Source organism: Cottoperca gobio, chromosome 16, assembly GCF_900634415.1.
Source record: "Cottoperca gobio chromosome 16, fCotGob3.1, whole genome shotgun sequence".
NCBI lineage: Eukaryota > Metazoa > Chordata > Actinopteri > Perciformes > Bovichtidae > Cottoperca > Cottoperca gobio.
The window spans coordinates 10,863,871-11,095,665 of record NC_041370.1 but is presented as its reverse complement, the minus strand read 5'-3'; the positions used below and the strand labels follow the sequence as shown (position 1 = coordinate 11,095,665).

At 39.8% G+C, this 231,795-nt stretch overlaps 18 protein-coding genes across 32 annotated transcripts; 10 read left to right on the top strand and 8 right to left on the bottom strand.

Annotated features, from left to right (window-relative positions):
• The first annotated feature begins 577 nt into the window (after positions 1 to 577).
• On the top strand, positions 578 to 21,206 carry fam171a1 (family with sequence similarity 171 member A1). Its single transcript, XM_029450883.1, is given in 10 exon segments — positions 578 to 1,074; positions 6,238 to 6,465; positions 7,360 to 7,452; positions 10,623 to 10,781; positions 11,407 to 11,583; positions 15,194 to 15,310; positions 15,753 to 15,864; positions 16,430 to 16,547; positions 16,863 to 17,453; positions 17,455 to 21,206. Coding segments are annotated over 10 exon segments (2,745 nt in total). The 5' UTR covers positions 578 to 947; the 3' UTR covers positions 18,478 to 21,206.
• Positions 21,207 to 21,700: 494 nt separating this feature from the next.
• On the top strand, positions 21,701 to 30,727 carry nmt2 (N-myristoyltransferase 2). Its single transcript, XM_029450656.1, has 12 exons — positions 21,701 to 21,940; positions 22,394 to 22,511; positions 23,573 to 23,714; positions 24,709 to 24,827; positions 25,147 to 25,238; positions 25,345 to 25,461; positions 25,558 to 25,728; positions 25,822 to 25,930; positions 26,027 to 26,197; positions 26,287 to 26,454; positions 26,856 to 26,993; positions 27,935 to 30,727. Exons 1-12 carry the CDS (start codon positions 21,828 to 21,830, stop codon positions 27,953 to 27,955), a joined length of 1,479 nt encoding a protein of 492 aa, XP_029306516.1. The 5' UTR covers positions 21,701 to 21,827; the 3' UTR covers positions 27,956 to 30,727.
• Positions 30,207 to 33,254, bottom strand: rpp38 (ribonuclease P/MRP 38 subunit). 2 transcript variants are annotated; one of them, XM_029450658.1, is made up of 2 exons: positions 32,945 to 33,254; positions 30,207 to 32,411 (listed from the first exon to the last, which is right to left on the bottom strand). In XM_029450658.1, the coding sequence occupies exon 2, from the start codon at positions 32,381 to 32,383 to the stop codon at positions 31,580 to 31,582; it is 804 nt and encodes a 267-aa protein (XP_029306518.1). In that variant the 5' UTR covers positions 32,384 to 32,411; positions 32,945 to 33,254; the 3' UTR covers positions 30,207 to 31,579. The 2 variants fall into 2 exon arrangements, with proteins under 2 accessions (XP_029306518.1, XP_029306517.1); XM_029450657.1 differs by having other exon boundaries at positions 30,207 to 32,390; positions 32,945 to 33,252.
• Positions 33,255 to 33,344: 90 nt separating this feature from the next.
• On the top strand, positions 33,345 to 35,065 carry acbd7 (acyl-CoA binding domain containing 7). Its single transcript, XM_029450659.1, has 4 exons — positions 33,345 to 33,472; positions 34,234 to 34,351; positions 34,445 to 34,507; positions 34,597 to 35,065. The coding sequence occupies exons 1-4, from the start codon at positions 33,461 to 33,463 to the stop codon at positions 34,668 to 34,670; spliced, it is 267 nt and encodes an 88-aa protein (XP_029306519.1). The 5' UTR covers positions 33,345 to 33,460; the 3' UTR covers positions 34,671 to 35,065.
• Positions 35,066 to 36,201: 1,136 nt separating this feature from the next.
• Positions 36,202 to 43,973, top strand: crot (carnitine O-octanoyltransferase). 2 transcript variants are annotated; one of them, XM_029450652.1, is made up of 17 exons: positions 36,202 to 36,366; positions 37,281 to 37,420; positions 37,866 to 37,990; positions 38,081 to 38,262; positions 38,396 to 38,520; positions 38,635 to 38,743; positions 39,325 to 39,418; positions 39,573 to 39,698; positions 39,784 to 39,885; positions 40,066 to 40,149; positions 40,257 to 40,364; positions 40,459 to 40,589; positions 40,682 to 40,805; positions 40,909 to 40,987; positions 41,343 to 41,436; positions 42,024 to 42,143; positions 42,473 to 43,973. In XM_029450652.1, the coding sequence occupies exons 2-17, from the start codon at positions 37,306 to 37,308 to the stop codon at positions 42,591 to 42,593; spliced, it is 1,839 nt and encodes a 612-aa protein (XP_029306512.1). In that variant the 5' UTR covers positions 36,202 to 36,366; positions 37,281 to 37,305; the 3' UTR covers positions 42,594 to 43,973. The 2 variants fall into 2 exon arrangements, with proteins under 2 accessions (XP_029306512.1, XP_029306513.1); XM_029450653.1 differs by lacking the exon at positions 36,202 to 36,366 and having other exon boundaries at positions 37,286 to 37,420; positions 37,871 to 37,990.
• Positions 43,974 to 44,481: 508 nt separating this feature from the next.
• Positions 44,482 to 60,467, bottom strand: abcb4 (ATP-binding cassette, sub-family B (MDR/TAP), member 4). The gene is made up of 28 exons (XM_029451660.1): positions 60,322 to 60,467; positions 60,044 to 60,117; positions 59,808 to 59,884; positions 58,397 to 58,559; positions 58,252 to 58,300; positions 57,553 to 57,744; positions 57,058 to 57,229; positions 56,776 to 56,900; positions 56,075 to 56,246; positions 55,850 to 55,963; positions 54,342 to 54,452; positions 54,122 to 54,247; positions 53,450 to 53,653; positions 53,189 to 53,359; positions 52,113 to 52,274; positions 51,802 to 51,990; positions 50,967 to 51,113; positions 50,739 to 50,843; positions 50,500 to 50,577; positions 49,606 to 49,689; positions 49,174 to 49,377; positions 48,965 to 49,065; positions 48,702 to 48,842; positions 47,798 to 47,954; positions 47,513 to 47,710; positions 46,563 to 46,769; positions 45,600 to 45,746; positions 44,482 to 45,422 (listed from the first exon to the last, which is right to left on the bottom strand). The coding sequence occupies exons 3-28, from the start codon at positions 59,871 to 59,873 to the stop codon at positions 45,216 to 45,218; spliced, it is 3,792 nt and encodes a 1,263-aa protein (XP_029307520.1). The 5' UTR covers positions 59,874 to 59,884; positions 60,044 to 60,117; positions 60,322 to 60,467; the 3' UTR covers positions 44,482 to 45,215.
• Positions 60,468 to 65,676: 5,209 nt separating this feature from the next.
• On the top strand, positions 65,677 to 74,600 carry rundc3b (RUN domain containing 3b). Of its 4 annotated transcripts, none has more exons than XM_029451358.1 (12): positions 65,687 to 65,936; positions 66,003 to 66,095; positions 68,688 to 68,812; positions 69,229 to 69,362; positions 69,761 to 69,846; positions 69,992 to 70,081; positions 70,787 to 70,867; positions 71,048 to 71,222; positions 71,489 to 71,646; positions 72,649 to 72,795; positions 73,506 to 73,627; positions 73,715 to 74,600. In XM_029451358.1, exons 2-12 carry the CDS (start codon positions 66,067 to 66,069, stop codon positions 73,858 to 73,860), a joined length of 1,293 nt encoding a protein of 430 aa, XP_029307218.1. In that variant the 5' UTR covers positions 65,687 to 65,936; positions 66,003 to 66,066; the 3' UTR covers positions 73,861 to 74,600. The 4 variants fall into 4 exon arrangements, with proteins under 4 accessions (XP_029307215.1, XP_029307217.1, XP_029307218.1 ...); XM_029451359.1 differs by having other exon boundaries at positions 65,690 to 65,936; positions 68,688 to 68,803; XM_029451355.1 differs by lacking the exon at positions 66,003 to 66,095 and having other exon boundaries at positions 65,677 to 65,936.
• A 396-nt stretch (positions 74,601 to 74,996) lies between these two features.
• Positions 74,997 to 89,437, bottom strand: slc25a40 (solute carrier family 25 member 40). Its single transcript, XM_029451363.1, is given in 11 exon segments — positions 74,997 to 75,609; positions 75,611 to 75,693; positions 75,785 to 75,859; positions 76,813 to 76,894; positions 77,014 to 77,297; positions 77,900 to 78,024; positions 78,306 to 78,373; positions 78,511 to 78,617; positions 78,712 to 78,771; positions 79,638 to 79,739; positions 89,307 to 89,437. Coding segments are annotated over 10 exon segments (1,032 nt in total). The 5' UTR covers positions 79,732 to 79,739; positions 89,307 to 89,437; the 3' UTR covers positions 74,997 to 75,555.
• On the top strand, positions 80,637 to 87,215 carry dbf4 (DBF4-CDC7 kinase regulatory subunit). 3 transcript variants are annotated; one of them, XM_029451362.1, is made up of 13 exons: positions 80,637 to 80,829; positions 80,998 to 81,132; positions 82,292 to 82,461; positions 83,041 to 83,235; positions 83,361 to 83,411; positions 83,500 to 83,569; positions 83,687 to 83,754; positions 83,861 to 83,906; positions 84,033 to 84,078; positions 84,179 to 84,304; positions 84,758 to 84,872; positions 85,906 to 86,027; positions 86,138 to 87,215. In XM_029451362.1, exons 2-13 carry the CDS (start codon positions 81,072 to 81,074, stop codon positions 86,919 to 86,921), a joined length of 1,854 nt encoding a protein of 617 aa, XP_029307222.1. In that variant the 5' UTR covers positions 80,637 to 80,829; positions 80,998 to 81,071; the 3' UTR covers positions 86,922 to 87,215. The 3 variants fall into 3 exon arrangements, with proteins under 3 accessions (XP_029307222.1, XP_029307221.1, XP_029307220.1); XM_029451361.1 differs by having other exon boundaries at positions 85,906 to 86,020; positions 86,138 to 86,452; XM_029451360.1 differs by lacking the exon at positions 80,637 to 80,829 and having other exon boundaries at positions 80,861 to 81,132; positions 85,906 to 86,020; positions 86,138 to 86,452.
• An 810-nt stretch (positions 89,438 to 90,247) lies between the features above and the next one.
• Positions 90,248 to 149,991, top strand: adam22 (ADAM metallopeptidase domain 22). The gene is given in 32 exon segments (XM_029450642.1): positions 90,248 to 90,548; positions 90,836 to 90,996; positions 94,668 to 94,744; positions 108,470 to 108,536; positions 112,291 to 112,373; positions 116,264 to 116,327; positions 127,122 to 127,188; positions 127,288 to 127,364; positions 128,011 to 128,085; positions 128,392 to 128,463; positions 130,084 to 130,250; positions 130,326 to 130,410; positions 131,701 to 131,770; positions 131,773 to 131,790; positions 131,888 to 131,939; positions 135,541 to 135,640; positions 135,718 to 135,789; positions 136,066 to 136,158; positions 136,609 to 136,689; positions 136,815 to 136,865; positions 137,105 to 137,168; positions 137,300 to 137,405; positions 137,501 to 137,620; positions 138,450 to 138,618; positions 138,973 to 139,084; positions 139,872 to 139,962; positions 140,245 to 140,298; positions 141,344 to 141,451; positions 141,909 to 142,009; positions 142,329 to 142,395; positions 146,362 to 146,485; positions 147,046 to 149,991. Coding segments are annotated over 32 exon segments (2,766 nt in total). The 5' UTR covers positions 90,248 to 90,451; the 3' UTR covers positions 147,067 to 149,991.
• Positions 122,196 to 126,246, bottom strand: cldn12 (claudin 12). Its single transcript, XM_029450644.1, has 3 exons — positions 126,095 to 126,246; positions 124,386 to 124,642; positions 122,196 to 124,291 (listed from the first exon to the last, which is right to left on the bottom strand). Exons 2-3 carry the CDS (start codon positions 124,602 to 124,604, stop codon positions 123,461 to 123,463), a joined length of 1,050 nt encoding a protein of 349 aa, XP_029306504.1. The 5' UTR covers positions 124,605 to 124,642; positions 126,095 to 126,246; the 3' UTR covers positions 122,196 to 123,460.
• A 31-nt stretch (positions 149,992 to 150,022) lies between the features above and the next one.
• On the bottom strand, positions 150,023 to 155,412 carry gtpbp10 (GTP-binding protein 10 (putative)). The gene is given in 11 exon segments (XM_029450643.1): positions 150,023 to 151,123; positions 152,330 to 152,378; positions 152,380 to 152,454; positions 152,639 to 152,716; positions 152,981 to 153,088; positions 153,184 to 153,236; positions 153,361 to 153,434; positions 153,546 to 153,690; positions 153,896 to 153,987; positions 154,149 to 154,342; positions 155,278 to 155,412. Coding segments are annotated over 11 exon segments (1,113 nt in total). The 5' UTR covers positions 155,311 to 155,412; the 3' UTR covers positions 150,023 to 150,911.
• Positions 155,413 to 156,494: 1,082 nt separating this feature from the next.
• Positions 156,495 to 163,809, top strand: osgin2 (oxidative stress induced growth inhibitor family member 2). 2 transcript variants are annotated; one of them, XM_029451583.1, is made up of 6 exons: positions 156,495 to 156,595; positions 159,104 to 159,196; positions 159,332 to 159,468; positions 159,555 to 159,746; positions 159,860 to 159,951; positions 160,043 to 163,809. In XM_029451583.1, the coding sequence occupies exons 2-6, from the start codon at positions 159,130 to 159,132 to the stop codon at positions 161,223 to 161,225; spliced, it is 1,671 nt and encodes a 556-aa protein (XP_029307443.1). In that variant the 5' UTR covers positions 156,495 to 156,595; positions 159,104 to 159,129; the 3' UTR covers positions 161,226 to 163,809. The 2 variants fall into 2 exon arrangements, with proteins under 2 accessions (XP_029307443.1, XP_029307442.1); XM_029451582.1 differs by lacking the exon at positions 156,495 to 156,595 and adding an exon at positions 156,706 to 156,786.
• Positions 163,810 to 163,873: 64 nt separating this feature from the next.
• On the bottom strand, positions 163,874 to 175,575 carry nbn (nibrin). 2 transcript variants are annotated; one of them, XM_029451580.1, is made up of 17 exons: positions 175,396 to 175,575; positions 173,759 to 173,880; positions 172,922 to 173,049; positions 172,345 to 172,504; positions 172,151 to 172,254; positions 171,919 to 172,036; positions 170,539 to 170,729; positions 170,313 to 170,413; positions 170,045 to 170,177; positions 169,727 to 169,935; positions 168,846 to 169,011; positions 168,123 to 168,696; positions 167,894 to 167,977; positions 167,378 to 167,515; positions 166,887 to 167,000; positions 166,756 to 166,805; positions 163,874 to 164,154 (listed from the first exon to the last, which is right to left on the bottom strand). In XM_029451580.1, the coding sequence occupies exons 1-17, from the start codon at positions 175,424 to 175,426 to the stop codon at positions 164,121 to 164,123; spliced, it is 2,457 nt and encodes an 818-aa protein (XP_029307440.1). In that variant the 5' UTR covers positions 175,427 to 175,575; the 3' UTR covers positions 163,874 to 164,120. The 2 variants fall into 2 exon arrangements, with proteins under 2 accessions (XP_029307440.1, XP_029307441.1); XM_029451581.1 differs by having other exon boundaries at positions 167,894 to 167,974.
• A 1,634-nt stretch (positions 175,576 to 177,209) lies between these two features.
• On the bottom strand, positions 177,210 to 178,202 carry LOC115021028 (prostate-associated microseminoprotein-like). Its single transcript, XM_029451143.1, has 3 exons — positions 178,094 to 178,202; positions 177,469 to 177,577; positions 177,210 to 177,387 (listed from the first exon to the last, which is right to left on the bottom strand). Exons 1-3 carry the CDS (start codon positions 178,200 to 178,202, stop codon positions 177,213 to 177,215), a joined length of 393 nt encoding a protein of 130 aa, XP_029307003.1. The 3' UTR covers positions 177,210 to 177,212.
• Positions 178,203 to 196,712: 18,510 nt separating this feature from the next.
• Positions 196,713 to 200,603, bottom strand: LOC115020796 (pollen-specific leucine-rich repeat extensin-like protein 1). Its single transcript, XM_029450758.1, has 5 exons — positions 200,146 to 200,603; positions 198,915 to 198,969; positions 198,574 to 198,688; positions 197,999 to 198,438; positions 196,713 to 197,337 (listed from the first exon to the last, which is right to left on the bottom strand). Exons 1-4 carry the CDS (start codon positions 200,437 to 200,439, stop codon positions 198,003 to 198,005), a joined length of 900 nt encoding a protein of 299 aa, XP_029306618.1. The 5' UTR covers positions 200,440 to 200,603; the 3' UTR covers positions 196,713 to 197,337; positions 197,999 to 198,002.
• Positions 200,604 to 205,400: 4,797 nt separating this feature from the next.
• On the top strand, positions 205,401 to 209,660 carry them4 (thioesterase superfamily member 4). 3 transcript variants are annotated; one of them, XM_029451788.1, is made up of 6 exons: positions 205,401 to 205,710; positions 206,564 to 206,726; positions 208,040 to 208,202; positions 208,620 to 208,730; positions 208,938 to 209,062; positions 209,187 to 209,660. In XM_029451788.1, exons 1-6 carry the CDS (start codon positions 205,708 to 205,710, stop codon positions 209,231 to 209,233), a joined length of 612 nt encoding a protein of 203 aa, XP_029307648.1. In that variant the 5' UTR covers positions 205,401 to 205,707; the 3' UTR covers positions 209,234 to 209,660. The 3 variants fall into 3 exon arrangements, with proteins under 3 accessions (XP_029307648.1, XP_029307646.1, XP_029307647.1); XM_029451786.1 differs by having other exon boundaries at positions 206,534 to 206,726; XM_029451787.1 differs by having other exon boundaries at positions 205,402 to 205,710; positions 206,537 to 206,726.
• A 3,197-nt stretch (positions 209,661 to 212,857) lies between these two features.
• On the top strand, positions 212,858 to 231,292 carry rorc (RAR-related orphan receptor C). Of its 4 annotated transcripts, none has more exons than XM_029451372.1 (13): positions 212,858 to 213,115; positions 213,221 to 213,312; positions 217,920 to 217,949; positions 225,702 to 225,787; positions 226,594 to 226,735; positions 226,838 to 227,230; positions 227,327 to 227,428; positions 227,518 to 227,639; positions 228,061 to 228,193; positions 228,306 to 228,413; positions 228,510 to 228,620; positions 229,221 to 229,330; positions 229,447 to 231,292. In XM_029451372.1, the coding sequence occupies exons 2-13, from the start codon at positions 213,261 to 213,263 to the stop codon at positions 229,609 to 229,611; spliced, it is 1,554 nt and encodes a 517-aa protein (XP_029307232.1). In that variant the 5' UTR covers positions 212,858 to 213,115; positions 213,221 to 213,260; the 3' UTR covers positions 229,612 to 231,292. The 4 variants fall into 4 exon arrangements, with proteins under 4 accessions (XP_029307232.1, XP_029307231.1, XP_029307233.1 ...); XM_029451371.1 differs by having other exon boundaries at positions 213,197 to 213,312; XM_029451373.1 differs by lacking the exon at positions 213,221 to 213,312.
• Positions 231,293 to 231,795: the final 503 nt, after the last annotated feature.

Genomic DNA, 231,795 nt, shown 5'->3' with positions numbered 1-231,795 from the left:
TTTCAGCTAAATGAAAATGTAATGTAATGTTTTAAGAGTTTGGCACATTGGAACTTGTTTGTGAAAAAGAAAATTAGCAAAATGTTATCTGACAAGTCAAAAAATATAATTGAATATTATCATTTTTATTGATTTATCAACCGATTGTTGGAACATGGTGATATCTATTAGTTGTTTTAGATGTTGATTAGATGGTTTACTCTATTCACCTGTAGTGTCTTGCAAAAGGTATGTAATTTTACAATACATATCTGCCATTTTCTATCTGAGCCATAAATCTCCACTTCAGTAGCACTTACATACACTAAACGTTACAGTTTCATTCCTATTTAAACTCAGGTTTTCAACAAGGGCTTTGATTTGCTAATTATTTTGTATTTTCTGATTTATGGAGTGATACAAAGAGATATCCAAAATTCCCTTTGGAAAAACCTTTGACGACAATATATTTACAAAATTAAACCTGGCTTTATCCAAAGTCCAGATATCTGTTCCGGAATTGTATGCACATATTTAATAAACTTCATTTGCATATTTATACATACATAATGTAAGTCATCAACTGGAGAAGTTTCATGGTGATCGTTAGAATATTATTTGGCTGGCAGGTGGCGCTGGAGGTCCGCAGATGTTAGCGGTGCTGCGTGTGGAGCAAGCCGCCTGTTGGTGCTGTTCTTTGGGCATGAGGCTCAGAGGAATGGGGCCGTCTTCCTCTCTGACCCGTCGATGAAAAAAAACCGACCGAGCGGCACAAGGGCCGGGGGATGCACAACGGCACAGAGGAAACACGGCTTTACAGGCGAAAAAACAGGAATGCTGATGCTGCTAAACATGGGGTGTCGCCTCCTTCACGGAATAAACCGAGTGTCCGCTGATGTGTCCGCTCAGTGACTTTGTAAAAGCAAAAGATTTGGATCCTACTTTGTTTTTGTTTTTTTTAACCGTTGATGCACACATCTGCAACGATGCGGGCTGTGGACTGGAGACGAGGCAGTGCGATTGTACTCTGCCTTTTGGGATACCTTGTCTCCAGAGCTGTCGCTAAAACATTACCGGAGGACACCGCCACAGAAGGTACAAGTGTTTTAAACATTTTGTCCTTAGAAATAAGCTAGTTAGCTGGCTATTTTGGTGGCTAATGTGCCGCTAGCCAGCTCAGATGCTGATGTGACCTAAAGTTAGCTAGCATTAGCAAGTTAGCTGGTGGCAGAAAGAGAGCACGAAACTTATCTGAAATGTTTGTTATCCATCCTGGTTTTATGTCCCTGGATAACATGCTTAAACAACTTTTCAGTGTGGTGCAGTCTTATCTGTGTAAAAATACTTTTTTAAGTGGTAGGGATTTAAAATATGTCCTAAATGCAGCAAAGTCCAGCTGCTGTGATTTGTCATTTCTTTAGCTTTTAAGAAAACACTTTCTATTTATTTTAGTGTCTATATATCTCTATCTATAGATATACATCACTTTAAAGCATCACCACTATTTTGGGACAGAAAACACAAATTCAAGAAGACAGAATAAGACAATATTTTGCAATAAAGGATTAAATACACAAATTGCACTTGAAGGAATGAAATTAGTTTGTAAAGTCTGCAGATTGCAGTGTATCCAGAGGGTATCCTGTCACTACAGTGGCAGGCACATTCATCAACGTTTCAAAGCCAGCATGAATCACAATAATCTGTTGACATCTTATTCTGTCACTTACTTCAAAGTTGCCCTGTCATAGTAACTACTAAAGTCGAGCCACATCTGTTTGATCCATCCTTTTTATCTCTCACTTGCATGCACAAGCACGCAAACATCACATGCTTCGTCTGTGTTCGCTTACATTTTTGCTTGGCCTACATTCGGTCCTCTCTGTTTACAGTACATGAATGAATGTAAACATACAGCAACTAATGCTGTAAATCAGTCAGGGGTTTAAAAAAGAAGAAGAGAAAGAAACCCTGATCACTGATTTCTCTCAAAATTCTCAAGTTAGTTTCTCTTATTTTAAAATGTTATGATTAGTTCAGGTGTTTTTGAAGTAGTTCTGCTTTTAAGGCTTGTCATCAGGCATTTTGTGTGTCATCAAAATTGGCTAAATGTACAACAACAAGCTTTGGTAGAGAACAAGGTATAGTCTGTCCCCAGCCTCTCTCTTCCCTCTGTTTTATCTTTCTTTCTCACTCTCTCTCTGATTTTCACTTTGCCTCACGTTGACCTTCAGTTGTCCCTGGGGAGGTTATGTTCAGGTCGATACTGAGGACTTCTTCTGGTCTGTCCAGCAGACAACATGGATGAGTGGAGCCAGACAGACAATCTCTCCGCAGATATAGATCTCACTCACATTACTCCTGCCCATAATAGGCATGGCATTGCATCTCCAGAAGACAAACATTCGCTGAAGCTGGACAAGGGCTGCCAGGAAGTAGACCAATCCAATCATATTGTCACCAGTTAGCCAAGCTTGGTTTAATCACAATATGCTGGTGTAAGTGCTAACAGCAGATCCACTTTGGTGAAAATACACCAGGTCATGAGAAAGCATAGTATTTAGGGACAACAACAACCTCCTGAGTCAAAGAGCAGAGCCAGTAATGGTGCATAGTGCAGTATGTTGATGGGAATATTTACTGTGGTAAAAGGAAGAGAGTGCATTTGCTCTCCACATGATGATGTAACCTATTGCTGTGTCCCCTGCTGAGTTAATGGGATCGACCTTTGCTATCTAATCTCACTTTTAATCCAGATGAGGGAAAATAGTCGGCTGAAAACCTATTGATAGCCTTTTCCTTTATTATGGCAGAGCATTTGTTCAACGGACAGGAGTGTGTGTGTATGCTATTATTTTTCTGTGTTCCCATATGTTGCATGTTATGACATGTTTTGAATATTTACCCTTTGTCCCTGTTGATGATTCGCGTAACCACAATAACCTTTCGTGTATTACTCATTTTGTTCCCATAACATTTTAAAAGGCCTATTTTTCTCTTCTTTATTGCAAGATCACCATACTAAGAATCAGATGTTGGTTATTTATCTTAATGGTAAAACCATAGCTTTTCTTTTTTGCTGTGGTTGAACAAGTTATTACATCTTGAGACACTAGCAACTGTCTGTTGGAGCTTGAAGTTAATTTGACATGCATTGGTGTCGTTTTTATAGACTTGAATCATTAACTGCATTGCTTTATTTTTATCATATGTATAATAAAAACTACTATTTGTTATGACAACTTTCCAATGTTTCAAGAGATCTTGCCTCTTGTCACAGGATTTCTGTTACCTCTCATACTCCATGTGCTTGAGATGGTAAGACATACATTCATTTTCAATGTCTTCTCACACTCCTTATAAATTACTGCGGCTTGTGGAAGATTTTCTATTTTCTAACTAAACTAATTCCACATTGTTGAGTATTTTTTCCAGTTGGGTACTGATAAATCATTGCAGAAGAATAATCTTGGGTGACATTTAAGTCCCATACTTAGCTTGTTTCCATTTCACTTTGTTGCATTTGCTTTGATTCATAATCCAGCTTTTCCACCTCAGTCAAAAAAAAAAATATATATATATTTAGCAATTTTTCAAGTGTTTTGTTTCCAGAATGTTCTGCATTTCCAAGTTTCTTTTAGGGGAAAATGCATAAACACATAACAATAGTTGAATAGAAACACATTTTGTGTTGCTTTGCTCATTCTAAACAAAATATATGTAAATGTTTTTCACAGACATCACTGTAAACTCCAGTAACGTGTGATAAGTAACTGAATCTAATGAGCTGCATTTGTGTTGTACTGGGTGTTGTGTAGAAACAGGCTCTCCACTCTGCCTTGTGTGCATAAAAGCATCTGCTCCCCCCCCCTCTGTTTGGAATAACACCAAACCCCCTTACACACCCAATGGATGCCAGCCATACCATGCATTTCCAGTTTATCACACCTCATTTTTATGGTGCAGAAATACTTTGCCTCCCTGTAACTTCTGATTAAAGCACCAAACACACATTGATTCAAACTGGAGTGGGCTGAAAAGAATACACACACTCAGTCTGTCTTCCCCGTTTTCTTCCTCTGGGGTTAATCTCTTTCTACTCGCATACAAACACACACACAACCACCCTGCTGATTTGGCTGCTGCTGCCTGGGATAATTGGTCTGAGATTGCCTCGTTGGTCAGGCAAAACTCTCTTTGATGCCTTTATCCTCCATATGGTACTCGACACACTCCGATAAGGAGTCAATAAAGTGAGGGGCAGTTATAAAGGTGCTGGTTTAGCTGCAGAATCGAGGTCTTCTGTCAGTTTTCAGGCCGAACATCTTCTCTCCTGTGTGTCGGAGCAGAGCGGAGACTCCTAGCTTGTTTAACAATGATGTCACCACAGTAGTGATTTATTGGATAAGGAATGGGAGGGGGACTTGCATTTGTAAATCTGGAGTCTCCCAGGGGAGTTTCTTTTTAAAGTGAGCACAGCTGGTACCCCTAACAACATATTACTGGGAGTGGGACAGGAAGTGAGGTCATGATCTCTCCAATACACACACATACGAAATCTTAATGCAATGGGTAGTTTCTGACTGTCAGACATGTTTTTGTTTTCCAGTCCTCTAGCTGTGACAGTGCAAATGTAATAACGGGGAAGAATGAAGTGAAGGGTTAGAAAGAAGCCACAGAGCAGATCTTCACACCAAACCTGTCAGGGTAATGATGTGTATGGTTTAAAATTGACGCGTTGCTCTGCCAAACGTCCTAACTTCCACCCATGCAAAGGTATCATTTGGTGCAGCGCTCTGTTTTTGGGTGGAGCCTGCTGCACTCGGGCTGAACTCTCACCAGATTTGTCAGAGTGGTTCCTCGCTGACCACAGGATCCCTGAGCGGGGGGAGGGAGATCAGTCTAGCCAGGGGTATGTATTTTGTTTAGTGTGTGTGTGTGTCACGGAGGGTGGGGTTACAACAAGAAAGAGTTACGATTAAATTCAGTTGCAGTGAGTATGGGGGAGGTGAGCATGTTTAGGTGAGGGGAGAAACCCTTTCAGCCTTAATTGAAAGGTCACCATGGGTCAACCAGCAGAAAAATTATCAAACAGAGTTGAGGTTGTCATGTGGGCAAAGACGGAGAGAGAGAGAGAGCGATGGTTTGTGTGGATGTTAAATTATAGTGTTTTTATACCAAGTTTATTTTTAATCATACCTTTGGGATAAAAAGCTGAAATTTACTTTTTGTTTGTTTTTCCGCTTGTGGTATAATGAACCTCACAGTGTTTGACCTGCCTCTCTGCAGAGGAGTAAATACAAGTGTATCTTTTGGCAGTGGTGGAAAGTAACGAAATACATTTACTGATTGACTGTAGGCTACTGTACAATGTTGAGGTGCTTTACTTGAGTATTTCCATTTTCTGCCACATTATACTTCTATTCCACTACAATTCAAGAGGCAACTATTGTACTTTTTACTGCACTACATTTAATCACCTGCAACATTAAAGTGATGTACACATGAATTCATTAATAATTTCAATCCAACGTTGACCTTAATAACATCAATCACTGATACAAAGTAACATCTATGCAACAGCATCTCCTGCGGTCACACTAAACGGTTGTATCAGAATATGTAACACTTTCACACAATCGTCTTTTTTTGCATGCTTGTTTTGTGCATCTAAATATTTTTATTGAATAATCTCCTGATCATTTTCTCGATCAACCATGAATGATTCAGTCTGTAAAGTGAAATCAGTCGGATGCAGAATCTGAAGATTTTATTTGACCCATCTCGCACAGTGTGAACTTGCAGTGAACTTGTAAGATCGTTGTTATCCTACAGTCTATAGGCGCCTTCAGTGTGAGCCTTTCATCAATCAACAGGCAGTCTGTGTAAATTCTTGTATTCCTCCTCTCCATTAGTGATGTTTATATAAAAAAATACATATATAGTTGTTTTCCCGCTCTGGTCCAAGGCTTCTTTGAGAGAGGGAAATGGTCCATTGTTTTCAAGAGGAAGTGCCGTTGACAAGAGTCCAGGAAATGGTCAGAAGGCCGTCTCTTTGAGATTGGCCGGGATCTGGAACGCATGCTCCGTGGATTGGAGGCAAAGGGCCTGGCACTGAAACAAACCCAGTTAAAGGGATGACTGCAGTAATTATAACACACAACTGTGTTTTGTCTTGTATATCACTCCTCTCTGCAGTGTCTCCACACCAACACTCAGATATGCACACGGCTCAGTAAACGCTCTGTTTGTTCACAGAGGTGACTCTGAAGGTTCACCTGAGCGATGCCAGCACTCACCAGCCCCTCGGAGGAGCCACCATTCAACTCTTCACCAACCACACTGCTGTAACCACGGAAACCTCATCAACTGATGGCAACACCTACCTGCGCTTCCCCTACCGCCTTGGGACACCGTTAGTCGTCACCGCAACCAAACAGGGATATGTGCCGAACTCTGTTCCCTGGAGTCCCTCCAGATTACCTGGTTGGTAGTGTGTGTGTGTGTGGGTGTGTGTGTGTGTGTGTGTGTGTGTGTGGTTGTGGGTGTGTGTGTGTGTGTGTGTGTGTGTGTGTGTGTGTGAGAGATATTTTTGGACCATTGCAAGGATGGATATTATGACTTAGCCACATTTAGATTGGGAGTGTCGACTTGCAGGTTATTGATTTCCATGTGTGCAGCCAGTTCAATGTGTGTATGTATGTTAGTGTAAAATAGAAATAGTGTGAGTTTGTGCCAGGTGTGAGAGCTAATGATGAGTGGAGTGCTCCATTACTAATTTATTACAAAAGGGGGCTGCGTAAGCTTCCCTTTCACTAACACACACACTTACACACACACAATACCTCCCAAGAGGCAGCAGTACAGTGTGTGTGTGTGTGTGTGTGTGTGTGTATGTGTGTGTGTGTGTTGCGGTGGAGAGTTGGACTAGAGGGGGTGGCGGGGGGTATTATTATGAGCCAACGGAACGACGGCCAATTGGATTATCACGCTTACCAGCTCCGAACAATGGCGAGTGAGAGGAAGGAAGGAAGAGGAAAGGAGTGCAGTTTGCTCGGTCAGACTTGTGTCCTGCACAGCAGACAGGATGAAAGCAGGACTATTAAAAATGTATAAAGATGGTTTAATGACTTGTTATGCCTGATAGGGATCGGTAAAGGGGCCAGGTAGATTGCTGCAGTTTGTTTCTTATCTGATTGTGGATTTATTCTGTCCGTTAATGTAGTGTGTGTGTGTGTGTGTGTGTGTGTGTGTGTGTGTGTGTGTGTGTGTGTGTGTGTGTGTGTGTGTGTGTGTGTGTGTGTGTGTGTGTGTGTGTGTGTGTGTGTGTGTGTGTGTGTGTGTGTGTGTGTGTGTGTGTGGTTTTTATTTGTGTTCCAGTATTTTCCTCCATCAGCCTGGACCTGCTACCAGAAAGAGCTGCGACTCTGATGGTGTATGAAGATGTTGTGGAGATTGTGTCAGGCTTACAAGGTAAACACTGTGACTTTAGGTCATTGTTTTTTCAGCTATTCTGAAGCTTTCTCTTCAGATGAATTGAGCTTGAACTCCTCAAATATTAAACCAACATTGGCGAGTAGTCTTTAAAATATTCTGGGAAAATGTTTATTTTAACATCTACAATTCCCTGACAACTGCTCAAACCTATCTGTGGAGGAAGGTCGTGTGATGCGACCAAAAGCTTCAGAACAGCTACTAAAAGGACCTTGTGGTGAGATAGTTTTCCAAACTCTTTTTCAAGATCAAGAATGAACTTTCAATCTCAATTTTCTCCCAGATTTTATATTTCCACGCATTCAAAAGTTGTGTTTTCAGCTGCAAGAAGACTTTAATCACCGTAGTTCACACTAAATAAGGGTTTTCTATACAACTCAGAGGTGAGAGGTAAAAGAAAGTGAAGAGAATAACATGTAAATATTTTGTATTATGTGTACATGATCGAGCTGCAAACTAAGCACCTTCTCCAAGTTTGTAAGACAAATAAATGGTTAAACTAGAGTCAGAATCAAATTTGTACCCATATTTATTAATGAAAATAAAAACGTTTTGTTTTTTAATAAAACAATTAAAAATAATTAGCCCTGCCGATGCATTAAATGGCCCACTGTTGAGTAAAAAAGACCCTTCTCTGCCCACACATGCACAAATATAAATCATGACTCTGTCTTTGTTAGTCAGCCTCTTTGTTAAGGTGTGTGTAAATATATTAGATAAGACTCTCTCACTCACATAATCAATACAGCCTGTCTGCTGGGGTCTTTTGTATGTCTGTGACCAACAAGGGAGTCATTTTACGTGTCAGCTGTTTTGTCTAACTAAAGAAACTTCACAGACACATAAATATACAGACACCATTAACATGTAAACCTCTTGAGTGCACACAGCACGTGCCTGAGTGGAGTGTAGTTTCTGCCCTCTGTCCGACACACTGTTTGTCACGACGTTGTGAACTTGGGCGCCCAGGAGAGTGATAAACCTTGGCATGTGGCACGAGGAAAGAGAATAAAAGAGGGGGAAGAGGAAGAGGATGATACAGTATGTGCTGGAAAGTGGAGTTGTGGGTGGAGCAGTTGGAGAGAATAGGGGAGAAAGGGGGATGGGCAGTGCAGTGTCCAACAGAAGGAGGAACAGATGAGGTGAGAGGAAAGTGGAGGGAAAAAAAGACAAGAAGAGTTGAGGAAGGGAACACACACAGAACAGAGACGGGGTCATTTCCTTTCACAAAAACAGCCGCAGAGGAGAAATAACATTCACACCTGAACCTAAAGAACACACCTTAGACAGAAACCTGAAAGTTAAAAGATATATATTATACTGCAGAGCCAAAATGAATGTCGGGTACAACTAGAAACACAGTGAGCACTCGTACAGCTGGATGTGTATCTCACTGCTCAGGAATGTGCACTCGGTACAGTCGGACCACAATGACATCACCTTGCTGAGTCCAGCTACATGCAGTTTTCACTGTTTATTCCGCTCTATGTAAAATGTGTTAATGGCAGGCAGAGGCTGGATGAGGAGAAATGAAAAGGCAACTATTAATTGCACAGCAAAATATCAGAGAGAAGCATCACGCTGTCCGAGACAAAAAGTAGAGCAAGGCATTATCTCTTCTGTATTGATCCGGAGTTGCCTCCATTAAGCCTAATTTGATGGCTGAATTCATAAAAAGGCATTAGGCGAAGACGAAGAGTAGAACATTGCCTTGTAAAACATCCTGAAACAACATCAGTGTGCAAGATGGACTATTGCTGTCAGGCGAAAACCTCCTGACTTTTCAGATTACTTTTTCAGAAACTGAAGTATAAACACTCACTAAAGTTTCATTGTTCTGTGTTTTATAAATGCTATTTTGTAGTTTGCCTTACAACTGTGACATGTAGATTTTACATTTACAGAGTCAATATACCCTTATGTGTTTTAATTCTTAAATTACATACATTTATCATTTTTTATCTTTTTATTCTTTTATATTTCTCTAATGTTTTACTTTTACACGTATTCTAATTATTCATCTTTATTGCACACTGGCCTTTTTAGCAAAGTTTTAAGAATATGCTATTTCACTGCACATATTATACAGTATGAGCTTTTGACAAATACAACTTTTGAATGTAGATGGAGAACTGGCGATTTGTATTTTTTTGGAATCTGCGTGTATGTGTGTCTCAAATGCCAAATCACACTCGGCCTACTTTGTTCCATCCTAAAATCCAAATGGGATTCTTTGGTACAATTTCCAGGGATTTTTTTAATAATAAGAAATGACCAGCCTCATACTTTAAGATACATTTAAAGACAAAATGAAATGTTTTACAAATGTATGATCAGCAATACAGAACAACGTTAAGTGAGTTCTGGCAAGAGAGGCAATAGTTAAACTGAAGATCTTTCACACCAAGAAGTACCAAATGTTGTTATTCATAACCCACAAAACAACATATGTAATTTTTGGAAATGTTATGCCTTTATTATAGAGAGGTCCCCTGAGGCAAGCAGGACAATGTTAAAAAAGTGAGAGAGTAGATTTATTTTATATTGGTCTCATATGGTCTAATCTGCATAGCAATTAATTGCAACGTTCCCAGTTTAATGTTGGCTTGTGCGTGTGAGTGTCCTCCCACTTTCCCCATGTGTCCTATCTATCGCAAGCATCAGCTACCGAAGTAAGAGCAACATACCAGAACATTCTTAAAAGGGAAAATTCCTAACTTTGTGGCTGTCCAATCAGTGTTGAAGGTAAATGTAATGCAGTCCATTGAAGCAATACATTCCTCAGTGCTATATTGACAGACAAAGCTGAGTTCTCCTGCTCGAACAAGGAAGTTCTCTTTTTAAGTGCCATCTAAAGCACGCATGCTCCCAGAGAAGTCCACGCTGAAATAACCTGTAGCTTCTCCTTGCAATGATGGCGCTGGATGCAGGAAGAACATTTTTGCACAATATAGCACCCACTGAAGAATGTATTGCTTTAATCGACTACATTTACCGTCAACCGTAATTGGACATCCTCTTAAAAGGTGGCACATTTTCCATTTTCCAAAGCTTTTTGAAATAGTTTGGAAACAGAAACTTTAAAGATGTTGGATGTTCATTTGGCATGTCCATATTTTCTGACACCTTTCTCTCTGTCGCCCCTCAAGGTTTCAGGCATCAGCCCAGTGTTCATTTCCTGCGCAGAGCTCTGAGTCTTCCCTCTAACACATCTTACGCCAACCTAACTGCTCTGCTCACCGTGGCCAGCTCCCCCTCGCACATCCAGCACTTTCCCCATCTGCAGGTGCTCAGCGGCAACGGCACAGGTGAGGCTCGAACTGGCGGATGGTAACAGACTGGACTGTAGAAATAGGGCCAAAGAGAGTCAGTCACAGAAGAGGAGAATGCTGCTGAGAGGGGTGGGGGGAGTGGGGTGGGGGAGGGAAGAGAAGAGAAGAGAAGAGAAGAAGCAGCAGTACATCAGAGAGTCTCTACCCCTGAGAGGCCTCTCTATCTGACCTCCTGAAACACAATAACCCCTGTGTGTCTAACACAAGCCTGCACACTTTCTCTCTCTCTCTGTGTGTGTGTGTGTGTGTGTGTGTGTGTGTGTGTGTGTGTGTGTGTGTGTGTGTGTGTGTGTGTGTGTTTCAGCTTGAATAGCCCTCAAAAGCTCCCCCTCCCCACAGCACGTAGCATGTGGGGAGGCATAATTGTGCTGTGTGACACTCTCTACCCTCAGTCTCTCAGCTTTTTCACTCTCCATCCTGTTTCCTTCTTTCCTGTCTTTCCCTTGTTTTTTTTCCTGTCTGTCCTTCCCCTGACAACTCTCCTTTTATCTACGCTTTCATGTTGCTCCTTTCTCTGCTCCCCCTCCTGTGCACCCTACTCCCACTCACTTTTCCTTTGCGCTCCATTTTTCTCTCTTACCCTCTCCTGCTTCTCTCACAGGGACCGAGAAGAGGTTTGAGTTGACTCCTGTAGCGGCCATCTCTGTACACTTATTGGCCAGCGACGGATTGGAGCTGCAGGTGAATGAGCCAATCACGGTCTCCGTCCCCCTGCCGGCTGACAGTGGCCTGAAGGAAAATGATCACATCCCTGCTTGGAGATTTGACCCGCGCTTGGGTATGTCATGACATAAACACAAAGCTTTTGTGACTTTCTAAGCACTAAGCATGGTTCGTGTAAAGTCTTGAAAGTTTGGAAAATGCTTAATTTGAACCGTTTTGATTTCTAAATTAGGAATATGCTTGAATTTGAATATACTTGAAAAATAGAAATCAACATAATCTGGTGTTTCATCTACAAGAGTCTGGAAAGGTTTGGTTTAGTTAACTCGAAAGTGCTTGAATTTTACTCTTAAAAGCTGCACGAAACCTTACGTTTTCTCATTTACATATCTGTGTTTGTGTTCTGTACTTGGATATCTAAAAAAATAAGCCTTTTTAAAAGTGCAGTGCTGTTGTATATTTACTTCTATGTTAATGAGGCCTACTTCTCTGGGTGAATGTTTCATGAAATGATCAGAATTGGAGCTTTAATACAAACCACGTGCATATTCACACAGTGCAGCCAGGTCACAACTTGTTGCTGTGTGTCTGAGGGATGAAAGAATGTATTCATAAGGTCATAAAAAATGTCCAACATGCTGCGCCGCATTAATCTGCAAATCAAAACACAAATACTGCCACACATCACAAGATTGGACCGTGGATGTATAATCAGCTGGAGCTCAGCTAAAACTTGAATTGAGTATAACAAAAGCAAAGAGCTCTGCGGTGCTGGCTCCTACAGCAGAGACTCTTCAAGCCTCTCTAGACCCACTGATTTATTTCAGCAGTCTTAAATCTCTGTTGTCAGACGTCCCGCTCGGTGACACACCCAGTTCTTCTTGGACAGGCTGAGCTGAAAGACAGTGATTAGATCATTGGTTGAGTCAGACGAGTCTGTACAGCAAAACATCCTTCTCTGTGTACATTAGGCTCACATTTCCAGATCTACTGTACATTATGTTTGTGCTCTGTCAGGACCTATTAAAATTCTTCTGGTGAAATGAAATGTAGCGGGTTACTCGATTTATAGAGCTGAAACATTTAGTCGATTAATTGCTTAGTAGTGAAACGGAATAATATGTAGCAAATTTGATAATCTATTAATAATTAGTTTTTTTGGTCACTTGTGGGCAGCAGGAACGAGCTGTGATCCCAACACTGACATGTCATCTCTAACTTGATATGGAAAACTTGTTTGTTGACTATTTACACATCCTGCAAACACAGACTAACGTTAGCATTCTTTATTTTTTGCTGCCCGCTATGAGAGCGGTGAGAGTGAACCAAAATAGTAACGTTGTGGGCCCTAAAACCAAAACAAAGTGCTGAAAGATGCTGAAACTCCCCAGAGCTGAGAGAAACTGTCGAGGACTCATTCTTTGTGGGTTTTGTCACTATGAGCAACTCCTTAAAATTAGTATAATATAAAAGAATGTTACAGCTGCTTCAAGCAAAAATGCCAAAACTTCCTCACTCTCCTGTGGTTGTAAACGGAATGCCCTGAGGTTTTGGGGTTTGAAAATGTGACATTAATACAAGTAAATACTTTTTGTTAGGTGACAATATTTCTCAATATGTTCTTGTAAACTAGAAGAGAAAGCTGGAAGACGCAATAAACAGTTGTTTCCCAATAGACTGAGGCGTACCCATGTGTTGGATATCTTCCACCTTAAACATTTTTTACTCCTAACTTCTTGCGTTAGCGTTTCACTCAATCTTCCCTGAAAAATATTCCTGCAAGAATCATTTTATTGGGCCAATAAACATTTAAGATCTCGACCATCTTTGCTCTTGTGATCGATCTCAAGGCTCAGTTTAAAGTGCCCAAAGTAGCAAAATCCAAAGCTTATGAAAAGGGCTTTGATAAAAGCTGAGAGAACACACACACGCACACACACTTGAAGCCTACGCACAGCCTGTAACAGTGAGTATTTCCACAACAGAAGTCATCCCCGGACCCTCTCCGGGCTACATCTCGTGTTCCTTAGCAACCCACCAAATAAGTACCACAACAGAAAGACTCGGGTCCTGATTGAGTTTCTTTACTGAGCCCGTAAGTAAGTAGTGTGTGTGTGTGTGTGTGTGTGTGTGTGTGTGTGTGTGTGTGTGTGTGTGTGTGTGTGTGTGTGTGTGTGTGTGTGTGTGTGTGTGTGTGTGTGTGTGTGTGTGTGTGTGTGTGTTTTAAACCGAGGATAGAAAACAGACTCAAAGAAAGATCTTTTGAAATCTGTCTGGTGCCTTTTTGGAGGAATACTTCAGGGTGATAAAAGCTCCCTCACAAAGAAGCTCAGTTTTGTTTACAAAGTGCGCAAATGGACATCTCACACACGCACACGCACACAAACCTGTTTATCTTGTATAACTGACAACATCTCATGTATTATGTTAACGGTGCAAAGTGTGGGGCAAAATGATGTCATGTACGAACAGATCAAGTTCACCCGTTTGTTTTTGCTTGTCATTCAAAAATGCACTTTCATCCTAAAAGGAGTTTGATGATGCAAATCGGCTTCCTCAGATGTGCCGACTGCTAAAAAAATAAAAATAAATCCCATGTCAGCTGAGTTGACTTTGCATGAATGGGTGTGAAGCAGAAGTAATATATACATGCTGTATTGACAATATAAATATTTGCATGGTGTCTAAGCAGTCGCCAGACTCTCTGCAGTGTATTGTATTGAAGCGTGGGAACAGAGTCATTTAATGTCGCTATTAAGTGTGTGTGTGTGTGTGTGTGATATTTCTCTTTGCTTCTTCCCTTATCTCTCCTTCCTTTCCACCTCCTTGTCCCTTTTGTTTCGTTTCCTCCCTCCTGAAGATCGATGCAGTTTCCTGAAAACTTGATGTTGTATAACTGGGAATAAACAAAGAAACAAAGTGGCTCTTTCCCCATGTTAGCCTTGAGGCCCAAAGAAGGAGAAGTGTGAAGGCACAACTGAATGTTTCCTCTTGAAGCAGATTTACTGTGACCCAATCAATCAGTGACTCTGGCTTTGTTGTGGCTTTGTTGGTAACTCTCACTGCTGGAGCTGCTATTGTGCTCCTATTCAGAGGTTCTCTGGCATTTAACTGAGCGTGCTGCCTCCCTGTGGGAGAGATAAGAACTACCAAAACACTCTCCTCTCACACTCCTGAGCTTAAATCTGCGTTTTGAAAAAAGTCTTAAACATATTAAATTCAGTTTCCTCTAAATAAACCTTTTAGAAGGTATTAAAATTAATTTACAAAAGTCTTTGTAATAAAGCTGCAATGATTAGTTGGACTTTTAACACAACTTTCTGTCATTTTATATTACAACAGAGTAGTAGATTAATGTAGAGAGTATTCTGCAGATTAATTGAGAATGAAAATAATTGTTAGTTGCAGCCCTGCTTCCTAATGTTTGTCATAAAATATTTTTGTATCTGTGTGCTAGACTGTTGAGTCCGCACCATCAGAACTGTAGTAAACACGGTCACTACTGCTACAGGAAGCTTATTGTATCATAATGGGCAAGTGTGTATTTTAGCGAACAAATTGGTTAATCCATCCATTTTATACTAAGTAGAGTGCTGCTTTGTCTGTCCTGAGTTAATGAGAGTCAGATGGGAAGATGCTGCAGGCTTAGTCAGCTGTCCGTTTGTCGCTAATGCAATCTGTGAACTGGCACACTGGTTTTTATACAAAATAATTATTGTGTGCAGGTGCCTGGATAAAGAGCAGTTGGGGTCACGTGCAGCGGGAGGGCAACCAGCTCAGTCTGACTTACATCGCTCCTCAGTTGGGTTATTGGGTGGCCGCCATGTCCCCACTACACTCAGGTGAGAAACTGCTTTGATACAGATTATATTTACTGTTAAAAACAACAAACACACATTTTGTCATATGTGCTCACATATACAGTATTTCTAAGTGGTGTAGAATATAGATATACAGTCATAAACTTGAAGGCAATTTTTGAAAATTGACATTTAAGGGCTTGAGTTTGTGTTTTGTGGAAGAATTGCAATTAAAGTTCTGTTGATATTTTTTGTGTCCACACATTTAATCCTCTCTCTCTTTTTAATTGATGCTTGTGAGCTTCTGTAAAGGTGCTGTTGCTCATTATAAAAATTATCTGTGTTGTAACGGTAATTAACCTTGATCCGCAGACACTAAAAAATAATAATTTTGCCACCTTTAGCTTCAAATTACGGTTGACAGTGAGTGAAACCTGGTTCATATTCAAATCAGTTTCATTATGACCTGTTGTCTGTCCAACAGGTCCAGTGTTGAAGGACATCAGCACATACCACACCGTGTTCCTGTTGGCTATACTGGGAGGCATGGCTCTCATCCTGCTCTGCCTGCTCTGCCTCCTGATGTACTACTGCAGGTGCGTGAAACACTTTCCACAGCAATATCTCCCATCCTAAAGGCAACATTTTCACAGGAATATACAATAATATGAGTCAAGTTCTTATGACTAGTTGTGTGGAACATGTGAATGTACAGTAGCTGACTCGTGTAGGCTTGATATTTTTGTTACTTGATGTGTATATAATACACACTAGTTAGTGCCTGTGTCCCTCATTATGAACATGAATATTGCTTGTATGACACATTTAATTCAACATTAACTCATAAAAAGAGGGAAGCATTGGGTTTGTTTTGTCTCTACCAATAGAAAACTTCTAACAAAAAAAGAAATGCATCCATTCAGCATCCAGTGTCACAATCTGTCCTATTGTAAACATTTAGTTTATCTAAATGTGCTGAAATTCATCTATCTAGGATAGTGTTGCAACACTAATATAATGAGACACTTTAGAGGGTTTCTTATCTTCTTCTGCATGTGGCTCATCCTCTTTATCCATTCATCAGTTGTGATATCAGCACCAAATAAATCAAAATTTCCCCTGATTGAATCATAACCTCTGTTGTGTCTCTGTGTTGTGCAGGCGCCGTTGTTTGAAGCCTCGAGGGTCTCACCGTAAGCTCACAGTGTCGTCTGGTCTGGACGGCAGTAAGAGGGATCAAGCCACCTCCATGTCCCACCTGAACCTCATCAGCAACGAGGTCAGTCTGACTTACAGAGAGCGGTTCAATCCCTAGTCTACAATGTGTACAGTGTCCTAGTGAATGTCAGAGGAAGTACTTCTAACTTAAACATAATCAATTGTATAAACACCTACATGTACATATATAAATAAATTAAAATAAAAGTTTGAAAAATAAATAATAAATGTGTGGTGTGTGTATAGTATTATATAGGTTAAAAATGGTTGCCATATAGTTTCACATTTCTGAGCCTCTTTCTCCAATGTCAAATGATGTCGTTACATTAAGTATATTTAGAAAGTTTCTTACACTTGAATATTTTGTTGTCTTTAGGTGCAGCTGGAACTTGTTTCCACAGCGACTGAGCCCGACATGACCACACCAATGCTGAAGCCGTCCTCATATGAGCACCAAGACAATCATCGTCAACACAGCCTAATCCATCACAGCAAACACAGCCGCTCCTCGCTCGGCAACAACAGCCACCACGGCTCTTCTCTTGGCAATCTAACGCCTCGCGGCCGAGACTACCGGCAGTCCGTGGAGACGTTCCAACTAAAGGCTGCCCTTTCATGCGGAACAGACAGGGGCTACCGTCAATCATATACCTCCGTCTGCTCGTCCAGCAACCCGATTTCAGATGCACTGTCGTCAGCCAATCACGGTCAGGTGTCCGCTAACCAGCTGAGCAGTGTTGGGATTGTTGATTTCATCTCCCCTTCCTCTCCTCCTCACTCCCCCAGTAGAGGGGAGGGATGTGAGTGCAGAGCTCCTGACTACCTTCTGTCCCGCTCTGTGGACCATCTGGAGCGTCCCAGTCCCCCGTTGCTCTGCAGGCCGGGCCAGCTGCTCTGCTGCGGCTCTGTGGACCTGCTGAGTGGAGGAGAAGGCTACCCGAGGGTGCGTCCTACGCTGGTGATCCCATGCACACTACATGCGCCTGCCTGGGGAGCACCCTCTGTCGGGTCAGGCCCTCCTGCTGCAGACTGACCAGCAGAGTGACTTGGAGACCATCCAAGCTGAGCTCAATGCCTCACATTCCCAGCAGCCCCTGGGGCAAACCCTCAGTGACTGCGCCCCACGTCCTGCCAAGCAGGGTGGCGGAGAACGGCTCGGCCTGTCAGAGTCTCTGTCTATCCCAGCAGCGCTTGGGGAAACTGGTCTGGTCGAAATAAACAGCGAGGACACGTTGTGGGCTGAAAAGACTTTAATGGAGCTCAGAGGAGGGAAGCCTCTGCCTCACCCCCGAGCCTGGTTTGTCTCACTTGATGGACGCTCCAACGCTCATATTCGCCACTCCTACATCGACCTCCAGCGGGCCGGGTGCCACGGCAACACGCCAGGTGGAGGAGGTCAACAAGGTAATGCCAGCGGTGGGAGGCGGGGTAACGATGCCAGCGGTGGGAGGCGGGTTAACGATGCCAGCGGTGGGAGGCGGGGTAACGATGCCAGCCTGGACTCCGGTGTGGACCTGAACGAGCCGAGAGTGGGCCGCAGGGGGAGAGACGGAGGGCGGGAGAAAAGAGAGATTGAGAAAGACAGGTCGAAGGTCACAGCACCAGCCATGGCCTACACTCAGCTGGTGTATGTGGATGATCTGGAAGGGGGAGGCAGCGAGGAGGAGACGCCAAAATGCAGTCCAGAGGACAGTGAAAAAGGATCCATCCTGTCAGACAAAGCAGAGGGTCAGAGTGTGGATCAGGGGGATGTGGAGGGGGAAACAGTAGAGGGGGTAGAAATACAAGAGGAACCACCCTCACTTTCCTCTTCATCCCCTGCTTCTCCTCCTCCTCTGCCAACACCAGAGGGAGAGACGTTCAGGACTGATCATGTGCTGCTGTCAGTCTCTCCTGATGACGATGCAGCACATGAGGATGGAGAGGAGGAGAAGAAGAGTCCCTGGCAGAGAAGAGAAGAGCGACCCCTGCTGGCTTTCAACCTGAAATGATCCACAGATGACCGCTTCAAGGATAGCTTCACATCTTTTCAAATACTCGCGTGCCTATATGTACATTGAAAGCATTTTTGCTTGTTGTAATTGTTCCTCCTGTACATACTGGCACTTCACAAAGTGATTTAAATTTAAGTTATGGTGGGACAAAATCCACAGTCCTGGTTCTGTGTTATTATAATCAGGTATAATTCTGATTCAGCTGAAAATAATTGGAGGCTTCAGCAGTCTAAGTTAGTGGGGATCTCCCAAAATTACAGTCTTTTGAGATGGATAGAGGATTTCATTAATCCTAATAGGAAATGACAGTGTTGCAATAAAAACAAAATAGGTAAATAAGGAAGTAATAAAAACCAATTGCTAAAATCTCTAAAAACTGGTGAATTGCAGCAATTTGAGTAAACAATCTAACTCTTCTTCTTGTAGGCACAACTTAACATAATACTTATATTTGTAGATTCAGTGTGACTTACACTTCGAGATATCCTTATCTATGTCATGAATAAAGATCCATCATAGGGAAAAACATTCTCGTTATTACTCCAGAACTTGCCTGAGAATCATCACGCTTATACGTTTTCGTCAATATCATATTAATCCAGTGATAATGTTCTGTACATGCATGGATACACTGATAATTCACAGAACGAGGTCCCCCATCTCTTACATTAATATCACTTTAGGAAATGATCTGTTTGCTCATGGTGTAGACAGGAGCAACAAGTACAGCCACCAAAATTGGTCAACTGTACATATGGGCATGTCAGTTTTTTGTTTTAAAACTTGAAAAAAATGTGAACCTATCCTTTAACCATGACTCCCATCTCTGCTCAGATCATAACGTGAAGGATACGACCATGTCATTTGAAGCCCTTTGTTTTTTTTAATTGAGCACTGAGAAAATATTTCAGCACTGGGATCCCTTCTAGTCCAGAGCATGATGGGACAATTCAGATCCTTTAGGTCCCCTTTATGAAATGACCACTGTTGTACTTCACTTTGTCATCCTCACAACACTCTCCCTAAACTCATCAGGAATGATGTACACATTGCCTGAGGGAGACAAATGGACGTTGGAGGCAAGAAATTAGAATATTTTATGCACAACGAATATATGCCTTTTTTTATGAATAGCCTTGTAAGCATAAAGGAACTGTTGCGGAAACAGATGATGGGTGGTTCTCACAAGCGAAAGACTACAGGAGCCATTTCTTTCTCTAGCCATATTGGCCTCGGTCCACTGACTGTAAAGAACACGCTGCGCTTCTTTAAAGTGAGATTATATAACCCTCATTTTTAAGACTGTGGAGCATATGTGCAAATGTATGGCAGGTGATTCGACTTTTTTTCACAGTCTGTTAGGAAAAGTCTTTCAGCGTGTTTCTGCACAAGAATCAACCCCGACATGAACATGTGAATCCTGTACTTTGAATGGTTTTAAGTATGTTGCTAGAATTGAATCTAGCCCGTCAGAAGGCTGTATGGGTGTTTACATGATCTACAGAGGGGGTGAAGTGTTTGGACTGAAGAAATTAAACCACTATCCGCACTGCAACAGATAATGTGACACACCACTATGCTGGTGAGTAAGGATGAAATACCACTACCAAACTGTAGTTCCACCCAAAATAATTGTGAGGTGTAATAATATGAAGGGTTTTGTAATTGTTGAACCACTGACTGGCATATTTTTGCTCTAAAGGCTATGCATCACTTTTATACGGCTGCTTGAGATGCCTTTTTTTGTAATTTTAATCACTATGATTTTAATTGCCAACATGAAGTATTTTACCCGAAAAGAATAGGCTATTTTTATTTCTTCGAATATGTTAAGGGATTTTCTTCTTCACCCGCCTTATTGTTAAGAATTACACAAATACACATAACTGCAAGTTTTACCTGAAACCAAAATATTTTTGCATGCTGTGTTTCACCTTTTCTTTTCTTTTCACCAGTTCCTCGTGTTCCAAGTGCCTTTGAACAACCTGACTCTACATCAAATTTGTGGAACAGATTACCTTATTTATTTCTCACCTTCTTTTGCCTTCAGCTTTTCTCCTCTACCTCAGCCCTCCCTTTCTCTCCCACTTGTGAAAGAAAGCATGCAGTAAACTTTCCTCAGCACTAGCGTATTACAAGCTACACTGCAGACATTTCGGGAAATGTCTACCAGCTGCTGCAATCGTAAAATCCTCTACAGTAATCAGCAAAGCACCAATCTGTCTTTAGAGTAAGCAGTTAAGGATTTACAGAAGTTTTCAGTGAAGCACGGGATAGATAAAGCTATGTGTGATTGTATGTGAAGCTAAACTGCAGGTCATTTCAGTGCATTTTCTTATTTTTGTGTTTGTAGTGGGTGAATGTTTGTCTCGAATGTGTTTGTGTGCCTGGGTGGTGTTAATGTTCTTCTGCGATGCTGCAGGCGGTGTGTTTGCGTTGTCAGACTGTGTGTCCACGTGAGAGCGCTGACAAATAATCAACATACATCCACTCAAGGTTCATATAGTCATTGCAATCATTACAGAGTGTGTATAGTTCTTTCCTTTCCTCTACCTGGTCAAAATGATGTGTGAGTTGGTGTTGTGAATGGCCTCTTCTCTCTTAGTATCCCACAGCAACCTCCAGTTCTAGGGTGGAGTTGCAGTAGTACAGCATCCTGAGTGTGTAACTGGGTTGCTTGCATTATATTTGAAGCCTATTATTCTGAATAAACCGCCAAACTGGAATGATTTGTGTCTCTGTGTTTTGTATAATTGCGTGAGAGTTTGCGTTTTTGTTATTTTCCCATTACTTAAGAAAATATAAAATATAGGTAATTTTTTTTTAGCAAGGCTGGATTACCACCCGGGTAAAGCATGCAACTGTCCTGGACCACTACAACCACCATGTTCCAACAAAACCCCAGATTGAGTATGTTCTTTTCTTCTTCTTGTAATTACATTCCTTGTTAGGTTGTTTGGCAATCTACGCCATTAAAATATAATATAATCTTAAATTTTGCATTATTACCTGATGTTATGATTTTGTAGATGTAGTTTTAAGACTTATATTGTGCTCACATATTGCTAAATAAGGTTTTGTTGAATGAAATTACCATTAACGGACACACAGAAAAAAACCTTATACTGTTTGCAGTGAGAATTTTGTTTATTCTAAAATTAGATGATAGTTTAATTTAGACTATTTTTCACGTTAAAAGGTGGGAGTTTCGCTCTGCTCTGTTTTCCCTCCACTGGCCTCTAAGCGGTGCGGTTTCCTTCGGAACTTTCTTTGTTTTTCCATCTCGCCCGTTGCCCGTGATCTCTATCATACACGGTGGCTGGCTGCACTTTTTTAAAAACATTTTTATGATGGCGGAGGACAGTGAATCAGCTGCCAGTCAGCAGAGCCTGGAGCTAGACGACCAGGATACCTGCGGGATAGATGGAGACAACGAAGAGGAAAATGAGCATTTACAAGGGTGAGGATGGCCTGTCCGGTCCGGTTGGGAAACGCAGTAACGTTAATTCAGGCAGCCTGTTTGTGTTTATGTGTGCTCGGTCGGGAATGGCTAGCGCAGTTTGCTAACGCTAGCCAACACAAACACAGCCAGGCTGTTTGTTACAAGGCCCTCATTCAAACGAGTAACCACAATAGAAGTGCTGATTTGAAACCTTTACGGGGTTTTCATTTTTGTTGTTTTAACCGTGTGCGCATTCGTGTACAAATCTATACCCTCAGCTAGCTGTTAGCGTCCTGACTGACATGATGACAGCCAACCGTTCAGACAAACCGTTAGTTAGCTACCGTTAGCTCAGCTGTCATTCGTTGCTATGGTAGCTAACGGTAGCTTACGGCTGCTGTGGTTATGTGTCGAGAGTAAAACCAAGTCAGCAGCCCCTGTGTAATGGTATGTTTGTGTTCATATATGTAGGAGTCCAGGGGGAGATTTGGGGGCCAAGAGGAAGAAGAAGAAGCAGAAGAGGAAGAAAGAGAAGCCAAGCTCGGGGGGAGCCAAGTCTGATTCTGCCTCTGACTCTCAGGAGATAAAGGTGCGATGCTGACCCACTGAAATGTGCTCACACCCTTTTCATGCCAAATCCAAAACTATAACCATAACCTACTAACCTAGTACCAGGCTGATGGTAGACTGGGTACTAGGAGTAGGTGAGGGGAAACGTAGAATAGCCTTTTTGCACCCTAGCAACAACACAAGAAAACCCTGTTTGCTAGTCATCAGTTTGAATGGGATTATCAAACCTTGGTCTAGAATTTGCTTATGGTCGATAAGAACCCTATATTTTAATTTTTTACTATTTATGTCATTACATTCTCTACCTCAGTCCCTTTTCTCATTACATTTGTGCAACACCATATCCAGGCCTTTGATCACTGGCATGTGCTTCTTCAGCTTGAGTTATGTGAGCAGTAAAAAAACATGATGCTAAACAATGTAATGCACACTGAAATTAAATTGTTAGTGTGACAGAAGTGTACAGGATGAATTAAATAGTTGCTCCTGTCTTCAATATCCTCTGGTAGGAAAATCAAACAGAATGGCAAAGCTAAAATGATGGGTAAATGACGGAGAGTGGCTGAGGAGAAAAAACTGCTCTGGATCTACACAACGTACTGCAATATAAGGACAACAATTCCAGCGTTCAAGATTCATTAATAGAATTACGGACTTTGTCAAAAACAATGGTAAACCTGCATCACCAGGAATACAACAAATGCCTCCACTATCAGAAACCTCGATACTGTATGCTGAGATATAAATAACCAGGTTTTTCATGTTCCTTATAAACATCGTATCCAGAGATTTAACAAAAGCTGTTTTGTAAATGTAGATTATCCTGTATTATCAATAATCTGATGTGAGATGTCTTTCCTTCAATATCCCTCGTCAGTCCATTGAGGTTTTTTTTATTTGAAAGGGTTTTAAATCCCACACGTGCCCTCTGTTGTGTTGTCATTGCTACATTTGAATTTTGTAGGCACATTCAGATGTTATGTGTGTTACATGTTGCTGCATGTCATGTCACACATGCAGGGAAAGGTTAATTCTTCGTCTTTGTTCTTATTAGTGTACATGTCCCCTCTCTACATGTAGAACCCTGGCTTGCCCATTCAGAAGCTGCAGGACATCCAGAGAGCCATGGAGCTGCTCTCTTGCCAGGGTCCAGCAAAGAGCATCGATGACGCAGCCAAGCACAAGTACCAGTTCTGGGACACCCAGCCCGTGCCGAAGCTAAGTAAGTAACTAAGTAACTTATAATGCAAGAGCATTGTTTATTTAATGTATTTCTCATTAATCTCTATAATCAGATGTCTGCATATGGATGCAGAATCTGTAGGCACCGGGACACAGTTTTGGTATCGTAAGCGTTTTGGTTTGAGTAGTAACCAATCATGTTAGTGCAGGCTTTGGTTAAATGCAGGTAAACAGTCTGTGTAGAGAGCAAAAGGGCGGAGCGCATTAGCCGAAATGCAGTCTTGTAAACCCATCGGCTATTGTCTGACGATGATTAAGCTTTTTATTAGCTAAACTGGCTACTTGGGGAAACAATACGGTCGTAGATGTCTCTCAACTCCTACTCCATTCTCGTGTTTCATGTTGCTAATCAGACTCTAAACAATGAGCAGCACATGGAAGTCTTGGCACGGATATCTGCTGGCTACAACAAAAAAAACAAAATACTAGTCATTTTGATTGTGCTGCAAAAATATGTCAAGTTTGAATAAAGCTTTTATTGAGGAAAAGCATGCATTTAATACCTCGTAGGCTCTTAATGATTGAGTGATTGTTATAGGTTTGGCCAATGAATGATTACAGTCAAGCAGTATAACTTCAGCTGTCAGCAGAGGCTGGATTTCTCATCTTTCTTGAACACTCCTGTGCACCAGTTTCATCTAGTGTTTTTGTTTTGTCAATCTGTGCTGCTCAAAACCAGTGTCTCAAAAACATGTCGGCTGTGAAGTTCAGTGGATGTACAGACCTGCTTAGTATCATTGGACTAAACCGTTTCAATTACTACGTTTGCCATGAGCTTGGTTGGTCAACACGGGACAAAGCAGATTGTATTAATATAGCCTCACTGTCAGAAACTTTTAGACACTTATGGTTGGTGTTTGCTCAGGATCATTGTCACCTGAGCAAAATGCTAAATTTACAGGTCCAATAGAAATGTAGGTGATTGGGGAAAAAAATGTTTTTTATGTCTCTGACGAGCTGTGCTATTTTTGCAGATGAGGTGGTGACAAGTCACGGGCCGATAGAAGCAGACAAAGAGAACATTAGACAGGAGCCATATTCCTTACCTCAAGGCTTTATGTGGGACACTCTGGATCTCAGCAATGCAGAAGTAGTAAGTAAAGTGTTTGTCTCACTCACTAAACAATTAATCTGCTGATTAATTATTTACATAGGTCTATAAAACAGTGAAAAATGCCCATTACAGTATCCTAGATAACCAGATGACCTCATCAAATGTCCTGTTTTTGTCTGAACTAGAATCCAAAATTTAATTTGAATGTAAGACCAAGTGGAGAGATTTCACATCTGAGAACCTAGACCCATTTTTCCTTGAAAGAGGACTTAAACGCTTAATTGATTATCAAAGTAGTTGCCAATTAATTTTCTCCATGTGACATGATGCACTAAAAGATTGTTTGATTTATTTTCAGCTTAAGGAGTTGTACACATTGTTGAATGAAAACTATGTGGAGGATGACGACAACATGTTCAGATTTGATTATTCACCAAACTTTCTCAAATGGTAAGCTTTCCCTTGTGATGTTGTTCCTAATCAACTGCTCAATAAAGATGTATGTAAAGTGTTCAACAGTCTGCTCTCACACTAAACCCCCTCACCCCCCTCTTAGGGCTCTGCGTCCACCCGGCTGGTTACCACAGTGGCATTGTGGAGTGAGAGTGTCCTCAAACAAGAAGCTTGTTGGCTTCATCAGTGCCATCCCTGCAGATATACGCATCTATGACACGTGAGCTCTCATTACTGTCATATGCATTTGGAGCAGAGCACTGATAAGATATGATTTTTACTGTAATGCAAATATTTATTCCTTCTGCTGCTCCAGACTGAAGAACATGGTTGAAATCAACTTCCTGTGTGTCCATAAGAAGCTGCGTTCAAAGCGTGTTGCTCCAGTGCTAATCAGAGAGATCACACGGAGGGTGAACATAGAAGGAATATTTCAGGCAGTATACACAGCAGGAGTGGTACTGCCTAAACCTGTGTCCACATGCAGGTATGCTATGCCGGATAAAGACACAGTGTGAGAAAGTCATTTAAAACCAATACTCCTTAACTCTTCTTTTGCTCTTTTCTCTGTCTGTGTCAGGTATTGGCATCGTTCTTTGAACCCCAGGAAGCTTGTGGAAGTTAAGTTCTCCCACCTGAGCAGAAACATGACCCTGCAAAGAACCATGAAGCTCTACAGACTACCAGATGTAAAACACTTTCACCTCTCAGTCCTGGATCTATCTTTACAATTCTGATTTATGACTTATATGGAGCTTTTCTCTTGCTCTCTACACCTAATATAGAGCACCAAGACTCCAGGTCTGCGACCGATGGAGAGGCGTGACATCCGCCAGGTCACCGAGCTGCTACAGAAATTCCTGAGACGTTTCCAACTTGCACCTTGTATGGGAGAAGAAGAGGTGTCTCACTGGTTCTTGCCACAGGACAACATCATTGACACATTTGTAGTAGAGGTATCTGGAATGAGTTTCTGTCCTCAAGATGCTTACTGTTGATTCTTCACTAAGTTTTAAACCATTGTTGTGCCTCTCTGTCTTCTCAGGGTGCCGGTGGTGTACTGACAGATTTCACTAGTTTTTACACTCTGCCCTCGACCGTGATGCATCACCCTCTCCACAGGAGCCTGAAGGCTGCTTACTCTTTTTACAACGTTCATACACAAACCCCTCTACTGGACTTAATGAATGATGCACTGATCCTGGCCAAGCTGGTAATGTTACTCTTTGTGTAGAATGTTGCAAAAAACATGGCAGTTAAAAAATAATTCCCCTGATCTATGGTTTATGGTATTATCAGTTGTTAAAGAGAGAGTTTGGATTTTATGAAGTGCGGTTGTATGAGGTACTTATCCATAGCTATTTCGATCAGTCCATTACCATCTACTGTAGCTATTACACTGACTGGATAAGTACCTCATGCAACCCCACTTCAAAACATCTGAAAATATACTTTTAACTCTAAAATTAAGAAAAGGGAAGGAGGCTTCAACAGCTGCAAATTCAAAAAAGTGCATTAAATAAATAAATCATTGAGTTTTTAGAGTTATACTTTCTTGCTGCTGTGTGATTCGTCAAGATATTTAGTTTGTGACTTCCTCTGTGTGTTTAACAGAAAGGTTTTGATGTGTTCAATGCCTTGGATCTAATGGAGAATAAGGTGTTCCTGGAGAAGCTCAAGTTTGGCATAGGAGATGGAAATCTGCAGTATTACCTCTACAACTGGAAATGTCCCCCTATGGACCCTGATAAGGTCGGCAGCATGATTTTGTCTGAGCTAAGAATGAACATATCCATTATATTATAATAAATATTTATATTAGCAAGCTGATGTTGGTATTTTGTCAGTTATCTAGTTTAGTGTTTGGTCAGCTAATCAAACAACAACTACAGTTACACCTGAGGGCTGTAGGTGCCGTTGCCTTAGCTGGTGCGACAAAGCCTTAAACCCCAACCAGAGATAACGGGGACCACAACGGGGTTTATAAACTGTCTTTGCTAACCCAGGCTTTCCCTTTATCAGGCTCTGTGCGCGTTTGGTGCGTCATTTGACTGTTAAACAGTACAAAATGGGTCGATCACGCCTACTTTCGCATTTTTTTTAAGAATATTTTAAAAAACAATATTACAGCATAAAGCAGCATTCTTGCTGCAAAAAAGAGAGGAAATTGTAAGTATTACATTTATTTTACCCCTTTTAGGTTTTCCCATAATGAAGGATACGTGGAAATCCCTTTCAGTTTGTGGCCATATCAAAGTGAAATTTATTTTATACTAATACACTAATTAATTCTCTAATAAGTGTTCTATTGGCTGCAATATACCAGCAGTTCTGCATCACTGATATAGGTTGCAGTGGCAAATAAACACACCGTGACGTATACAGTATGTACTACTGTAATTGCACGGCTTCGTTCAGTGGCATTCATTTAATGTTACAGCTCAACATACTGTAACGTGTTCCCTCAGTTTGAGAATCTGTCCCTCTCAGATTGACTAAGTGACTCTATTTCCAAAGGAATTGGTTAGTGAAAGTCGGCATTAGGCTCAACGTACCTCCATAACCCATTAATTAATAAAAGAATAAAAGTTTAAACTTCCAAACCTCTGGGGCAGCCAGCTTCAGCATCTGCTTTTCAAAACGTTTGTATTCTTTATTTCGTCTAACAACAGGTCGCCCTCTGTGTGTTTCAGGTTGGCCTCGTCCTTCAGTAGCAGGTCTCTTCACTGCTGCTACACAAACACTGATCAAGAGGTTCGTTAGTGACCTCTGGCTATTCCTTACCTGGACATACAGGTAGCCCACGCTAGACAATGAGAACTACAACAGTTAAACCAACCTGGAGACTGGGAGACGGTTAAAAAAAAAAAACATTCTCCTTTTCACCTGGAGGTGAAAACTCTTAAAATCATCAACATCCTGAATGTGAAGTCATGCTATGCCTGAGATACTCATACAGTACAACGCTCCTGACATGCACACTCGCATTTAAAACATACAAGAGGATGCCTTGACATTGTGAATTTTGTTTAGTTATTTTTCCTCCGCAGACGACTCGTTACAAGGGACTGGCATGTCATTTAATTTCACTGACATTGAACTATGTAAATGATAACCAACAAACAAAGTAAACATGACCACAATATTAAACGATAAGTTATTGTGTCCCCACTGAGGGTCTTTTAAAGAGTTATTCTCATCTTCTTCTCATATCTTTGTGGTGAGAAGTTTCTCTGCTGGCTGCTTCGGGCCTCAGTAGAATTAGAAATGCTAAGAACATGTTTGTGATAGCTGACATATAAAAGAAAAAACTTTTTCCCTCAAGCATTTAGGAGAAAAATATCTTAACTTTTCAAACACACACATACACACACGCAAACACTGTCAAATAACACGCATATACACAACAAGGATATCTTCGTGGAAGGACTCGTCCAACTGGTGCATTGAGATACATGTTTCTTTTGTTAAAATATATAGTTACCTGTACATTTAAAGCCAGATCATATTTATTCCTGTAGTGTGAGTTTGGGGTGCGGGAGGGCTGATCCAAAGTATTTTCCTCATAGGTAGTGTAGATGTCACTGAGTTTGTTCAGAAAATGTGGGTTTAAAGTGGTTTTTGATGAAGAATGTATTGCATCAATGAAGCACAATTTTTGAGTTCCTAAACAAGCAAGAGTCCTTTTTTCTTTTTTTCTTTTTAAAAGGTCAGATTTCAAAACAGATGTGTTGCGGTACAAACTGTACAACCTTGGTTTTTACAAAGGATGTGAGCTGTTTCCACGTTATGAACAAGTTTCTAGAGTCGATTTTTAATACAACATCTAAGGTTATCTTCACTGATACGCTCATGCAGCACAGGTTTTATCTGCATGTGAATGCTGCGTTGTTCAGTTAAATAAGAGGCAACAGTTACAGAAGCTGAAAAAAGAAAGGATGACACACTGAGTGCACAAGCAGGGCAGTGAATCAAAGGCTTAATGACAACAACAAATATTAATTCAACTATAACCAGGTTGCACTTGATTGAGATTTTGTGCAAAAAATAAAAACATTGTCTAGACAGTTTTATAGCATAACAATGGCTTTACTTACTTTAGAAAGGGTAATGTGCTCAGTTAAGTCTTGTTTAAAGCAGCCAAGGTTTGTTTTCTTTTGTTAATTTAGTCATTGCCACTTATAGAGAAACTGACTTATTTCTTCCAGTAGCCTGCTGCAAAGCGTGAATAGGTAAAGTAAAGCAGCTGACTGCTTATACTCTTATTAATACATACATAACCATCAATTCCCTTGCCTGTTATATTTAACAGTTTTACTCTCAGTTAAATATAACAGAGAACTGAGCACAACATTCTGGGGAATCCTTTATTAAACAGCATGTATTCAGAGCACAGTGGCTGAATAAACAAAAGCCTGTATCGGTAACTGCATCAATTTGAAATTTGAGCTTTTCCTGTTTTTTCAGGTTTGTTTTTTTAAATGGTACTGTATTTGTGTCTGAAAAATATACTGTGGGTCATTTTTTAATGTAATGAAAATTATTGGAACAGTTCTAATATTTATAATTGTACTTTGCAAAATGTCTTAAGACAATTCCTGTTTTTCTTTCCAGTATTCCCCCAAATTTTCCAGTTAAGTAACTTCAAAACTGATCTTTGAGGGTTTGGAGTATTTGGCATTGCCCCGTGCTCAACTGAGCGATGGAGATCTTTGATGAAAAACTGTTGTCTGACCACTTGTTCTGTGGTGGAGCTGCTGGTGTACTCAAAGGCTAAAAAATGTTTTTAAAATTGTCTTCTTGCTCTGAATTTTACTTTGTGTTTGATGCTCCTGTTTGTGGCTCTGCATAACATAAGAGGTAAAGGCTGCTGCCTTTTTTTGTCGTTACTTTTTCTGTATGTGATGTAATTTTCTTCTCATTCCTTTGTTAGCAAGAAAGGGACAACCAATGGACAGTCGGTGCTTCAGGGCTCAAAGATTCTTTTTTATTTATTTATTTTTTTTACCATTGAAAAGGTTAAATGAGTTGACAAAGACGGATGTTATCGGCATTCATTTAACACTGAAACTGAGTCGACGTGTGCCTCATGGATGTTGGTTGTGTCACTGTGTTGCCTGCAGCTGTTTGAATGAACTTTGAGCATGTCAGTTTTGCTGCTGTGATGATTTTTAGCGTTGATGTTACTAGCCACACCCTTTAGTGAGAACTCAACCCGAAGTACCTGCCTTATTTAAAGATGTTTTCTTTTTTTTTTTTATTAATATTTTGAGGTGGGGTGGGGGGTACTTTTGAAATGACATACAGCTTTCTCTAACTGAAGAACAATATTTTTTATTCAAATCCATTGTAAGCTGTGAAAAAGCTGAAGAACCTTTACCAGCATCATTTAAAGACATGACCCCCAATGCAAATAACAATCTGTTTCAACACACGTCGGCTATACCAGCATGGATATTTGATTGAATAAACTCACTTTAAAAAGGGACCCGAGTAACGCACTTCTTTTTAACATGACAGGGGCAATTGAAAAACAAAGTTTTTTTTTTTCCTTTTATGTAAATTACAGCCTTAACTGAGAACTATTAAATGGACTTTGCCCAACAACATTTAATGGGTATGGGTCTGAAATGTGTCATATTTACCGAAGAACATGAAAGATATCTCCCACACATAAGTTTAATTCAGAAACGCAAAAACATCCGATGTTGTGCTCGTTAGCTGGCTAACAAAATGTCACAAGTCAATTTAAAAAAAGGAACATAGTAGTCCTTACACATTTTAACCAATTTATTTAAAGTCATGTAAACTGCAGGCTATCCCCCAACCCATACTGTACGAAGAGTGTTTCTAACCCTCTATGGAGCTACTGGTTTCCATTCTTTTAATGGAATATAACAAGGCCTTACTTGCTTTACAAAGGTTACTCATTCCAACAACTTATGTCTACTTCTATATTTCTAGTAATGAATTCCATACCTATCTCAAGCAAGTGTTTAAGATTCAACATGATGAACGAATGGCTGACCCATGTCAGGAAAATGCATTCACTAAACCAAAGAAAATTGACATTTTCCATTGAAACAAATGAGCTCAAACAGTGAATCCCAACTTTAGGGTGAGGAAGTTAAATACTAGTTGGTGTTTTTAACTCTTCAGGACTAAGAATGATACAAATTGAGAAGGAAAAATGACTCATGTCCACATTAAGTAGACTGCCTCATTTTAAATGGTCAAAAGCAAAAAAACAACACATTGGAAACCAGTGGGTTAAAACATGCAAAAACATAGGAATGGTTATTTTAATAAATAGGCAGTCTCATTTAATTTGACTGATTTCACTTAGCCTTTTTTCTTTTTTTTGCCAGGTTAGCAACTATTTTTTTCACTTTGAGAGGTTGCAGAGTGCAGGTGGAGGCAGACTCAGATTCACTCTCAAGTTTCCTTTTTCCCTTATTCTGACCAAGTTCTTCCTCCTCTTCCATGTCAATGGGTTCTTCGGGTGTTACACTGGGTGCTATACCTTGTAGCCATGCAACATCCAGGGAAGGCACTCTGGGTGTTATGGCATCAACAGTGTCAGTGAACACCTCATCATCTTTGGAGGCACACTGTCTGAATCCCAGAGCGAGGACACTTTTCAGCCCCAGTGGCTCAGACAGGCTCTGGCTCAGACGAGGCACCTGGCAGGCTGGCACACCTCTTGTTGCACTCAGAGCTATCAGGTGATCCGTCATGTGTTTCGGCTTCACAGACTTGCACACAAGCAACAGTCTGAGCTCGTTCTTCTCCAGAGCTTTGGTGACCTCATTGACGCCAATGGCCAGTTGTCTCCTGGCTGCCACATCTGTCCAGCCGTTTTTGGGAGAATCAGTCACCTGAAACTCCTGGCTCACCTGGGAAACGAGCTCTGATGTGGCAGCAGGTTTCTGGTCTTTCTTTTTCCTCCACGGGCGAAACACTTTGACTTCTTTCTTCTCAAGACCCATGGAAACCAGCTTAGCTGTCAGGGTTTTCAGGATAAAATGCATATCTTCTTGGGGAAGTGGGCCCCATTTTGGAGTGAATGGTGATGTGAAGGAGGTCTTGGCTGGAATGTACTTTTTGATTTCCTTTTTTAATGGCTTTTTCACAGCGGCCATACCTCCTCTGAAATGAAGACAAGAAAGCCTGAAGTAAACAAAAAACACTCTTACACAACAACTAGAGCCCAATCAGTCGCTCAGTAAGAAGAAATTAGACATGCAAGATATTTTTAGATAGTTTCCATTGTATTTTTCAATATTGAGCACTGTCTACTTTAATAAATATAAAATGCCCCACTCAAAACATAATTATCTTTATTTGTATAGCACTTTTCAAAAACAGTTTGGGAAAATGGAGAACAAAAGGAACAAAGAGGAAAAGGAATACTGATAGGTAGACAGAGTAAAGATTTATAACATTTTTACTTTTGTAGGCTGTACAAATAATAATAATACTAATAATAAATCAAATCAAATATAACTTAGCACTTGTACAATATTGTGACATTTTTTGGGTGGGATTATTGATGATTACTTGCAATGCATGCAATATTTTAACTAGTTTAATAATTATTTCTCTGAAGTTATGTATAACCGTCAGCTGTTCTTGTTACTGCATCAAAATGATGACAATCAAAAACCTGCTTGACAAACAAGAGTGGCATTTAGTTACTTTACCTTATTGTTAATGCAGAAAAAGCAGTTTTCTTTCTTTTTAGATTCGTTCTCCGTTCAATTCAACAACACGGGTGGACCACAGGGCGCTGCCATTTTGTTTGAATTGAACTAACTTTATTTACAAAAAGAAATAGAAACAGCCTACCATCGTTCAACTAGTAGTGCTACATCTATACCGTGTTAATGTGTGCTACACCGAAAACATACCGTGTTTAATTTGATCCAAACATGCCTCTACAGGTAAAACTACGGTAACAAAATACTTTTTTAAGTTTAAGTAGATAGCCTAACTATTCCTAGAAGTGTGTGTGTGTGTGTGTGTGTGTTGGGTGCGTGTTGGGTGCGCGTGCGCGTGCGTCATGCAGCCAATCAGCTCCTCAGCAGCTCTCTGCTCCCTCCTCTGCAGGCCTGTCCTTGGCATTGATCAGCTGTGCTGTATTCACAGCTGCGCAGAGACGTCAATCCAGCCGACAGCAGAAATAAATTCATTTGAGCTACGGGGCTGCATCTGCGAAAATGTCTTCCCAGGTAACAAATATTGTCTGCTTTTGTCTTTCTGTTTATGCGGCAATATACCAGCGATGCATTATCGCAATGAAATGAATAACGTTTGCAGCGGCAGGGTGTGTTCACCCCAACTGTGAACACACTGTGTGTCATCCATCTTTGAGGGTGTGGGTTAATGTAAGAAAAGCGAGTCTTAACATATTTATTCTCTGGCTCAGTGGTCAGTTAACTTATTGCTTTCAGATTGCTTACAAAAGGAAACAAACTAGAGTATATACGTTATTTATTAAAACAATTTGACTGGCTAATGTAATGCCCATTTCGACTAATAGTTAAGGTTTAGAGGTTAATCTTTGTGTCATTTAAAATTATTTAATGAACATCTAAATTCCTGCACTGAGAATTTAGGGGTGTTAAGTTTTCCTTTGGTCTATAATTATATGCTCTGCAATGTCCTAGATCTTTTGTAAAGTAGATTATTCAAGTAGGCACAAAAGCACTGGAGTCTTGAATAAAAGCCCATTGTTTCTCTCCAACTTGTGCAACAATAGGTCTCCCGGGCTGTGCACCATGACTAGAACACTATGCTCAGATTTCTTATTCAGTCTTGTTTGTAACTCATTAATATGCACATTCCTTAGTCTGATTAGACTTGGCAAAGAGCAGAATAACTATATGTGTATATTTTACTGCTTACCCTGTGCAGAACTAATAGCTTAGTTATGAATAGTTTATCAGAAATACAAAGAGTGACTTTCTATTGAACTATTTGTTATCTGTAGGCAGAGTTTGAGAAATTGGCAGAGGATGTGAAGAAGGTGAAGACGAGGCCTACGGACGAGGAGCTGCTAGAGCTGTATGGCCTTTATAAGCAGGCAATGGTTGGAGAGATTAACACAGGTATGATTTGCTGCAGAAAAACAGAATACCTTCCATGCTATGTTCCCTGTATTCTGAACATTTACTCCTCTCTGTGTGCGTTCACAATTGTAGATAGACCAGGAATGATGGATTTCAAAGGAAAAGCCAAGTGGGACGCCTGGAACTCCAGGAAAGGTAACAATTAAAAAATGTTTGTAGGTGTAAAGGTGGCTTAAAAAAAAGTTTTAAAAATACTTAGTGTTTTTAATCCAAATATCTTTCAGGAATGTCCAAGGAGGATGCCATGTCAGCCTACATTACACTTGCAAAGGAAATCGTCAGCAAATGTGGCATGTAAGGCGTGCAATGAATTGAAGAGGCATGATTAATGCAAAACGAAAACTCTACTAAGTCAATAACAATGAAACAGTGCTACTCTTTATAACACGCCTTCTGCTTTCTGAGTCCACAATTATGCTGGAATAAGTGTAATTTTAAATTTTGCTGTGGTTTATTTTCATGTTTTTTAAATTTTTTTACATAGGTTATTAATTAAACAACTTCCATGCATCCTTTAAAGTTAGAAATATAACATTTGCTGATTGCTATTTTATCTAATGTATGTAGTTTATTCTTGTAATCCACATGTGCACAGTAATACACGTGCACTATGATATGTAGCTTGATTCCTTGTGTAACCAGGACAAACTCAATGCTGTCAAATGTGAAAATAAAACTTCTTTGTGCACTGTTTTTATTTTTTGTTGTTATTTAGCCTACCCTCATTGGTATAAACGGTGTGGTCAACATAATACAAACACCTGTTAGTATAACGTAATACAAATTCAACAGCAACAAAAACTACATCCTCCAAAATAACTAAACATTTCAATCAAAACTATTCTGAAATATATTTAAATGTATCAAAAACTGAACATAACAACCTTCATGATGCTGTGATTTATTGCAGGACTGTTGTATTAGACTGCATTAGTTTCAATAATCTACCTAATAATCTGGCAACTGAGTGTATTTGCTCAGAACAAGGTCTGCATTTTTAGTTCCCCATCACTTACTGTACTTTGGAAGCACATTAGAAAGGGGTCTCTTAATGGCCAGTATGAACAAGAGGAATGATTACATCAAGTTTCACCTGTTTCAATGCACATATGGGCATACAAGTATTGTTTTAAAACAGAATTATGGTCCATGTGGAACACCTATTAAGCAAACTGATGGTCCAAATTGGAGACAAATCATGTTTCTCTTCTGCTAGTAGAAAGACCATTGTACAATCTATCTGTCTACGCTTGATTATTGTGATATTTTATATATGCATGCTTCTCCCGCCACCTTAAAGCCCCTTGACAGTACACTACGCTTTATCACAGATGATACATTTGTCACTCACCATTGCATCTTATATAAAAAGGTGGGATGGTCTTCCTTAACGATCAGAAGGGAGCAGCATTGTATGTTGTTTATTTATAAGACTACTGCAAAAACTGCCTAGTTACCTCTGCTCTCTCGTTACACTTAAATACAGTTCTTTCAATGTCAGGTCACAGGATATTTTAATATTAGCTGTATACCTACCTCTTGTTCATACTAAACTTGGAAAAAGTGAGTTAAAATACTATGTTGTATACAAATGGAGCGAGCTCGTAAACAGTTTTCTTAATTGTAAAACTGTAAAATGTATGTCTGTGAATTGATATATATATCTTTTTTTTTTATATATATATATATATATATTTATATATATTTACACGGATCTCAGTGAAATCACCTGTTCAAATAAAGGATTACGTACATAAACGACCTCTCACCTCATATAAACAATCAGTTCCTCATAATCGATTTCATAAAATCTAGGTCAAGTGCTATCACCCCGCGCATGCCCAGTACGATCTTCCGGCTGGGTTCAGTGGGGGAAAGGTGGCCGGATTGTTGACGCTGCTGCGGGCATGAACACACTGAATTTCACCAGTTGACTAAAGATATTTCTGCTGTGCGTGGATACAGTAAACTAAAGTCAACACATCCCAAAGAAGGTGAGCTAACAGCCGCATTTAGTTTGAAAGCTGTTGTTTTTAAATCAAGTTTACCCCCTAACTACATGTCTATTGTTGTGGATTTAGCCAATAACGGCAGGCGAGAGTAGCTAATGCAATGTAACGTTACCAGTATTAACGTTAGCTAGCTACCTGGAAACCGTTAGGTCCGTAGTAAACACTCCGAAACTAACTGCTTTCAACAAGCAGGTTAGCAGAATATATGTCAGTCAGTTTCTACTGAACAGGGCGCTGAAAGCCAAGTTACACTTAAAAAACTTGTATCGAGTCTTTTGGTCGTAAAAGTGGTTGATGAATTAACGTTGTTTTTGAACCAGTTCGCTTTAACGATTTAAAGCACAATGGAACTGCGGGATGTTACAACCGTCAGAAAAAGACATATCGTTTGGTTTCTGTGAATGCAAACAGACTGTGGTCACAGTGAAATTCACAGCTCTAGTCTACTGTGTGCACCTGCTCGAATATCATGTGCAGAATCTACCTGATTGTGTTTATCAGTAGCGTTTTAACCCATATGCCTCACTTTATATAATATTGTTTTCCATTTTGACTTCGAGTTCTTTTTTTAACCATCATTTTTAACCATTATCAGCATTTAAATGCCATTTTGTTTACACAATCCCACTTTTATATGTATAAAAAACAAAACCCCACAACAATTGTACACAAAAATAATAAAGCCACACTAAATACACACATACATGTCTGTTGATGTAAACCTCAAATAATGGTATATTGTACAACTTAACCAGTAGTTATTATAGATGTTTTTCATTAGCCTTTTTGCATATAAACTATACTGGCTGTTTTTTGGAATGTATGTCTTGGTATATATAATCTGAAACATTTGATGTAGGATAAGACTATAACAGATGTTTATTTTGTGGATCCAGTCTGAATTCCTTCCAGGGAGAAGAAATGGATAATAATTTGTTAGAGGCTCTGCCGGAGCTGACCTTCCAGTACCAAGGCAGCCTGCCATCCCTGCCTGTCCCGTCACTAGAGATGAGCCTTTCAAAGTACCTGAATGCAGGTAAGATAGTAACTTTGAACAACCTGCTGTGTCACGAGTTCCTCTGTTTCAGATTTGATAAAATATTATAATTATAATATTGTACATTTTTAAGAAAGAATAGGTGAAACAATTTATTTCCCCAAAACACCTGTTGTAGTATATATATATATATATATATATATATATATATATATATATATATATATATATATATATATATATATATATATATATATATATATATATATATATGTGAAATGCAGTAGGCCTCTAACTCTAAATATTATAGCAGCATACACATTTTCTTTTGTTTGCATGTATGATTGTGTGTTTTCATATTAAATGTATATGTGTACATTTGTGCGTGCTGATTAAATCCACAGTTTTTACAACAGAAGATATTTAATGTTCACAACGACCAGCAGCTGATGCTCCTACTTGACTAATTTTGTATTGCCATCAGTTCAGCCATTCGCATCTGTGGAAGAATTTAAGGCTACAGTGGACATTGTGAAGAAATTTCAAGTGGGTGTTGGCAAAGAGCTGCACCAAAAACTACTGCAGAAAGCCAGGACAAAAAAGAACTGGGTGTGTAATTGAGCTGTAAATGTCTTGTTTTGGTGTTACAGTCATAGATGTTTTACTTAGCCGACTGTTTTTTAAAATGTTATTCCTCAGTTGGAAGAATGGTGGTTAGATGCTGCGTATCTGGAGGTTCGCATCCCCTCTCAGCTGAATGTGAACTTTGGCGGCCCGACGCCCTACCTGGAGCACTGCTGGCCTCCTAAAGAGGGAACTGAGCTGCAGAGGGCCAGTATTGCCACATGGCATACACTACAGTACTGGGACATGATCCGCACGTAAGACATGGTCACACACATTTTTACAAGCTCTATTTTGGTGGTTTGATAATCAGAAGTTGAGCTCCTTTTTACATGAAGTAAGGTATATATGTAATTTGTTGTTTCTATTTCTTCCGCCTTCATGTTTTAGGGAGAGGCTGCATCCTCACAAAGTTGACAAACTACCATTAGATATGGACCAGTTCAAAATGCTGTTCTGCACCTGCAAAGTACCAGGAGTAAAGAAGGACACAATTCGTAACTACTTCAAGACTGGTAGAATAAACTCGGCTCTTATCTCTAACTTTCAGACACACCTGCATGCGCCTTAGCACACTTTCTCAGCTTACATATCACTGTTGTGTATGTGCATTTTGTGCTGTGCCACAGAGCGTGAGGGTCCCTGCCCCTCCCATGTGGTAGTGATTTGTCGTGGACGGATCTTCACTTTTGACGCAGTCTGTGATGGGAAAATCCTCACTCCTCCAGAACTATTTAGGTAGTGATATATACACACAAGTACACACACCACTCAAGAGAACAACAGAGGGTTGAAGGGTCGAGGCCATGAACCAACTGCTGCTGACACTGCTAACTGAACTTTTGATAGTAGCATAGCTCCTCGCATCTTGGCTCCTCCCAACAGGGATTCAAGAGAGAGATGTGTGGAAAAAAACGTGAGGACACATTTGACCATTAATCATGATGCACAGCATCTCTAACTGTCCTATAATATAAAGAATAACAGTTTTACTGGCAAAGTCCTATTTATATAGATCTAGTGCGCCACAGAATATGACTGATGGACCAACAGGCGATTTCAAATGTTTTAATTACAAAAAGAACGGGGTGATGGTCAAGTGTTTGTGTTAATCTTATTGTTATATACTGCCGATATTATAATTATAAATCATTCCAGGACATACCGGTTTTCCATCATGCTTTCCTAATTTGGCCGGTACGACTGTTTATGCAGGTTTTAAACCCTGTCGTAATGAGCTGGAGGACGAGGAAGCATAATTAGCTGAATGGGAAGCACCCAGGGTTCAACATTGCCTTGTTTTTATTTTATGTACACAGGCAGCTGAGCTATGTGAAAGAGTGCTGTGAGAGAGAGCCAGAGGGAGACGGCGTGGCTGTTCTCACCTCAGAGGAGAGGACTCGTTGGGCGCAGGTGAGGGGTGCTCACGTTTGGAGTCTTTGGTGTTTATCTTTGAGAATAAGATCTAAAACAGATTATGGATCACATTTGTGAAGAAGTTCTCCTATTACAAAAGCAGGCCTGAGGATCTGTGCTGTCAGCATTGTTCTGTTCACTCTCTCTGCAGGCCAGGGAGCATTTAATAAGCATTGATCCACAAAATGACACCATCCTGGAGACCATCCAGAGCAGCCTGTTCGTCATATCGCTGGATGAAACAAAACCCTACTCTACTCCAGAGAACTACACAAATGTAAGTGCTGCACAAACTTTAACTTTTTTATTTTTTCATCACCTAAAGGAAATGGTTGTGTCTGACTGTGTGACTTTGAACACAGGTGACCATGGAAGCCCTTACAGGCAACCCCACCATCCGCTGGGGTGACAAATCGTACAATTCACTCGTGTTCGCAGATGGCACTTTTGGATCCACTTGTGATGTGAGTTTGTACGCGTGTGTCATGCTAGAGGAGTCAACACTGTATGATGACATGTTTATATATTCAAGGTTTTCCATGCTGCTTATCTTGGATATTTAGCAAGTAATACTTAAATTGAAAACTTAATTCTTAGGGGTAAGAAAAAATTGATTTAAAAACTCCAATCAAATTGTTTTACAGCATGCTCCTTATGATGCCATGGTACTGGTGTCTTTGTGTTGGTATCTGGACCAGCAAATCAAAGTTACAGAAGGCAAATGGAAGGTAAACATTGACTATTACTTGATTTGGTTCATACATTTAAAAAGTTCTTGATAATTCAATTTAAATGGATATGTCCACTCTTCACACATTAATGTCTGCTTTGTTAGGGCTCAGACGCAGTGAGACCCGTACCCCGTCCTGAGGAGTTGGTGTTTACTGTGGACGAAAAAGTCCAGAGTTACATCCACCACGCCAAACAGCAGTACCTCGAGTCGGTGAGCCAGGATTAAACGGCAAACTATAATAGAAAAAGCCTGATGCAACATGACTTGTGTGTAGTCACAGCTGTGTGGTTCGCTGGTTTTTCAGACGCGGGACCTGCAGCTTGTCTGTTATGCCTACACTGCGTTTGGAAAAGAAGCCATCAAACGGAAGAAGTTACATCCAGACACTTTTGTTCAACTAGCAATGCAGCTGGCCTACCAGCGAGTACACAAAAGGTACAGGCTGGTTTAAAATAGGAAAATGTCTTTAATGATGTTTGACATCTGTGAAGTGAATGTCCCTGAATGTCTCTTCTTACCCTTCACAGCCCGGGAAGTTGTTATGAGACAGCAATGACTCGCAAGTTCTACCACGGCAGGACAGAGACGATGCGACCCTGCACCCAGGAGGCTGTAAACTGGTGTAAAGCCATGATGGACCCCACGTGTGATGTGAGTGTGTGCATGTATGAAAACCCTGCGCTGTGGCAAAATCACACAGAGGAAGGAGGTGGAAGCGGTATTTGCTTATTTGACATAAAAATGTTTCTGTCAGGCTGATGCCAAGAGGAAAGCCATGCTGGTGGCCTTCAATAAACACAACAAACTGATGACTGAAGCCCAGGAAGGAAAAGGTTAGTTTACGTTACACACAATTACTTAATATTTCTACATATCACTGTTTAATAGTTAGACCACAGATGTAAAGAAAATGAATGATTGGGGATTTTATGTAACCAAGGCATCCTTGGTCAGATATTTGACCACACAGTAGGTCAGTAGGTTGTTTTCGTCATGCCAGCTACAGTGTTAATATAATATAATGTTTGTCACCTGAATCCAACTGCTGGTGGCAGAACACTCTTTATTTTGTTTTTATTAATTAATGAATTAGTTGTATTAATGTTTGTCTGATCAACAAGTTGTTCACTGATGTTTGTGTCTCTGATATTAATCCATGTCATGGCCACTTTGTGACATCGTTGCCAGGTTTTGACAGGCATCTTCTTGGGCTGTATCTTATCGCCAAAGAGGAGGGACTTCCCACTCCAGAGCTCTTCATGGACCCCCTCTACGCAAAGAGGTACTATCTGTAAAGCTAATGTATGTCAGTGTGGTTATAAGAGTTCATTGTGTACATGTAGGTGAACATGTACATTTGATCTAATATCCAAGGTATACATCAGAAGGCCCATGTTGTCAACTGATGTTGACTTATTACAGTATGTTTGTAGAAGTGTGTATGCTGGATGATATGCAGAAATAACGACCGCACAAAAAAGTTCTATATGTGATATTTTTATCCCTAACTCTTCTTGAACTTCTTGTTCTTCAATTCAACTTTTTAAATATTTTAGTTGTACTGTATTTGTTTATATTAAAATTTTAGGTACATTTTTATTTTTTAAATCTTACTGTCGTCTTATATTTACCGCTATTGTACGTCAGCATCTCTTATGTAAATTGAAGAACAGGTTTAGGTGCACAAAGATTTGAGCTGTATTAAGGGATGGTTAAAAGATACTACTGGTGTATAACGTACATTCTCATAAATGGTCTGGTTGATAAACTGAACTGCAATACAGAAACTACAAGCAGACTCAAGACATTGCATCAGTGTTAGGAAGGTCTTTCTGTCAGCCTGTAACCGAGTTGTGTTTGTGTCTGCAGTGGTGGAGGCGGCAACTTCACGCTGTCGTCCAGTCTGGTTGGCTACACTACAGTCCTGGGGGCCGTGGCTCCCATGGTGCACCATGGCTATGGCTTTTTCTATCGCATCAGAGATGACAGGTGGGCACTCAAGATATAAGCATGTTTCCATAATGCTGTTTCCTCTCCTGAAAATGGTTTTGTCATGATTTGAGTGTGAGGTGTTAAAACGTAAGTTAAAGAATAACCACACATTTTTACAACCTTTTTGGCAGATCAAACCCCTTTTTAAATAAAAAAGCCTAAATCAAAGCTGCCTTTCTTAGTTCTTGTAATTTTCCAAAATATTAAATTATGTGCATCAGTGTCATTCAGATTTATTTCATCATCAAAGTTTGAAATTGTGCGTAGCTTCCCTGCATGTTCAGTAACTGCACTAATACCTATACTACGTCTTATTTCCCTCCCAGGATTGTGGTCTCCATCACAGCATGGAAATCTTGCCGTGAGACCGATGCTGCGACACTATACAACAACTTCTCCAACAGCTTGCATGAGATGCTCCACCTGGCCACCACATCTCAGCTATAAGTAACACATTAATGCACACACTGTTCACAAACCCTCAGTTAATAGTCGACAGCTAGTGATAGTCATGTTTGTTCTGTGCACAGATCGATGCAGAGCTACAGAATCCATGCTGCTAGGTAATAGCCACTGGTTGGGCATTAAAACTAATCTACCGACTTTTCTATTTCTTGTAGTGATGAATAATTATTTTTTCTTTCTGTAAATTGTTATTATCTGAGAATATATTTTTCCTGATTATCTGATTTCATCATTGTTGTGTACATTTTATTGAGAATGTTTCATTTTAAATCCTGACAGTATTAATCCACCTTTAAGATAAGATGATTCTAAGGCTAAGACCTTATTTATGATGTTTGTCCCCCAGTGGGTAAATATTCAACAGATGCTGCGACTGGACAATTGAAGAAAATGGCTTTTGGTTGTTTTGAATGTTGGCCTTAGATTTCTTTTTGCAATAATAAAATGCATTCCAATTAAACCCCCCACAAAAAACTATTTGATATAAGTTACATAGAATTGATTTGACTTGTTTTGGACAATATTCAGCTATAAAAGACTTTTTGCATGAATTCATTTTGCCTTTAAAAAAACCCAGCAGTCTGGTTGTTTGCCATCAGTATATCTGGAGGACGGCTAACACTGCCTATCTATGCAGGAAGTAACATTACTACTGTATTTTGCCAGCGTCCATTTTCAAAGTTTGATTACACACTTAAAATTTCAGTTTGACTTGTAACTTTGTTTAAACTAAAGGTTGCCTTCCAATCTGTAGCTGCACAGGGAAACTGTTGGTTTGCTCATTGTTGCCTTATTTGCTTTGTCACTGCACCTTTTTTATAGGGCCTACACACTATGCAGCTTTCCTTTTTTATCTGTGTTCTCTGTCTGTCAAGCTAAAGATGACTGACTGTTCATATTACTTTATATTAGGATGACCTCTGTAAAACATGAATGAACCCTAAAAACTGTGATTTCTTTCTGCACATTTCCTCTGCATTTGAAACCTAATCTGTAATCTTGTCTGTGATTGTTGACAAAGGTTTAGGAAATGGCAAAATGTGAATAAGATTGTACTTTTAAATATACAATAGCTTAAAATTTTAAATACATTTTTATTATAATTATGAACATGTGATTTTGGAAATTTTGTTCAAAGTTGTTTCGACATGAGAGATGAGATGAGACGAGAGATCTGTTTGATTGTCCTGGTAAACATGATGTTAAAATGACGTGATGATTTAATAACTGAATATAAATATTTTATAGTTACAGTACATATAAGCTGATTGTACAAAAGGTTAGTAATTCCTTATATTTGTAGAAACACAATAGGATTCCTCGGGATTGCAACCAAAGTGTGACAATAAAATATTAACTCTGCTCATCCTTTCACTTCTTTTTCCATTATTAACTCTTTATTTCTATTAACATAAAAAAAGATACATCATGACAATCAGTAAAGTAATTATCAAAGAATGTGCTCAAATGCATATACTGTAGAACAGTGGTCCCCAATCACTGGTCTGCGGACCGGTACAGGTCCGTGGGTCATTTGGTACCGGGCCGCACAGAAAGATAGAATAAAAAAAATGTTATTTTGAAAAATCACCGGATACATCTGTCTGTGCGTCTGTGTCTCTTGACACATGTCAAGACGCTCGTCTGTCACGTAATACTTTACTTAAAAAATAAAAATAAGCTCACAAGCAACAATGAGTGGAAAACAAACGTCTTTAAAGAGCTTTGTTGGAAAAGGGAAAAGACCCAATGAGGAGACATTTAAAAGACAACATCAGGAGTCCACCTGTAGCGATAAACACCTCAATACGTGTTTATCGCTACATGCAGCCGCTCTGCATAATATACTAATGAGGCAACGAAGCCTTCATAACAGCCGGCACCCGGCATTAAAAGACAAGCCCTTGGAGTTGTTTTAAAGAACCCCCCTCGGTCCGCGAACATATTGTCTTACATGAAACCGGTCCGTGGCATAAAAAAGGTTGGGGACCGCTGCTGTAGAACATAACTTATTTGTAATGATGACGTATACTTGATGCACTATGAAACAAAAATAAATCCAGTGTATTTTTAGCTTTAATCTCTGTACATTTGTCATAAGTATCTGGCAGTTAATGGAAGATAGCACCAGAAATCCGCAGCTAAGGCTTATTGGCAACAAGTAGCTCCACCTTTTAGAGAAGAAAGGATAAATGAGCCCCAGTGTACAAGGCACGCACTTAGAAGAAGCAAGTCGAGAGAAAGCATAAGAGAGTACAACGCAACAGACCTTTTTCAACATGCACAATACAAGGATCTGTGATATTATTCACATCTGTGCTTCTCCTACTGTCACATGTCGAAATATCTTCTGTGAAAAAGGCCCATTAAACTAATAAACAGTAGTACAGAAGTTACGACTTGGCTTTTTGACTGAAAGATGACTCGTCTGATGATCATGACCAAACTGCAAGACAGATTCTCACAAGGCTAAAAAGGTCACAGAGTCAAATCTCCAAACGAGCCGGGACACAATCAGAATTGTTCCTCTGAAGCTGGGCAGGGAAACATAAATATGTCATATAGCTACAATACAACCAGCGTAGTTTTGCTCCCTGTGTCCTCTTATTCCCTCCCGTGGCCCATCTGTGTGGTGACCAGCATGTGGTAGACTCCCTTTTGGGCCAGCAGCTGTTGATGTGTCCCCTCTTCGACCACCACTCCTCCCTTGAAGACAGCGATGCGGTTTGCGTTTTGGATGGTGGACAGACGGTGGGCGACGATGATGCACGTCCTGCCCTTACTGGCCTCGTCCAACGCGTCCTGCACCACCTGGATTAAGCAGAATGACGCAAAAAATTAATAAAACTCCAAAACTGTTATCTAAACCTGAGAGAACAAAGCGGTTATTTTTTGTATTCCCATTTTCTTGCTCATCGGTCTTACTGGTGGCAGCATCGTCCGTGGGAAGAATTGATATAGCCACTTTGTTTATCCCCCAACACTCACCTTCTCACTCTCAGTGTCAAGTGCGGAGGTGGCCTCGTCCAGGAGCAACACTTTGGGGTTGCGGAGAATGGCTCGGGCTATGGCCACACGCTGCTTCTGGCCACCTGACAGCTGCGTTCCCTTATCACCTGCCTGAGTGTTGTACTTCTGCTCATACAGACAGAGAGACAGCGGGGCGGGGGGCACATGATATTGTTATATTGTTATATGTTGTAAGTATTTTGTACCATTATTTATTAATTATAAGAAAACTTTCATGTACGTTTACATCTTTTCATCTGACCTGATGTGACTCACTAAAAATACTCTCTTAGCAAATTCATTTAAATTAATTCATTAGAAATTTACCGATTTCAACGATGTCCTCCTAATCTGACCGTTATATTGTCACTTTATTATTTGTCAGATTTTATTTGCGTGGTCTTTTTCTTTTTTATGCATATTTAATTATCATTGTTTGAGGGAGCCTGAGACTTATGATTGAATTGCCAACAACTGCTTCTATATAATTGTTGTGCATATGATAAATAAAGAAGTTATTGCATTTTTGCATCCAGAGAAACTTCCTGGGAAATTATTATGAAATGATGGACCTGTGAAAATAATTGAACAGGGACACTTCTTTTAAAAAGAGAGATCTCTGTTTTTCAATGCTGTGAGCTCCACAAACCAAATCTATTGACTGTCATTGTATAGAGGTGGAGGAAGAAATCCTATATTGACAGAGGGAATCTCTCTAAACCTGAAACTAGACACCCTTAGAGTTAATAAAGGCCTTTAGATGAGTTGCATTTCTTTCCGTTGTATAATCACTGGTACACTGACACACACCATAACCCAATTGTTCCAGTAGAGGGCCTCAGATGTTACAAAGATCGAACTACTCGATATAAAAACATCACACTGCTCTTTTATTTGCATCAGTCTGAGAATAGAGCATTAATGAAACCTCTCAGCAGTTACCTGTGGCAGGCCTTCTATGAAGCTGTGAATGTTGGCCGCTTTGGCAGCTTCCTCTATCTCCGCCTGGGTCACAATGCGGCTGTTGTCTCCATAGGCGATGTTTTCAGCCAAGGTGCAGTCGAAAAGCAAAGGCTCCTGGGATACGATGCCTATCTGAGATCTCAACCAATGGATGTTCAGCTGTTTTGCGTTCATGTTGTCGAGCAGCTGAAGGAGAAAATGATAGCAGTAAATATTGTAGAAGTAGCAGTGGGGCTGGATGTCTAAAACGTGCAACAACAGTTTTTTCTGGTCTCCTTCAACAACTCCCGAGTAAAATATCTGGCCCTTTAGCTGCTCAATACTCCACAATGTTCACCAGCTAGTTGTTAACTTTGTCTGTGTGTCGTTTAGGGTAGAATGATCTTTATTGTCATTATACCCAGGTACAATGAACCATAAAGACTTCTTTCTGTATACCAAACTAAATAAAAGCAGTAAAAAAAGTAATGGCAGCATAAAAATAAAAGGCGCAAGTTAAATCAAATGTACACATTTATAAATATGCACATGTACAGAGGTAAGAGCTTAGTGCTGAGCGGGTTTTTCTGAAAATATCTGCCTGCTCCGGTTTAAAACAATGTTAATGTACGACAGGATTACTTTATTTTCCCCGTAGGCAAATTAGTTTTTTAGTTTCTAATTAAAACATATTATTCTTGTCTCTCTCAGAAGACTGTCAGCAACAACAGGAATGAATCCCATCAAGATAAAATGAGATGGTTGGTGCAGTAAAGTTAAAAACACACAAGGTAAACCAGCCTTATACAGGCTCTATGTTCCTGTATCATCAGTACAGTGCTGCTTTAAAGAGCTGTAAAGCAGCCATAAACACACAGGCTAGTAGGTGAAGAGGCACAAGTGTTAGTCAGCCAGTTACACCGAGTGTGGGTGTGTATTTATGTTCTTACCACTGTTCCCTCCTTGGGGTCGTAGAACCTCTCCAGTAGCTGGATTGTGGTGCTCTTTCCACAGCCGCTGCTCCCCACCAAGGCGAGAGTCTCTCCCTTTTTAACTTTCAGATTCAGCCCTCGGAGGATTGGCACATTAGGGCGTGTTGGGTAGTTAAACGTAACACCGTCAAAGTGCACGTTACCATCAAATGTGTCCTTAGGTTTTGAGAGATGACACAGAAGAGTGATTTATCAGTTTGTGTGTCAAGAGTTGTGTTTTTTGTGCTGTGTGTTATAATTTACCGGCGACTCTCCCTCCTGTGAAAGATTGTCAATGGCGGGCTCTATGCTCAACAGCATCATAAGGTGGGCAGCTGAGACTTTAGCCTTAGCGTAGTTTGGAGCGAAGGAGTTGGCCTCTCCGAGAGCCATGGCACCGTACAGAATAGCAGAAACCACACTGGGAGAGGAAGTCAAATGCATGTTAGTTTAGTTTCAATCTTTCATGGAAGAAGGGAAATGTACTTTTTATTTACTTAAAATTCTCAATACCCCCTAAAACTGCAAAAATAATGATGCCATTCCCACCTGCCTCCGCTGCACTTTTTGTTTAATGCAAGCTAATATTATCATTTTCTATTGTGAGCATGTTAGCATTTAGCTAGCTTATTATCTGCAGCTACATCATTCTGATATTGAGTGAAATATAACATCCCAAAATGTATTTTTATGATTGCGCGACACCAAATAGACAATTCTAGATGTCTCGTGCATCACTTTAAATGAATTTACTATAACTCAGTCTGATTCACTGGGTGTCTTTTGAAACCTTTGGCTCTTGGAAAGAATCTAAAACAAAACTTTTAGAGTTTTATGTTCCTTGCGATGACCTTAGAACTTCCTCTTTATGTAACACGTAGAATATTAATGAAGGCAGAGGCTTCTCCTGAACAATAACACACTGAGTCACGTTAGAATCCTAAAACACGTGTGTTCCTGTTGAATCATCAAAGGTACATGTGCCTCACACACTTCAGGTCAGGGTAATGATTAAAAGCAATATAAACAGCTTCTTCTCCTGCCAACAGGAATGCTTTGCTCTGCTGTATCCTACGAGTGCACACAAACACAAGTCTTCTCTATCCTAAACTAAAACATACTCACTTGATTAAGAGACAAGAAAAAGTCACACTGTCTATTTACTCACAGAAATACTCCCTCAATATCCATCCTTCCTTTCGCAACGAGCCAAGCTCCAAAGCGGAAACAGCCCGCATAAGCAAAGTAGATCATGGCCTGGCTAAGGCAGAAGGTAAGACCATGCACATGGGCGTTTTTCTTGGCGTTCCTGTTTAGAGTGTGAGAGAAAGGTGGCATCAGAGAGATCACTCTTGATTAAATATATCATTTGTGTTCTTTTTTCTTATGAAGATGATGGATCTGTGGTTTGAATAATGTAATTTTTCGTACTTGAATGGTCTTAAGAGGTTTTCCTGATACAAAGACTCAAACGTGGGTTCTCTGTTAAGAGAGACAACGGTTCGGATATTCTCAATGGCCTCTGTAGCAATCTGTAGAGACAAATCACACAGATATTATATCTACTGTATATCACAAGGTCAGTGATTCAGCAAATTGTGCTTATAATATCATGTTACTCTGACACACTGAATCCCTACCTTTCCAGATTCTTCCAGCTCCTTCTTGTCTTCAGCAGCGTGTCCGGTGAGCGCCTTCATCTCCACAGCTCCAGCCACTGCCATGAAGGGCACCACCGCCATGATGAGCAGGGTCAGTTCCCAGCCGTACACGAAGGAGATGATCACACTGGTGCCCAGGTTGGCTATGTTCTGGGCCAGCGTGGCCATACGTACTCCTGTAGCCTGAGCAGGCGTGAAAAATGGGAATGAAGCAGATGACAAGATCTCTGGTTTACTGAGTCGATTCATTGTGGTAGTCTTTGGCAAATAGCTTTGTTAGTTGTGTGTGTGTGTGTGTGTGTGTGTGTGTGTGTGTGTGTGTGTGTGTGTATGTGTGTGTGTGTGTGTATGTGTGTGTGTGTGTGTGTGTGTGTGTGTGTGTGTGTGTGTGTGTCCGATGTTGAGACTTACCCCTTGTACTTGGGCTGCGTCTGAGGCCAGCCTCGTAGTGAGCGCTCCAACACTGTTTTTGGGGTTGTCAAACCAACCGAGGTCCTACAAGAAAACAGGGATTAACATTTTCCATTCACCATGAAAATAAATATTATAAATTGTCTTAGAATTAAAAGACTCTTAATGTACAATAGCAATCAGAAATATGTTAACAATTCGAGCTTAAGTGCCACATTATTCTGACTAGGCATCGGACGATATGAAAATAACGTGTCACAATTATGCTGGGAAAAAATATGTTTTAACCTCTTAAAATGAAACTAAAACATACTGGAATCACTTAATCGTACATTTGTTAAGAAACACAGTATATTTCATTGCATCCCAGATAGGACTCATTGTTTTAAGTGAACAGCCTTTTTAGTGAAAAAACAATCAAATAATGTTAAATAAAGTAATCTTTAATCACAAGGTCCATAAATAAAAGATAAATACAATTAAAAAAGCATTATTGTACGAGTCTGTTCTTTCTTACATGATAAATCCTGTGTATTTTAAAATCAGGCTCTATTATGAAGTCACTCATGTGAGGATAGTCACGATTATCCTTTCAACGGAAATTCAAAATGAGCTATCAGTGATAGAAATCCTATATTGTCCGTCCCTAGTTCTGACTTCTGTTGTATTAAAACATTAAAACAATTCAGATTTAGACTTTCTTTACATTCAACATTACCAAAAAATATATATTTAAGAATGGAAAAAACATTGTTAGTTATAATTGATATATAAGTTATAATAGAGATAGCAGAGGGGAGGAGAGAGAAAGAGAGGTAAGACTGTGACTCTGTTTTATTAATAATTTAGAGCCGGTCTCTGTGCAGGTCGCTCATTTCAGTTGTTTACACTCACCTGTCTCATCATGGCCTTGAAGGCCCCGAGTCTCAGTCTGAGGGTCAGAATCTCTCCAGATTTACCAAAACAGAAGCCCTGTTAAAAGTTGACAGACAGAAGACATGAGCACACCTGTACATTGGCATAACTTCGTGTGGCTAAGAAATCAAATAAGTGTATTTCCCAAAATGTCAAACTATTCCTTTGAGCGCAATGAACACACCCGGTAATAAGGATGTGTGTGTGTACACGCGTACCTGTAGAAACATGGCAACGAAGGACACGGCTCCAATCACAACAAACATCAGTGAAAAGAATGAAGCTCTTTGCCTGATAACTTCTGGATCATGATGTGCAAACAACTGTGATGAGAGAAGGGAAGAAACAGCTCATTTGAAGCTTTTTGCAACATCAGAAAAATGTTACAATTTCAAATGAATCATTACAATAACTTGTGTGGTACACAGATACGAAGAGCGACATACAGTGATGATCTTGGAGAAGATGACAGCAAACAGTGGCTGCATCGCGCCGTTGATGATGGCACAGATGGTCCCCACAAAAATGTATGGCCACTCGGTAATGTTGAGACCAATCAATTTAATGAACGACACGGGGGGAATATTTTCATCCTACAGAAAGAGGGAGAAAGAGGTGAGTCACATCTCTTTCTAACAGCTTCGCTCCCGCTTTTTCTTCAGGAAGAGATTCAAGAAAGTGACACTGTGGTAATTTAGTATGTAACTGATGGAACGTGAGGAAAGATGGAGGGACAGAGTGGTTCGGCAACACAGAAGCAAGTTCATTGTGTGTTTTTACAAGATGATTATCGTGTACATAGTTCAGAGGCAGGCTTAAACACAAAGCCTGGGTCACTCTCACTATCATTAACATATCATTATCAATCAATTATCATAGTACTGAGAACTAGAGGCCGAATAATCCTGGAATTGTTCTAGTCCCATTTCCTTGATATATTTTGGCCACTAACCATAAGTTTACCCAATTCTGTATTTTTTAAGGAAAAGTATATAAGAAAGCCCTGAGACGCAAGTGAGAAAAATAATTATGGTGATCCAATTTTTAAATCTAATATAAGTAGATTAGATATATGAAATACAATTTTCACCAAAACTAAACCTGTTAAAGCCTGAAAAAATAAATCTAGTTCAACCTCGTCGCCTTTTTTTTTTGCATCTAACAATATATAGACCGTAATAGTGGGGTTGGACTATGAAAGTATATAATGTTGTATAGCGTGCACAGACCATGTTGAAAATGTAGACCCAGCCACTCAAAGCCCAAAAAACGACAGCTCACCTCTTCCATCTCTTCATCGTTTAACTTTTCTTTCTCCATTTTGTCTACCTCTGAGGCAGCGAAGGAGGAACTTATTGAGGACTTCCTCTTGTGCAGAGAGGACTGAGAGAGGGACTTGACTAACGGGTTCTTCTCATCATCAGACAGCTCACACTTCACCTCATCCTGCTTCTCCACTTTCTGAAAGGTCTGCGGCAGAGAAAGGAAACCACAGAAACAAGCCGTATCAAAGGCTGACCATTCTGAGATTAGAAATTGAGTTCAAGCCCAAACAAATAGTGTATCAAAGTGTTTATGTGAGTCTATGTCACCTGCATGGTGACCAGTGTGTGGTAGACTCCCTTTTCTTCCATCAGTTTGCTGTGAGTCCCCAGCTCTACAATTTTCCCTTCATGGAAGCCAGCAATGACGTCAGCGTTTCTGATGGTTGACAGGCGGTGGGCAACAATGATGGTGGTACGACCGAGTCGGACCTGCACGCAGAGATATACCGTATGTACAAGGAGCTAAAATTGTACATACAATTTAATAAACATTTACGAACACATTTGCATTTGACACACTTTAATATTTGTGATAATTGTCTCCGACCTGTGGCTTTATGAGGCTTTGAGCTTCATGCTGTTGTTTGCCATGTTCACTATCTTTTTTTTTATAATTAGCATGCCAATATTTGACTGTTAAAGTAAACGCAAAGTACAGCTGAGGCTGATTGGAATACCATTAGTTCTGAAAATATTTGGTCAAAAACCAGTAATACTGGAAAAAGTTACATTTGACTTGCTGGTGAAACTAGCGTCAAAGTCATGGATATATGTACTTTACTTCAAGGAAATACATCCAATATTTGTTGAGACCATGCCTCCAGGCACACTCAGTGTTACAGCATCATGTGACTCACACCAGCCAAAAACACTACTTTTCCCCGACATACATTAAAAAAGCAAAGGCTGTAAAACTGTGAATCCATTTGTTTTACAAACATCAAATAATATTTTGTATGATCGGAATTTGGTCCATTAGGTCCGATAAAATTTGAGTCTGGAGGAGCTGTGTGATGATATTATGTGTGTGTGTGGAGACAACAGGAAGTCTGCTTGCTCTATGGGCCAAAAAGCGTAGCAGTGTGAGGAAGCCCATGTAAGATTTGATAGGAATGAATGGGGCGCCATCTTGGATCGATGGATATTTCCGTCTGGACCAAAGTGGTGGAACAACCAACGGACAGACCAACTTTGCCAAATGTAGAGCCACACCATAAAGAAAGTAGTAAACCAAATGAATCGAGTATTTGAACTAACTTTCTTCATGTCATTGTCAAAGTGCAAAGTGAGCCTGAAAGCTGTGTTCTGAATGAGGCAGAGCATGTATCTGTGTGTATTTGTACCTTGTCGAGTGCAGATTGCACAATGGTCTCACTCTCAGCATCAAGAGCAGATGTGGCTTCGTCCAACAGAAGGATTTTGGGGTTGCGGACTAAAGCTCGAGCAATCGCAATCCTCTGCTTCTGTCCTCCACTCATTTGAGTCCCTCGGTCTCCGACCATTGTCTCAAACCCCTGATCAACGATAAGAGTTTTAATATTCGCAAGTGGTGGACAGAGTTTTTGAAAAACACATAGAACAGGGAGTCATAAACACAATCATACTTCAGGAAGGGTCATAATGAAGTCGTAAGCGTTAGCCTCCTTGGCTGCTTGTTCGATCTCCAAAGATGTCACGTCCAGTCGGCCGTATCTGATGTTCTCAGTGATGGTGGTGGCAAAGAGGATGGGCTCCTGACTCACCACTCCGATCATCTCTCTCAGGTAGCGGACGTTAAGAGAACGGATGTCGTGCCCGTCAAGAGTCACCTAAAATGCAGGAGTGAAACACATACAGCTCTTAATGTAAATCTGTGACACAGCCATTCGTATTCGAAACAACATCTATGTTGTTAAAATAATAGTTTATTGGGGGGAAACAGCCTCATTTGCTTTCTAGCCGAGAGCTAGATTTGATACATCGCCAACACTTAGCAACTCACACCAAAACAATCTAGATTAATAAATGGAATTACAGGTAAAAGGAAAATATGTATTTTTGATTTAGGGGTGAACTGTCTCTTTAAGAAAGTATTAAGACTCTCAAAGTTAATTTCATATCAATGTAAAGTTAATGGAAGCAGTAGCTGCCTGGAAAGCAGGAAAAAACTAGTGTCTAGCCCTCAGTGACACAGCGTACACATGATTCACTTTTAAATCCTCAACTATAGCAGAGTGGATATAATGACAAATACTGAATCAATCCTTTGAACAAAGCTGTTTAGAAACATCTCTTACAGATCCTTCCTTAGGATCGTAGAACCTCTGCAGCAGCTGGATCGTGGTGCTTTTCCCACAGCCGCTGCTCCCCACCAAGGCAATGGACTGTCCACTCTTCACGCTCAGAGACAAGTCATTTAATACCTACAAATGAAAACAATGTCAGTCATGAGATACAGGTTGAAATAATATAATGTCTGTTTTAGAGTTCAGTAAACGGTGTCTAAGGAAAACGTACTTGGACGTCTGGCCTCGAGGGGTAGCTGAAGTGGATTTTCTTGAACTCTATGTTTCCTGTGATGGAATCAGGCTTGAAGCCGGCTTCTGAAAAACTGTCAATGTCCGGGTTCTGTTGAGACAAGAGTTAGCTATATTTTTACTTCTAAAAACTGTTTTTTGTTCTTGTTTGTAGGCACAGTTGGATAAAGAACCTGATTCTTATCACAACCTCAAACACACAATGGGAGGAAGGCTGTTAGCCCTCCATGTTAGGGGGAGCTCTTTGGGTTTTCTCTGCTTTACTCGGTGCACACACACACACACACACACACACACACACACACACACACAAACACACACACACAAAGAATGTGAGACTGTTTTATGTCCCGCTGGAGGCCTCACCCTTCTGTATTTCCGACCATCACATTAAAGGTTTTCTATAAAGCATCTTTCTGGATCAGACGTCACAAAGTTCTTAAATAGGGACATAATATGAAAATAAATAAATAAAAGCAATATGTCCACAGATCTTTAATTCAATGGGAGACAGTTACCAAGTTCAGGATCCACGACTTTGGTCTACTTTAGTTTCGAGCGTGGAGCATGCAAATGCATTGATTAATGTTATGATTGTGATTGCGATGTGATTATGACTGTTTTGATTAGTCTGTAACTGTGCTGCTGCCTATCCTGGCTAGGACTCTCTTGAAAAAGAGATTTTTAATCTCAATGACACCTATCCTGGTAAAATAAAGGTAAAATCAAAAAGGAAGATTTCATACTTTTTCAGTTTTGCTTGAGGCTGTGTGCTAACTGCTCATCATTGATCAAACATGTGCAAACAGACGTACTGTTGTTTGTAGAATATAGCGTCCTGCGTCCTGGCGATAAACTCCTTTGAGTGTGTTGTCACTGTGAACGACTAACAGTTGCTCTGTAAACTAAACACAGGAACAGCTAAAATAGCTCAAGACTCTGAAATGGAAATGGAGGATTTTAATGGTCTCACACACATGTACACAGCAGCAACTATGCAGCGCCCGGGGAGCCTGGTGCCAAAATACCAGTTCCCACTCTCAGTCCATAAGTGTACTTGAACTGGCAACCCTCGTCTTCCCAAGCCCTAACTAACTGAGCTACTGCCCCCCCACTGAAAGGAGAATTGTTTCACTTAAACTAACAGGTAAGATAAGATAAGACACACATGCCATGACAAGGAAGCTGCTGCACATGTGTGATGGGGTACGGTAAAACTGACCTTATTTAACCTCACGGTACATTCACAGTAAGTTCAGGGAGAGGAGCGCCACAGCTGTGCAGTATAAACCAAATGACCTGACAGCAGGTGCTCCAATTAGAGCAAATCCAACATCTTTGACTCCAGGTTGTCGGCTGCATCAAAGCGGCTCCCCGGAGTGCCAGAGTACAGCGGTGCATGTTCAGTAATACAAACCGACAACTGTCCAGCACCAAAAGGATCTGAAAAGAAATGTGTGCTTTGGGGAAAAATGTGGCATTCCTTACATGATCAATGATGGCGTACACTTTATATGCAGCTCCCCGGGCGCTCGCAAAGGTCTGGAAATTAGGAGAGGTCTGTCCCACAGAGAACGCTCCAATAAGCACGACGAAGAACACCTTAAGAGACATAGACATCGGTGTTAGCTGAAGCAACCTTTCTTTTCCAAACTCCCTTTATGCTTAAAGAGAGAAGATTATTAGAAACTGTGTCTTCATGTGTCTACTCACGGTGAGTACAGTTCCAATGGTGTACTCTTTACTCAGGATGAGCGTGCTTCCGTACCAGAAGGCCAGAGCATAAGACAGGTAGATCATCAGGAAGGTGAAGCCCATGGCAAAGTTAGCAGATGTTGCTTTCTTTATTCCCATGTTCTTTGCTTTCTCCAAGTTCTTATTGTATCTGTGGTGCAACACAAGCACAAGCACAAGCACACACACACGCACACACACACACACACACACACACACACACACACACACGCACACACACACACGCATTAGTGCTAGGTCAATGGAAAGTTGGATACATTATATATTAGATTGCAATGACAACAGGGCCCTTTGGCATATTTACATGTCCCATCAGTAGACACTAATCTAATGTTTTGGTATTTTTTATGGGTTTTATCCAGTTACAGCCTTTGCAGAGGCCATTTCTTAGACTTTGATACATTTATAAACAAAGATTTATTTGCCCTGCACAGATGTTTTGTTTTGTTGAATAGAAAATAACCACAAAGTAATGAGACATTCAGTCTCATTACTTTCCATCAGATCTTGTCCCTAGTTTTCTTTTATGTATATTTTTCATCTTTTATGAAGCACCTTGCATTCTTTGTCTTATTTTGGTGTATGAAATGTGCTTAACAAATAAAGTTTATATATACAGGTATATATAGTTCTGCGTATATTTATATATCATATTGTACCTGTTGATTTCTCTGTCCTGACCATTGAAGGCAAACACTGTCCTGATAGCAGAGAGAACTTCTTCTGCCACAGCTCCAGCTTTCGCATATGCGGTCTGCTCTTTCGAAGTGAAAGACGCCAGCACCTAATCAGACAAGGATGAAGACATCATTTTATTAAGAATACCTGCAGGCGGCTGCGTCCTACGATCAACATATGGTTACCAAGAGAAAGGCGAAAAGATGGACAAAGAGAACGTGAACTTTAAAAGAGCAACACAAAGACGACTGAGAGATGCTTACTTTGGAGAAAACTCCAGCTGAAATGGCCAGCGCAGGGCTCACAGCCAGGATGACGAGAGTGAGTTTCCAGCCTTTGACGAAGCCGATGATGAAGGATGTGAGGAAGGTTGTTAAGGCCTGGATAATCCTGCTAGCCTTGTCGCCAATACCTTCTTCAATCTTATAGATATCACTGTGAATGAAAAGACAAACAAAATGTCCCCCAATGATCTTCAGAATACTGCAACATGTATTAAGAATGGAAGTAAAACTATCTTTGCTGTTGTCATGTGAAAACTGTGTAGCTTTATTAATCCTGATCTGAATGTTTTAACTTCAGAAGAAGGATTATATTATACGACAATGAAAGACAAGTTAAAATATGTCAACTAAGGCTCTGTCGTGGGCATCTTTCACTAACATAGACCTAATAATCAATTATTTAAGAAAGACAATGTTTGTTGCCTAGCCCTCCTTTACAATAATACGGCTGCATGTGACTTGTGTTTTACCCACTCTGTGAGACGCGTGTTGAGCTCTCCTGTTTCAGTGACATCGAACCAGCCAATGTCCTGTTGCATGATGCGGTGGAAAAACAACTTGCGGATGCGTGTGGACTGCCTCGCGGCTGACAGCGACCAGAAGGTCACCTGCACGTAGGCTACCAGCAGCACGACGAAGCCCAGGATGGAGTAAGAGATGGCAAAACTGTAAGAAGAGAAGTATTGTGACACATGTGACTTTAAAGGAGACATATCATGAAGAACTCACTTTTTCAGTGCTTGTGCACATATACATTTGGGTATTTGGATTGCCTACCAACCCATCCAATGCCTCTGTCAGAAAACATGTGCTTTTTCTCGTAAGCCAAACGAGATATAAAACAGAGCACTTCAGGTAGAGGGTGAAAACAGATATAAACAGATTTAAATCTGAAAGTATGAACCTGGAAATGAGCATAATATGTCCCCTTTAAAATGTCTGCTTGGACTTGAAGAAAATAAATGATCTAACTTCTAATACATTTAAAGCTGGGAATATAAACAAAAACAACAAAGCAACAAAGCAATTGTATGTTTGCAGAAACCCCTGCATGTTCCCTGACCTGCACTTATGAAACTCTTACAAACATAAAAAAAAACACAACCATCAACATTAAATTAAATATTTTAGAGATGAGCCTGCTCTGTTTATGCTGATCATATAAAGTCTTACCCCCTCATGTCTTGCTGTAAGGTGTTGTTTATTCGATTGTAGGTGACATCTGAAGACACAAGATTACAAAAGACATTGTTGAAGAAAGGTTTTGAATACATGTGAATTATTTATTTCAGGTAATTATATCTGACTGAAAACTCACTCGGGTTTGTGGTGTTGATTTGGCTCGTCTGGGTGTCATCTACAAAGCTGTCTGCCATGTCCCCAAACACAATACACATAAGAGGAAGTACGACACCGTGAATCATGGCACAGAGGGTCCCAGTCACGATCAACACAACATCCAAGCTGTTTGCAAACCTAAACTACACTCACATAAAGCAGAGAGTGTGGAAAGACCAAAGACAGAACAGCAGAAATCAGTATCTGTATGTATGTTGTGGATTCTCCTGATAATTCGCTAAGAATTTTCCTAAGAATTTAGAATTATGCAATCAGAACGGGGGAAATACTTTAAAGTCTAACCAGCTATTATATTCTCACAGCAGGGGATGAGGGGAGTCAAACCCAAACAACAGGAGGATGTGCCGCACTCCCATCCTCTCTCCCCGCCTCCTCCTCTCACACAAACCATGACACACACACACACACACACACACACGCACTCACACACACACACACACACACTCACACACACACACACTCACACACACACACACACACACACACACACACACACACACACACACACACACACACACACACACACACTCACCACACACACTCACACACACACACACACACACACACACACACACACACACACACACTCACACACACACACACACACACACACACACACACACACACACACACACACACACACACACATAGCTGGCTGTTCTGCTTGTAAGATGACACCACTTACAGCATTATGACATAATCATTATCAGTCTTTACCCGCTAACTTCGGGCTAATCTCAAAAGCATTAAAAAAAATCAATACAGCTGTTCCTTTTTTTCTATTGTTTTCGAACACACACACACACACACACACACACACACACACACACACACACACACACACACACACACACACACACACACGCACACCCAACATAACATTTTGATTGCATTTTACAACAATACGAAAACTAATTTGTTTGTTTTATAAATGATTTCAAATGATTTTCTCATCACTTACGGTGTACTCCATTAAAATAGCAAGAAAGATTTGTGGGAAAATATCTTTATTATTGTTATTGTTTTGATGTATGCACCTATATTTGAAGTCCTTGCTCCTTTTTTGTTCTTTTTGTGGGCCTTATCTATGCCTAGTGATTAAGAATTATTTATTCATATACACACATATATAATTTGATATAAATCTCCCCTATTTCATTTATTTTGATAACGTTTAGATTGTATTGGATGTATTCTCTGCGAGATCTTGTATGTTCTTTTATGTGTGTTCAGTTAAAAAAAAACAGTAGAAAGAATTAGACTGTAGAAAGTGACAAATAAATCCACATTAACTGCTTCAAAAGAATAATTACATTACATAAACACCTGGTTGTGACAGGAAGATATCACAGTGTGATGACTGAGCTTACCACACCAATGGGTCCGACCATGGGCAACTTTGGCTCCTTTTCTTTTTCTTTTTCATTTTCATTCATTCTTGCTTTCACTAGAATATATAAAAAGCATGATGCATAAATATAAAGTCTCTAATTCTTCCCCCCTAGAGAATAACTGAAACACCTGTTGATGTATATAGGTGTTCAAACCATCACTCTTGAAATCTACTGACTTTGGTTATAAAAAAAAGTTATTAAAATGTGTTTACCTTAGGTCTCCATTTTGTGGCAGTTTGGCTGTAGCCAACATTTGTAATTCGTTCTTCTCGTCCATGTCTGGGTCCTGTCAGAACATGTCAGGTCTCAATCTCAACAATTTATATTATTATCCTCTCTGATGTGATCGCCACAGAGCAGCCTCAGGATTCAAAACTCATTGGTTAAGCCATTGTAAACTGTGTCATTAAATTGTATTATATTCTATGACTATGAAAAACGCAGGTTTAAAAGTAGACAACAATTTAAATTAAAACATTCGTTTACCCACCGTTTCTCTCGCGACCCCTCTCAGTGTTCCGGTCTATTTCTGACAGAGGTGGTGATCACACGCGCGCCTGTGCAATGCTTCCTCCTCCTTCTCTCTTGCCTCCTCACGTGTCTTTATTGCAGGCTGACTATGTCAGAGGACGTCAGAGGACATAAGCTTCAGATAAATAAGATGCAGCTTTGACTTGTTCGTGTTTCTCCATGATGCTGGGTTGTCCGTTTGAGAGTCCCCCGGTCATTCACGCTATCGGGGCTTCATTGTAAATGATCAATTAAAGCCTGCCAACGACAGGCAGGGGAATGGCTAAACTGTATCTTTCACCCTACTTAAGTAAAAGACTTCCACAATTTAAGGAAATGGGTTTAAGGTTGCATGAACAACCAAATTCTGCAAATATTTTGCTTGCCTTAATTTACAGTGAAAATCCCTGTGGTACAATTAATTAAATAATTGCAATTTTTACATTTGGACAGACTACTGTAGATGTTCCCCCCTGTGTGCAGTATTTATGCTAAGCTATGCTAACCGGCTGGTGGCTTAGTGGAAAAGTATGAGAGGGGTATCGATCCTGTCATCTAACGATCGACAAGAAGGCAAACAATATTTCTTCAAATGCGTCAGAAAATAAACAAGTAACTATTGTGCATTATATCTTGCTGAATTCCCCAACTTGTAGCATGTATATAATATGCAAAGTCCAATAAACATTAACCAATCCATATGCAAAATAAAAGTTCTTACACAAAGCTTATTTTACTAATCTAAGAAATAAAACGACACAACTGTGCTTGGAATACACTCTCACCCGAAGTCATGGGACAATCTCAGAAAAGTTTTAAATGAGTTTTTAAATGTTTTCAGTACATTTTCCCACAGCATAAAGGGTAATTGTGTGGTATTGTGTAGCTACTTTGATTGAGTGGCTGGTTTAGGCTTACTCTGTTATGAAAGCATATATACACCATACTGTATATAAATCTATAAAGTGTATACAGTATGAATCCAAACATACGACAGGCTATAACTCCACCTGTTGGGTGTGCAACCACCTCACGATTGTTATAGGGTATGTTGGGACTAATGTTGGCATGACACCCTAGTAAATAACATAGATATGTTGGGTTATAACCTCTTGGGTCTTTAATTTCTTATCATTTTTTGCATTTGAGATGATTTGAAATGATGACGAGTCTATTTTAAAAAATATGTTAGGTTACATATTTGACTCCTGTTGACAGAGTAAATATTTTTTCTGGTGTAGTCAACTACATGTTACAAGTTTTGGGAGCATTTATTTGCCTTTAGGTGCTCCATTGCTTCCAGCAATTTACCAGAAATACAAGTTGCAAAGTCGTCGGTTTGGATGAAGGAATAGTTCTTAGTAATATTCACTTTATGTTTCTCCTTTGTATACTTTTCATCTCCATACATTTTTACAAACTGGTCAAGGGAACATGACAAGACCAGATATGATCATTAGGCCGCTGAATAATATTAATTGTTTCTTCAATACCCTCTTTCTTTGCAATATCCCTACAGTATATTATTAACAGTTATGTCATAAAATGAGATACTTATGATCTATTTAATGTTTGTAAATTGTGTCCATGTCCATGATTAAATGAAGCACAGAGTTTTTATTATATGTCCTTTTGGGTTTTTCCCTTTTCTTGTTTTGCTCATAATCACTTGCAATGTTGTTTTTTCTGCAGGCTGACCAACAAAATATTATAAGAGATCTCTGTTTTAATAAACTCCAGAAGTCAAAGTGATAAGAAATCCTTCACTTACTCTAAAGTAAAGTAAAGGTGGAGTAAGATGAGTCTTCAATAGATATCACACTACACCACACAGGAAACGTCACTGATTGGGTTATTAAAATCCTCTTTTAAGCCGTCTCAAAGTTTAATAACCATATTATGTCCATGATTTAAACTCTTGTTGAACTCTGACATTGTGTTGATAAAGTGCCATAAAGACAGACTTCACCCTCGGTGAAGGTTGTCACATTTACAACTGTGTCATGCGTTCCCTTCAAAGAGTTTTTTTTAACATTGTCGCTGACATCAAGGGAAATGTCTCGTGTTTTTTTTTCTCACTTCTCTTAAAGTTCATGAACTGTCTGCACAGAAGTTAAAACGTCCTGAAACTAAAACCACATAGCCTACAGCAGATTGATCACATGAAAACAAGAGGCTGCTGTTGTGGTTTGGTTTGGTTGAACACGCACAAGTAGAGATTCAAATAGAGATAATTGTACGTGTCAGTTATAGTGTAAAGAGTTTTTCCAACATCTTTGTGTTGTTTTATAAACTAAAAATTACGTAGATCACCTCAAAACATACAGGTACAATTAATGTGTAGTTTAAAAAAAAATGATGTAATGATGTAACGCAATGCAAAAATAACAGCACTGCCATAATACTACTGTACATGATATATTCAGTTTATTTTAGACTTTTATTTGAGTTTTGATTTTTATTTTGGTGTGTTTTAACGCTGTAATTGTGCTTTTCTAATATTTTGTTCAACATATTCCTACACTATATAGCAGGGGTGTCAAACTCATTTTAGTTCAGGGGCCACATGCAGCCCAATTTGATCTCAAGTGGGCCGGACCAGTAAAATCATATCATAATAATCTGTAAATAACGACAACTCCAAATGTTCCCCTTTGTTTTAGTACAAAAAAGTACATTCTGAAAATATTCACCTTTAATTAACTATATTTTTACAAAACATTATGAACAACCTGAAAATTCTTAAGAAAAACAAGTGCAAATTCAACAACATTAAGCCTCAGTTTATCATTTACACATGTGTACAACATACACATCACAGTGTGTCTACAAAGGCACAACACATTTAGTCACAGGTATCTGGAACTGAACAATATAGTATTTTACTTTATGATCAAAACAACTCGTCAAGCTATAGAAATTATTTTTAAATGTACATTCATTTCCACATCTGTGTAGTAATCCTGATCACCTGAACTGACACCACACCACACAAACTAAAGTGGGAACTATTAAGGAAGAAGGTTAAGTTATCTGCCTGCCTTGTAAATGTATAAAATGTATACATAAAAAATACATAAAAGTTGTGGCTCTTTGTACTGAAGCTGCTGACTGACATTATATGTCACAATGTTCAATGTCTTCGGATGAAATTAACAGTTCTGACAACCACTGCCATGACGTGATCCATTTTTAATGACTTGCAACACAATGCTTCCTGATGCAAAATACAGTGAAATGTCCAAAATCCATGTCCTCCATGTGCAGCCTGTACTTTCTCTCTGAGTTGTCACACCTGCTTTTCCCCCGATCATTGATGGCGCGCCATCTGTAGCCACGCTGACAGCACGGGCCCGGTCCACTCCGACCCGGTGCAGCGCGCCAACCAGAGCGTTGAAAATGTCATTTGCTGTTGTGGTGTCCGACATAGCACCAACTCAAGGAACTCCTCTGTGACGGTCAAAGTCTCATCAGCACCACGAATGAATATGGCCGGTTGAGCAACATCCGAAATGTCCGTGCTCTCATCAATTGCAACCGAAAATGCAACAAATGACTTGACTTTGTGCTTCATCTGGCTGTTTAACTCTGCTGCAAGATCTGAAATCCTATCTGCCACAGTGTTTCTCGTCAGGCTAATGTTGGCAAAAGCCTGTCGCTTCTCAGGGCACGTGTCCTGCAGCCTTCAGCATGCATGCTTTCACGAACTCACCCTCACTGTCTGGCTTTGATACTGATGCTATTTCGCTAGCAATACGGTAGCTACCGGTAACAACAGACTGCTGCTTCTTCAGACCTGCTCACAATTCATTTATCTCCTCTCTTCTCAGTTGTCCCTTGCAAGCTGTTGTATTTTTCGCCATGATGAGTCTCATAGTGACGCCGAGTATTATCTTCCTTGAGCCCTGAAACCTGCCGCGAGCACACCGCTTCCCCACTCACCTCTGTGAATAAATAGGAATACTCCACTTTCAGAGGGAGATGTTGTACTTTTTACTTCACTAAATGTAGTGTAGCTACTAAGTGTAGTAGCTAGTTACTTTGCGGACTTATATTTTACATAAAAAAAACACATAATAAATTTGCAATTTTGTAATATATCTTTTTGGAGCACCTTGACACCTGTCTCAAAGAGTCATTTTGTCCCTAAACCTATCAGATGGCTTGATTTGAATAATTCTTCAGGCCCACAGATGTAAAACTATTCAATATTTGTCTATATATAGAAGTTATATTAAAAGTCAAAATGATATATAACAAAAAACAGCAACAACTCTAATTCATTGTGTGACCCTCAGGAGGGGGACCGACCCGCAGGTTGTGTAACCACTGGTCTAAAATACTGATACTTGATTATAAATATGTTTTTAATATATCTGGAGTCAATTTTCTGCACAATGATTTTACCTTTGATACATTTACTAAATAATATGTCTGTACTTTTACTTCAGTTGGATTTTAAATGCAAGTGTTTTAATTGAAAAGTTTTTATTTTTTTTATTGTTTTCTTACTATTTTTATTAACATAGTACTTCCCCCACCACTGGATATAATTAATCAAACACAGCGACACCAGAAACTAACGCTTCAAAACAGGATTAACATGTTAGGGGACCCCCCAGGGGAAGAATTAGCTGTTGGTCCTCCAATGACAAACTGCCCCCTGAAGTTTGACACTTTGGTGTTGGGAGAAACACGATGTGCTGTTTTCTTTGGGACCACTGGATGGCGCTCTTCTGCTTCAGGACATGGCCTCTCCTTAATATGTCCTTAGTTAGCATGTTGAGGACACCTACCAGAAATGAACCAGTGTGTGAAGACACACATTTATTTTTAGAGAACACAGGGATTATTTGGTTTAAAATTACATCATTGTCCTCTCATAGACATTTCTTAAACATTTTAAGAAAGAATATTTTTGAGTTTTAATTCTTATTTTGATGTAATCTAATATAAGTCCATTTCAGTTAACCTAACCTAACGTCTTTAAGTTTATTGCATCCTGATTTATTATATATTATATTATATCATATTATAAAAAGTGTTTGCTCATGGATTTTTTATTAATTCAAAATGTTAAGATTTCAATTAAATATGAACCTAAAACTTTTTAATTGGCTTTAATGCATGTATAAGTAAACAAGAACATATATATATATATATATATATATATATATATATATATATATATATATATATATATATATATATATATATATATATATATATATATATGTATATATATAAGAATATATGTAGTTTTATTTCGGATGTCATAAGCAGAGGCTGCTGGTCTGCGTTACGAGGTTTTATTCTGAAGGTTCAGCCGGAAGTCCTATCATTTGACTTGACGCAGGTTTGTGTTCAGCCCCTCCTTCTGCTGAGCGGCGTGTGTTCCTCGGGGGTGACGGAGACAGCCAGCTGGTCCTACCCTGGTGCAGAGGGAGCGGAGCGGGGACTACACACCGCCTCAGCCCGCATCCACGGACACGGGCCGGGGATGGCGTCACTCGGCGTGGGGCTGCATCTCATCCGCAAGCGGGGAGCAGGCAGGAGCGCCGCGGTGGAGAGGAGGAACCTGCTCACGGTGTGCAGGTAGGAATCACATCACTCTTTCTTCTATAATGACACCGAGTCTGACGACAGATTTGTTTATTTCAGAGGCGTTTGTGTGAGGTTAGCTTGAGGAGCACTACAACCCCGGACTCCATCTGTATTTACAAATATGTCAACATATCAGCTGGCTGACCTCGGGTAATCATGTTTGTTTTGAAGCCTACATCATCTCGTTCATTCACCCAAACATTCACAAATACACCTTCACAAATACACCTTCACGCCCACCACCAGCAGCTCTCCACAAGCCTCCATTAACAACAATCACATTTCCCTTTTAATTATCCTAATTATTAGTTCAGAGTAGGATTAACACCATGATTTTAGAAATACGCCAACAACTATTTGTAATATATTTTGTTTTTAATATTATTTTCAAAAAGATTATTCATGTAACTGCAAATATAATATGTATATTTCAAAAGGTCGCTTAGTAATGATTTAAAGACAGTTTCAGATTTCCCCTCCACACAAATACTAAGTGCTTTTTTTGTCAATTTAAAGATACGTTTAGAAAAAAAATGCATAAATGTGTTTTTGTATCCATTTAATTACTAACTCAATGCATTCATGAATGATAAGCTGGTTGATAAATATAGAGCGTGGCTGACAAATAGATGGATGGATACTGAGGTGTGCTCACACATGTCGCCTGCCTGTTTCTCCTCCTCCTCTCTTTGTCAGCTCATGTTAGAAGCACCCTGACTATTGATTTGTGGTCCTCTCAGAGCTGCTGGTAGATGTCAGTTACTGACTGACAGTCCCTGTGGTGCGTTTGAGACAGAAGAGCAGAAAAGGTCAGAGAAAAGGGAAGACACGAGGTGTAGTTATTTTTGTTTCTGGCACCAAGAAAGTGTAAGAGTTCAGAAAACAAACCGATAATGCACCACCTGCTCCAGCTGGTGTCTGCTCAGTTTACAAAAGAACATTTTCAGGTTTCAGGAGGCTGTAATGTGTGACTGTGTCTGGTACGCCTTCCTCCATTAACATCACTTGAAACGGATGCAAACGGAGAATAATTAGATGAAGGAGCTCCGTGCTGACCACTCAGGTTGTTTCTTCCTCCGCACCAGCCATCAACTTGCTGATTGGCACAAGCTGAGAAGAGAGAAGAGTGAGAGAAGTGATGGCAGATTGACAAAATGAATGAAATGAAGATGAAATATTACTGGAGTTAAAGAAAGATTGAAAATAGAGTGAAAATGTATTTCTTAAATATACTTTCCCTCTTTTGTTTCCACTGAGGCAGCTTCAATGTTGTTGAAATAATTGGTCTTATAGAGCTGAAAGGATTCGGATAAGACGACTGATTGATGAATCATGAATAAATAATTATATTTTAAAAACAAAATGCCAAATATTCACTGGTTCCAGCTTCTAAAATGTGAAGATTTGATGCTTTTCTATATAATAAAATACATTTTAAATCTTTAAATCAGGTTATGACTGCTGGTCGGACAAAACAAACAACTTGAATGTCACGTTGGGAAATTCTAATTGTTATTTTATACAATCTTTCTGACATTTTGTAGACAAAATGATTGACCAAGCAGACTCATTGATAGTTAGTTTGCAGCCCTATTAACAGACATATTCTGTATTGGCTTATTGCAGCTCTTGTTTTAAACTGCATACTGTTTAACATTGAGGGACATATTTTCTGGTACATAGTATTTATTTGGTATCTTTGGAACAATAAAATCTTCACCAGAATTTAAAGTGAGAAGAAAGCGGAGACAGCTGCAGTAGCTTTAAACATGAATACACACCTGCCAAAAGATATCAGTTATTTTATAATCTCATTTTCTCTAGATGCAGAAACGATCAATAATGGTTGATCATTTAAGTCATTGTGCTGAAAGAAGATTTGGTGTCACTAATAACATTAACGATGGCTCAGTTATTCATGGCAATAAACGGAAACCTATCAGTTTTTGTCTTCTTTCACAGGAAGCACGCACTCTGTGGTTGCTGAGCAACGAGAGAGAGAGAGAGAGCGAGAGAGCGAGAGAGAGAGAGAGAGAGAGAGAGAGAGAGAGAGAGAGAGAGAGACAGACAGACAGACAGACAGACAGACAGACAGACAGACAGACAGACAGACAGACAGACAGACAGACAATTATTTATTATCACAACACACACACACACACACACACATACACATTGCAGCCTTGTGTGTCCATTAACTCTCCTTCCTGTCTAATTAGTTGAAGCCAGATTAGACAGTCTTTCGGTGCACTCGACATTCAGTATGTGGGCAGCAAATTATAGTTTCATCACAGGATATTAATCAAAGCGGCATCACAACTAAAGAGGCCAAATGTGTTTAATTTATGTGCCTTGTAATTAATTACAGACATTTTGTTTTATACCAATTAAGAGTCTTATTTTTGTTTGTGTGTTCTTACGTTCATTTGGTAAAATGTGCATTTGTGTGCGTCTTTGACATCATTCAGTCTGGGATCAGACGGCAACAAAGAAAGTATTTTGTCATTGTGGCCCCTATATGCCAGTGTAAATGGGAGTAGATCCCCCACACATTTAAAGTGATACTCACACTTCCATAAAGTTGACGGACTCATAAAGGGCAATTGCAATTGCCACGAGGCAACCAGTAGCATTTTCTCATTAGATCCTCCTTCCTGGTAAATGCCCAATAAATTGACCTTTTAAGCTACAGGCCCAATAAAAGATTTTAATAGCAGCGTGAGGATCTTCTTTTGTGTTCAGGTTTTCAGTGAAGACTCTGCTGGACCGCTCCTGTTTCGAGACAATAGACGACACATCTCCAGAGTTCGTTAACTTTGTTTCCATCCTGGAGCACATCCTCAGTTATCGACTCAAAGGTAAAAAACGTAAGCAACCCACTTCTCATCCACAGGCAGGTAATTAACCTATACACTTATGTGTTATAATTAAACTGCAGAATACAATATTATTTTTCTTTATTTGAAAGTTAATGAGAGAGACAGGAAACAGGGAGAGAATAATGTAATAAGGGTCCTAAGCCGAAAATAACTATAGCAATACTGGACTACTAAAGACAAACATTTTAATCTCCACTTCCACAAAGTTGGATTCTTTTCTTAACATTTTCCTCACCCCTAACAGCCACTAAAATATATTTAAATCCAATGAGTGCGCAATTTCCTTCACTTCAATGTCATTTCTGTGTAAAATAGCTCTTCAACTGTACAAACTTGCTATTGTATCTTTAAAATATAGAGAATTATAAATGCAGATTCTGTTTTTGTCTCTTTTTTCCTCTCAGGTCAGACAACTTGGTTTGGCTATGAGAGTCCTCGGAGTTTCTGGGATTACATAAAAGCCGCCTGCTGTAAAGTCCCTCATAATTGCATCCGAAGCATCGAGAGTATGGAGAATGTGCGATCATCGAGAGCTAAAGTGAGAATAAAACTGTCTTGGGATCAGATTTAATTACCCGAGGCAGCAGGGAAGAAAAAAACTTGAATGTCCAAAACATGAGAAAGTCTAATACAAACAGAGCATTAGATTAGCCACACATTTGAAAGATATAAGTAATACCACTATCATATACGTACTGCACAATCAGGGGGCTGTTATTTTAGTTAGCCTTCTTCTAAAAACGCTAAGAACACTTGTGCACATAAGACAGGACTCAGTCTAACCCCGCGGGTAAGAGAACCAACATGTGGAGCTAATATTGTTCTACGATCAGGCTGTAGGTGAAAACAAGACACACACACCCACACACACTCTCAGGTCATAATCTCTTTAAGCTTCCACTAACAGCTCAATGCTACGTGTTTCTCTCTCTGCAGGGCCGGGCGTGGATCAGAGTGGTCCTGATGGAGAAAAGATTGTCAGAATACGTCTCATCTGCTCTGAGGGACTTCAAAACCACCAGGTCGTAATGTGTTGCTTTTATCCTGTACACACTGTTTCCCTATCAAGCACTCGATCATTTAGATCTTCTAACACTTGACCTCGAGAAGTCAATTATACGGAGGAGTTAAATTAATGCCAATAATGTGCACACATGTGTTGACTAGGAGGTCTTACGAGGACGGAGCCATCATGCTGGGAGAGGAGGCGGGGCTGTTGGCAGACACGCTCATCGGTCTCAACACCATTGACTTGAGGTTCTGATCACTTTCTGCTCTTTCTTACTGTAACTTTCCTTCCCCTTAAGTACCTTACAGTGTAGCAGGCTGGCGATCACCATGTTTATGAGTTTTTAAAGGAGAAATGATGCAATGATGCCTAAACTGCATCACTTGGAAATGTTTTAGAATTAAATGATGGCGTAAGACAAAAAGCTGTAAAAATGTTTTATCATATGCCTAACACACTGCGTTAGCAAAGCGGAACAGTGATCCTCAATGGGACACTGAATACTACAAACAATGTCCTCAAGAATAACCATCAAGTAGAATCAAACATCTCAATAAATTGTTACAAATGTGTATTTACCTTCAGGTAATTAGAAAAATATATTGAATATGCAAAAGAAACATTTGTGTTTGCAATGTTCTTATTTCTTGTTTTTTATCATTCAAAAATAAGTTATATAAATTAATATAATATAATAAATATAAAGTATATATCTCCCTTGGAAGGTTTCATGTTTTATTGTTTTACAATATTGAATCAAAGTAGATTTAAATTGGCTGTTTTTTTGGACACCAATCAACAGAAGAAAAGTGAAAACAGATCAAATTACAAATATAAAGTACAAAGGACATGTTATACTTTACTTCTAACTCACCACTGTGCAGCATAAATGTAAGACAACGTTACAAGTTAAGTTTGTTTGAGACGTCTTTGATTTTCCATCCTGTCTTTAGCTTCTGTTTGAAAGGAGAGGGTCTGGACGGCAGCTGCCCCGCCGTGATCGACTACACGCCTTACCTGAAGTTCACTCAGAAGTATGTGAGGTCAAATAATATCCATCGCACAGTTCATTATCATTGTAGCGTATAGCAGGGCTCAACAAAGTCATACATGTTCCTTGTATTTACATTGTTTTCATGTTATTTCACGTTATTTGTGAGGGTCACTGCTGTGCTAGGAGTTGCACTAATATGATGTAATATACGCTGGTGCAGTGCAGACAGCATCAGCAGCGACGAGGAGGAGATGAGGACTCTGGGGAGCAGCGGCAGTGAGAGCAGCACCCCCGACAAAACGGCCACGGCCGCCTCCATCTTCACCGAGCAGAGCAACTTGGTCAGCAAGTGCAAACGCTTTGAGCAGAAGTACCGAACGTCGCTCGAGCAGAAGGTAGTCTGCGTGTGTTTAATGTTACTGTTATCTTTTAACAAATTGGAAATAACATTGTCAAATGCCAGGAGGAGATGTGTTCTGTGAAAACATGTTTTTTTGACAAACAAACACACAGCTTGATGTTATTACAACATTACAGCATCTGTAAAGTTGCTGCTATTGAAGACCATGGACCATTTTTGTGCCAAAAAAGAACTCAGATGTGTATTTAGACAAACACTTAGAAAAGTGTGTTTGTGTGTGTGTGTGTGTGTGTGTGTCAGGGTTACCTGGAAGAGCTGGTCCGTCTACGCGAAGCCCAGCTGTCAAAGGCCGTGTCTCATAACAAAGCTCTTCAGCAGAGCCTAGCAGACACTCACCTCTCCCACACACTGGAGAAAGAACAGCTTAAGTACATCGTACATGAACTACAGAACCAACTGTAAGTCCATCCTGCTCTCTCTCTGTGTGTGTGTGTGTGTGTGTGTGTGTGTGTGTGTGTGTGTGTGTGTGTGTGTGTGTGTGTGTGTGTGTGTGTGTGTGTGTGTGTGTGTGTGTGTGTGTGTGTGTTTGTTTCTCAGTGCATGTGAGGTTGCTGACGGTGAAGGGGAGAGTACTTTGCAGCAGATCCAGCTGTTAGTTTGACATTCAGGACACAGCAAGAAGTCTGGAGGTTGCAGGCGGTTTGTTATTCGTGTGTTCTTGAATCAATCGCTGCTTTTAGCCAAGAGGAGAAGCTCTTTTTGAATTAATGTTGTAATCAGTGAAAACATCTGTGTTTGATCAGGAATTTAATGTAGGCTTGAAAGTCTGTCAAGAGAATTTGAGTCACGATCTCTGAAAATGAAGCTGCAGTGTGATGAGTCAGTGGATGTTTGCTAATGCAAATAGAGGGAAAAGCAAAGTGACATGCAGCGCTGACAGAGAGTCAGAAAGTGTGACAATGACAACGTGAGTTTTCCGAGAGTAAAAATGTGCAGGAAAGTCTCTGCTTATAAGACAGTTTGCAGGAGTGTCCAGGCTGAGTAGAGTTTGTAAAAGTATTTTAAGAATCTGATACGGATACTGCTTTTGTTTAATTCATTTTTACAACACTTTACAAACAACCCTTAAATTAGCTTTTTGAATAATTGTGAACAAGACATGTTGTGGGACATTTTATATTTTGAATAATAAACTAAAGTTCTCTCTGTCATGGCGACACCTTCTTCTAGCTTTTCTAGCCTTTTGTTTTTTTACTTTTTGATTGCTTGTGTCGTTTTTTAAGAATAATCGTCTACTTCATGTATTCAAGAATAAATATGTAGACAAACAGAAAAAGGTTTGCAGTAACTGCCAGTCGAAGCCTTTTTATGTTTATGTGTTACAATAAATCTCTCCTTTTTTTTTTATTTGAAGAGTTTATTTAGTAAATAAATTATCTATCCATGTCTATTGTCTTCAGGACGGTGCTCAAGAACAATGATTTGCGGTCCAGACAAGAGTTGACAGCCCATCTGACCAATCAGTGGCCATCTCCCGTCGCCTTGGATGCCAACGCCGTTGCCTTGGACACGCTGCTGTACAGGCAGAGCACGGGACAGTGGGAGGAGTATGTCAATGAGTTCAGCTTCCAACACCAACATCTTTGGCACAGACATGTTGCACATGTATCACTTTATCAACAGATTGGCTATTTGTTGAAAGAAAAGGGACCTTGATGAAGTTTGCAGTGTCTCCTACTTTGTAATTCAGTGAGAGACGTTCCTGCATATGGCCCACTGTTATATATTTTTGGTAGCAGTTTAATAACATGATTAATAAAGGGATTGTTTTGCTTTTACCCTGCAACACAAGTTGTTATTAAATTATGATTCTAACCTGAACATAAACATGAATCTTTGGCTAGCTATCTCTATATATTGTCTGTATCATTATTCGTTATTTTAGGAATTGTTAAACCACAAAGACGATATACCTCCATGAATTTGTTAGATATAGATATAGATATAGATATATATAGTATGGAACAGGGGTAAAAACATAGTTATTCTTTTGATTATTCAAAACAAATGTATAGTGGAAAATGCTCCTTACAGTCTAAACCCAAAGGTCATACATTTAAATGTACAATGATTTAAAAAACAAAGAAAAAACAGCAAATAATCTATTTTGTGAATCTGGGACCAGCAAATGTTTTATTATGTATTTTTTGATTTACTTAAACAAATTAATTCATTATACAAATAGTTGTTGATTAATTTCCTATTGTTTCCGCACTATGTGAGATCTTTACTAATCCTCTGTCCTCTTTTTTTGCAGGAAGAGTTTCCAGAGTCTGGAGCAGCTGTCTGCAGACATGAGTCTCTCCCAGATGTCTCTTGAACCGTCACACACACCGAGTCTGGAGGCCAGGCCGACCGGCACACACTGGTCCCACCAAGGTACGTCTCCTTCTGCAAGTAAGCGATGTTGTCCGGGAAGGTTTCCACTCTGATGCGAGTATTGATCGTGTTTATCTCGTCCCTCAGGTAAAGAGGAAACTCCGTCTCTAAGAGGTCTGTGCGGCTCCCTGACCTCAGTCGCAAGTTACAGGTCTCTGGCCAGCCTGAAGTCCAGCGAGTGTTTGGCCAGTCCTGCGACAGAGATCAGCAGCCCAGGCTTCACTCCTTCATAATAAACGGAGAGCTTAAAAAAAAACCCAGATCTCCACATAATCCAGGACCTTTCTTAATGTAGGTGATATAGATTTGTAGACATTTATGTTCTGTATGTGGAGCCCAGAGCTTTAACAGATGGAAGTCAGGTTTGCAAGTTGAGAAGCTGGTGTAGCATGTTCTCTGAATTCTGAAGTCGAGAGAAGCTCCGTCAGACCGAAAACAGGAATGTACCATTCAGTGGAAACAACCTGACTCTGTAAAGAGGATCTCCTGCTGTTACTTCATAAATATGTGTTTAAATTATTTTGTTTTGTTGGGCTTTTATCAGTGGAACATCATTTATTTCCCTTTTTGAAAGGAATTAAAATAGCCATTGATGTAAGAATTGAAAGGTTGCATGCTGAAAACAGAAAACACTGAACGCCTCAGTCAGTGTTAAGTTTTGTCACTACGAATATTTTGCTGCAGTTAAACGTTTTTTAAAATGATGTTCTGTGCTGTTACTGCTGTCACTGAATTTATATAATTGTTTTTTACAATCTCTTTGATTTATGACGAATGCTTTGCCAGATTAAGTCATCAAAGATTTGCCGTCTCACATTTTGTGTAAAGTGTAAATGTTTTTATTTATTTAATCTGTTATTTTGTTAATGTTGTGCATAATGCAGTGTCACAGGGTTTGTTCTCAGGTAATGATCCCTACGATTAATACACACCCGTCACTTCTGGGTTCACTTTAAAGTCCAGCTTTATCAGACACTGACTCCTGTTATTATTCCCTTTAATTATTCAAATGCAGTACTTTAATGGCTAGTTACCTAGAACTCTGAATAATGATCTGTATTAGCACGTAAATCTTGCAAAAGATATTTTTGAGAATGAGATACAAGTGAATTTGCAGATTATCAGTAAAATATTATTTGTATTATTGGTGACTAGCCATGTACCTCAACACTGAACTCATGATTCTACCTTTAGCTCTTCCCAGCAGTGATTTGCACAGACATGCGGCAGATGTTTTATTGGATTTCTTTGCATTTTTATCCTTCATTTTGAATAAACTGCACTCAAACAGTGAGAACCTGATAGCGACATTTGAGTTTCTTTTGACAATGACCAGGTGTGGTGATAAAGCTTGTACAAAGTCAATGAATTCAAAATAATTCCCGAAGAACATCAGGTATGTATATTGAACATTTGAGACGTCACAGTCATCTTCCAGTCTCTTGTTAAAATGAAAAAACACTCTCGTAGTTTTACGCTGGTACGATTTTGGCTTTTCAGTGTGTTTGTTTCTATGTCACACACGTATTCACAGATTAATCTTTCATCTCTAATGAAAGAACTTCAGGCACAGTGCACTCGATCCCAGTATGATTTGACAATGACACATTATTAACATAACTGTGGGTGCAATCTGCTGGCTGTGAAATGGATCAAAAAACGTGATTTGAACACTGATGAGACAAAACATTATTTCTTTTCAGTTGTGCCCGCAGGATTATAAAACATAAAATCATAGAATATTAAATTATAAATACTAATAAAAAGAATTTCATATAAATCTTGTCATTCAGAAATGGGTCAAGCAGTTCATCATTTCCTTCACTTCTATTTCTACTTGTTTTTAGTTTGGCTGCGTGAGCCTATCACCTTGTACAGGTAAAGTCTAGCAGTAGTTGTGTTTGGTTTGGAGAGAAATGACTGGAAATCTATCCGGTGTTACTGGTCTGCAGTGACCCGAGTATCCTCTCCTGGTTGTGTTGGCAGGAAAAAGGCTTTTCCAAACTCATAAGTGCTGATCATGATGGCGCAGGCCGGAGCCACTTTGATCACTCTTGGAATGAAACCTGGCAGAAAAACAACATAAGGAGGAGTGATTACATGCCATGTAGTTAGGTGTAGCTATAATCATTCACCGAAAAGTACAGAAGGATCTACCTGTAAACAGTCCAGCGAAGCCGTACTGCGCCACAATCTTGCTCATCACGCTGAAGGTGGAGACCTGACGGGACACTGATGAGAAAAAGACGATAGTCAACATCACATGAACCATTAACTCCATTCAAAAATGGACCACACAAGGAAGTTGTTCCAGTAATGTAGAATCTATTCTGTCTGCTCCCACAGTCAGATGTAGCTCTTCATCAACACCACCCGTCAGGTTTCAAATGTGTTCATTTGAACTGATTATATACACACACGCACACGCACACACACACACACACACACACCATTTGATTTGATTTGGACGATGCAACTTAACATAGTTCCAATACAAAGCATGAAACTGTCGTGCTGCATAGACTTGCTACGATACTTTATATATTTAGCTAATTTTCAAATCTTGTTGGGCTTTTACATCTGACAAAGTTTCATCTGCTTCTAACTGTGGACCTTTGACTACTGAAGCCTGCATGCACTCTGGCACAAGGACTCGTGTATTCTATCATTTCTAAATGTACATTTATATCTATCGATAGACTGAGACTTTTTATTCATTGACAGACAGACCGACTGTATATATGTTCACTCACTCACTCATTCAGAGATCCAGTGCAGATATGTAGGGCCAGCTACTGTTTTACTTTATCTTAACTTATATATTATATTTATATTATTATTAACTTTGTTTGGTTCTGTACTCTTACCTGTACCTCTCCTGTGTTTCATTGTAATTGCTGTTTCTGCTTTGACACCTGAATTTCCCTCTGAGGATTAATAAAGGTTTATTTTACGTTATGTTATGTTATCTTGTATATTGTTTACTGAAAGAGAAGATTGTTTTAGATTAAAAAGAATCCAAGACAAAGTGTGGCTGCACAATCTTTACATGTACGCCCTGACAAATGCAGACGCAGCACCTAGAGTAAAACATACCCGTTTGGGAATCCGCTGATGTAAAATAATTCCAATCTTAAGAAGCATTTACTACTTAATATAACAATAAAGAATAATGCCATAATTACAATTCTTTGCTTGTAGCTCTCCCAGCTCCACCTGCCTTCTCGTTTTGACAACATCGAAAGGTAATGTTACAATAGAAGCAAACTGAAAGAAATGGAAATATGTATTAATTACTAGATTACGGTTTGATTATGAATTGTGATATTTAGTCGAGTTCTGTTTCTACAGGTTGAAAAGAGGAGACAAGGGGCAGATGCACTTACAGAGCCCGACACCGCTCCAGATACGAAGGTAATGGTAAACGTGGGTTCTCTGGTGTTATACAGCTCACACAGCCAGCTCTTGCACTTCTCGTAGTTGTACCAGTACATGGCCGAGAAGGGCACGTCCCTGAAGAGCGTGGGCCCCAAACCTCGCCACAGAGACAGCCAGCCCTCTGTCCGCACTGCGGAGCGGATGCAGTCAGTCAGCTCCCTGTATGATTGTTTCTGAGACTGCAGCTTCGTACGGATCAGCTCCAGAGGGCTGATCACTGTCACTGAACCCACTGACGCACACACGGAAAACAGAGAGGAAAGGTTAAACACATCTTCTATCGCTGCAGAACAGAAAATACAATCATACTATTCAACACACCAGGTTACAATGAAATCAAGACCATTTTTTCCATTATGGTGGAGCATTTCAATTGAAAAGAGTATTGTATATCTTTATGAGTTATTCTCAAGCAAAACGTATTAATCCTCATAAACTGCCCTTTTTAAAAAAATATTTTTAATAACTAAATTTAATTTAAAAAATAAAACAGAGCTGAACCAAGTCAGGGTCACAATGTGCCATTTATTAAATGAAATCTAGTGTAGGACAAAATGACAGATACTCAGGGCTGTAGGACAGAAAGTACGAGTGGTTGCCCTTGAAAATCAATCTGGAAATGAAACCATCAGCATTATTAAAATACTGCAATAAGTCAACCATGCTGAAAGGGACTCTAAAGACTCACAATATGCCTTTTCACCTGGTACGTTTTTGTTAAATAGATTTGTTCCATTCTGTGAACAATAACTGAATGCGATTGGTAATTGATGTTAAAGCTGCAACAGAGCTGGGATCGGTCCTGTTCTCTGGATGTGACAGCAGGCAGCTCACCTCTAGCGATGGCTCCTGCCAGAAGAGGAGCCTCCTGAGAGTAGTCTCCCATCCTGACCCTCAGCGCTGCACACAGCTGGTCGTAGCATGTGAAGTAGATCACTGTAGCAGGGACTGCCATCACGCTGGAGAAAACACATACGCCAAATATCCACGTATAATTATGCTTCCATCAAGAATATTCCAAGCAGAGAAATCGTCAGCCACAAAAACAACACCAATAAATAAATTAACAAATGATTTATTAAAAGAAAAATCCATTAAGATAATACCTAACATAAATCAATCTTCTCGAGAAAGCCGTAGGTGGTTTACCACTAATTGGTACAACTGGTACAATAACTTGGCTCTAAGGGAGAGCCGGCAGGATGAAGTGCAACATGGGAATAAAAGACTTCACACTCACAGGGTTGGAGGTAGACCGCTCCATAATGCTTTTGTTCCTTCATGGCGAACTATCTTGACGAAGGCATCCTGCAGAGATGCAGAGTGAAGAGTCAGTGTAGGAAGACAAACAAGCTAGTGCACTTGTCTTACTAACGCTTAACCTTTATATTTTATTTTTAGTAAAGAGTGAATGATGACATGCATTTACTATCTGAAATGGTTACCAGTGTGCCGTTGAAGTGACCGGGGGCTTTGTACCAGGCCTTGGAGTTGCCGTTGTCACACACACATATGTGATCCATAAGTCCATTGCAGTAGACAAAGCATTTCCCTGAAAGATATTGAAAAAAAACAACATATGTGGTCATTTAACATGTACTATATTAAATATATTACAAGGCCAACACAGTTCATATTCATTATACCTTTGGGGAAAGGATTTTTCTGCGCTTGCAGTCTGATCTTCACGACATCCAAAGGTGTTACTGAAAAAAGAAACATTTAATATGAGCTTCTCTGTATGAAATGACATACACTGTACAAATCGTGCCAAAGGTGATGTCTTTCTATGCAGATTGTAGATCTAATGTACTTATATAATACACCAATGCTTGTAAATGTTTTTAGACTGATTTTTTAATAATGTAGAAAACATTGAATGCCAGGATTGAAAGGAATGATGTGAGAAATTATAAACAGTAATGTTGCCAAAGGTGGAATGTAACTATGTACATTTACTCAAGTATTGTACTTAAGTACAATTTTGAGGTACTTGTAATTTGCTTAAGTATTTCCACTTTCAGCTACTTTATTCCTCTTCTCCATTACAATTCGGGGGGGGGGGAATATTTTACTTTTTACTCCACTACATTTATCTAACAGCTGTAGTTGCAGGTTATTTTTCAGGTCAAGATTAAACATGAGATCCGTTTAAAAAAAGAAAGAAAGTACATTCTTATAAATTACACTATATAACAGTAAATTAAGTAGTTACAATTAGCCATTCATTGACAACATTAAAATGAGCTTCTTACATGAATGCATCAATAATATTAAAATAATATAGAACATATATAACACTCTTAGCGAGTTCATTTTGAGTACTTTTACTTTTGATACCTAAAGTACATTCTGATGCTCATACTTCTGTACTTTTACTTAAGTAATATTTTTAATACAGGACTTTTACTTGTAATAGATTATTATTATACTGTGGTAGTACTACTTTTCCTTGAGTAAAATATCTAAGTACTTTTACCACTAGGCTAAATGTCACATTACATGAGCTAAAACAAGCCTAGTTCTTTAAAATAAATACACATGACAAGATGATTAGCATCTTGTATCTCACCAAACAGAGATGTGAGGATGGCTCCAGAGCAGGACGCCACCATCTGCTGGAGTGGAGTAATGCCATTACTGGCTGCAGGACTTTGACCACTCATACTGTCTTCTTAAAAAACAAAAACATACAGATTGACATCAGACATATTTTAATTAAGTACGTTAATGTATACAATTACTTACTTGCAGAAAGAGCTAATGATCGGCTACAGAAACGTTAGCGATAGTTATTACAATAAAGTTCTACGTGATGTAACATTGCATGAAAATAACTCTAAATAACCAGAGTTAGCTAAACACTGTAGCTAACTTCCTAATGTTACCTGCTAAAGTGCCTCAGCATCAACGAAGTCTTCCATGTACAAACACATTACTCTCAGGTTTTTATATACTCTAAAAGGAAGGCATAGCTTAAGCACGTGTGTTCAGGGGTTGTAACCTTAGCTAACTGGTTAGTTTACACTGACAGCAAACATAATATATGATGACATTTACTACGCAATATACATTTCAGCAGAGCACATTCTTGGACTTTTCATAATTTAACATTACAATAAATACAATAAAAGATACAAAAATAATTACACATGTAGTGTATACACTGTTTTTTTTTATAAATTACAACATTTCTTGATATACATTTTGAATGTATTTATTGTTTTTACAATAATGTGGAAACATCACATCCAAACACAAAGGCAGCGTTTACTTATTTCCCGTGTTGCCAGGGTTGAAGAGTTTCAGGAAAAATAACACAACTTCTCAATTTCTTGACGGTATAGAAAGGACAACAGCAATGATCATCAAAGACAGGCTGGCTATTGTTACGTATACAATCTGAACTTAATGTAATTATAAAGCTGCTGTAAACATCTTTAGTATAAGTTGGGAAAATTATGATTTTAACCGAGCCAGTGGTTACGTGACCGGAAAGTGTCAAACATGGCAACACATATTTCCTCTACCATTGTATTTAAAGCGGGAAAGAATCGTTTGTGAAGCATTGATCTTTAAAGTTTACTACAGCTGGATAAACAATTGTTAAACCTCCGCCACTGAATACTTTATCGTATCAAGCGCGGTAACACAGCTGTTATACCGTGTAGTAATGTTAGCTTACGAAATAATGTAACGTAAGTTAAGCAAAGCAGCTAACCGGCGAAGCTGTCTGCCTGCCGGGCAATCGTTAACGTCACACGGTAAGACCGCATTTAAAAAAATAACATTAGTCAGTTAGTTTAGCGTAACGGCGGAGCAGTAACGTTAAGCTAGCGTTACATTGCTCATATATATATAACTATTCAGACCCCCTTCCTGTCTTACTTTGTAACTTCTTTGTAAATAACACTTTCTTTGTTTACACACAGGGGACAAACAAGGACTTCCTGGGGAATGTTTATTCAAGCCAGGAGGACAATAACAACTTTTTCTTCTCTTCTCAATGAAAGAGAATAAGATGAAGCCGAAACGCACCCAGAGGCAGACAGGACCCAATTGGCAAGGTAATATTATTATTATTATTATTATTATTATTATTATTATTATTATTATTATTATTATTATTATTATTATTTCCCCCCACAATATGTTTATTTAAAATGTTAACACCATGAAATAAAGTCCTTAACATTCTTATTATATACTCTGGGAGAAGTATTCAGATCGTTTTACTTATTAAATAAAAGTACTCTTACCACGGTGTGGAAGTAGTAAAAGCCCTGCATTGGAAATCTTACTCAGCCTTAAGTAAAAGTACACAAGTATTAACATCTAAATACACCTGAAGTAACAACATTTTATATTACTGTGTTATAGATCCTTTTATTGGAACTGATGCTTTAACACCTAAGCAGCATTTTAAAGTGACAGTTGCTGGAGGTGGAGGACATTGTCACCACTTTATCTACGGTTGGATTGTTTAATCTGTAGCAGTATCATATTTTATAAACTGATCACATGTTTTGTGTGAGAAAATCTTAATCTGTAAAGTAACTTCTAACTATATTTCTCACTGAAATGTAGTAGAGAAGAAGTATAAAGTAGAATACAATTGACATATTGTAAGAAAAAGAAAAGTACCTCAAAATTGTACTTAAGTAAATGCACTTAGTTACTTTCCTCATAACTCTACTACGCATAACAAAACACAAAATAAAGAAAGAGAAAGGAAGAAAATAAGAATGCCGGTTTTAATAAATTGTAATCTATACATATGAATTGCAATAGATGATTATTACCATCACTGAGCAATGTAAGGGTTGTTTTTTGATTTTCAAGTTATAAATCTGCTCCACAAAACCTACAAAACAATGTCACTTTTATTCAAAGTATTTGAGTCCCAACTATCTTCACTTAAAGACCGTCTTGCCAAGTATTTACAGTTGCTTACTTTGAACTGCTGCTAAAGACAACACCCAGTTGATAATGATTTAAAAAACACAAAACAAACTTCTCATTGTATTTCTGAAGCTGTGCTATTTCTGTAATTTGACTGAATGAATGAATGACTCAATCACTCAGTTTTTTAAATGAATGGTTTCTTTTGTGATTGATCACTCAATTGAATAGTGACCACTTACTCCAGCACTTCGGCTGAGATTTACCAGCGGACTTGTCTATTTCCCTCTCTCATGCTGTGACTTTACTGATTTGCATTTTTAGGGAGAGGCCTCAGTACTGCTGGTGACAAGGCAACGCTGAGCCAAGCTAAGCCAACACGTGTGTCCTCTCTTGCTCAAATCAAACCTTTGGCTGGGAAAGTGTTTTACCTGGATCTGCCATCAAACAGATTAGCAGAGACATTGGAGAGTAACATCAAAGACCTGGGAGGGGTGAGACAGAAATCTTCCATATGTTATTTATTTTATTTCTCCTCCTGTCAGCTTGTCATATCCACGAGGTTACAGAGTCATTCACAACACATAATAGTATATTTTCTCCCTCAGCCCTGCTGACTTTATCAGGCTTATCTTCATTATGATACTATCCATGATGATTGTAAAAAGACACCTTTTCAATATATGTGGCAACACGATACCTGAGTTTTGGCTTCAATATTTGCAAATGTTAAATGTTGGATAGATATAGGAAGCCGTAAAATAACTTTGCCTTGATAAAGTATTTTGGCAAAACTCTCATTTAAAAAAGGAAAATATCTGTTAAGTAAACAAGATTACAAATCTGACTCGGGACATTCAATGCCAGATTTTGGCATTTGACCATTGTTGATACCCTGTGCGATGGTCGCATTTCGGTTAGTACCAAAAATGTGTTTAGTTTGGGAACCATCCCTGTAAGACACTGTTAACACACTCTGTGTGTTGTAGTTGTTACTCTGGAAGAAAACGGTATCAATGTCCTAAAACATTCCCACAACAACATGTCCTGTTTTTCTCTCGTTTGTCACTCAGAGTGTCGAGAAGTTCTTCAGTAAAGAAATTAGGTATCTGGTATCCAACAAGAGGGAGGCAAGATATGTGCATTGCCTCAGGCAGGAGTCTCCTGTGCCCAACCCGGACTCCGGCCCGAGTTCACCTCATCCTCGATCAAACCAGCACCAGCCTGGCAGCAACATCAAAAGCAAGTCTCAGGGTCAAACAGACACAGTGAGTTCACTTTTATTTTTTAGTGCAGATATGTTTTTAGGTCTATCTCACTATTCCCTTCTAGATCATTTTTACTGGTTGTGTCATAGATTTTTAATTATCTTTCTTTCTTTTTTGTCTTGCAGTTTGTTCCAAGTCGAGGGAAGTCGTTGGTGGAGAGAGTGGTGAAAGAGCAGGTTTGTTAAGTCAACACTCATGGCTTTAGTAAGAAACTTTTAACTACTTGTTTCTTTTTTGTGCTAATACACATTTGTTTGCTTCTAGGAGAGGGTGAAAATAAACAAGATCCTGTCAAATGCTCTGGAGTGGGGTGTGAAAATCGTCTACATAGATGGTATGTTGTTGTAAATAATGGATGACGTAATGTAACAAACTGATTTAACCACTACATTATTTGAATGTATAATATCAATGGCTTACTGTGGTTTTATGTATTTTATGGTACTTGCAGATATATTGGCATATATTAAGAAGAGAAAGAAAAGAGTCAGCAGCCAGTGTCCTGCTGTCAAAAGAAGTGTAAGTTAACACGCTCAAATTCTTAAATGAATCACATTTTGGGATAGTCATCTTAAAAGTATTTTATAGAGTATTTTTTAAATGCTTGTTCTGTCAATCTTTATAGGTCAAAGCTGAGTCCGCAGCAAAGCAAGGATTTCAGAAATGCAAAGGTAAATGTTATGTAGTTATTACCCAGTCTTTTATTTCTTTAGACAGAATTGTTGTCTATTGTTTTTGTTTCTTAAATGCTTAAACATGCTTAAATTTAAATGGACTATCTACCATGTTTGTTCCAGGGGGGCGGATCAGTAAACCGTTCGTCAAGGTTGAGGATTCAAGCAGGTAAGAGACGGTATATAAAAAGAAGCTCACATCCATCAGCTGTCTTTGAGTTGCTTACATCTGTGTTCTATAAAAAATAAATATATTTTCCTTTCCTCAGACACTACCGCCCCATCTGCCTCACTATGCCAAACATGCCAGAGGTCAACCTAAAGACTGTTGCTCCCTGTAGTCCCTTCTGTGTCGACGACAAGGGAACACCTGGGAACAAACAGCCGGGACACAGGTTTGCTGTTTCTTCTACGCTTTGCTTTGAGCTCATTTAAGGTGGACAGCACAGTTTGTCACGCTTTCACAAGAACTACATTTTTTTTTTAAACTTAAACATATTTGAACCATAATTCCCCGTAAAGGTTCAATGTGTAAGACATGGCAGAATCGTCAGACTTTCTGTTTCTGTGGGCACTCCTGGGTTAGACCATCAGCCCACTGGGATATTCGCCGACCGAATCCGAGCAGTTTTTTATTGATGTCTGTTTTCAACTGATTGTGCTGCCATGTTTTTAAGCTGTGTGCTGAAGCCAAACAAAACAAACTCTCAACACTGGAAAAACTTAACATAACCCATTTTCTACATATTTAAAAATAATATATTTTCATAAACTACTCCGCTGTGTTCACATACTTTTCTACACATTTATCTAAAGTTTTGTTTTGTTTGTGCACCCTGTGGGAACAGAGGTGCGAAAGCCTCAGGCAGTGAAGAGCGAGCAAACGGCCGAAAGAAGAACCGAGACAAGAAACAAGGTGGCTACTGCGAGTGCTGTATGATCAAATATGAGAACGTCACAGCGGTAAGTTATCACGTGTAAAAGCTAAGACTGTCAACGCAATACCCTGACAGTAATAATTTATAGTAATGCCACATAAGCATAACATGAACATCACAATGCATATGTGTATTACATCCTGCCGTTTAAACAATAAAATATGTGCAAATACTGCAGGGTTTAAAGTCGTTCCAATATGCAGAAAATGCCTTTTTATATGTCTTATTTTGGAAAACTATGGAGGAGGCATTCTTAAACTCTTATTTATTTGAGCTAACCACAATTTCCATTTTGGTCACATTTGAATTAAATGTATTGGAGTTAAAGAGTTGTGGCCTGGATTAAAGCAATGGTCACTCTGAACTAACGATAGGTGTTGCACTGTGATTCACTAGTGCTCACTACACAAGAAAACCTGTTAAAGTACAGATGTGTATAGATATTATTGTGGTGTCATTTGGCAATGTGTTATGATAATATTAAATGACCAGCTCAGCAGCTGGTAAACGGTGTGAAGTTTTAGTTTCTAACTGCTGATGCTAGTTAGTGATTCAGCCTTTAACACAGAGCAGAGGGACATGTAAGGGAAAATTGCTAATAAAAAAAACCTCCAGATGATATGTAGTCCTATACAACAATATTAAAATAACTATAGATTCCCCTCAAACCAAACCCGCCTGTTTGCTATCCTGGCTCCAAAATGGTGGAACGACCTCCCCATTGATGTCAGGACAGCAGACAGTCTTCACACCTTCCGCTTTGGACAAAAGCGTCCGCTAAATGAACTGTAATGTAATATATTGATACATGTTATACAGTCCTTTGTGTAGTAGATTCATTTTAATTAGACTGACAAACAGTAATTTGCTTGACTGATAACTATGTCCCTTTTTTTATTAATTTAAAGGAAAATGAGAAAAAAAAAAAACATAATTTCTTTCTATTTAGACTTGTTTTGTATTTGGTTGCTCATGCTATAGAGGAAATTATTGAGTGTAAAGAAGTCTCAGCCGGAATGATCAATTATTTAACTGATTGTTTTGTTTTTATTGTTTAGCATCTAAAGAGTGAACGTCACAAGGCTTTCTCCAAGAGTGACGAATACCTGGTGGTGGACAAACTGGTTTCAACCCTTCACTGCAACTTTATCCAGATCAAACTCAGGTTAAAAGGTAATTTGTTCACATTCCATTAAATCTTCCATCAATATAAATGTGTGTGTATATGAAATTTGTTTTTCTCTATCTATTCCACGATGCTCATGCCATATTTTCTTGGATTCCTTCTAGACCAAAGTGCAGTGTTTCCTCTGTTCTCACCGTTCCTGCACCCTGTGGGAAAACTCTGCAAGGACACAAGAGAGATCTCGATACCACAGAGATTATTAAAGAAGAGCAGCACTGGACTGTTGATGGGCACAAGGAATCTTATTCAGGACACGCAAAGATCAGCTCAGTTACTGAATCTGCTTCTCTGATTCACATGGAGGGGGAGAGGAGGAGCTATTACACTCACTCCGACAGATCCAAGCACAAATCTGTTGCACGTAAACGGCTGTGCAGACACAATTCTTTGACTTCTTGCACTCAAAAAGCAGAGCAAGCTCAAATTCCTCAGCCAAAGAAGGAAACAGCTCCCTCTAGAGGGGAATGTCTTCCTTCTATTCCCTCCAGAGTCGCTCAGGTCAACACAGTGGACCAAACATTAACTCCAGACACGACCAGTTCAACCTCTCACATCCATAATATGAACGTACAGAATGGAGCTTCCTCAAAATGCTTTAATGTTATAACTCATCAACAAGAGGAGTCGGATAACAAACAGGATTCCCCAGCGTATGAGGCTGTTCAGGACGGAAACATATTGTCCGACAAAATGGCTGAAAACAACCTCTCAGAAAGGGAAGAAGTGAGCGTTCCTTCACAAAGCTTCTCTCCGGTCCGGAAAATACAGAGGAGGGTGAAAGTTTATAAACGCAAAAGACGGAAAGTGAACACGCACGTTGAAAGTGTAAGGCCAAGTGACATTCCCGACAGCTCCATGGACGTTGAATTTCTGGGGTTTGAGGACTAAGAAGGGAGACATGATCTGAAGGGATAAACTGGACTATTATTGACTTACAATACTTGAACCAGACCACATTCTGTGCCATGGATACAAACCACTAGATCTTTCTTGTCTACAGAAACCTCAGTTTAAAGACGGCAGAAGGATCTTTATTTATTTTTTATATCTGATGAAAGTCAGCTGCTGACGTGCTGTAGCTTTTTGTCACAGCATTGTATAAGATGTACAACTTGAAAGAGGTAAATCCTATGATGACATTTATAATTCTCTTTACATTGGCTTTTAAAATGACATTTTGCACATTTCTTGTGCTGCATAAATAGGTTGAAAATACATTTATTTGGAATTTTAAATTCTAAACAACAAAGAACTGTGTAAATGGACTAGAAACTGAAGTAATTTATTTGAAACAAAAATATTCCCATGACTGTAAAATTTGTCTTAAATTAACAACATTTTGTGACATCTTGATAACGAATTACAGCCCTTTTTACGCAATAAACATCTTAGTTGATGTTAATATTTCTAAACCAACTCCTTTTATATATACAGTATGTGTGTATATATATATATATATATATATATATATATACAGTATATATATATATATACAGTATATATAAGTGAGGGGAAATAATATAATAATAGCTAATTGTTTCAACCTGGATTCAATTTATCAATCCACTTTGTGAAGAAAAAGATTGGTGCAAAGGAAATTCATTGTGCTCTGAAATATCCACTCTGCCCACATGGTCTTGAATTTTTTTTTTTAACAATTACTATTTAGCTCTAAACTTTAACACACAGTAATTCATAATTCATACATACTAGTTTTAGGTGGAGATATTTCTTATAGATGCCATTAACTGGAATAAAAGGCCACCTGAAGGTGTCACTGTTCTGCAGAAGAAGAAAGAAACCCAACACTTTAAAGTCTCATCACAAAGTCTTAAAGAGGTCTTATTTCAGATGGGGAACAGTCATTAGTGTGACATTTAATTTTAAACAATTTCACAAATGTTATACTTTTTATTGCCACTTTTACAGAAGAGTTTATTTTCATAGTTTACAATCTGTGTGTGCAGTTGTGTCCACTGAATACAGTTCAGGGAAATGTGGGAAAAGGCAGCTTTAGTCATAATATTTTCCACACTAATCTGAAAAAAGAGGTCTTGATTCTTCTCGGAGATGAGGAACTGATTGTATATGTATGTAAAATACATATAATGGTTGCATATGTGTTTTAATGTGAATGACTTGTAGGTTGGATGTGTGGTAATAGACATTATACATGACATTTTAGGATCGTTTCTAAGTGTACTTTTCATGACCTGCCTTCATGTGCATTAGCTCATCTGTTCTCCCTTTTCCCTGCATCTTTAGTGCATTAGCATAGTGCCCTTGTTCTCCCCCTACAGCTCTCTAAGTGATGCACTGGGTCAAATGGGAGTCTCTGTGCCACTGGCATTAAGAAAGACTTGAGCAGCGACGTTCTTAGGAACAAGTACAGCTGCAAATAAACTAACAAGGCAACCCTGAATGCAGATGTTATTGTCATTTATTTCCTCCTCGCATACAGATTATGACCTGCTGCTACGGCTTTTATGATCAAATTGCACAACCTGTTTCTGCCTCATACATACTATTGTTTACCGCACATTAAAGGTCCATCCATAAACTATACCTGCTTATCGTTTGCAGGGGATGAAATGTCTACACCTACAAACTCACATAGGCAAACATTCACACTAAAATGTTGCACCTTCAGTACCAATTTAGTCTTCAACCCCTACCATGTCTGTAAACTGGTGAGAGAAACAACATGCAGACACGACAACAACATGCAAAAATAACACATCAAGGCCTCAGTCGTGGTTGGACTGGTTTGTTGTTGTGCAAAATGTTCGTGACCCTGATCCGTAAATTAAACCCTCACCACTTTCTGTAAACACAAACACTAACTTTTAAAAGTTGTTCTTCTTTCCTTCAATAACAACCTTTTTAACAGATAAAAACAGCATCATTCAGACACTAAATGTATTATTTACATTTGAAATAATTTTGGCGCCAATAAATAATTAAATGATTAAAAAGCTTCCATTTAGTCAATTTCCCAACAGTGTTGAGTAGTCCTCTCAGCCAGCTGACTACCCAATCAACCTTTTGTGGCAGATGGTTGCAAACATTTAAACGGTAGTGTACATGTTGTGACTTCTTGAGAGGTCGAGAGCTTGCCTCTGGGAGCTCTGGAGGTGTGGGTGCAGGAAATGCCAAAACGTAGTTGTCAAACTTAAATCCGGTGTATTTAGTTCTTATACAGGTTAACTTATTTCTTACAAACAAAACAAGACAGGTATTCAAATCAAAAACCTCTAGTTGTATTCTCTTCACCTCTGGTGTTGTCTCTCTTCTCTCCACTGTCTCCTTCCCCCCTTTCAGCTGCTGTATTAGGGCAATCAGCTGATATGGTACAGCTGGGCAGCAACTTGTAATCCCTGCTGCATCCACCGGGAGGGAATGTATCTCCCATCTATGACCCTGCCTCTCATGACATCACAATGTCTTTATTTATTATTTAATAAGGTGTTTTGAACACATGGGAAACACATTTGGGAAAAGTGAGTGTTCCCTCAATGTAAGGTGGCCATTTTCAATCCATATAAACATTAATGTAACAATGTGCCAGACTCTTTCCCCAGAACCCCATCAGCTCTGTGAGTAAACAATCCTCATGTGTCTGGGAAAAATAATTAATAATAATTAACCACGTAAGATGTGATGTTTTGTTCTGGGTCAAGTCCTCGTCACCAGGTTTAAGAAACCCTAAAGTGATTTTGTTGATGCTGCGTTGTGGCAACATTTGAAAGGTTTTGTGTATTCATGAATGAGAAGCCTCCCTGTGTAGATGAGAAACACTCGTGTTTTTTATAAACATGTTCCATGGAAAATATAACATTCACAAAAACAATATACATAACATGCACGCACACACATAGGAATTCATTTATTTCCCTGTTGTTGTAACTTGGCACGCGATGGAGTGACTCATGATTACAATAACAGGCAGATTTGGGAGGAATGGCGCTCCTGCAGAAATGTAACATGGAGGAAGGTGGAGGAGGCGGGCGTTGATCAACACAGTTGGAGGTAGGCCGAGCCCGCAGCCTTTCTCCATCCTGTCTCCAGTGCTCGCTCATATTTATGCATTAGGCGTTTCTGCAGTGAGCCGCTGGATATTGATGTGTTTTAAGGAGGTGTCCCCAGTCCTCTCCTCCCCTCCCCTACACCCCTCCCCTCTCGCTGCCTCTCTCTTGCCCTCGCCTCCTCCGTACCGCTGCTGATTCGCGGGGTGTCGGTGCGCTCAGACGCGCTCGGCGTTCAGACTTGTAAGGAGCCCAATGGCACCCAACCAGAAGGACTGCGCTAACCAGACGACCAGCCCCAGCTTCAAGCTCCCCTAGCGAAGGCAGGACTCAGAGAGCCTGCTCCTGGAATACCGCATTGTTTTATAATTTCTAACAAGAGAGAGAAAGGTGATGGTGCTGATGATGCGCCCGCGATGGTGGATTTCCCTTTTGTGCGTCTGTGGATTGATGCACGTCGGTCACCAGAGCAGCCCTATTGCCCAAAATGGTAACTGATGTGATTTTAAATATTACATTTAATATTATCGCGCAAACAAAAACGTTAAATCACCATTAATAGGCCTTTGTTTTTTTTTGTATCATAGCTTCGTCTATTTCATGGTGTCCATCTAAAATATGCATGTTGCCTGTAGCTGTTTTGTGTTATCAAAGGAAATGAGGACCAATCGACATTTCGGATGGTGGTGTTAGTGATGAATGTGTCTCTGTATCACTTCTGTTTCCCGCACGGAGGGACAGGCGGGTAATGAAATCTGTGCTTTTCTCTCTTTGCAGGAGACGCCTTGTCGAGTTTAAAGGCTCTTCGTGATGAAGGCAGGTTTATCGGGAAGGAGGACACGGTGCCTCTCCGCCTGCTCTACAGCAGTCACAACCACAGCCAGATCACAGAGGATGAGCTCAGCACCAGGGTTAAAGCCAGCTCCGGCTCCACACAGGTACACAGTGTTTTGTTGTCAGGATGGAGAGAGGAGCGTCTGCATGGAGGCTGTGTGCGCTGCTGTTTCCTGCGTGTTTATGTTTTCCTCCTCCTCTGCCCTTGTCCTCAGAGGGGAAATGTAACAATTAGTTAATTACATGCAAAACAGCAGAAGCTTGAAACATTTAGGCAGAAACCAGCTGCTCTAATTAGACTATCTGCAGGTTCTATATGGGTCATCACTGTCTTTAAACAATATACAATATTCAGCTTAGTGATTGGTCCTCAGGCTACTCTGCACATTTAGGCTACTTTAGGTAATCTGCTAAAGACATCTGGCCAACCAGAATAATTCATAATTTAGTAATAACTTGTGTCTTGTGTATCCAGCTAGGCTGTTGTCCCATCAGCTGCCTCACCTATATCAGCTCATGTCCCATTAAGCAGCATCTTTCACTTAGACATAAATGAAAGTCACCTCAAGTTAACTGTAAGAGCTTGATTGATCGATCTGAGTGGACGATATTATCAGCAGATTGCAGGCTAATACAAATATATTGGTATCAGCGTATATGACGGCCAATAATTACCAAGATGTTGCAGTAGATAAAGACACAATATTTTATAGGTAAGAAACGGTGTTATAATTACATATTCTGTCCACCAGAGGGCCCTGACATTAAAGTTTATTTAAGTGTTAAATGTCCCGCTTTAAACATTCTTTAAAGTGTAACTTCACCCTGCAGGTCTGCGCCAACTCCACCCACTGCACACTTTTGAAACATGCAAAAGAAAGTGGTTAAGGGCCTGAAAGGGCGGTGTCGAGGCAGGTGTTGCACAGTGACATCCCCTGGCCTCTGATTTAAAGGGCGATAACATCATCTTTTTTTTTTTTTTCATGACGTAGATAAGTCTCAACTGTTCGACTCTTTGTCAGCATAGGCTTTGCACAATGAAGGTAATTTTAAACAGTAGATGGCGTTTTCTAAAAATTTGAGCATTGATGTGTTTCATCACTTCTTTAATAACCACATGTGTGGAATTCTTATCAAAAATGTTGTTTCTGGTAATGTGTTTATGTTAAAGTACTTGGCTGATATATCATAATCAGATTATGTTATTATTTTATAATTTGCCTCAAAAGTCCAGTTTTTCTTTGGCTGTACTAGCTCAATATCTGAATATTTACAGGGATAATCGCCAGGAAATATGTTTTAAAGAGAATAAATACTTAATTTAAATAAAGATATACATGTATACATACATTTACAATTATTTAACATTATTTTTGCACTACCAGTGTTTGGAACAAGCGAAACCCTGTAGGCTTGTGGGTAAAGTAGGCTATGCACTGGTTAAACTTTGTTTTGCCATAAATTTGGAAATGATCACCCATTAAATCCAACATGTAACAAAATTATGCAGAAAGCTGTTGGTGATTATCCAATGGGCACAACAATATTATTTGACCAGAGCCATTTGGCCTTGTCTGTAATAGCCGATACAGTGCAGTAATATTCCTAATCACTGTAGCTGTGTTCACTGACTCAGTTCAGTGAAGCAGCATGTCTGCTGTGTTCATTTCAAGAGACGAGTCAATTAGCATTGTGCAAGCCTGTCATGCGTTTTTAATTTGTGCGGCTTAGGTTTGTGTAGGCTAGCCTATTCAAGACTCAGAGAGTGGAGAGGGCTACAGATGGTAGCAGGCAGGGCGGTGTTAACCCTTTGTCTCTCTCACACCTCAGACAGAGCTGCAGCCCGATGGGTAAACAAGCTAACAGGAACCATCTGCCCTCAGATATCATTTGAATGTTTTCCCTTTGAAGCTGATACTAATCTCCATCACCGGTTTGTCGCGTTTGTTTTTCTATGAATTAGTTTAAAGCAAGGGGACTCATTTCTGCAGAGCAAAGGAACATATTTCTACACAGATTCTTAAGAGATTTGCTCAAATCGTGTCATATCGTGTCTATAATCTCATATTTTCACTAGCCAATTACCTTCTCTGGAGCCAGTTAAAATAGTTTACAGCTCAGGAGATGTGTTTATTTTACTCTGAAAAATGTATTGTGTCAACTTATGGTTATGAAAATAACGGGCAATCAGTAATGGTCTCAAAGTTTTTATTAAGCGATAAAATATACATTGCAAGTAAGGGATAGATCCAGGGGAGGGGGAGGAGGAGGAGGAGTCGAGTGCATCTTTGATTATATTTTTTATCTTCTGATTCTCTTATTCTCCAGAGGGTTGAATCTGGTTTGCGATCAGCTGGGATGTCACGTGCACGTTGCAAGTTTGATAGTTATTTGGCTGTTTTTAGATCAACAGCCTAAAAACAAATCTGTCAAATAGTTCTGAAAATGTATGACACACCGGAGTTTATTTATAGACTTCTGTTGCATTGCCTATTTTCAGTCTCAGACACAAACAGCATCACCACTGAATGAGCAGTGGGGAGTTCAGCAAAGTGCTCATGTTGTTTTGGTGAAAAAAACAAATCTTCAAGTGGAATCGGTGTGTGTTGGTTTGTATGTTTGCCTTCCTGCCTCTTTGTCTGTGTGCAGTGCATTGATAGCACTTACAGTCATACTTCGACAGTCGTGAGTGGAAAGTCAGGCCGTCTATAACTCAGAAATCAATGTAAGAAGAGTCAGTGGTGGCTTCAGAATATTGGCCCGGCTCAGTCAAGCTGGGATGTGCTTTCATTAAACACAATTACTGGTACCTCCTCCCATCATGAATCCAATCCTGCCAGATTAGATTTCATCGCAAGTGTGCCATGGAAAGGGATTGTCCTTTTGTGCACACACACACACACACACACACACACACACACACACACACACACACACACCCACTTACCCGCTCATTTATGCATTGACCACGCACAGACGCACGCCTTCAAAGAACAGTCTGTGGTCAATGGGGACTTCACGGGCCAAGGTCGTGCTCGGGTGAGCATAAGGACACCTCCACAATTGGAAACAAAAAAAACACACACACCCCTCCTCCCCTCGTTGTCATGCGGTGTCCGGTCTGTTAATGAAGGTAGCCCGTGGGCCGAGTCTGGGGGAGGGTGAGCTGTGTTTTAGCTCAGCTCTGGGACTCCCCTGGACCTGCACAGGAATGATTGTGCGGAGTTCTCATTGACCCGAAGGTTTGTAATGAAGCATGTGCCATATGTGCCCAGAAGACCCTCCTTCAGCCAAATCAATCACACACAGCAGTCAGAGAAGAAAATAAGCTGCATTATTTAATGTTAGTGTGTATGCACATCATCGCTGCCAGACAAAAAAATGGTTCAGTTTGGTATTCTTGTCTTTGTGAAACTGTTACAAACCCACTCTGGTGAACACAGAAATGAATGGTCATCGAGGTAAAATAATGCGTGTTTAATTAAGTGTGTATCTGTGTGTGAGAAGGTATTACATACAACATACGTCTGATTTGTGGCTCAAGTGTCGCGTGAGATTCTTTGCAGAAATTCAAAATCAGAAGAAGAAGACAGACGTTGATGGCTTAATGAAAACAGTCTTATTCTTACTGCTGATTGGTGCAGAAAAAGACAAAGCAGCCATCCATCAATGTAGATGAGAATTGATCATTGCATATGATAATGAGTTGATCAATAAATATGATAATGGCTGCCTTTAGTGATAGTAAGTAACATGTCTTCTCTGCTTTTTTAAGGTAAACCATGTGGCCCAAGCAAGCTTTCAAGTCGACGCTTTTGGCAGAAAATTCATCTTGGACGTGGAACTGAACCAGTGAGTAACAGTTATTGCATTATTACATTTGTCTGAATGAAGGTAGAATCATTTTCCCCCTCTACATGTTCCTGAAATGACTTAAACGTTCACTTGCTTGTTGTAGGAGTCATACGCCGTTCTCTTGGCCTGAGCAACACTTGCTCTTGTTTTGTGTAAATCCCCAAGCACATATTGTGCATTAATCAAGTGCTGACTTCAGTATTTCAGGTGAAATTGGTCCTCGTGGTTCTGCTGGACAGAGGTCATATTTTCCTGCTCTCTTAGTGCTGTTTATTGCCTGTATTTGGGAATGCACTCTTAAGACATTAATATTTTATGCTGGTGTGTGCTGAAGTGGGCCGTTGTATGAATTAATGTATATGTGTCTTTGTGTGTATATGTGTGTGCGTGTGTTTGCAGCAGGTCAGTTATTGTGTGTGTGTATGATTTAGAGGTTCCATCATAATAGGAAGTGATTTACGGTAAAGGCTGGAGCACTGCCCTGTCAGACACTGATATTGATCACAGCACTGCTGATGGAAAGCGAGCAACTCTCTCTCCTTATTTTCTCTCTCGCTCTTACTCTGTCTCTCACTCCCTTTTTACCTCAACCGCATTTTTTTAAAATACCCCTTTTGCCATCCTTCTCTCTAAACATTTCTATGTTTGTTTTGTTTCTGTTTCCCTGTGTCACCTTTTGAGACCACGGCTTGTTTGTCTCATTTAGACCCAAAACAGAAAGCCTGTGAACACTCATACAGTGATGCTGCCCACTCATCACAGCGGAACTTACTCCCCTACTGAGAGAAACGTTACATCACAGGAGTTCCCACGTTTAGAGGATAAGTTTCCATGAAGCCTGCAGCTTACTGCGTGACAACCGGTCATGGATAAAAATGTGTCGTCCGCACACACACACACACACACACACACACACACACACACACACACACACACACGCACACACGCGTACGCACAAGCTGCCACACATGCACTTTCATCAGCATTTGGTTTGATGCCGAGTCATTATTCACGTGTGTGACATTGTGTCCTTACACCGTCCTTTTCCATAATTTCTTAACCGGATGTGGTGCAGAAAGTCCATCAGAATGTCGACTGCAAGGAAACACTCAGTAAAATCCTGTTTTTAGCTTTCCAGAGAGTGAAATAGCCTCCACCAAGACAGCTCTGGGCAACAGTTTGACATGTGTGGTACTGAATAAGAATGAGAGTCTTAGATCCGTGCAATAGAGCATTGTGCTGTGTGACATTCCTCTGTTTTCTCTAAACATCTTTGTACTTTATGAAACTAAAATATCAAACATTTCCTAGTTTCAGTTTCTCAGGTGTGAGGGTTTGCTGCTTTTCCTTGTTAATGTGATCCTAAATTTTATATTTCTAGGTTTTGGACTGTTTGTTGGGGACAAACAAGCAATTTGATGACACCCCTGTAGCTTTAAGAAACGGATGTACATTAATGAAACGAATCGGCGATTCATTGATCAGTCAATTGATAGAAAATTAATCTGCAACTCTTTTTAATAGGAAATTAAGTAAATTATGAGGCAAAAAATCCAAAGATTTGGTGGTTCCAGCTTCTCAATTTGGAGTATTTGCTGCTTTTATTTGTTTTATATCATTGCACATTGAATATCTTTGGAGAGTTGGACAAAACAAGACATTTTGGGTCTCTTAGATATTCAATTCAATAAATTGTAAAAAGAATCAACAGATTAATTGATAATGAAAATAATCCTTAGTTGGAGCTAGAGTTGTCGATCGACAAAAACATTATTGGAAACTATTTTGATAATAGATTAATCGTTAATATAGCGATTCACTGCTCTTCTTGGTCCTCTACCGCTGTACCGCTGTACCGCTGTACCGTTGTACCGCACTCCTCTGTGAACTGATCCCCGCTTGACAGCCACACTGATATTGTTTACAGATAGCTTTCATGCCAGACAGATTAAACCCAGTTGATGTGTGTGTGTGTGTGTGTGTGTGTGTGTGTGTGTGTGTGTGTGTGTGTGTGTGTGTGGGTGTAGGAGTGGGAGGTATTTTAGCTGAATAGGCCAACATTTGCTTTTTTGGCCTCCAGTAACAAAAACTAGTTCTTTCATTTTGATCAATGACTGACTCTGCTGCTGTGCATTTGTTTGTGTTTAATTGTTGCCATGAGCAAAAACGACAGGTGTTTGTTTTTACAGCTTAAGTTGTTGTCTATGTATCTAGAGCTACAGTACATATTATCGTTATTATCATCCTCTCTGAGCAGCCTTCTCAGTCTTTGCCTCGAGGTAATGTTTGGCAAAACACTGTGAATAATAGCACATGTTGGGGTTTTGTTATAAAGCCATATGCGTTGTGCTTTTTCGACACGTTACTTGCTTTTCAGATATATTTTCAGATGTGAACATTTTATTCGGTTGGAGTTGTCCCCACAATAATTTGCTAGCAGCTGTATGGATGACTGTGTCTGTTGGACGGTCTGTCTACCACTTTGGTCCAGACTGAAATATCTCTGTAACTATGAGATAGATTGCAATGAAATGTTGTATTTCCATATTCATGGTCGCTGAAGGATCAATCCTACTCACATATCGGTCCCCTGACATTTTCTCTAGCACCATCATGAGGTGAGAATTTCAGTTTGTTAAATATATTTGTTATGAGTAAACGCATAAAAAACTAATGACATTCCCATCTGCCTCAGCTGTGCTTTGTGTTTAGTGTTAATTAGCAGATGTTAGCATGCCAACACGCTAAACTAAGATGGGAAAATGGTAAACATTACATCTGTCAAGCATGAGTATGTTAGTATGCTGACGCATTTACAGCCTCACAGAGACAACAACATCAGTGTTATATAATTTATTGCAAATAAAGAATGTTTTCTCATACTAACAGACATTATTTTATCTTGAATATAAAATATAACATATAATATAATACATCTTTTTTGTATGTTTCCCTTCCATCCATCCATCTGTCCACCAGACTCTAACTAATTATCCTGTTCAGGGTCATGCAGGCTGCCTATCCCAGCATGCACTGCACAAGAGGCAGGGTAAACCCCTGAGAGGTTGCTATCCTATCACAGAAATGGCAAAGAGAGATTTTGTTTAGTTAAAAAACCAGTCAAATGTGTCCTGCAAGGTGTAAATAATCATGCATATTAATGTTGAGTCATTGGTTCTAAATGTCGTATTGACACGAGCCACCCATCTGAAGTGTGACAGTCTATAGAGAGGAAGTCAGGAGGGGGTTGGTGGGTCATGGGGTCTTTCTTCCCCCTCTGTCTTTGTCTTCCTCTTACTCCTCCATCACAGCGGCCTGCTACATTTTACCATTCATGGGACTAGAGTGAACTGAAAATGTGTAGAGGGTGGGGGGTTGCCTCTCTTTTTTCAAATCATCCTCAACCCCTAGCACGCACACACACTCACACTTACACACATGTCTCCACCCTTGATTGCCCCCACCTTCCACACCCACTCTCTATTCAGCCGTGCCCCTACAACTCCTTTACCCTGCCCCTCCCACCTGCTCTCGCTGAATAATAGATGGTGCTTTAAGATTAAAGACGAGTGTGCACGTGTGTATGTTTATGTGCGTGTGTGTGTGTGTGTGTGTGTGTGTGTGTGTGTGTGTTAATGGTTTCTGGCTTGTCCATCGAGAGTTGAAAGGGAAACATTCAGACGATATACAGTATGTGTGTTACATATAACTGCCTTTCCACGAAAGTACACACAAACAGCAGAGTCAGGCACGTACACATTTTTCTGCATTGCTACAGAAGGTTGATTAGTGCAGTAGGGAAGCTTTACACTGTTGTGTATGTACATATATATACACATTAGTCCGGCAGTGGCTCAGTCAGTAGGGGCTTGGACTGTGAGCCACAGGGATGCTGGTTCAAGTCACCGACCCGACCTAAAGAAATGGAGTGTGACTGCTACTTGGAGAGGTCCCAGTTCACCTCCTGCCCTACCGTGGTGCCCTTGAGCAAGGCCCTGGACATCCTCCTTCCCCCATCACTCCCATTGCTCCCCGGGCAGCTGTACATTAGCTGCCCACTGCTCCTAGTAGTAGACTCCTGGTACTAGGATGGGTTAAAAGCAGAGAACAGATGTCACTGTGTGTGCTGTGTTTCATCCCTCCGATTCTATCTATATGTGATATAGATAAGTTTGTTGTTTGCTCATTCAGCAGGAGTCATACCACTAAGTGTAGGGTGGAGTGATATAATCCCTATCAGAATAATTGTAATAATATTTTCTTCATATTGATATATTATATAATACATACTACATATAGACAGAGAAATCATTGGCCACAGTTTTGGTAATCAGCAGAAATAACAACATAAATTCAGCTTGAATGCTTACCACCCTACACTTAGTGGTATGACTCCTGCTGAATGAGCAAACAACAATTTACTAACAAAGCATTGACCAGGCTATTTCTTATCGGCTACTATTGATCATACTTTCATCACTTTCATTAAAAAAGCTATTATTCTATCACATATATTCAACAAACTGTATTTTTTCTGATGACAAACGATAAAAGCTGGAAGGTAGGAGCTTGACTGTGCTAAAGAAATAGTGAGGGAGTGAGCAGAGTGGACATCTGTGTGATTTTGTATTCATACAGTATGTAGGTTATGTATGTATGACAATGTGTGAGAGCAGACAGGTGGCCACGTCCATGTGGGACTAGAGAGTTTCATAACCTCTTCAGTGTTACGAAACAATCCGCTGCAGCAGCATAAAGAGAGGAGGGCTTCTCCCTCTCCTCATGTGCGATGATGACGCTGACAGACACTCAGTGTATATATTATTTCTACTACTGTATCGTGTCAGCTTTTCCTGCATGCACACAAATACTTCATTCAAATCTCAGGGTCAATTGCAGGCAATGCTGAATGCATATTATTTGTGTTTGCGTGTGTGCGGATGATAACATTAGTGAGGAGGGGGCTGGAGGGGATAGACCACAGAGATAACCATGGAGTCCCTGTCTGTGACTATGTTAGGCAAGAAGCTAACCAAACATCCCATGGTTCAATGGTTTGATGAATGTGCGCATATGTGCATGGGCAGGAATGTGTGTGTGAAGAGGGTTGTTCTTACAAATCGCAGTCGACAATACGATGTGAAAAGCTGCTGCAGAGTCTTTGTGTGTGTTGTCATGTTGGGCCTCAGGTGCAGAAGAGGCGCGTAAAGTGTCGTCTTAATTAGAGATAACAAGACTGGATCGACAGAAATGAGGCTCAGGCGGTAAAGGGGAGGATCGAATATTTAAGAGGAGGGAACTGAAGAGAATTGATCAAACAAAGAAAGCCACAAATCTTATGTTTCTTTATTTTCCGTGATCTTCCATTAGTTTAATAAGTGCTGGATCACCTTTGAAGGCCCTGTCACACATATCCGTATGGCAGAAATGTATGCCGGCGTATACGAAATATCGGCAATACGTTGATCTAAATTAAGGGTAAATTGTGATCATTCGAATGACGCAGACGACACGCCAGACACACGGCCCTGTCACACATTTCCGTATGGCAGAAACATATGTATGTATATGAAAAATAGCTCAAAATTTGTCAGAGTCCAAATACGTCCAACTTTTCCACAGCGGTGTTGTAGCTGACGAATACATAACAAATTATTATACGTATGTCAAACATTGATAGCGTATCACTTACCTATTTAAAACGTATCAGAGCGTCTGGACAACGGAGCTGGAAAAGTGCCATCTGGTTCACGTCATGCTGATGCTGGAGAACGGCTAACATGTACTCTTGTCGCAGCCTCTCAGCATCCTCCATGCTCTCTGATGATGGGTTGATGTATTCATCAAGACGTGCTGTGAAGAAGCGAGGATATCTGTATACGTTCACTTTTCCGATCCGATGATTTCTTGCAAACAAAGTTATATTTACACATTTACACTACAGATTTGAAAAGACCTTTTAACTACTTTACAGCTAGCTTGATGTAATTATTATTTATGTCTATTATACATTTCTATTATCAAAGAACCAGACATTTTCTAAGATCTTGCTCATTGTTTGTATTGATGAGTTTCTTGCCCATCCAAGCGTTAGAAGTGCTCTATATGCTAGTTTAACAGTGTCTTTGAATACAATTAAATGAGGTTTTTATTCAGGAAACCCTGACGACCAACACATCTCCTCCTACATGTTTTTAAGCAGCATAGTGGGAGAAGTCGCTGGTTCTAAAAGTATTTATTGCCCAACAATTATCTCTTGTTCACTTGCAGGACAAATGAGTGCATCAAAATGGCATTCAGATGATGCCATGTCCATGTTGACTTTGTCTGACTTTGAGTGAACTTTGACTATTTGATTCCTAAAAGGTTAGTAGGCGTCCGACAGCCTTGGACCGTGAAAGGTGCTGATGCTGTGGTGTTAACAGTGCGCGTCCCTGTGCTGTGTGTGCGTGCATGTGTGTATTTATGCGTGTGTCGCTTGTACGTACATGTGCATGCAGCCTTACATCTCCACATGTATATGATTTAACTCTCTCTCATGTCCCATTCCAAGATAATTTATCTTGCTCCCTGCATCCTGACATTGATACAACCCAACTCTACTATTCTCCTCCTTTTCCACCTCCATCTCTGTCTCTCCCCCGTTTCCAGGTCTGTAATTTATTGCGAAGAGACGTGTTCTGATTTACTGCAGACTTAATGAGAAAAACACAGGTGATGTGTGTGTGCGTGTGTGTGTGTGTGTGTGTGTGTGTGTGTGTGTGTGTGTGTGTGTGTGTGTGTGTGTGTGTGTGTGTTTGTGTTATAGATTATAGAGAGAAAGAGGGATACATCGAAATAGTTAAGGATGAAGAGGACAGCGAGAGAGATGTGTGTATGTCCTTCATGCACCCTTGAGTCTTGGTGGGTGGGTTGAGAAAGTGCAGGAGCTAGGGAGAGATAGAGGTGTATGTGTGTTAGTTTGTGTGTTTGTGTGTGTGTGTGTGTCAGTTTGTGTGCATGCTAGAGGGAGGTAAGTACTTGAAAGGAGTACCCTAAAAAGAAAATAGTCTCCGCTTCCTCTTTTCCTCTTTTCCTCTTTCCTCTCCTCTCTCCATCCTTATCTCCTGCTTTCTTCTTCTTCTTCTTCTTCTTCTTCTTCTTCTTCTTCTTCTTCTTCTTCTTCTTCTTCTTCTTCTTCTTCTTCTTCTTCTTCTTCTTCTTCTTCTCTCGCCTCAGGCAGGGCTTCTTTCTCCGATCTGTGTGTTGTCTGATCACACACTCGCACACACTTTAGCTTTAGCTATCACATTGGGAATTATGTTTTTGAGTGGGTCTGTGAGAAAATGCAGTGCTCACAAACAATATATTACAGATTGTGTTTGCTAAGTGGCTCAGCGCCACATCCAGTACTGTGTTTATACAGTATGTCCTGGTAATATAAGAGAGTGCATGTTTCTGTGTGTCTGAGTGTGTTTTGCAGTGTGTCAGGAGGGTGGATACAGATTAATCTTATGAAGATGAGGTGAGCAGGGTTAATTTAGAAGAACAAACAGCAGCATGGATATTTGCAGTAACAGCGTGTAAATATGTTTGTGTTTTTTGAGGGTGTGTTAGTTAAGACATGTCACACTTCAGAGGCACTGCACATTTTATGCAGCTTTGAGAACGGATAAACAGTGCTAAGTTTAGATTAAAGGACATATTTGAATCTGTTTTAAAACAAAACTCACACACCCATATGTAAATTGAAGCAGTTTTTGGTCACATGATTCCTCTTGTTCATACTTCCCATTAAGAGATCAGAGAATGTTGCTTCAAAGATGGACAAATCGAGTTTGTATCTTCCAATGTGGCTTCTTAGTCTTTTTAGTAAGAAATATTCTATACATGTTACTATCCCTCCATTGCAGCTCTGCAAAGGAAACAAAAAAAAGGGAATTTGCAGTAAAAGATACCCACTTGATTTGTCTAACTTTAGACTTTTTGAGTCCAAGCAGCAACATCCAATGCAGAAGTGCCTTAAACTTACATCCTCTCTAATATCCAGCAGGGGGCGACACCACTGGTTGCATAAAGAAGTCCGATTTTATAGAAGTCTATGAGAAAATTATCCGACTTTTCACTTTTCAGGTCGCTACCACAACTTGTCCAGTCTGGGTGTTGTCCGGGTTTTTGTCTTACAACTTTAACCCTTTCATAGTGTGTTTTCAGTTCATGAAAGTTCATTGTAATATTTTGGTCACCTAAAAATGTCTTGTTCAGCACTCGCTCCACCCTCTGGTGTCAAACTCAAGGTTTTAAAACTGTAGTCCTCAAACCAATGGGTGACTTCCTAGTGACTACATCCACTTCTCAAATACAGTCTATAAGCCTTATCTTAGCTTCAGATGTACTTTAGAATGCATGTTCGTGCAGAATGCGGACTTCTTATTTTGTCCCTCATCACTTTTATTGGGATTGTGTCTGGATGGGATCTCTCCAGGGCCAGTACGCACAGACAAAAACCAATAGCAACCAAAAACAGTTTTATGGTAATCCATCCAATAGAAAAGTCAGGGGATCACCAAAGTCAGTAGGACTCATCATCCGACCACAATGAAATATCATGGCAATCCATCCAATAATGTTTGAGATATACGTCAGTCTGGACTAAAGCGGTGGACATCATCTTAAAAAATGTAAAAGGATTTGTGTTCTCTTTCTCCCCTTCTCCTTATATTCCTTATATTTACTCCCCCTCTATCTCTCCCACCCCTCTGCCCCCCTCTTCTGTCGAGCAGTCTCGACTGAGTATGAAGGATTAGTGGAGACAAAGACAGATCCAGGAGCCGACTCTCGCTGAAGACAGCGACAGAAGGAAATACTGTTGTTCTCTCAGCAGGAAAATATACTAATGCCCCTCTAAAGACTTTTGTCTATTATAGATTACACATTTTTCTCTGTCATGCTGAATAAAAATCAATAGAAATGATGGTTTACTGTCACGAGGTTAACTATTTAACCACTGCGCAAAGTCAATAGATATATTGAGAGCAGATTTACCCACACACACACACACATAATAATGTTAGGGCATACAACAGAATAATCTTATCAACTGAACATAAAAAGTAAACAAGTCATGATTACTTGCACATGGCTCCAAAAGTCTGTCTCTGTTGACCCTGTTTACATGACGTGGAGTTCACTAACAATCCACATGTTGTCACAGATACAGATCTGCATGTTCTCCTTCGTGCCCACAACGTCCCCGGTCACTGCATAATTCAGGAGTCAACTCTATTGGGCTTGTATGTTGCGTGCTGTAGACCCAACTGCATAATGGACCCAACATTGCAGAGAGCGGGAATATAAGCTGCTTGCTTCTTCTTCTTTCTTCTTTGTTTGTTCTATGAGCATCAATATTTCTTGTTTATGAGTGTCAGTATTCCCTGTGAAATAAGAGGAGGGATCCCAGTGAGTGTGCCGGAGGAATTGCTTGTCTGATAAGTGATTGGAGAGTGAATGAATTATAGCCTGGAGACCTTTAATGAGGCCTCAGTGGGAGGGAGGGAGGGTGAGGCTTGAAAAGGGGGTGGTGGGCAGGTGAACGCAGCTGCAGCTTTCCCCACAGAGAAACCTCCACCCCCCTCTCCTTCTCCCATTCACTCCTTTTTCCCATCCTTATTTCTCTTATCCACCTTATTCTATCTTTCAGTTGTATTTTCCATCTTGCCCCCCCCCACCAATCTTTGGTGCACTTATGCCGTCTCTTTCCTCAGCACTCCCCCATCCTCATTACGGACGCCTGACACTGCACATGTTCAGTCCTTTGTGTGGCGGTGTCCTTTTATTACCGGGTTAAATGGCAAAAAATCCATATATGGAGCAGAAGTCTATTTGATGACTACAGTGTGCAGATGAGTTTGGACGTTTGGATGCATCTGATTAAAAAAATTCAAGTGTGCATATATTTAGGTGTTTTGGGTGTATTAAGAAGGGTCTTTGAAAGACACTAGATTGGCCTGTGTGAAAAGCAATGAAAAGCCTGCTACCCCAACAGTTGTGCCAATCCACGCACGCACGCACACACACACACACACACACACACACACACACACACACACACGAACACACGCAAACACAAACATAAGTCCTGCCAATCTGTCCTTTTTGTGCTGTTTTTCATCCCAGTGTCACGGCGGTGCCTGGCGACACAGATCGTGAGGGGAATTTCAGACCACACGGAAACTTGGTTTGTGTATGCACGTGTTTGTGTGCATGATTCACCTCAGGAGATCAAACTGGGTTGCCACAGCGGATGTCTTCGCCCAGAACAACAAAATGTTTAAAAGGAAGGATGAAGTTTGACGTGACTGACAACCAGATGCTTTGGCTTCTCACTGCTTCAGTCAGTTTTTACTTCCTGAAGAGCCACTCGATAAAGTGAAGCAAGTCTTTTCAGAACAACATTTTCTCAACTGAAGCAATGTCAGTGCTTTTAGTTTTGTGTGTGTGTGTGTGTGTGTGTGTGTGTGTGTGGGGGGGGGGGGGAGCTGACTGACATTAAAGTGTAGATAAAGCGAGAGAGGGATGTGATTACTATGCAAATAGCTGTTCTAAGTTGGCTATCAAATGTTGTAAGCTGAAAGTGGAGCGTCTGCGGATCCTCCTCTGAAATCTCCTCCAGGCCTGATTGACAGCTGGATTGCTGCACTCAAACAGATGTTGCCGCGGCGACGGAGCCAAGAAGGCTCTCCTCCAGTGAAGTTGGAAGATAAGCCGACTATTTAGAAAATTAATGAACTGAGAGAATGAGACAAAATGAGCTGGAGATGTAGGTGCTGTTCCCTTCGTTGCAGCCATACATCTGGCCTGCAGAGACACCTTTAGGTTCCAGATGCCACACAAATATGTCTGACATGAGAGAGACAACTTTTGCCGCCACACGTGTGTTACTTTAAGCCTTTGAACGGTGTAGTGATATGATAATGTATTGCATTTATGAAAATCTATTTCTGTCCTTCATCCCTTTTTTCTGTTTATTCTTGTTAATGAAGTCTTCAGCTTCGTTTTTACAAACCGCCTCCCTCTGATCATCATTTATGTTGAAAGTTTGCAGCATTTATGTCCACAGAGAGATAGATCACATGCAAACAGCGCATGAGGAAGTCTGTTTGTATTTCTGTCATGAAGCTACAAAGAGGTCGCTCAATGTTGTACATTGACACATGTGTGTACGCATGTTAACAGGAAGAGGGGGCTGTATGCATTGGTTGGGGGGGACCTCTACATTTGTGTGCGTGTCAGTGTGGGGGATGGGGTCGAGGCTGAGTTTGCGTCTTTGTCTGTCAAATAAATTATTTAAATCCTGTAACAATTAAAGCTGAAATCTGTTATCAGCGTCCTCCATTAGAGGCCTGTGTGTCTGCCTTGCTGCCTCAGTATGCTCCTCGCTTGCTCCCCCTGTCTGTACTCAGCGTGGGGCCGGATAAAAATCACAAGCTCTGAATCTTAAACACACATCCCAGCAGAACAAAGGCTAACAGCGCGCGCCTGTGACCCAGGGACTCTCATGCACACACTGAACGTCTTCATCACAGGAGTGTGTGAATATTTTGACAGCGCGGTTCTTTTTGATGAAAAAAAATGGATAAAATGTTACTTGTCTCAAGAGTCATGGAGAATTTAATTTGCAGGATGTTGTTGAAAGTGATGTGATGTGTGAGGTGTGTACAATGGGGGTTGCCTGTGAGCTTCATGGTAGTGCATGATGGAAAATCTGTTAGGGCCTGATCTCTTTATTCACACCTTGTGCCTTCCTCTTTTAACTTTCACCACCTCTTTCCTTTCCTCTGTCTCATTATTCCCCCCCTGACAGCCATTCTCTCCCTCTTTCCATTTTACCTCCCTCCCTCTCCTCTTTCCCTGCATTTTTTTTTTTATCTCTGTAGCAAACTGCCCATTAGTCATTTTAGAGAGCAGCCTCATGTGCGTGTGTGTGCATGCTGATGTCAGGGTGTTCATTTGAATAATACACGATATATAATCTTTGTAAAACTTTTACTTCCTTAAAGAAAGCTCAGATACTATTTGAAAAACACACCATGTGTCTGCCTTACTATGAATCTTTAGTGCTCAAACATCTGTCCTTTTGTCAAAGATATCACAGTTGATTAAATTGTTGATGTAAAACAATAATATATTAAACCCCAAAACATTCAATTCACTGTAATGTAAGCAGCTCATTTCTTATTATTAAGATCCTTGTACCATCAAATGTTTGTGAAAAAACCACTATCAAAAATATTTGCAGTTTAATTTCATGAATCAACTAATTGATTAATCTTTGCAGCTGTAATATTTATACAACCAAAAGTTCTGTGTTGAATGTGATCCTCAAATTCTTGTAACCTTTTTCTTTTCTTTAGTGAATCCTATCAACACAACTAAAATGTTATTTAGTATTTTTTTCATGCATTTTTTTCAAGGCAGTTTTTATCCAATTTTATATATCCTGATTATTGCAGTGACGTCACACTTTTACCCACATTTTCCCTCCATCACTGTGCCTTCAACTGCTTATGTTACGCTAAGAAAGCGGCTGGTTTGTTTGGTGGATGAATAAGGTGAAAATTCATCCCACCTACTTCTCTTGTCGATGTCCGACCCTGGATGTTAGGAAGTTGGAGATGAATGATGGTTCAGTGTAGCGAGTGGCCTGGTCAGATACCGCATAGGTCTACTGTTTCGGTTGCACATTTTTATCACAGTTCTTGTACTCTGACAAACAGTGTTGCCAGTGATAGTTGTTTTGGAAAGTATTTCAAGACCGCTGATTCAGCAAATCTAAACTAAGTTGGATCTGATAAATATGAGTTTGTTTTCCTGATTGTACGGTTTGATTTTTATACTGCTCTCTTCTGATGCAAGGCTTTTATCACTCCTTCGTTGCTTTATGTTAATGTGTGTGTGCGTGTGCGCGTGCGCAAGTGCGTGTGCGTGTGTGTGTGTGTGTGTGTGCGTGTGTGTCCATGTTCAGGTGAACTAATTGTGAGATAAGCGGTTAAAACCTTTTCTAAAACAGGCTGAAGAAGGGACAAATCCCCATTCATATGCCGTATTACTGTGTGTGTGTGTGTGTGTGTGTGTGCGCGTGTGTGTGTGTGTGTGTGTGTGTGTGTGTGTGTGTGTGTGTGTGTGTGTGTGTCTCTCTCCACAATAGCTCATTCATCTCTGTCTCAGATTGGGACCTGCAGTGTGTATCTCCATTGGGATTCTTGGGTCCAACTCTGCTGAGAAAGCACACACAGAATGATTTCCTCTTATTTATGCCACTCTTTCTCTTCCTTGCTCTCTCAATTTATTTCCTGCCTCTTTCCTATTCTGCCTGTGTCACTTCTTTTACAACTTACTGACCTTCACTTGTCCTTTATTCCTCAGATAGACACACACACACACACGCGCACACACACGCGCACACACACACACACACACACACACACACACACACACACACACCAGACATTTGCTCGAAGGCTGCGTTTGTATAATTGTGTTTGTGTGAGTTTGTATGCTGGAAATAGCCTCGTCCCTGTACGCTGTTCATAATTAGCCAGGCTGATGCTCTGAAGCTCTGTGCTGCCAAGACTGAATACAATCATCCTATAAAATACAATAACGCCTGCATATCTGAGTGACACTTAAAATGAAAATCACACATTTTCTGACTTTAATTTTCTCTTTCCTCTCTGTTCCCAGCGATCTGCTGTCTTCAGGCTATGTGGAGAGGCATTTGTCAGAAAAAGGGAAGACTGTCGTCACCAATGTAAGTTTCTGAAAATCATCTCTCCAAATGTTCACTCACACACTTTCATTATGACTATTTGAAGTTAGAATAAGAGCTACAGTGTTTTCATGGCGCCACGGTCTTGACATTAAGGCTCTAAATACCCCTGGTGTTACCATGCAATCTGTATCTAGTTATGTGGATAAGGATAAATGCTGAATGCAGAACACATTGCGTTCAAAATGCTTTTGGATCAGCCACACCACATCTGGAGGTGGTCTGCTTTGAATTGTAAACAGATCTCAATCCCTCAATTGTTCGGAGCATTTTAACATCTTTGAGGTCATTGTTTTGGTTTTACCACTTCCCAAATGTATTGTTTTGATTCACTCACACTCATTTCAACCACAGCAGTCAGAGAAAAAGTTCTAATAAATAGACTGCACATGACTGACTCAGCACGAAACAGCAGACAGACAAAGTTAGCAACTAGCTGGTGCAAAGAAAATGGAGCATTTAGCAGTTAAAGAGAATCCTGATCCTTTTTAAATCTGCAAGTGCAATCACTATATATGTCTCGATATATTTCCAAAACTATTAGAATTATGTCAAAATACGATTGTGCCAAGCTGAAGCCTCATCATCTCAGCTGTGCATTTATTATGTGCTGTTACATTGGAAATATTTTACATGCTAAATCTACATTTGTGAAAAGCAGAAAACACTTTAAAGGTAAAAGACTGTCAGATGTATCAAGACAACCTATCCATATACAGAACCCATGTTAGTAACAGTGTGTATTGAAACAGGGTTCAGTTTACTAAGGTTGGAGATAGACCATACGCGATGGCGTTATGTTTACCTGACTCCAAAGACACAGCAGAGTGGCTGAATCGCTCCACTGAAGGTTTGTTCTCAGCTGTAATTTCCTGCAGACGCCACAAGTTCTTCTCCCTCCCTGATCCTTTTATTGGTTAATCAATGTCTTACTTTGCACACGCAGATAAATCCCCGCCCGTCCAGTCTTTGTACAGCTTAGATTTCAGAGGGCCAAAGTGGCCTAAACCTTTAAATAACATGAAATTAAGATGGCTGTGATAATCCTCTGAAATCTGGACTTCAGTTACAGGACACCCACTGAGGCGTCATGTTATATTACATAAGTGGGGGGATTATAATGCTCAGGATTTTCTCAGCTAAGCAGCAGATTAGTAAAATATTAAATACTTTACAGAGAATAATCTAAATTATTACACCACATATTGTATGATATAGTCACTTGTAATGATAAAACTTCTTATAAAGCAATCTTCCTGTGATCTAAAATCTTGTAGAATATCTAGAATCTGTCTGCAAATACTTTTGTCATTCCTTTTTAAATAGTGGGAAGATAAAGAGACACTTCGCCTCTTTATTAATGGCTGCTGTTCAGGAAGGTTAACACGAGACAAGCTGCTGTTGTTACTCTGCTCAGTGTAGAGGTTATAAGCCATTGTAACACAGCAGCTGCTGTAATAAGTCTACCTCAGAATCCTGTACATGTAGCACATAAATTATATCCTAGTTAGCATAAGAAATCATTTGTGCCCGTCGTCCCAACACTATTAAAAACTGATGAGCGATAACAGATGAAAAACATTATACACGGTATAGCGTAGCGTTATACATAGTAAAGTTGCAATTAATATAATATAATGAAAAGATATTAATTGTCGCGTTTAATCAGACAATATAACCAAGCAAGTATAAAACAATATAAAGGAGTTATATACGCCATATACTGTTTAAAACGTATAACTGTATATTTAATAATTGGGTTTGTTATAGAGTACTTTAAGTGTTTGAGTGTATTGGCTTAATATGGAAACTTCCATCAGCAGTATTAATCTTCAGCACTGCTCACAAAGGCCTGATACAACCAGAGATGTTGCAAAAATATTGATAGAGTACGTCAGTACCTCCTCCTGACAAAATCTCTGACAGCTGAAAAATGTTTATGCCATTAACATATTGCTCAGCCCTGTGCTGTGTGTACTACACGAGTGGGAAGTGGGGTATTCTTAAAAGCCTGAATGCTGTACATGCAAAAGTAAAATGATATATGTTGTGCAATATCCTGATTCACCATCATCTAAAACTTTCACTGACATTCAGAGGGCAGTGTGTCCTACTTGATTACCAACTGTCTGACCTCCACCCTTTCATTGTGCATTGTATGGCCCAGATTAGATGATCAATCACTCTTAAATTAGTCTAAGGAGAGCACAGATCTGAACAAATTTAGCAACACACACACACACACACACACACACACACACACACACACACACACACACACACACACACACACACTCTGAGGATGTACCCACAGTGCAGGGTTTTGGGTGTTTCTTGCTTTGATGAGAAGTGGAGCAGAAGGTTCAGGGCGACAGGGGGAGGAGAGACGCTGGGATAGTAGAGCACAGCTCCACTTATAAATAGCCCTCTCTGTCTCTTCATCTAACACTCGTCTCTTTACCCAACCTGTCTCTCTTCATCTGTAGCTCCATTTAGCTTTATCTACCTAACTTGGACAACTTGCAGCCCATTCATACGTTACATCTCTTTGTCAGTATATATTCAATCTTTGCTCCCTCTTTTGCCAAAAAGCACTGCTGTTAACTTTGCTTTAGTCTTATTTGTGTTATTTGTCTGTTATGATCATAGAAATGATAGCTAAAACTGACATAATTGGGACTGCAAGAGAGCAGATAATCTCAATTTCACTCCAATAATGATAACAATTTATGCAGAAGAGTTCATCATACATATTTACATTCATGAGGACCCCTTTTCACTACATTAGCTCTCTAAACGCTAGCTTTAAAGTATGTGTAACTCCAATTCCTGTAATCCTGAAATACCACACATGGCCACACCTGTCAACATAACTTTAGTTTCTTTAACATTTGTTTCTCATGGTTTGGGCTAGCCTTGCCCTTTTGTACCAAATTAAGGTCTTATCTTAGTTGAGCACAAAGAGCTGCTGTCTCAGGCTCCATACTTAACACACAAACAAAAGAGTTGTATCCTTTATCTCATCTAACTCACGCCATATTTTCTGAGCTTAGAGTGGAAGAATTTGTATTGACTGCTCAGAGCCGGAGAAGTGGACGTAGCGCTGCGTTGCTGTGCACGGCATCAGACTGTAGAGAAGAAATTGATCCTCTGATAAAAGCTGCGTTTCCTCGGGGAGACCGGCTTCCTGCCTAATGGCTGTTAGGCAGCGAGAAATGGACCAGGAAGAGATGGCCTGCAAAGCACTTAGACACTTAGACATCATCCACGTCTGTAGAAAATAAATGTGTGTTTACGCTTGTAGATAAAGGCACACGCGTATAGACAGACAGGAGATAGAGAGCAAAGACAGACCGTGGGAGTGGTTGACGGGGAGTTGTGACAGAGATGGAAAAACTTTTACAAGTGACCGATGCTGCGGCTCACGATTGTGAATAGAAGTTGGAGGACAGAGCAGTTAACACACAGATGGTAGGATGTGAATGGGTTGAGCTCAAAGTGCAAAGTACCACACAAACACACATTAACACACAACACATGCACATATCTACTCCAGATCATACTTGTTAGCAAATGAATTCTGTGTGATTGATCGCTGTGAACTCATTTCCTGATGGAACATGGTAATGAAAGCAGCAAGTGGGACATTTTGCTCTCTGATTGAGTGTATGAGACATTTTAGGAGGCAACCATGTTGTTTGATCCTAATCTATGAGTGTTTGTGTTTTGCTCACAGGGAGGAGAGCACTGCTACTATCAGGGGAAGGTCAGAGACATCCCCCTCTCCTTTGTGGCTGTCTCCACCTGTCACGGATTGCAGTAAGTACAAATATTATGTGATTCTATATGTGTGCATGTGTGTGTTTATCAGCCAATATTGCTTCCTCTGTGTGTCCAGGTCCTCGGCCAGGCTCCCATTTATCCATTAGGTCAATGTAATTAGTTTTAGCAAGCCTTTCTCTGCCTCCCTGTACTTTTTGCTATCATTCACACAGACAGGTTCTGCTCATGTCTTCTCTTCTCTTGCTAGCGTTGGTATTTTTAGAGTTTGTGTTCTAAAGCAGAGAGACGGGTCAGAAACAACGCCTTCTGGGAGAAATGCATGCACACTGTAGGCTATATGAGTTAGTATATGTGCTAGTCTGTGTGTGTGTGTGTGTGTGTGTGTGTGTGTGTGTGTGTGTGTGTGTGTGTGTGTGTGTGTGGGTGTGTGTGTGTGTGTGTGTGTGTGTGTGTGTGTGTGTGTGTGTGTGTGTGGGTGTGTGTGTGTGTGTGTGTGTGTGTGTGTGTGTGTGTGTGTGTGTGTGTGTGTGTCTATATGAAGAGGAGAGAGACACAAATGTATTCTGTGGAGCTGAATGTCATTGTGTGTGGACAATACGACACTTGCATAATCAGGTATGAATAATCAGGTATAACACGTGCGCATGTATTATAGTTTTTCACATTTTCTGAAAGGAAACAGTATTTTCCCAAAACATAAGATGAAAAACTCACTCTCTTTTGGCTAAACTTCAGACATTTAACACGTGAGAGGGTATTTGTTGCCCTTGCTGTTTTTTACATTAATTATTTAGGTGTAAAAAGTAATTGCAAAAAGAAAGAAAGTACAATTTAAAATACTATCGCTATCTGTAACCAAGTATGGAAAACAGTGCTAAAAGAAGCTCCTTGTCAGTCTGATCTACTGCTCATTCAATAACAGGAATCCTTGTATTCATTTGTGTTAAATTATTCATTAGTTAGTTATACTGACTGGACATTTTCATAATGAATATCAGTGATTTCACTCAGAAAACAGGTAGAACAGCTTTGTAATAGTCTGTTTTTGGTGGCAAATTTAAGGTTTGAGGTGCAAAGAGCACTCTAAACCTCATGAAGTATAGCACCATTCACATCTGCATGTTGTTGGCAGTATGCACTATTTTCATCTAATTATGCCTTTCAGATGTTTCTGGAAACATTATTAATCATTCTCGATCCGTTACACGTCATTAAAGCTTGATTCAGTCCAATATATCTTCCTTGAACGTCAGGCTAAATAAACAAAAATAATCAGTGCAGAGAAGTAAATTCATCTAATTAAAGCAAATGGGTGAAATCAGATTGACACTTGCTGAATAAGCTAAACTAAGGTCGGGCTTTTAATAATGTTTGCATATTTCATGTGATTGTGGCAACATGTTGGGAAATGTGTCAGCACAGCAAATTATGCAGCGTCGCACACACATTAATGAAAAGTAAGACAAATTAATCAGGCCCTGAACAAGGTGAATGTGTTGCCCATGCAGTACATTCTCATATATAGGATAGAAAAGGATATAATGTGACGTACAAGATGAAAAGTGTTTCCTGCAGACTTCTGTTATTTCTAGTATGGCTAAATGTTGATGTGTGACTTCTAATTATTCCAAATCAAGGATTCAGTGTTAGTGTAGCAAGTTATAATACTGCTGTCATGTACAGTATGGATTTTTTTGTTGTAGTATTTGTTGCAGTAGTACAAGAAGCTGTAGTATGCTATTTATAGATTCATTTGATTAAGATCTCAGGTTTTAGGGTTTTAATTTCTGCTTTTGTTAATGTGGAAATATACACACACGCTGATTATAAAGGAGACAGAGACACACCCATAGAATGCCCTGCACGCACTAGTGTGTGTGTGTGTGTGTGTGTGTGTGTGTGTGTGTGTGTGTGTGTGTGTGTGTGTGTGTGTGTATGTGTGTGAGAGAGAGAGGGAGAGGGAAAGACAGTGAGACAGAGGGAGTTGAGGGAGTGCACAGTGGTGTCGAGGGGTTAGACATTAGAGGCTGAGTATTTCCCTTATGCTGAGTCAGGTATTTATCCTAATATACATCCTGCTCTCTCCTCTTTGTCTATGTCTCTTATATATAAACACACACACACACACACACACACACACACACACACACACACACACACACACACACACACACACACACACACACACTCACACTCACACACACACCCTGAAATCCAATAGGGTAATAACGGTACACGGCAGGATAGTGCTCTCAGCAGACAGTTAAGCATTGCCTCAGGTTCCTGTTTAGAGCGTCCTCCATTATTCTACATTTACAACTGAAATGCAAAACCTGATACTGATTTAAGAAATGATCAGCCTGAACATTACATTCTTTCCCAGAAAGGTTTGAATGTTGAGCCAGTTAAAATCTGCTTTATATCCAGAACAACAAACTTCATCTGGGAAAACTTTGGATGTTCCCTGTGGAGAAAAATGATGTGGTGCAGCTTTAAAGCGTGAGAGTGAAGCAAACCATGAAAGTTGTGTACGAACAGCTAAACTATGAGCTGAAACTCGTTAGAAAAATCTGCAAAGCCGAGGTAATAATTCTCTTCATTCGTTCATTGATCCCTTTCACATTGCCACATAAACATTATTAGAAAAATCAGAGTTGCTTTAAGTATTTCTCTATAACAGTTAAATTCATGACCATATAAACTAAAATAAAAATGAAGGTTAGGAAAAACATTGGGTGTGCTTTGATCAGATTTGATTGACATTGGCAATAACTGCAGCGCCGGTTCCCTTCTTGTCTCAGCAGAATGAAAGTGTTTGCTAACAAAGGTATACAGAAGGAAGTCAGCATCTTGTTTCTTTTATAAACTGCAATAAGTGTAACATTCTGCTCCATTCTGATATACATTGTATTTATAATATATTATGTAAAGTTTTCCAAAACAATGCAGGGAAAATAAAACGGAACAAAAAGGTTGAAAATGAATATACACATTGACCTGTGTGTGTGTGTGTGTGTGTGTGTGTGTGTGTGTGTGTGTGTGTGTGTGTAATCTGCTGTAAGTGCAATGTTGGACCTAGAGTGTGTGTTGAAGGTGATTTTAGATGTGTTGAAGGCCAGTAAGAGGTAGAAAAAAAAGGCAGATGGAAGAGAAAGACAGAGTGAGTGTTCCTGCAGTGTTTACCCTCATGACTTTACAGTTTGGCCTGACCAATCTCCTAAAAGCTTCATGTAAAGTTAATTAGCGCAGATGACGTCCATTTTTGTGCACACGCACACACGCAGTCGGACAGAGACGAGAAGACCTTCACCCTGCTGCTAAATGGGAAATTGATTTGACTTTTTCAAATGATTTCTTGGTCAAAATGATGTGTCTGTGTGTCATGGCCTCTTTCTCTCGTACCTTTATGTGATGAATGTATTTAGAGCTTTTAAGTGTATGTGAGAGTCATTACGTTTCTCAGCGAGGATCGTCAGGATTTGCATCGATTTTCTGCCGAAATGTACTCCTTTCAAAGGTGTCTTAGTCATTGCAATTTCTGGTCATTCAGTTCAAACTCTTAGTTATTGTTCCAGACATAAAATCCTTAGGTGACCTTTAAGTTATGCTGTGTGGGGGGAAGCTCTGAGATGATTGGATGACCTTTTCTTTCACATTACCCTCCACCCCTCTAAAGCCGTACATATGTCAAACAGAGCAGGACAGCAAAGGATTCTGTCCAAAATGGCAACATGTAGGAGTGCATCACAGTTATTATTCTGACAAATGCTGCAATAGAACAGTAAAGGCCCCTGGGCAAGCTTTGAAATGGATAACCTATCACATACTAATGGCTGAGGAGGAGTTGAATTCAGATGTATTATTCCATTTAAAGAGGAATTAAAACAACAGCGGTGTTGATATGTGCTCTCATCTCTCTTTTTCAGTGGGATGTTTTTTGATGGCAATCACACCTACATGATTGAACCTGGAGGACAGGGCAGCAGCAATGTAAGTACTCTACACTTAAAATGTAAGTTCTTTGTAGGATCAATTATTTTATTTTCACGTCCAGCTGCCTCTCAACCCTGTTGATTTTTCCGTGGTCAGATATTGTTACATCTCTTTTTCTTTAAAAATGTTGTCCTGGTGTTATTTGTGTATTTGTTTTTCTTTGTTTTCAAATCATGATTCCTACATTTTCAAATGAGCTGACTGCGATACTTGACTGTGTGCAGCACATGATAAGTGGTGAGAATGGTTTTTCTGGTATTACAGGATCCACACAGGTCAGTTATTGTCCTGAGAGGAGGTTGAGACAAAACCAGAATCGGTTACAGAGGGTCGTTGACACTTTTTCTAATGAACCTCGAGTGCGGCCCTCAGGTCTCTGGACAGAGAGATTTGCGGTGTTACAAAGCCTGCAGATGGCAAAGAAGCCTACAGCCAATTAGATAATAACAATTACAGGCATTATGGCGTCTGCGCAAAAGGACAGATCTGAGATTGTCTTTAGACGCCTTGAGCATGGTAGTGAAAGAACAAGTCGTTGATACTGTGTGTACGTTTCCTTTCTGCTCTAATTAAAACGTCCAGAAGAAGTGTGTCTGGTGTTAATCAGGAAGGGGCAAAAGGAGACGAGATAAGAGAGGTCAGGGATTTGTGTCTGCGTTTCTGTCCGTGTCCGTGTGTGTGTGTGTGTGTGGAAGTGTGTATGTGCACTTATAGGTGTTGGTAGTGGCGGCATGACACACAGCTACTTAAGATTCATTCCCATATGACAGTTTTAGTGCCAACGCTGTTGAGTAGATAGGAAAATGGATGGATGTAAAGAGCAAACGTAGGGCTGAAAAGAGGAATGTTAAACTGAGAAGAAAGGAACGAGAAGGAGGCAGGTACAAAGAGGGAGGTGGAGCTGAACAAAAACACAAAATTGTTGGTAAATTAAATGTAATTAGATTGTATCTTCGGCATTTTTATTGGCAGTCGCTATATCACTGTAAATAATAATGAAAGGAATTTGTAGTTAAAGCAAGAGAATAATCTGAATGTGACAGATTGATAAAATAAGATCAAGGACAGAGAAACAACAACGCTTAACCCCACTAGGTTTATTTCCTCCCTTCCACTTCTTCTTTAATTCCCTCTTTTTCTGACCTCTTCCTCGTCTCCTCTCTGCCTCCGTCATTGCTTTCCAGCGTTTTCTGGGGAGACTGAATTATTCAAGCGATGAGAGAGAGAAAGAGATCTTAACTCAGAATATTGCTGCAGCACTCGTCTTCAGAGATACAGGATCTTGGTAGCCTTTTTTTGGTCATTCACACAGGCACAGTGACGTAAAACGCACATAAACATTGGAGGATATTCTAGTTTAGTTTTTCTATGCATGTCATGACAAACATTTGGCCAAAACACTGCTGCATATTAAATATTTAAAAGACATCTTGTACATAGACAAAGCTAAAAGAAAGAGATCATTTAAGGCAACATATGTTTATGTAAAACATTTACATTTTATTAAATAGAATAAGAACCTTTTAATATCACAAGCCCACATTTTAGCCGAATAGATTATTAATTTTCAAATATCTGGGTAACTCAGTGTTTGTGTGACGTCCATGTTAAAAACAAATCTCAATATCATTGAGATGGAAAGTAACTAGTGTAAGTACATTTAATCAAGTGTTTTACTTCAGTACAATGTTGAGCTACATGTACTTTATTTCCATTTCACACTACTTTATTCTTCACCCTCCACATCATTTATCAGAAAGCTTTAGTAACAAAACCTACAGTATAATGTTTTTATCAAATAAGATGCTTTATCATAGATTAAACTACTGCACAGAATATAAATCAGTTACATTTAGCTCCAACTTGATCAGCTACAGTGCTAAAATGCGACATACGCATTAATGCATCATTAATAATAGTCCAATAATAAAGTAAACAAGTGTTTAATACTGACATGGGCCATTTACTTTTTATATGTTGGTACATTTTGCTGATAACACTGTTCTTTGAACGCAGGACTTTAACTTTTATACTTGTTCCACCACTGCATATTGGACACATTTGCTCTTCTTCTTCTTCCAGTGTGTCATACACACATTTAGCTTCTTAGATACTGTAAAGTATATACAACATAATTGCCTGTAATGTAGTATAAGTACTGGCGTGTCTTTGGAAAGTATTTGGTATATTTGGCCAGCGTTTTTGGCATTTAAGGTGTGGGGATCTTGTCTGCATGACAATGCCTGGGACAGCGCTGCCCCCGAGTCCAGCATTGGCTGTCAGTTTGTCAGCATTGAGCCCTGGATGTCTGCTCCCTGTGGGCGTTGGTCCACACTGACTGTCTCTCCCCCTCTGCATCTCTGGGCTCCTCTCGGTGTATCTCTTTCTCTATTTAACGCTCCGTCTATGTATCTCTTTGTCTCTTTGACAGTATGCTTGGTCTGCAACTCGTCCTCTCATTTTTGTCACACAGATGTTTGCTTCAAAAACCTAAGTGCTCCTCATGTATTCCTGTGTACCAACACACACACACACACACACACACACACACACACACACACACACACACACACACACACACACACACACACACACACACACACACACACACACACACACAGAAAATAGTGTGCTTTTGAGTTGAATGTAGAGGGTTCTCTCTCTTTAAAAGGTTGTTGACTCAGTCATGTTCTTGTTATAATCTGAAACGGCCTCTTATCAGTTAGTAAATGAAGAGGCTTTGTGGCTCGTTACGCACCAACAATTCCGTCTGTTATGATCTAGTTGAAAGTGATGGAAAAAAGAAAAGAAAACATGGCAGGATGGGGGGGAGGCAGTTAGATTGAGAGTCGGCAGGGGCTCCTGTCGGCCATATGGTAAATCCATCTGCCCTTCTTCCACCAAGGCAGAAAAAGTTATGCTGGACATTAGCTAAGTGAGTCCTGAACAAGCTGCTCTCGTTACCTTATGCAGCTGAACTAGTTTTAAAGTGTCTTATCGTGTTATGTAAATGGCCTTGTGAACAAGCACACGAAAGTAGTGAGCAATACAGAGCGACAACATTTTAAGTTCACAAGCTAAGGACGTGATGTACCCGCGCTCTACGTGGCTGATAAATCTTCTCGAGTGTGTAAGTGTCTGCGTGAGCGTGCGTGTGCGTGTGCAGACGACTTGTAGTGAAGATGTGTGATGCTGACTTGCATATGCAGAAAACACCATATGTTTAGCCCTCTTGTTTTTTTGGACACCTTTCCAACCCCACCTGCACCTCAGGGTCCCTGCGGCTGCATCCCAGCAGCTCTGACTATTCACTTTCAGGGAGGACTGAGACAAAGCATGTGTGTGTGTTTCTGTTTTGTTGACGTTGCAGTGACCATGAGTAAACTATGAAGGCTAAAGAAAACTAAGACGCAGCAGTATTTTGATAATCAATAATTGCTTAAGTCATTAATCAAGCAATACATGTAACAGTCTGTCTATACTGTTATATAACTAAATCTATACTACACACTAATTCTAAGCAGGATTCTCATCTTATTAAGACATTATGCTTTCCATAATGATAAGTATGATATAATGTAGAGAATTGGTATGTAGTATGGATTTGTGACAAAATATAATCTCAATCCTTCAAAAAGTTGTTATTTCAGTATAGACTGAAAATGAAACTCTACATTATATTTCTTACATTTACATTTCTGTAATATATTCCCAAACCTTGGAGGATAACTGAGGAAGAGGGGGTGGAGGGTGAAGGAAGGGGTGTGTTGACGGGGGTGGTGACAGGTTGTGGGGGGGGGGGGGGGGGAGGACTTTTTTATATTAGCTCAAACTGGGAATGAAGCTCAGTGTGAGTTGGAGCTGAAAAAAGGGGGTCTCCCTGTGGCCTCCAGCCAACTTCATGTTACTAAACCTGGACCAGTTCATTCACACATGCACACAGAGAGCGAAAGCGTGTTACCCCTCCCTGCTTTATATTCATGAGCCAGAAGTCTGAGGTACCATCTCCCCTGGCAACCCAGGCTCCACCCCTGTCTCTTTGTAGCACGACATATGAAAGCCATCTGTGTTTAGACCCTTAATCTCCATCACTACACACTCCCTGCCGAGTCTATATGCTGTGGTTGTATTTTTTAACTGAGATGGAAGTGATCGGGTGAACAAAGAAGACACTGGTCAAGAAACAACTGATAATAACGTGTATATGTTCTACAAATAATACAAAAGGCTTTTGTACTTGGACACTGCACATTGTACTGCTGGGAATGCCTGCTATTTACAACTAAATGTTTCGTAAATATTAATATAACTCTGTTGTTAGAGTGAAGCAACGCCCGGTTATACTGCGTTTCTGTCTAAATGTATAGTTTCTAGAGCCATGGCGTCATAATGATGGTATTAAGAGGTGGAATAATTCAGGTAGGACTGTGTAGGACATCACCGAAGGACTAAGTGTGAAATGCACGGCCCGCCACTGTCAAAAGCAATACACGTTTGTTAATTATGGTCTTATTAATCATCAGCCACTAAAGCCTCAGTCAACATGAAAGTGTCGCATCAGAAAAGGAGTTGGTTCCAATTATGACCGCTGCAGTTTAGGCTGCAGATGCTCAGTCCAGCAGGACTACATCAAAGATAAGACAAAACACTGGAGCGCTGAAAGATTCATTTTAAATGACTGCTCACTGTTCTTAATTGGCTCTGGTTTCTCTCTGGAGCCTACGATGTGATCACTTTAATATTTACCCACAGAGCAGATCACACTTCAGGGCAAAAGTCAATCAGTTTATTTTCTCAGAGTTGCTTTTAAAGTGCTGATTTTTGTTGATGGTGCAATGACCATGAGTTCAGCGTTTCTGCACATTTCAGCCATGAAGGCTAAAATAACATCTTGCTCTAAAGACAAAAGAAAGGCAAAGCATTATTGTTGTTGCGTTGCCATATATCACAGTGGATTAGTCGAGCAACACACATTTGATAACCAAGTAATCATTTAAGCAATTTACAAATTCCACGATTTGGTTCCTGCTTGTCCAACATCTTTCTTCGGTTTTATATCGTTGTACATTTTATATTTTTTGGTTTTGGATTCATGGTGGGACTAAACAAACATTTTGAAAACTCTACACTGGGCTCTAGGCAATTGTTATTGTTTGTTTTTAATTTATGTATGTGTACAAGAATCCTAAAAAGCAGTATTTATACTAGGTAGATATATTACTTAAATTGTGAGGGCCATTTTCTGAAGGAACTGATATTAAAAAGTAATTGTTCAACAGTTAAACAAATGTAGCTCCTATTATAAACAAACAAACAAAAATAGGATTTAATATAAACTCAGTTGTGTTGCATTATGGGAAAGTAGACAAACACCTGCGCAACATAAACAACCTTCATGAATCTTGTATTGTCAGTCACCTAAAGGCATAATCCACGATGGGAATGTAAAACAGACCAAAAGGGTGCCAGGCCGTGTAAACGTAGCCGTGGCTTCTCTGGTGCAGACTGGCATGTGATCAACTTTAATATGAAGTCATCATGAATGGATAACAGAAGGAAGAATAACATTATGGCGATACAATTCTGGGAAACCAGAACCTCACAAGCCATTGATTTTCTCAAACAATTTATTAATTAAACTGTAAATGTGGAGACAACCAGCTGGATCCACCATGGGAGCAGATATGAATCGACTCTCGGCCACTTTGTAATTCAGTCTGACTAAAATGTTGCTGATGGAAAAATGACTTTACATGAATTCTTTCAGTAGAAATTAGATTGTGTGTCTATTCCAACGTACTTCTTTATAGCAGTTAGTAAATAGTTTTTTGTTATTGCTAAATCAGCACATAAAACATGCATACAGACGTTGTGATTTATGTTTTAATAAAAACAAAAAGAGGGTAGAAAAACATTTGATCTCAACATTGTAGAATAACATCTTGAAGACAAGACTAAGAAAGGCGAGAATTTAACTGTACGTTAAAATTGGCTTAATCACAAGTACTAACACAACTGAACGTTACACTTCCAGCGTAGTTGGCAAGTTTTAATCATCGGCGGACATGTTGAGTGCAGATGGACCGCACTCTCATTCTGTTAATGTTCTTAACATTACGGTTGATAGTTCAAATGTAATTCAACAGGGATTAAAATCTGCATCTGTACATTACATTTTACTCCGCTAAGAAAATTATTAGTGCCATGTTTTTTAATTTACAATAACACTTCTGAAATGTATGTTACAATAAATGATTAAGTAATATGTTAGAAAATGCTCAAGGCTGTAACAAAGTCAGTGAACAAAAGGCAATGTAAACTGGCACAATATTCACATAATTAGTGCATTAAAAACTTCAGCAGTTGCTCTTCACAGGGCAATGTGACAATAATAACAATTCATGTTACACAACAAACAAAAGATACAAACAGGCGAGTCAGTTAGTAGCTGTTCATACAGAACCACAGATTTTAAAGTTATGTTCAGTAGTGATAACACAAGACTTTCATACTATAAGCTTAGCGCAGCAAAAGTGACAAGTCATTTCAGGATCAATATAATGTGTCCAACATAAGCAAATGTAACAGAAAAATATAATTTTGCTGACTAGTTATTACTAGATATTTGGCAGCATCCTCAGTGAATTTTAATATTCAGCCACATACAGAATGCTAGTAACTATTTGCTTGTAGCCAGTAAGTTGGTCTGCTGGCCACTTAAGCAAGTTAGGAGCTATTGTTTAGTGGTCCTACTCTGCTGGTAAAACAGTGAAAAAGGCTATTGGTTGAGGTGTCGGTCAGTAAAATCGGCTGGAAATACGTCTATTTTCTTCCCTTTCTACAATAGTAAGCTGAATACAGTGTTGTTTGCACTAGCGATTTAGTGATCTTCATTTTTAAGTTAATCCCATCCTTCACATAGTAACCCCAGGCTTCTTTTGACTCGGTTTCATCCTCTATAATTAGCCATTTACAGACCTGGATTGACTGACTGAATCGCTCTAGGGGCTGTAAATAGCTCGTTTTATTAACTTCCATCTTTCATACTCTATTAGTTTATCAGTGGTGAACTTCATGGAGGTTCATGGACAGAAGCCTTCAATGTTCTGACGTTTTCAGCCTCTCTTCACTTACTGTCCCTGTGTCAGCACGGGAATGTCTATCTCTATTGCGGACATCCGTGAGCGGGCGGAGTAGCGGTGGCCTGCGTAGGTGGATGTGTAGCCCTGAGATGGAGCGTAACTCTGCGAGGGTGCGTAGCTCTGCGAGGGTGCGTAACTTTGTGAGGGAGCGTAGCTGTAGGCCTGGGTCCCTCCTACCTCTGAACCATACCCATCTGGAACAGACATCTGAGACATGTACACCTGTGGCGGTGCAGGGGCGACCACACTCTGCACGTAGCCCTGGGAGGCCAAATACGGCTGAGCGTCGATCACTGTGGGAGGATAGGTCTGTGGTGGGAAGGGCTGAGGACCATAAACTGGGGAAGGAGGATATCCGTTGGCAGTGAGAGGCTGGGTGGACAGAGAGGTAGGCATGGAGGGCAGAGGCAACCAGAAGGGTGAAGGCAACTTTTTACACATACAGTACCACATGAACATCAGAAGAGCGGCCAGCATTAGCCCTCCAGAGCAGCCAATTGAAACATACACAGCAAAGCCATCGGAGAAAATGTTGTCATATCTGATGTTCATTTCCTTGGTGCGGAACAAAAACCACACTGAGGGTGCGATGGCAATAGCTCCACCTAGGAACAAAAAAGTCCCAGCCACCAGGTGACAGCCTGCATTGTTGACCAGGAATCTGATGGTCTTAATGTCTGGTTCAGGCTTGTCTGAGCAGCAGCAGGTCTTACACATTCCCGCCATGCACAGCAGCAAGGCCAGCGAGCCGAACATCAGGCCTGTAGGAAGACAGAACTGCAGGAGCCGCAGATCCAGCTGGTCCACTTTAGAGTACCACTGGAAACATTGGAAGACATGATTTTTGTTAGAACAATTAAGGAAAGAAAAAAAAAAGAAAAAGAACAGGAGAGCCCATTTGTCAAAGTAATACCTCTGAATCATAGTAGTAACATCCAGAATAGCCATCCTGTTTCACACATTTAGCCCACAGCCCATCATACACGCTGATATTCTTGGCATTACGATTGAAGGTGACCAGTCTTGTTACACGCCACTGTGGGATTAATGCTGCCACAGCAATCCCTCCCACAGACACAAAGGCAATGATGAAGGCAAAAGCGTTGGTGGCGTGGATGTCCCGGCACGACATGGTGGTGCTGACAGGAACTAAGGCCACAGGGAGAGTTCCTGTTTGAACAGATAAAGAAAGGAAGTCAGAAAGAAGTTGCTGGTCAGTGCAGTGAAAATCAATGGGGCGATAATGTAACTATAGTAAATCAATTTTCTGTACTAAGAACTCCTGATCACAGGGAAAAGACATGGTTATACAAGTTTCTCCGAATGGCCCCATTACTATTGAAGCAAGCTAACTGTGCCACAAACTGACCTAGCTATGGGCAACCCCCCTGTATTTATATTCACCACAGCGTAGTTGACCCAATATCTGCTGTCCTTGAGAAACAATGCTCTCATTTCATTAGCAAACAAAGTGTGACTGACTTCGGAGCTGAGGTTGCAGGGCAAGAGTGTCTACACTGCAGTGCATTACATAGACTGTACAGTTTAACAATGAGCAATTGAATTAGATGCTTGAGGTCTCTTTATGTGACAGAAAACAACAGTGACTGACCATGGCTGTGTGGAAACTTTATATTTAGAAACTCCGATGTGCTTTAATACCATCACGTCTAGATATTTGCAGTTTGATGTAAATCATATGTAGATCTAAAACCAACCAACTATTTCACGCCTTAAGATGATACCAAACGATGAGATCAGATCACCCTTGTGCTGGCCTCTATTAGCTCTTTTGATGAATTGTTGGTCCCATACAAACTAAAGTTATTCAGGCTGTTTTATATTATAGTGAGGATCTGAGGCTTGCAACGTCTTTTAAATGGTTATCTAAACTTTTTAAAATTATTATTTAAAAGCCCCTTGCCCCAGTTTTGACGTGTCACTCACACACATTTTATTGTTACATATTTTTATTGTATATTGTGTATTTTTAGTTGCCCGATATTATTTAATTGTTATTGGAATCTTAAAAACACCCCGGGACTGATGTAAGGTACATGTGCACCATACTACTTTATTTTCCTTTAAATGCAGTCATGGTAATAAGTGACTAAATACCATCAGCAGAGGTCGATGATGACTGCATCATCTCTAATAATACACTAAGACCCTGACATTATAATTATGCAAAAAACTGATAATGTTGCAACTCAATTTGGTGATTAACGTTACTCCATAACCGAGTAATAACAGGAATGTATGAAGCTCTTATTACATGCAACACTTTGCCAGGTGACGCCTTACTGGGTAGTTTCCTCAGCTAGCTTAGCTAACTTACAATAACGTTAGGTTAGCTCTTTGAGCTAACTGGAGACACATATAACCCAATTAATAGCTCCATATATCAACTTTCCCCCGCAAAAATCTACAGTCATAATATGAAATAATTAATAATAAATGTGTAGGAATTAGCTGGCTAACCAGCATTTAATGTTAGTTCGTTAAATTAGCTAACTAGCTAGCTGATGGCTAGTAAGTTAGCATTACAACAACCTGTTGCGTCCCGATTTACTCGTTGTGAAGCTCAAACACGACAAATAAATCAAATATAGACTACAATACCTTATATTTCAAACGATTAGGTCGTGTTTAGATCGCAGGCGGTGTCATTTCAGCCGGGTCTTCCTTTTACACACTTATTACAAACCAAGCCAGAGCTTTGCCACCGAAGTACAGTAAAGAGGAGCGTAAACAGGATGTGGGTGTTTTTGCCCTCAGCGTTATCTCACAGGTGGTTAACGCATGCATGCAGAGCATTACAATCACAGGGATGATACAATTAGACATAGGGCAAAAATAAAAAAATACATATGTAAGCAAAAATAGCACAAGAGGATGAATAAAAAATATATAATTTGTCCAAAGATTTATTAAAATTATTTTTTTTTTTTTTTTCAAATAGTACACAAACCACACAGCCACGCACTCACTTTACATCATAGATATCTCAAAAATATAGACTATATATAGACTAAATATAGACTATACAATTAATTATGACAATTAAAATAAAATAACCTGAAAAACTACTAAGAGTAAGTACAACAATAAAGAGAACAATTTGAGGGGTTGAATTAAACCACATTAGAATGTTATTTTACAATACTAATGTGGTAAAACAAGACAGACAATTGTTCAATCATGTGAGATGGGAGATTCTCTATTGATAGAAGGTTGCATATATTTTGGCAATGGCCAGTAGGATTTCTGTAAGCTTGACGAAATGACTATGTATAAGATTAGAATTTTGAGAGGTTGCAAAACACACTTTAATGTTCATTTTTATAGCAACCATATGTTATTTTGTGTTTCTGTCTAATTAATTGTCTCCCCTGGGTTTGACAGATATAATTATAGCTTTGTGTGCTTTTTCACAATATAAAAACAAAAAATGACAGTCCACCTAATTAACATACAAGTCATCAATACATATAGAGTCAACAAGCAGCATGGACATAAATCATTTTCGAACACTTTACCTCAGGTGAATTTGAACACAGCTGTTGGACTCCCTTCTGAGTATCAGACATTTGGCTGTGATCTGTCTCACTGATGAACATGATTGAATTCTGCTTTGTATGTCTTTCAGGGAGATGTCCGCATTCACATGATATATAAATCTGCAGGCCATGAGGGATTCAATAATCTCCTCAATGGTAAGATGACGACTGAAGTTATGAAGAGGAATTTAATATGATTAGTATTTATAAAGTTGTAAATTACATTTAAATTTATTGAATGTTCCTTTTTCCTAGGTGATTTTCCAGAGCCGCCTTTTCCCAGCCCTCCATTTCCCGGTTCAAAAGTTGTTCACAGGAGAAAAAAGAGACAGGTATGAGTCCTCTGCAGCCATATTTTTTCGGAAAATCATCATCATTAGCAGAAGGTTGCTAATGGGCTCATGTTGACGTCACTTTATTATGTGCACATGACTGTGTTTGTTTTTGGGAGATAGAGAGATAATTATGCTCTGGATGCTGTTTGATTATTGCCCATATGTTGTATGTAAATTCACAAAGCTAAAGAGAGAGTGCTGTCTCTGCACTCTCCTCCCACACAACAGCTCTCCACCCCTGTCTTCTTCTTCTTCTTCTTCTTCTTCTTCTTCTTCTTCTTCTTCTTCTTCTTCTTCTTCTTCTTCTTCTTCTTCTTCTTCTTCTTCTTCTTCATGAAATATTTACCTTGCAAGTAGATGCTGCTTCCTCGTCTTTTCTCAGATACAGTCAGATGTCTGTAGCTGTCGGTCTCTCAGCTCTCAGAGCGGCTCTCATCTTTATTTGGGATTTGGAAAACAGAAAAACCTGGTTTATCTTTGCAAAGTTCAACTCTTATCGATTTCTCGTTTCTTTTCTTTTCTCGGTGACGCATGAGACATGAGTTGATCTTAGTGTTTACTGTGTGTGATGTTGAAAAGTCTTGTGGAGGACAACTGAGTGTCTGTCTGTTTTTAATCATATAACTCTGTTGTTTCTTCTTAGGCTCCATACGTGTCACACAGTGTAGAGGATGAGATTAAATACGTTGAGTTGATGGTGATCAATGACCATTTAATGGTAAGTAGATATAGTATGGATGTCCAACTCTGATAGACTGTATACTGTAAAACTATTGTTTATATAACTCCAAATACTACCTTTATTGTGCATAAAACACACAGTTGTCATCCAAATGGGCCTCGCTAAAATCTACTGGGACTGATATGTTTTATACAAAATAAAGATGATATCTGGAGCGAACCAAATCCGCGGACACTGGCTCCTTTTACACATTTAAATGGCTTAAAATGAATTTGTTCCAGTTTATGAATCCCCTGTTTTATTTGTTTCCTCTCCTGTCCCTCTCTCTGTCTCTCTCTTCAGTACAAGAAGCATCGGCTTTCCGTTGGGCACACAAATAACTATGCTAAGTCAGTGGTCAATATGGCTGACATGGTAAGAATTGTATTGATCCTCTTCTTGAAAGCTTGCCACAAGCACTCCCAGGTATTGGAGCTGAGCGCACATTGCACTGATTTCTCATTTAACCGACCTCACTTCCTACATTTAAAACCTCTTCTGGCTCATAATATGCTGCGTGCAGCCGTTAACCAGCCAGTCATGTGTTTTCAGAGGACTGAAACAGCAGTGGCATCCAAACTGAGGCAGATATTTCAATGTTTCATTATTTGCTGTGCTACTGAAATCTGACCTGCCACAGGGTCATGTCTGTAAGCTGATAGGCTGGGGAAAGGTCATGCTTTTTGTTGTGCCCTTGAAGAGGATCATATGAAACCGACTCTATTTGGGACATTCACATTGATTTCCATGTGAGAGTTTAGTTGCTTTTCCCCCCAGTGTATTTCATGCTGCCAGAGCACGGAGGCCACATTCACAGATCACAGTTTTTTACACATTATAAAAACACATTTTTATAGATTATAGATGATAGACACAGTGAAAATTCCCTAAACAATTACCACTTACTGTAGAATAAATAGTACATTCCCCTTTAATTGATTGCCATGTGCATATAAGGGTATTAAAAAACAAACAGAACATTTTGTACAAATTGAGCAAGAAAATTGACATTTCTGGCTACCATATTGGTTCAGTTTGGGAAAGAAACAGCTGGTTAAACATCTTTTTTTAACATACGGAGTATCTTGCCCTCCTGATGAGTAGATGAGTCTTCAATGATTTTCTGGAAATACCTTCAGAACAGTACTAAGTGTTGTTAAGTGACCTTCTGGGTGTTAAGAGCGGTCAATACATCTACACGCATTCTCCAGTTCTCAATGTCATGATTAGGACAAACAGCGAAAGAATAGATACATTTATTAACTTCAAACTAAAATATTGTGTAACAGTTGATTCTTAGTTGTGCGGTTGCCCTTCTGCCCCCGTGAACACCTGTTCACCTGTCCTAAATCACAGGGCACACCATGCCTCCAGATCACATCACCCTGTCAGACATCAGATCGTCATTATTATATAATAACAACAACGAACAAAAGCTCAACACAGGACATTCCTACACAGGATCCACAAGACAACATGGATGATGTCTCACTATAATTATGAAACAATAAGGCGAATCAGCAAAATGGCTGTGTTATTCAAAGATCACAGGTTTTCTCTTTTCTCTGTGACTCAAATGTATATAGAGGCACAATAGAGGCGAGGATGTGCTCTTAATGTGCACTAACAGAAGTGGAGCTACTAGGGGCCGGATGGTGATATAACCATGCATACAGAATATCACTGACCGCTTCCTCTCTGCTCTGTCAGCTTAAACAAAGAGGCTTTGCTCTGGTCCTCTTCTCTTCCCTGTACCTCAATAGATTTCCATCTTATGAAAGCAAACATTTTGTATTTGCTAGTTTGCTCTCACTATGTCCTTGAGACTGTTCCCCTTATTGACTTTATCTCGCTGCCTGTGATGTGCTGCTGTCTGGCGGCAGGATAAACTGATACTCGCACAGACAGACGGACATTTCTCTTCTTTTGGCACATTCAGTTCATGACTTTCGAAAGATGACTCACTGACATTAAATCTACTTTTGAATTCATCAGATCTTCAAGGAACAGCTCAATACCCGGATTGTGCTGGTTGCCATGGAAACGTGGTCAGCTGACAACAAGTTCAACATCGACGACGACCCCATGGTGACGCTGAGGGAGTTCATGAAGTATCGAAAAGACTTCATCAAGGAGAAATGCGACTCTGTTCACCTCTTCTCGTAAGTCAGAACATTTAAAGGGATTTTGTTTGTTGCATCTTTTTTATTGAACACATAACTTTCTATTCTCATCAGAGGGAATCGTTTCCATAGCAGCTGGGGGGGAGCTTCCTATATGGGAGGGGTTTGCTCCCTGACTAAAGGAGGGGGAGTCAATGAGGTGAGTCTCGAACATCAAGTTACAGATTTCCAAAAACTCCTAACTCACTGTCACTCTTCATTAGATAGAGGCAAGTCATGTTGCCAGTGAACCCTGATCTCTACATTGAACAACACCAGCATGCTCTCTTTCCCCTTTATTAAATGAGGCATGTTTACATTTTCTACAGTCCATGTCAATACAGTGTATGTATTCCCATTGTATACTGCAGTTTCTGTTATTTCAATTAACAAATCCAATTAATTTGACTTAGAGGGGGATTCCTGTGCACTAAATAAAGATGTTTTTTTAAAGAAAGTCTGTAGAATATGATGCATCGGCCAGGACATCTCTGCAGCACGACTATATTTAATCTAAAAGGGTATTTGGACACACCTTTCGCCTTTAGCAGATATTGTCCACCCTGTGATTTGTAAATTGCAGTAGTCTATATTGCAATGTCGACAAAAAATGTTGATTAGTTGTTAAGCCCTTTCTTGTGTAACAGCATTATTTTTAAGGATATCGAGTGTAGCTCTCGTCTCTTCGCTAGATCTATCATAGTATAGAGCTATAGAGAGAGAGAGAGAAAGAGAGAGAGAGAGAGAGAGAAAGAGAGAACAGAGAAAAAAAAGAGAGAGAGAGAGAGAGAGCAGGAGACGAGAGAACAGAGAGAGAAAAAGAAGAGAGAGAGAGGAGAGGAGAGAAAGAGAAGAGAAGAAGAGAGAGAGCGAGAGAGAGAGAGAGAGGAGAGAGAGAGTAGAGAAGACCCAAGAGAGAGAGAGACGAGAAAAAAAAAAAAAACAAAAAAGAACAAGATAAAAAAAAGAAGAGAGAGAACAAAGAGAGAGCGAGGAGAAAAAAGAGAGAACGATCAAAGGAATAAGAGAAAAAGAAAAGAAAAAAAAGAACAAGATAGAGAGAGAGCGAGAGAGATCGAGAGAGAGAGAGGAGAGGACACAAGAGAAAGAGAGAGAGAGAGCAGAGAGAAGAGGAGAGAGAGAGAGAAAAAGGCGAGAGAGAGAGAGCGGATACGAGAGAAGAACGAGACCCAAAAAGGAAAAAAAAGAGAGAGAGAGAGGAGAGAGCCGAGCAGCGACGAGCGAGCGAAAAGAGAAAAACACCTAGATCTCTAGAGCGAGAGGCGCGTGAGAGAGTACGCTCCTCTCTACCCCCTCGAACTCTCCCCCCCCCCCTTCTCTCTCTCTCTCTCTATCTCTCTCTCTCTCCCCTCTCCCCCCCCCTCTCTCTCTCTCTCTCTCTCTCTCTCTCTCTCTCTCTCTCTCTCTATCTGTCTTGTCTTTTAATCAGTATGGGAAAACAGATGAGATGTCGATAACCCTCGCTCAGTCTCTCGGACAGAACATTGGCATCTTCTCCGACAAAAGAGGATCCTCAATGGTACACAATTAAACCTTAATGAGTCCTTTATTACATTTACATTTGTTAAGCCTCCTTGCTATGCGATGAGAACATGTCGTTGTGTTTCTTTTTCTAGGAGAGTGCAAGTGTGATGATCGTTGGTCGGGCTGTATCATGGATGATGTTGGGTAAGTTACTTTTACAGAACATTTCCTCATCAAGTCATAACTTTAAAGCCACGACCGAGACAGTTTCCCCGACGCATTGTATCAAGAAAATCTGACGGGGATCGAAACATTGTCCATTTGGATAAACTTGTGTGTTTTGAGTCAGTGAGCAATTGTTACTCTTTTAATCGATGTTTTTTCGGGGTTTTCACAACAAATGTTAATCACAACATCAGCGTTGGATACAATGCTGTACTTTGCCTTTAATTGCTAACATCACAACTAACTGAAAATAAATGATTGCACATTTATTTGTTCAAGAATTAATTTTCTATTTTAAATAGATGGGTATTGTCACGAATGAGTTAAATGAAATCTAACGTAAAGGCAGTTAAAGGTTTACAGTTTCATTCTTGACAATTTTGTTTATAATTTGAAATAGAATATATTTTCCTATGTATTTTTTGAAGTAGTTGGAATTGAATTACATTTTATTATCTTTATTTTTACTTGTAAGGGACCATGTACAATATTAAACATAAATGTTACCATTTGATGTATTGTACCAGAGTTAGCTTAAAGCTTATTTTCATCTTCAGTCCTTTGGCTCGTCACAGTTGAAGCACAACGACAGATGGCATAATACAGAATGACTGTAGTACATCACACATACACCACATTAGCAAGTATATGTTAGATAAATTAGGTCTAAAATGTCATCAAAATCTATTTATCAGTGTAAATATGCTGATATACAACATTTCCATCCCCCGGAGTGTTATTGTAGTTTGATAATTCACCACTAGGTGTCAGCCTATGTGTATCTTCCATATGGCTTGTTTATATAACTTCATCGGGCTTCTTTCAGCAGTGATATGTTATATAATCTGTAGCCTTCTAAGATTAGAAAACCGATGATAAATCAGTCGTTTCATGCCGAACTCATGACAGTGTTTGTCTTTAAATGTGTTTGTGTACATCTGCAGTGTTTATACTGTAAAAGCTGAGCGCATACGGATGTGACTGTGTGTTGTGTCTGTAAAAGCCTCTGCGATGTGTGTATGTGTGTATATACCCCTCTTCTTAAATACTTCTCGCGTTCCCCCTCTATCCCGAATGGGACAGCAGGTGAGCAGAAGCTTGGCTAGAACGTTGCCTGTGCTGTTTTGAACCAACTGGCTGCCTCGGAGGGGTTGTCAGTCACCACAACCTTTCCCATCTCATCCAACAGCGCTACAGCCGCTGTGGCCCCAGCTTCCCTTTTTTATTCAAATTATATGAACAAATACAGTTTGATGTCCTTTTATTATACACTGACTGTATTTTTCATAATCGTTTCGTACAATTTCACATGTACTTTATGTCTATTCTTTCAATGTCACCGGCTGATCAGCCAAGACATTTGTATTTGTATTAATTATTGATAGGCTCCTTCTCCCTCCTGCCCTTTGAAAGTCAGGACTTTTCACCAGTTCTTTTTGTCCATGTCTAACCGATTGATACAGTCTGCAATGTCATTCTCATCTTAGGCCAATATTTGACTACCTCATTTCCCTGTAACAGTGCACTCCCCTGACACTCCCTGTCCAGGTTCTGCTCTATTGCCATAATAAACCTGCTATAATGTCATGTGGTCACATGACAGAGGACAGGTGACTCTGCGCTCCTATGAGCCCGTCACCTGTGAATGGACCTGGCCCAGATTCTATAAAATAAAGTCAATGGTATTTCAGACGCTTGTATTCAATGAGCAAACTCAGTCATGTCCATTGACAGACGTTTCTTTGTATCCCTCAGCACCTGCATGTCTGATCAAGTTAACCTGACTACTACTACTAACTGTTCTCACATTCCTCACAGGGTTTAGCTACTGTGTGTGTGTGTGTGTGTGTGTGTGTGTGTGTGTGTGTGTGTGTGTGTGTGTGTGTATGTCTGTGTGTGTGTGTGTGTGTGTGTGTGTGTGTGTGTGTGTGTGTGTGTGTGTGTGTGTGTGTGTCGATTAGACTGTTCATATGTATGTGTGCACATATTGTTTTAACATGCATTACGGTAAAGTAAGGATTTAGAATTGTTTTATGTTATTTTTTTACGTATGTTTCTTTTCTGTTTTCTTCTCATTAAAGAATTGATTCAAACCAGGATAAAATATGAAATACAAAAGGTGTCACATTGACAAATTAGATATTTTCTGATCTAATTTATTAAAATATATTGTAATAAGGACATACAGGCAAGTAAATGATGGTGGTTCAGTGTGGTTCAGACACCATCATGCCTCCTTACAGCCACTAGGGGGTGATAAACTGACTGTGAAAGAAAGAAAGATAGAATTGAGGATGTTACTGAATCTTTTTCTGGATACATGCAAATAATACAGCAGTATCTGGGCTTTAATCTTTTGCTATACATATTTCTATGCAATGGATTTATGTGCTGGGATTTTAAAAGTCTGCATCGTAGTTGAATAATAATATTAGTCCACAAGGTAACGATTGTACTTCTCCTGGTGACCAGTGAATCATTCAAGCACGTTTCATCTTTGTTTCATCCCTTACTACTGTTTAAAGGGGATTAACACTACAAGATTTTGACGAGATTAAGCACCGACGCAAATTTAGAAATCAAAGATGCAAATCTCTGCGATAGTTGGGACAACTTTAAACCTGATAAGTTAAGGAAATCTACCTGAAATATTGTAGTGTGCTTCATCCATCATCAAGGCGTCCTTACGGGCTCCTTATACAACCATGATCACTGCAGGTGGCTTCTTTTGCCACTTTTCATATCAAACAATGACGACCTCTCACCGAGTCTGTCTGTTATTGCATTGTCTCCTGTGCTAGTCCTGATGAGCCACACTACCAGAGGCACTCTAGTTAAACATGCGCCAGCAGCATAATCAGCATTAAGTGACTGACGGTGCAGCAGAAGATGATATTTAAGTGCTGCTCAGGTTCAGGTCGATGGCATTTAAAGCATCAGAATGAACACAGGACATTTGATTGTCATAGATTTGTTGAAATACTTCAGATGTTGATCGTGCTTCATGTGACTGTATTGCCAATCTGGATATTATATTTTTTAAGTGAATTGAAGCATTCACGCAGAGTTATGAGCTTGATTTCTGAGGAGACTCGTGAAAATGTGTTCATTGTAGTTTCACGTGATAATGCAATAACTGTTTCTGTGAATCATCAACAATATTCATTTCCAGGACAAATTCATAAAAGCATCTTAGAAGCCATTTACATCCTACACATATCTCCATATGATCCTCACAATCTTAGCTCTACTGTATATCTACCTCTATGTTGTAGTAAGGATCTCCTCAGAACTGTGAGTATGGTAAAACCTGAAATATTCATGGTATAGTGTAAGAAATACAAACTTTACTAAATACAACCAATCTGCTATGGCATTGTCTGTTGCACTGAAATTAAATGTGTGGTATGAAAAGTCCATTTGTGTGGGTAAACACGCTTAAAAATATTTTTTTTCCCAGTGTTTTGTCCTATAATTTGTGTCTGGGGAACAAGCCCTCGTCTCTCCCAATATTATCTGAAGATGCTGTCTGTGCTGTATCCACGGTAACTGCATAATATGCTGCGGTTGTGTTGAACAGTTTCTACCTGCCCAAGAGGTTCTCCGAATGCAACGTAGAGGAGTACTATAACTTTCTAAACAGCGGTGGAGGAGCCTGTCTGTTCAACAAACCTCTGAAGGTACGTCACAGTCACACATATACTCATATGCATCTTTTTAGTAGTTTGAATATTAATTCTGCCCTTTCCCTCCTCAGCTGCTGGACCCTCCGGAGTGTGGAAATGGCTTCGTGGAGCCTGGAGAGGAGTGTGACTGTGGCAGCCCGGCGGTAAGTTAACGCACTGAAGGTGACTCCAAGGTCAAAGTGGTGGGCTAATTATCCAACAGCAAATCACATGTTGTGTCATACTAATAAGATTTACAGTAATGAAATAATGTCATTGGAGAAATCAAGGATACACAGTGATAACGATTATAGAGTGTGTGAGAGAGACCTCTGTTCAAATGCATTATACTGCAGGATGAGACAATGTGTTACATAAAATAACTCAAATTTAAAAGACGACACCTAAGAGCAGTTTCTGTTTGTTTGTTTTTTCTGTAGGAGTGTGCTGTAGAGGGGGAGGCCTGCTGTGACAAGTGCACCCTGACGCAAGGCTCCAAGTGTAGCAACGGACTCTGCTGCAGCAGCTGCCAGGTACAGTACAGGCTGCACCTTTCATTCTCTGCTGGGGTGTCATTAAACAGGGACACTAACTGCTCATGTCACCAAGAAGGAGGAGCCCTAAAGAGTATCTTCCACTTGGATTTACTTTCATTTGAAACTTCTCTGGTTTTGAAAGGACTAACAAAGAAAACTTTCTCACAATTACTGTAGAGATGGTGAGATCTATTGAGTGTGTGTGCCGGATACATGTTAATGTTACTAAGTTAACAGTTGAGACTCTGTGTTGATGCCAGATCTCCCTTATAAAAGAGATCTCTGATCTCAATGGGACAAACATGTTTATTTAACCAAAGGCTAAATAAACAAAAAAAGATAAGAGTGTGTGCATGGGGTTGACATTTCCTGGTTAAGCCCCTGTTCCTCTGACACAAAGCCTAATTACAAACACTCGATCTTGATCTTTATTGTTTGCTGCTGCAGATGGAGTTCATGGGCGTTGTGTGCAGAGATGCAGTGAACGACTGCGACATCCCAGAAAACTGCACAGGCAACTCCAGCCAGGTGAGCTTCCCTCGCACAGTTTTTTGCAAACGCAGCTGAAAACGTAATAATCAGAATATCAGCGGATATGCACGACTCATACATGAAATCACAGTATCTCTGATGTTTTCTTTGTTCTTTTCCAGTGTCCACCAAATGTGCACAAAATGGATGGCTACACGTGTGAGAAGGACCAGGTGAGATTTTGAGATTCTTTACCTTTAAAAAGTCTTTAGCTCTGCACAGGTTTTTTACTTTTAATTTCAGTTTCAGCAGCTTATACATTCATATTCACAATTTTACATACTGTATATTTTTTCATTTTTCCACCTGTATGTGTATTATTTATAGATAATTAAATGTAAAATACAAACACAAATATTATAATAGTAAGAGTAAAAAAAGGAAACACTATTGACACTATTTCTCTCTACAGGGTCGCTGCTTCAATGGAAGATGCAAAACCAAAGACAGACAGTGCAAGTACATTTGGGGAGAGAGTAAGTGTAATATTCCTAACTATATTTTATTGACAAAATTGCGAAACACCACATGCATCTTTATAATAACACACTAAAATAATCTCCTTCAGCCGCAGATGTTAATGTTCGTCGTGTTGTGTCTCCCTCAGAGTCAACAGCGGCCGACAAATTCTGTTACGAGAAGTTAAACATCGAAGGGACCGAGAAAGGCAACTGTGGGAAGGACAAGGAAACCTGGATCCAGTGTAACAAACAGTGAGCGAGTCCTTTCTGTGACTGAACCCTCTGCACTTCTGGTATCGCCTTGTTTTTTACTCTCCATGACGTTTGGTTGCATCTTTGTATTTCAGGGATGTTCATTGTGGGTACCTGTTGTGCTCCAACATCTCACCCGCCCCGCGACTTGGAGAGCTGCAGGGAGGGCTGACCTCGTTCTCAGTAGCCCGGCACAGTGCTTCTCTTGACTGCAGGTACACATCGTTGAGGAAAAACGCATCCTAAAATACACGAAGCCCAAGTAACAGCTTAAAAAAAGACTGTTGGTGATGTATCTTTTATCCGGACTAGTTTTGTTCCCTGGTTCTGTATTTCGTTAAAAAGACTAACCGACTAACAAAGGCAACATTTATTGTTCAACTATAATTAAGTTTGAAAGGATACGCTCTTTTCAAACAACACTATCACTCTTTGTCCTAGGACATACATGACAAATATAAATCATGCATGAGCTCATATGTACTGTACTGTCAGTGTTGGGGAATACGTTGCTACATTATTAAATTACAAATTAAAACAATTTCAGTTACAGTTACTGTAAAATATGTAAGTAAATTACAGTTGCTAATCAAAATGTTGGTGATTACAGAGGGGTTACATCTCAATGTATTCTTTTGGGTAAAAGCTTAAATGTATATATGTTGCTTTGTTCCCATCTTTATTCAAGTTATATCGAAGAACTTAAAAAAAAAGTTTTAGCTAGTTGTACTGTTGTGAGGTTTACACTGCCTGCTTTAAGTATGAAGGACTTTTCAGCGTTATTGCCCAGTTTATAACATATATGTAATCCAAAACTAATTAAATGTTACAGTACTTTGATGAAGTAATTTAAATAGTAATTAATTTTTTCCAGGGTAACAATAATCTGTAACCTATTACATTCCAGAAATAACCTTCCTATCGCTGTGTGCTGTATTAATAAACAATGGCCTCAAGTCTTTTATTCCAACATTTATGTGAAGTCAACACATTGTTTCTCACGTTACGTGCTGTGCGAGTGACTCAGGCATGTTTGTGGTTCAGCGGGGCTCACGTGGTGATCGACGGAGACACTGACCTGGGATACGTCGAGGATGGGACGGCCTGCGGGACAGACCGCATCTGCTTCAATCACAAATGTCTCCCCATCCAACAGTTCAACTTCAGCACCTGCCCCGGGACCACCGACAAGATCGTCTGCTCCGGACACGGGGTACACTCTCTCACACACACACACACACACACACACACACACACAACACACACACACACAATACACACACACACACACACACACTGATCCAACTTTAAAGACTACACATCGGCTCAGCAGAAGTTACCTTTAGCAGCATCCACAAGCATCCACAAATTTCTCTGATCCTATGTTTTTATTTCTGATTATTTTTGAGTACATATTATTTATTTAGTTTAAAAAACATCTGAATCACAACCAGTCTTTCCAAAACTGATATCGGGCTGATCTTTGGTATTCAGCACAACATGTAGTGCAGGGGACGGTGCCAAATAAAATGTTTTAAACTATTCTTTTTTAAATGTCATGTTGTAGGTGTGCAGTAGTGAGCTGAAGTGTGTGTGCTACCTGGGCTGGACAGGAGAGGACTGTAACTCCACGTCTCCTCTCAGTTATCTTGTGGTCGGACCCACTGCTGCAGTTTCAGGTGCGAGATGTTCATTTCCCCGTTGTGGGACTAATAAAGGATTTTTGATGCTCTCACAATTTGTTGCCTCTATCCATACCTCTCTTCATCGGACATTTTCTGCACCTTTTCTTCATTCATTCTTTTTCTGTTTTCCATACATCCCAGCTCTTTCCAGCCACTTCATCTCTTTCAGTGCTTATTTTAAACTCCCTCACCTTCACCCATTCACAAATATTACGTTTGCTTTTTTTGTTTCAGCTTCTGTGTCGGGTTTCATGTCCACTCATTAAAACCAGCTGCATTTGTATTCACTGAACCATGCATGTCATTCTTTTGGTTTGTCATTATTTTCACACTCATTCTTTGTCGACAGGCTGATGTCTTTGACGGAGTGACTTGAGGTCAGATTTGAGTTCCTTTTCATTGTATTTGTCCTGCCTTTGATGTTATTTCCTGGTCCTCTTCCTCTCTCACCCCAACTTCAGCTTCACCTCTAACCATCATTGAGTTTAAAACAAAACAAAAAAACAAGCAGTTTGTAATGTTATCCTGAACGGGAACCTACTGCACATGTAAGTTCCCCTCAGAGTAGACCTGAGGGATGACAGCAGTTTGGTTGTTCTCAGTTTCGTCCCCCCTGTTCTCCTTTAACACTTTTCCTGCTAAATGTACTGTGTTTTTGTGTTCTGCTGCAGTGGTTTGTGGTTTGTGTATCCCCTTGTGTTCACATGATTCAGGAAACAAGAGACACACATTCAATTAACACACATTCACCTCCCCACTCTCCTCTCTCCCTGTGTCTCAGGTATCACCAGTACCAACATCATCATCGGGGCCATCTCAGGCTCCATCCTGGTCCTCGCCCTCATACTGGCTGCTACAGCCTGGTGTTACAAGTGAGTGTCCCTGCAGCCTGCGTGTGTGAGCTTTCATATTAGGGCTTTCCAACCCGGGGTCGGCAGGAGAAACCCGAGGGGTCGTGATGGTAGATGATTTACAGGATAGGAAAAAAAGCGTATTTCTGCTCCAAACAATTATGTTTGTCTTATCTTTTCTTCTCGTTTTGAGGGGGTCACAATTTAACTAGGCTGGGAATCACTACTTTATAATATGCAATACATTTAACAAACGTTATATTATTGTTTTTTGACTGAGGATACTTGTACTTCTCTTCACAGGAGCTACCAACAGAGACGCTATGTTGAATCTGAAGTTCACCGAAGATTCTGCCGGTTTGCTCATTTTAACTCTACTTTCAATGTGTTGCATTCCAGTTGATTTTACGTGACAATTATATGTTTTGAGGGTTAGGGTTCTATAAATAATGCTCTTTTTTTACACACATAAACAAAAATCTTCATCAATGTTTTTTTTACTACAGTGGTTTACATTTTTTGTGTGATGGTTAATAATGTAAATATATATAAATGATCCTAATCCAGTGCAACAATTATAATAGAAATCAGCTGTAGGAAGAAAATATCCTGGTTAAGAATTACACAAAACCTTTACTCAAGTAAATGTATCAATACCACAATTGCAATTATATCTAAGTAAAAGTACACAAGTATTATCATTAAAATATACTTAAAAGTATCAAAAGTGAAAGTATGCATTATGCAAAATGGCCCCACTGTTCTACTATTATGTATATTATATTATTATGTATTTGTATCTATATTACATGATTAGATTATAATTTCAGATGCACAACATTTTACTGTTGCATTTTTTATATATTGTGGGTCAGTTTAGCCGGTAACAAACCACCTGCTGTATTTGTATTAGTTATCGGTCACAAAATAAAATAACTGACAGGTAACTAGTAACTAAAGCGGTCATATAAATGAAGTGGAGTAGAAGAATAAAGCTACATATCTCAAATGTGTACTTAACTACAGTATTTGAGTAAATATACATAATTACTTTCCACCACTGAGAAAGGCGTCATTATCCTATTGGCACTGCTGTTAAACTGAAGAAGTAGTTTCACTAATACGAGGTTCAATAGATTTAAATGCAACACACAGCCACAAGATATGTTGAAGTGCAACAGCTGAACATCTGTTTTTGGCGAGTTGTGAAAAGTCTTTCTTAAAACTATGAAGCTGTGGTAGACATACACAACAGGTTGAAGAGGTTTCAACAAATAAAGTCAAATACAGCTCAAAGCAAGAATAAACATAAATTGTTGAACATCATAGAATTATGATAAAAATAACTGTAATTTGTAATTACTGGGATTTCATATCTAAAAGCATTCTTTTGTATTTCCAGGCAAATGCCCCCAGGTGACTATGTGACAAAGCCTGGGGATGCGGACTCCTTTTACAGCGACATGCCTCCGGGTGTCAGCACAAACTCCGGCTGCAGCTCCAAGAAGAGGTCAGCCTGCCTGTCGCACCTGCAGAATTGCACCCTGTCCTTCACTCCCTTCACTCCCTCCATCGCATCCATTTCTCAGAACATCTCACAGTTTGGCTTCAGGTGTGCCATCTCATCATCACTCATTTATTTCCTGGCAATTGCGTGTGTGTGCTTTGTCACTATCATGGCGTTCGTTATGTGTCTCTTTCTGTCAACATTTTGGAATTGAATCAAAGGTTTTCAAAATGATGAACATTTTGCCGATGGAGAATTGAGACAGGAAATGGAGCACGGCTCATGATGTTGCCATCTGCTGCGATGGTGTCTTCATATTCAGCCTTTCCCTCATCTCCACTAATCCAACAGGAGCAGAAGTGTTTTTTTGGCAGCTTGGAAGGACGATGATGTACTGATAATATTCTGTCCATCCCGGCCGCGTGTGTGTGTGTGTGTGTGTGTGTGTGTTTGTATGTAGATCTAATGGCCTATCCCACTCGTGGAGCGAGAGAATCCCAGATGCCAAACACATCTCTGACATCTGTGAAAATGGCCGACCAAGGAGCAACTCATGGCAAGGTAATGCACAAACCCCACTCATACAGCACATACAGTAAAAAGAAAAAGTTTTCTTCTGCAGCCATTTTAGTTTTGGTCTTTTGTTCTGTCAGACCTTTAAGGAACACTTCTAGATGTAGCATCAAAACAAATGCAGCAAAATGTCTTAAACATTAGAGTGGATTTCATATACAACTAATATTTGTTTTACCACTGGCGTGTCGCTTATTTCCTGAATTTGCTTTGGGGAAACAAACATATGGCAGCCCTTCTCATAAATGTTTTGCATGTAATAGTATACGCTTGTATTTAAAGTGTGTGTGTGTGTGTTTCTCTCCAGGAAATCTGAGCGGTAATCGTAAGAAACTGAAAGGAAAGAAGTTCCGTGCTCGCTCCAACTCCACAGAGTAAGTCCATGGGATGTGCAGAAACAGAGAATAGACTTAAAGGGTTATTTCCAAGGATAAAGCTGGTGTTATGCTTTTCTGTGTCTATAAATGCCATAAAAATCATCAAACATTTTAAAAACAAAACAAAATAAACTACGGAGCCACTGATGTTCTTAAAGGTGACATTTATTTAGCTTGTGTGCACAAATTAATTATCTTGTGGAAACAAGTAATTAACACACATAATATCACAAACTAGGATTACTAACTTAATTATAAGATAATTATCTTATGCGAACAAGATAATAACTTGTGTGCACCAGATAATAAATATCACCTTATGGGGTTTTAGGGACTCCGTACAAAGCAGCTGGGTTCTGTAGTTTTAAAAAATGTTCCTCAAATAGGAACAAATAGTGTATTTGTTTGGAACTATTTCCCCCCCCCACGTGAATTAATACACGTTTGGTGCGCTTGAGAGTATTTACAGCATTGATAAACTACAGTGCCTGTGTTCAGCCAGTGCAACGGTGTGGCTCATTATGTCTTTTTAATAGTGTCTGAACGACAGTGAAGGTCTATGGCACAGAGGAATAACTGATATCAGGCTTCACAAACAATTCACGCTAGATAAAGAGAGAGATAGTACTTAACCCCAGTGGGAAATTGCACCGTTACAGCAGTAGGATCAATTCATTGTTGGTTTTGTTTTTTTCCTTAGATTCTTTGACAATAAGGAAATAAAAAATATTGCTGTCCTTATCTGTTAAAGGACTACTTCCCTCAAATCTTCCTCAAAGAGAGTTAGAGAGAGTAGGTTGCAATGAGCCTCGCAAGACGTGAGATCAAGTCGTCTCTAGCGGTGTGATGTCGCTGCTCTTGTGCGGCTTGTGAGGCTGAACCACACTTCTAAATCTTTACGCACCTCTTACCTTTAAACAAGTATTTGCATATGTGCCTGCTGACTGTGGATCAACAGTGTGCTTCGGATGCCTCCCAGTCTGGCGTGTTGCTTTGTTTGTTTGTGGTTTTGAAGGTCTTTGCATTAAAAGTGTCTCCAGTGCACCTGTTCTCATTGCAAGCATGAGACTGACTGCTAACTGCTTGGAATGATCAAGTAACCAATATGCAACTGAGCCCGTGACACACGACACAGTTGTTTGTGATTTCCATGGTGCCGTTTTCATCTGAAACCACACACAGGTCTGTCCGCCATCTTCTCACCATTTTCTCAATTGCATCTTGGTGTTTGTTCAGGATATCTTTGCTCTGCTCTGCTTTCCTAAAATATTTCCTCTTCCTCTCTCCTGCCCCCCCCCCCCCCCCCTCCCCCCATCACTTGCTTATTTCTGGAGATTTTCTGTCCTTCTCAATTTGTACCCCTTCCTTCCTTTTCTCTCTTCTCCCCCTCCTTGTGTTGTGACCATCACCCCCTTCCCCCTCCCACAGGTATTTAACCCCTCGCTTCAAAGAATTTTATGATGTAACTAAATGGGTAGAAGATGTGAATAGAAACACTCAAGGACCTTACCTTAGGTATTACTTCAGAACATGTCCCGTACCCCACACGCTTGTCTAAAGACCCCCTCACTTTTGGTTTGATTTGTGGCTTGGTCAAGGAAAGTAACAACTAACTCCAATCTGGACGCTTAAAAGTAAAATATCAGAGAAAGTGTTATTGACAGCTGGCATGTTTCAACTTGGAGTTCCTAAAAGGGGTTGCTGAGTATTAAAGAAAGTTGTTTTTCTGCTTTACATTATAATATATCCTATTTATTTTTTTATCATTCTTCCTTTTAGTTTGAGCGAAGACTTTCATTTATTTTTGATCAGTTGCACTTTACTTTGCAGATTTTTATTTTCAGCAAATCATTCTGCAAAAAAAGGAAATGGCTCTTAGTGCCTGTGCTGTGTGTGTGACAATTATAATAATGTCATTTTATTCCTTATTTCTCCTTATTCCTTTCTGTGCTTCTCCCCCTCGGTCTCTTGCCTGCATGTTGCGTGTTGTTCTGTCAGTAAGTGTCTGTGTGTCGGCCCTGCCTCGCTCCCAGTGACCTCCCGTGCCTTCGCATCAGTGTGATGTCACCGCCGAGCCAATCATTTTGAGGGCCGTGCTGACATCATCACTGTGCTGCTGTGACAAACTGTAGTACGCCACTCTGATCATGTCCGAGGTCTATAGATAATCACAAAGCCACAAGATTTTCTTGACAACAACAAGGAAGCTCACGGGCGCCCTGGCTCTGTAGCGCGTCGGCCGCACGTCACATTCTGTTTCTTAACTTCTACGGGCTAAACGTCGCCAAACAGTCAATCAGCACTGTAATCTATAGGCCTCCACTGTGTCCAGGAGCACACCCCTCTCCTTGCTTCTACACCTACTGAAGGATAGAAATAGTCCAAAGGAGTGGAGACATGTGGAGGGTTACATAAGGGAGCCCTGGTTCCAGAAATAAAACTAAAGACTCATTTTTCGCACTGATAATGTCACATAACTGACAACTTATATCGGCACTAAGCACTCATGATTATATTATATGAACATGAAAGTAGCAGTCGCTTGGGGAAGAAATGCACACATGCACATACTAATCTAATAACAAGACCAAGAGTCTACAGCCACGCTAGCAGCTATGTGAAGCTTTACTCAGGTGCTTTGAGCTACATGTTAAAGTCAGCTGGCCTGCAATGACAATGCTTACATTGATGTTTAGTAGGTTTATCATCTTAGTTTAGTGTTAGCATAAAAAACATTGGTTAATTAGCACTAAATGGAAAATACAGTTGAGGCTGATGGGAAGTTACTTAGTCATAAACCAAAGTATTGGACAAATATGTTCTGATGAGTTAACGGCTCACTTCACAGTTCATCCTGAGGTGGACATGAATGTTTGTAACACAATCCATCCAATAATCATCTCGCTCAAACCACAAATATAAAACTCATAAAGAAAAGTCAGGTGATCACCAAAGTCAGTAGGATTCATCCTCTGGGGGCCATGAATGTCTGTATGAAAGTTCATCTTAGTTCATCTAAAATGTTGAGATATTTCAGCCTGGACCAAACTGGTGGACTGCCATCCATAGAACCACGCCACTGAATAAAAAAAACACATTATTTCTTAGAAAGATATAGCCAAAACATTTCAGTAAAAAGAAAAAATACTTCTGGAACCAGCGGCTCACCGGCTCCCTCCACTACTTTGTTCATTCCAGGTATCTCCGATCCCCACACAGCAGCAGTGTAAACAAGCTGCTGCACTCGGGGCAGGCTCTGTGTGGCTGTTACACTGGACAGGAGCTCTCCCCCTGATTCTCTGTTGTTCTCACCCAGCTCCGGTCTGGTCTGCCGTCCCAGTCACCTCATCATACTCACTGCTCCCAGCATTCCTCATTTAAACACACACACACACACACACACACACACACACACACACACACACACACACACACACACACACACACACACACACTGATCCAACTTTAAAGACTACACATCGGCTCAGCAGAAGTTACCTTTAGCAGCATCCACAAGTTGAATTTCTGCAAATCCTGGCCTGTTTGTGTGTCAGTGCCTGACGATGAAGAAAGAGTAATGCTGTGGCAGGGTGAAGCATGTGAGTTGCAGGAAACTGTGACTATGCCCACACCGCTGCTGGGAACCATGTACTGCTGTGTACAGAGGTTGCCCCTAAAAGCTGAGCTATGCTCACACTTGTTTATGTTTTTTAACACATCACATCATCTGTCTGTCTCTGTGCTTTTGGTGAACAGCAGTAAGAGCTTTTAAGATCAACCTCTCTCTGTAGGAAGGTGAATAATTAGAACAGCTCAAGGAGGATGTTGCCCAAAGCCACAGATCTAACATTAGCTCCTGAATCTCGCCTCATTTATCCATCTGTGTCTTTGGCCAACTTAATCCTAAAGCAACCAGAACGTCAGAGACAATATTTTAATAATGTCACTTCCTCTTTTCCTCAGGACGCTATCCCCTGCCAAGTCTCCCACTTCCTCTACAGGATCTATTGCATCCAGCAGGAGATACCCGTACCCCATGCCCCCTCTCCCCGATGACCAGAGGAAAGCCAACAGGCAGAGTGCCAGGGCAAGTATCAATCAGGGGCACATTACATCCCTTAAAGCCAGATTTGAACACTTATTTAGCCCAAATAGGTCATCATGGACACTGAGTATCTTAATGCAGTGGTTCCCAACAGCCCTGTCAGATGAACTCACGTACCCCTTCATTGACTCCTAATGCATTTTCCAAACGTATAACTCTATTTATTATATACAAGTGGATATTGTTAACATTTTCATACAATTGTTCTGTCAGTATTTAGGTTGGTTATGTCAGCAATTGTATAACTTGGACTGAAGTTGGACGTTTTAGTCTTTTACTTTTAGCTATTTAAGTGGTAACTTAAAGTAATGAATACATTTTATTCACCATGATTGCTAGCGATATTTTTGTCTTTTTGTTATAATATCATAAAAAGTTCAAATAAGACCAGCCTTCTCTTTTAAGTACAAAGACAGAACCAAATCTATATGAATAGGAAGTGAAGTGACTTATGGTGAACAAATGTTAAAATGTCTTCTTTTGTTTGCTCTTCCCCATCCCTTTCTCTTTTCTGTGCTTTTCCCTTCTTTTCATCTCCTCAGCTGTGGGAGACTTCAATATAACAGCCTTCTTACCCGCTCTGCAAAAGACCTCAAGGAACTACACTTGTGTCTCTTTTTCTATGAATGAAAAACACAAAATGAAACAAAATTGACTCTAAGCGATTTAAGAGGAATAGAGAGAAAGCCCCCCACTGGAGTGGAAATAGGCAAAGGTGTGTGTGAGTGAGTGTGTACAAGCATCTCCGAGGCTGTCTTGCCAAACGGCGTCATTCAGTGGATCTCTACAAGACGATGCGGATTGCCATCGGAGAAACCAGCTCCACATCCACTCCAGACCAGCTGGAGCTCAGACTGAGCTGTTCCTGTCTGCTCAGGCCTCATTTATGGGACTGGAAACCCCCTCCACTCCAATCCTCCCACCCTTACCTGTCCTTAAACCTCAACCTCTTTACATCCTCTCTCGTCATACTCACCGTTCCCCCCCCCCCCCTCCCTCCCCCTCCCTCCCCCTCTTCCCCTGTTTTGAGCTCCTCTCTAAAAAGGAGCAGTGGAGCCAGGAGCAGGTCATCGTATCACACTGCATCTCTGGATTTGTTGGATCATTTTGACGCACGTGAATCACTGTAGAAACTCCAACACTGTATGCATGAGACAACCCTGTTTATCGGCAACCTCCTCCTACTGAAAAGACGAGAAGAACAGAAGTCAGATCTGAGAGGAAAAGCATGCGAGGGGGCAGTGATTTTAATTCCTTCTGTAGGCTTAGATGCTTTCTCTCCAATATAGGTAACCCATATTGTATCACCAGTTATAGCCCATAACCCATGACATGAACTCAACCACCTGACCCCGCCCTGCTCCTCCTCCCCTCCGTTTGTTTGTGCGTGTGTAAATATGTACAGTAAAAATACACACAGAGTAAGTTTTTGCTTTTATTTTGAAAGAGGAAAAGACTGAGACGTCTCTTCGTGCTGTATTGTGTTGTAGACAGAAGCGGATTCTCTGTAGAAAAGCATAAGAGACCCCCGCACTCGTTCTTCTGTCTGTGTTTCTATTTTTCGTCCTCATTTTTTTCCTCCCTCTGGCTTTTTTCTGTGTGACTGTGGCCTCTATAGCTTTCTCCATCCACAGCAGAATGTAAAGGTGTTTTTATATTATCTTAGCACTGGTTTTCATCCATCTCTGGGAGAAATACACAGACATCCAGGAATGACTGAGGAAGTATTGATGAAGATGTGGCACATTAAGAAGGCTGCTGGAAGCGGCTGTTAAGTATTATTTAGGAACATTTTAATAGTTTTATGTGCCATTCCTGAGTGAAAAGAATGGGATGTGTTTGGTGTAGTTATAGACGTGCCGCTTTTCACTCATGGTGGTTTTTGGAAATGTCCCAATGATAATGTTAAGATGTGTTTAGTTCCCCCTGATTCTACATTTGTATGTTTGAGACCAGTGTGCTCGCCCTTTTCACAATGGGCAGCACATTCAAAACTGAATGTGAGAATAAGAATAACGTGAGTGCGGTTGATGACCTGACTTAAGAACCGAGGAAGCTGGAAACTGATTGAAATGTGCATTTTGGATTTAGCTGTGATGATTGAGATATTTAGCCTTGTAAATGATTAACTATGCTGTACAGTGCTTGCTGTTTGAGCTTGTGAAGACCAACAGCATGACAGTTCTATAATAAAATTAAGTTATTTCTCCGGTAGGCTATTTGTGAGACCATAACGGGAAACGAGCATGTCACTGAAAGCTTTTTCCCCTCATTGCCCATTTGCTGTTGTCCAAATGGGGTTTATGTACCGTCAGCAAAGTCGGGACAATTCATGGCAGGAAGTCGAAGGCGTTTAAAAATGATTGAGTACGGTGTGCTGATGTCATACCAGTGCAGTTATTTAAGGTGGATTTCGGAAACTAATCCCATATCACTCCCCAAAAGCAAGTTATTTGTACAGTTACAACTCATTGTTCTACTCTGTGTAGAAATAGTTGTCTTAAGGCCTCCTGTTTGTCATGTTACTGTTGTTTAGGTTTTGTTATGCTGTGGGCACTTGTTCATTTGTAATTCATGTATGCATTAGGACTGTATAGGTAATCCGATCTTCACAATATTGGACTAATATTGCTACTAGTATCTTTTTTATTAAGTACCTTTGTAATGTTCACTTATTTCTCAGCGTTATGTACAGCAACGATTCAAACAGTAATTGAGTGCATTATTTTAATTACGTCAGTGTGTTGATGAGTTTGAATGGAAACAGTTTTTTTTAACACATTTGTCCCCGGGCCAATAGAAGCGGCCGTTCCTCTGGCATGTGCTAATCTGTGTCGTATAAGGTTTGGACACATAATGTTGCAAATGAGATCTGTATGGGCTCATGATTTGCCTTCGACCAGAGCTTTCTTCTCTTTGCTCTGGTCTTCTTAAAGTATTTCTCTGCGGAGAACATTATCTCAGAGCTCTTGAGTAATATGTTTAACATCGTAATACTGTGCTACAGCGAGACATTTGTCCTGGTGGTATGGACATTGCACTGTACTACATTCTGAGGACTCTCCGCTCAGGATGGGACCACGCAGGCTGCAGTGATTTCTCTAATTCCTCCAAACATGTATCTGTATCTGCCTGCGCACATGGCTGGACTGACAGATCCTAACAGGACGATTCTGGCAAAACGTCCCCACAGATGGAGCCGTCTGTCTCTGTCTGGCGAGACTTGAATGTATTCATGTACCACCCAGTCTCAACCATGTGGTCCCATCCTGCCAGACACATCGGCTCTCTGCTCTGCTGCAGGAACCTCGAAAACCCCCACATGTACGAGTTCAAATCTAAATACTGTACTTGCTGTCTCTTTTTTTGTTTTTGCCTGTATGCTGTACAGACTGATGATGCAAAAATCAATCCTCATATTATAATTTTTTCCTCTTAATCATTCAGTATTGTAATATATTTAATATAAAATAAAACTTTCATCAACACTTCTGTCTTTTCTAATAACTTCAGAATGTACTGTATACAAAAACTTGCTTTAATTGTTTAGTGTAACATAATGAGCAACACACTCAGGACACGCTGATGCAATACTGACCTTATTTAGCCACACGTGACCGATCCACAGTAAATACAGTTTCTTTGTCATCAAACAATTCAGCGTGTCCACTATCGTCACAGTAATCCCTGCGCCCAGAGTTGAGGTATCAGAATTGGTAATGGGGAGAAGAAGTTGGATCGGTGCATCCCCACAACACACCAATAAATAAAATACAATCTTAATCTTCGTGAGCAACCAGATGAAATAGAAAAGCACTGGTTGGTGCACCTTTGATAGTATATTCTGTATAATGTATTGTATCTGGCACTAAAGACCATTTTTTCCCCTTTAATTATGGGGTTTCTTTTAGGAAGTTTTTCCTTGTGCGATGCGAGGGTCTAAGGACAGAGGGTGTCGTATCCTGTACAGTCTGTAAAGCACACTGAGACAAATGTATAATTTGTGATATTGGGCTATATAAATAAACTTAATTTGATTTAAAGATAGTGCTGCTGTTGCGTTTGCATTCTTTTAATGGTTAAGCATATAAATCTGTTGTATCATCTGTGAATAAAGATGGACCTCGTTAACTGTGGCGTAGATTTTGATAACAACCTCTGACAAAACAAGCAAGTATTCCAAGCACAGATCAACTCGTGGACAACATTGGATGTTCAGGCTGAGACGGTTGGTGAGAAAGTCATCTTTCATTATTTCCATGGACAGTTTTCTGTCGCCACGGGTGTTTCTCAGTGTCACGCCGTTTGCCTGCCAATAAAGTTCAATTAGTTTTTTGGCAGACGAGTCATCTGTCTCATCGTTCACTGCAGGTCCCTCTGAAATGCGTGACAGGTATGTCAGTGTCCATCACACATGTTTGTGCGAGTCGTTCCTCAGTGCCTGCAGCCTCTCTTGATGGATCGCTTCAACTGCCATCGCTGCATCTTCATCAAGGGATTCCCGGATGCAACTTTTCAAACGATCAACACCGAACCCAGTGGAGGCAGAGACAGGAATCACGTGTTTGAAGTTAATGTAGTTTTTTGGTATCATGTCATCAGGAATGAGATGAGAGAACTCTGTAGGAAGGAAACATACCTGTTAACATGTTACAGGCAACACAAATAGTTGTGATTCTTTTTTATTGCTGCACCTTTCTAGGTTATTGTCCTATATCTGTTAACCCTTTTATTATTACAATTGATCCCAATTTGAACGATTTTTCCTGTCTTCACCTAAACTGGCACTGGCTAACGTTCCTATGACTCCATTTTTGTATCACTGAAGTCGGGCTGCTACGAACGATTATCTGCAGATCATTATTCTAGATTTGGTTTGGTCTATAAAAAGCTAGAAAACTGTCCCATGGTGATGTCTTTAAACATCTAAAAGAGTTTAGTATAATAGTTTAATATAATAGAAAACAGAAAAAGCAAGAGATCTCAGAATGTGCATAGTTGCAACTCTACACAAGTTCATCAAACTGACCTGCATACATAATGAGGCATTCAAGTAAAAATGTTACATTTTGTAATATAATAAAATATCCAGATGGGATAGCATTTAGCATTTGAAAATAAATTGTTTTCTGTTTTCAAGTTTCTTTGGGCTTGGGTTATACACTTTTTCAGAAAAGAGCAGCAGACTGATCCTGAAACACAATTTATTCTTCTTTAGAGGGAGCACCGTAAGAATGATTTGGCACCAATATGAAACTGTCAAACACAAGGCAACTTCCTTGTGGCTGCACTAGTGGTGCTATGGGTCAAATTAAATTAAAACTCTCATACATGCCTCATCCTTTTAGGATATGTTGCTGCCTGAATCACCAGTGAATGTCCAGTGTTGTCACAACAGATGAGCTACTACACAGTCATCATCACCCTCTGACACCCGAACTGCAGCTCTTTACAGGTGAATGTTGTACATCGTTACAGGGGACTTTTCCACTGAATTCAACGTAATGGTGATTGCTATTCCACCATTGTTACATGGTGATGTTGAGCTAAAATGTCTGTAACGGTATGTTATAAATTCTGCTTTTACATTTACTGCTGATATCCATTCTCCTGAATAAGACACTTATTCTAAATGGCAAATATCTCACATCTTAGTAGCCTTAATCGTAGTACATATTGAGAACATTTTCGGTGGATTCATGGTGTTAAGATATGCAATAGTGCAAAAGAAAAGTATATATTTAAATACATAATTTCATATGCATCATAAATACATTAAAAAAAACTATAAAGATAATAATAAATAAAAAAATGCACCAAATTTACCGTCTGGGTTTTGTAGTTGCTCCTTCAGCTCTGCTAATTTGTCCTCAGCAGTCAGGCAGGTCCATTTTGTTCACCACCAGTAAAGCAGGCTTCAATACAAGCTCCTCTTTGTACAACTCCAACTCCTTGAGGCCGTGGTGAGAAGAGGATGACAGGGCGAAGGAGGTAAATAAACGGTGTGCATGAGGTGGATGGATCAGGAGTCAAGTCAAAGAGAGGAAAAGTTACAACTTTAGTTACAACTAGAGCTTTATTATGAAAATCATGAAATATTTTTGAACTAAAAGTCTTTCATATGATCAGCCTCACCTTGGTTAGAAGTTGAACAGCTTCAAAAGCCGACCTAAACGGTGTTTTACTTGCCAGCTGGAAACCGCAAACATCTACCTGCAGCCAGACAAAGAACAACTAAATCAAACTACATCATTATCTGGTTATTCTGACTACATCTAAGATAAGGATGCACAATATACACCTTCTTTCAATCATCATTGCGATGTCAACTAGCACGATCAAAACATCGCAAAAACTGCGAAATTGCACTCAGGGAATTTAAAAAACGTAACTATCATTCTTTTTATTATTGCTGCCTTTTGTTTGATGAAATAATGTTGGAAATAATTTCCTTTCATTTATTTTGCCACTACGCACCACAAACAGGAGCTGCTTGGTCCTCTCCACATGTTTAAGGAACTTGTGGCCCATGCCTTTGTTTAAGTGAGCTCCCTCGATCAGGCCGGGGAGATCAGCAACGGAAATCTACCAAAACAATAAAATAATAATAATAAGAACACCACAAGAAACAAATTCAATGGACAGTTAAAAGTACAATACACCAATATGCATTCCCAAACCTGTTTGTAATCTGTATACATCAGTTTGCCGATCTCCGGCCTCAAAGTTGTGACTGTGAAAAAACAAAGATATTAGAAATGCCACTAAACAAAAAGATCACAGCATATTGACCTAAATAATTATTTGACGCAGACAGTACACATGTGTACATGTGTGTAGTAGTAGTACGTACTCACAAGCATAGTCTGCAATCTGAGGTGTGGCATTAGACATGGCAGTCAGGAGAGAGGACTTTCCTGCATTTGGGTACCTGGGTGAATGAGCACCAAGAAAATCTGATATTTAAGATAAATATTTGTGCCAGTTTGAGTCTCAGTTGAAATGAACCAAAATGTTATTTCAGGTCCGTTTCTGCTCTCACCCAACAAGGCCCAGGTCAGCGATGAGTTTGAGGTCCAGCCTTATTTGTTTGATCTGACCTTTAGTGGGATTAAAGCGAGAGTAGAGGGAGCCTCCATGTCCTCCTTTCACCACCATCAGACGATCACCATCATTATTCAGGTCACCTTGGAAGGAGAAAGGTTGATAAAAAATGTGACTTTTTACTGCAACATCAGTTGGCTATGCTACTCCCATTTGATTACTGATCATCTTCGCTTTCTGCCACAAATGATGTACAGCATGAATACAACCGCAATGCAAAGTGAGGACTCTATTTGAAAATTGATACACCGAATATGCTTTGCATTACAAAAAATAAGTTTGACATACCAAGTATTTTGCCATCATCAGTGGTGACTGTGATACCAACAGGAGCCACGATCTCCTTGTCCTTCCCCCTCTCTCCTTTCAGTGCTCGGACACTGTCGATAAATACAGTTCACACACTGAATACGCAAAACAGATCTCTGACAAACATAAATCAGCTGATGTCAATGATTGATGAATGATAGCCAATGATGGCCAACAGATATTTTGATGTGGCACTTTAAATGAAACTTAAGTTGTATTTATAGAAACAAACCTGCTGTTAGCTCCTGTTCCAGCTACAAAACGCTTCACTGGGTACATGTCCTTGACCTTCTTTAAGGTCACGTTCTTTGTCGCCACCACCCAAATATCTCCCCCGTTTCCTCCCTGTCCCCCAAGACGGGGTAGACCCATGCCCCCAGCGCCTCCACGGACATACATACGGAGGTTTTCCACAAAGTTTCCATACTGCAGGAGGCAGAAAAGGGACAGTGATGAGATTCAAAATATATCCAAGTACCAATAGAGACAACACCTCTAATAATAAAAAGCTGCATCAATGACCTAAACTAATAAAAATGTTTACATTTTTATAAACAACATTCATTGACATATGGCAGTAATGTAAGAAAGAGATACTGTAGGATGACATTTGACAATGGTCAAATTGAGTTATGGGAAACTTGGAAGTGTAAGCCTATCATACTTGTAATAACAATTAGTGATTTTATTGATAATAATTCAGGTATTTATTGTATTGTTTAATAAAAGCTATCTGGTCACCTGAACCCTAGCATTTTAATATTTTTGGAAATGGATTTAACTTTTTAGTTGTGCCATCCCTGATATTTTGTGAATGAATGATTTAACGCCCTCATTCTCATTATGTAAAATAAACAATAATTAGTTGCCTGACATCTTTTTTGCAAACTGCTGCATTTTTAACCCTTAAAACAACATGGGCAATAACAAAGAGCTAAAGATGAAATCGTAACAGCTACTGGGCTTGAATGTCAACAGATCCATCTCTATGAAGGTTGAAAGCTCAGGAAAAAGCTAGTAAGTGGACCTTGAGTTGGGATTGTTTATTTGACATAATGAGGGTGTTGAATCAGTAATTAATAAAATGTCAGGGGTGACACAATAAAGTCTATTTACAAGGCCAAGCATGACTTTCATGCTTCAAATATATCCTTGTTGGCAATGCATGGCTAGCATCATATAAAGATGAAAACGCAAATAGCAGCTAGAGACAAGTTAGTCAATGTGAATGTTTTGACAGCAGTTAGCATGAGCTAGCTAACAGTTAGCTTACCAGCCAATGTCACCATTGCATTTGTTAGTAAACGGACACTGTTGAATTATTTTAATGTGACTAAAATGATGTCTGCTACAGTACTTACTTTACGGAAGCAGATTCTACTGAGCTGGACCATTTTCAGTGACGTTTTAACCACTTTTTGTGTTGTTGACTGAGCTAGCGGCTAGATTACATGCGTTTGTATGTGTGACCGGAAGCGGTGAGTTCCTCTCAGTTTATTGGATCATGAACCAAAGAGGCGGGACTCCGCGGGGCTGAGTGACAGCTGCCGGGAACATGGTCCTTTTTTGTTGTTGTTGCATATTAAAGAATTATACCAGGTTGTAGCCCCTGCAAATACACAAATAGATAATGAATACTTATGATGTTAAATCCCAAGATAAACGACACTTTCCCTTTACTTAATATTTTACATGTATGGTTTATAAAAGTTGTGCATGTCAGCTGCTCTATCAGAATGAGCTACCAACCAAATAAAAGTGCTGTAAAGGAAATATCAAAATGGACAAAAGGTAGGTCGTTTTGTCAGGTGGAAAATGTATCAACGGTTCCTCCCTTTACAGTCCAAATGCAGCCTACTCATGAGAGCATGTGGATCATGTATAATTAGTTAGGAATTTGTTCAGCTTCAGCCTCACCACCCAAGAACAGCAAAATCACTGATATGTTGTTAATTCTGTCCAACACTTTTATATAGTGGGATATAAAACATATCACAGCTTGCAGGGGCCCACAACATGCCTTGAATATATTGGTAGAAGCAGCATTGCCCTGAGCATTGCCCTGAGCACTGTTCCTGCTTTTAAATCATGTCTTACTTCACATTTTTACAGACTTGCCTTTTTGCTAGTCTTTTGCTTTTACTAGTCTCATCTGTTGAAATTATACAGCTCTGTTGTGCAACCACCTGATTTTAAATGTATTTTGTTTTGTTCTACCATTTGGCTGATTTATTTATACATTTCTATGTGGACTCTGTGTGCTGTTCTTCTTTATTTGTATTGCTGTCTATGGAAATCACGTTGTGCTCCCAGCAAGTTCGCAAATAGAAATAAATAATTATTACTAACATTTCGACAATGCAATTCTTGAAAAATAAAACTTTCCACTGTAAGCCCTCCGAGCAGCAGTGTCGGCGGCGCTGTGAGGATGCTGAGAGATGCTCTGATCTTCCGGCTCGCTTCTTCACGCCTGCCGGTGCAGAGTGATTTGCGCATGTGACGACAAAAGCAAATGAAGGACCCAGTTTCTCTCTGTCCACACACACGCACGCGCGCACACACACACACGCACGCACCCACACACACACACACACACACAGAACATCCACTTCCCAGTCGAAATGTACAGGTTGGTCAGACCTGAATAAACCAGGTCTGCTCGGATTCAACTGCACGGAGGTAAGTGTGTGTGCGTGTGTGTGTGTGTGTGTGTGATGACGAGAGAGAGGTTGGCTTATTATCTCATTCAAGAGCCTGTACAGTTGGATAGGTCCTCCCACCAGTGTATGCCTATTTATACGGTTAGAAACGTAGCTGTGGGTCGTGATAACAGGACGCGGCTTGGACACGTAGAGATACATCACAACGCGGTAAGAGATCCTGTGTTGCCGGTGCCCGTGAGTTTGTGTTTGACCTAAATTATGCAATGACGGTGACATAGCCGCTTGTCGCATGTGCTCCTTGTGCCTGCAAGGACCGCTGTTTGGAATCAGGAGTGTGTGATGTGTAGTTGGAGGTTTGAGCCCATGAGGATGATGGGGTAACAGACTGCTACATCATCCAGCTCCTCCACTAGCTTGTACTGCAGCAACATGCACACACATATGTGAACAATCTAGTGCTGGTTTTAAATTAATCTAATTTTGCGAAGATGAGGCTATAGTTGTAGGCCTGGGGAAATCAAACGCACCTTTCAAACCTGTACATCAGAAAAAAAGAGAAATCTTTAATATTTTCAAGCGTGTGATCAAAATGAACGACAAAAAGGCATTTGTTACTCTATTGACCACACTAAATTTTAAAAGTGTAACATTGACTTTAATTTGTTTTCCATATATAGTGCACAGTACGCTATGTTCTAGAAAAGTATGGTCCTTCCTCTCCACACATGCTGCACAACGCGCACATGTAGGCGCATGAAACCAGTACAACAAACCAAAAACTAGCAACAAACAATGAATTCAACATTTCTATTAATATCACATTTTAGCTGTGAATATATTGTGTTATCCTCTCAGGTAAAGCAGGGCAGGTTTGGGTGATCTGCACTGTAACTGTGTTTTACTTTGTTTTTAAATAGAGTTTAATTAAATGTCAAATACTGTAAATAAAGCACCAAATCTATGTTCATTATTTACTCCTGAATTTGTCACCATAACAATAAAAAATAATAAAAAGATTGGGAAACCACATGTACAGGACTGTTGTTGCATCTTGTGGAATTTGCATCCGTCAAAGGCACACACACACACATGCTGTGTGATTAAATCATCTTGTTCCATTTTCTGATTACGACAGGAGACGCAGTTAAAAGCTCCAAAAAGCTAGTAATTGGACCTTTTAAATGTGTATTGTTTTGTCATACAAACTGTTCCCATACTGTTTATTGGTGGAACATTTTGACAAATAACAGTCTAATCTTAAATTAGAATGAATTCTTGTGGATTAGATGGGATCCCCTGAAATCCATATACAGTAAGGTACTCATTTGCACTGATTTAAAGATGTGCATAGTGAAAAAAACAAACAGTTTTGACTGTAAACACTTTGGGGTTTGTGAAAATGGCCAGTGGCATGGAACTACCAGTATCGGCCTGCCAACTGGGGGGACGGCATTCTCCAAACAGGGCAGGCAATGTTTGGAATCCCAGTGCTTTCAATGAAAAGGGTAAACAAGCCAGCGACCAAAGACAACCAGTTACAGACACAGGTCAGACAGGGAGGGAGGGAGGGAGGGATGGAGGGGTGCACGTGAAATGAGGCGGACACCACTGGCAGCAGATAGACATGGGAGTTTTAAGAGAAGCGAGCCACAGTTTTGGGATGTAAGACAAAGGTGGTGTGGGCAGTGTTTTGGTTAGTATGAAACTGGGGCAAGTCCGCACTGCTAAATGTGGCTGGTGTGAAATGTTTTGGCGGGAGTGTGAGTGAGTGTGTGTGTGTGTGTGTGTGTGGTGGTGGTGGTGGTGGGTATGAGAGGAGGAGTTCTGTCAGCATGCCAGCACCACATTCTCACCCCACTGCTGTTGAAAGAGGCGGTAAAGACATAAACAGGCCCAGTGGGATTAGGGCCCACTCGGAGGAGTGATCAGGGGGGATTTGCTGCCCGGCGGGCACACAATGGCACTGTCGTGTAACACACAAACACACACTACACATGCTCAACGGCAACGTTTAACAACAGACCCAAGCCTACATAAATCTGACCAGGACTCCCTTTTGTTTGGGAAGCGGCACCGGGGTTAACAGAGACTAGACTAGCCGCAGGCCATGTTTGATAGGACAGGGGGTGTGTGGACGTTGGCGGGACGGCAAAGAGAAAAGCTTGGGGCACGTTGTGTTGTGGCGGGGTGTTTCCACGTGTGTGAAGCCCCAGACAGACAGGGAGGGTCATCGCTGTTTGTGGAAGCACAATAACAGGATGAATAACGTTTTTCTCCCCTCGTTCAGTGTGTGTGCGAGTCAGCTGATGATGGTGACAGAATCTAAGCTAACATCAGACAACAACAACATTGGCAGACACAAAGACAGCAAGCCGGTTTGGACCTGTTCAAATAATCTGACACAGATACATGGAAGCAGTGGGGGGGACAAAGCACAAACGGGCCTCTGCTTTTAGTAGAGTATCAAATGGACTGCTGCAGAAATGTCTGGACCTTTCTTCTAATTTCTATCGTTCATCCTCAGTGGCGGCTCTGGCCCAGGCTGCAGCCATGCCTCTTCTGGAAGAGACCACTCTGCCACAAGAGCACCCAACCACTGTCCCTGTGGTTATCATAGGTAACAGTTTTGCCCTTAACCTCCTGACCTTTAATGGTTCAAAAGGATCTTTCTCAATCTAACTTGTGTCATGCAATGCTGTGTGCTCTTTTGTGATGCTAATCCTCAATTTCCCAAACCTGGGTCTGTTTTTAGGCAATGGCCCATCAGGTATTTGTCTGTCCTACCTGCTGAGTGGACACAAGCCCTACCTAGATACAGCAACTGTCCACCCAAACCCGATACTATACAGGAAACTGCAGGAGACCAAGCACCTATCCATCACTGAACAGGCAAAACAACTATGAATTCCCTGCACATGTACATGTGATCACGGCCCCTCAGGTGTGTCATGATAGGGATGTTTTTGTTGTTGCAGGATCTGGAATATTTGAGTGAAGGTCTCGAGGGGAGGTCGAGGAACCCTGTGGCTGTGCTTTTTGATACACTTTTGCACCCCAATGCTGATTTTGGCTACGAGTTCCCCCCTGTCCTTCAGTGGAGGAGGGACAAGCAGCAACACATCCCACATCTGGTTCTGGGGAGGTCCACACCTGGAGGTGCTTGGCATGTAAGACACAAGGTTTAGTCTGCCACACCCTTTTAACGATCCATATTTTCTGCCAATCGTTTTTGTCCGTCCCTGACATTGCATTCACCTCTACCCTTCTCTTCTTTCCTCAGGCAATGGAAGGTTCAATGCTGACTATTAGTCTTGGCATCTGGATGGAGCTTCCTGGGGTTAACTACAGGGACTTGACTAACGGGAAACGCAGGTACTGAGGGAGGTTGACAACAAAGACATGGCTGAAGTCTCGGCTTAATTCTGTGCTACCTCTTTCCTCATCGTCTCTCTCTTCTCTCTAGGGATGTAACCAGTGACAGAGCCACCCCAGAGGAGATCTCATCCTATTACCGTAACTATGGGAAGCTAAAGGGCCTCCAAAATAATTTTGTCGACAACACCTACGTGACCTCTGTTCAGAAACTCTGCCGGGGGCAAGAGGGGGAAGGTCTGGAAAATGGGCAAACTGATCAAGGGGGTGGAGGCGTGGGAGATGGTGGGAATGAAGGCTTTGAGGGTAATGGAGATAAGTGTATAAACAAGGGAGGGGGGGGGGCTCTCTGGGAAGTAAGGGGATACCAGCAGGTGCAGAGCGACACGCATGTCCCCTTCTCTCTGTTTGCTGAGAATGTAGTTCTAGCCACCGGTGCGTCCGATTCACCAGTTCGATTAGGTGCAGAGGGGGAGGACTTACCGTTTGTATTCCACAGTATCTCAGAACTGGGTTTGGCCGTAAGCCGGAGAAAACTGGATATGAACTCCGATCCAGTTTTAATTGTAGGTGCTGGTTTAAGTGCTGCAGATGCAGTTCTGTGCGCTTGTAACAGCAACATCAGAGTACTGCATGTCTTTCGAAAGAATGTAGACAACCCAGACCTCATCTTCAAACAGCTGCCCAAGACCTTGTACCCAGAGTACCACAAAGTCTACAACATGATGTGCTCTCAGACCTACACAAACATAGCTCCCTCCTCTGCTTCAAACAGACCCCAGGCAGTAAGTATTGCCTCTTCAGTATGTGCCAAGATGTGCCCAAAGCCCCAACTTGCCGCAGGTAACATGGCTGGTACTGCATGTGTCAGCCTGTTTCCTGACTACACCAGTTTCCCTGAACACTGCGTGGTGTCCTTCCAGTCTGACATGAAGTGTTTGCTGCAAGGGAACAACTCCCTCAAGGCATTCAAGATCTCGATGGTCCTAGTGCTGATCGGGACCAACCCAAACTTGTTTTTCTTGAAGGGGCAGGGCCAGTACCTGGGTCAAGATCCAACAAAACCCATCTCCTGCACACAGAACCCCATTGACATCCACCCCTTCACTTATGAGTGTATAAAGGAGCCAGGTCTGTTTGCCATGGGGCCACTGGTGGGAGACAACTTTGTTCGCTTTTTGAAGGGTGGCGCTTTAGGCATCGCCTCGTGTCTGCTGAAGAGACTCAAGAAGAAAGGGAAGCTGATCAGCAATGGAGGAAATAACTTCATTTAGAACACCGTGAAGGGTGCAGTTTTCAAGCGCTTACCAACTGATGTAATAGGTGAAGATGAAAACAAGCATTTTAATATGTTTTAATCATTTAGGCAGTTTTCTCATCAAATCTATGGCATTTTTACAACTTTCTGAGACCAAAAAGACAATGGATGTACATTAATTAGTTTCTAATTAAGAAACAAATGACAGCTTTCAAGAGTCTTGTCTGACTTCATAAGAAGTCCCCAGAAGTCCATGCTACCATGTGCCAATGTTTCTTAGTCAATCTGTAACCTCACAACTGAATGGGACCTTATTTTCATCAGGGTTATTTATTCGTTCACCATGTGTCTTTCAATCCATTTACTAACAGTTACATGTCTTCCGTATCACACTTTAAGTCTCATTTTAGCTTTTAATGCTCAAAAGTAACACTGTGCTCATTCTCCATGCAAATTATAGCTTATAGTTATACAACCTGGAGCGGGGAGTGTTTGTAATAGTGGACGCACACAAGATTATCTCAGAACTTGTGACCAAACAAGTTCATGGCTAAGCAATCTTAACGTTCCTGATTATTCTGAGCCTACTTTCTTTTCTTCTGAAGATTCTTTGTTTAGGTGCTATTGAAGTTAGTTGGAGCCATTTACCTAAACAAAGTTAGAAAAGTCTAATAAATCTGAACTGTTGCTTTAGTGCTACTGAAAGGCTTTCTATGCAAACTATTTCACTTGCAGATCTGAATGTATTCTTGGGTCATGACTAGATTATAGTGAAATATTACAATTCTTGCCTTCACAATCCATTTATCTAAAAGGCAACAATTACAATAATTTGTGCACATTTTCTTGATATGTTGGCCAGTCAGTGGCAGCTCATCTGAATCTAAACCATTATAGATACTCATCGAGAGAACGGGCTTTTAAAAAGGACAAAACAGAAAAGCACACTTTCAAAATACCCATTTTTACAATCATACAAGCTCATTTATTTATTTTAATATTTTTAGCAAACCAAACCTTAGCATCCTCTTTGTATTTTTTATAATTAGATACCATTTTTTTAGCATGCATCTTAGAACTTTTCAATCTACCTGTGTGCATGTGGGCAATATGTCAATCACTTAATGTCTATCACTGTAGTCTTATCATGCTTCTTTAATATTGTGAAACGTGCCACACAACTTTGTTTACTTGACACTACATTGAAATTGCCACGTCGGACTTCTCCCACAACTATTTCTGAGCGACACCAACCCAGGTGAATTCCCAAATCACATGATCGATATGAGAAGGAGGACTTGTAGGGCTAATTTGTTTCTTCCTATTTTCTACAGTGTGTTATTTTCATATTTCCAAACTCCACATGTATGTGTACAATTATTCTTCCATTTTTTAAAACACAGCAAACAGCCACGTGTCAAATAAGAGTTTAGAAGTTGTGAGCAGAGACTGTAGCAATCTATTCTTTATTTCCACTATATTTTCCTTCCTCTGTCATTGAAATAATGTATGCAAGAGTGTGATCCGATATGCATAATATCTTTTGTGTGCTGCTCATGCTCATGGTTTGTTTATTGTGATGTGACATCACTGTGTGGGGATCTTTTTCTTCTGCCCCCTTCAATACAATATGGTAGTCAGATTCAGTGTTGGGGGTAATGCATTACTAATATAAGACGTTACTGTAGTCACATTACTTTTCCCACTAACAGTTAGTAGTTTAACACTTTACTGTATAAGTTTTGGTAATCATATAAGAGTTAACTAGTGAAAATGTTGTTACTTGTGTTAAATATTGAATTTTAGCTGAATTATTATTTGCTTTTTTCACTGACTTCTGAATATTGTTTTGATATGAATATTAAATATATGCATGCAGGCATGAACTCTGGCCTAGCAGCTGCTGCTGTGAGCAGAAGACAGAAAAGTGCTATAAGGACAGACGTGGGAAGAGTACATTTAAGCAACGCAGAGAAAAGTGGAAATAACTTTTATCGTTTTGAAATATGATCGAGGTCGGACACTACTATCCACCGCTTTCAACTCCAAGAGCAATATGCTCGCTTAGTGAAGCACCAACCGGTTTATTGTGTGTCTATCCATATATTTAACATTTTGATACAGATTTGTATGGATTTTAGAAAGCAACGCGCAAGTACTTAGTAGAACGATTCTTTAATCACAAAGTAATGAGAAAAATAATTCCATAGCAATTTAGGGAAAAGGACTGTGTAGGCCAGTCCCCTTTTTTATTGTGGCACTCTGCTGCTTTACTGCAGTAAAGTAGAGTCAACCCTCAACTCATACGTGGTGGCCCTTGCCTCGAGTATGAATAGACAGGTGGGCTTCAACTATCCACACAGAAAGGCCCAGAAATGATTTGGCATGACGACGACTCATCTGAACAGTTTTCAATCTGTAAAAGTGCCTGGAGGCTCATCGGAGATCGTTTAAGAAACGGCAACTTGAATCCCTAAGTTTTTTAGTTCAGCTAAAAACAGGGAACACATTTGGTCTTAACTTCAAATCGAAGGAAAGCTGCTTTCAGCATGTAGAGTTGTAATGCTCTCTTGTACAATTGAAGAGTTTTTAATGTTTTGTAATTCACATTTTTTTATTATTGACAAATAAAACTTTGAGAAAAAAAATCTCTCAACATGAGACTGTTTTGTTACAATGCTGGCTGTCAGTGGTTTAATTTGTGACTTTTATACATAGAAAGCACAAGAAGAACAGCAATAGTAAAACATTGACAAAACATTTCTGATCTAGCAGTTCTAAAGCAAGTACAGCTGAAATACAGATATTAGGAATTATCTGTTGAACTATTTCTGGGCTGTTGATGGAGTTTGACATACTTCCTGTGCCTTTGAAATGAATGCCCTCTGTAGGACATTAAGATGAAGGCATTTCATCTTCTCCTGGTTAGTTTGGTGGGGTTGTACCTATAAAACACACACACACACAGAAATGTTTTTATCTCACAGGTCTGTCCATGTCAGGATGGGCTTTTAACAAATTCCTCATGGATCATTCCTCAATGTCCTGAGAGGCATTTGAACAAACAATAAAAACAGCCCAAATTAAGCGCTGTAAAACGAGGACAGTGTTTGAACAGGTTAAAGCAAACAGGCTTCCTATAAACCACGTCTGGAAATTTAGTTTCGACCTACCAAAAAAATACTGGATTGTTTTCTTAGCAGCAGTCTGGATACGCATGAGTGGCTGAGCATGAATCAGTGATCAAACAGCTCAGCTTTGACACACACACACACACACACACACACAAACTCAATCTCAGACTTTTTTCTGCTTAGTCAAAGAAAACACGGCTGCGACAGCAGCGCCAGCTTACATCATCTCTGTTACCCTGACAACCCCTTGTGACGAAAGAATTACTCAAACTCTGATTGGGTAAATTGAAGCTACAGTGACCCTTAATTCTCAGTTAATTATATAATGTCTGCACTTGATTATAATGACTGAGACTTTGCAGACAGACTCTTTATTTTAGAGGATTTTTACCACCCTGACTCTGCAAAGTGAGGGAGCAGGCAAGTGTAGTACAAGAGTTACAGTGTACATTTAGGGTTTTACCTCAATTTCAATGTCCAAAAAAGGGGACAAAGTAACATTGGACGCATTAAAGTAACAAGATAACATTAAAAGGTGGAGTCTGTGATTCTAATCCCATAAACCTTTTTTCCTCACGTACGCTAGCTGTAAAAAGTCTGGTGCTCATACACAGCACCGGCTCTGTAAATGGCAAACAAAGAAAGTGCATTGGATGGATCCATTAGGGCTGAACCAAATGTCGTCTGGGTGTTAAATTCAAATATCAACAATCTTTCCCCAGAATTGCAAATGCCACCTGTTTAATCTACAATATTGTTTCATTTTGTATTATTTGAAACAGAATTCCTAACAAACACGCTATGACCTCAGTAAACAATGTATGCTATTAAATGATATGAGAATATTTCATTGTTGGTGTAGGACAGGGGTCGGGAACCTTTTTGGCTGAGAGAGCCATAAAAGCCAAATATTTTTTTTATGTATTTCCTTGAGAGCCATATATAAAAATATATAAATTTGAACGTAACTTTATGCGTGCATTTTTTAAGAACAACACGTCTCCGAGTACTAATAGCAGTATCAGTGTTTCATTGAACACGTGCTCTTTTATTAAATAAACTAAACGCTTACGTTATTTATCTTATTTATGTGCACGTTTCAGTGTTTACTGCACGGGTGTCAAACTCAAGGCAATTATATCCGGCCCGCGAGAAAATATCATATGTCATAACTGGCCCGCCGGTTTTGGTAATTAAATCAATGCATGGCACAACCACGGGAAAAGACATTTGAGGAAGTATCTAAATATGTGAATGAAATGAAAGTTTTTGGAAAGCAAAGGGAAACACACCACAGATCTCTGGGACGATGTGAGCTGGACTGTTTGTGCGACACAACGAAGCATCTCACTGTTAAACCTGCAGCTTCAGGGCCGTGTGATCACGGACATGTGTGATGCAGTGAGAGCGTTCCAAGCCGAGCTGCCTGTGGGAGACTCTGATGCAGAAGGAAACTTTGGTCACACCGCTTTGTTCCCGACAGCATTCTGCTGATCAACTGAGCGCATTTGCCGACTTTGCAGCTCAGATATTTGAATTGAACTGCTCAGCAATCCGTTTGCAGTTAACTTAAATATGTTCCATATCTTTTTGCACTTCATGTGTATCCTGTTCAATAAATGTGGACTGTGTTTGGCCCTCGACGTAGTCCCAGTTTTTAATGTTGGCCCTCTGTGAATGAGTTTGACCCCCCCCCGGTCTACTGCTTGCTTTGCGCAGTTTCGCGACGGGCGGGGCTCCACCACACACACACACACACACACACACACACACACACACACACACACACACACACACACACACACACACACACACACACACACACACACACACACACACACACACACACACGAGGAAAGGAGAGGGGAGAACTAAAAACAAATCCGCTGCTAAATGTTTTACTTTAAAATGACACAGTATAATTATTTATTACTTGTTAAGTTAAAAAATGTCAGCTCAAAATTGTCTGCGAGCCATATCGCGTTATCGAAAGAGCCATAGGTTCCCGACCCCTGGTGTAGGAGGAGGTGAAATTAGGACTTTCAATCATTTCTTTATTATAAATTAGTTTTTGAAGAATATAAATTAAATATCTTTGGAATCACTTTCTATTTACATCGTTGCAGGAGTTTGGGGACCTCGTCGATACCATATGAATAAGTCATGCTGAGGTTTTTTTTGTCTTTCAAGACACAGGTAACAAACGAGACAGTAACTAAAAGGTATCAAATAATTGCTAATGATCAATAATATCAGTATTATACGGTTTATAAGAATGAGCCACTGTTTTACTTGTAAATGACGACCTAATGAAAAAAAGGAAGGTAAGATGAAATGATTTTTAGGGGGTTTAAATTGAGGAGGTAACAAAGTCACTAAACATATTACAGCAAATAAAATCCAGTTTCTCACCGAAAGAGGTCATCTCCAGCACTCTCGTCCCGTTTGCTCTGACGCTCCTCCTGAATCAAACACAGGCTCAAATCATGAATGCAAGGCTCGGACCGGTCAGACACATAAGAGAGACAAAGTGAAAATAGTACCATAGCTGCATCTTTCAGCCATTCATCCAGGTCAGTGTTTTTGCCCCTGTTGTGAACCAGCAGATCAGACCCTCCGATGATGTGGGCTGAGACCGCTGCACCTGACACGCCGACCTGTCACATGCACACGAGGACATTTATATGAAAGAAGAAAGGATTCAGTACATGAGGCAAACTTTGTGGTGGGGATTTAAAAGTAGATGTTGACCATACTGTGTGCATCCCGTTATTGGACACAATGTTTTCATCAGGACAAACATGATCATCTCTTAAACTAACAAAGACATAAGATGCATTTCTCACAACAAATAATGGAACTTTGTTGTATAATTTGTGTATAATTAGTGGATGACAAAATATCTAGAGAACATCTGTTGGCACACATGCAGCTACAACTGAATACATCACTACATTATCTATTTGAAGTGCTTTTTCTAAATTTCAAATGAACCTCGACTGTTTTTGTTGTGTAAGATGCATCGTAGTGTTACCTTGCGGAAGCATTTGAAGTTCTTAGCGTATATGTTCTGCATCCTCTGTGGTTTGGTTTTGGGAGGTGCACTCACAGTGAGAGATCTAAACTCCACTAAAACCAGCTTTTTAGGAAGGTCTTCATCAATCTTTGACTCCTGTAAAACAGCACATTAGTAAATCAACCTTTGTCTGATGGACAGTTAATATTCTTTCTAGCATAGATTGATGTTGTACAATATATAAAAAATAAAACTAAGGTGATTTAAACAACAATAACAGCTGGATGAAGCCAATGCCAATATTTGAGAGTTAAAGAATCTGAGAACAATAAATCATTTGTTTTTTTAATAAACATTTTTGATAAGGATCTTTTGAATTTCGTTAATTCGTTATAGATAACACTGCATATGGGATATTTTAAGTGAATATTTTTTTTTTAAGTTGACTGAGATGCATCCAATATCTGTCCCTAGCTTTACAGTGAATGAAAACTCAAATTTGGACAATCAAATAAAGCTAGAAAACAAACTTACTTGGACCTCCTGTTTGATTGTAACCGGTTTCTTAGTCTCTTCTGCAGGCTGGCAAATATCTGCTTTGAGTAGTTCTGAATCCTGCTGGAATAAAAAAAGGGTGAAAAATGTGCAGTAGTAGTGAAACCTGATTAAATATAAAACTGAGAAGTGAAGCAGAAGAGTGTGCTGAGAGTTTTAATATCTTTTCTCTAAATGACTGGATGTACAAAAGACAGTAAATCTTCACCTCAATGAAAGACGCCTCGTTATCTTCAAAAGGCGTTATGTCTGTACTAGTATTGGCAGGTGACACTTTTGGAGGTTTGCTGGACTTGTGATTAGTTGTCTTGTATTCAACAGGCTGAACCGGCTCTGTCTTGATGGAGACGATATGCTGGTCAGTCGTTTGGTTCTTATGGGAACTGGACTCTTTGACCACCCGCTGCCTCTTGCTTGAAGACGCAGCCTCCACTGTCTTTAAACCTCGTTGCTGTTCGGTGGAACTGCTCATTATTAGCGGTGCTTGCTGGCCTTCATTACCCGAGGGTTGCTCATCAAAGCAGTCCATATCCTCAGACATAATAAACTCCAGTTCATCCATCTGTATCTCCGCTTCCATCTCCTTCCTCTTTCTACTCCGTGGCTCCTGCTGAGCCTTTAACCGTGGTACAAACAGATCAGCTGTCTCAGGGTCTCTGTCTGAACAGGAAGACATTTCTTCAGACGTGGATGAAGTGTTTGGTGCCCGGATGCTGAGGGATGATTCCAGTAAAGGCCGTTTTGGCTCTGACATGGCAGCGATGAGCTTGTCCTCCAAAGGCCTTGATGACAGGATGAAACGAAGGGAAGAGTTTCATCTTATTTTTTTGCCAGTTGAAGGTATGTTACTTGTACAATTAGTGCACTACATTTTTACCAACATAACACACTGATATAGTCCTTTAACCCGCTTTAAAGAGCTGATATTTACCTTTTCTTGGTAAAGAAATTGGTCAGAGTCGATTGCTTCTGTGGGGAAGCTTGTGCAGAGATGTTCTGTTTCTGAGGAGATTGCTTCTGTAGGACTGTCTTTGTGCCACCATTAGTCCTGGGAGGGGATGGCTTGGACCTAATGCCACTACTGCCTGCACCTGAAACTGCAAAACATAGATTGATTGTTACAGCATTACAGGCATTCAGCTGATGTGATGAGAAGATTAATAATAATAAATTGTATTTATAAAGCGCCTTTCAAAGCTAAAAGCAATCTCAAGGACAACAACAAAAACCACCCTCACAATATCTGTCCACTACGCCTGCAGTGCGATTGCTTAGCTTAGCATAGAAACTGGAAAGAGGAAACAGCTAGCCTGGCTCTGTCCAAAAGTAACAAAATCTGCCTACCAGCACTCCTCAGGCTCACTAATTAACATACTATATCTCAGAAGCTACTGAATAAACATGTTGAAGTATTTGCCACTCCTAAATTGGTAACTGTATGTCTTTGGCAACATTGAAGACGTAACGGACGCGGACCGTTTACGGGGCAGATGTGCCGCAGAATGTATCCTTTTACTGGCTGCAGTGCACATCTGGCGTACGGTTGTGTGAGTCACAGGCAAAACAAGACGGTGAGATTTCGTTTGAGCTGAAGGATTGTCTCTTCAGTTTTTGGACCCAGCAAAGCGCTGTGAAACGTTTCACATAGTTTGTGTAAAATGAGTAAGTTCAGATCTACACACTACAGAAGGCTGTGTAAGAAATAAAGCGTAGTTTTGCAGCAGCCGCTCTTCGAACAGTCCGGCATATGTTACGTGTTCAATGCCTGTCGGACTTTAGATCAGTGCATCCCTTAATCATTCATGCAGCTACCTCTCGGTTTGAACTCAGGCTTCTTCCTCTGTGAGGCCGTGTCCTCTACAGTGTTGAACGACGAGCTCATCGTATCAGCCACGATGCACTGAGAGGTCGTCTTCGGAGCTACAGGTTTGGATCCATGGAGCTCACTGCCCTTCTGGTTTTGCTTCCTCTCAGGAGTCTCCCCTACTGACATCACCGTTGTTCCTTTAAATAGCTCCGTCCTGATAAATGAGTACAATTACACACATAAGGATTCCGAGAACAAGAATGAAAAGTTGGAATACTTTCACACATAATAATAGCTGCGTGTCTGTGAGTGCTCGTCAGCACCCTTGTGATGGCTCTGTGTTGACTGCATAAGCTGTGATGTTCTGAGATGCTGCAGGTAACACAGTCTCCTCCACTGCCATGCTCTGTGACAGCGAAGCACTCAGGATTCTGGGTTGCTCTTTTGGGGCTGACTCTGAAACGTAAAAAGGTCAAAACAAATCAAAGAAAAATGATAACGCAAGAGAAAGATGATATAAAAAGGAAAACAAAAAAGAGAGCAATCAGTGCTTTTCTGTCTTGTCATGCACCTGAGTCAGGTGTTACCCACCTGAGTCAGGTGTTAGACTACATGGATTGCAGTACTTGTCACAGGAAGCATAGATGGCGGCCAAACCAATTTCAGACTCTGTGATGACTCTGAGGCCTTTTCTGTGTCGGCAGAAAAAGGACAAATGCCAGTGAGTTTTAAAATGTTCACAAATCATCACTTTGAAAAACAAAGTGACGAAATACTCTATTGAGTGATTTTCTACAGAAAGACTGTTTGTGCTAACCTTTGAACAATATTCTTCACAGAGTGTGCCCAATCTGCAGTAGAGGAAGGAAGCAGAGGTTGGGAGCTGCCTGTCGTAACATCGACCACACAGCTCTGTTGACACTCCAGCAGGTTTCGGGGCAGAGAGCCCACCGCCAGCAGCTGGCACCGGCCACCTCCAAAACTCACGGCTGCACTCAGGCGCTTCAGCTGCAAACAACACAGAAGAGCATTACATTACACAACCGTGGATGTTTGTCTGTATAGCAGACCAGCGAGACAGCAGTGACTGTGTGTCTACTGACAATAACATTCTTATATTTATCCTCATGTAAGATAGAGGGCTCAATCCTATGAGCCATTCATAAATATTTTAGTTATTGTAAAAGCATTTGTTCCAGAGAAGATTCTGTAAGGCTGTTACTCGTGTACACGTAATGGAAAATGCAGACACGCTCACTCATAATGCGATAATAGTCAAATACAATTTACATTGCAAAACACATTACAGTTTGAAGAGTTTGCTCTCCGGGAGATAACGTCAAAGGGATTTTGAATGTGCATCAACCTATATGGATGTTGTATGGTCTGATAGCTGAGGGAGATCGTGAGCGAGTGCTATTTTTGTGTGTGATCATGGACACACCTCTAATACGCCTGTGGATTATCATGCAAGTATGGATTGTTGTTATGTCTTCGAGAAAGGTCCTAGTGACCGGAGCGCCAACTCTTTTTAGATGAATCACGCCTAAGGGATAAGTGTGTTTGGGAAATCTTCTTTTTTATTTGGGTAAAGGGTAAAGACATACCAGTAAAATGCTGAAATGATTAGTCAATTAATTAATCATCTTTTTTATTAAGTATGAAATAGTTACTTATTTGCCTGCTGATGATACTATGTAAAACTATTCCAATAAAACTTTGCGCTACGATAAGTAGTGTAATGGACATAATTGTCTGGGGAGGAGAAGATGCATTTGGAAGTGATGATGAGCCACTTAAATTCTACATTTATGAACTATCATCTATTCTATTCATCTAGAAACAATCATTAGTTGCAGTTCTCCAGGAGCAGCGAGTCTCCCAGAGGATGTCCGGGCTGCCGAGTCGACTGCCTGGCAACTGATGTTTAGATGATAAACAAGACGCTGACGAGACCATGTGACTTTCCATCATTTCTGAAGCTAATGACAGAAAAACAAGCAGGCTGATGGGCAGTTACACAGCCTATAACAAGTGGTCATTTCTATAAACCTCATGTGTTTTGTTGTCCTGGAGCCAGGAGGAATGCTGCAGAGCAATAACAACTGATCACCTGAAACCCTGCTATTCTGTGACCTAGTTGTTAGCAGAGCAGGGAAGCAATATAAGGTCATCGCAAAGAAAGAAGGAGACGTACTTGTTTGGCACTGAGGAATATGAAGGTCTTTCCGGTGAAGAGCTGTTTGCGAACTGGAACCACTCCAAGGTTAACGTCCTCTTTACTCAAGCTGGGTTCATCAATCTCAGGGATGAAACTTAAAAACAATCAACAGCACAGATAGTAAGATAATGTTTGGTTCAGTGTGGCCTCTGATGTTCAGTTCATCCTCAGTGTCAATGTGCATACAGAAGGATGGATCGTGTTGCACCTTTCAGCTTTAGGAAGGGGCAATTGTTGCTGAGCAGCTCTGCTGAGCTCGAAGAAGAACTCTGGCTTCACGATGGGACGACAGCACAGCAGAGCGGAAATAGTCTAATTAGGAAAACAGGAAGAACGTCAAAAACATATTCAGGGACAAACACGTCACATGTGCTGAAGAGAATACAACAGTCTGGTCCCGACCTTGATGGTGACTTTAGCAGAGAGCATGGCCAGGTGGGTGCAGTCCTGAGTCCAGGTGTTGACCAGCTTTCCACCCAAAGCCAACAGGGCCTGAGAGAGCGACGCCTTGCCATCATTGTCCAAACATGACGTACACACCACTGGCTTCTGATGGTCCACACTGAGATGAAGAAGGGATGATGAAGGCACTTGGTTTTATGTGTATTGAATTTTAAGACAAATAAAGACATGTTTCATATAACAACTGTTAAATCTGTGTCTGTATTTCTCGTTCCCATCGAACCTTAATGCCCTTACGTAATAAAATGAGGTTGATGAGGTTACCTCCAGGAGAAATCAATTACACTTTAACTAAACCCATTATATTTCAGTTTACTTAATCTATTGTAGATTTAAATCAACTAAAACGGGAACAAAACTAAAAACATTCAGATGACTTAAATATGACAACATGGCATTTATGACTAAAACTTCAAATTTGCTGTCAAAATGAACACTGGTGCAATTAAATGTAAAAGATGATGCCAGACTCTGTGATACAAAACATCACCTGCCAGGTGTTGTTTCAGTTACTTACCTGAATTTGCTGTGAAAAACCCCAAATGTCACACTGTCTCCTGACTTCAGGTTCACTGATGTGTTCTCTGTCACACGCTGCCCGTTGACAAATGAACCATACTTGGAGTTGTCCTTTAGAGTCAAGGTCTAGAAATAAAATCCATAAGAGCAACTCAAGAAATGGTCCATCAGTCAAACAAACTATCTTTCTGTTCCATTATTCATGTATCAACAAGAAACACATCCTTTTAAATAAGATGGAAATGTATCCTAAGCGTGGAAAATCAATTAAATCTAAAAGTGTAACAGCATATGGAGAGGACTAACAGCCTCATTTACATGCTAAACAGATGACATCCAGAATAAAAATAACTTGTTCTGTATCAACAGATAGAGAATTACTGCAAGACTGAATTGAATTGATGAATCAAAATGCATACAGTAAACAGAAAGACATGAAAACACAGAGAATTCTGATAAATATGAATCAAAAGAAAAACCTATGTTAGAAGGGTGCATTAGAAATGGCAACAAGCTTAATATTCCCCATTATGTGAATGACACAAACAATAACATATCTAACTAACTACTGGGGATATCAAATCTCTGGGCAGTCCCTTATTTTAAAACTGGGAGGTGTTACACTTGAAAGTGACAACATTTGTATTGTTTGTCAGTTGCGCTGGACTTGTGCAACAGCACCACCTTCTGTGCAGAAGTGCCATCACACAGGCAACTATTAAATCAGATTACTATCTACTCTGTACACTGTTGGAAGGGTTGGATGATATAGTAAAAATGTATAAATTGGTAATGCAGTCAGACCATTAAATAATGAAATCATTTTTTGTCTCACCTGGTCAGTAGCAGTCAGATGAGCGTGAGCCCTGCTGATGGACTGGTCGTTGGGTAGGAGGATTTCACAGTTCTTGCGGCCCACCACGTACTCTTTGCTGGAGCAGAGATAGTGGGTCTCACCTGTGAGTGACAGGACGCAAGTAATGGACCTTTAGTGTAAAATTCCAAACACACAACCTAACTGGTTTTACAAACCCATCTATTTAAATGATAAATCAAACAATTGTGTGTCTGTGTCTGTGTGAGAGCACTATATTATAGGTGCAGTCCATTTCCCAAATGTTCATTATTAAAATGCAATGTCACCTTAATGACTAGGAACAACCTATATCACCAGGTTATACTAGTACTGTGCTAGGGCTCCACTGTATTTTATCGATAAACACACAACACAAGAACAATTCCATTTTTGGATTTTTAAAGAGTCTCATTAGAAAATTACTTTAATATGTGACCTCTTTTTGGTGCCTTTTATGTTTATTTCAATAAAAGCTTTCTCATTTCCTTAATTTATTGATTCAACAATCAATGTGTTGTATTTTAGCAGCAGAAAGGCAGAACTGAGTACACTAATATCCCGTTTATTTATAGCAAGCAATATCGTTATTGCAATATTCAACAATGTTATTGCATACTTTTCTCATCTTGCAGCTTTCTACTGATCAGGACATGTTGTAGGACAAATATTTATCCAATCAGCAAATTATCTTTTGGGGAACAAGAAGCAAAATGCCAAATTCTAAGATCAATAGGGCTGCAACTGCGATCTTCAATATCACTTAATCTGACAATTATAATTATTTGAGAGTCCAAGGTGACGTCTTCAAATGTTTTGTTTTGTCCAACCATCAAGTCCAAAACCCAAATATATTCGGTTTACGATTTTAGAAGATTGGGGAAACCATGAAATCCTCACATAAGAGAAGTTGGAAAAATATTCCTACAAAATGACTCAAAGCAATTAATCAAATAATGTTCTGTCTGCACCTAAAGTGTGATTCTTGGAGGTTATGACTAAGAAAACATTAAATCATTGACTGATGTTATCATCTAATGAAGATAATAGGTCCCGCACGGCATGCTTCAATGTCTAGGATCTATTTCATGCATGTTGACAAAAAAAAAAAGGTTATTGAGTGATGAATAAAAAGTCTTAGCAAGATTTATAGAAAATTAATGGCAACGACTTTACAAGTCTGTTTGTTATGGAAACACTGTTTTGAAATGCTCTTTTAGAATTTGTTTTGATTGGTGACCATCCTGGTTATTGTTGCTGTCCAGTGTCTTGTAAGCCCAAAGTAGGTGCAGGACACTCAAATAAACAAAATAATCAATCTAGGCCAACTTTTGAACAGTGGCATGTTTGGGCAACATTAAATGAACTGCACGTGCACCTTTGCCATGAAACGAAACTCCTGCACAGCTTGTAAATTAAATGATAACTGCTGCAGTATAATGGCTAACTGAGAGTTCATCACACCCACACAACATATTCGCTCACATGTGGGTCAGTTAAGAAGCGTTACAAGTTGTTTTTATTATAACTTTACGTATAAAGAACACAGCTAACTTTAACTTTACTTGCTAGCTGTGTGATAAGCTAGCATTAAAATCAGCCACGACAGAAAAAGTTACCTCCAGGCTCCAGGGGTGTCAGTATCCACATTTTACTGCCTTTTGTTGCCTTTTCTTATATTCAAACCACCAGTAAGTTAGAAGTAACGTTAATGCAACATGTTAAGACTAACAGTAACAACATTTACAGCAAAATCATCAACAAGGCGCGCCACCGCGTGACGTAATAACGCTGCGCCACTGCAGTCTTTTCAAAATAAAAGTCTTAGCCCTAATTCAACAAAGGTTAGTGAACCTTTTACAAATTATAATTAATCTGTTATTATTAAAGTAATATTGTAAATTTCTGAAGAAAATGATTGGTCATGATGACACTAACACTCACTGGTGCGCTACAAGAGGAAATAATCAATATAAAGAGGAAAAGTGGTGGAAGGTAGACTACAAATACGGTTGGCTTGTGCTTTACTTGAGTATTTGCAGTTTCTGCTTCTTTATACTTCAAATGCAGTACAATTCAGAAGCAAATATTGTATATTTAAGTGATAACTTTATATACTTTCTGATTCTGATTAATAATACAAATACAATCAACAAATAGGCCTACATTAGATTATGATGTACTATTTTTGGTTGAGATAAGACTTTGTTGATCCCGTGTGGAATTCATAAGCTGTATCACTGATTCTTGAGAATTTGGATAAAACATTAATTAAAAAAAATTAATCGTTAAGAAATCTAAACATATGTGTTTATGGAACAAGGTCTCAGCAATCGAGCAATATTTCTGGGCAACCTCCTGATTTTGTCATTTTTTCATAAATGATGTGTTTTTCCTGTCGTTGCTTAGTATCATGAAACTTTCATCATTAGCATTAAATATACAAAATAATAATTGTGGACATAAAATAATCACATTTTTTATTTCAAATAGACATTTACTTCAATACATCAACTGCATTCGAAGAACATATTGTAGTCATATTCATTTAAAACAAAGAAAGTTCCATCTGACGATGGTGACACAGACCTGACGGTGGTGAAAGTGACGTAATTACAATAAACTATTTGTTATGTACAAGTTATCCTTCTGTAAATATTAACAATGGCGATTGGCAAGATAAAAACTACAGTACAACTGCAATGTTTTAAGCATAAATAAGACAGAAACCTGACGGTGTTGACGTCTGACGGTGGTGACAAAACACACTAAACATGTTTAACTCTTTAAAATTATACAGCTCTGTTTAATTAAACAAACCTCAACCGCAGACAGATAAGACTGCAGCCTACTGGTGATGCTATGTTGATCTAAACCTTGACCTGTGAATAATGGAATAACTTAAACAAATTAGTACGTTCAAATAGTGTTAATTTAATTGCTAATCCCTGAGCCTGCAGATTCAGTGTCATTTCTGTGTTAATGGGCCAAAACTGTCACCTGATCTTTTGAGTTTCCAATATGTTTGAACATATTGATAGATATGCCAGATATGTTTAGAATAACACAATATATATTGTGTTATGGGGCGAATTTCCTATTCTAAATGACACTACTCAATTAGTAGTTCAAGCAAGTAATAAAAAAATTAAACATGTGTAGTAAATTGGTAAATAACAAATAAACCATTTGACAATGCCAGAAATGATATACATTTTTATTTAATCTTAAAATATGAATCAGAAACAATCCAGACAGTCAACAATTCTCAAATGTTAATTTATGCAGAGTTAACAGATAATTGCCAGGGGAGTTATTTGCAGATTTTGTTATAAAAGTCAGTACAGTTTGGTCCCTCACAAACATTTACGATAAACAAAATCCAAAATAAACATTGCACATTGCTGTATTATTTTTTTTGCATTAATTGCTGAGCTCAAAACAAAGGATAATTTTCAGATTTCCACTGTTGGCCTGCAGCTGGTCTGAGACGGCCTCGTCCCCAGAGGCAGGGTAGTTTGTGATTGACTCTCATCACTGCAATGCTCGTACAAGAGTCAGGTTTACGGATGAGCTCACACCAGTCTGGATAGTCCACAGGTTTAGGTCCACTGTAGGTCAGATCAGAGTTAGAGTATGCTATAAACAAATGAGTTTGAATATTTGTTGGGAGTGATTGTGAATTCACTCACTGGTCACAGCATCCTACTCCAAAAGGCTCCATGCAGACACACAGGTAACAGTCTCTGGTTATCCAGCTCTCTCCTATCCCGTACATCTGCCCCATGTGTTCACAGCTCCCTGAAAATTAAAATATCAGTAATTGTGACACATACAGCAGTGGATTCACTTGGATAAAAGTAGAAATACAATGTAAAATATACTCGATTACAAGTAAAAGTCCTGCATTAAAGATGTTACTTAAGTAGAAGTACATAAAATACAATTATACAGAATTCATAGTATTATATAATTACACATATTATAGTATAGTTGTATTATTACTGATGCATTAAGCAGCATTTAAATATTGCAGCAGGTCTAGAGCTAATTTTGGGTTCTTTAATATATAACAATGCATTATATTTCCTAAATTGATCATATGATCTGGACATTTTTTAATTTGCAAAGTAATTAGTAATGTAAATGTACTGGGGTAAAAAGTACAATGATACCCTCTGAAATGTAGTGAAGACGTATAACGTAGCATAAAAGTAAAGTACAAGTATCTTGATTTGCTACCACTGGACATGTACAAATATAAGACTATGGGAAACATTATGTTCACACACATACATTTATATACACATACTGCACCTTTAGTATTGAAGAAGCACTCGCCACTGTTATACACAGAGAAACATGGTACACTGGCACTCAGGAAACACAGTAAAGCCAAAAACACTCCTCCTGCTGTGTTTGCCATTTCTCAAAAGAAGCAGTGCACTGTTAAAAAACAAAAAAACAAAGAACTCATTAAAAACATTATAACCAGATGAGAGAAATGCCAGATTGGTGGTCTTACCTCTTTCAAAGTTTGCACTATTAATAAAGAAACCTTCCCCTTCTTTTCTGGCTGTTGCTCGTGCTTTCATTCACCCTCTTGTTGTTTGTCTCTGTGTCTCCTCCTCAGTGCCACTCTTGAACTGATGCTCTCTCTCTCTCCCTGTGGGCTCAGATATTTATACTGAACCAGCACGTCTTCATCTCTACTTTCTTCATTGCTATTTGTCCACCTCCCCCTCACCCCCACACTCATTAATTACCTTCTATATCTGCATGCACACATACAGTACGCAGACACAAACAAACGTACAAGCATGATTATTACAGCGTTCGTCATTCCCTCTTGTGCTGCTCCACAGAAATTGCTCTAGAGTATACAGTGTGCACTCTTTCAGATAACATTTGTCTCAGGGTTTGCCATTTGACCCTATCTGTAGATCTCATTGGTGACACTATCCATAGGACAACCAGCCGGTGACCCCTTGACCCCTTGACCCCTGCTCAACATCCAGATGCATGTAAACCTATTTTATTGTGACATCCAATGAACGATTTGAAGATTAATAGAAAAAGTTATTTGTCTTTATTGTAATAATCTAGTATTTTTTATTGTATTCATTGATAATTGTGTTTCTTTTATTTAATTGTTAATTGTTTTAATTAATAAACACGTTTTGCACTAATTAGATCATTCTCATAACAATATTATCATATGTAAGGCTAATGTTTGCATAAATATTATTCTCATATCATTATCATAATGTTCACAGCGTATTTTTGCACTAATATTATCATTCTTATATCATTATCATTATTAGCATAATGTGTATAAGCGTTTTACATTAACATATTATAAAGTATAACATGTAAAGCTTATCCTTGTATTTTTACCTCTTTCTCCCCTCTATTGGGTTACATTAAGATCTACGTGTCTCTGCAGATTGTCACCCGAGGACAAATAGTGTTTTGAATTTAAATTAATTTAATTGAATCTCCTACAACCAAATGATCAAATTTATTTTTTGAAAAGTAGTTTAAATGTTAGTTTTATTTATTGTTTTTTTCTTGGGCTTTATGACTGCTATGACTTGCTGATATTGTCATATCTAGTTATATACTACCATGATGTGTCTTTTGAAATGCTTTGTACCGTATCTCATCGCCCAGTGTTATGTTGTGTATAAGAAAACTCTAATTAATTCATTGCAAACCAAAGAAATGTGTTTGACATGGTTTGTTTTTGCATCATTGTGTTTTCTGTTGTTGTCAGGAACAGGGGAGTTGACATGACATTGTTTAAATAAGAGGTTATTTTTTTGCGTTGGATGGATAGACTGTACTTGGTTGCTGGTTGGATGTCTTTGTGCTGGAAGTTGTTTGAATAAACTACCCTGAGTCCTTTAATAACATAGGCTTATGTGGACCTACCCATGAATGCAAGCATGCACACGCGCACACACGCACACTGTTTAGGTGATTTAATTTCATTGCCTAGACTAGAGGCTTACCTTAACCTATCCTCGTGTACCAATGAACCTATCTGCAGTAACAAACACAGGACACAATTTTGGACAACCATGCCCCGTACAGGTTCAGCAGTTTTAAAATCAAACCTGAATTTGTTCCTCAAATGTGACTACATATCAGATGAGCGACACATGGTCATGCAGTAATCCCAGAAACCATCTAGTCTTAACAACATTGCCTCAGATTACTCTGCACCCTGTCCCTCCAGTTTCCTATTGTTATCAGAATAGTTTAGGTTTCACCAGCGGGCCTTCCTACCATGGCCTGGTATGTACATTAGTATACAATGTAGCTTTATGAATGTGACATTTTGTGGCTGCATTTTCATAATAAGTACTGTTGTACAGTAACTAATTTGATTATTATTTCTCACATGCGTGCCACTGATTTTCCCGCCAGTGCTCCCACCGACTTGTGCACATTAGGATGCATCTTATTACGCTTGCTTAGAAAAGTGAACTATTACATAAAGAAATGCCCTTTGAAGAATTAATTGACTGGGTTGGAGGTCATATCATTAGCCAAAAGTCTAAAAGCATGTTCCCTCTATGTATAATCAGTTCATTAAAGTATAAAAATAGTATGTGAAGCATATAGCTTGCTATGTGTGATGCAATAGGACGTGAATCAGAGATGAGGAGTCAGTAATGAATCACTGCAGATGATGATAGCATGCCATCAGGCTTTATTTACATCTTGCATGGAGAAAATCACAGATGATGACAAAAGATGACCTTACTTGTACATTCCTACTGAAAAGAAAACCCCCCAAAAAGGCTCCTCAAGAGCAGTTAGGGAATACAAATGGCAGAGTTGTTATCAATTAAAAGACTTTAGAGGGAAGGGAGAATAAAACAGGAGTGAAGTGACTGACTCGAAACACGGATGTACTTACATACACTACATAGACCTCATTGTGCAAAAGAAAAGTAAGACTATTGTCTCAGCTGTCAGCCTTGTTAAAAAGATTATTGTGTATGTTCATGTGTTTGAGAGAAACAAGCAGTGTTTACATAGTGTAACTTGATATTCAGGGACATTTTTGTTTACTTTTTTATTCAGAACATATAGAAGATTTGAATAATTAATACCTCATGGATAATGTTTTACTGTTCTGCATTTATTTAAAACACCTCAACACTTATAATGTATGTTCACACCTTCTTCACATAGATTACTTAAAGAAACTGCAATTAAACTGAAAGAATACAAGGGAACATTACAATGATATTCCACAATACTTAGCAAAAAGATAATAATGCACCGATTGCAAACGATACCATCCAAAACCATTTACCTGAACATCTGACTTCCCCGGTCTTTTATCAGAAGTACAACAAGGATCAGAAGTCAATGCCAGACTCTGTAGGAATATGTCTGATATTTAGTTGACACGATGAAGCACAAGAACAACCGAATATCAAACATATCACACAGCTTCTAGCCAGTCAGATCCTCATCAGACTGGAAAAACCTGTCGACAAGAGAGACAAATAAGTGAGAACAGTCAGTCAGCTTGTTTCAGACTACATGAACCTGTCCAACACAAAAGGGATATGACGGCCTTGAGGGACACACTCACGGACACAGGGAATCATAGATCCTGTTGGCATTTAGGATCACCCGGCTTCAGCAAAAGCAAGAAAAGGCGAGGCAAGATCCAACGCAAGTAAAAATATGATGATACTTACCAATTCCTTTTATCCATTGACAGCGTCCCCATTTCTTGTCTGTAAAACTCTTGGAAAAACAAGTGGTTAGAGTATAAAATGTGATTACTCTGAGTGTGTGTGAAGTTAAAAAGAGTCACGACTAACTGTTAAAAGTGTGTGTGATCTGTGTGTATGAGCTATTCCTCAGTGAGACAGCATTTATATACGCAACCCTGTGAGTTTGGGGGGGCCCATACACTCACTCAGTAGCACACACACTCTCAGTGCCTCATGTAATTAGAGGTATATTGATCAGCTGTTGTGGCCTGCAGCCTTTCCTCCCCACATTAACCTGATCAATAGATGTGATGTTCATCCTACTGTGAGCGCCCTCACACACACGACCGCAGATGCAAAGTCAAATAACTTTCAGTTATTGCCTGTAGGGAGGACACGACGGTCACCTCACCATCACTAGTTGTATCCTGTTAATGTTTTCCTTTAACAATTCAGATGTATATCATATTGCTGATATTTCAAATAACTACCTTTATATAGGGATGCATGCATGCAGTAAACGTAGCTACAGTATATTCATTTTTATAATAATGCTTTAAGATAATGTTTATTACATTTTTATTAAGAGAAAAAGAAAAGTAAAAAAGGTGTTACGTAGTACAGCGCACGAAGAAGAACGTGTAAATAAAATGTGTTAATATTAATTCCTTCCTGTGTCGGCATCCGCGATCTTAAAGCTTCTTTTTCTTTACACAATATCTCTCCACAAAAGTATTTGCATGTGGGAGTTTTACAACTGCATTACCCATATTTAGGTTTTGATATTTTTCCTACTGTGTGGCAAGATTTGCAGTTAAAATGTTTTTAGGATATTTGTTCAATATGGCAAGAAATACTATCCTTAAATGTTTTCCAAAGTGGAAGACTGTCAGGGGATGCTTTGGATATTGGTCATGTATGTTGGAAAGTAACTAAGTACATTTACTCAAGAACATTTACTAAACCTTTAGGTACTTTGCTTAAGTATTTCCATTTTATGCTATAATTTACACTTCACTACTTCCACTACATTTAATTTGTTTGTTTTTCTAGTCCACATTTACTTGGCAGCTATAGTTACTAATCACTTTAAAGATCACGGTTTCACCAAATGTACTGTTATAGATTAAAGTATGCAGCAGTACATACAGTAGTACTGCTTTCACAGTCATGCTTAAACACTAATACTAATCTAATGATATAATACTGTGAGTGGTCATTGCTGTTAATACTTACGTAGGCTACTTCTACTTTTACCTAATTAAAAGGGTCTCTATAGTTTTTCCACCGTTGGTTTTTGGTATTCAAGTGTGTTATATACTTGTCATAATTTTGTATATTTGCAATTTGTTAGGTTATGTTGGTCAAGATGAAAAATGTGGCTCTGTATGTTAAACAGTGTCTCTGACTGGATTAATACAATTACTAATATTCAGATACTCATTTAAAGGTTTAGGAAAATAAGTGCTAACATAAGGGCACTGCGGCCAAGGTGACCTCTGGCTGTCAGGATGACCTCTGACTGGTGATGGTATTATCACTCTATCCGTATGATTAGGAGGGGATGGGGTGGGGATTGTAACACGTGTTGACTTCACATCATCTGTCAGATATGGTGGTTAATAAAGAATACAACACTTTCACTGTGGGTCAATCTGGATTTTTGTTTTTAATCAGCAAGAAGCAGGTGTAGAACAGGTGCAGCTGAGCAGAAGCACATTGTCAGAATAAGAATTTATTTCCAGAATACAGTATGTTAGTCAGTGATATTAAGTATTTGACTGTCGTATATCACGTCATGTCATTCCTTCATTTACAAACATCAAACTTCAATCAGTCACAGACAGACTATTTTTGACACAAAGGTACATTATCTGCTATGTTTTAAGATTAGACAGTACAATTCGTAAACAGCAACCTTCGTTTATGACATCAGTGAGACTGAAAGTCCCCCCTCTGACGTCTCTGTATCCTCTCCCGGTATGAGGCTGACCTTGTGAGCCTATTGGGGCGGAATGATAGCCCTCTGATTGCCTAATTGAGAGCCTGGGGGGAGTATTTTAATCTCCAACAGATGGAGGGCAAGTGTGAGGCAAAGTGAGAGATGATCATATAACGCAAAATGGTTAAAAAAGAAACTATATGTGGATTAAAAAACAAATATTTCATATTCAGACAAATAATTCACTTGTCAGTCTTGTTATAGTCCGAGTCCCTACCCCTGAATTACGTAGAACAAATTCATTATCTTAGATTCAGTCCAAGCTTCAAGGTTATTATGTTTTTCCGCTAACATATTAAAAGATTGAAAGATAAAAATCTTTAACAAGTCAAAGTTAGTTTCGGTTGGATTGAACAGATAACATTGTTGCAGATGTGAGTCTATATTCAGCTGAAGTAGTTTGACTGCTAATTTCTTGTAAAGATAAAGCACTAAAAACATCTAATTAAATAAAATATCTGAATCTAATTTGACAATTTAAAAACAGTCCAAGTTCAGCTGGGTCATTCGTTTCTACATGTGGTGAATCAGAGGAACATAAAAAATACAAAATCACAGAAAAGAAAAAAGGTTCAAATTCAAAATTTGAATACAAAGGATCTTGCTCTTGATAAAAACAGACTAATAATATCAATACACCATGACATCACATAACAAAGCTCAGAATAATAACATACTAAATAAATAAATCAGCCTCATGAAATACAAAGAAATCATCCTGTCATAGAAACTAATGTGAACTTGACACTATATTGTAAAAATGTTGTTGAAAATGTTCCAGAATAATGAAAATATGATTAAATTTCTGCCATGAACACTTTACAAAAGCTGATGTTATAGCATAATAAAATGCACAACTAAACAAAAGTGCATTTCAAGTATTTTTTCTCTCATCAAGATTGTTCTGTATTGTTAGGTTAAAATATAATGCTACACACAAAAACAACAACAACTTAGGCATAGCTTTTATTGAAAACTAACAGAAATACATGATGAAGCTTTAGGATCAGACGGACTACAAACTGCACAGCCAAAGCTTCATCGTGATAACAGAGTGAATTTCACACACACACACACACACACACACACACACACACACACACACACACACACACACACACACACACACACACACACACACACACACACACACACACACCCTGAGGCAGGGTCACTTCAAAGAAAGACAGAGCCAGACAAGGTTAACAACGATTATTCAATACCTATTTCTGTGTTTTCAGCGTTGGAGATGGAGGAATTATCTAACGGAGTGAAAAAAACTAAGTAAAGACCAGAAAAAAAGCATAAGGTACAGCAGCAATAGAGACAAATCAGAGGTACGGACAGTGTACAAGTTGAACAGTGACAATGAAAACATACAGAGGGGGATTGTGTTTCTCTCTTCCTGCTTCAGATTTATTTGTATTTCCGAGTATCCCCTATTTACAAGCAATCAAATAACTGACATGACAATATATTAAAAAAATTAATCTATTATTGAGTTGTGAAAAGGAGGCATGACACACCCTGGCCACACCATGTGATGCGTTTAGCTTTTCTTTCTACGTCTCACACACATGTAATAATAATAATAATAATAATAATAATAATAATAATAATAATAATAATAATAATAATAATAATAATAATAATAATAATAATAATAATAATAAATTGTATTTGTAAAGCGCCTTTCAAAGCTAAAAGCAATCTCAAGGCGCTAAAATGCAGGACAACAACAAAAACAACGACAACAACAGACATAAGAGGTTACGGAAATGCTCTTTTGAAGAGAAAAGTTTTTAGGCCCTTCTTGAAGGAGTCGGTGGCCTGTGGAGCCCTCATGTGTTCTGGGAGGGAATTCCACAGGTGAGGAGCGGCTGAGCAGAAGGCCCGACCGATTGTACTCAATCCTGAATGAGACAGGAAGCCAGAGGAGCGAGTGAAGAATGGGTGTGATGTGGTTATATTTTTGCACCCTCATCAGGATCCTAGCGGCACTGTTTTGGATATATTGGAGCTTTTGAAGTCTCCCGCTTGGAATCCCGATGATGTAGTTTGCTCTCATCAATCATTACCTGTGCAACCAGGATACAGCCTGGTGGAGTATTTCACAACCTTGCGTCTGTTAAGCCACACACCCTGACTATTGTGTACAGTGTGTAGTGATCAAAGGTTAATGACGATCCTGAAACAGCAATACAAGGAGTACAATATGCATTGTGGTGATGTGTACTTAACAAAAGGTTCCTGTTACATTTTTTTCAGTCTTGGAATCTCTTTGAAACGTATGAAAAAGAGGTTGTAATACCTCATCACTGTTTAGGGGCCTCTGCTTTCGGTTGTTCTTGTTTAGGGGCCTCTGCCTTTGGTTGTTCTTGTTTAGGAGCCTCTGCTTTTGGTGATTCTTGTTTAGGGGCCTCTGCTTTTGGTTCTTATTGTTTAGGGGCCTCTGCTTTTGGTTCTTCTTGTTTAGGGGCCTCTGCCTTTGGTTGTTCTTGTTTAGGAGCCTCTGCTTTTGGTTCTTCTTGTTTAGGGGCCCTCTGCTTTTGGTTCTTCTTGTTTAGGGGCCTCTGCTTTTTGGTTCTTCTTGTTTAGGGGCCTCTGCTTTCACCTCTTCTTGTTTAGGGGCCTCCGCCTTTGGTTGTTCTTGTTTAGGAGCCTCTGCTTTCGCCTCTTCTTGTTTAGGGGCCTCTGCTTTTAGTTCTTCTTGTTTAGGGGCCCTCTGCTTATGGTTCTTCTTGTTTAGGGGCCTCTGCTTTTGGTTCTTCTTGTTTAGGGGCCTCTGCTTTCACCTCTTCTTGTTTAGGGGCCTCCGCCTTTGGTTTGTCTTGTTTAGTGGCCCTTTGCTATTGGTTCTTCTTGTTTAGGGGCCTCTGCTTTTGGTTCTTGTTGTTTAGGGGCCTCTGCCTTTAGTTCTTCTTGTTTAGGGGCCTCTGCTTTTGGTTCTTCTTGTTTAGGGGCCTCTGCTTTCACCTCTTCTTGTTTAGGGGCCTCTGCTTTTGGTTCTTCTTGTTTAGTGGCCCTCTGCTTTTGGTTCTTCTTGTTTAGGGGCCTCTGCTTTTGGTTATTCTTGTTTAGGGGCCCTCTGCTTTTGGTTCTTCTTGTTTAGGGGGCCTCTGCCTTTGGTTCTTCTTGTTTAGGGGCCTCTGCTTTTGGTTCTTCTTGTTTAGGGGCCCTCTGCTTTTGGTTCTTCTTGTTTAGGGGCCTCTGCTTTTGGTTCTTATTGTTTAGGGGCCTCTGCTTTTGGTTCTTGTTGTTTAGGGGACTCTGCCTTTGGTTGTTCTTGTTTAGGGGCCTCTGCTTTGGGTTCTTCTTGTTTAGGGGCCTCTGCTGTTGGTTCTTCTTGTTTAGGGGCCTCTGCCTTTGGTTCTTCTTGTTTAGGGGCCTCTGCTTTTGGTTCTTCTTGTTTAGGGGCCTCTGCCTTTGGTTCTTCTTGTTTAAGGGCCTCTGCCTTTGGTTTTTCTTGTTTAGGGGTCTCTGCCTTTGGTTCTTCTGGATTAGGGTCTTCTGCTTTTGGTTCTTCTTGTTTAGGGGCCTCTGCTTTCACCTCTTCTTGTTTAGGGGCCTCTGCTTTTGGTTCTTCTTGTTTAGGGGCCTCTGCTTTTGGTTCTTCTTGTTTAGGGGCCTCTGCTTTTGGTTCTTCTTGTTTAGGGGCCTCTGTTTTTGGTTCTTCTTGTTTAGGGGCCTCTGCTTTTGGTTCTTCTTGTTTAGGGGCCTCTGCTTTCACCTCTTCTTGTTTAGGGGCCTTCGCCTTTGGTTGTTCTTGTTTAGGAGCCTCTGCTTTCGCCTCTTCTTGTTTAGGGGCCTCTGCTTTCGCCTCTTCTTGTTTAGGGGCCTCTGCTTTTGGTTCTTCTTGTTTAGGGGCCTCTGCTTTCGCCTCTTCTTGTTTAGGGGCCTCTGCTTTTGGTTCGTCTTGTTTAGGGGCCCTCTGCTTTTGGTTCTTCTTGTTTAGTGGCCCTTTGCTATTGGTTCTTCTTGTTTATGGGCCTCTGCTTTTGGTTCTTGTTGTTTAGGGGACTCTGCCTTTGGTTGTTCTTGTCGTCGAACTGAAAATAAATATCGAGGAGATGACAAAAAATCTGGCGTCCGTAAACACTAACATACAAGAGCTGAAGCAGAAGAAGGCAGCCCGTAAACAATCATCACAGACCCTTATTAAGGGTCTGGAGACCTGTAAAACAGCGATGGTAACACACACACACACACACACACACACACACACACACACACACACACACACACACACACACAGAGGTACTCGCATACATGCATACACTACAATCATAACACCTCTGACAGGAAGGTACTGGTTTTCAGGATGCACAAGAAAGCTAATATTGACAGTGTGAAGTTGGCATGACGGGATCAACTCAGTATTCAGACTCCCTGACTATTGTGTACAGTGTGTAGTGATCAAAGGTTAATGACGATCCTGAAACAGCAATACAAGGAGTACAATATGCATTGTGGTGATGTGTACTTAACAAAAGGTTCCTGTTACATTTTTTTCAGTCTTGGAATCTCTTTGAAACGTATGAAAAAGAGGTTGTAATACCTCATCACTGTTTAGGGGCCTCTGCTTTCGGTTGTTCTTGTTTAGGGGCCTCTGCCTTTGGTTGTTCTTGTTTAGGAGCCTCTGCTTTTGGTGATTCTTGTTTAGGGGCCTCTGCTTTTGGTTCTTATTGTTTAGGGGCCTCTGCTTTTGGTTCTTCTTGTTTAGGGGCCTCTGCCTTTGGTTCTTCTTGTTAAGGGGCCTCTGCCTTTGGTTTTTCTTGTTTAGGGGTCTCTGCCTTTGGTTCTTCTTGATTAGGGTCTTCTGCTTTTGGTTCTTCTTGTTTAGGGGCCTCTGCTTTTGGTTATTCTTGTTTAGGGGTCTCTGCTTTTGGTTCTTCTTGTTTAGGGGCCCTCTGCTTTTGGTTCTTCTTGTTTAGGGGCCTCTGCTTTTTGGTTCTTCTTGTTTAGGGGCCTCTGCTTTCACCTCTTCTTGTTTAGGGGCCTCCGCCTTTGGTTGTTCTTGTTTAGGAGCCTCTGCTTTCGCCTCTTCTTGTTTAGGGGCCTCTGCTTTTAGTTCTTCTTGTTTAGGGCCCTCTGCTTATGGTTCTTCTTGTTTAGGGGCCTCTGCTTTTGGTTCTTCTTGTTTAGGGGCCTCTGCTTTCACCTCTTCTTGTTTAGGGGCCTCCGCCTTTGGTTTGTCTTGTTTAGTGGCCCTTTGCTATTGGTTCTTCTTGTTTAGGGGCCTCTGCTTTTGGTTCTTGTTGTTTAGGGGCCTCTGCCTTTAGTTCTTCTTGTTTAGGGGCCTCTGCTTTTGGTTCTTCTTGTTTAGGGGCCTCTGCTTTCACCTCTTCTTGTTTAGGGGCCTCTGCTTTTGGTTCTTCTTGTTTAGTGGCCCTCTGCTTTTGGTTCTTCTTGTTTAGGGGCCTCTGCTTTTGGTTATTCTTTTTTAGGGGCCCTCTGCTTTTGGTTCTTCTTGTTTAGGGGGCCTCTGCCTTTGGTTTTCTTGTTTAGGGGCCTCTGCTTTTGGTTCTTCTTGTTTAGGGGCCCTCTGCTTTTGGTTCTTCTTGTTTAGGGGCCTCTGCTTTTGGTTCTTATTGTTTAGGGGCCTCTGCTTTTGGTTCTTCTTGTTTAGGGGCCTCTGCTTTTGGTTCTTCTTGTTTAGGGGCCTCTGCTTTTGGTTCTTCTTGTTTAGGGGCCTCTGTTTTTGGTTCTTCTTGTTTAGGGGCCTCTGCTTTTGGTTCTTCTTGTTTAGGGGCCTCTGCTTTCACCTCTTCTTGTTTAGGGGCCTTCGCCTTTGGTTGTTCTTGTTTAGGAGCCTCTGCTTTCGCCTCTTCTTGTTTAGGGGCCTCTGCTTTCGCCTCTTCTTGTTTAGGGGCCTCTGCTTTTGGTTCTTCTTGTTTAGGGGCCTCTGCTTTCGCCTCTTCTTGTTTAGGGGCCTCTGCTTTTGGTTCGTCTTGTTTAGGGGCCCTCTGCTTTTGGTTCTTCTTGTTTAGTGGCCCTTTGCTATTGGTTCTTCTTGTTTATGGGCCTCTGCTTTTGGTTCTTGTTGTTTAGGGGACTCTGCCTTTGGTTGTTCTTGTCGTCGAACTGAAAATAAATATCGAGGAGATGACAAAAAATCTGGCGTCCGTAAACACTAACATACAAGAGCTGAAGCAGAAGAAGGCAGCCCGTAAACAATCATCACAGACCCTTATTAAGGGTCTGGAGACCTGTAAAACAGCGATGGTAACACACACACACACACACACACACACACACACACACACACACACACACACACACACACACACACACACACACACACACACACACACAGAGGTACTCGCATACATGCATACACTACAATCATAACACCTCTGACAGGAAGGTACTGGTTTTCAGGATGCACAAGAAAGCTAATATTGACAGTGTGAAGTTGGCATGACGGGATCAACTCAGTATTCAGACTCCCTGACTATTGTGTACAGTGTGTAGTGATCAAAGGTTAATGACGATCCTGAAACAGCAATACAAGGAGTACAATATGCATTGTGGTGATGTGTACTTAACAAAAGGTTCCTGTTACATTTTTTTCAGTCTTGGAATCTCTTTGAAACGTATGAAAAAGAGGTTGTAATACCTCATCACTGTTTAGGGGCCTCTGCTTTCGGTTGTTCTTGTTTAGGGGCCTCTGCCTTTGGTTGTTCTTGTTTAGGAGCCTCTGCTTTTGGTGATTCTTGTTTAGGGGCCTCTGCTTTTGGTTCTTATTGTTTAGGGGCCTCTGCTTTTGGTTCTTCTTGTTTAGGGGCCTCTGCCTTTGGTTCTTCTTGTTAAGGGGCCTCTGCCTTTGGTTTTTCTTGTTTAGGGGTCTCTGCCTTTGGTTCTTCTTGATTAGGGTCTTCTGCTTTTGGTTCTTCTTGTTTAGGGGCCTCTGCTTTTGGTTATTCTTGTTTAGGGGTCTCTGCTTTTGGTTCTTCTTGTTTAGGGGCCCTCTGCTTTTGGTTCTTCTTGTTTAGGGGCCTCTGCTTTTTGGTTCTTCTTGTTTAGGGGCCTCTGCTTTCACCTCTTCTTGTTTAGGGGCCTCCGCCTTTGGTTGTTCTTGTTTAGGAGCCTCTGCTTTCGCCTCTTCTTGTTTAGGGGCCTCTGCTTTTAGTTCTTCTTGTTTAGGGGCCCTCTGCTTATGGTTCTTCTTGTTTAGGGGCCTCTGCTTTTGGTTCTTCTTGTTTAGGGGCCTCTGCTTTCACCTCTTCTTGTTTAGGGGCCTCCGCCTTTGGTTTGTCTTGTTTAGTGGCCCTTTGCTATTGGTTCTTCTTGTTTAGGGGCCTCTGCTTTTGGTTCTTGTTGTTTAGGGGCCTCTGCCTTTAGTTCTTCTTGTTTAGGGGCCTCTGCTTTTGGTTCTTCTTGTTTAGGGGCCTCTGCTTTCACCTCTTCTTGTTTAGGGGCCTCTGCTTTTGGTTCTTCTTGTTTAGTGGCCCTCTGCTTTTGGTTCTTCTTGTTTAGGGGCCTCTGCTTTTGGTTATTCTTTTTTAGGGGCCCTCTGCTTTTGGTTCTTCTTGTTTAGGGGGCCTCTGCCTTTGGTTTTCTTGTTTAGGGGCCTCTGCTTTTGGTTCTTCTTGTTTAGGGGCCCTCTGCTTTTGGTTCTTCTTGTTTAGGGGCCTCTGCTTTTGGTTCTTATTGTTTAGGGGCCTCTGCTTTTGGTTCTTCTTGTTTAGGGGCCTCTGCTTTTGGTTCTTCTTGTTTAGGGGCCTCTGCTTTTGGTTCTTCTTGTTTAGGGGCCTCTGTTTTTGGTTCTTCTTGTTTAGGGGCCTCTGCTTTTGGTTCTTCTTGTTTAGGGGCCTCTGCTTTCACCTCTTCTTGTTTAGGGGCCTTCGCCTTTGGTTGTTCTTGTTTAGGAGCCTCTGCTTTCGCCTCTTCTTGTTTAGGGGCCTCTGCTTTCGCCTCTTCTTGTTTAGGGGCCTCTGCTTTTGGTTCTTCTTGTTTAGGGGCCTCTGCTTTCGCCTCTTCTTGTTTAGGGGCCTCTGCTTTTGGTTCGTCTTGTTTAGGGGCCCTCTGCTTTTGGTTCTTCTTGTTTAGTGGCCCTTTGCTATTGGTTCTTCTTGTTTATGGGCCTCTGCTTTTGGTTCTTGTTGTTTAGGGGACTCTGCCTTTGGTTGTTCTTGTCGTCGAACTGAAAATAAATATCGAGGAGATGACAAAAAATCTGGCGTCCGTAAACACTAACATACAAGAGCTGAAGCAGAAGAAGGCAGCCCGTAAACAATCATCACAGACCCTTATTAAGGGTCTGGAGACCTGTAAAACAGCGATGGTAACACACACACACACACACACACACACACACACACACACACACACACACACACACACACACACACACACACACACACAGAGGTACTCGCATACATGCATACACTACAATCATAACACCTCTGACAGGAAGGTACTGGTTTTCAGGATGCACAAGAAAGCTAATATTGACAGTGTGAAGTTGGCATGACGGGATCAACTCAGTATTCAGACTCATAAAATATTAGCCTATGTGGGTCAATATAAAGCCTGATATTAATGTTGCACCTAATTTAGAGACAGTGGTGAAAGAAAATGTCCTTCTTAAAGGGCCTACGAAATGATAAACATGAAATTCTACTGATGATAGTAAATGCTATTTGTGGTGTAAAATGATGTGTTATTGATGACACTATGCCCGCAGTATTTAATAAATCACGATTTAGTATGTCGACCACCGATGTTGACATCGCCGCTACCGGAAACAGCCGACGCCGTGTTCTGACGTCACAAGTAGAACACAGTCCACTAGTTGAATACACAGACAGCGGACCACTGAGCAATAGACCGGTTCTTCTTCTCCTTAGCCCAGGTCTGACATTGTCTCTGGTTCAGGAGTGGCTTGACATGAGGAATGCGACAGTTGTAGCCCATGTCCTGGATACGTCTGTGCGTGGTGGCTCTTCACTGGCTCCCCCAAATTTTTTAATGGCTTCTTCTTGACGATCCTCTCAAGGCTGCGGTTATCCCTGTTGCTTGTGCACCTTTTCCGACCACACTTTTTCCTTCCATTCAACTTTCTATGTATATGTTTGGATACAGCACTCTGAACAGTCAGCTTCTTTAGCAATGACCTTTTGAGACTTTCCCTCCTTGTGGAGAGTGTCAATGACTAGTGATGGCAGTGTGATACAGAAGCTTCGATACGTGCTTCAAACTCTGGACTACAATTCCATAGAACCACTGCTTCCAAGCTTGCTTCAAATCACGTGACATATGACGTCCGAAGCAGTAACTGCTTCATTTCCTGAATGAATCACCGGACTGGTTCGCGGTCCAATCAGGTGATTCGCTGCCACTGCCTCGTCTCAATTCTGACAGGTTGAGACAGTTTTGAATTTGAGCGCCTCAACACTTTATAACCGCTCTAAACAATGCACAATGTGTGGGTTGTTGTCGTAGTAGTATGCATTATTGCTGTTGAGTTGTTGGTATTGCATTTGTATTTGATCATTATGGAGCCAGCCATACTAGTGAAACAATTTTTATGCATGCCAGCATCATCTGTTGCTTGTGCGCAAGTAAAGAAACCAGATCTATATCTGTTGAAAGAAAAATGTACATCCCACATAACTATGCGCAGCTCGTAGAACAGGCGTTTAATTTCCCTTATCTATATTCAATCTTAAACTGTACTATCATTTAAAGCCTAATAAGCCCACATTTCCCCCCCCCATCACTCTCTTCTCAATAACACATACACACAATCATCAATCTTTATTTTTAAATAGAACATGATATTCAGTCTTAGATGTGTGCGTCAAAGAATTTTCAAGGCAAAGATACATTAAATCCACTGCAGCCTTGCACTTCGCCAGTAGAGGTCACTGTACTTGAAGCTTCAAGTAATGAACCCATTTCCAAAACAATTGGCTGAAGTGGTTCAGTGCTTCACAAAAGCTTCATTTGCCCATCACTATCAATGACTGTCTTCTGGACAACTGTCAAGTCAGCAGTCTTCCCCATGATTGTGAAGCCTGCTGAACCAGATTTAGAGACCATGTAAAGGCTCAGGAAACCTTTGCAGGTGTTTTGAGTGCATTAGTTGATTAGAATGTGACACCGTGAGTCTACAATATTTAACTTTTTCACAATATTCTAATTTTCTGAGATACTGATTTTTGTGTTTTCATTAGCTGTCAGCCGTAATCATCAAGATTAAAACAAATAAAGGCTTGAAATATTTCACTTTGTGTAATGAATCCATATAATATGAGTTTCACTTTTTGAATTGAATTAGTGAAATAAACTGACTTTTCCACGATATTCTAATTTATTGAGATGTACCTGTATACATTTGACTATAGTTCATAAAACTTCCCAATATATAGTAAATACATCATAATAAAACGTAACATTATCCTCAAACGTAAATAGATCGCAAGCTATCCTCCATCGAGTCGATAGCTTGGTTTCCTTGAATGGTTATGGAACCCGACAAATTGTTCGATAGCTAAATATTCAATTATTTCTCTACTTGGACACATCGACGTCTGTAAAGCTGGATAACTTGATAACTTGATTCTTTCTCGAAGTTTCTGCGGTTGAGATTCTATCGTTGTGTCTGATGTCAAACGTCATATATTACGAGGCTGTATATAAAGCATTAGCTATTAGCTCACAAACAGACCGGAGGACAGTGCTGTTTTATAAAGTATAGTCTGTATACTGACCGTCTTACGGTTGCCTATAGTAGCCGGAACACTTACCAGATGTTCATGGAAGTTACGATGTCGTAACTTTACGAGAATTACGTTAAACGGGTAAAGAGTTGCTACTAGGTAGATCCGACCTCCGTACGACCTTAACAGGCTTATGAGCTGCTTACGAGCCTGTCGTGAAACACAGGCATATAAATAGTATGACAATAAGATGACGTTAATATTGACCTTTTTTCTGTATTTTGCATATTGTGTACATGTCCTTACCATTCTTCTTTTGTACATTTAGGTGTACATGTGAAAACTGTACAATTATGGAAGCAATTGAAGAGCTGCTGCCAAGAAAAGGATGTCATGGAGGAACTCAATGAATATGAGGGACATGGTGCAAACATAACCTGCATAACAGATCACCCAGGATTCTAATCAAAGTGTCTGGATGTTTGGGTGTTGCCGACAGCCTACCACAGGTATTCCAAGAGGGAGTCAATAACAAAAGAGTCAGTAACAAAACACAATGTCAGTTCAGTGATTGAATCTGCTTCTCTACAGCACAACAGAACCCCTCTTGTTTGGTTCTTCCACCGACTGCTGAGTGGATCTGGGACTTCGAAAGGTTCCTCATCAACATTGTCTTGGTGTTCTTGGTCATTGACGTGGTCGCGCCTGCATGGACTTGTGGTGTATCCGTGGAGGGGGAGCCGTCTGCACAGCAATTTCATTTTGACATGTCTGAAATGTACAAAACACAACTTTACTAATAAATCTTTCAAACCAGCTTGAAATTGTATTGCATGTTTATACATGTCTGCGTAAAGAAAATATCTAATAACATTCATAATAAAAGATGTGATTGAATTGATTAAGAGAGCAATGATATCAAATCAAACAAGTAAATATATGAATTATGTACATGCATGTGGTGATGCTATACATTGTATTTTTAACACGTCATGTGCAGGTCTACTGGTACTACAACTGTATTGTACAGATGACGTACAGTCTGTATACTTACTGGTGTACACACAGCTTCCTCCCCAGTGTGGATGTCCAATAGATGGTCGCTGATCATACAGGTATCCTCAGTTCTGTCAGTGGCTTCATTCACCAATGTTTCAATACCTCTGTAATAATAGGGTGATAGTTAAAAGTTAAATAGACTCACGCTTTTACTCAAACTACAGAATAAAATGGGGAAGCCTGTTATAAACATTGAATCTATACTTAATTAAGCTAATGAAGTGTAATGAATTAAAGTTATTAATACTACAAACAATAACACACAGATATCGGCTAGGGCCTCGGTTAAACTCGTTACATACAGTAGGCCTAGACCAATTATGGCTTTATGCTTGAAACAATAAATATAGTAAACAAGTAGCACGACTTACCTTCGCTCTCCCTTTTGGTGAATGCATTTCGTCGGCTCTTTGGTGGAGGACTCTGTATCGGCGGACGTTTTTGAGTCGGCGTGCTGACTGGGGTCTTGGCAGTATTGTAAGCACAGCATCTGCGTTCAGTTTTAAATTATTTTTTAATCTCATTTCCTTGGCGAGCATAGTTTGTTCGAAGCACGATCTCTCAAAGTGCTGCCCACAAATCGTCGGTTTCATCGACGCAGTTGTCTCGTCCATAAACGTGACATTTTATCATCTTTTGGCCACAGAAAGCTAGATTTGCAGACGGCCCCACATCCCCATACAACACATCGCTTCACAATTATCCTTGGCGATCGATTGTTGTCCGTTCTTTCTCGTAATAATTGACAGCAGTCTTTGCTGGACGCTTCAACGCAGACAAACACTGGCGGCTGTATTCTACTTGCGGCGGCTGTGTTCTACTTGTGACGTCATCGCCCGAACGTTGCCGAAGTGGATGTTCCCGGCGCAGCGACCGATTGTTGTTAGCGGACGTCATTTTTATGCTGTTATGATCGTGATTTATTAAGAATACATAAATAATAATAAAATATATATGGCACATTTCACAATAGAAATGCAACCTCTATCACAGGGGTCGGGAACATATGGCTCTCGAGCCATATATGGCTCTTTCGATGACGAGATATGGCTCGCAGACAATTTTGAGCTGACATTTTTAACAACATGATTAACAAGTAATAAATAATTATACGGTGTCATTTTAAAGTAAAACATTTAGCAGCGGATTTGTTTTAGTTCTCCCCTCTCCTTTTCGTGTGTGTGTGTGTGTGTGTGTGTTGGGGGGGCGGCACCTAGACAATGGTAGGGGAAACACTGATACCACTTTTAGTACTCGGAGACGTGATATACTTAAAAAAAAACTCAATTTTATTAAATATATAGCTCTCAAGGAAATACATTTAAAAATATTTGGCTTTTATGGCTCTCCCAGCCAAAAAGGTTCCCGACCCCTTCTCTATCATATACCAAGCCCAATAACACTGACGAAATATATAATATAATATATATAATATAAGTGTATAAAACTAAACAAAAAACACAAGGAAGGTTTTACAATTTTTACTTAAAAGTATAGTAGTATTAACATAAATGAACGCACAAAATGTATCAAAAGTAGCATTCTTGTTGCAGAATAGCCTCTTTCTGAGAGTTATATTTTGAATTATGGGAATATTATTATTAATGCATTAAACATGTAAGCAGCATGATACAGTTGTTGGTCAGAGTAAAGCTAATTCAAAGTACTTTATACTTTAGCATTTTATATGTTTTGATATGTGTAGAAATGGCATTGTTACAATATCACATAGGCCTAAGTTTCTTATTGCTTATCATTAATGTGGAAATCAAGCAGTGTGTGATAATATAAGCAAAGTGATCATGATGCATATCCATCCCAGGTGTTTGTTTAAGCTCGTGCCAACCACAGGAGAGGGCGACTGTCACGCCCAGCCTGACTGTCGAGCAGGTAATAAAAAAAAAAAAAAAAGACTGCCACCGTGAAAGGAAGGATCAAAAGGAGACACACGCGCACGGTGGGAGAGATACATGGAATAACCAACAGTGTCCACCGCTGATCTAGTCGTTTCCTTGTATCGATCAAGATGAAGCTTGTGATTGTGTTGGTCGGCCTGTGATGGTTGTTCAGGCCGCGAGTCAGGAGTTGAAACTGCGTAATTTGAGAACCCACATGGTTGAGAACAAGGCCCCACACCCACACACACACACACACACACACCACACACACACACACACACACACACACACACACACACACACGGTTAATAACGATTATTCAATACCTATTTATGTGTTTTCAGCATTGGAGATGGAGGAATTATCTAACGGAGTGAAAAAAACTAAGTAAAGGCCACAAAAAACAAAGCATTCAGTACACCAGCAACTGAGACAAATCAGAGGTACGGACAGTGTGCAAGCTGAACAGTGACAATGAAAACATACAGAGGGGGATTGTGTTTCTCTCTTCCTGCTTGAGACTTGTTTTGTATTTTCCAGTATCCCCTATTTACAAGCAATCAAATATCAGACATCTGACATGACAATATATTTAAAAAATAAATATTTCTCAATCATTAACTGTGCAACCAGGATACAGCCTGGTGGAGTATTTCACAACCTTGCGTCTGTTAAGCCACACACCCTGACTATTGTGTACAGTGTGTAGTGATCAAAGGTTAATGACGATCCTGAAACAGCAATACAAGGAGTACAATATGCATTGTGGTGATGTGTACTTAACAAAAAGTTCCTGTTACATTTTTTTCAGTCTTGGAATCTCTTTGAAACGTATGAAAAAGAGGTTGTAATACCTCATCACTGTTTAGGGGCCTCTGCTTTCGGTTCTTCTTGTTTAGGAGCCTCTGCCTTTGGTTCTTCTTGTTTAGGGGCCTCTGCCTTTGGTTCTTCTGGTTTAGGGGCCTCCGCCTTTGGTTCTTCTGGTTTAGGGGCCTCCGCCTTTGGTTCTTCTGGTTTAGGGGCCTCTGCCTTTGGTTGTTCTTGTTTAGGGGCCTCCGCCTTTGGTTCTTCTTGTTTAGGGGCCTCCGCCTTTGGTTCTTCTTGTTTAGGGGCCTCTGCTTTTGGTTCTTCTGGTTTAGGGGCCTCCGCCTTTGGTTCTTCTTGTTTAGGGGCCTCTGCTTTTGGTTCTTCTGGTTTAGGGGCCTCCGCCTTTGGTTCTTCTTGTTTAGGGGCCTCCGCCTTTGGTTCTTCTTGTTTAGGGGCCTCCACAATCACTTTATCGCCACACAGCTTGCTTTAAGAGAACAGACAAAATGTAGTGAATGCATACAGTAGATCTCTTTATGGATTTCAAGAGCAGAACTAATGTTATGTATTTTTGGTTTCATTATTATATTTTACAATAAGTCCAGTAAAGTAGTAAGCATACCTTGCTTCTTGTACTCCTACTTTCAAAAAGCCACACACTGGGCTCGGTGCCGCTAGTTTCTGTTTCAGTGTTTCCAATTCAGTTTTCCAGCTGTTCTTCATGTTGTCGAGTTCAGCTGCAGGTATGATCATATAACATGAGGAATTTTAAGTGTTTCACAAATTACAGCAAGGTTAGGACCATCACTTGAAGATCCATTTTTCAAGTTGAAGAGAAATACATGTAAATGCAATTGAATCAGCACACATGCTCTGTAAAAGGGTAACATTACTTTGTGTCCTCTCTGAAGTATATAACACATTTACACTTTTTGGCACTGAGACCAATAAATCTGCACCTACCTTGGAGATTTTTTAATTCTGTCTCCACTGTTGCCAGCTCATCTGTCGCAGTTTTCTGCACGTGGAAAAGCAAATGTCAACAAAACAATCCTGAGTTCTTCTGTACACAGACTAACATCCTGCATTTATACAGTCACCTTTGATGCAGCCACTTATTTCTGACTTACACAGTAAATATTTGAATACTCCTGTCATAACGTTAACTGGGACATTTTAACGTTTTGGCATTAGACACCAGTGTTAGGTGAAGTGCTTATTTCTCCCACATTTAATATTAAAATCAATCCCATTCACATTACCTTGTTTTCTTTGCCCTTAAAGATTATTTTCAGGATAACTATTTCCTTAGATGGTCTGAGAAACACTGAGGAATCACCATAATCTACACTAGATGAATGAAATAAAAACTGAGGTTCACCATGAATAAACCATAGAGTTAATTCTTCTTTCTCAGAGCTAGTGCTCTGGCTACTTGACACCACTGCAGAGGAACTTTAATTGTATGCAATACACATCTTCATGCATTTATTGCCCTTTTAAGAAGTTTAGTGTTTAGCAATATGAGCAACACATTTCAGTACAGGAGCACTTGGGGGACAGACATAGATTATATTATTATTATTATTATTATTATTATTATTATTATGTGTTCTAATTATTAATATAGGATAGTTGTTTTTTCTAAAAAACATGTTATATCAGCAACATCATTTGGAAGTAAAATAAGGAAATTGGACTATGAAACCATACAGGCTAAGGCCTGCCATATAGGCCTTTACAAGCAGGGACAGTAGATTAGTTTACATCATTTCAACAATAAATGTTTTACAGTAATGTAAGGGAAAGTAGGCTACATTAGAGTGTACTCTTGCCCTTAGGCCTAGTGTCAGTCCCTGCTCTGAAGAAGAGCCTGATTTGTTTTAGATGGTGAAACAGGTTGTGTGTGTTCTTTAGCTTGTGCTATATTTCACTTGAGAGTAAAATCCGTTGTTCCCTCACAGAAAGAGATCAGTGTTACATTACAAAGAATAATAAAATGGATATGAAGAGCCAGGTGTTGCATTTTAAAAAGGTTATAAGGCCTAATTATAGCATTTTGGTTTTTATATTTAACCTCTGAAGTTTCTCGTTTAACTATTGAACTTTTAATTCCCTTTTAAGATGACACAATGTGCTGCAACATAACTTTCCCAAGGGATCACTATTCATACTTATTCCTGTATTTCCCTACCTGGCCTCCCTGGCAGATGTCCGCTTCACCCTTCGCCTTATTTGCGCTGTCCTCGATTATGTTAAATGCGTCCATCAGCAGTTTTTGTTCACTTTGGGTCTTCTGCAGCTCGTTCTGCTTCTCAGCCTTCTCGTTCTCATAATCTTTCAACAACTCGTTGGTCACCCTCCGCGTGATATCCTGAAGCTTGTTCTGTTTGTTCACCATATCGTACTCCTTTTCCCGTATATTCATGAGCCCCACCAAGGCGATAGACATGACTGTTGTCAGAGGAAGCGAGATATACACCTTCATGTTTGACGGGAGCTGTAAGCTTTCTTTGTGTGAGCTGTTTATCCGTGATGTTTGATGGATAAGTGCATGCGAATGCGCAGTCTGAACACAAGGCTGTTCTCAGTATCGCCTTGGTGATACCTCTCTACGTTAGCCGGTTTCAAATCAATTAGTCGAGGAAGCAGACTCACCTGCGCTGTATGGTTGGACGTCACTGTGTGTTGATGTGGGAGCTGAGCAGCGTTCCCCGAGTGTGTCATTGGAAACACGCCTTCTTCCTGAATGGCATCTGAGTAGAGACAGGTAGGTGCTATCACCTATCATGTCCTGCACACCTGGATTAAACTAAATTACCTTATAAACAAGTCAAATGTACATAAGCAGGCAAGCTATGTTTGTATTTATGTGTGTGACTGTTGATAGAGAGGACCAACTGAAACTGACAGGAGACAGTTTTTACCTAGTGTAATGATCTCATTTTAACACGGAATACGCACAACTCCAATTGACTCATAAAATATTAGCCTATGTGGGTCAATATAAAGCCTGATGTTAATGTTGCACCTAATTTAGAGACAGCGGTGAAAGAAAATGTCCTTCTTAACCCTCATCTGATACATGTTATAGCATTTTATATGTGTTTTGATAGAAATTACATTGTTACAATATCACATAAACCTAAGTTTCTTATTGCTTATCATTAATGTGGAAATCAAGCAGTGTGTGATAATATAAGATATATAAGCAAAGTGATCATGATGCATATCCATCCCAGGTGTTTGTTTAAGCTCGTGCTCACCATAGGAGAGGGCGAGAGTCACAGGAAGAAATACGTGGACTGTCACGCCCAGCTTGCCTGTCGAGCAGGTAGAGCAGGTAGAGCAGGTAGAGCAGGTAAAAAAAAGAGACGCTAACTGTGAAAGGAAAGACCAAGAGGAGACACGTGCGCACGGTGGGAGAGATACCTGGAATAACCGACAAGTAACCGGCAGCAGTGTCCACCGCTGATCTAGTCGTTTCCTTGTATCGATCAAGATGAAGCTTGTGATTGTGTTGGTCGGCCTGAGTGTGGCTGTGATGGTTGTATTGATTGTTCAGGCCGCGAGTCAGGAGTTGAAACTGCAAAATTTGAGAACCCGCATAGTCGAGAACAAGGCGGAGGTCACGAGGAAAGAGAGGGCCGTCGTCGAACTGAAAATAAATATCGAGGAGATGACAAAAAATCTGGCGTCCGTAAACATTAAAATACAAGAGCTGAAGCTGAAGAAGGATACCCGTGAACAATCATCACAGGCCCTTATTAAGGGTCTGGAGACCTGTGAAACGGCGATGGTAACACACACACACACACACACACACACACACACACACACACACACACACACACACACACACACACACACACACACACAGGTACTCGCATACATGCATACACTACAATCATAACACCTCTGACAGGAAGGTACTGGTTTTCAGGATGCACAAGAAAGCTAATATTGACAGTGTGAAGTTGGTATGACGGGATCAACTCAGTATTCTGTCACATCCAAATTTATTTATATAGCGCAATATCACAAAGTTGTCTCAGTGGGCTTTACAGACTGTACAGCATACGACACCCTCTGTCCTTAGACCCTCGAACCGAACAAGGAAAAACTTGGAATTGATTTGTTTCTATTGTAAGGCTGCAACCTCTGGTCTTAGTCAAGTAAGATTTCTACTTGATTTGTCGATGTTATGCTTTTTTTTCTTGCTGAATAGCTTATTTCCAAGACACTTATAAACACAGTATCTAAAGTGACGCTTTTGCAGGATTCTTTGTTGAGATTCTCAGTTTTACAGATCTGTGTATTAAATCAATGTATCGATTAGTCAACAAAATGTTATGAGTGTTCTTCAGTGGACAACAGCCCTAGTCTACTAGGCTTTTTTTCTCCTTCTGTTAATCTAACTGCTGACAATTACTTTCACCTAGGGAGATGTAGAGAAGAAGAAGACAGCTGTGAGAGAGGCCATTACTAAACTCAAAGGTAAGGCCACTTTTTGTTTCACCTCTGGTCTGCTGATATCCGTTAAAAGTGTGCTTCTGTACATTAATATTGTATATTTCAAACCGATCAATAAAAGTGACAAACCATAATGAGTTTTTACACATCTTAAAGATGGAGTCTGCCAATCTGAAGAAAGACCTGGGCCGCGGTCGAATAGTCTCTTTTACTTAAGGTTTCTAAATTTGTGAAATGACCCAGAAGTAACTTAGTGCCAGCTATGATAAGAGCTGCTCAAATTCTCTAAATGCTAAGGAATGGTGCTTCAACACTTCATTTATTATCTCCTTTAGCATAAGATACACTGGACCTTCCTTTACAAAAGGAAAGGAGACAATGGAGTCCCACAATTTCACATTTAAAGCCGTCAATAACATCTGCCATTGCTGTTTAATTGTACACTATGGATCAATTGAAAACATCCTTCTAAGGAGGTGTGATTCTGTTTTGGACAGGAATCTTTGCTTGAATTGTACAGCATTGAGTTTGTTACTGTATTGATTTTTATTTGAATTATGAAAATAGTTTATTTAATTTTTTTTAAATAAAAACGCAATCTCATAATTACATAGCCTTGTGTAAATTCAGTGGGATTCTCTTAGCATTGCGAGTGTCTTTTATGATTTCTCTTTCACTTTTTTTCTTGATCTCCATGACGTTTTTCAACAAGGACATAGGGCGTAACTCTTTTGACTATTTGACCGCAGCCACAAATTGGATTGGAGCTGTTGGTTCAGTATGTCCTGCAGCATCTACCCAAACTCTGATGATAAAAAACCAGTGGAACAAGATGTGCCAGCACTACCTGCCTCCTGGCACACTGTCCTTGGTCTCAGTCACTTGTATGAGCTGATCAAAAGTAGCAGCTCCCATTTCACTCATTTATTGTGTATTAAATAAGGAAATTCTTAAAATGTGTTGCTTTCTTTTTATACTCTGTCATTTCTTCAGCTGATAATGAAGAGGCTAAAAAGAAGGCCGAAGAGGACATTCAACAATTGAAACAACAGATTTTGCAAAGAGACAAAACTATTTGTGAATTTGCAGATACAACCAATGAAGGCGCACGGTAAGATACTTGCATCTTCAGAATAAGAGTGTGAATTTCTCATTACATAGCAGAAACACATAATATAGGACTGTAAAACCAATCACTTAAGGCAACGTTATCTCATCAAATTAACATTGTTTTTTTTCTTAATTTTTCAGGAAGCTGTGTGGAATCGTTGAAACTGCAAAATAAAGATAACTCAGAAACACTCAACTATGACTATGAACTTCTAAAATAGGAAGCATGCCATGCAAATGTAATTGATTTTGTAATATAAATACAGCTCTCTTCTGTTTCTTATTAAGAAGTAAAAAGTGTGATGATTTGAAAAAGAAAAACAGTTTGTACATTCATTCATTGGACAAATGACACAGACATGGGGAAAGGGGGAACAGGCTAAAGGGTTTTGTATCATGTTGTAATGTAATTGTGTTAATGAGATCTAGCAATATATTGTGTCTCTGTAAAACCCTTTGATAGATACTTGTGATTACATTCTTTACAATTAAATTAACTTGACTGTCATATAAATGTGGTCTTCCCCTGATTGAACTGGTAAAGTTACATTGTGTAGAACCTGTATATTAGTCTCTGAAGGTCTTGTATGTCTGTGGAAGAATTTGTTAACCAAATATACCGCACTGAGCGTCATAGAATCAGGCCCCATGTTGGAGTGTGAAAAGGGTCAGTTGATTAAAACACTCGCAGAACAAATGCACCTGTTATAATTATGTCACAATGACCCCAAATTTCACAATTGTATCTGTTTTTAACAAGATGAAATATTGTAAGCCTGACTTTCTGGTGTTCTCTCCTGGTTTAAGAGGGATGTTTATACTGCAGGGCCATAACCAACACACTTGAACTGGAAAATAAATGTAACGTGCACACATTTATGAAACATTATTTTAATCTATATCATCTATTCATCAGAAACCAAAAGATGATTAATGAATACAAAAAAATGTAAACGCAATTCATGAACGAGATCATCATACCTGTCAACCCTCCCGTTTTTCCCGGGATTATCCCGTATTCTTCCTTCTATCCCGCTGTCCTCCCGTTTAAATATTTTCCCGTAATTATCCCATATTTTGAACCTTTCAAAAATAAAAATAGGCCCAATATAAAAAAGTGTACAGTGGTAAAGTGGCCTCCGGTAAAGCAGGTGGCAGGATTATGTTTAACTTTAGTTGAAAAACGTTATCTGCCAGTAAACACACAGAAGAAGAAAACAGGAACAATAACACAGAAGAAGATGAAAACACATGGATGAGAGTCAGTGAACGGGAGATAGATGGAGACGCAGTTGTACCTGCCAAACAAGTTAAAACTTTATGCAAGTAACTAGACAAATGAGAGGAGACCTTCCCTTATTTAATAAAAAGCAGAATCGGGCAAACTCGTGCTTTTTGTAAAGTGTGCCATTCAGATTTTAGAACTGTTTCAGAGGCAAACCAAGTGACCAAAGCTGAGGTAAAGATGTCAATGTTTTTAAAAATAATGTAGCCTTCAGCTAGCCTTGAGGCAGGCAAAGTCTGCAACCTATGTTTACAACAGGTCCCTTGCAGATGCTAGGAACTCCCACACTGAATAAAATGTATATATGCAATTAAAATACATACATCTTATAAACATGTCTGTACAAGTAATACATACTTTAAATAAAGATGTAATTCCTAACCCTAACCCTTATGTGTTTACATTTACATTATATGGGTTGGGGCTGGCTGGCTCAGAGCTGTAAAGGTATGGACGGAGTCCGCCAGAAAATGTCCCTTATTTTGAAATTCCAATGTTGACAGGTATGGAGATCATCGTCAAACAACGAACAGCCAATCACAATGAAGTTGTAAACCACGTGATCCTACCGGAAGTTAACAGGGGCTGATGTTATGACACATGAAAGTCACCGGTAAAACAAAAACAGAGGGCGCATTTTTATTTTTCGAGAGAGCTAAAGAACAGAAACATGTGTTACACTTAAACATGCTTACAGTATAGTATATATTATACGGTTAATCAGTGTTTGCTGAAACGATACTTTGTTACGGTGTTACAAAATGGCACGAAGCGTCGGTCGAATATGTAAGGGCTTTCAAAGCCTCGGCTCACTCTCATCTATACAGGCTCAACTCAGCCACCCGTTTACCAGCGTTTCAGTCAGGACTTCCTCATGTACGGACCGTTATGGTACTGTAGAATAAAATCACTGTTTTGCCTAAAGTGGCCGGGTTTTAATCTGTGTGCCCTGTGAACTCACTCTCCTCTCACTCGTTCTAGATGTTTCTCAGTTCAGGGATGGGTTCAGATAGCTGCTGTGGTTCAATGTAAAGCACTGCAGTGTTAACTTTATTCGTGTACAAACACTGGAGAAATCCAGGGGAACTAAAAATATAAGAATAACACAATACTAGTCAATTTAGTCAAAAACAAAAAGTCTATGCATAATCATGCAGTCAATATGCAAATGTTAGGCCATGTAGAAAGATTATTTATCAAACTATTGTTTAGTATTTCTATATTTGACTGTAACTGGATGGGGTGGGCAACATATATACAATTCTTTATCACAGTATATGTCATTTTAGATTATAATATTGCTTTTTTGCATAAACCTGTAAAACACCTCATGCAAATCCAATTCAACAGTTTAGCCATAAATTATACCTTTTACAAAGACAATAATGTTATTCAACAGATAATTTACTATAACAGTGATATGCAGTCATTTTCTACCACATACTGTCAATCAAAACTGAACATTATCTTTGTAAAGGTAGAATATATGGCTGAGCTGTTGCTTTGGGTTTTACAGGTGAACCTAATTCAGTGCTTTCTTTTTTGACATTGTGCAATTTGTAGAAATTAAATGGATAAATTGTTTTATAAGAAAAATAACATATTGGAATATCTATTTATAAACCAATTTATTTCATCACATTGATACACATATTTAGACTTTTAGACCAAGATACGGAAGTAGACTAGGGTTGTAAAGCCTTTTCATGTTCAGCAGACGCTGCCATCGTTCCTTTCTTTCAAGCCCCGGGACTTCAGCCTGCCTAACTCCTCATGGGGCTCAGAAATGATGCGGATGTACGATCATTATAACAGCCAGTGTGAGGTGGAGACGGAGGGAGGAGAGAAACAAGAAGGGAAGTGGCGAAGACTGCCAAGCTACAATCGCCTCCTCAAGTATGCTACAGGTAAATGCTTGTAGGTTCAAACTGCATTGGTTTTGCTTGTATTTTAACAAAATTTCCATTTATTTTTTCCATAATTTTCTTGGGTACAGTTTGGTCATGACACACAACCTATCATCACCTACTAACCTACTAAAGTATAACTCATACTCGGCTTAAAGGTGCAATGTGTAAGGTATAGATATAGATCTTTTTGATAGTTTATTTATTGGATTAAATCCAAGATGGCAGAAACGAGAAAACTACTCGTATTTTTTGTTTTTTCCTTCCCGTTGCCAGGAAACAGCTCCGGGAGACAGACCTTTGGCAGTTAGCTCAAACCAGTCTGTCTACCGCTCTGGACCTAGTAGTAGAGGGGAATTGCTGCTTCCTATTTCTTTGTAGCCAGGTATTACACATTGCACCTTTTTAAACAATGTATTGTACTTTAACCACTTTTCAGACACTATAATCAATATATAGAAATATATGTATTAATAACAATTTAAATAAATGTGGAAGGGGTTTCTCATAGATATGAACATACGGATAATTATCATTTGAATCAGCAGCTCATTGTTTAGCTATCCAGTCCATAACTTTACTGTTTTGGTTCACAGGTGCTTCCAGTTAAAAAGAGCTAAAGGAGAGTGAATATTGGACATGCATGTCGCCAGAAACATGACTCCAAATAAATGATAATGTTGCTCTGCAACTGCTGGATCTCTAACAATGCCCCTGTTTGCTAACATGTTGGCCATATCAACTTAAATGGTTGGGTTCACAAGTTGTTTTTGCTTCCCCCAAGTGGCAAATAATAGTTATTGCAGGTTTAACTTAACTTAAAACAGTGGTTCCCAAAGTGGGGGACGCACCCACTAGGGGGGGGGGGGGGGTCACAGAGCTATTGCAGGGGGGGCACGGCAAGGCTTGAGCCCTGCTAGCATAACATGGACAAGTTTGCGACAGGGCTCCCAGGGGGGCCTGAAAATATTCTTACCTACTAAAGAAAAAGTTTGGGAACCACTGATTTAAAACATTACACACATCAGCCCTGCAAGTGTAACAAGCTATATGTGTCCAGCGAAGCAATATGATTGGACGTGTACTGACGATGGTGAAATAATCAAAACTTCATGTTTGTCCAGGCATCATACGACTATGGTATATAGTATATTTAAACCACAATAAAGTTGGATCTAGGCATGTGCTGAACATTCAACTAATAAATACAGTTATATATAACAACCTGTAAATACACTTGTATTTATTATGTTTTATTTCCCTGGGATGCCCTGTCAGTGGCTGAGAGTTAACGTGTGTGTTTTTACCATCAGGTGGACTGTATCTTAGTAAGATGATCCAATCAAACGCTCGTCTTTTTACCCGGCACATCAGAGACCCGGGAGCAGCATTTGAGTATGTTCTGTTTGTTAACAGTGAGGAGCAGAAGTGTGTGTGCATTTTCCAAGCCGGACACCTACTGGAGGGGCCGCCAGGGTGAGATAACTGTTAATTGTTGCACAAGTTTGTGTATAAATGTATGTGCTTGTTGTATTTATGCATACTGTTCCTACTTAACTGTTCTCCGCACTGAAATCAACACAGTAATATCACCTGGAATACATTTGCACATTTTATGGTTTTTTGTTCTGAAATATGATAGTATGGAGCGCCTCTGCAGCCGATTCCAGCCACAGACCTTGGTTGCATGTCATACCCCTCACTATCTGCCCACATTTCCTGACTGCCTCTATATTATCAGCTTTCCGATAAAGGCACAATGCCAAAAAAAATACCTTACAAAATAGGCTGTTTTTAAATCCTCGAACTTCAAAAAAACTTCACAAAACTACACTTTTAAACTTTGTATTTGATGTCTAAATGACATGTGTGTTTGTGTGTATGTGTTTCCAGACATGTCCATGGGGGGGCAATAGCCACTATGATTGATACTGTGACAGGGACTCATGCTACTGTCCTTTCTGGACCTGTTATGACTGCCAACCTTAACATCAACTACCGCAGGTACAGGAAGAACGTCTTTTTATAGACACTTAATTTGTTGTAAAAAATACATTTTATTTTTGGCATAATTTAGCAGAATCAATAGTTGTAGCTTTGTTTTAAATATTTACCAAAATGTAAAATTCCCTAATGATAGACGAACTAACATCTTCATAGTATTATCATTCATGGTCAGTTTTTTCTGACACACACTTGTCTTGTCCCCAGCCCCATCCCACTGGGAAGCACAGTGTTGCTTGAATCCTCTCTAGATAAGAAGGAAGGCAGAAAAACATTCATTAGATGTAGAGTGACCAGCACCGATGGCTCTAAACTGCACTCAGAAACATCAGGTAACGTACATTTTTATATACACAACGTGTCTGATGGGACATAAAAGCTTGTGGATGGTCACATCTCTGCTCTCTGACCTTCTGTATTGTCACTGTCCTGTTTTCTTTCATGCTTCTCATGCAGCACTGTTCCTGTCAATCACTGTCAGCCACCTACTCCTGGGAGTGTGACACATACACACCAGCATACCGCCAACACTGAAGCCACAACGTGTGTGTGTGTGCGAGTGTGTGTGTCATTGATTTGGACTATTTTTTAGTGTATACTTATTTGCCAGGTGATTTAAGAGATGGCTTCTCTAAATATGACATTGTTGACTTTTTATCATATCTTAATATTTATACATCTGTACTGGCCAAAATGTTATTACAAACAAACTGTACAGTTTTATGAAATATCTCTACTTGACTATAGCTGCTTCCTGTTACTAACACATCAACAGTACAAACAAACATTATTTATAATGTTAGGGATTATTTATCGTAACTTTTACACTATTGATGGTTTGATAATTGCTGAAAATGTACTGATAATGAATATTTTGTTTGTATTTGTTCCAATAAAGCCTTATCTATTGGTATTTGATCAATTAAGAAACCTATGTGTTTATTTGTTTGTCAAGAAAGTCAATTGCTTACAACGGGAATACAAATAGCACTCTGAACCTTCAAACTAAAAAAACTGTGTCTTGAATTGGATGTAAGATTGCACCTACATTCAAAATGCAATTGTAAGTTTCTGTTATAACATTTTAGAGCACCATATATTTTTGCCAAGAAAAAGCACAAAGTATGTATATAAAACATGTTTAAATGAATCCCTTGATCCAACTTGATAATTTTAACTGCTTGAATAACTAACAGAATAGTGATTTCATAAGGTTTCATTGACAAATACTAAAATAAAAAGTCAGAATTTTGATTAGCCAAAGATGAATGCAGAATGTCATGTTCTAATTCTTGTCTTTCAGTAATTTAGGCATTTAGGGATTAAGGGTTTTATAAACCCTGTTTGATAAATTGGTGCAAACAAGGGCATCTAACAGTTGTAAAATTTCAGTTAACAAAACAGAGTTTCACGCTTCTTACTTAGACATTTGAATTTAGGGTTGTTAACTGTTACCCCACCTTGTGGTGGATGTGGTTATACTTGAATATGAGGTGTGGATTTGCATGCCATGAGAATATCATGACTTAAAATGGAGACACAAGGGGTTCAAACTCAAAATCATCATGATAGCAGTCTACAGTCTCAAATAGCTGAGGTGTCACGATATACCATAATAAGTATCACAGAGATCTGTGCTGCTGCACCAGCTACTGCAGACCACGATGCTGAAAAAATGCACTTATGACAGACCTGAAAGCATATAGAGCACTATTTTGGGTTATATGTGTACTGTACATGTTTGTGATTTTAATTATCAGACCATTTCTAACTATATTTTGTCAACTACCCACCCAGCCAGCAACAACCAGGCTTTAATATTTCCAATAACTCAGAGACAGTGACATCTTATGTTGAAGTTCCTCAAACATGGCAATTAATTCAGCTGGATTCAAGCTAAATGTAAAAAGGAGCTTAAAATGTCTCAGTTTTATTTATGTTTCCTGTTATCTTCAGTCACTACTTGTTAAAAGCTACAGATGTGTTTGACTCTGGCATTTCTTAAAATCACTTTTCTTTAGTAAATAGCTATAAGCTCTGAATAACCCTAAAATAAATGTCAACGTTCGAAAGTAAATTCGTATTGCATCCATTTAAAATGCAGTGTGTTAAGTGTTGCTTATTAGCAGGTGCTAGTTTTTGTTTTTCAGCAAATTATTGGTTAAGAGTATACAAACCTTGCACACATTGAACTACAGTTCTCACACAGCTTGGTGTGATGTGTGGTTTCCGAGTGTATGGGCTTATCATAGTGCAGGCCTGGTGGTCTTCTGAGGGCCCCTCACATCTTTAACCTCAGTACAAGTGCAGATAGAAATGCTATTTTAGTTTCTAAAAGTGTGTGTGTGTGTGTGCGTGTGCGTGCGTGCGTGTGCGTGCGTGTTGGGTGGTGGCGGGTGGGGGATGCAGGACAAATGAGCACCAGCAGTTATTTATTTTTTATTTCACATATACTTTCTCTTACATTACTGTAAAACATTTATTGTTGAAATGATGTAAACTAATCTACTGTCCCTGCTTGTAAAGGCCTATATGGCAGGCCTTAGCCTGTATGGTTTCATAGACCAATTTCCTTATTTTACTTCCAAATTATGTTGCTGATATAACACTCAGTGTGTGTGTGTGTGGGGGGGGGGGTGTTTTCGACTTTCAGTTAAAACCACCTGCAACAAGCTCTGTCCACTGTAGCACTTCCAAGTACTGATTTGTACTTAGATATTACTCTCAGAGTACATCTTCCACTTGGAAAGGTTAATTTGACCTGTAATCTTTAGTCTAAGTGGAGGCACCTGACAGGATGGTGTCAGTGAGCAGTTGTCTTTTTAAGTAACACCTTTGGCAGAAGAGTATTTTTTACAAATTGGCATCCTGACAACATAATTGGCCTAATATGTAGTGTCGAGCTATCAACTAGTCATTGGACAGAACATTTATTAAAGACAACTGTGATTAAGTAAAATAATAAACATTTCTTGTTCGCAACCTCTCTCCTATAAAGATTTATTGACTAACGAGGAGCTTAGAAAAATGTTCTCTGTTTTTTATATATCTAATGAGTAATTAGTACAGGATTTTTGTGGGCCCCTATGGTAATCAACAGCTTTCAACAGACATGCTGACCATGGGACATGCTAGCTGTGGATTATTTTATTCATGCTTGGCATGTTGCAGTGCTGGAAGAAGTATAGAGTAAGTATTAGATCCTTTACTTAAGTAAACTAGCAATGACGCATGGTAAAAATACTTATAATTAAAAACCCTACATTCAAAACTTTACTTAAGTTAAAAGTATATGAATGTTACCATCACAATGTACTTAAAGTATCAGGAGTAATTTAGTATACATTACATACTGTAACGTTATTATTAATGCATAAACATGTAAGTAGCATTTTGATGTTGTGGCATGTTGATGTGGAAGAGATTTGAACTACTTTGCACAGTTTGAGTTCATCATATGTTAAGAGGATTTGTCTGTATATAATAATCTTTAAAGTAATTACTTACTCCAGCTGTCAGATAGATGCAATGTAGTAAAAAGTACAGGATCTACTTCAGAAATGTGGTGAAGTAGAAGTATAAAGTAAAGTAGGGATACCTCTTGAGTAAAAGCACTTGGACACATTCCCCCCATTGGCATAGGCTGTCCAGCACGTGTGTCTGTAAGCTCCACTTCTAACAGGAGCATTTATCACAATGCTGTAAACTGAGAAGACATATCGATTATTCATCATTTTTCTTTGTGTGTGAAGTTGTTTTCCTACCTCAGATAAAACGAGGTATTGCATACAATTATTTAAATAATGCACTTGCATACATGTGCATGTACAGAGCCCTGCAGGTGGTTTGAACAAGGTACTAGAATTAGGACCAGGCAATGTTTTTCAGCTGTCAATGTAAAGTAAAAGGCCAAAACCTGCGCTGGAATTTAATGTCTTCTCTAAGCATTGTATTTTCTCGGCGGAAATTTGTGGCAGCACCATGGGATTATATTTCTCAACTGAGCACTACAAAGCAAAACCCGATCCGCTGCTATTACGTAACAGCCGGTGACATAACTCTCTCCAGCCTGGGACGGTCAGGGCGCACGGAGCGCGCGGGGAGGGAGGGAGGGAGGAAGGGGGAGACCGGGGCGCACGGCTTTTGAACGGCCGGCCGGTCCAGCTGCACTCTCTCCCCTCTGCTGCTGCAGCCTCAGGGGGAATTAAATTATTTCAAAACAGCCTCACAAGAGGAGGTGTACTGTTGAACAAAAGCGAGGCTGACACAGGGGTAAGAAGATGACGGCCGAGTTTTGGGACCCGCTGTAAGGACAGGAAGGAGACGACATGGCAGTGCATGTTTTCAAATGCCTCCGCCGGCCTGGGCGCGAGAGCAACCAACAGGTAGTATGAGCTTGAGTTTTGTCACGTTACCGTCTGAGTCAAATGGCGGCAGGGGGAGTTCAAAGCCAACTGACTTGGCAGGCGTTTTTGGTTTGTGTGTGAGAGGTGAGTGCGTAGGACCACCCAGTGTTTTAACAGGCGAGTTATGGAATATGAGGAGCCCGACGTGCCCCCCACTGACAACCCCATAAAAAGAGGTAAGAGGATCCATCACTGAGGTTTTATTTTTGCAGCATGCGTGGGCTATTTGAACTGTAATGCCTCTGCAAGAAGTGCAACTTGTTTTAGCTACTTATAGCTGATATTTAGCCTCATATTTACATTATAAAGTGTTATTCTGTGTCTTTATGGCCCTCTCTCTTTTCCACAAAGCAAGCCATATCTCCCAGCATGCCATGCTTTGCCCACTCCCACCCACATCTATCTCCTCCTTCTGACTCTTTATCTCATTTTGTTTACCTTGTCCTGCACTGGCTGTTTCTCTCTTCCCTGACACAGTGTTCACAATTATCTCCTTTCCCTCCACTCTCATCCATCTTTACTCATTTAACCCTCCTCATCCCTCTCACTGGAGTGTGGTTAAGGTGCTGTGTGTGGGTAAGAATGGCAGTAAGCCGGAGTAATCCTTAGGGATTAGTTCTTATTTTTGCTTCTGTTTTTGGTCAATGCTTTACTATTCAAAGCCTCTCTCCGGCTAAAATCAAACTGGCAGTCACTTGATTAAGACACCTTGTCCCTCAGCCACGGAAACCCACTGCACACCTTTCCTACTACTCTCATAGCGACACAGTTTACTAGAGTTTATCCGCACTGCTTCACTCATGGATGTGAAGTGTAGAGTGAAGAAAAGGAAGAGTCTCTTTCTTTTACAGCGGTGGAGCAACATCTTTACTTAAAGGGATAGTTCCACCTCCACTTTGTTTTTAGTCATTTATGTATTTTGACCTTAATATAGTAATTTGGTGGTTTTATAGTACAAAGATAGAGGTTAACAGAAAGGACGAGAGCAAAGAATACATGTGTCAGGTATATTTATAGACCTGTACATAAATATTAGTAAATAAATTAAATTAAATAAGTGGGGCTCTCACAATATTATATTTTCACTACACAATTGTGGTGGCCAAAATAATTCACTATAAGGATGTTATCGCGATATATACAGAACTTTAAAAAAACTTTTGACTTTGTTTATTGTGCGTTCTGTCTCTTTGTGTGTATTTGGGGCGCTGGGGGAGGAACACAGCTAGAATTGAAGGAAACTTATTTACACAATATTATCATATGTGTATTATTAACATGATCAATATTAAAAAATTATAATATCATGGTTATTGTCAATACCGGTATATTGCGGCATCCCTAGTCCAAAATGTCAAGTGGTAGAGATTTGAACATATTAATTGAAATGTAATCATATACTCAACTGTACTGCAGGGAAACATGTTTGCTTTAATATCATACCACATTAGTTATTAAACTCCTTCAACCTCACTGTCCTGCCTTGGGGCAGTTGAACTCGTGATCTGCAGCCAAACAGTGTTCAAACCAACAGGTTTTTTTATTTTTATTATTCTTATAAAGATGTGAAAGATTACAAATATACCAAATATGACAGGTGACATTTTAGGGAATTTTGTTGAAAATTACCCACAAGACAGCCGGAGCTGGATACACGATATGCACGATACTGACGCAATACTACGGAAAAAGCGACATTGAGGGGTTAAAGGTTTTTGTAAAAGAATAACATCAGCTAATTTATCAGATACTGAAATTGCTGTAATGATGTTTCAATCTGGTTAAAGTAGAGTTTCAGTGTGGTTGCACAGTTGTTCATACTGCTGAGATGGCTCTTCTTAAGGTGATGAGTGTCTTGGTTTTAGTGGCTGTTGTGGGTGTTTTCTAATTTTTCTCGAGTGCTGAGTTTGAGTATCTGGTACTGCTCCACATTGCATTTCCTCTTGCCTGTAGAATAAGACTCTGCTCCTGTTCATTATTGGATGCAAATCATTCACATCATTGACAGCCAGTGTGCTGTACTTTAGGATCGAATTAAAACATTTTTGGCAATTTCTTTTAGCAGTCAGAGCTGAGCTGCATTTCTGCCTTCTTGGTGATTTATAAACCCAGCCCCCGCAGACAGATCTTTTAGCACAATAGATTTAAGGCTAATTCCACTTTTTATTCAACAACCTACTCTTACCCTAGCCAACATCTAAACCTTCTGTATCGGTTGTTTTTTAAACTAAATGTATACATATGTATTTTTGTTTCAAGTATTCAGTGTGTTGTTAGTATATATTGACTTTTTATTTTATTATTTTATTATACTCACTCTTTTATTGAATTCCTCATCCCGACCGTCATAGACTTAAAACACCATCTGCCTTTGACTTCTTTTACACTACATGTATGTTACATTGGCGTGAAAGTTGTAGAGTGCTGAGAAGGTAATTAAGTAATTAATCTGATTTATATTTTTACATTTTGTATCTTTTCTCTGCTGTATGCCACGGTTTATATTTAGAGTGAAGATGTCTGCGTTCTCTCTGGGTTCAGTAGTCTTCAGAGCAGTTATGTAACGCAGCAACTGTCACTTCAGCAGGCAGCTTAGATGTTAGAGTGTAGACACGTTAGTGAGATTTTGACTGATGAGTGGAGTTGATGTTTGTGCCTCTGTAATCAGTGTGTGTGTGTGTGTGTGTGTGTGTGTGTTTGTGTGTGTGTGTGTGTGTGTGTGTGTGTGTGTGTGTTTGTGTTTACATGGTGGTTGCTTTATGGGCTGTCTGACAGGTGTATTTTGATAAATGTTGTACATGCTTTGTCACATTTAGTTTGGTCAGAAGCCGATGATTCGGTGATTGCATTAGTTGTTTTTTCCACAACTAGCCATCGACAGCAAACCGTTTTCCATTCGGCGTAGAATGGTAAATCATTTATACCACATTTCAGAAATGACAGTACTGCAGCCCGAAATTCAGCATGCTGCAGCTGACTTGAAATACTTTCACCTGGCTCATTTCTGTTGTTAAGTAAGTGACTTACCAAAGAACAAAACCAACCGTCAACCAACAGCTTTAATCTTTTAATTGTGGGTGCAGTAATTTGGTAATCAGAAAAAAGAACACCATTTATAAATGATCTTTATATATTTTAGGGAAGACACTGTTGTGCATTTCTGTAATTGACTAATGAAATGAATGCAATGCGTATGTAGTGTGGTAACATATAAACTTTAGAAACATTTAAAATCCATCAATTTAAAAATAAAATGTATTTCTCTTAATTTGGAAATGGTGCATGTGCAAAGTGTATGAATTCAGTCAACATAGGTTGTGTACATTTCACTTAGCAATCCCCTTCAAACATTTGCTCAGTTAGTGTTGACATTTCTTTACATTTTCTGCATGTGCGTGTACTGCTCTGCTTTCTTTCCTTGCTTTCTGCTTATAAAGCAAAACTGATTTGATGAGGGGAGGAAAACAGTGGAAACCACAGAGGGCCTGATCTGACGCCAGACAAAGACCGGCTAGCTCTATGTCTTCCATTGATACTTATCTCCCCTGCCTTCAAACCTCTCTGTCTCACACACACACACACACACATACACACACACACACACACACACACACACACACACACACACACACTCCAGAAATATACCCCATGGTTCAGAATCGACCCTCCGTGTATTTACTCAATGCAATTCAGACATTCTCACAATTGCGGTCAAACAGGCAGACAAAAAAAGAGGACCTATTGCTTCACAAACACCCACCTTCCTCTACCTTTATCTCCCGTGTGTGTGTGTGTGTGCGTGTGTGGGTGCAGAAGAGTCACACTAACATAATATAGAGACACAGCAGTGTAAGTAGGAATCCTTTAATTTAACCTCTCTGTTATCAGTAAATGCTTCTTATCTGTCGAAAGGCCTTTTTACATTGGAAAAAATACAAAAAAAAGTAGTGCATTCAGAAAACCCTGTACCAAACTGCCATTAAGCATTAGACAATGAGGATTCTCACACAGCTGAATCTGTAACTTGAAGACAGGATTAGCTTCTGTCACATTTCATAGTTTAATTTAATCCCTTGATTTGAATTTTCAGGATTTTTACAGATGCTCGTTTGCATATTCGATAGGTTTTGATGTTACAATTAAACATCGCAATGATTTAAACTATTGTAAGCATGGTGTTGCAATGCTAAGCTAACTCTGCTACTGTGCAGGTTTCAGTGGTGGAGTATTGAGATAATTTCCTCAGGTAAAATTAGCAATAGGAAATGATAAAAATACTTAATTATAGATAAAAGTCCTTCAAATGTACTTCAAAAATAGTAGTATTATGCAGAACATCCCCTGTCAGTTTGATATTATATTATTACCATAATTATTGGTGCATTAACATGTAAGAGATGAAAGTACTGCTTACATGTTAATGGAATAATAATTATGATTGTGTTGTAGTTGTTGGTGCTGGTGGTTATTTAGTACATTTCTCTGTGAAATGTGGTGAATTAGAAGTGTCAAATAATAAGTGTGAAAACTGTACTTGCAAATGGACTTTGCTATTTTCCAACACTGGCAGGTTGAACCAGTGTGCTGTTTAGTCCTGGGTTCAGTTTGGGGTTCAGCCTGAATTTAAATCTAATCTGTAAAGCTAATACGTACACTGCGTGTTGTGTTTCTGTTTGTAAAATATTCACCCGGATGCTCGTATGTAGTACAGCTTGTAGTAAAACTTAAATTTACAGTAAGTGCCGTGTAGTTTTGAATCACTAAATACATTTTGTTCCCTCAGGAGGAGCCGTGTCCAAGAAGACTCATTTGAGTAAGTTCTCTATGAAACTCTGTGTGTTAACGTGTGTGTGTGTGTGTGTGTGTGTGTGTGTGTGTGTGTGTGTGTGTGTGTGTGTGTGTGTGTGTGTGTGTGTGTGGTAATGACATTGCTTGTGTTTGTGCTAGATATTTGTGCATGCATTGTGGTTAACTACATAGTTACTGAACATACAACATTGCACCTGTACAGCAAACACACGCACTGTGGTGTCGCTGGAGTTGGGCCATTAGCAACACAGTGTATGTGTGCTGTGTGTCGCACCTGTGCTGCCACACACACGCACATACACACACACACACACCGCATACACCGGTGATGAAAACACCAACTACTTTGGCTTTGGCATATTGGCATTTTGGCATCTGAATGCAGATGACAGCGATAACATCACGTCTGTTTTTAACTTCTTTGGTTTAACACTTTCTGCCACAACTTTAGCACACCTGGGTGTGTTATCAAAGGGTGGAGATGCTGCGTGTAACACACCACCAACCTTCGTGTTAGGTGGTGTGATGAGTGACAAAAATAAGCATAATTAATGAAAACTTTATTGATTGTGAGTTAGAGTACATGTATGTAAAACCAGACTGAGTGGAGGAATCATTTTGGATTTTGTTTGGGAGGTTAGCAGTAAGGATGGGTGTGAGATAGAGGGCCATGGTGGTCTTGTGTTGTTGGGTGCTGTAGATGGAGGGATGATTGAGGGGGAGAAAGATTATGAGGCACTTGTACTGTACTAGACTATTTCCATTTGCTGCTACTCTATTTGTATTCCACTACATTTAAAAGGGAAATGTTAATCTGATAGATATAGTTACTTTTTACTTTAAAGATTTTAAACATAAAACATATAACCATCTTATAAAATATGATGCTTTGTTATAGATTAAACTACCCAACAGAATACGACATAGTTGAAATGAGCTCCAACTCTAACTTTCATGTTTTACTGGATCCCCCGGTGAGTCCTGTTGAAAATGGTTTGTTTTAAATTCTCAGAGTCTTAAAGGTGGCAGATACTATAAAGTGGATTATTATTGAATATGTGGTATAGACTGAGGGGGTGAAGGATAACAACAAAGGTTTAAGGAAAAAGTACCTTTGAGAAAAAAGCAAGAGCAGGGGACATTCTCCCCCCCCCCTTGCTTTGTCTCTGTCTCCTCTCTCTCACACTCATTCACACACACACACACACACACACACACGCACACACACACACACACACACACACACACACACACACACACACGCACACACGTGCGCTAACAAGGAAGGTGAGGCGGTGACTGACACTCAAAAGTTTCTGAATATGTGTGTTGAAGCTGCAGTGAGCACCGAACCCGCTTAAGGAGGAACCAAAGAAAGAAGAAAGATTGAAAGATTGAAAGAATAGATGGTGCGGAAAGAAGTGTGACAAAAGAAAGAGTATCGTTAGACAAAGTGAGAAGACAAGTGAGTTTGTGAAAGTGGAACAAACGTCTGAGACAAGTGGAGGAGTGAGGATGATGCGAGGTAGGGATGAAGTTCTTTGGTGTGTGTCTTGTTATGTGTGTGTGTGTGTGTGTGTGTGTGTGTGTGTGTGTGTGTGTGTGTGTGTGTGTGTGTGTGTAGGCAATCCAATCAAAGATATTTGATCAATTAGATCAATAACATGTTTTTTGGTTAAAGTTTCTCTCCAGTCCACCCTCATTTTATAGTTTATCGAAAGTGATTATACGACTGTGACGTGATGCACTTTATTGTTTCCAAGACGTCTGATAATGTCACGCTTAGGTTTTAACAGTTGTATTTCTTTTTTTAGCTTTTATGAAATCCCTGAAATAACTGTGTATTCATGCACTTAGACACCTGTTGCTTCAAACACGTCAACTTTTTAAAATGTATGTGTTTCACTTTATCAGTGTGATGAAGCTTTTTTAATTCAGGCTTCCACTTTTCATTTCGTTCAACACGTTTCACGATTTTACACTCATGTCAAGCTAATATTGACGTTTTGTTTGATGTTTAAGCTTCAATCAGACACATTTTTGAGTAGCTCTGTAACATATCCCATACAATATACACACACACACACACACACACACACACACACACACACACACACACACTTGTTCGATCGGTTTAAAGTACACCTTATGAAGGCAGAGCTTCCAGAGTTCTTGATTGGCTGACTGGTACGTTCACATGAATATATTTGTTTCAGTTGTAGGGTTTAGTAACATGACTCAATGTTAAGCTCCCTTTGATTGATTTCAGATTTGAATCATGTCTCAGATATTTCTTCCCTTTTTGCCTCCCACATACTTGGTCCACGACGCTGAGCGGACTTAAAATGTTGAGAATCAACATTAGAGAGTGCAATAAGTTTAAATATATACTTTTTGAAAGAAGTGTCTTACATTGTTAGTTGATCTGCAAAACACCTTTTGTTTAGAGTCATCATATATCCATGATACGTAATATAATTAACAAATGAAACTAATTAAGATTGAAGGGACCAGATTATAATCTGGCATTTGAAATGCTGCAAACCCTTTTGCAAACACTTCCACTGAATTCTAACCAACGTAGAAACGAAAGAGATAGGAAAACAGGATGCTTCACAACCGCAGTGCATCAGTTTGAATGGACTGACTTCAGACCCATATAGTAGACAGGATGCAGAGAAAATGCTGATATTATAAAGTGTTATATTTAATTTGTATTATTGATTTCTTATACAAAGTATCAATAGAATCAAAACACATAGAGGGGAAGAAGAGACAAACAATGATAAATGATTTATCTTCTCTCTTTCTCTCTTGCAACATGCAAACACACACACACACACACACACACACACACACACACACACACACACACACACACACACACACACACACACACACAGATAGATGCAGAAGCACACACAGATCCGCAGCTGCTTTTTAGATGGCGTCTCGATATAGCATATCTCAGTCCTGCATCTGTGTGTGGATAACGTGTGCATGAAAGAGAGAAAAGGAGGCACCCATTGCCGAAAATATAACGTGCATTCACCTCAGCAATAAACCTTTAATTATCTAAATGTTGCACACTCACAGTGGGCTTGATATGACATTTAATATGGCTTTGTTGTTGTGTTCGGGGGATTCCTGTGTAGATTCTTATACAGTTTCTTTTTTAGAAAGGATTTCCTTGTTCCTCTGCACAGCACTTCCAAAGCAGCAAAGGCGGTTGGCTTTAGATCAAAGCTAACATCAAAATCGCAGGTGACACATTCCCCCAAAAAATATGCTAAACGAAATACAACAGTTGAGCTGATTCATACATATGTCAAAACATTACCTCTTTCAAACACCCCCAAGTTCAGTCTTCACTTCAAAGTAAAATATAGTGAATCTGATGCTAATTGGTGTTAAAATCATAATTACCTTCTCTAATGAATGAAACTCAGCAGTGAAGGAGTTTATGTAACAACCAGCACAGTTTGATAAAATCATACAGTTATTTGTCATCTGTAGATCTGAAATATATGTAACCAAAAATATTTAGTAACAAAATATTCAATACAGAAGAATAGTAAGAAATACTTCTTATTAAAATACCCTAGTTTGTAATTATGGGTAATAACTTTTATTTGATTGCTTTTGTTTCTTTTGTCAAATATTCTCAAATACAGTTTGACGTTAGATTAAGAAATTCCTTAAATCATGGTTTCTCTGATTCTGACAATCATATTTTAATTTTGTTTCAGCAAGTCTGAGTCATTTCTAAAGCTTTTACAGATCCTTTTTTGTTTTCTACGGCAGGACCAATGAACCTAAAGTGTAAAGATTTGGTATTTGACATTTACTTTAATTTACTGGGTTTTTTTAATGATGAAAACATGCATTTTATATATATCGGTATAATGTATACTATTTTATTTAGTTAACTACAAGGAATTACTTTCCACCACAATATAAATGTTGCTACTGTATAAAATATATTGTGTTATTATTACCTTTGGATGATGAGTGTTTTAAACATCAAGCCTCAGCAAAATACTAAATTAAAATCTTTAAAGTTTAATGTGTTTGAATTACAGTAACAAAAAAAGCTTTTCTTTATTATTAATAATAAATACAAATATTAAAAATCATTTTACGTGAAGTTATTTAAACATTTATCCTGTAATGGTGTTGTAGATAAATAAAATGATCGTAAATGTTGTGTATAATCCTCCTAACCTGGGTTTAATAACGTGTTCTTTGAAAACTAACATTAACCATTAATCTCTCACAAACACACAATCTCTTCGTTTGTGTGTGTGTGTGTGTGTGTGTGTGTGTGTGTGTGTGTGTGTGTGTGTCTGTGTGTGTGTGTGTGTGTGTGTGTGTGTGTGTGTAAGGGTGTGAGGTGTGTATACAAACTTTGTTTGCGTATGTTTCCGTCAGAGGAAAGTTGAGGTTTTTTGTTCGTTTACAGTGCAAAGAACAGACTGCTGACGGAGTGATTTTAGGCAGAGACTCAAGAGACACACACGCCCACTCACACACACACACACACACACACACACACACACACACACACACACACACACACACACACACACACACACACACACATAGTTTCATGTGAAAGTGGTGAGGGTACAGAAATAAACTCTTTCTAGGTTGAAATCCAGACAGCAATGTTTTTTTTGTATGATTTCGTCATACATTTAATGTGATGCATATTGAGGACTTTTCTTTTGCCTTCAGGCTTGTTTGGTGTGATTTATCATACAAGAAGGTAGTAACCTTTACTTTTTCTTGTCATTAAGCTTAAGAATTACAAAAACTGAGAACCAAAGTTATAGTCCAGCGTTCAGCAGGAAGTCGTTACGAGAAACCTATGGATGTTTCATAATCTGTATTTTCTGTTATACACGGAAGCTCTTCCGTTGTTTGTACGACAACTCTGACGAGTGTCATTGATAACTCTAAAACTAAACTAAATCCTGATCAAAAGACGTGAATCAGTCCATCTCTGTGTAGCCGTTTCTTGGTATACTTTGTATGCGGAAGCGTGGGAGGTGGAACTCTTTTATTTTGACAGACAAAACAGAACATTTCCACCACCGCACATCTACTGTACTCAAACGTCTTCACGTCGTAACATCATCGACGTTAGGATGAGCAATTTAAATCGATTGGATTGGTTGTTTTGTTGAAGTGATCTCACTTCAGTATGAATATCTTACTTCAGATTTGTGTGGTGTGTTTATGGTCGGTTTCATACTGTAGGATGTTACTGAAACACAGTGGAAATATAAAATGTTGAGGGTTTGACAAGAGATATTGTAAATCATGACATAATGCAACTAAAGTAAATAGTGATGCTTGGATACTGTGAAGCAGAAATAATCTTCATTACTGATTGAGCATATCAGATCTACAGTAGAAATATGTTTCTACCTTAGTAATTGGGTCATGCTGAGCGGTTGAGCAAGTCTGTAAACCAACGTACAGTATTTAGGCATTTGCCAGTCAAACAAAGTGCAAGATTTAGATTAAACTTACATGTATTTGTAAAACATGCACTGTTATTTAAACACAATAACCCTTTCTCTGACACAAAAAAAACACAAATGGAAGAAATAATGGTGGTTTGGTTATTTTTCAGTATTTTATCTCACTATCTCACTATCTCTCTCTCACACACACACACACACACACACACACACACACACACACACACACACACACACACACACACACACACACACACACACACACACACACACACAGCAGAAGATTGGGGGGTTTGATTGGTCTAAGCCTGTGGCTGGAGATAACAAGGTGTACCAAAAAAGGTACTGGAGCTTCAGTGTTTATCTGCTGTTAGGTTAATTTCCACGTATTTACTAGATGCTGGTGTCTACACTCACAGTCCATTCAAAAGCAGACTCCCTTTTCTGCGTGTTTTCTATTTTAGTTTGTCACTAAAATATAAGTCATGACTTAATGCTGCTTTAGATACCATGCTGTTTGTGGTTAGTTCGTCATATAACACATTTATCAAAGCTATGACTGCATGTAAAGGTGATGGAGGAGCAGTGCATGTTATTGCTGTGTGTGTGAGTGTGCGAGTGTGTGAGTGATCAGTGAAAGATTGTGGGTCACAGTGGATTTCCTGTTTTTTGAGGTTAACAATCAGAAGTGAAATAGAGAAAAAACAAAAACAGAGACCACTCAAGTTCTCTCCGCCTATCCTGCACGCAATCGTAGTCACAGCTCAGTAACTTTCCCTCATGATTAGATACATGATATATGATGATATGTGATATTTAGCTCACAGTTTATTTAAACTAAATCATTCATCATCAGTTGAATTTTGTGAAATACACTAATCGTTATCATGGTGAATCTTGAGGTTAATCAATCAGCTCTATTGGTAGCAGCAGTGATCTCATATCTCATTTCTGCTTCATCACACATGTTTGTACTCTACGTGTGTATTTGAAAAGTATATTTTACACCGGCTGTCCTCCTCAGGAGCCTTCAGGTGATCCCTGTAGCACCAGATAAAGAGGGCACACACTGACACACTAACACACACTCGTGAGAAGATCTGACACAGTTATACACGGAAATGCAAGCACTGCTGCCTATAAGCATCAGACGTACAGTAAGAGTTCGTCTCGCAGAAAACAATCACACACCATCGGGTGCATTTGTGGAAGGAAGAGAGAAGATGACAGGAATAGATAAAAGGAGAATATTTAGAAAGAAATTACAATACTGTATGCTGTGCTTCCTGGATGTGTGTCATACATTTGTTATGTATCATTATACATCGTCCTCTATCATTTTACAGGATATATGTTTGTCAGGACATACTATAAAACTGTTCACACCTGTCACCAACACAGACATTAGACATTTCTGGTACTGTAATGAATCAAATAACATCCAATTCTGACAGAAATCGCCACTAAGCAAAAGACTGATTGGCGTAAGAGCTCACGGAGATCAGGGGCACGGGGGGAGGTGAGAGGGGGGAGGGCCGTTACTGGCAGTGATGAAGGTAGAGAGAGTGCATTACTGGCAGCTGTGTCCTTTATGAGCGAGACAGAGAAGGATTCACAAAGAAAGAAATTACATGAAAGAGGGACAGTCAGAGTGAAGAGATGCTAGTCAACCACTTGAAAGGACTCTGAGGTTGACACCTTCGTATTCTCCGCCTTTCTCCATTTGCAAATATTCCACGTCCTCAGAAGACTCCTCTCTTTGTTGTATTTGATGGTATTTTGTTCTTTATTATTAAGACATGAGGTTTTTGAGAGGAAAATACCTTTGGGTCACATTGGTCACACAACAGTTGATAGATGTTTAAGGGGAATTACAGCATAAGACTCAAGTTCTCACCGTGGGAATCACTTTTCAGTTGACTTCTTTGGGTAAAAATATGCAGTGTCATTATGTGACACTTCAGTGAGAAGCTGTGTGCCATAGAGGTTAAGAGTGATGTTTTATGGGATATTATTTATGAATCAGAAAACATAAATAATTGTTTTAATATTATTCAAAGAACATAAACTACTGTATTGTTTAATTTAATGTTTTAATTCCCTGTTCAGCTGCTGCATGAAGAAAAGTGATCATTCTGATTGAGTTGTGTTGTCCCTCCTGGTGTGTTATCTGAGTGAGTGGGAAGTGGCACCTGTGTGGAGGAAAGTAGAAGAGAGCTGCATTTGAAAATATTAACATAAACTCTTTTACTTCTGTGTTTGTTCAGCCCAGATTGAAGTTATTCCATGTAAGATCTGCGGAGATAAGTCCTCTGGAGTGCATTATGGAGTCATCACTTGTGAGGGCTGCAAGGTGAGATGACAGCATCCGACACGTACTTACTGTGCAAACGCACACGTGTATGACAGTTAGCTGAGGAGATTGATACCACTCTCTCGTTTGTCCATTCAATATGAAGCTACAGCTCGCAGCCTGTCGGCTTAGCTTAGCATAAAAAGTGGACACAGCGGGAACAGCTAGCCTGGCTCATTCTAAAGGTTAAAAACAAACACCTACCAGCACCTCTAAAGCTCACTAATCGACATGTTACATCTGGTTTGTTTAATCTGTGCAAAAAGATGAAGTGTAAAAACAACCCCATGCGGTTTTATGACCATTTCTTTATCGGGTGCAGTTACTTCTTGTAACTACTCGGTTGCCAGAACCAGCCTAGCTGTTTTCTCCTGAGATGGTAGGATGTTGACATTGAACAAATGCGAGTAGTATCAAACTTTTCATATAACTCTCAGCAAGTATACTTCCCAAAATGAACTATTCCTCTGAAAATGAACAATTAGAGCTTGCCTGATATACCGGCCAATATAATCTTATTTTTCATTTATCAGAATAGAAATGTGAGAATAGAAATGTCCAAGATATGTTTGAGGTTATTTAGAAACAATGTCATAAAGTTTGTTCATCAAAGACCACTGTTATGTTTAAAAATAAAAATCAAGGGATCCTTCTCCAAAATGTTTAAGTATGTTTTGCGTTTATGTTCAACTGCATGTACTTGAATCATATTTTTGTAAAACTTGAATATCAATATTTGTTTCTGCCTTAAACATCCTGCTTCTGTTGGGCTCTGTTAACCATGTGGTACCCGAATCACCCCTCAGGGATTTTTCCGGCGTAGCCAGCTGCCTACTGTGTCCTACTCCTGCTCCAGGCAGAAGAACTGTCAGATCGACCGGGCCAGCCGCAACCGCTGCCAACACTGCCGTCTGCAGAAGTGCTTAGCACAAGGCATGAGCAGAGATGGTGAGACACAAACACACCGAAAGACACACGGACAAACTATATTATTCACTCACAGCATTTTTTTCTTATATCATCATGTATTCACGTTTTTGTCCTCCTCAGCCGTGAAGTTCGGACGGATGTCCAAACGTCAGCGGGACTCTCTGATCGCTGAAGTGGAGAAGCACCGACAGCAGCAGCAGCAGCAGCAGCAGCAGCAGCAGCAGCAGCAGCAGCAGCAGCAACAGCAGCTCCAAGGAGACGCCCCGTCTCTCTTGTCCTTCCCCGCCAAGGCCCGTCAAGACCGCTCTGCGCAGCTCCTTCAGCCCATGTCCTCAGTCTACTCCTTCACCGGGGAGGCCGAGCTGTTGTCCTACACCGCTGATGTTCACCCTTACCTGGTGTGCTCCCAGAGCGAGTCGCAGGTGTCGGGTATGATCTACCGAGGCTCTGCTGTGTCTCCCACATCGAGATCCCAGGGGAGGGAGGACAACAATGGACACCCTGAAATAAGAGGTGAGGCACTCATGTGTGTACACACGTCTCTGTGTTAAGTTCCCTTTGTCCTCCTTTGCTTATTCCTCATTATGTTGTCTCTTTTTTTCATGCCAGGATTTGACTCCAGACAGCCACCTCATGATCTGGTGACAATTCATCCCTACAACCCTCTGGAGGATCCTTACAGCCTCTATCCTCACTCTCTGAGAACCATAGGTGAGCAAAAACAGCACAGTGGGCTAACGTGCATGTACTTGTATTGAATTCTTGATATTTATGAGTGTTTCTTTTTCATTTTTTTTCAGATGAGCTGTGTGCGAGCATTGTGCGCTCCCACAGAGAGACCAGTCAGTACAGAGTGGAGGAGTTGCAGGCTCTCAGATGGAAACTGCTCGGCAGAGAGGAGATCCAAGCCTACCAGAGCAAAGTATACCAACCTCATGATGCTTTTTTGGTTCTCAGACTTCCTCTCGTTTCTCAGAACAAAACACGACATTTCAGAAGGCTTGAAGGCTATTTTTGATTCATCAACAGAAAACTGAGAACGCTTTTATCATTTTCCCTCTGCTCTTCTTCTGCCTCTTTGATCACACAGGAAGCGTATGTTCAATTTAAAGTTAATTACTTTGTTGACCCTCCAAAAATGTCTTTTTACCAGCACATAATAATGCTATAATATTGAATAAATAAAGAGATAAAATACAGAAACTCTGCTATGCTAAATCAAAACAAAGAGCAGTAAAAAAGCAGAGTAAAAAATGTAGTCCCAATGTTTGGTTCATTTGAATATTATGTTGAAATAAACTCACCCTACGAATTTCTTTTCTCTATGTTACTCTCACTCCCAGTCGGTGGATGAGATGTGGCAGCACTGCGCCATCCGACTCACTGATGCCGTGCAGTATGTGGTGGAGTTCGCAAAACACATCCCAGGTTTTCGTATGCTCAGCCAGAACGACCAGATTGCTCTCCTGAAGACTGGTTAGTTTACTCGTCACAAGAAGTCGCCTTCACCTTCAATCACCACCTGCAATGGTTTTAATTTCTCTTCTGCCTTCTTGTAACCGATCTCTTTTCTTCCCTCTTCACTCAGGCTCCATGGAGGTGGTTCTGGTCAGGATGTGTCGCTACTTCAACACAGAGAACAACACCGTCTTCTTCGATGGGAAATATGCTGGGACTGAAGTCTTCAAGTCTTTGGGTGAGGATTTTACAAAGGCAGTTCTAAAACATCCGTGCGGTGAACACAATACATACATTTATTTTTATCAATGCTCTGTGGTTTCTTTTCTTGCAGCATGTGGTGATTTAATCGCAGCAGTGTTTGACTTTGCTCACGGTATGTGTGCTCTAAAGCTCACCGAGCAGCAGATCTCTCTCTTCAGTGCTCTGGTGCTGATCAACACAGGTAAGATCAACTCGCCTGTCTCTTCATTTTGTTGCATGTTATTCCTCAGATTTGAAAAATAGAAAGTGTGAAGACACTACACAACAGTTGGTCACCAACAGGATAGGCAACATATTCCCTGCTTTGCACTCTGCATCGCCTGATGACATCTATTTGATTTTGTTTGCCTTTTGGAAGCAGATTTGTTCTGCAGGATTTACTCTGCTCTACGTTTTCAGATTTTCAATGATGGTTCTTCATGACTATACCTAGTCAGTGTCATGGTCAGCTTTCAGACCCTAAAGTTAACATTTTGAGAATATAGTTTATTTATTTTGGTCTAAATTTAGTTAATTACATACATATTTAATAAAATATTACAAAAACGTTCAATATTAATGCCAAAGCGGTTTTTCCATTACATTACGCCCTGTGATTTCCTTCGTTCATTCCCACAAAATGAGCGTCTCTGCTCCCCGGTGGCTGTTAAGGGACATGGTCATTTAACAGGCCACACCGTGAACCAGGACTATCCCCGCATATGTAGAGTGATTCAAATCTATGGTAAGGTGTTCAAAATAAATCGTTCTTTGCTTTTTTTGTTTTTGTGTTTTTGTGCAGAGCGCCCCTGTCTGGAGGACAGAAGCAGAGTTCAGCGAGTGCAAAGAAGCGTGGAGTTTGGACTCACACACATTCTTCACAGAGACAACCAAGAAAGTCTAATGCACAAGGTACATGTCTCAGTACGGAGCAGATACTTTCTCTTCATTTATTTTATTCTTTTACCTGCATGTTCATCACTGTAATAGAAAGAGGATGTCTAAATGTGTCTGTGTCCTCCCTGCAGCTGTACCAGAGGATGGCAGTGTTGCGTTCACTGTGCAGTTTGCACATGGAGAAGCTGCGCTGGTTCAGTCAGCGCTATCCGCTCACCGCTCACTCTCTGTTCCCTCCACTCTACAAGGAGCTGTTCGCCTGTGAGGCAGAGCTGCTGCCAGGGACCACTCACTGATATGATTCATTAGAATATGCAAAGACACACACACACACACACACACACACACACACACACACACACACACACACACACACATTATTTTAAGTCTCCTCATTACTTCCTGCCAGAATCTATTTTTCTAATAATGAAAATAAATGAGAAAGCACAGTAATTGTAGCGTGTTTAGTACTGTATTACATGAATTTAGCAGAGCTTTTTTGGTAGATTGTGTCAAACATAAATTTCAATATTTTGATAGTTTAAAACTATTTTGATTATTACAGGGAAACATGCGTTTTGTTGTTGTTTGACAGCACATTGTCCGTGGGGTACAGCATTCATTTTCTCTCAGGATGTGCTACTACAGTGTACTACAGTGCATTCGGACACAGAGATTGACACCCAAAATCTATCTTTAGAGTACAAAAACACTGACTTTCAATTATTATTTTTGTCCAATTATCTCTGATGGTCCAGAGTGGCAACCAGTTATTCCCATATCACATTCACATTTAAAGGTTATTATATTGCAGAACAAGTATTCCCTACAAAACATAAAATATTGGTGTGTGACGATTACATATTCAGTGTTTGACACACCCAGAAAACAAGAGACAACCTGCCTCTTTGTATCTGTGTGTCTGTAGAGAAATGTCTCTCCTCCTCGGGTCCATGTTGTCACAGACCATAAGTCGAACAAAGCAGCAATACCTCTGAAATGTTATCCTTTTTGTTTCAATAAATCCTCACAGGCTTTTGTATTCTTCAAACTTTGAAAAGATGTTGCATTACATGTAGACATTTAATTAAAATGTTGAGAGATACAATAGAAGTCTCTTCCTCTGTGTGCAAATGTTCCTTTTTTCGCTCAGATTAACTTTCTTATTATGATTATATTTCTTCACATATCTTTAAATAAAGCCATGAGTAAAGAGTTAATGATGAGAGGTTTCAGCATTAAGATATAGTCTTCCCTGTTCCCAGAACGGCTGAGTTTATAATGAACATATTTCTATGTAAATCTTCTAATAAACTGCTGCGGCTCTGATGTCAAGCAGATGTGGTAACTTTATTTGTCTTTTGACGGTGTAATATAAACAGTGTAAGATTGAGACATGCAAGAAAATAAATAATCCTGTTATGGTACGATAAGAAAAGCATCAACACAAAGGAAATGTTAGTCACTGCGCGTGACCCTTCAGCACTGGAAAGTTATTTGGTTGTCAAAAACTGTTGCTAACCAAGTTAAGAGGAAGCAAATTAAAAGAGTGAGTCAATTGGATGTGGTAAATATGACACTTTTCCTACAAAAAGCCACAAAGATGTTTTGTCAAATGTATCTCCTGTGTTTGACTGTTTTCTAAAACTTTCTAGAACTTTCTGAATGCAGGGATTTTTGCTTTCATATTTCAGTTTGGTTTGGAAAGACATCAGGTAAACAATTGTTGTTGTGATGTTCTTTCTCGTATGTTGAACAGAGGAAAACCACAGCACAACTTAATTGACATTTTCTCACTGGTGGCTGCTATTGCACTCGTCAGTAATCCCTATTTTAATTTCCTCTGCTGTGGTTTCTTCTGGGCTAAAATACTTTTGCTGTTATGGACCAGTAAAGTGTAATTGAGCTATATAAATAAACTAGACCTCACTTCTGAAGGTGACGGTAAACAGCCAGAAACATGTTTGTTTGTTTTCTTTTTTACCATAAAATCATTTCTCTGCAGCCTGAAATGAAGACACATGTGTTGCATTTGATTGTCTCAATACTTTCAAACCACAGATCTCTTTCCAGTGTGAGTGAGTGTATTGCAGCCCTCTCTGAGTCTGTTTTTGCTCTCTGGCCTCTCTGGGGAATTTCTTCCCGGGACAAACACTTCTGTACAGTTTCCGACACCCATTCCTTACCACCACCAACAGAAAACTTTGATCCTGATTTCTACTGTTTATGATGGGAAAGAGCTGTGAGCAGAGCATAATCCTCCCCATTTAAGCTGTGGCCTACAGAGGGCAAACTGTGGAAACTCATTAAATGACAGTCTAGCTGCACAGGGAGTTCTTCTCTTGTCTGATTCGGTTGTTGCTTTTTAACGAAAACATGGTAGGAGGAAGAGGTCACAGTTAGTCCTTCAGACTGGAATCTGTGAGGCCACGATAACCCAGGACACAAACACAGTGTGAGATAACAAGGAGATTAACAAA

Excerpts from the sequence above, each read along its gene's own strand:
- rpp38 (XM_029450658.1), bottom strand. The coding sequence starts at position 32,383 with ATGGCCGCTGTGAAAAAGCCATTAAAAAAGGAAATCAAAAAGTACATT.
- rundc3b (XM_029451355.1), top strand. The coding sequence starts at position 65,842 with ATGGCGTCACTCGGCGTGGGGCTGCATCTCATCCGCAAGCGGGGAGCA. Across the intron at positions 70,868-71,047 it reads TACCTGAAGTTCACTCAGAA|TGCAGACAGCATCAGCAGCG; the intron begins GTATGTGAGGTC and ends ACGCTGGTGCAG. Across the intron at positions 73,628-73,714 it reads CACACACTGGTCCCACCAAG|GTAAAGAGGAAACTCCGTCT; the intron begins GTACGTCTCCTT and ends CTCGTCCCTCAG.
- crot (XM_029450652.1), top strand. The coding sequence starts at position 37,306 with ATGGATAATAATTTGTTAGAGGCTCTGCCGGAGCTGACCTTCCAGTAC. Across the intron at positions 40,365-40,458 it reads AACAGCAGTACCTCGAGTCG|ACGCGGGACCTGCAGCTTGT; the intron begins GTGAGCCAGGAT and ends CTGGTTTTTCAG. Across the intron at positions 40,988-41,342 it reads TGAAGCCCAGGAAGGAAAAG|GTTTTGACAGGCATCTTCTT; the intron begins GTTAGTTTACGT and ends CATCGTTGCCAG.
- cldn12 (XM_029450644.1), bottom strand. The coding sequence starts at position 124,604 with ATGTCGTGCCGGGACATCCACGCCACCAACGCTTTTGCCTTCATCATT. Across the intron at positions 124,292-124,385 it reads GTTACTACTATGATTCAGAG|TGGTACTCTAAAGTGGACCA; the intron begins GTATTACTTTGA and ends CAATGTTTCCAG.
- nbn (XM_029451580.1), bottom strand. The coding sequence starts at position 175,426 with ATGTGGATACTGACACCCCTGGAGCCTGGAG. Across the intron at positions 166,806-166,886 it reads GGCTGAAAGATGCAGCTATG|GAGGAGCGTCAGAGCAAACG; the intron begins GTACTATTTTCA and ends TGTTTGATTCAG. Across the intron at positions 164,155-166,755 it reads GCTGGAGATGACCTCTTTCG|GTACAACCCCACCAAACTAA; the intron begins GTGAGAAACTGG and ends TGTGTTTTATAG.
- them4 (XM_029451786.1), top strand. Across the intron at positions 206,727-208,039 it reads CCTCCTCAAGTATGCTACAG|GTGGACTGTATCTTAGTAAG; the intron begins GTAAATGCTTGT and ends TTTTACCATCAG. Across the intron at positions 208,203-208,619 it reads CTACTGGAGGGGCCGCCAGG|ACATGTCCATGGGGGGGCAA; the intron begins GTGAGATAACTG and ends ATGTGTTTCCAG.
- LOC115020796 (XM_029450758.1), bottom strand. The coding sequence starts at position 200,439 with ATGAAGGTGTATATCTCGCTTCCTCTGACAACAGTCATGTCTATCGCC. Across the intron at positions 198,970-200,145 it reads ACATCTGCCAGGGAGGCCAG|AAAACTGCGACAGATGAGCT; the intron begins GTAGGGAAATAC and ends TTCCACGTGCAG. Across the intron at positions 198,439-198,573 it reads GTAGGAGTACAAGAAGCAAG|CAAGCTGTGTGGCGATAAAG; the intron begins GTATGCTTACTA and ends GTTCTCTTAAAG.
- rorc (XM_029451372.1), top strand. The coding sequence starts at position 213,261 with ATGGAATATGAGGAGCCCGACGTGCCCCCCACTGACAACCCCATAAAA. Across the intron at positions 226,736-226,837 it reads ACAAGGCATGAGCAGAGATG|CCGTGAAGTTCGGACGGATG; the intron begins GTGAGACACAAA and ends TGTCCTCCTCAG. Across the intron at positions 228,414-228,509 it reads TGAAGTCTTCAAGTCTTTGG|CATGTGGTGATTTAATCGCA; the intron begins GTGAGGATTTTA and ends CTTTTCTTGCAG.
- dbf4 (XM_029451362.1), top strand. The coding sequence starts at position 81,072 with ATGAAAGAGAATAAGATGAAGCCGAAACGCACCCAGAGGCAGACAGGA. Across the intron at positions 83,236-83,360 it reads CTCAGGGTCAAACAGACACA|TTTGTTCCAAGTCGAGGGAA; the intron begins GTGAGTTCACTT and ends TTTGTCTTGCAG. Across the intron at positions 83,907-84,032 it reads AGGATTTCAGAAATGCAAAG|GGGGGCGGATCAGTAAACCG; the intron begins GTAAATGTTATG and ends TGTTTGTTCCAG.
- acbd7 (XM_029450659.1), top strand. Across the intron at positions 34,352-34,444 it reads GGTTGGAGAGATTAACACAG|ATAGACCAGGAATGATGGAT; the intron begins GTATGATTTGCT and ends TCACAATTGTAG. Across the intron at positions 34,508-34,596 it reads CGCCTGGAACTCCAGGAAAG|GAATGTCCAAGGAGGATGCC; the intron begins GTAACAATTAAA and ends AATATCTTTCAG.
- nmt2 (XM_029450656.1), top strand. The coding sequence starts at position 21,828 with ATGATGGCGGAGGACAGTGAATCAGCTGCCAGTCAGCAGAGCCTGGAG. Across the intron at positions 26,198-26,286 it reads TTGACACATTTGTAGTAGAG|GGTGCCGGTGGTGTACTGAC; the intron begins GTATCTGGAATG and ends CTGTCTTCTCAG. Across the intron at positions 26,455-26,855 it reads CACTGATCCTGGCCAAGCTG|AAAGGTTTTGATGTGTTCAA; the intron begins GTAATGTTACTC and ends TGTGTTTAACAG.
- LOC115021028 (XM_029451143.1), bottom strand. The coding sequence starts at position 178,202 with ATGGCAAACACAGCAGGAGGAGTGTTTTTGGCTTTACTGTGTTTCCTG. Across the intron at positions 177,578-178,093 it reads GTGCTTCTTCAATACTAAAG|GGAGCTGTGAACACATGGGG; the intron begins GTGCAGTATGTG and ends TTTAATTTTCAG. Across the intron at positions 177,388-177,468 it reads GGAGTAGGATGCTGTGACCA|TGGACCTAAACCTGTGGACT; the intron begins GTGAGTGAATTC and ends TCTGACCTACAG.
- abcb4 (XM_029451660.1), bottom strand. The coding sequence starts at position 59,873 with ATGAATGAAAATGAAAAAGAAAAAGAAAAGGAGCCAAAGTTGCCCATG. Across the intron at positions 56,901-57,057 it reads CAGCTGGAGTTTTCTCCAAA|GTGCTGGCGTCTTTCACTTC; the intron begins GTAAGCATCTCT and ends TTGTCTGATTAG. Across the intron at positions 47,711-47,797 it reads CACAGGAGGGAGAGTCGCCG|GACACATTTGATGGTAACGT; the intron begins GTAAATTATAAC and ends TCAAAACCTAAG.
- osgin2 (XM_029451583.1), top strand. The coding sequence starts at position 159,130 with ATGCCTCTTCTGGAAGAGACCACTCTGCCACAAGAGCACCCAACCACT. Across the intron at positions 159,747-159,859 it reads CACCTGGAGGTGCTTGGCAT|GCAATGGAAGGTTCAATGCT; the intron begins GTAAGACACAAG and ends TTCTTTCCTCAG. Across the intron at positions 159,952-160,042 it reads TTGACTAACGGGAAACGCAG|GGATGTAACCAGTGACAGAG; the intron begins GTACTGAGGGAG and ends TCTTCTCTCTAG.